A 288,358-nucleotide genomic window follows, 5' to 3' on the forward strand; every position below is an offset into this window, starting at 1 on the left:
GTGCAAGGCTGAGCCTGTCAACAATCAATTGAGGATGGGAGGAGGACTCATGGGGCCCTCTCCCTCCTGGCTGAACTACCAGCCACTCCACCAGGAAATGGGGAAAGTCATTGTCTTTAGTTGTGTATCTACTGGTGAGCCCAACAGGCTCCATTGGACAGTTTCGAACCCATGGACATAGGGACAGCCCTGGTAAAACTCAGTGAGCCATGAAAACACAACAAAGAGCAATGAATGAGAGACTTGGAGAGAGGAATTCGGTGGGGTGGAGCTTAAATGGGATTAGCAAGAGATAAAAGAGGGTCGGTGGTGAGGGTAATTAGAATGCATTCTATACATTCCTAAAATTGTCAAAGAACAAGTTTATAAGCAAAACCTGTAAAATAAACAAAAGCAACAGGTTCTAGGGAAGCAGCTGAGACAACAGTCTAGCAGGGCTTCGGAGGGACTTGGGATTGGTTTAGTATGAATCTTGAGAGAGCTGGGCTGGTTCTGGGACTGAGCAGTGGCAGTGACCCAGAGAAGCCAGTAGGTGAGGCTCTTGGTGGGCAATGGGTATCACTGAGGGGACAGTGGGCCAAGCACATTGCAAAGTGAGCAGGTGGGAGAGCCCATTCAAACTTCAGCTGCTTAGCACATACCTTAAGCACTCAGCTGCTTAGCACAGCATAGGCCGGAGAGCTGCCTATGCTCCAGCTACAGTAGTGAGGGGCAGGACCTTTATCATGGGACCAAGTGTGGCCAAGCAGTATGGACACTTTGGGAAAGGCCCTTCTAGCTGGGCTTAGGAATTCTCATCTAATACTGGCTCTTCTGGGCTGGGGCTACAACCCAGTAATAGAGCAAGTGTTTGATAGAAGCAGGAGTTCTGTGGTCCACTCCCCAGCACTACAACAAACAAGACACACACCAACAGAATCCCTGACCTGCCCCTCCTACCCAGCGAGCTTCAGCAATAGCGTGGTGTTGTTCTTGTCCAATCGGAGAAAGCAAAGCTCAACAAACCACCTTGTTGATGAGGAAGGCTGTGAAAGTTATCAGGTATTCGGTACCCAGTCTTTGGTGGGACATGTGGTTACAAATACTTTTCCTTGGAGCCTAGCTTCTCTTTACATCTTCTAAGGTATTGTGCGGGCTAGTTTTATGACAATTTGACACAAGCTAGAGTCATCTGAAAGGAGGGAACCTCAATTGAGAAAATGCCACCATAAGATCAGGCTGCAGGCAAGCCTGTAGGGCATTTTCTTAATTAGTGATGGATGGGGGAGGGCCCAGTCCATAGTGAATGGTGCCATCTCTGGGCTGGTGGTCCTGGGTTCTATAAGAAAGCAGGCTGAGCAAGCCATGGGGAGCAATGCATTAAGCAGCATCCCTCCATGGTCTCTGCATCAGCTCCTGCCTCCAGGTTCCAGTCCTGTCTGACTTCCTCTGATGATGAACTGTGATGTGGAAGCATAAACCAAATAAACCCTTTCCTCCCGAGTTGCTTTGGTTCTAATATTTCATCACAGCAATACTAACCTTAAGACAGGTGTCTTACAGAGACAGCGTTTTAGGGAAGTCCAGTGAATGCCATCCCCTTGGAGTTTATAGTCTTGCTGGACATAGTGGCACACACCTTGTCATCTCCGCACTCTGGAAGCTGAGACAAGGAAGACGGATTCAAGGCTATCCTGGGCTACATAATGAGACCCTTTATCAAAAAGCTAAAGCCTGGAATGTAGCTTAGTGATGGAACATTTTCCTAGCGTGGATAACAGTTCAATCCCCTGCACTACAAAAACACTTGGCAGTCTTGTATTTTACCAGATGAGACCTTAGTCAGCAAAGCAACTGCGTAGTTCTGCATTGTAAATTTGGGCCCATCATCCACTTAAAATCAAGTTTTGTGCAGCACGATGGTTGGGTCAGGACTCCCTTCTGCATGCCATTGCTCCACCACATTAGTCACATACCACTGGATTATTTTTGTTCCCTTGTAAATGTCCAGTTGGTTAAAACAATATGCAAACCAGTTGGTCGTTTGTGTGGACGTGTTTTTGAGTTTGACAGTTGGTCATTTGTGTGGTGCTGTGGATATCATTCTGTATAAATAAAACACTGATTGGCCAGTGGCCAGGCAGGAAGTATAGGCGGGACAAGGAGAGAGGAGAAATCTGGGAGTGGAAGGCTAAGTGAGGGAGACACTGCCAGCTGCCACCATGACAAGCAGCATGTGAAGATGCCGGTAAGCCACGAGTCACATGGTAAGGTATAGATTTATAGAACTGGGTTAATTTAAGATACAAAAACAGTTAGCAAGAAGCCTGCCATGGCCATACAGTTTGTAAATAATATAAGTATCTGTGTGTTTATTTTATAAGTGGGCTGTAGGACTGCCGGGGCTTGGCAGGACCTGGAGAGAAAACTCTCCAACTACAAATGGCGCCCAACGGGTTGGCAAGAGTTTCCACCTAAAACCTAAAAAAAAGATTCTAAAACGGAGCTAAAAACAGTTCCTAGTTGTCTCTCTCAAATGAGCGGCAGTCTTTAGGTTTAAACTACTATGGCGGGTTCCTGGCGTGCGCGCTCTACCTGCAGTATGGTGGGAATGAGGCCTCTGCAAGTGGCACATTAAGCTGCGTGGTAGATTTAGCCTTTGCTAGTACAAAACAAAAAAAGAGGTTTCTGGGCTACATGCTGCTATAAAAAAACATAGACCCACTATTTCTGAGAGTTGATGGCTCCCAGAGCTGGTAGAAAACGTACCACCACCATGTTGGAAAACTGAAGTGGGCGGAGCCAGCAGCCACAGCACCATTTCAGTCTTAAAATGCTACAGTTTAAAGCAATAGGTTCAAGATAATATAAAAAATAAGCCACGTAAAGATGGCTATCACACAGAGATTCTGGAATATGTTCTCTTTGATATTCGTAACTGACAAAAAACATTTGATTGTAAAAGATGTTGAGTTATGCCAAAATGTATATTTTAAAGGTACCTTGACTTCAAAATTTGGATATAAGGATATGTTGCTTTGGAAAAGAGGCTCTGCTTTTGTTTCCACAGAAAGCCAGAGGCTATGGATTTGTTCCAGATTAAGATACATCAGGTTTGACCAGCCAAGACCCCCTGAAAGGTCTCCGATGACACCATGGCCCAGATAATCCAGCATCCAGATTGGATTCAAGGCAACTGGCTCACACAATACAGCCTCACAGACTACCCCATAAGCCTAAAATTTTGTGTCCCCATAAGATACAATGCTCCCTTCCAGCAGGAAGCAGTAAGAAAAGCTACGCCCAAATTCCCAAATATACCAAGCTGGCTTTGGAGTTGAAATGGGCTCATACCCTCTCTAAACCCAGACAGACTTGAGTTTGTACTCTTCCCACCTCAGCATCCAAGGATTAGGGATTACAGGCCTCCATGAGCAGGCCTGGCTTTCAATATTTCATTTTTCCCAATATTTATACTGCAGGTCTTCTAAGCAATATGTCATTGAAATGTAATAAATGAAATAAGCAATATGTAGTCTAAAAACTCTAATCTGGAGCTCCAATTGATCCGTAATCTGGTGCTTACTGATCAGTTCCTGTTGAAATCCACCATCATAGCTGCTGTTGGAGGTTCGCTTCTCCTGTTGGGTTTTTTTCTTCCTATCTCACTAAGCACCATTGCCTTGCTCCATTTCTGAGTATGTGGAACTGTTACCAGGAATAAAACCAGCGGCGCCGGACTGCTCTCAGAGGACCCAGGGCTCTGCTAAAATGAAGATTTGTTTCTCATCTAAGGTGTACCAAGAAAAAGTGCATCAGGCGGTGAGCAAATTTTTAAATGTCATTTTTAAAGCTCCATGGACAATTAATTCTGATGGACAGCATATAATCATCCTGCAGCCTTTGATGGCAGAAATGGAAAACATGGCCATAAAAATTCCTTTAGGATCTACCTGTTTTCTGTCTTCTTTCTTTTTTTTGCACGTGTGTGTGTGTGTGTGTGTGTGTGTGTGTGTGTGTGTGTGTGTGTGTTATGTGCATGTGCAAGCAAGCATGGAAAACACCACGTGTCCTATTTGGTCACGTTCCACCTTATTCCCTTGAGACAGGGTCTCTCATTGAACCTGAAGCTGGGTCAGCGAGCCCCAGCAATCCTGGTTCTCTTACCTGCTGAGCTATCTCCCCAGTTTTCTTAACCCTTGTGCTGTGTCTGCACATGGCCCAGGTGCTGTCCCGTCAGACCCAGAACGGCTGGCTGGCTCAGCCTTCCAGGCACAGTGGTAAACATGTGTCTTCATGTGTCTGAGATGCCTGGACTTAGACATGCAAATGCCCCAGAAGCCTACCCTCACCCTGCCAGACCAGGGCTTTGCCAGCTGAACCCCAAGGCCTGCGGTATAAATGTCTGCACTGGCCCCCTTCTCTGCATCCTGTATTTCCAGCAGGATCTTTCTAGAAGACTGGTGTGTTTCTGTCTACAATGTGTGTCTAGATCTTTAGTTCTCTCTCTGAGGTGCTGAAACTACTCAGTCGCCACACTCTGGGAGTTCGTTTTTTCATTTTATTGTAGGTCGCTGTGGCTTAGAAGTTTACAAAGTCATCTTGGACGGTTCTGAACCCTTGTTTGCTATAGGAGAGGGGTCACCACAGGAGCCCCCAGTACTGCTCTAGAGCACACCTCCACCTCCTCTGAAGTACAGTGCTCCGAGCTGTTTGAGGGCTGACATTAGCATATCAGTTTTTCCTTCCACAGTCAAAAGCAGAAAAAGAAGTTTGAGGGGACATCAATAAACAATGTTTCACTGTAAGCAAGAAAAGGTTCTGCAGTGAAAGAAAACCAAAATAAATCAAGGGAAAATACTTTGTTAACTGGACACATTTAAAAAAAAAAACATTTTAGTGTGACCTTCCACCAAAGAAAGAACAATAAACCAACAGCTATGCCCTAAGGTGAGTAGAGACATTTTAGATACGAGATCACATTGCAGAGAGAATGCACATGGTGTGCTCAGAAAAACAAATATTCATTTGAGACTTGTTTTTCTGTTTTTCCTACTATTCTTCAACAAGACACTTTGTTGGGAACAGAATTCTGAAGAGTTTCTGTTTGTTTGCTTGTTTTTGCTCAGCCTGAAGGTTTTAAAAACCCACCATTTTAAAATGAAAAACTGAAACTCTTCAGACCATTTCATGTGCACAGGACCCTTGCTACTTAAGGCGCCCGGCAGCCTGCGGGCTGCTTCACTCTTCAGCAGTCAGAATGAGTTGGATACCAAGTCCAGAGTGTGGCTTCCTCTTTCTACTTCCAAGAATTCCTTCTGCGTACGGAGCTCCTGTGCATGCCACCCTGGGGCTAGCTTCCAGAGTGGTACGGCTCAGTGAGCAGCCTCACTTGGATCCCAGAGGCCCCCAGCAACCCTCACAGCCCATGGCATCTCTTCAGGCCAAGGAAGGGCTCAGGGCTGATAGCCCAGGGCAGCTTCCCAGCAATGCTCCCTTCCCTCGGCCCCAGGAACCTGCCAGGAGGGCTCTGGGGTCATCTGAGAACGACCCTGGGAGCGGTGCAGGTGACAGTTCAAATGGAAACCGACTTCTGGGCATTTGCGTCTCTGAATATCTTATAGACTGAGAGCCATTTTTAAGATGGGGTTCTCTTCACACCAACTTCCGCTGGGGTTTTCTCTTTCGTCAAAGCTGGGATCAAGGTGCCATGAGGCACCCCAACACCTGCAGGAGACACAGGCACCCACCTCTACTGTCTCCCTTGATCCTTACTCTAACCCTGTGAGGTAGTAGAGCAGGCCCGGCAGATGCACTGGAGAGGAGCGCCTCATAGGCTGCAAGGTGGCCTGTGAGCCTGGAAGCCTGTCCTCCCTGTGGTTCTGAAACCAACCTCTCGTCACTCCAAACAAACTTCTGAAAGACAGGGTACTACTGTGGCCCAACACCTGGAGGAAGTGGGTTTCCTGGGCAATTGTCAAACCACCCTGAACAGGGGCGAGGTGGGAAGGTGAGAAAGCTCAGACTAAATGAGAAAGTCAACCGCTTCAAATTCTGTAAGGGGGAACACCGTAAGAACTGACACCTGCCTGGAGAAACCTCAGAGCTCCCCGGCCAGCCTGAGTCTAACTGCTGGGAAACCCATGGGTGTTCCACTTCTAACCTTTTAACACAAGGCAGGATGAATGAGATGGAGGCCAGCTTGGCCAACATAGGAGACTTCATCTCAAAATAAAATAAAATAAAATAAAGAAGGGCAAACTGGGATCTCTGGGTGTCCACAGCAGTGGACCGGGGAGCAGGTTTCCCAATGTCCTGGCAGCACACTGTGGCGTGGGAATTCCAGAGCTTCAAGCTAACGGCCATGCTGACCATTGGGGATGAGATGCCTGTTGGTCCCAAGGCCATTCTTCAGATAATCTGTCCCTTTGCCTTTGGTGCCTTCTTCCTCTTCCTCCTCTTCTTCTTCCTCTTCCTCTTCATTGTCACTTCTCACATCCTGAATGCTCTAGGCAAGGAAAGAATGGGCTGTGAGTGACAACATTCTGGGAGAAGATTTTCACGAATGTGCACACACACATACAGGTCTAGGTTCGAAAGTTGGCTTCCGTTAAAGAACCCCGATACCCACGTGACCAGCCTTCACAGAGGCACACCACAGCACAAGTCAGAAGCAGACTTTAAAGACTGAAAAGTGTGGTGGTATTGTGTTCCCCAAAATATTGTGTACCTTAATAAACTTATCTGGGGTCAGAGAACAGAAAAGCCACAAGATACTTAGGCTAGAAAATGTTAGCACATGCCTTTAATCCTAGCATTCCAGAGACAGAAATCCCTCTGGATCTCTGTGAGTTCAAGGCCGCACTGGAAACAGCCAGGCATGGTGACACACACCTTTAATCCCAGAAAGCAGCCTTTAATCCCAGGGAGTGGTGGTAGAAAGCAGAAAGGTTTATAAGGCGTGAGGACCAGAAACTAGCAGCATTTGGCTGGTTAAGCTTTCAGGCTTTGGAGCAACACAGTTCAGCTGAGATTCTTTCTGGATGAGGACTCAGAGGCTTCCAGTCTGAGGAAACAGGACCAGCTGAAGAACTGGCAAGGTGAGATAGCTGTGGCTTGTTCTCTCTCTGATCTACCAGCATTCACCCCAATAACTGGCCTCAGGTTTGATTTTATTAATAAGACTCTCTAAGATTCCTGCTATAGAAAAGTTTGGGGCTAGAGAGCAGGCTCAGTAGTTTAGAATCCTGTGGCTCTTGCAGAGGACCAGGGTTCAATTCCCAACACCCGCATGGTAGCTCACAGCCATCTATAACTCCAGTTCCAGGGGATCTGATGCCCTCTTCTGGCCTTCATGGGCACCTGGCACACACATAGTACACATACATACATGAAGGAGGAACATTCACAAAATAAAATAAATCTAAAAAATGCCTTAAAAATGAAAATCTGATTATGGCAACGGCTGCACAATTATACATACATATGCAAACTCACAGAACTAAAACCTAACAGAAAAGGCTGGGGAGCTGGCTCAGCAGTCTGGAGACCTGAGTCTGATGCCCAGGCCTCACATGACAGAAGGAGAGAACTGACTCCAAGTTTTCCTCTGACACACACATGTCCATCATGATACACACCCCCACATAAATGCATTTATAAAGCATCCATCTTATTAATAATATATGAAAATTTTTCTTCAGAAAGCAATTGTTAAACAAAAGCCTAGTCCTGGGTATGGGCTCTTTCCCTCCAAGTTACTGGTCAGGGGGTCCAGACCTGAATGATACAGACTACTGCCGATGTGCTTAGTTGTCCACAGAACTTGTGGGTGAGACCCTATTGCTGAAGACAATACACACTCTGGTCACAGGATTTGGAAAAGTCAAGCTGGTGCTGACCTGGACGCTTCCTCCTGGTCAGCTTTCATAGTGCTGCAGGATGCTAGGCAGGCTGCCAGGAGAGAATCTTGCCCAACCATGAGCCCTCTGAACTACAGTAACAGCTCATTTGGCAAGATGCCAGGTGCCCATTGACGCAATAGTGGCCTGGGTATCTTGGGACAAGCAACAACTGTTTGATTGGATTTAAAGGTGCTTAACAGGAGGGAACACATGCTTGCTACTGCAAACCTGGCAATGGATGCATGGCTAGAGAGGGGAGAACCCACTACTACATCATCCTGCCAAGTTGATAGCGTAGCCAACTGTCTTCAAACTATTTATTCTTAAGCCTAAAGACAGTCCAGCTCACACATCTCATCAGAGAGGCTTCTTTTTGCAGTGGATAGAGGTCAACTCAGAAAACCACAAATGATCAAAGCACAGAGAATAGGTGGCTGTGGAATACTCATACCCAAACAGGATGTCGACATCACATCTCCTCTCCCCAGGACTCAGGGAACGTCGTAAGAGAGGGAATAGAAGCATTTTAAGAGCCCTAGGCGGGAGATGAGAGTCTTCTGGACATGACAGGCATTGTACTCACAAGCTCTGAGTAGCTATGGTTGCCTGCACAGTATAACATCTGCACATCATCTGTGTAGTCAATATTCCAGCATGGATGGACAGTGGGGCTCACAGGCCCCACAATTAGTTGAGAAACTATGAGCAGTAGGTGGTTGCAAAGGAAGAAAAAGTCAGTTTTCTTCAGGGGCAGGGTCCTTGGTAGGTTGCCCATGTTACAGTGGATAGCCCTATACCCATGTGTATGTAGGCAATACTAACAGACTCAGTGGGATTTGGATGGATGGATAAGTAGATAGATAGATAGATAGATAGATAGATAGATAGATAGACACATAGATACATAGATAGACACATAGATAGATAAATAGACAGATAGACACATAGATAAACAGATAGATAGATAGACACATAGATAGATAGATAGATAGATAGATAGATAGATAGATAGATAGATAGACACATAGATAGATAGATAAATAGACACATAGATAAACAGATAGATAGATACATAGAAAAATAGATAGATACATACATACATACATACACACATAGATATATAGATAGATAGACAGACAGACAGATAGATACATAGATAGATAGATAGATAGATAGATAGATAGATAGATAGATAGATAGATAGATAGATGACATGAGTTTGGGAGGGAGATCAAGGGAAAGAACTGAAAGGACTTGAAAAGGAGAATGAGGGGTAGATTTGATTAAAAATACGTTCATATAAAGGATAAAAACAAAGATAAAAGTGAAAAGAAACACAATGTTTTTTCTAAGTAAAGTATTAGTCACTGGGCATTTAGTTGTCATGATATTTTTATTGCCGATAACTGGAGTGCTTTCTGTTTTCATTGTATAGAAAGCTTCTTCAGGGACAGTTCTTAAGCTGAGCTGGTGTTTCTTCTCCCAGCTTCTTACAGTAATCCTGCCAGGAAATCTAGAATGTCACTGTTCCTGGGGAACAGGGTGGAGTTTCCATCCATCAGGCCTCAGTGTGAAAAATAAAACACTGTACAACATAGTAAACAAAAGAACTCCGAAGTCCCGTGCTGGATATCACCTCAGGTCACCCGCTTACCCATTCCACAGTGTCTTTCCTAAACTCAGCTTAGAAGGAGAAAAATCCATAGAAGGGAAGCTGTTTCCCTCACGTTTTTCAAGATCTGCAGTTATGGAGAAACAGACTGTACTCTGAATTTTCCAGAAATGCAACTGTTCATGTAGTCAAAAGATTATATTCTGTTTTGTTCAGAACGTCCCAATTCGTGACAACAGGATAGTGAGGACAAAACTGCCAGTGGCATCTGAGTCACCACACGTACACCTGTGCCCATCTTCGATTACAGCCTTTTCATTGGTGAAAGTTTGTGATTACGAAGACACAAGCATCTGTCAGCTGTGTTATGTCACACGCACATTTCACACGTCAATGTACAAAGTCGTGGAAATGTCTCTCCTTGTTACGCTTTTATGATGGCTAGAGCATTATGTTATTGTTTGAACTTATGTTTAGAGGTGGATTCTATTACTAGGAATTGAACTGTGGGCTAGTAAAGGCTCATATATCTGGTAGAATTGAGAACTATTGACTCTAACACTAAGTCACAGGCCAGACAGGAATCCTGGGGGTTTCCTGCCGATAGGACTCTGGCAGATTGATATGCAAATGTTTGTGTGCTATACAAGATCTAGTAATAGAGACAGAAAAGTCCGCTGTTCAAATATTAATATCACTTTATATTCAAGTTTATTTTACATGTGACATCTTCACTGTAACTGGCAGAACTGACACTTGAAGGGCTTTCCAAGGAGCAGGCTGGACTGAGCAGTCAGTACGAACAATCAAATTCCCCATCACGATCACTGCACATAGGAACCATACTATTTGCTTTACTAGATAGGATTAATGCTGGTGACCACAGAGGGGTTGGGCCAAGGAAGTGACTTTAACAAAGCCACCACACAGCTGGGAGCCAGACAGGGCACGAACATGGTGCTCTACAGTCCCCTGCTGGACGAAGCCAGGCAGTGTAAGTACTGGGAGAGAGAGTGGAACCAGGAGGTCTGTGACCCAGCTCTGAGGCAGCCAGCTTTTCCTTCCTGCCTGAGCGTTGGCTGTCTCCTCATCGCTCCTCACACCCATTCTGACCTTGTTCTTGGTACCATGGGGTTGGCCTTTAGGCATAAAATTTAAAATGGTGAAAATCATCCCTAATAAATTAGATTAGACAACCACTGACATGTTCATTATATTTCAATTAAAATGAGAGTTCATCCAGGTATGGTGGAGCATGCCTTTAATTCTAGCACTTGGGAGGCAGGGGCAGGTGGAGCTCCATGAATTCAAGGCCAGCCTGGTCTACAGAGTGAGCCAAGGCTACATAATGGGACGCTGTCTCAAAGAACAACAAACACTGAAAAGAGATATCCAAGGGCTGGGAGAGGACTCAATGGTTAAAGCACTTGCTGAATAAGCCTCACGATCTGAGTTCAGATCCCCAAAGCTGCACAAAGCCAGCAACAGAAGCCAAGTAGTCTGTTACCTCTATGTTCCTATGGCAAGATGGGAGCAGAGACAGGAGAGTCCCCAGAATCTTGTGGACCAGCCAGCCTGGCTTATGCAGTGGTGGGTAATTGTGGGAGACCCTGTCTCAAACAAGGTGGAAGGTGAGGATGGACACCTGAGGTTGTTCTCTGACCTCCATGTATATGCTGTGCCACGCACGCACGCACACACACACACACACACACACACACACACACACACACACACACACACACAATACAATACACACTAGCACATATGCACACACACATGCTCACATACATACACAAATGTTCAAGATTTAGGAGTAGATTTTGCAACTTATTAATGGTTTACAAGGCACCATTTGGACAGACACTGGCTAAGGGATACTAGAAAAATAAAACTTCTCTGGTAAGCTGGAGTTAGAAAAACTAGATAAGAACCACAGTCTGTATTCTAGGAAAGAAATCACAACTTCAACGCTTTCCAGCACTAAAATACCTAGCAGAAATACAAACTCAAATGCTTTTCATCTAGGAGGTTCCAGGAGTGTACACATAAGGTAAAGATCAGTATTCTAGAACACCACCTGAGTGCTTTGAGTGTCAACGCTTGCCTTGCAGCCTTAGAACCAACTCCACTTATTTTATACTTCTCACTTGTTGCATTCCAACTCAAATACCAGGTTCCATTTTGTGCTACTAGGACTTGTCTCATGCAGATTGTTGGCCTTGGACCTTCTACAAATCACTAAAGGCCCCCAAAAATGTAGAATACATAGAAGCATGGAGGGTGGATCTGTGCTTCAGTAGTCCCAGGGCTGTGGGGACTTTGCATGGATCCTATGGCATATGAGCACATGTGCTCCTCATCTGCCAACACCCACCCCAAGGTCTTGGCAATCCCCGCTAAAGACTTTCTATTACTGTTCTGTTAGTATTCTGACCATTTGAGATTACTTGCTCCTAGAATTAGCAAAAAACATGCTATCATTCTGTTGACCTTTCTCCAAAAATGGTCTGGGTCCTCCATATCAAACTATTGATACTCATTCCACAGTTGAAGATGGATGAATATCAATTTTGCCAGATCTTTTAAGAAGTTCCCTACCAACAAGCCCCTTTGTCCTCACAAAAGGCTCAGGAAAAGTATGAGTTCCTGACAAATGCATTAACTGGGTACACCATGCAGGCAGAGAGGGCTTCCATTCAAAGGACGGACGTGAAATCATAGTCACCATGAAGGAAACCCAAGGTCAGGGTAGGAGCATCCCAAGCAGCAGAAAGAGAAATGTCTAAATTTGATCATCTGGTTTAAGGCCTATAAAAAACAACATTGCTCCTTACAGGGCATGTTTTAGAAGCAGGGGCATAAAGACGAACATATTCAAAGACTAGCTCATTCTGAGACTTGAGGGTCAATTTTCAGTCTTTAGCATGTGAATGCCCAATTTCCCCACAAACACTTGTGAAAGAGACTGCCCCTTCCCTACTGAGTGGTCTTCACGGCTCACTAACAGAATTCCTCACCCAGGGGGTGAGGAACTTCTGGGCTCTCTAACACCACCGATGTGCACATCTGCTTCATGCAGTGTCCTGTCTGCCTTCCTGCGTGTATGTCCAGTGTCCCGTCTGCCTTCCTGCGTGTGTGTCCAGTGTCCCGTCTGCCTTCCTGCGAGTGTGTCTGTGGTAACTTGGGAAATCTGGAAGCAACAGCTCCAGTTTTGTTCATTTGGATGGACATGGCCTCAAGAATGCCCTGGTCAAAGTTCCTTATTTGCAGAAGAACAGCAACAACAACAGGCAGCTTTTGTGCTGCTCTATGTCTTCAAGATGCTTTCTCTTCAGGTTCAGTGGCAGAGACAAAAGTTTCTTTTATACAGCTCCAACTCACTGATGTAAAGTAGGAGACTTTAGTTTTCCTAAATTATGAACAGAACCTAATGAAGTTATAATCAAAATTTCATTTAGCTATGATTTAATTATTGAACTATTAAATTAGAATCTGTTATTTGATTATTTCTAATTCCCAAAGCAGTTCTTTCATTTTACTAAGACTTAGAGACTTTTGCCAATGAGCTTCAAAGATTAGTTTTAGGGCTTGACAGATTCTGTATGGTATCTTCATTTTCCAAAGCTGATAAAAACTGGAGATTTCAGGTCCTTCCTATTGACACAGCGTGGTGACAGCCCAGCCCAGAGTACGCTTGGGAGCTTTTAAGTTTCTCTCTTTCTTTCTCTCTTCTTCTTCTTCTTCTTCTTCTTCTTCTTCTTCTTCTTCTTCTTCTTCTTCTTCTTCTTCTTCTTCTTCTTCTTCTTTTTCTTCTTCTTCTTCTTCTTCTTCTTCTTCTTCTTTTTCTTCTTCCTCCTCCTCTTCCTCTTCTCTCTCTCTCTCTCTCTCTCTCTCTCTCTCTCTCTCTCTCTGTCTTTCTCTCTTCCCAAACCAAGCAAACAAAAGGCAAAGGGTTCCCATCACATCCTTTAGATTATCTAAAATATACGAACATACACCAGCCTCTAGCAGATATCAGCTAGTGACGGGTCTCGAATGACTTTACTAAATGAATATAGTTTGCTCTGGAGATCAACGCCTAGAATTGCAGTCCTCTCTAAACGGCCATCTGTGCCTCCTATGGGAACAGCTTTGGGTTCTATACTCGAAGTTCCTCATCCCTACCTGAGAAGAGATATGCAGGACTGTTTTGAACAAAAGGATCAAATCTCCTGGGATTTAGGGCAGGAGAGTATCTTGGCACAACAGGATGAAACCCAGAAGTTTTGTTTTAAAACTTAAATGTTACAGTTTGTTTCAAATATTAGTATTCAAGATTTCAAAAAAGATCCATAGAATCCACATATACTATTGAGAATGAAAACCTCATTCTGACAGGAAAGCAGGGGTGTGAGCAGGCCAGTGGTAGACGGCACAGCACCACAGACTGACAAACTGCACAAGGCGCTCATGGGAGAATACAACCAACACAAGGAGTTGAAGCCTCACTTTGTCAAATGGGCAGTCATGGAAAAGTCTGGAAAACACAAGCTGATGAGGATGAAGGAAGGAGAGACCCTCATACACAAGTCTTGAAGCATCCTTTGGCAGCATCCAGGAAATTTGTCTGGCAATTCCAGTTGAGTTGTCCACAGCCATGCCCACAGGAAGCATGTCAATATGAATAATGAGGAGACAGGTAAAGGACAGGAGCAGGGTTCTATATATTAGGTAACACTACTTGTGACAAGTTCAAAAACACAATGTCTATGTCCATATCCAGGCACAGTCACAATACAAAAACACGGGTGGAAACACACTGGCCTCAAGAGTGCACACCTCTTCAGAGGAAGAGCGGGCGAGTGGAACAGGAAGAGTCAGAACACACCGGAATGACCTAAGCTATCTTTCTTTGCTGTTTTCTTCACTTACTCACTGAATAAATAACTGAATGCCTGCTGTGGATGGGATGGATCTGTAACCCAGCAATATTTAAGTGTAGATGCCTTAGAAATTCGTATCCAGAACAGGGACCTGTCCTCTGGGCTTCAAACTCAATACTCAAGCTAGCCAGTGTCTCAGCTGTCCAGCAACCCCATCAGGTTCTTGTGTTCTCATCTGGTCTTCCATATTTCAGCAAACAGTACCACCCCTCACTCATTTGCACACAGCAAATACCCCAAAGTCCTTCTCTTATGAGAGACTTAGTTCTCCAGTCTGCTGCACTCAGCTGGGAACTTTGATACAGGCCGGCCCTGCAATCATCAGCTTTCCAGGAATTGTACTTCCAATCTGTATCAAATCTCCATGGCCAGGTTCCATCTAGAACTGGCCCGTGGCCTTGGGTTGAGTGGTACAGCGGTCAGCTGAGCTGAGGCACAGCTGGATGTGTTTTGGTCCCTTGACACCTACCGATCTGCAGGCCTTGGCAGCCACACTTGTGACAGACACTTCAGACACTTCCTGCTGGACAGTGTCATTTCCCCATCTCAGAGGAGCAAGGCTGCTATTGTTGGCAAGGTTTCTGAATAAGGAAAAATCAGAAATACCATGCCTGGCCATTATTTGAAGCTGTTTTATATGAGAAATTCCCAACCCAGGGACCACAGAGGGGGTAGAAGCGATGCTAAGTCATTGGTCCCCTAGTCCCTAGTGCCCTGGGCACCTAGAGTTGTTGTGCTCATTTCTTCCTGCTTTGGGTGATTATGTCCCACCTCAGTTTACCCCAGTGTAGCTAGAGTTTTCCTGCTTGGCCCACGGTCAGGACAAATCTCTCTCACCACCAGTCCCACAGCTGCTCAGACCCAACCAAGTAAACACACAGAGACTTATATTACTTACAAACTGTATGGCCGTGGCAAACTTCTTGCTAACTGTTCTTATATCTTAAATTAACCCATTTCTATTAATCTATAAGTTGCCATGTAGCTCGTGGCTTACTGGTATCTTAACATGTTGCTTCTCATCACAACGGCTGGCAGCGTCTCTCTGACTCAGCCTTCCTGTTCCCAGAATTCTCTTCTTTGCTTGTCCCGCCTATACTTCCTGCCTGGCTACTGGCCAATCAGCATTTCATTTATACAGAGCGATATGCACAGCAACCCCAGTGTGCCAGATACACATCATTTTCAGATACCATGGGTAAAGGTTGGGAGATACTGTCTTAGACTCTGACTACAAGGCTGAATGAAGCTGTTTCAACAAGAAGACACCTTGGCCCATTTTCTTTTATGAGGAAATCTTCCTAGACTTGGAGACAAACAGCTGTGTGGCAAACAACTGGATCCTGTACTCCCTGCAGACAGCAAGGGGTGTGCATGGTGGGGTAAGTGCATGTGGCTAGCACCAATGTGACTGGCTCTGCACGAGACCCATCAAGCTGTGACCTGAAGTTAAAGTAGAGTGGCAGTGAACGGTGGGCAGAAAGCATGTCAGGAAGAAGAAACAGCTTGCATGCAAAGATGATCAAGGTCATGGGTTCAATTCTCAGTTCAACAGGAAGTCACTGGGAAGCACTGTCCAATGTATCGGAAACTTATTGGTGACAGAACAGAGAGGGCACCTGTCTCCAGTAACTTTTGCTCCAGAATAGCCGTGGGGAGTTTTGAGGGCAATGGAGCCTTTCTTGGCTCTTGGTTGGCTAAACTTGGGGAGGCAGGGGCTAGGGTCCTGAAAACTCAGTGGCCATCAAAGCCCCTGAGGCCAGCGCCTTCTAAGTGTGATGTCTTATCCCCAAGAGGAATAAGGAAGCACAGATCAGGAAAAACAGAGTGAATGTAGATCTATAAGGAAAAGTAAGGAGAACTCCCACGAGTGGGAGGGCTCCAAGGCAGAAGCACCGTGGTGCTGTCCTTTCCAGAGTCTCTTCTCTGTTTCATGGTGGGAACAGGATGGAGACTAGAGCATCTCTGTTGGTGTTGGTCATCTTGATGGGAGGTACACTGTGGGCCAGGCAGTAAGAAATGCATGCACCCTGTGCATGCTCCCTTTGCTCCCTCATTAGTCCACTTGGGGAGGAGTTATGTGTGCTGCATGGCCAGCTCATGGTCCATCCTGGGCCTGCTTGCTGCTAAAGGAAGCAGGCTCCTGCGCCCCAGCATTCTCTGCTGTGGAGTGGAAACTGTTGGAGAGATTCAGAGAGGCCCCAGCGTGAGAAGAAACGCTGGCGGCTTGGAGTGCAGTGGTGTCCCTTGAGAGGTAGGACGGGGTTACATATGAAAAACACTCTTCAGAGGCCGCTGGGACTCCAGGGGACCTTGAGGGCATCCAGCCTGGTTTCTATCTGACGCTTCTGAGCTCTTCATGAAAGATAACCTGAGCAAAAGATGTGCCCACCCCTGCCCGTGGGTCTCCAGGCACTGGTACCTGCTTTGTTTTTCTTTCTTTCTTTCTTTCTTTCTTTCTTTCTTTCTTTCTTTCTTTCTTTCTTTCTTTCTTTCTTTCTTTCTTTCTTTCTTTCTTTCTTTCTTCTTTCTTTCTTTCTTTCTTTCTTTCTTTCTTTCTTTCTTTCTTTCTTTCCTTTCTTCCTTCCTTCCTTCCTTCCTTCCTTTCTTTTTTTTAAATAACTCTCCTGAAATCTGTCTCCTTGCAGTTTCTACTCATTATTTCAAGTTCCATCTCTTTGGGTTGGGTGGAGAAAAAAATTGTACACTTCTTTCAAACATTTTTTTAAGTAACTAAAGATGGTTAAGTCCTCTTCCTGCTCAACACCCCCACTCGTCATGGTTTGGCTGTGGTGCCCCCTCAGCAGCTCACATGCTGAGAGCTGATTCTTAGATCGCTGCTGGTGAGAGGGATTGCCACCTTTGAGAGGTGTGACCTATGGAAGGTGGAGGTCCTCTGAGTGGCTGGTCTTAGACTTTCAGCTGCAGAACTGTAAGCTAGAGAAAGCTCTTTTCTTTATGAAGAGCCCAATCTTGGGCACTTGTTATGACAATGGAGAACAGACTCACGTACCATTTCCCTCCGTCGCTCCTCATGTGACACAGTGACCACCCCGGCACCACACAAGGCATGGGACACAGCCTCATCTCTCAGGGACTCCTAGATGTTCAGTCTTCTCCATCTCTAATAACTGGTTCAAATCACATCTGAGTAGCCACACTTCTGGCTTAATTTTTGGTATAATTTTTAGTACATTTTGATCCAAGAATTGTATCTTTTTATTAATTATACATGCTGCGTCTATTAGTTAAAACCTGATTTGGATTTCTCAAAAATATCTGCAAGAAAACCAAACCAAACAAACTGGACAATAAGAAAACAAAGCAACAAAACAAGCCATACATTAATGCAACTGAGAAAATGCTCCCTCCCAGCAAATGAGTCATCTCGGCCTGCAGGGAAGGCTTCCTCGGCTCTCAGAGTCTGACATCTGCAGCCACAGCTTCAATAAAATCATAACTATGCTTCTGAAGTGCTGTAACTAAACTCAGTGCTTGGGACTCTGTGGCTTTGCAGTAATGTCAGGAGCCCGGGAGGCTGTGCATGACTCATAGTGTCCCACTGCTTTGTGAATGACCCCACGTCTCAATCCGCACTTGGCAGTGAAACAAAGAATACTATAATAAGTATTTTATGCTATTTTAAAAGCAAACTCTTAGCTTTCACTGTATGAAAAAAAAAAAGAAACACATTCAGTTAGAGTTCAATTTTCCAGGCTACTAGCAAAATACCTCCCTTTTTGTTATATTAATTCTCATTATCCAAGTTGACAAGGTCACAGGAAAAAGAGACTGTTGCATTTTTGCTTTTTATATTTCTCCTTGCTAGCACTCCACTAAATTTAAATTGGGTTCTTTCAACCCTGGCCACAAATAGACGTTTTCTTTTTGGTGATGTAGAATTTTCTAGACAAATGCTTCTCAAACTTAAATGTGCACACAAATCTTCTCTGTGTGTGGAAGGTCCACAGATGCTCAGTCACAGGCTACTAGTGAGCCCTGGGTGCTGTGCTTCTCACAGTCTTTGGGCAGTAACAAGGGTGATGGTCACAGACCCGACTTTGGTTAGCATTTGCTAAGCCACAAATGCTCTCTAGATAGCTTTTCTTCGAGGAAAGACAATGTTGAAGCCATGAGTCACCTGGACCCTTTTGAGTTCCTATGATTTCCAGTTATCTTGATCTCCTTAGGCCCTGTGCTTTTTAACTGTCCAGTTCCCAAAGGCAATAGAAAATTGTGAGCATGCTTCACGTTACATAATAAATGGTTCTAAAAAGAATTTAGTAAGTCAGTCACAGTGGTTCACACCTGTAATCCCAGGACTCAGTAAGCTGAGGCAGGAGGATCACAGTTTTTATAGCCAGTCTGGGCCACATAGGGAGTTCAAGGGTAGCCTTGACTACAGAGTAGCCTTGACTACTACTAGCTTGGGCTGCAGGGTGAGACTGTCCCTAAAAGAAACAACAAAAATAATCACTTTCTAAAATGAATCACACTTTCCTTTGTCTAGGAAAACTCACTCTTTTACAATCCTGCTTTTCTATGATGTGCTCAGGCTACATTTAGAGAGTTGTGTTGTTGTTGTTGTTAGTGGAAAACTCCTCTGGAACAAGACAGTGCGACTTTTGTCCAAACATCCAGGCTGGGGGAGCTGTTGGAAGCTGAGTCACGGAGGTCTGACCACACACAGCTCTGACTTTAGGAAGGAGACCCAGGAAACGGAAGGACATCCACGGGCACCTCTCAGTGATGGAGGAGACACCAGCATTCTTGCTACTCAATCTGGTGGATCTCCCCCGGGGTTGTAAATTAGAATCACTTCCACTGAGGGAGGAGACTGTCAGGGATCCCAGGGTCTGGGTCTGGTTTGAGGCCCGGTTGTAAGCATTCTTTCACCAAAGTCTAACAGTCCATCCTAGTGCATTATAGTCCACACAGCCAGTTAGTCTGAAATTCTAGATCCTCATATGAGCAGCCTACGCTGTTCTCTATTGTTCTAAATATGAACGAATACATAAAACATGAATCCAGCATGTCAGGGGCTGGGGCTGGAGCTCAGTGGTAGAGCACCTGTCTAGCACACATGAAGCCTGAGTTCTCTTTTCAGTTCTTCAAGAAAAAAAATGTAGGAGGATTGATCAATTGATTGATGACAGAGCTAGTGACGTGATAATAACTGTTCCATAAGCTGCCTTGAATTCTCTGAAAGATCCTTACAAATGACTACTAGGGCCCCTGTCACAAATAGTATGCTTTCCTATTTTTGAACAAAAGACTTATGATAACTTGATCAAGCAAAACAGAGCTTAGTCAGAAGAAGTTCTTTAACTTCCAAGTGGCCAACACCACACAACTCACAAACAGGCAGTGTGGCAGGACTGTGACACAGAAGCCCTCAGTCCACTTCGGGCTCTCACACACAGACAGCACAATCCACACAGCAGCGTTGGCAGCTGAGTCATCAGAAGACAGCCAACAGACCCGCCTGGTTTTGTGTTAGTAGATCTCAAAGGAGCACAAACCCAGGAATGGTATAAAATGGAGGATTGTCAGGCAGGGACAACTCCACAGCACGTCTTAGGAGGCATGGCGAACACCATCTGCCCACAGAAGCAGGGCTGAGACTGGTGTAGTGCACCACATGATGTAGTGCACCATGGAGGCCTTCCGGAACTGAAGAACAATGGCGATACTCTCATCCCAGCTATCCCCCACCTGCTCAACCCTCCTAAACGACTGCAGAATCACCATGGCCATTTTCTGGAATCCGAGATCACGGCTACGAAGAAGAAAATTACTTCGCCCATCCCAACAGGTTCCCACGGCCCTCAGTGGAGGAAGGGAACTAGAAAGACTTGGGCACAGGCAGAATGGAAGTGTGGGCCATGGGCAGCACAAGGAAGGTCATCCCCCAGGAGAAAGGGAAGCTATGAATACCAGGTGGGGTGCGCTGCTCCACAGCATGCCTCAAACTTCGAGAGGAGGGTGTAGCAGCCACAGAGGCGGGAGCTTAACAGGGAGAACTGGGTACATGTAAGATATTATCAGAATTAATTGTGTCTCTTATCATTTTCTTACATTCTTAATGTAACTTTTTGCATGTGTATGTATGTGATGTGCATACATATATGTATGAGTGTGCATGTGAGTATAGCCACATATATGTGTGCCAGATGCAAATACGCATGTGTGGACATGTATGTGGAGACCTAAAGTTGGTATCCTGTGTCTTCCCCTTTCCCTTCCCATTTTATTATTAACATAGAACCTCAAAACTGAGCCCAGAGCTTGTGGATTGTCTAGCCTGGCTAGCCAGCTTGTAATGGGGGTCCCCTGTGTCTGCCTCCTGAGAGCTGGGATTACAGGCAGTCTCCATGGCTGCCTGGCTTTTGTGTGGGTTCTGGGATTCCAGAGTCTGGTCTTCATACTTGCTGGCCAGAGGGCTTTACGTACTGAACCATTTTCTCCTTCTTATTACTTGTAAGCATTGTTATAATAAAATGTATGTGTAGCTTGTAATCTATGTTTATTGGATAGCATTGCCCTAAGGGGAAAGTCAGAAACAAAGAAGGAGTCACCCAACCACTGGACTTCACTGGAGACAGAAACATGCAGCCTCTGGGAGTCTACAGCCGATTGTTACTTAGAAGACACAGCACGGTGACTTCTGCTTCTGGCTGCCGCAGGAGAACAGCGAGAGATTGCCTCGCCGGTTAAACAACTAGGAGAGCTAGACAGACATATGGAACAGTGGTTTTCAGAGTCAGTCCAGGAAGCAGCTCACACTGAGCCTTGGGAAAGGAAAATGAAGAGAGTTCTACAGCTTCTTGCCTTCTTAGGTCCAGTTTCTGAGGTGAAGCAAAGGCCCACAGCCCAGAGGTATGGTGATGCAATATTATGAAAATATCTCTTACAGTCAGAGAGACTGGAACTTTTGCTGGGCCTCATGGAAGAGTTGATAAAATACCTTGAGGTCACATAAGACTTAAGACTGCTATCCTGCTGTGCCCTCAGCCTGTTTGTTTAACCTCCCTTTAAGAGAACAATGTAACCACCAACCTATGTGCCTTGGATTTCCCAGGTCATCAACTTTTGCAACCTAAGCTAATGTATAGCTGTAATATCACAATATTACATAATATGTACTCTTCCATGACCCTGGCTCAATGTGTATGAGTGTTTTTCCTGCATGTATGTCTGTGCACCATGTGCCTGGTCAGGAGGTCAGAGGGCATCAGATCCTCTGGAACTGGAGTTATGTAGAGTGGTGAGCTGCCATGTGGGTGATGAGAATTGTAAAGCATGTGTGTTAAGATAAACATTTGTTGGAAACAGCAGATTGGTAGAAAACAGCCTTATAAAATGAGCATCTACTATAAATACTGGAAGCAATATTTGAATATTGATTGATAGTGTTTGTTTGTTACTGGGTCAGTTGGAGTCAGTGACTTATTAATCTCTTGTAAAACTCTATTAAAAATTTCTGTAAAGTATCCCATTCCTTCCCTATGAAGGGACAGACAGACAGACAGACACACAGTTCTCAAGACTCTCAAGCATTCAAGTAGTCACAGATTCAGACTCATGTAACAGACAGACAGAAGACACAGGGAGAGCAGAGAACTCAAACTGGGCTGCTCTTAGTTAAATGACATCAGGGGAAGTGCTTGGATTTCTGTCATTAACGCAACCCTGACACATTATTGGTGACCTGCATTTATTATAATGCATTCAAACCTACTGCGCAGTGGGCCAATGAGTTGAGGAAACCAAGTTGGGGTTCACTAAAGGCAGGAAGCAGAATTCTGTAAGGCGAACAGTGCGGAGAGGAGAGAGGGGAGCAGTGGGGAGAGAGCATGCTGTCGGAGTGCAGGGAGGTCTCTTTGGTCCTGTCTCTGCAGAAACTCCCTGAGGCCAGGCAAGGCCTGGGCAGGTGGGACTTGGCAAAGAAAACCCCCAAGCTGTGGAGAGCTGATGATTGCTTGTCCTCTTATTAGTTACAGTGAGAACTCCTGGTACAAGGGCATCTAGGGGAATATTAAGGACTCTACTTAGCAGTCACAGACTAAAGCCTATTCTGGACTCACCTTACCAGTATAAATTCAAAATGGCTAGTCTTGAATTTAAAAAAATCACAAAATTTGCAAACTTGGAAATATGGTACATACCCAAAGAGAAATTCCCTTAATAAAAATAGACCTAGAAATATGGAATTTGAAGGAAAGGAATATTAAAATAGTTATTGTAAGAGCTGGAGAGATGGTTCAGTAGTTAACAGCACTTGTTCTTGCCTTCAAGGAGAGAAATATAGAGGACATTATTTTAAAGGCCAAAATGAAGTTTATAGGGATTAAAAACAAATATCCCAAATAAACCATTACATTAGATAAGATTAGGAACAGGTTAAATGCCGCAAAAGAAAGGATCAAAGGTACTGAAAACACAGTCACAGAAACGACTGGAGTGAAGCATGGGGGGCGGGGACCCAAACATGAACAGAGGATCAGGTGGCCCAAGTCAGCTGTAAATGAAGCTCCGGGAGGAGGAGGAGGGAAAGGAGGAAGGATGATAAAAATCCTGAGGCTGGGATGTAGCTGAGGAGCACCTGCCCAGAAGCACAAGGCTTGGGGTCCGGTCCTCAGTACTGCAAGGAAAATATTTTTGAAACCTGAATTTGATAAAAATTATGAAGGCATGGATTTAAGAAGCTTAAAAAAAGCCAAAGCTAGAAGGAAATGATATATTATTTAAAATAACAGTGGTAAGAAGTCCATGGACGTCTTACAGACAACGTTCTAATCAGAATACTACAGAGAAACCTCTTAGAAGAAAGAGAGAGTTGTGGGGGTGTGGAAAGACCTTAACACTCTACGTTCAGCAAAGAAAATATTTTTAAACAAAAGAAGAAAGTAATTTCATGTAAACAGAAGCTGTGAGAATCAATGAGCAAAAGACCTGTACTTAAAACAAATGTGTGGACAGAAAAGACCAGAAGAAAGCCCTCTGATTCTTGGGGTCCCTCCTGGCATAGAGAAATGAAATTTTCTTGGGACTGAAATCCAGTTTCAGCAGGGAAGGCGCAAGTCATATGGTGGTGCTGCCCAGAAGCCCTTTGGTTCCATTACATCCCCCACGGTGGGAGGCTCCAGGCTGTGTGTTATCCTGGTTACAAAACGCCATCTTGTCCAGAGTTCCACCCCACTGCAGAAGACAGCACATATTCAGTTGCATTCTAATGATGGGTTTGCCTCCAAGTGGACAGACACTTCTGAGCGGCCACTTAGCTACAACCCTTTCTGTAGGACTGGCTGAGGCCTCTGTTGCACTGCCCAGCCCAGTGCCCTTTGCTGCCCCACAGATGTGGGAGCACAGTGTACCTCAAATGCTCATTTACACACACACACACACACACACACACACACACACACACACACACACGCTCAACCGACATAAGTAAGAAAACTGCCTCCAGCCTCCTGAACAGTTACATAGAGCCTTATCCTACTCTCTGAGCAGACAGGGTCCTGGGGCCTTCTCAAAAGCCTGGAGTTCCTTCATATCCTTCATCCCATCGCATACTCACATAATTGGGCAATATATTTGTTTGTTTGAGGCGTATTAGAGGCGGCCAGGAGAGCATTACCTAGGCACTTACTGGATGGCATTGGTTCTGACATTAGTCAAAGTCTCTACTGAAGCTGAGCTCTGGTGGAGGCTGGGTCAGACACAGCTATGACAGAGGGTAGCCAATTCCATGCCGCTGAACAACGCAACCAAGTTTCCAGGTTCACATCCGCACAGATGTGCATACTGGTTGTTTGGAGCAACAGCAAGTCCATAGGCTGTGGAGTTACAGGAAGAGTAGGTGCCCACAGTTGCTCTGCTTGGGATTTCCCAGTCCCTCATGTGGTAAGAAACACCTCTGCAAGAACACAGCCCCTTAGAGAGCACACAGCACCACAGACGGCATACTTCCTGCTCCCAGAACAGAACACAGGATCAAGCCTTCTGCCTCATAAATCACTCAGGCACCAGAGCCCACATGATAAAGCAAAGCAAAGCTCTTTACAACTACTTCATTTTCCTTCTCTATGTTCTCATGAATAACATTTCCTTTGTGTTATTCGAAGCTCTCTCTGAGATTTACTCAGTGGGGCTGAGGAGGTGGACACATGATGTGACCACAGAAAATAGTGGAAGATAAACAGGGACAGTGTTGACCAGCATGGAGTCTCCCTCATACCTGCTTTTATCAATCTCTTTGGCCCAAGAGTCCCTTAATAAAACATTCACATCCTGGTGTGGTTGTGTAGATTTATTAACAAGCATGAATTATGTCTGGACCCTTGTCTAAAGCTTGGATTCTACAGAAGATATCTGTGTGGAGACTGAATCTCTCTGCCTCTCTGTCTCTCTCTGTCTGTGTGTATGGGGGGTAAGATGTGTGTGTGTGTGTGTGTGTGTGTGTGTGTGTGTGAGAGAGAGAGAGAGAGAGAGAGAGAGAGAGAGAGAGAGAGAGAGAGAGAGAGAGAGTATTTTTTGCCAAGAAAATGGTGACAATCTGCTCCTTTCAGAATTATATAGAAATTCACTGCACTTTTGTGAAATGATTTTTAAATCATGGTTACAACAATGTCAGAGAGTCTCCAGTTGTTTTTGCCTGGACCTTCTCCACCCTTATTGTCCTTTCCAGCCAAAGCAAGACGCGATCCATGGTCTAGGAGCCATGGGAGCCACTACTTGGGAGATAGGAGGGAGAGCCTGGATGTGAGCAGTACAACCATCTGTGGTGTGTGCTTTGATGGCTTTCTTTCTAGCTGACTTCCTATTGGGCAAATGATTTCACTATCTAGTGCCTCTAAAGAATTCCCCACACTAGACTGATCAGATGGCTCAGCAGATAAAGGTACCTGCCGCCAAACCCAAGGACCTGAATTCAATCCCTGGAACCTGTGTGGTGGAAGAAGAGAGAGAACAGACTCCTGAAATTGTCCTCTGACCTCCACAAGTGTACAAATGCACACATGAAGTAGATAGATGTAATAAAGTTTTTTAAAAAGATCTGACACCCCCAGCATTTTGAAAAGCAACGTCAGAAATAACAACAGGCAGGAAGTTGAAGGGTGTGCAAATGGAGATAATACACAATAAACAACAGGCAGGAAGTTGAAGGGTGTGCAAATGGAGATAATACACAATAAACAACAGGCAGGAAGTTGAAGGGTGTGCAAATGGAGATAATACACAATAAACAACAGGCAGGAAGTTGAAGGGTGTGCAAATGGAGATAATATACAATAAACAACAGGCAGGAAGTTGAAGGGTGTGCAAATGGAGATAATACACAATAAACAACAGGCAGGAAGTTGAAGGGTGTGCAAATGGAGATAATACACAATAAACAACAGGCAGGAAGTTGAAGGGTGTGCAAATGGAGATAATACACAATAAACAACAGGCAGGAAGTTGAAGGGTGTGCAAATGGAGATAATACACAATAAACAACAGGCAGGAAGTTGAAGGGTGTGCAAATGGAGATAATACACAATAAACAATAGGCAGGAAGTTGAAGGGTGTGCAAATGGAGATAATACACAATAAAGCAAGCACCGTAAATCATCCACATGACTTGCTAATCTCCAGGAAGTTTGGGGGATGGAGGGCTTGCAGATTCCACATGGACACCCAGAAGCTGAAGGCTCCTGGGGGAGCCCCTCCTCAGCCAGCTCTGGCATCCAGCTGCTTTCCATAGTGCCTTCCCAAGAGGCAGAATGGACTGAAAAGGCAAACAGCTGTTCTACAACCCCTGGCCCCAAAGCCCCTGGTTTTCTTTAAATATAATCTTTTCTCCATCAGAGGTTCGCTTGCTTAAATTAAGAGCTTCAGACACATGTGGGTGTTGTCACCAACAGAGACACGCGCTGTACCTGCATGTGGACACCACACATTGTCCCAACAGAAAGAGACATCCCAGAAACAAACAAAGGAGGGATTTCCAGACAGCTAATTTACATTTCAAACTACAAAAGTATATTGAACAAGTCAGTATGAGAGAGTGCTGGGACAGCATTATCCTGAGGTAGACAAAAGGTACCTCACTGATCAGCAGCAGGTCACTGTGCCAGCTCTGGCACTGATATGCATGACCGTAGTTTCTCTCTTATCAGATAAGCCCTTCCCATTAGCCCTGGTTCCATCTCACATAGGGACTGTGGCTGGGTCTTCCTCTGAAACCTATCTCAGTGCCCTGTTGTACATGTGTGTCTACCACAGGCCAAGGACAAAGTAACCAAAATGCCAGGGGCTGAGAGTTCTGGGAAGAGGTGGGTTCCTCCATGGGCACCTCTCCTCGTGCATCATACATTTCTTGCCTTTATTTGCATACATCTAGGAAGGCACTTGTCTCTCCGACTTTGATTTCTTTAAGCAATTCTACCCTTTAAGGCTTATAAAAGTACAGGTTCATGGCTATGGTAGACAGGAAAATCCTTGAATGAGATGGAGAGCCTTTATGAAAATTTCTCAAGTGCCCTCCCTGAGGAATTGAAGTTCCTTCATCATTATTTTGTAAAGCAATGAGAAAGATAATTAAGTCAAAGAGCTGAGCCCATCTGGAGAAGCAGGAGAGTTCACCCTGTAACCAGACTCCAGTTCCTTGGACTTCACGATGTCATTCTCACTGCTCCGTGACCTTGGGCTGCATGTCACTTCTTCACCCGCCTTGCTCTCTTCCACTACAACAGGAGGACCATAGTGGCTTTATTAAGTGACCAGGACACTCAGAGACAGCGTGAGTCAACGTCCGTGAATGTGAGTGGTGTGCTCATTATGGACAGCAAAGCCTTCAGAAGAGCGATGTGCCAGAGTGGACCATTTAAGGTCTCTTCCAGCTCTAAAGTCCTGTGGGGACTTCTTTTTTGTTGTGGAAATAAATATATACTCTACAAGGATTTCTAAATTTGAAATTCTTTAAGCCAAGCAACTACTCGCAGCTATTTATGAGTACACTGTTGTTTCTTGAGTAGACTGTAGAAACAGCTGGTCTGCACGCATATTCAGGAACATGGAAGTATACACTGATGAGTTCACTCTTGTTTCTTGAGTAGACTGTAGAAACAGCTGGTCTGCACGTATATTCAGGAACACGGAAGTATACACTGAGAGTGGGTTTTGGCTATTTCATTTCAACCACTCATGCTACCTTTATGAAGCTTTGCTCAACAAAGGGCATTTTTACATCTGTTATACCCTCGAAAACCTTGGCGACTTGGAGGCCTCTTGGATGTTATGGATTTTATATTTCTTCTGTAACATGGGGACACTGAGAGACTATGTCAGCAGGGATCATCTGGAATGTGAGTCATGAAGTCACCTGGCAGAAGACAACTTAGGCAACTGTCATTGGAGCCTTGGTTGGAAGCCAAGGGTCCTGACATCTGACATCAGCTGTGTGACAGCCTGCAGAAGCCAGGTGATAGGCCTGACCAGGAGTCAGGTGTCGGGCAACCCGCCTGGACGCCTTCTGTGAGTCAGTGGGAGGCCACTGCTGAAGTGCCAGCACTGATGGCAGACAGGCCACAGAGCGTCCTCGGTGTGTCCAACACTGTGTGAGCAGCTACACGTGTCATCAGCCCCAGGTCACAAATGAGGAGACTGAGGCAATGGACATGGATAACAGGAGCATCGTCACTCACCCAGGAAAAGGAAGAGCTGGAAATGGACCCTGTGAAGAACCTGTGTTCTTCGCTACTCGATTACTTTAAACAGAAGGGATTTTAGAATAAAAATAACTAAGAAAGCATCTCTTTGGCTTTTAATAAGTTTAAAAGTAAATTAAAGGATGTGTGCTGAATTATAGTCTAAGTTTATTATTTTGTGTTGGGGGTTGTACATTTATGCACATGTGAGTAGGTTGTGTGTGTGTGTGTGTGTGTGTGTGTGTGTGTGTGTGTGTGTGCGTGAGCCTGCATATGGTCTCCAGAAAACAATCTTGGATATTGTTCTGCAGGAGCTGTTGGCCTGTTTTCTGAGACTGGGTCCAATTCAGCTAGCCGGGATGGCCAGTGACTCCTGGGGACCTTCCCACCGCCACTCCCTCAGGACTGAGATTACAGTGTGGCTTGGACTTTCATATGGACTGGGGGATTGAACTCAGAGCCTTACTATGCACAGCAAGAACTCTGCCAACTGAGTCACCTCCTCTGCCCCGTGCTGCCTTTTAATCTCATATTTTGAGGACTTGGCATTTTTATCTACTTGTTATTTTTGACTCCACGCAAGAATTTTCACTTACTTTTCTGTTACTCACTTTCTATAGTTAGTCCAGATGAAGACTAAGACAAAAGGTGAAGTTTTCCACAGTGAGGGCCTTCAGCTTTGTCATGAAGTCACTGTGTAAATTCCATGCAGGCCTCCGTCTCCTCATGGTCACTAACTTGTTCCACTATTCACGGACTCAGTGCAGACCCTACAAAGTGTCACTGTTAGTTTCAGGAGGCGGGGCCAGGTTGCCAAGGGGAGAGCGTCTCCAACCTGGCTATGATGACTGTGATCTCTGGCTCCTCCTGAGTGTCTTGGCTGTTCACCAGCACAAGATGTCACAGAGACATGCCTGGACTCACAGTACCATTTAGAGAGAAATGAGAGCTTAAGGATGACCAGATTCTCTGAAGTCATGTTAAACAAAAGTATGCCATGTCGCTTCCAATTTCCTCTAAGAGCACTTCTCATGTTTGCATGGAGATTGACAAGATGAATATGTCAGCTTGTCATGTTTCTTCATGTATGTGGGTTGGTAGCTCATCAGAAAACCACCCATTTTTTAGGAATCAAGTTTCAATATCAAGTCTTGTTCTCAAGCAGTAAGATGTCTGCTAAGCATGGTCTATGTATATCAGATTCCATTATTTTGTAACTTTATAACTGTATTCTTTTTTATTCATGCATGTGTGTATGTTCATGTGTGTAAGGGTGCACCTCTATAGAGGTGTGTGAGTGCATGTATGGAGGTAGGTGGCAACCTTCGGCATCATCCTTAGGAATACATTCCACTTCCTTTGAGACCACATTTCTCATTGACCTAAAGCACATCAACAGGGCTGAACTAGCTTGTTAGCAAACCAAAGGGACCCTTTTGTCTCTGCATCTCAAGTACTGGGGTCATAAGAGGTGCCATCATGCCTGACTTCTTCATATGGGTTCCAGGATTGAATTCAGGTCCTCCTGCTTGCAAGGCAAGAACTTTACTCGCTGACCCTCTGCCCCCGGCCCTGTAGTGAGAGTCTCACTTTCAGATATTAAAGGACAAAAGCAAATAGTGGACACCCTTCATTTGCTATGTACATGCAAGGACTCTGGTTACTGGAAAAAGTGACCATTACAAAGCATGCTAGCTTTAGCCTTCTTTTCAGCCTGCTATACAAATACAGGAGTCCAAAAATGAGTAAATCATTATTTTGTAACTTTCCACCTGCTGTGTATTCTTTCTTCTGAGTTTGAATCACTCCATCTTGCAGGGAAGCTCCTTAAACAGGAAGGGAAACAACTCAGATACCTTCAGGAAGTCCCTGAAACTGACCAGATTCACTAGCCCCACCCTGCCAGGCCAGGGTAAGCAATAAAAGCCAAGAGTCCCTCTCAGACCCAGCTAAGTCAAACTGTAAAGAAGACTGAGGCCAGACCAGCTGCCTGAAAGAAGCAGAAACCAGCCAGGATGCCTGGAAGAGGTTTAGGAAAACTGAGGCACCTGGAAAGGACACTCCCTAACCAGTTGAGCTGCCTGCAGGCTGTGCAGTGTGCTCCAAGGTTAGCTTTGTGAGCTGTCACCCAGCTGGGGTGGGCTTTGGTGATGCAGCTGTCTGTGAGTCATTTCTCCTCCTGTAAGTAGCCACTCACCCATATTCCTATAAGTAATCCCAATAAAACTCATTGGTTCACTAAATTGGACTTTGGTGGTATCCATACTTAGGTCTGTTGGTGCTTCCCTATCTAGGGTGAGTAGATATGTGTGTTGCATCTCCCCAGGAAAAAAGTTTTGTCATACAATACCACCTGAAATAGTGTGACTTGTTTCTCTGAAATTACCTACCTCTGCATATTCAAAATTCCTTTCTGAGAGCCTGCCACGTGTAAAGGAGCTGAAGGGACAAATTCTTAACCCACTATAAGACTCAAAAGACAGTTTTGGACATCTATGAACTTCTGTAATTCCATTTTTAACCTATTCAAGAATTAGTCCGCTTAGTAACAATGGGGCTGCATGGAATACTAAGTGCTTTGGAAACAGAGCTGGCAGGTGGTCCCCTTGCTCCTCGAAAACTCTCAGCTCCTCCTCTCCCCTTGCAGTGCAACTCTGCCTTCAAATGCCTCTTTAAAAGGAGGCTTTACGGCTTTGGAGGAGTTTGCTGGTTTCACAGCCAGTTTTGCCACTGCAGCAGAGAAGGGACCCCATGTGCAAGCCAGCTGAAGTCATGTGCATGGCAAGAATTAGTGCTGCGGGGCCACGCTGCCGTCCAACTGCATTTGGAAACAGCTTTTCCCAGTATGGCATGAGAAGCCAGGGATTCCTGCTCACAGTCTGCCAGGCTGCTGCATTTCTAATCTGGCCTGGTATGACCCATTAGGCATCAGAATTGTGAAAGTCACAATGAAACCAAACAAGGGTTTCCACTGGCCTCTGGGTGTGGCCTCCCCGGCTTCCTGCCAGAGCTGGAATAGTGTCACTCACCAGTTAATGTGAGGACAGTCTCTCTACAAGGACTGGAGGTCCAGGAAGGCCCGACCCATGGGACAGCAGGTTCGCAGACGTCCCCTTTGAATGCCAAGTACTGCATGCACCGGTTGTGTGACTGTCCAGCCTGGAACCCACTCCTGCTCTTAACTGTCTGTCACGCAGAGGCGCCATTTTCACAGGAAGACCCTGGAACCCACTCCTGCTCTTAACTGTCTGTCATGCAGAGGCGCCATTTTCACAGGAAGACCCTGGAACCCACTCCTGCTCTTAACTGTCTGTCATGCAGAGGCGCCATTTTCACAGGAAGACCCTGGAACCCACTCCTGCTCTTAACTGTCTGTCACGCAGAGGTGTCATTTTCACAGGAAGACGCCGAGAGTTCCTGTGAGCTACAACACCGATCTAGAGCATTAGTAAAAGTTCATTTCTTGGCATTCCAGTTTTGGAGGAAAGTCAGTTTTCAGGCAGCCTGGAGAGGTGACATGTGCACCTTTAATCCCAGCACTGGGGAGACAGAGCCAAGAGGATCTCTGTAAGTTTGAAGTCAACCTGCTCTACATAGTGAGTTGTAGGCCAGCCAGAGCTACATAATGAGACCCTGCCCCCTGAAAAAGAGACCCAAACTTCTCAGAGTTTGGTTTTAAAAAATGTTAATCCAGATGTGGCTCAAATCTCTAGATCCAGAGGCTAAGAGATAGTTGAGAACTCAGAGGCCAGTGACTGCAATGACAATTTCATTTGTTCATTCTTTAGTGGCCTTTCAGATAAATTTAATAAAGCAGAAAAATGAATAAATCAGATTTGGTGAAAAATGAATTTATCCAATTAGAATGCAGCTACTTGTTAATGAAGAGTTAATGAAGAGTTAATTTAACTCTTCATTGGTGAGACAAGGCTGTTACACACAGGTGGTGGCACCCCAGGGGGGACCAGCTCCATCTATCACCATGCAAGATGCTTAACAAAGTTCCTCTAGTCACAGAAAGAGGTCCAACTTTCTTTACTTGCCTTCAATGTCCAGCTCAAATCCCATTACTCAGTAGTCTGCACTGGTCCTCAGAGTCAATGGCTTTTGCCTCCATAACAAGTCCCTGCAACCACTGTGTAGCACACTCCATTTCATACACTGTAATTGTTGCTAGGGAGTGGATTACTTCCCTAAGTCTGTGATTGCACCTTGTGCATTTCTCAAGTCCTGTCCTTACTGTTTCTGAACTTTAAGTCAAGACCAAATACAAAATAAATGTAAATTGCCAAAAATCTAAAAGGCAATAGGAATTTGTAGTCGTGTATTACATAACCACCTTTCGGTCATTTCCAACCACACATATCCTGCTAGTCCTGTAAGACCACAGTGAACTGACAAGTGCCCATTGTCAGCCAGTGGGGGCAGCAGGTGTCCTGATACCTAAGTATAATGTGTTACTTGCATTTGTGCAGTAACGCTGGTGTCAGTACATCTACTGTGCTGCTGGGTGCATAAAATTACAGCAGAGACAATTATGATGATGATATATGAATGTTACTTGCTTATGTATTTACTGTATAGCCTTCATCATCATCATACAGTGAGACCTTTGCATATTTATATAGAAGCATACTGTAATGGTGCAGCTGTGTTACTTTAGTCCAGTCTCATACATTTCAATGTTTAGCACCTCTCATCATTTTTATCTTCTGTTTCAATTAGCCTCATGATGTATTCATTTTGACCCTAGGAGCTGTAGGCTACACCATATAGCCTAAGTATGTAGTTGCCAATACCAACTAGTTCTGTGTGAGTTCACACAATGACTTAATCATCTAGCAATGCATCCATGAATATGATCTGCAGTTAAGCAATGTGTTGCTGTATTTAGCAAAGCTGTTTTCAGAAACAAACTACAGCCAAATGATGGGCAATACTCCAAAAGCGGAAGCAAGCTCATGGAAAAAGCATCCCATGCAAACTGGACGCCCAGCAGAGAAACGTAAGGCTCTGATGTGTTCCTCACCCTGGGGTGAGGAGATGGCTCATGAGAACCTGAGTTCAGAGCCCCAGCACCCACGTAAAAGCCACACAATTAGGAACACATGTGAAATCTCAGCACTGAGGAGGCAGAGTCCGGAGCTTATTGGCCAAACAGTATAGCCAAATCAGTGAGCTCCCAGTCAGTGAGAGACCCTGTCTCAAAAAAAAAAAAAAAAAAAATGAGGTGGAGAGTGATTGAGGAAGACACCTGACATTGACCTCTGGTCTCCATATCTATCCTTACATATACACATGTGCAGCGGCATACACACACATATAACACACACACACACATGTACAGCTGCATACACACACATGCACACATACATATAACACACACATACATGTGCAGCTGCATACACACACATATAACACACATACACACGTACAGCTACATACACACATGCACACACACATGCACACATACATATAACACACATACACATGTACAGCTACATATATACACATTCACACATACATAAAACACACATTCATACACACACACACACACACACACACACACACACACATCTCAATAAAAACAAATTCTGACTCAAGGGTTTCTCAAAGTAGCAGCCATACTTTTGGATTAAAAAATTTCCAACTACCAGGGCTGGAAAGATGGTTCAGCGGTTAAGAGCACTGACTGCTCTTCCAGAGGACCTGGGTTCAATCCCAGAACCACATGGTGGTTCACAACCATCTGTAATAGGATCTGATGCTCTGATGCCCTATTATGGCATGCAGGCATACATGCAGATAAAACACTCATACATAAATAGTTTAAAAAATTCCGACTACCATACCCTCTAATAAAGTTCTTCCTTCCTCTTCAGAGCTGGAGCACACTCCATCGCTGACTACACCCCGAGCCCCCACAGCAAAGACCCACTCATGAAAAATCTGACTATGCTGTAGAGAACATCTTTAGCATAAAACCCAGACAACTGTTCACTGGTGGAGCACTACCCTAGCATGTGCGACACCCTGGGTTTGATCCCCAGCACCTCAAACAACCAATACAAATAAATAACTCTGGTTAAAACCGTGTTCCTACATTTATGCTCACTGACATTCGTTCCAAGTGTGCCAGCGACATAGCCTAGCCACGGAACATAACCTGCAGAGGGCCTAGCTTCTATTCCCAGTCCACAATAAGGCAAACAACATGATGGATGGACGCAGCACTCCACTGTCTGCACCTCGCTTTTCCTGTGGCCATGGAGACATCACCTTGGAAACAGCTCGGACTGGAGAGCACTCACCTTCGTGAATATACACCTGTTGAGCATCTTCATTATAAAGTAGCCCCAGTACAGGTGAAGGCCCTGCAGGACCATGAGCTGGAGGTTGAGGAAGATATACGAGAAGAACGGTTCGAGGTAGTGCAGAGGCATGATCAGGGTGCAGTACAGAATCCTGGGAAAAAACAGGTGGGAAATCTCACTATGGTCAAATCACTGGTGAATTTTCAACAAGTCAGCACATTTTTTCTTCCCAAACATACACCACTAAGTAATTTCAAACGGTGTCCATAAAATTCTTTGTAGGAAAAAAAAAGGGTCAATATTACCATTTATTCACACTTGGCAGACCATCAAAAAGTGAAGCCTGTCTCTGGGGAGAAAAACAAAACCAAATGATGCTTCGTGGCACTGCTCGCCTGAGAGCACCTGTGCCTCAGTGTCCTCTCCATAGACAGAGAAGCTTCCATGGACCCTCTTTACCTTCTAGGAAGAGAGACGTCATGGAAGCAACTTTGACAGTGTGTTTACATGTGGCACCTTGTGACGTGGGTCATTTACTTGGTGTCAGCGGTGACTTGAGAAGTCTGGGATGTAGTTCAGTGAGAGCAAGTACCTAGCATACACAAGGCTGGATTCACCCCTCAGTACCCCTTCAGCAAACACATACTTCATGACTGCTTCCATTTCATGAAGTGAGCTGCCTGCTGTATCTGCTGCATACCCAGACTCCTGAACACAATGTATCAAGATGCATAGGACCTTCAGCTACTACTCCAGGATAAAAGGCTGAATGCTCTTTCAGCAGACCTCATACTGCTGTGATTTTAGAGTACTTAGAAAGGTTGGGTTATAAACATACATTTACTTATAAAAATAATTTGCTCATTTACATTGGGAAAACAAGAAAAAGGACAAAAAATTGTCACAGTATCACCTTCTTAAGTGATACTGTAATCTTAGTGCCTCATCTTCCTTTTCTTCCTCATAGTTATTTAATTTAATTTTTAAATTAGCATATAGCCACATTTCCTGGGGTTTGGCATAGAGTTCAGTGAGCTATAGGCCATAGAAGAGGCCACAGTGCCTAGGAATGCTGTGATCTATCCCCCTGCGGTTACCCTCTCCACCCTTAACCAGTACAACCACTTCTCTGCTCCCCAGAGTGTGTTTGGGAGACTGTTGTCTCTTTCTTGCCCACTGCTTTTGTGACTCAACCAACTTCTGTTGTGGAATAATCTTGTTGTATACTGTGAAGATGTGTCACTGTTATTGTTTTAATAAAAAGCTGAATGGCCGGTAACTAGGCAGAATTTCCAGGCAGAGAGGATTCTGGGAAGAAGAAGGATGGAGATGCCAAGAGAAGACTGCCAGACGCAGAACTAGTCGGACAGACAAAATAGGATAGAGGTAAAAGCCACATGGTAGAATGTAGATTAATAAAAAATATGGGTTGATTTAAGTTATAAGAGCTAGTTAGGAACAAGCCTAAGCTATAGGCTGAGCTTTCATAATTAATAATAAGTTTCCATGTCATTGTTGGGGAGTTGACATTCCTGTCAAAAAAGTGCAACTATGAAGTCCCCGTGGGAATCAGTAGCATTCCTTTGTGTCACTCAGTGTCCCCAGGGACACATCACACTTCATTTGCTCACCTACTGAGGAGCACTAGAGTTGCTTTCTGTGTTTGGCCATTATGAATAGAAGAGACTAACATATTCTCTGGAGTGGCTGCTGCTCACATCTACCTCAGCTCTGCATATTGTCTTCTAGAGACGTATGTCCCCACATTAAATACAGTGCTTGGCAGGTTTTACACTGTGGTGGCTTGGTAAGAATGGCCCCAGAGGCTCATGTTTGAGTGCTTATTCACCAGGGAGTGACACCATTTGAGAAGGATTAGTAGGTGTGGCCTTCTTGAAGTATGTGTGGCCTTGTGGGAGGAAGTATGTCACTGGCTTTGAGGTTTTTTAAAAGCCCATACCAGGCCCAGTGTCTCTCTCTCTGCCTATGGATCAGGATGCAAAACTCTTAGCTTCTCCAGCACCATGTCTGTCTGCACACCACCATGCTCCCTGCCATGATGATCATGGACTAACCCTCTGAAACTGTAAGCAAGCCCCCAATTAAATGCTTTCTTTTGTAAGAGTTTCCCTGGTCCTGGTGTCTCTTTACAGCAACAGAATAATGACTAAGACACCATTCAAATCCATTTATGCCGAAATTCCTTCATGCTGTTCAAAAAGCTCAGTGTATCTAGTCTTTTCCACATGGAGGATCTTAGAAGTGTATGTTCATAACAGAGAGATGCTCCTTTCAGAGTGCACCTCAAAGGTGTGGAAGTCCAAGGAGCAGATTGGAAAGTACCACAACGTTGCCACATTATTTTCTAAAATTACAAATTATAAGGCCATCAGAAATTTATGACTAGTTTATTTGGGCCTCCCCACCAGTATTTGGTGGGTTTAAGGTTTGCTAATATAAAACTCAACACAATTTAACCAGGCATTCTTTTGCAGGTCTTTGAAGGTCCTCTGTGTCTGCTTAGCAGCTGCCTCCTCTTCTGTGAGTTACCAGCTCAAGTTCTGCCTGCTCAAAAACTCACTGTATAATTTACCCATTCTTTTGTGCAGACATCTCTAAAGTTTGCTTTTTAACTCAAAAATATAACTTTATTGTCCATTTAGGATTCAGAAAACACATAAAATGTGAAGAGGTTTAAAAAACACCCCAAAGTCTCACAACTTACAGATTTTAACATATTATCGTCCACCCACATGATTTTATACATCAGGGATAATACTACACATGTGATTTGGGACCCTGATTTTTCCTACTCCATGTCTCAGAGAAATTTTCATATCAATGAATGTGGCTATGTATTAGGAGCAAGCAAACTTGTCTGTTCTCTCCAGGGCTATTGATGTCACAGATAGTAAAGGAGATCCCACATCTATCACTTCACTAAACCAGTACAATCCCTAACTACAGTCTAAAATCTGTCCTTATACCCACAGATAAGTAGAGTTCTTAACCTCTATCAAGGAAACCTGATCTTTGCAACAGACTGAGACCATTATAGAGAACCACAACCAATCAAAATGCAGAGCCATGTTCACCCAGTCCCAGTGGACACATCTACAAGACAACTCCCTCAGGAATCCAGGACCACTGAAGAAAGGATGTAGAAAGATTGTAAGAGCCAGAGGATCAGGGAGCTTGCTGTGAGACTGTGTCTTCTAGCAGCTACACCCATAAAGGCTCAAAAACGTGACTGCCTAAACACGACCTGAACAAGGACAACAACAGACAGGCTAATGTGGACAGGGAAAGACCATAAGGCCTCAACTCCACACAAAGAACTCCAGGGAACTAAGATATGCCGACAGCTGGAGAGACAGCCTTCCCCAGGGAAGAGCACACCAACTGGTTATCTAATACCAAATGGTCAGGACTGAAAACGTGTACATACAACATTCTGATGACTGAGCAGGTTGTATTTATGTTTTGAGGAATACATATATATATGTATCTAATAATACGTATACATATGTAACAATAATTAATGAAAAAGAGAGATAATTAATTTGAAAGACAACATGGGAGAGTTTGGAGGGAAGAAAGGGAAGAGGGAAATGACATAATTATATTAATCTCAAAAAATAAAAGTAGTAATAATAACAGAAAAAGCCCGTGTGTGTAGGAAGCACAGTTCTTTTGTTCTGTATTAATAAGTACTTCAGGCCACTGGTCATCCGGTCTCTGTTGCAACCACTTAATCCTGCCATTATAAGAAAAGAGCAACTATATGGCATTTGCATATAAATTAATGAATATGGCTCGGTGAATGACAATAAAACTTTATGAACAAACCAGAGTGTGAGCTAGAGTTAACTCTAAGGCACAGTTTGCCATTGTCTGCCACATATCATTCTATGTAACAGCTGTACAAGACCCATTTCACAAACATACTACAACTCTTCTCAGATAAGACAGTTAAATTCTTCCCAAATCTTCATTATATTATAAAGAACATGGCAGGAATTATGTGAGACACATGTGATTAAGACTGTTGGATTCTCCTTTTAGAGAAGCTAAGATCCTAGACCAGAGTCAGACACCACACTCATTTTGTGTGGTAATATATCACCCAGCTGTGTGCAACCACACAACTTTGTTCTTGTGCCCAGTGTGACGGCACCACTTCCTCGGATCCCAAGCAATGCCATGTTTTGTCAGTCTCCATGGAAAAGAGCATTGCCTGTTTATAATGACATCTTACCTTAGATGAGGTCACTATATTTACATGTTATTATTTTCATTTGTTCTTTTGTGACCTGTTTGTATATGATATCTGTTTTCCTTTAAGAAATGTATTAGCTTGTACTCATTGTATAAAATGATGAATTATACAATTAAAAACAGTGGCTCTCCCTCCCCATGGGTGTGAGGGTATTTACTGGTTGTGGGCAACTTACAAGTTGCTATGCCCTCTTTCTTCCCTCCAGCGCTGAGGATTGGACCCATGGCCCGGTGCATGTTAGGCAAGACTCCACCAGAGTAACACCCAGCCCACATCACGACATTTTTATATTTCTGTGTCTGTTCACCTCTCCAGAATAAGAGTCTCCACGCTATTCTGGGTGCCCCTGAATTTATAACTTTCCCCTGGGTCCTTGGGACTAGCATCTGGGCTGACTTCAGCCTGCTTCTCGGTGACAGTTGCCCCATGGGTGTGTCTCCCCAGCCGGCAGATTCCCAAAGCCACAGCAGCATCTGTGGTCATCTGTGTTCTCCTTTCTCCAGGTCCTTGCCCCTTACCCAAACTTCTAGCAGAAATCTGTTTAGTGTCAAAACTGACAAAGGAAGACACCAGAAAAACGTTCTTTTCGCAGTTTACCAGATAATGTGAACTAGCAAACACAAAAAATGCTCACTGTGATTCATGTAAGGAGAGAGCAGGGTGTGGGGCCTGGAAGAGGATCCTCACTGAAGCAAGACTGACCTCCTGCTTCTCCTCGTGGAACGTGAAGGTAGAAGACAGCATTCCGGTGGAGGAATCTTTCACTGCATGTACAGAAACTCCTAGGGCAACACGAGGGGAAATTCTGGGGGTTGAAAGAGCCTCAGCGGCAGTTTCCTCCATAGTGAGAGCTCTGTAGCTTAAAACTCCTTACAGGGAGAGAGGGGCCAGAGGTGGGTGGAGATGTTCCGGTAGAATTTCACAGCAGGATAAATTAAGGGTGTGGCCTTCCTTTTAAGATCGACGGGAAAAGTTGATTTTAAATAAGGATTGAGGCACCTGGCACAGCTTTCCCAGCAGGATCCATGGCATGATGCCATTTGCCCTAGTTCCCTAGTCATGGGGTGACCGCACCCCTGAGGCCTGGGAGCTCTGGGGAGACCCACAGCCAGCCTAACAAACCTGCAGAACTCCTGGAAAATAAGAAGCCTCTGTTGAGGTGCGCATACACTCTGGGAGCTGAGCAGTGGGCAGAGAGGGGGCGCCAAAGGCGGGGCTCTGGAGCCTATGAGGGGCAGGTCAGAGATCACAGATTTCAGGGAGTGCCTCCACCGGATGGGCTCCAGTTCATCTATAAAATGATAACTCCATGTCCCCCTCCTCTTGGAGTTACAGCGCTGCCCTTGGTGCCTCGGGAAGGGCTCATCACACAGTAAGCCCTCAAAACATGGCAATTAAAGCCATCGCCCTCGCCCTCGCTGCCTTTCTGACTTCAGCTGCTTGGGGGTGGGGGAGGGCTTCCTCTCCTAAACGAGGCCCGACAGGAACACAATTAGAGCGGCCCCACCTCTGAGCTGCAGAACTGGCTGGACTCTGGAAGGAGGCACTTGAGAGTGGAGATCAGGCCGGGAGGAGGGCAGAGTGGGAGGTGCCTTGGGAACATTCTCTGTGGGAGGACAGAGGGTATGGAGGGGAGGGACCATTGTGATACTCGTCTGCCATTTTTCAGGACCTCACGAAAGGATGGTCCAATCTCACTTTGTGCCACCATGGCACTGGTCCTCCCCGACAATCTATGTGCGCCGACATGTATGCTGTTTGCCTGCTTCCTATTTTACCATGTCCCCACTTTATACCAGCTGAGTGGAATTTTTCTTTAAATGGGCGGGGGGGGGGCGGTGCCAGGGTACTGTCAGGCTATGGGGATCCTAGAACCACAGAACTTTACTCTTTCCAAACTGAAGAGCTGCTGCTGTGGATCTAAGTCCCCAGGCTCAGCCTCTCTGTATCTGGTTCTGCTTCCACTCCTCACTCTTTTAACCAATAGAGTCAACACAGTTTGAACAAGTCACAATTTTGCTGTAAATAGCAGCTGGTTTTGCCACCATCGTCCACAAGTTCTATTCTCCAAGTGAGAATTTTGGATTGTAGGTGTCAGGTGTTTTTGTTGTGTTTTTCTTGCTAATTGAGGGTTGAGAATTTTGTGTTCTTATAACGCCAGTGGCTGGTTCTGGAGATGAAGCAAGGCTTGGCATGCTTGGCATGTCCTGGGTTCCCAGGTAATGGTGTAGATGAAGGCAACGTAATAGATACTCAGTGAAGACAAACCCTTCACCATCCGGGTCAGTAACTGTACTGGAAAAGTGTGTACTGGGCAGTGGGTTATAGCTCAGTGGGAGAGAGTGTGCCTGGCATCCACCTCTACATTCAACCCCAGTTCTGCCTGGAAAGAGCAAAGATTTCCACTCTGTGTTGTAAAGGCCCTTCTTAGCTGTTTCTTGTTGTAGTTCTCTTCTTTTAAATGTGTGTGTGTGTGTGTGTGTGTGTGTGTGTGTGTGTGTGTACACATGTGTGCATGTTTGCATGTGTGTGGAGTCTGAGGTTGATGCCAGGTGTTTTCCTCAATCACTCTTCTGTATTTATGGAGGCAGCATATCTCACTGACCCCAGCCTGCCACAGGAGCCTCTGCCTCTCCCGATTAGATTACAGGCAGCTCCACATGCCTGGCTTTTCATTCTCACTGTTTTCAGGCACTGGATGGTCCAAACTGGTCCTTACACTTGCATGGCTACATTTTATCCACTGAATATTTCCCGAGCCCTAGTGTTGGCTCCTCATCATACACTGTAAGTACAGGGTCTAAATGCTGCAACAATCACATAAGGATCAAAGAGCTGGGAGAAAACAAAACAAAACAAAAAACTGTTCTGGGTAAATGTCTTCTGTACACAGCACATGGCCTGGCTCCATGTTGTGGTGGGGGAGCAATAAAAACATTATAGGGTTGTTAAAATTGGAACATGGAAGTGGGGTGATACATTTTCTGCAGTTAATTACTATGTTGTGATTCTGTAAGACTGCCCTTGCTCCTAAGAAATGTATGCTGAAGGATTTAGGACAAAAAAAATTATTAAGTTGATATTTAGAACTTTCAGATTGTTCAAAAGTGTGTGTGTGTGTGTGTGTGTGTGTGTGTGTGTGTGTGTGTGTGTATGTGTGTGTGTGTGTGTGTGTGTGTGTGTGTGTGTGAAAGGGAGGAAGAAGAAATGGGAAAATAAATGGGTAAAGCTGCCCACTGGTAAGGGAGAAATACAGGCTGCCCTGTTACATACTCCAGATGCTTTCTAAGCGAGTAAATGAATAAAGGGATCTGGACTAATTGTGAATAGGCTGGCCCCTAAGATGCTATGTTCTAAAGAGTGATCATTGTCACTGTCCTTAAGAAGGCAGTAATAGAAGGCAACAGGGGGCTCGTCGGGTCAGGAGTTCCCACAGGGCACCTGCTGAAGGGGGCAGTGAACACAGCTAGCCAAACTCTCACCCCTCCACAGGTACAACCCTCCAAAGTCTGGCTCCCAGAGTCCCATCTGCAGCAGTGGCTCAAGGGAGTAGCCTGGGCTCCGACAGAACCTTGCTCTACTACACAGCCCCTTTGCTCTGTGGCAGCACCAGGGCATGAAACTGACCCCAGCACCATAGAAGCCTTGCTTAGCCTTTGGAAGAGCCAGGCCCCAGCGTTCTGATGAAAGGATCCATTGTGGCCTCATCCTCATTTTTCACTGATAAGAGCACCAACTAACAGCACTTTCATGCTTCTAGTTCTGTATTTTTTTTTTAAAAATCTCCTTCTCCACTATCCATTCCAAGTTGTTACATGGTCCCAATGCCCATAACATTTCCTTTCACACGTGGATTTCAAACCCAGGGTACCATTTCCCCCTAAACTAGTGATGGCTGGATCATTAAAAGTTGAGATCTGAAATCCAGTGATGAGTAGTGAGGAAGAAAGGTGACCACGTGCACAGCAGCTTCTGGGATAAGGATGGCATCCTTGTTGATGGCTTGAAATGGGTAATTTTTTTTTCCTTTAGGCACACAGAAGAGACACAGGTCACTACTAATAGTTTATAAAAATGTGAATGAAGTGTGTGTGTGTGGGGGGGGTTTACAAAGACTTCTGCTACGCTTGGCCACATCTCCCACTTCCTGTGCTCTCCACACCTACAGTGGCAAGTTGAAGGAAAGAACAGCAGCCATGTTGTCACCTGGAACTTAGGCTGGAAGGACAGTCAGGGTTTGCACATCAGAGTGTCCTCCGTGCAGATCAACCAGTCCAGAGGACATTGATACCTGCTCCTGTGACTTATGGAGAGGACTATCAGGAGTCAGGGAACATAGATAATATATCAATCAATCCCAGTAAAAGAAGGACATGAAGTTGGGAGGAGATGATACAAGGAAAGGCTATCCCGGGAGGAGTTGGAGAGGTGTTTGAGGGGAGGAAATGGTCAAGATACATGGTATACATGTATGAAATCTCCAAAGAATGAATGTAATTTTAAATGTCCCTCTGTGAACACAGTGGTTGGAAATACAATGTGAAAAACACTGGTCTGTGATCTTCAAATAGTATTGATAAAAACACAAACAAATGGAGTTTCCAGGCAATGAAATAAAAGCAATTCTGCCAAGGCCAACTTGGATTTCCGACTAAAGAAACAGTATTTGGGACCAACAAGAAGTCTGATTAAAGGCCTAAATGAGGTGAGTCTAATTATTAGCTTCAGAAATGTCTGAAAACGATTTTCAGAAAAACTGACATCCTCAGTTGCCAGTACACACTGGTTCCTCCCGCATCGGGCCAGTCAGTACACACTGGTTCCTCCCGCATGGGCCAGCCCCTCCTGCCCATCCAGCAGCATTTGCAGGCTTCCCTGTCAGCCATCCTCTTTGCTGATTGGTGCAGCTGCTGGGCTCTCTTCTCCAAGGCCAGCTGGAAAGGTTCCTGAACTAGAGAACCAGAAGGGCCCTCAGCCACTGACTTTTTCCTCGATCCAGGCACGAAGGCTGTTTGGAGCTGCCGATCCAGACACGAAGGCTGTTTGAAGCTGCTGGAAGCAGGCTGCTTCTTTCTGCTCCTCACTTCTGCCCCTGGTCTGCGCTGCCTCGCTTCAGTCTCCCTCTGCACCTCTTTGGTCAGACTCCAAGGAGAAAGGCTCACTTGAGTCACACTCTTTACCTTTTCCTCTAGCAGGTTACCATCTCAAAACGGGGATGACGATTACTCTTCCTGTACTGAGAATGATCTACACTGGATCCTCAGACACAGCAGGAGGGATGGAGATGAGCATGCAGCTGCAGAAAGACTAGAGGAGTCAAGTCAGGGGAAAGCAAAGCTGCTTTGGGGAGATGATGGAAAGATCCAAGAGAGGGAAAGATGGATGGTAATGTATGGGCTCCTGCCCATCTTCTCAAGCTTCCCGGTGAGCCGGAGGTGGCACACCTCCAGTAGCTTTCTTCTGCCCCACTGTACCACAGAATGTGCTGCAGAAGAACACAGTGCCAGGACACAGATACCCCCACAGCACCTCTAACACACGTCCGAATCTTGAAGCAGGGCCATCTATTATCTGCACACTGGTTCAGTGGTCAACTCCCAACAAGCTCTGCCTGGGTAAGACTTCCTGGAGAACTGAAGCCACAGAGTTTGGGACAGGTGGCTGGAACAAGGCTAACAACAAGGAGTGACAATTTCTCTTTGGCACTACCATGATGATAGTGTAGCAAAGTCCAAGTTGATGGGATTAGGCCAGAGCAGGGCACTGCAGCTGGAAGCAGTTCTTTTACAGAGTGAAATCACTCTCCATTGCAAACCACTGAGTGTTTTCTCAAAGAATACTGTGACTCCAGACTTCAAGTGGCTTGGTGCAGTTCATCTAAACTTTCTGAACAATGGGAGTCAGCGTCAGCATGGGATCTTGTTACCAGCAGACTCTGACAATCCAGCCTGTCAGTACTGGCTAACTGTTGTCTAACGCCTTGAAGACGGTCAACAGTAGTCCATGCTGCCCTTGTTGTCTAACGCCTTAAAGATGGTCAACAGTAGTCCATGCTGCCCTTGTTGTCTAACGCCTTAAAGACGGTCAACAGTAGTCCATGCTGCCCTTTGATACCAGCGGGTGAATCCAGTGGAGAGGCCAAGAAAATGTCAAATGCTAGTTACTGATTCATCCAGAAATTCAGAAATGCCAGCAGCAGCAGGAGCCCTGAAATCTACAGTTTCTAAAGTCACCATGTACTCAGCTGGTCACTTGTTTATTAGAAATCATGAAAAGGTCTGAGGTAAATATTCTCTATTGCAGTATCAAAGCCAGGCCCTGCACCATACTAGAGAAGCTTCCCAGAGTTCCCTCAACTGAGGGCTTCCATGGAGTCAAGATGGCTGCCCAGGCTTTAGAACCAGTCTTACCAAGAAACAGTATAATTTCCTTTCTTGGAATATTGTTCCAACCTTGGGGGTGTGGTTCCAATGCATATTACATGGCGGGAAGTGACATGATGTGACTTCAGATGTCACACTTGAAATGAGGAAGCCAAGTGCAAGTGAGAGGCCATCTGTAGGTGTTCAGACAAGAGTCCAGCTCAAGACCCAGCCAATGACTGTCACCAACTAGTGTCACCAAGTAGCCGGTTGTACATGGATTTCTTCAAGCATGTGGCTGAAGAAGGCCTCCAGAAAGTTCCAACTGTAGTCACTGTTAACTACCTGGCCTCCATCTGATTATAACCACATGAGAGACTCTAAGGAGTAATGACCTCCCTAAGGCCAGTCACCTTGAGAACCAAGAGATGTAACAAGGATTAACCAGTGACTTAAAGGGATCTCTGCAAGCTGACCTGTGGGTAAAATCTAGTCTAAGATGCATATTTTATTTACAGCCTGTGGCCTAAGTATAGCTTGATACATTTATTTTCATTTTTTTAATTTATTTTATTTTTTGGTTTTTCGAGACAGAGTTTCTCTGTGTAGCTTTGTGCCTTTCCTGGAACTCACTCTGTAGCCCACGCTGGCCTCGAACTCACAGAGATCCACCTGCCTCTGCCTCCCAAGTGCTGGGATTAAAGATGTATGCCACCACCGCCCGGGAGCTTGATACATTTTTAAAGAGTTATAAAACAAAACAAAACAAAGAAAAATATGCAACAAAGGCTATATTGTTCCCTCAAAGTCTAAAATACTTGTTCTCTCTCCCTTACCAGATAAAGTTTGCCTAGCACTGACTTTAAACCACTCAGTGTCCAGATGGTTTCCTGTGCACAAACAGCCACGTGCTGCTTGAGGAGCCTCTGGGACATCAGGAGCCTCTGGGACATGAGGAGCCTCTAGGGCATGAGAGGCACTAAAGAAAATGAAAGACTTTGCAGCACCATGGAAGTCTCTGAAAAGCTACATCAACTGTTATCGGGAAGTTAGTTTAACCTCTCAATAATGGCGCTCGAGGGCTGGGGTGTGGCTTAGTGGTAAAGCTGGCTCATCCTAGTTTGCTTGAGAGAGGCCATGAATATGGGATAACATGTTAACATAAAGATAACAGAGAAGCCAACAACTGATTTTTACAAACACACCTGCGTAGTCAAACAAAAGAGACAGTAATACATTTACCAAACACAAGGCATTTGTCTTACTGGGTCTGGGTTACCTCACTCAGTACCATTTTTTCCAGTTTCATCCATTCCCCTAAAATTTTCAAAATTTCCATTTCCTTTATATCTACATAAATTCAATTATGTACGTGTCCCACATTTTCATTAGCCATTCATCAGTTGACGGACATCGGGGATGATTCCATTTCGTGGCTACTGTGAACACAACAGCAAAGAACAGTGGCATGCCAAGTGTTTCTGTAATAGGGCATTCCTTAGAGTATACGCCCAGAGTGGATGGCTGGGCCATGGAGTAGACCCACTCCTAAGTTTATTGAGGCCCCTTCAATCTTATCTCCAAAGTGGCTGCACTCATTCACACTTTCACCAACAGTGAACAAGGGTTCCCCTTTTCCCACATCTGCTTGTCATTTGTATTCCTGATGATGGCCATTTTTACTGGGGTAAAATGAAATCTTAAAGTGGCTTTAATCTGAATTGTCCTAATGGTTAAGGGTATTGAGCATTTTAAAGTATTTCCAAGCCATTTGTAGTTCTTTTGAAAGCCATTTGTCGTTACATAGCCCAGTTTTTAATTGGGTTGTTCATTTTCTTCAAGTTTAGTGTAAATTTTAGTTGTTTTGATATTCTAGTTACTAATACTCTTGATTTTTCCTCATCCATAGGCTGTTTCCTTACTTGATTAACAGTACATTTTTGCCATACACCGGCTTTTCAGTCTTGTGAGATTCCATTTGTTGCTTGTTGGTCTTACTTCCTGTGGTACTAGTCCTATTCAGAAAATCATCCCCTAAACTTAGGTGTTGAAGCACACCCCTACTTTTCTCTTTAGCAGTTTCAAGGAATCAGGTTTTCTTTTGAGTCTCTGATCCATTTGGAATTAATTTTGTGCAGGGTGAGGTCTAGGCATCTAATTTCATTCTTCTACATGTTGACATCCAGACTCCTCACCACTGTTTGTTGAAAATGCTCTTTTCTCCAGTGGACATTTTCAGTTTCTGAACTTAGAACATGGGTCCTCTATTCTAGTCCATTGGTCTATGTGTCCCTTCTTTTTTAGCCAATATGTGTTATTTTTAGACACTTTAGTTTGGGGTGCTTCCCTATGGAATATCTCAGGAATCTAAGAAACTAGAAAGTGACAGTGGGGGAGAGGCTGTCTTATAGGAGATATAGGACCACTAGGTTAGATGAGGGTGGAGAGGGGTGCTGGGGGTAGGAGGCTTCCAGCAGGGAGAGTGATGGGAGATGGGGCAAGGAGGGAATGGCAGGGGCTAAACAAAATGAAACAGGTAGGAGAAAACCACTTGTAACTGATTTTCTGGTAACCCAGTTAAACTTACAGAAAGTCTGAAGGCAGATACCTGCAAAGACCAGACAATGCAGGTCTGGAAGCAATGGGGCATTAAACAACAACCCTGGTGCCACGTGTGGGACACATGCAGAGGAGTCATTGATCAGGGAGGTTCCAGGATCCCCCAGACATTCCAGGTTCCAGTCATGGCTCTTGGTCACTTATGAGAACTAGTCGATAAGACTCTACTCTATGGAGACCACACACCTTAGTCACAAAATGGAGAGAAATCAAGCTGGAAATGGGCTAGAAGAGTCTTTCCTATTGGATGGATCTCATGGTGCCAGATGCTACTATGAGGGTTGATGTGGAGTAAAGACCTTGATTGCCTAGCCAACTCTGAACTCTATGAACTACAATACCAACCTTCTAGGTAAGATGTGCCCAGCAGTTAAGATGGTAATGTGACTATTATATGGATAATCAACCGCTCTCTAATTGAATTTGGGGCTTGCTATGCAAGAAGGAATCCATGCCTAGTAATGTTAACTTTATCCAAAACCCATGACTGAAGAGGTCTTAGACCCCAGGTAGTGGGTATGGGGAACTTGACATGGCTGCTTAGCTGAACTGACACAACATCAAGCCATCTCCTGAGTATACACATATGTGTATACCCAGAAACAAAGGCTACTCTCAGCCTTAAACAGAGAATCTGCTCCTTGTAGTGAAGAGGCAATAATAATAAAATAAAATAAAGGACAGTTGAAGGCTCAGGCCAAGGCATGACATTTCCACTACCCCCTTAAGGCTCAGGGACCACTGCGGAAGAGGGGGTGGGAAGAATGTAGGAGCTGGATGGTGGAGAGAGGGGCTGAAAAATACCATCTTCACAGTGGTTGTGCATCCTGGCATTGGTCCATAGAAGTCACGTCCTCCTCATAGTCAGCTATGGAGGGGGAAAGGATCCACGGGGCCCAACCACACACTGCAGATTTCTTGGCAACTGACAGATTCTGCATGAAGGGAGGTATGGTATCAACTGTGTACCCACCGGCGAGCCCACCAAGTTCTGGGAGTTGGTTCTAAACTCAGGTCCACACAGCCAGTCCTGACTAAACTCTGGGAAACACCAAGCAAAACCAAAACAAATAAAGGGGTGAAAGAGGCTACTAGGAAGGAGCAGGGTAGAGGTGGGAGGTAAGGAAGGGGGGCTGGAGGAGGTCACTGTACACCAAAATGCACGGTGCACATGCATAAATGTGGGAGAGCAGAATTTACTAACAACAAAAACAAAAAGTCTACCAAATAAGCAATGTATGAGGCATTTGTCTTGGATTTGATTCTGGATTAAACTCTCAATTTTGAAATTCTCATGGATAATTTTAATAAAATAGGCACAGCTTACTAAGTCTTTACTAGGTAGCAGACATTTTTCTAAAACTCTTGGGTGTAGTACCTCAGCTAAGCCTCACATTAACTCTTACTTCTGTTTTACAGCTAAGGAAAGGAAGTTATAGAGAGATGGTCTAACCTGCCCCAGAGCACACAGGCAGTTAAGTACGGCACAGGATTTGATTCTAGCCTGATTCCCATCCTTGAAATTAGCCACTGCACTAGACCTCTCCTTTCCAAGAAACACTACTTCAAGACCTCTGGTATTGGTGTACAGAATGCAGCTGGTTTCCTTGACAGAGACAGCCCTCACTGACCACTCTGGCCAGACCTCCCTGACTTGCTGTCCATCTGCCTAAGGAAGAGGCATGGAACTGGAGTCTCCATGTGTTTCTGCATTCTTCTATTGAGAGGAGCTGAAGAGCTCCCAGGCTAGCCCTCACCTGAGGTTGTTTCTAGGCTTTTCCTTCCAGGCAATCTGATGCTCCCCCATGCTTATACTGGTTCCTGTCAGTCAACGTGTAGGGAATTATGATTGTTGAGGATGAACTGTCATGGGAGATATCGTGCCAGGGGCCTCCCTCACAGTAGTCCTATGGCACTCAGGGGGCAGCTGTGACTACTGCAACACAGAACACCCCATTCTTCTGGAGGCCTAGGGTCTGCCTGTTGACTGAGTGACCAGAAAAGCTGCTGATCACAGAGAAAAATCCACGTGCCTGAGGCAGTATGGAGAGCACTAGCTACTGCCCAGCCACTGAAGCGCCCTCTGTGATAGTCCCATGTTGGAGAGAATTGTTTTAGTTACTTATAAAAACATAAGCCACAACATTGTGTTTTTTAGTAAAGCTATAAAAATGACTCCATCGCATTCTCTGTCCGGCTCAATTTGCCACAAGTAACTGGAAGGAATGGAAGGGTGAGGGGATGGTGTTATGAGTCCACGAGGCAGGATACGGCACTTGCCTACTCACCAGAATGGGAAAATGATGAATCGGCTGATGAAGAACACAACGGAGAAGATCAAGAACAGAACGTTGCAGGTTTGCTTCCATCCAGCGTAGGAGAACATCTTAGCGGACTGAAAATGGAGAGGCTGCCGTCAGTTAAGATGCTCGAGGCATGGATTTTACAAATAACTGGATAAGGACTTGTCTGAAAGTAACCTGGGGAAAGTCTGGGCTGTGGATGTGGACATAGATTACATGAGATTAGCCATGATGATAACCCTAGAGGTAGAGGACAGCTCTGTGTCCCTGTGTTTGAAATTTTCCATAAGAGAATGCCTTAAAAGATATGATAACTAACTAAAACACTGGAAGTCAGCACAGTGAATCCCAGAATGCATTCTGTAGAAACGTCTACTTCATATCTTTGAGAGGTGTGCTGGTCCAGAGAAAGCCTGGAACAGAAGTGAAATGTGGTGAGCTTGGCTAAAATGCTAGAGTTGACATGGCATTAAGGATGTACTCTTGGCCTCACCCATGATGAAGTGGGAAGTGAGGTACAGGTAGAGTTCTGGTATACAGACCACCCATTTAGGGAGTCTGGTGATTTGGATGGCAGATGTCCCCCATGGGCTCATGTATTGGAATGTTTGGTCATCAGCTGGTGGCATTATTTGGGCAAGAGGAGATCTAGCCTTGCTGAAGGAAGTACAACACTGTGTATAGGCTTTTGAGGGTTTATACCCTTGGCCCACTTTTTGTGCTCTCTCTCTCTCTCTCTCTCTCTCTCTCTCCCTCCCTCCCTCTCTCTCCCTCTCTCTCTCTCCCCTCTCCCTCCCTCCTTCCCTTTCTCTCTTTCTGTCTCTCTGTCTCTCTCCATCTCTCTCTCTCTCTCTGTTTTCCGTGTGTACTTGAGACGTAATCTCTGAGCTTGCTGCTCCTGCTGCACGTCTTCTCCACCATTGTGGATATTTAACCGTCTAGAACCATACACCAAAATAAACTTCTTTTGAAATTGCCCTTGGTCATGGTATTTTTCATGTCAACAGAGAAGTTACTAATGCAAAGGAGCATAGCTTAGACTTGAAAGGTTCTGAAATTATATCATGGAGGCTCAAGGCCTTCCTAGAACAAGAAAAGCAACACCTATGCCCTCTAGGAGCATCTGAACTGCGTTTTCCATGCTTTCCAAAACTTCCCAAGGATGACAACATTAACATCTTGTGGGGGTAGCAGAGGGTATAATAGGAATAGCTTTAGTGGCTAACATAGAGAGCAATGTACCTACAGAGTGGGGGATGGGTAAGAGACAAAGCCAGAGTCTTAGAGTGACTAGAATGGAGGGCATAGCTTTCTTCAAGGTCAGAAGTCAGGCCAAGGTGGGAAGGTGGGTATGTGCACAGTTATTAGAAACTCTATAAGTCCGCTCTTGAGGGCAAAATGGTACTGTTGGGCAGAAATCCCTTCAACATCTTCTGGACTGTGTAATGATGAATGATTCATAAATGCTAAGTATCAATCAGGATACATGAAAATGTTGGGTTCTGGGTCTGAATTTGGACATGGAGAATAACAGAGGATCAGAAAGATGCCAAGAAACGGCAATGAACAGGGCTGGTATAAGAAAGGATTGTAGGTGTTGAGGAAGCTTTTGTTGTTGCAAAGACAGAACTAAGAGATACACCATCTATCTTGAGGCTTCCAAAGATGAGCAGGCTCTAACTCAGGAAAAGTCGGCATGGGCAAGAGTCGTGCCGGGTCTGGGTTCAATTAGAGCTTGACTGAGAAAGCAAACATGTGACAGTGATTCAAAGAAACCTTTGGTCAGACATCCTTGGGAGAACAGCAAAAAGAGGCCCCGCCACCACCACCACGCAGGGTCGTCTCTACCCCCTGCTGTTGATGGAGGGCACTAGCCTTGTGTATGAGCCTTGAGTTAGATCATGACTTGTGGATCAAGAATGATTCATGACTAGCAACAACATGAGGCGGCACTTATATTTTAACCATGAAAGGACCTTCAAGTCTGACATGCCTTTTTTCCCCTGTTTTTTTACCTAAGAACTTGGAAAATTTTCAAACAGTAATGAGCTAAACATTATAATATACCATAAGGGACTGATATGACTTCTCATGTTACAGCTGGGGCTAAAAAACAAAACAATAAGTAATTTGCCCAAGTCTCGTAGGGAATTATGCTATGTCTATGAGAAGGGAGAGGGAAGGCTGGGTAAATGTAGCATCCAGACCCAATATTAATGTCTAGCTTTCCCTTAAAAACACAATGGCAGTGTTTTAAGGCTGGACACACACCAAAGTGAGCAAACGCGTGTTCAGAAGCTAGACATGAGTATGTAATTCTTAACTCGGGCCTAATGTAGCTTCCTCGTCCGCCAAGGCCACTGGGATGAGAGCAGAGAAAGGGGTGCTTGTAGCAGAGGAGGTTGCGTTCAGAAAGCAGCGAGACACCACCCTGGCCCCGCCCTGCTCTGCCGAGCTGCCCTGAGACACAGGATAACCCTGCCCAACACTCTGTGATGGGGACAGTTTACAAATATCTCAGAGGCCAGCTGCTTTGACGTGACTTCACATGACTTCTGGTTACTTCTTAAACGGGGTTGGGCAAACTACCTTCCCGTCCAAGGGCTAAAGCTGACCGGGCACTAAGAAGGGTTTTCATATTTTCAAGTGTGTATAAAAACAGAGAAAAAGAGAAGAAAGAATATATGACATAAATCACATGAAGTCCACAAAACTAGATTGACTCTCTGGCCCTTTATCAAAAACTGGCTGAACCCAAATCTGGAAGAATGAAATTCTATTAAATTTAATTTCTTCCATATCAACCTATGCTCAATCATTAGCACTCCAAGGAGCAATCCCAAGTGTACAGTAATCTGGCATTGTTTTCCTTGGGTTCGTTATGAATGAGGACACTAAGGTGAGTCAGGAACTGGTCCTGGGAAATGCCGTTGTGATTTCAGGGAAGACCTGCCAGAGAGGGGACCATTCAGTCAGAGTCCCACGCCAACAGGAGCTGATGCTAGCAGAGGCGGAGAGACAGTCCTGCCACGCCTTCGTTCTCATAGTCTGTGTGATGTAGAAACAGAAAGGCTTTTTGTCTCAATGTTCCCCGCTTTAAGGCACCCCAAGCCCTCTTTCTCTCTCAGAAACAAATGCCGTTTTACAAACATCAGTTGGCATTCCCTAAAGCGAGAGGGATTGGAAGGAGCTGTCCAACTTGGAGAATCCAGAAAGCAACAATTTCCAAGCTCTGCCTCTCAAAACCTCGAATTGGTTTCTCATTCAAGAATCTCATCTCCCTTCCTGAATGGGCAGCGGCTTGCAGTGGCCAGAAGCACAACCCCACAAAACAACCTCTCGCTCCTTCAGCGCAGAGACTGCACAGTAGACACCAAGAGGTTTCATCGCAAAGGCTCTGGGAGCCCGTACCTTTTCAGGCTTCGGGCGTTTTCAGGACGGAGTACCCTGCCAAATCCTCACAGATAATTCTCTCTGTGAGCACTTAGTGAAAAGCAGGACGTGGCAAACATTTACCTCCAGCCAGATGTCTGACACGTCGTGCACAAGCATCACGAGGGTCCCACTGCGGATGTAATTAGCACACCAGGAGAAGCTCATCAGACTAATGGCAGCCAGGTGGTGGATGACATTAGCGAGGAAATCCTACATAAGGAGAGAAAATGGAAGCCATTAAGCAAAAGCAGTTATTTCCCAGTGACTGGAAGGGAGAATAATAATGGTACCAGTAACTTACATCTGCATGTTTTGACATTTAGAATTATGCATGCATGTATTGTATGTATGTATGTATGTATGTATGTATGTATGTATGTATGTACATATGTATGTGTCTATGTATGTATTTTTTTCTACTTCTTAACACAGTCCCTATCAGGGAGCCAGGGCAAGTATGAGCCTTATTGATGAAGTAGTCTAACTTTGAAACAGCACTGAGCACTTGTCATCTAACTGTGACTTGTGACACCCCTCCCATGGCTCCATACACTACATTCTTAGACTCTGGGACCCAGTTTTCTCTGAAGATATCTGTGGGCTGCAGTGGACCCACTAGTGATGGCTGCATCAGCCTTTAACTCTAAGAGCATTTAATTGAGGCAGCTCCATTTAACCTAATATTTAGTTGATCTTAACTTTATTTAACAAACATTTCTGCACGCTAGAATTTTGCACTGGATTAGTCTATGAAGATTTGAGGCACCAATAGTCTTTTGTAGTTGCTTTGCTGAGGAAATCCTGTGGCTGCACTGAGAGTCTAACATGACACCTGACCCAGTGATGCAGTAAACCAGACTGCCCTGAAATGTGTCAGTTTGTGACATGAAGAATACCTCAGTTTCCCTGCAAATAAAGCAAAGCTACTTGTGCTAAAACAAGATTTTTCATAGGGATAGCTAAGGAATTAGGGGTAGGTAGTTATTCCAAAGTCTTTGAAAACATTCGAAAGGATTGTATAAAGTAGTTTGCCATCAAGTAAAAGATGCGGTGTAGAGTTAGGTCGTTACACTAACAAGGTTTTCCTGTGCACTAGGGACACTGCCCTCCAAAGACAAAGGAAACAGAAAGGAGAGGTATTTTCTTACTGACAGGAATACAGCTTCAAACATGAAGTTTCTATGTTTCTCTATAGGCACTTCTCAGGACATCAGAGCATGGGCATAATTGGAATTAATCTATGCACTGTCAAAAGCAAAAATAGCCATTGACAAGAGCTACTATACACAAAATACAATTTATAGGTAGAACTGGGGGCAAAGGAATGAAACAATTTGAAGAAATGGATAAAGGAAGCTTTGTAAACACACACTCACCTTCCTCTTGATATCAGAGCCCAGGCTAAACAGCAGTGACCAATAAAAGCTCATCTCCAGGGTGTAGTACCAGTACTGTGATGGCAGCAAAGGCTGAGGGAAGGAAAAACATCATTCCTCCAAGTTCCACCTCACAAGAACACATCTTGATTTGATGAAACCCACGTATACTCCACAAGACTGCAGGAAGCTGCAGTGACTTCCAATCCCCAAAGGAATCACAGATAAATGTCAAGGTGTTTAATCCTTGAACGATTAGAGAAGCATTCTAAACCAAATGAAATGTTTTGACTAAAAAGTTTAAGAAATGCTATAGATGTGACTGCCTAATTTTAGCTTAATGTGAGTTATTTTAGATATGTAACTGTTTAAGGACTCTAAAATTGTCTTCTGAATAAAAGTTACTAAATTTCTACAGCTAGAATTTTTCTTAGTCATGTTATAGTAGGGAATTTCTTGAGATATTGAGGCAAATTGTGACCTGAGTCGTGTTAGTCAGTATGATGGACGGTTATCTAATGCACCCATTAAATATGGCTTTTTAATATCTACGGCCTTACATGGTGTCCTCCCACAGGACTATGGATTTCATCCTGGTATTTGGCCAAGGGGAGAGTAGTCAATGCAATACAAGCATAGACTTCATGAGCACTGTTTAAGAAAGCTGAGCTATCATACTAAAGAGGCCACAAAAAAGACTATTTAAGTGCCAGCTGATATATTAGGGGGGGGACCACCAGCTGACTAGGAATGTATGAATGATCTCAGTTGACACCACATGGAACAGATCTGCTTCCGTTAGCCTAGGCCCAATTGCCAACCCAAATCCTGAGTAAGCAGTGGCTGGCATCTTAGGGCACTAGGCTGGAGGACAGCTGTTATGCACCAGGGATAACGGATGCTCTTGAGAAGGGTAAATGGGCTGGCATCAATAGGACTGCATTATGGCCTGTGTGATGAACAGGACAGGACTTTTCTTTCTAATGCTTTCTTGTTCCCTCTTCCTGTTGTTTCATTTATTTGGTTTCTATCATTTATTTTATGTGTATGGGTGTTTTGTCTGCATGTATGTATGGACCACATGTGTGTCTGGTTCCTGCAGAGGTCAGAAGAGGACACTGGATCCCCTGGAACTGGAGATGTGGGTAGTAGTATGCCACCATATGGTGTTAGGACTCAAACCCTTGTCTTCTGGAAGAGTAGCCAGTCCTCTGAACCACTGAGCCATCATTCCAGCCCACTTTCTGATTTTCGTTTGCTTGTTTGTTCATGCTGAGGCTAACATGCTAAAAAGACTAATTTTAGCCTGTTCCTTTGGAAATGGTGGCAGAGGACTACAAGTTCAAGGACAACTTGGCTATGTGCTGAGTTTAAGGTCAGCCTGAGCTTCCTAGTAAGAGTGGGTCACAAAAACAAAACTAACCAACCAGCAGACAGCAAACAAAGAAACAAAGAACCCACTGAGACCTGGGGCGGTGTCTTAACATGGGGTTGGAGTTAGAGAGAGGCTACCTGAGGGAGGACGCACCTGCTTGGGGTAGTCACGCCAAACCTCCCAGAGGTCGTACGCCCATGGTTTCTGGAAAAAAGAAGAGCCAGGAGAGAAGACACTCTGTCAGTCAAAAGCGGGTTTCAGCAGGAAGCACGGCTCTTTGTGGTGGTGTTTCTTGTCACACGGACACACTATTTTTCCTGTTGCACAGACTCACTTGTGTTTCCTGTTGCACAGACTCACTTGTGTGTTTCCTGTTGCACAGACTCACTTGTGTTTCCTGTTGCACAGACTCACTTGTGTGTTTCCTGTTGCACAGACTCACTTGTGTGTTTCCTGTTGCACAGACTCACTTGTGTTTCCTGTTGCACAGACTCACTTGTGTGTTTCCTGTTGCACAGACTCACTTGTGTGTTTCCTGTTGCACAGACTCACTTGTGTTTCCTGTTGCACAGACTCACTTGTGTTTCCTGTTGCACAGACTCACTTGTGTTTCCTGTTGCACAGACTCACTTGTGTTTCCTGTTGCACAGACTCACTTGTGTGTTTCCTGTTGCACAGACTCACTTGTGTTTCCTGTTGTACAGACTCACGTGTGGTGTTCACTATTGTACTGGCTCTCTTGTGCAGATCCATCTCTTCTGTTGCATGCATTTCCCCCTTGTGGGCATTGATTACATTCCTAAACACTGTACAATTCACTACTTACAGTGAATCTGGGGTCAGTAATAGGCCTGTCTTGTTGAAGAAACTATTTGAACAAATAAATAACCTAAAAAGTAGTTTCTGAGTAGTCAGTCACTGTATCTGCGCCTTGAGTTGGGTTAGTAGCAAATGCCTACAGTCTCAGCCCTTGGGATGCTGAGATGGGGAGATTACAAGTTTGAGGCTGGCAGGGGCTATATAGTAAGTTGTAGTCCAGCCTCAGATACATATTGAGATCCTGTCTCAAAGGAAAAAAGACATAAAAATAAGCAAGCACACAAATAAATAAATGAAAATGCAAAAAGACCTTGGGACAATTATAACAATAAAACATCAGGAGGCTTATTTTGGGCCCTGCTCATACTAGACAAGGGTTCTGTCACTGAGCTACATGCATAGCCTGAGATACATCTTGACTCCACACAGCCATTTCTTAAACTGGTTAACTTTGGAGTATTATGTCCTAAAAGAACTGCAAATGAAGTTCCTGGGGGAAAAGGCAATTTACTCTGAACCATCTGTATGGCTGGCTAACTGACCAGAACCTCAATGATTGTGGCTCAGAGCCTAATTTCGATTATTCTTGGGGCACAGTTAGCCCCATTAATGGCCATTTATTATGCATCTCTTATGTGACCTACCATCTTTATGGCTATCAGGCAAATCCCTTGAGATATACAAACAGAGCCCTAGCTTCTACCAACCAAAGGTTAAAAGTATTGGCTTATGGCACCTAGGCATACAGCTGCAAATCCCCTGCCTTGCTCTAACCTGCTTGTCTGGTGTTTCCACCAATGGCTTTGAAAAGTATTTTCATTATGTTTGCTTTGTTCTGTTACTATAGAACTCCAGGAAACCACCACCACATTGGAACATGGAATTTGGGGTAACTTGTATCTGTATTCCTGGGTCATGGTCACTTTTACTTAGCTTCAGAATAAATTCTTTCTCATCCTTTAGAGGTGAGAGCTTTTCATTGATAGAATTCATGGGCAAAATATTTTAAATTAAAGAGGAATTCCAAAGATATAAAAATGACAACTTACATCATAAAGAAATGCAACTCCAGCCACAGTTACCATTAAGTAAAATGTAAATCGCCAGCTGCCAAAAGAAAGAAAAAGCTTCACTCCTCTGTAACAGTGATTGACAGGTGAGGGGAAAGGGAATTTGGTACAACAGGCTTTGAAGAGCATGTATCCTAGAGTATAAGTACAGGTTCATACCCTAGCTGTCATTTTATCCTAAAATCCACATGGAAGCACAAAAACCAAATTATGGAAAGAGCAATGCAGAACACATTATATTACCTACTCTCAAATTATAGTCCACTATAGCACTATAATACTTGCTCAAGAAACAGACATGTAGATCAATGGAATATGATACTGTTACAGATAAAGCCAACTACTTTTTGGCAAAGATTTTAAAAATACACATTGGAAAAAAGACAGCCGCATAACAAATGATAATGAGGAAATAGGCTACCCACATTTAGGGCTTAATATGATTTCTATTTCTCACCCTATACAAAAATCAACACACAATTATCAAAGATACTAATGTGAGACCCAAATCTTGAAGACTTTTAGAGGAAATGTATGTAAAAATCTTCAAGATATAAACATAGGCAAGGACTGTCTTGAGTGGACTTGAGTAGCTCAGGCCATTAATAAAAACGAGAATCGGTAAATGGGATGATGTGAAATTAAAGAGTTTTTGCACAGAGAGAAAATTAACATAGGGAGAGACAGCTTAGGAAATGCTAGCTACATACCAGACAGGGTGACTATACAGACAACACAAAGAACTATAAAAATAAACAAAACAAAACAAACCACACAATCAAGAAATGGGTAATGAGCTGAATAGACAGTTCTCAAAATAAATAAAATAAAAAAGAAAGATAGATAGAAAAGAAAGGAAAATAAATTCCCTCCCATGAATCAGGCCTCAAATCCAGAAAGCTATTGTTGCCCTCTGATTCATGGGAGGGAATTCTCTTCTGGTCCTATAAATATAATCAAGGGCCTATGGCTGGAGGAGGCATAGGCCCTAGGGAGAAATCTACTACTTCTGCTTTGCTGAATGGACATGTTATGAAATGCCTGCCAAATATTTATGTTCAAACCCATAGTTTAGTGCCATTCTCAAGTTTGGCAAGTAAACTTTCTTGTTGCAGTGGCCAGCAGTTAATACCAGCTGGTAAGTGATTACTGCATGTTCTCAGCCCTAACTGGGATATCTGTATCAGCCCCGCCACAAGGCTCAGTGAACACTGCCGGAAAGGGGGCTGAAAGAAGGTAAGAGCCACAGGACAGTGAGGAGTGCTGGGAAATATTGGCTTCTTGCTAGGACATGGCCACCATACTCAGTAACTCAGTAACCCAGAACAAACGTGTGTAAGATCAAGCTGCAGCACTCCTCCATGGATGGAGGAGGGGCTCATAAGCCCCACCCCTAGCAGAAGAACTATTGGCAAATGACAGCTTTGGAGAGGAGTCATTTATCTCCCTAGGTATGGCCACTGCTAGGTTACCCACACGCGGGTGCACCCACACACATGTGGGCGGTGCTTACTACACGCAATGGCTCATTGCAATAAAGACGAGGTCACGAAGATGGGAGGGAGATGTGTTAGGAGGGCTGTGGGAAAGGACTGGAGAAGAGTCGAGGGTGGGTGTGATCAAAATCCTTTGTATATCTCTATGAAAGTCTGAGGGGCACTCACTAGGATGCACTCTCAAACCCCCTGCTTCTACAACCTTAAAGACAGCAGACATGCGAGAAAGTTTGAGACTTTCTGACCTCAACCCTAGAAAAGAGAAACACCAGTTAAGACATGGGTGTGGATTTTCTGGGCTTCAGGCTAAGGACATGAGGTCTGCATAGGCATTGGGTCTACCTCACAGGGTGGGTGTCTAGGACAGTTGAGAATAACATCTTTTTCCACATTTCAAAAGGACTTGCTGAAGTATAAATGTTTTCCTTACGTTATTTAACAATGTACACTGTTTAAGATGGAATTCAAACCTTGGGGTTTCTCAGCAGCCATTCACTGTACATTTGCACTAACTCCGGGTGCTGCTCTTCAGTTGGTCCCCTTTGTTATTAATGAAACCATTCACATAAACCAAACTTGGTTTTGTTCGGGGAAAAACACAAACTGGAACAACCCTATGGAAAGTGGAGAATGCCTTTGGACCCTTCCTCCCGTCCAATGTCAGTGTGCTCTCTGCCATGATCACACCCTTGGTTATGACAGTGTCACACAAGCTGCCCATTCTTCTTACCAAGATTCCCGGAATTTCTTCATCCTGCAGGGCCTGTCTTGATTCCGCCGACTCCTGAACCATCTCTCAACCTGGCGCTCTGTCAAGTTACACTTCTTTGCCAGTCCATAAACATCAGTCTGGGAAAAGGTGGAAAGAATGAACCAAGGATAAACAGTAGAGAGTCAGCAAGGCAAGGTATTTCAGCAGGCAAAGGCAGGACATGGCTGGAGGAGGAGAGCCTCCACGGTGCACCCAGCACATGAGTGCAGGCCTGTGTGTGTGTGTGTGTGTGTGTGTGTGTGCGCGCGCACGCGCGCGTTCAACTCTAAGAACTCAGGCAAAGAACAGGGTCAGCTGTCAAGCAGTCGGGACAGTGTGACTAAGTACTAAAGCTTGTGTACTAGAGCAGACAGGCACAAGACTGTGAGCCTATTTATATTTATATTTATATTTACATTTATATTTATATTTATGTTTATATTTATATTGCTTATGAAATCACATTCACATACACAGGTTCCCCAAGCCAAAGCTAAGCAAACAGAAAACAGAATATGAGGATCCTAGCTTGCTGATTACTGAGAAAGATCAACTGTCTATACATTAGCAGCAATCCACATTTTTGAACTGTGTGAGCTCACTAAGATTTATTTAGGGTCTCCTAGGTGCCAGGTAGAGTAGTAGAGTTTAAAATGTCAATCAAATATGATTTTCTACAGAGACAAAGAAACTTGCCTGCGAGTTGCTAGGACTTGTGCAAGATGTGAAAATGGTAGCCCGTGCCAACAACACCTAGAGTGGTGGGCTTTCTGTTACTTCCTTCAGTCTTTCTGGTAGTCACAGAAGATAATCCAAGAAAACCCTCAGCAGGTGGTGGCTATCTGCTTTCACAATCAACCTGATATACAGCCTATTTCAAAATAGTCCAAACTATTTCCAACCATTAAAATAATGATTATAAATTATAATGATGGTGATTGCTTCTCCTCTGGGAAGCAGAAGTTTTACAGGTTATGACTTAAAATAGGAAACAATGAAGATGATGAATTACTGCCCAAAGGTTACAAATCACAAGGTCTGCTAGAACCAGGAAAAAAGCATGAATGGCCAAGAGGGCCAGGTCCATTTTGTAGCAAGGTTTGAACAGGCATGTTTTGTACATTAGACCTTTGCTAACTAGCACTCTCTGCTTCCACAATACCAATTTTTTGAAATGGCATTGATCTCTTGATCATTCATTTTCTAATATAAGAAAACTTCCTCTTAATTCTGTAATAAAAACAAAACAAAAAATCAAATTGCCTAAAGCTGTCAGCTTCCTGCCCAAGATACAAGCTGCAGCTGATGGACAGAGGAAAAAGCGTGGTGCAGAGGATCCCACCCCAGAGGGCCAGGTGAGACCAAGCCCTAACATTCCAGATTGGAAATACAGTCCTAAGACTTTGATGTGAAACCACTTTTTAAATAATTAATCAGAGATTTACAGTAAGTTTAAGCTAACTGCAAACGAGTATTCTGGGGGCCAAAAAAGCCTGCTTGTGGACAAGACAGCTGGACAAAACAAGGACGTGTGAAAAGTGACTTCATGGACACTTTATGATGTATTTTGATAGGGTCACAATCATCAAAAGTATCAAGTGTGGCCTTCTCTACTCAAATGTTTAAAAACTATCATTAAAATGAGATTGTGAGGTTGAGATGTAAGATAAATAAATAATAAAAAATGAAACTGTGATATTATGATTTATTTACTTATTTACATTTTTAAGACAGGGTCTTGCTATGTATCTCAGGCTGTCCCCAGAGTCACTGCGCAGCCCATGCCATGGTGATGGTTCGGCCTCAGCCTCAGCAGTCCTGATTACAAGTGTAAGCCATGGTACCTAGCTTAAATTGCTATCTATCTATCTATCTATCTATCTATCTATCTATCTATCTATCTATCTATCTATCATGATGTTGACTGCTAATGTGGGATCCCACAGCTGAAAGTAATACTTGAACTACTGCTGTGGATGATTGATGGATAAATAAAACACTGATTGGCCAGTAGCCAGGCAGGAAGTATAGGCGGGTCTAGCAGAGAAGAGAACTGAGAGAACAGGAAGGCAGAGAGGAGATGCCAGCCAGCTGTCCAGGGAGCAGCATGTAAAGGCAGCAGGTAAAGCCACAGAACACGTGGCGACAAATAGATTAACAGAAATGGGCTTGGCGACAAATAGATTAACAGAAATGGGCTGAGTATAAGAGTAAGAGCTAGACAATGGTAGGCCTGAGCTAATGGCTGAGCAGTTTAAATAATATAAGCGTCTGTATGTTTATTTTATAAGTGGGCTACGGGACTGCCAGGACTTGGCGGGACCCGGAGAGAAAAACTCTAGCTACAAACTATCAATGTCAATGACTTTATAACACATATTTATATTTTCTAACATTTGAATTTGTCAATAGAGCAAAGAAATGCATCTAATGAATCAAATCCTTTGATGGTCAAATGGAAGCTATTTTTTATATGGACAAAGTAAGTCAAGATGACTAACCCATTAAGAAAGCAGATCATTAAGTCTACAAATAAAGAGTTTTTACTTACATGTGATGGTTGACTTGTGGAATGCTTGAAAAAATTCTCTAGGATGGCATTTGGTTTAATTTTGTGCACTGTCTTTTGAATGCCAAATGCATTTGCTAGAGGTGTGGCAATAAACCTACAAAACATGAGAAGGTTTGAGAAGGAGGAAGTCCAAAACCGCACCAGAAAACCCAGGCTGTCCCTTCAGGTGTCCAGGAAAGCTCAGGCATTTGCTTGCACTGTTCTAGTTTGGACACTCAATGGTCCACATTGAAAAGCTTAGTCTGCAGGGCGGTGTTGTTAGGAGTTGTGGTAAGCCATCAAGAGGTGGGCCTAGTGGGAAGTCCTGAGGTCATGGGTCTTGCAAGGGGCTCATAGGGCCTTGGACTCTGCATCTGCTCTCTTCCTGTAGAGATGAGCAGTCTGCTCCACCACATGCTCCTGCTAGGCTATGCCACCTCAGAGCCAAAGCACTAAGATCACTCAACTTCGAACTGGAACCTACATTTGCTTTATAAATTAATTGCTTTGGGTATTTTGTTACAGCAATAGAAATCTGATTAACACATGTTGTCAATGGAGCTAGTTAGAGCCAATCTCTGCCCACCAAAGGTTCCAAGGAGAAAGCTGGGCATGTGGCTAATGAGTATAACCTAGCACTTGGGAGGGTGAAGGAGAAAGATTACAGTGAGTTTGGGGCCAGCCTGAGCTACACAGTGAGTTTCAGTACAGCTTAAGCTACAGAATATCAAAAGACTGACAAACAAACAAAATGATAATGCCAAAACACCCCAAATCTAAGTTCAAAGAGCAAATTTTCAGGCCCATGCACAGCACAGGGGATACTGTAAGAACACATGATGCAGTACACAGCTTAAAATTCATTTCATTGTGAATTCAAATACATTTATGTGCAAGATTTAGGAATTAGGATGAACTGTTGTGTTTAGAATTTCACTTTAAGACCACCAAGGGTTAAATTAAGTGTTCATTGTTTTATAAGAAACAGAAAATTTGCTTTCCAAAGTAGCAGTACCATTTCACATTCCTGTCAATAGCATGTCACGTTTCCAGTTACCCCAAAGTGCCCTAGGTGCTTGACTTCGTCAGCCACAGAAATCATACTGTGTGCGCCGTTGATTCTATTCACTTCCCACCAGAACTGCTATTCCTAAGTTCTGCTCCAACTTGAGTTTCATCTTATTTTTCTAGTTTCTTAAGAAATGTATTAATCTGAGCTTCCTTCATTTCTAAATAGAAGGGCTTGAAGCTGGAAACTCCTTCCAGCCCTGCTACTTCCACATTCCAGGGGGTTCTAGTATAGTATGATCTTTTTCATTCAGTTAAAACTATTTCTATTCAGGACAGGCACCAAAACTACACAGAGAAACCCTGTCTCGAAAACAAACAAACAAACAAAAAGTATTTCTAGTTCCCCTTGTGATTCCATCTTTGACTGGTTATTAAGAAGTGTGTTGACCTCATTTTCACTTACTTGCTAATCTCCCGGGTTCTAGCACCACTTCATGTGTATGGGTGCCACCTCCTCACATTCACTGAGATGTGTGTTTGGGGCCTGGCACAGGGCATGTCATGAGGAGTGCCCTCTGTGCACAAGAGAAGGACACAGACCTGCTTTTGTTGGATGGCATGTTCTAGAGATGCTTGCTAAGTCTGACGGTTCATGTTTAAACCTATTTTCTTTCCAACCTCCTGCCTAGTTACTCTAGTTGTTACTGAAAGCCCAGAACTACTGGGCTGGGATAAGGTAGAGAACCTGCTAGCATGCGTAAGGCCCCAGGTTCCAGCCCCAGCACTGAAAAACAACAACAACAACAACAAACCCATTACTGTTGTATTGCCTGTTTCTCCCTTTTATAATAACAGTTCTATTTCATGTCCTGGGACTCTATTGCTGTAGACAACCTTGTTTATAATTATTATATCCTCTAGGAGCATCCTTTGTACTAACACTTTCAGGATCGATGCAGTTCAGTGTGTCTGAGGAGTGCAGCCACCCACTCTCTCAGCTACTGAATTAGTGGACAGCACTCCCATACTTTTCCTTTTACCCTACGAGTATCACTGAACTTGGAGTGTGTTTCTTGTGTGCTCCATATAGGTGGAGTGTGTTTTGCTGTCTCTTCTTCCCAGCCATACTTTTTAATTACAGCATTTAATCCATTTACATTTAATTACTAATTAGAAAGGATTTCTACTTGCCATTTGTGTAGCCGGAAGTTTTCTCAGGTACCGCCCGGCCCCGCAGTCCCACAGCTGCTTATAAAATAATCAGTCAGAGGCTTAATATTATTTACAAACTGTATGGCCTATGAGAGGCTTCTTGCTAGCTAGATCTTACATCTTAAATTAACCCATTTCTATTAATCTGCTTTACCACGTGTTCTGTGGCTTTACTGGTCTGCTGGCATGTTGCTTATTTACTAACCAATGGGAACAACATATATTCACAGCATACAGAAAGACATCCCCCAGCACATTTGGCTACTTGTTTTGTGTGTGTGTGTGTGTGTGTGTGTGTGTGTGTGAGTGTGTGTGTGTGTATCATCCTTTGTTTCATTAATTTACTACTATCCTCTTTCATGTTAGATATTTCCTAGTAGTCCATTTTTTTTTAGATCCTCCTATCATTTTTTACTATTTTTTAAGTTATTTTCTCAGTGGTTATTCTGGGATTATAATATACATCTTAATTTATAACATCCTGGTTCAAATTAATAGCAAATTACTTTCAATAGGTTACAAAAACTCCATTATTTCTCTCTTTGTATTATCAGGCAAATCATGTCTCTATATATTATGTTCTAATCAACAGATATTTATTGTTATTATTTTATGCAACTAAACAAAGAATATAAAAAGTTTTACAAATGAAAATATGGTCACACTAACTTGGTAGATTTTTAATACCCATAGTAGTATAACTTATCAAAACCCTTGACAGTCTTATTTTTCACTTCAGTCATACTCCTTTTTGATTTTAGAACCTCTATTTGGTTGTCTTGATTTATAATGTCTATTAATTTATTACTATCATGATTTGGTGAGATATTGGTCTCCTGTTTTTATTTTGTTCTTAAGCATGGTTGTCTCTAATTCTTTGAAAATGTTTCAAACAGCAAATTCTAAATTCTTTGTCCAGTCAGTCCAACACTTGGACTTCCCCAAAGACCCCGTCTTCTGTGTATGGACCATAATTTTCCAATATTTCCATATCTGCCCAGGTTTCATTGCATGTTAGGCAGGGACTCTAGATCTCAGATGCCTCTCCACCAGAGTTTGTTTTGTCCTGTTCACCCACTTGTGTGTTGAGTCACTTAAAAAGCCTGAACTGTATGTGCTGTCCTGTGTCATGTGTGGGTGCTGAAGTCCCTAGTATTTTCAGTTACCACCCCGCTAATGACTGGACAAAGTCTTCCTTCAACACCCAGAGCCAACAAGCCTCTCAGGCTGCTGCGGCTCTGTGCACCCACTCGAAGCCAGGCAGCATGACTCTGCCTCAATGCTCACTTTCTGTTTACAGAGCGCATCAAAATCATGTAGAGGTGAGAGCTTAGGGATGTCTGGAGTCTTGCCTGCACTTGAACAAAACGTTAAACATCAAATTGGCCTTCAAGATTTCCAAGAACATATCATAGCTTTTCATGGCCCCACCCTTCCAGACATCTCAATTCTCTGCTTTTCATTTGACCTTTTTGCTTAGTCTAAGTTTTGAACCAATTATTATTTCCCAAGGAATTCGATTACCTTTAATTGTTTCTGATAACCATACTCCCAGGAAAATACTCTTTTTAAAAAAAAAAAAAAAAACCTGGGTAAACTCTGAGAAAAGGCTAATACGGACAGCAACACTATGGCCTGTATTTACTAGACAATCAGGTGATGACAATTCTCTATTAATAATGCTTTGCAAGACTTCTAACCCTCTCCTTCCATTGGAAGTCAGACTGCATGGGTTCATTGTACATGTGAGCTCTTGTTTTGTTTTTAATTGCTTTTTGTTTTGTTTTTGACTCTCACTATGTATCTGTCTTGTCTGGAACTAGCTATACAAATCAGGCTGGCCTTAAACTCACAGAGATCCACCTACCTCTGCCTCCCAAGTGCTAGGATTAAAGCAGTGCACCTTGACCCCTGCCTTGAGCTCAGAGCTGTTCAGGGAGGGATATCACAGAGCTAGAAAAGGCAGCTAGAGTTCCATAAATCTTGCCGTTCTTGTCAGGACTCAACTGTTTTTCTTAGACAACACTCTCTGTGTCATTGTGAATCTGTATAATTATAAAAATGTTGACTCTGAATACTTTTGCTGGTCTTTTCACTGTTTTTATGCAGAAAATAATTTCAGAATCCCTTACTTCTGACATTTTTGTTAACTTCCTGTGTGCACTGTGTGTATGTGTGCTGCATGCGCCTGTGAGCGCGCGCGCGTGCGTGCGTGCGTGCGTGTGTGTGTGTGTGTGTGTGTGTGTGTGTGGTTTATGTTCACGTGGTTGCACAAGTGTGTCTGAGTGTGCATGCACATGATTGTGGAGGCTAGAGAAGCATCACAGGTGTGGCTCCCCAGGAGTCACCCACCTTGGTTTTTTTGAGGCAGATTCTCTTACTGGCCTGGGGCTCACTGATTAGGCTGGCCGGCCAGCAGGCCCCAGCAGTCTGCTAGTCTTTGCCTCCCTAGTCTGGGACTATAAGCATGTGCCACCATACCACCACAGGTGACATTTTCATGACTGAACTTGGGTCCTTGTGCCAAAGCAGAACCACTGTACTGACTGACCTATCTCCTCAGCCTTCCCCACTGTGGTTTTTAATTTGCATCAGTCCAATGATTGATGATTGATTAGCTTTTCATGTGCTGAATTTTTATTTGCATATTTTTTGACTCAAATCTTTTGCCTATTTAAAAAATACACTTATTTGTTTACTAATGAGTCATACAGTTTATCTCATATTCCGAGTTTAAATTCTTCATAAGATAATTTACGCACATCTTCTCCTAGTCTATTGATTATTCTCTAATTTGATTTATGTCTTTAAAAATAATTATTATGGATTTTTCTACATATAAAATAGTTCAATTTTTTCAAGTATATAACTCAATGACTTTCCATTTCTTCTCAAACTTACCCAAGCAACTATTAACCTGTTTTCCATCTTTATATCTTAACCTTTTCTGGATATTTACTAAGTGGAATTGGATAATATATAATTACTCAGCTCCAGTTTCTTTCACCAACCATAATACTTTGAGGCTCATTTATGTCATAGCATGTGACAGGAAGTCTGTTCCATTCTCTTGCTGAGTGATAGCTTACGGTGTAGGCACACACAGTGTCACTTAAAAGCAAACATTTTAGATCTTTCGCAAGAGAAATGAAAGCACATGTTCAGCCATGTTCCCATGTTCAGTGTTTTTATTCACAATGGACTAACACCGTAAACAGCACAAATTCACATCAACTAGTTCAAATATAAATATTTGTATGTTGCATAAATATGTTCAAAGATTAGTCAGCAATAATAGGGAAACCTTGATACCTTGACACATGCATCATACATGAAAAAGAATCTCAAATGCTTGTTAGATAAAACAAGTCATACAAAATGTTAAAATCTATAATTCCAATTATAAATAATTCTAGAAAATATAAAGTTATGATCCTAGAAAGCAAACAGAGATTGCCAAGGATAGTAAGTAGAAAAGAATAAACTGAACTGTTCAGGTCGATAGACCTATCACAATCATGGTGATGGTAGTGTGACTATTTGTATCAAACTTTTTTTTAAATTTTTTTATTTTTATTTTGCAATACAATTCAGTTCTACATATCAGCCACCGATTCCCTTGTTCTCCCCGCTCCTGCCCCCCTCACCTTCCCCCCAGCCCACCCCCTACTCCCACCTCCTCCAGGGCAAAGCCTCCCCCGAGAACTGAGATCAACCTGGTAGACTCAGTCCAGGCAGGTCCAGTCCCCTCCTCCCAGGCAGAGCCAAGCAATCCTGCATAGGCCCCAGGTTTCAAACAGCCAACTCATGCAATGAGCACAGAACCCCGCCCCACTGCCTGGATGCCTCCCAAACAGATCAAGCCAATCAACTGTCTCACCCATTCAGAGGGCCTGATCCAGTTGGTGACCCCTCAGCCATTGGTTCATAGTTCATGTGTTTCCATTCGTTTGGCTATTTGTCCCTGTGCTTTATCCAACCTTGGTCTCAACAATTCTCGCTCATATAAATCCTCCTCATTCTCGTTAATTGGACTCCCAGAGATCCACCCGGGGCCTAACCATGGATCTCTGCATCCAGATCCCTCAGTAGTTGGATGGGGTTTCTAGCACGACAATTAGGGTGTTTGGCCATCCCATCACCAGAGTAGGTCAGTTCAGGCTGTCCCTCGACCATTGCTGGCAGTCTGTTGTGTGGGTATCTTTGTGGATTTCTGTGGGCCTCTTTAGCACTTTGCTTCTTCCTATTCTCATGTGGTCTTCATTTACCATGGTCTCCTATTCCTTGTTCTCCCTCTCTGTTGTTGATCCAGCTGGGATCTCCCGCTCCCCCAAGCTCTCTTTCCCTCGACCCTCGCCCTTCACTACCCCCACTGCTGGTGGGAATGCAAGCTTGTACAACCACTTTGGAAATCAATATGGCGCTTTCTTAGAAAATTGGGAATCCATCTCCCCCAAGATCCAGCTATACCACTCTTGGGCATATACCCAAGGAATGCTCAACCACACCACAAGGGCACTTGTTCAGCTATGTTCATATCAGCATTGTTTGTAATAGCCAGAACATGGAAACAACCTAGATGCCCTTCAACTGAAGAATGGATAAACAAAATGTGGTACATATACACAATGGAATACTACTCAGCAGAGGAAAACAATGACATCATGAGGTTTGCAGGCAAATGGATGGATCTAGAAAAAATCATTCTGAGTGAGGTAACCCAGACTCAGAAAGACAAACATGGTATGTACTCACTCATAGGAGGATACTAGATGTGGAACAAGGATGACTGGACTGCTACTCACATCACCAGGGAGGCTACCTTGAAAACAGGACCCCAAGAAAGACACGGGGATCGCCCAATGACAGAGAAATGGAAGAGATCTACATGAACAGCCTGTATCAAACTTTTAATGAACTGTATGAAATTGAAACCTCAATAAAGCTGAGTTTTAAAAATACTAGTGTGTACAGCTAGGAATGTGGTCCAAGCTGCAGTTCCCAGCTGCCTGGAAGGCTAGGTGGGCAGATCAGTGGAACTGTGTGTCAACACCTAACTGACAACAGAGAGGCTCCACCTCAACGGGTAACTAATGGAAGAAAAAAAAGATTCAAACGAGGGGCTGAGGAGGTGGCTCACTGGATAAAGCACATACCATGCCAAATGTGAGACCTAAGTTTGGATTCTCAGGACCCACATAAATGCCAAGTGAGAATGGTGCCTGCCTGCCTTCCTGCCTGCCTGCTGCCTGCTGCCTGCCTGCTGCCTTCCTGCCTGCTGTCTGCTGCCTGCTGCCTGCCTGCTCCATCCCTGAAGTTCCAATGCTCAGAAAGCTGAGACATACCATGATTGAAGGCAACTAAGGAAGGAAAGGTTTATTTTAGCTTACAAGTTACAGTCTAAGGCCGGGTGGCTGTGGCACACTCCTTTAATCCCAGCACTCTGGAGGCAGAGCCAGGCGGATCTCTGTGAGTTCGAGGCTACCCTAGTCTACAAAGCAAGATCCCGGACAGGCACCAAAACTACACAGAGAAACCCTGTCTCAAACAAACAAACAAACAAACAAAAACAAAACAAACAACAACAAACAAACAAACAAAACCCCCAAAAAACAGGTTACAGGGCAGGAACTCAAATAGGATCTTGAAGCAAAGAGGCATGCTGTTTGCTGGCTCCCTCCCAGGCTGGTGCTTAGCTAGCTTTCCTGTGGAGCCCAGTACCACTTTCCCAATTAATTATAAAGAAAATCCCCCAGATATGCCCACAGGCCATCCCCAAAGCAAGCTATATAGAGTAGTTGTATATTCAAGCTATGGGTTCAACTGAGAGACCCTGCCTCAATTAATAAGGTGGAAATCAATTGAGGAAGACTGCCATTGGCTTCAGGCCTCCACAGGTGAATGCACATAAATGCACACACACAGATACAAACATAATGAGTTCAGTGTAGCTCGGTTAGTAGAGTGCTTGCCCAGGATGACTCTAATATCATCAACTCTTGAGAGGCAGAAACAGGAGGGGCATAAGTTTAAGGTCATCCTCAGCTAGATAAGAAGCTCAAGGCCAGCCTGAGCTACATGAGACCCAGTCTCAAAAACACCCCAAACAAAGAAAGAAAAAGAATCAGCACAGGAGGAGGAGAAGAAATAAGAAGGCTATGTCCATCTTCCTCTAGTTCTGACAGACAGCAACTGCTGCCAGGCTCTGTCTGTTCTAGTACTTAGAAAAATTTCCATGTTTAATTAAAATCTAGAAATGTGGTTATGAATTATCCAATGATCAGTCCTTTATTTCATTTTTAAATACAGAAGTTAAGTAAAAATTTCATAAAATAATGTGATAAAAATGTAAGTATTCCGACTTCCAGATGGACTAATAAGTTCCTTTGGAGAGCCCATGACATTCAGAGACATATAAAAGAAAGAAACTATGCACCAGATGAACAGAGAGCAGAGCAAACAGACCATATTCTGTTGATTTTTCTCAAGGAAGGGAGTTCTCACAGTGTCACATCATTTACGTAACTAGTAATACATGCACATAGCAGAGGTGTTTTCTGGAGTCACATGACTAAAGGAAGAACACCATCATCAAACTCTCAGCTCTAATGTGGAGTTGAGGTCAGGCCACTTCCATCTGCTCTAGTGAGTTAACAATGGGTCCTTTTTTCTCAACTCCTGAAAATTGAGATGTAGATGGATTTCTCAGGACTCTATGAGACAGTGGGAAAGGGGAGAAGTGGGGGAGTCTCCTCCATGTACCAGCAAGTAAAAGAAGTGACCTGGTGTTCCATCTTCTACCTCTGCCTTGGGCTTCCAGGCCCGCACTCTATACTGGGTGAAACTGTCCATCTCATGTGTTGAACTTTGAGGAGATCTCTTTGATACCTTACTTCAAACACATTAAAGAATTTGTAGAAGGCAAACTAACCAGAAACTACTAGTCTTAACCAAAATAATAAATAAATAAATAAATAGTCTGACAATATCAAATGTGTCAGAAGTGTTAGGCAATCCAGAAGTTTTCACATTTGCAGTGAGCTTTCCAAACTGTCTTCTGATTCCCAGGAGGCATTTGCTCACTCTCTTCCACTATCAGAAGCATTATAGTGTGAGATCCAAAAACATCTATAAAACCAGAAAAAAAAAATACCCACTCAAGCCAATACCCTGGAATGTGATGTCATGGCATGTTTGTTTGAGTACCACTGAGAGCTTGAGGTCATTAACCTCCTGTTTCCTCACCTGCAGACTACGTATGGTTTCTATACCATCTTAACTGTAAGTTTTCATCAAATGCAAGGAACAGCCAATATTTTCTTTAGGATATAAGTGGTTTAATTTATAACAAATAATGTAGAATCCCAAGGAAAATATAAACTTCTATCACAATGAAGTATGATCTCTCTCTGCCATGCTGAATATTCTCTTTATCACACAGAAAGAAGTATGTTTCTGTAGTATTGCAGACCAGAAAAAACTAAGGATGAGTTGTTGGGAATTACCATAACAAGGAGCTAGAAGATAAGGACTACACTTAATCTCTTGAGGAAGCAAGAATGGCCCTAGGAATTAAAAGAGGGATTTCTTCCTCACTGTTGTTAGCCAGGCAAGACACAGACATAGAGACTTGGTCCTCCACCACTGTAATGCTCCAGCAACCGAGAAAACATTCTGTCTCACTGCCCTGATCAGACTGGAAACAACAGCTGCCCACTGAAAGACAGAAAATCTGCAATAGGGATAAGTAAAGGTCATCCATACGATCCAAAAATAGTGAACAATTCTAGGTAGTAAAGTATCATTTGTTAATTTGGATGTTCAGGGCAAATTTTATTTCCCTTATGCATTATTTGGAAATTCAAACTGTGTCTGTAAAAAGTATAACATGGGAAGGACAAGGGCTAGAGAGACGGCTCAGTAGTTAAGAGTGCTGCTGCTGCTGCTCGTCCATAGAACCCAAATTCAGCTTCCAGTACCTACATAGTGCACGTCACAGGTACCTATAATTCCAGCTCCAGGGGATCCAATGCCCTCTTCCGGCCTCTGTAGGCACCAAGACACATGTGTTGTAAACACATACACATAAATATATACCAGTATTTTTAAGGGAGGGAAAAAGGTATCGTAAAACAGGTACATATAAATAAAAAGAAGTATTTTTAAGGGAAGGACGTTTTCCAATGCATTCAGCTACAGTTTAGTGGCAGGCCAGGGTATCTTCCCAATAGCAACAGTGCATTTTTAACCAGGTGAAGCTACTGTTTGTACAGAAACCTTTGGGCAAGCCCACGAGATAAAGCTGGTCAAACAAACTCTCAAGACAAGGACCCTGCAGATGGTTATAAACACGTGGCCCATGTTACATTTGGTCTTGGACTACTTGATTTTTTATCAGGCTGTCTTAACTTTTTCCAGCTCTTGCCATCCAAGCAGGCTTTTTTGTTTGTTTGTTTCAAATGAACTAACAGAAACTACACATGAACATTTGCTTCCTGTTGTCAGAACATGAATACAATTTTAATACAAGGTTGGAAGAAATATCCATATAAATTAACTCAAGAAAATGTTTACTGTTTTCTGATAAAACAAATTAATGTGGTTATATGTTTTCCTTATGATTAGGAAGAAAGGAGAGCTATACATCTTAAAATTAAACTATGCTATGCAGAGGTATTTGGTGTGCTCCTTAATGGGTCACTTCTGGTATTTTCCAGGCATTCTAGAATGACATCTCATCTTCAAGAAATAGATTTTTCTAGCACTGTCCCTCTGGGAATTTGCTCTTAGTAGTGCTACTTGTACAAATCAGTGCAATTCACTATTATGTTTCCACATACGCCTATACCATGCACTCATCATCTACCCTCACTCACTCTGTCTCAACCTTGTTTTATTTTTACCCAGTGGTATTCACACCCCTAATTCTTCTTCTTCAGTTGCAAATAATGTTTGTGTGCACTTTATTGCACAGGTTCCATAGGAATCTGCAGCCTCTGAACAAGAGACTCATTAAGAATCAGATCTTAGGGTTGGGGATTTAGCTCAGTGGTAGAGTGCTTGCCTAGCAAGCACAAGGCCCTGGGTTCGGTCCTCAGCTCCAGAAAAAGAAAAAGGGGAAAGAAAAGAAGAACCAGATCTTAGACTTGCTATGGTAAAGTTAGCAAAGATGGGGTCGGGGAGAGAAGAAACATAAACACTACTTACTTTTCAAAGAAGTATCTGATGATCACCAAAAGCAGGGCATATGGAATTGTCATGTACAAATGGGAAGCTTTAACAAAGACGAGGCCGTCATGATCTTCGAGATCTGACCACTTTATTGTTGGAGGAAGCCAGAATTTCTCCAACCAGAACCATTCTTTAAATGACTGAAACATTCTAGACAAATGAAGAAAAGAATTCATTAGACTTGTCAAATCAGCACTTAGAACTGTGATAATGTCCGAGCACTGTCCTTGAAAACACCTAATGCAGGACCCTGAAAATAACAAGGGGAGTACACTGGCTCCCATGGTCCTCCACTGCATCTAACAAGAAAACTCATCCAGTGCTCCCAGAAGTGCTTAGACTAAGGAATGGAAGACCAAAGCTTAACATGCTTCTCTTCATATTTCGAGAAGCATACATGTGGATATTACAGATATTTATTTTCCTCTTATATCACTCGTGACATAAAAATTATTCAATAGGTTCTACAACATCAAAGTATCAAAAGTCAACCCCCTGAAAGTTTCAATGTGTATATAAAACTTCACTAGCACTCTAAGACATTTCCTGGGAGATAAAGAACAGGAGTTCGGAGGAGGTCATGTCAGTAATCTATTTGTATGTCGGTGGTAGTAGGGATTGAACTGAGAACTTCACTCATGTTAGGCAAGGACTCTACGGTGAGGTTTGTCCTCGGCTCCCTTTCTACTTTGAAGCAAGCTCTTACTAAGTTGCCTAGACTTGCCTTACATGCATTTTGTAACTCAGGCAGGTCTTGAACCTGTGATCCTCCTGCTTTAGCTTCCTAATAGCTAGGATTACTAATTCTTGCCATCGGGCATGGCTCCATGCTACTAACTGTATTTAGGGAGACTCTATTATCTGTGAAGCATTGTGCTAGGTGCTGAGTACACAGCACTTAATAGACAGGTCTCCCATCTTGAGAACCTAACAGCCTTGTAGGTAAGGTCAGCCTGACTAAAACAAGTAACTTGGATACATATTTTTTAGATACCATAAAAATTTCCAATTCCAATGTGTTAGTTTTGTTTTATCTTATTTTTTAAATTATATTATTATCCTTTAGCAGTCTGTTTTTCTTCTAATGAGAGACAGAAAGAGAGTGGATTCAGAGGGGTGGGGAGGTGGGAAGGAACTGGGAGGAGTAGCGGGAGGGGAAGCCATACTCAGCATATATTCTATGAATCTATTTTCAATAAAAGGAAAAGAAGAAAGAAAGAAACCTAACTAGACGAGGAAAAAAACAAACTACAAGGTGCTGGGAGGCAAGGATGGACACTAGGCCCAGCAAGGATATGTCCTGGAAAGATGCCTGAAGGGGGTGGGCAGTGGAAAGAGTGGGAGAGGAGGCTGATCGACAGCACTGAAAAGGGACTTGGGTTCTGCTCCTTCCCTTTGCTGCCCCAACAACCCAGAGACATCTCTGACCAGGGAGTCAAGCATTCCTCTCCATAGCTTTGCGGCACTGAACACCTGCTGGGCGACCTCTCCCCCAGCTCAAGTGTGAAATTACTGTGGGCTCAATGTCAAATCTGCTGTCCCTTTCCCAGGTCAGATGTCAATCTCAAGCTCCAGGTTGCTGAGCTTGTGCTTTGACAACTGGCTACACATCTGGGGGCCCACGAAAACCCTCTTTTAGTATACTTAATTTGTGAGAATGGCCCATCAGACTCAGGAAACATGGACTTATATTGGTTTATTATCAACGATGCAGAAGAAGAGATGTAGGGCAAAGCATGTAAGAAGGGCACTAAGCAGCTACGCTCTCTCCAGGTCCACCATCTTCCGGGAACCTCCACATGTTGAGCTACTGGAAGTTCTTAGAAACCCATGCTCTGTCCTTATTGAAACTTCATTGTGTGAACATGATTAAGCCATTTGGCTACTGGAGAAGAATTCAACCCTCAGTCCCTTGACCCTCCCCAGAAGTTGAAGGGAATGATTGATGACACAAACCCTTGAATCCTGCTGGTCTTTCTTGGGCCCTGCCTAGCGCATCAACTACCAGTCAACTCATTAGCATACAAGAGAACATTGTCATTTCAGAGATTTCAACAATTTCCTGTTTGCCAGGAAATGCGCCTTTCATGACATCACCAGCATAAGTTTTAACCTCACCATTGAGGTTATGGCCATTTTGATCCTAGCATTTTGAAACTGAGACTGTTTTGATTTTCTCTGTAAATATTTAGTCAGGAACATGGGTCACACTGTCCTTAGATTTTACAACCTTGTGCCTGGTGTTGAGAGAAGTGCCCTTCCAGAGGGACACCAACCCAGTCAGAACCACACCTACACAGCTGCACCCTTGGAGAAAAGTGACCTTCTTTATGGGTTATCATTCCACTAGACTTTCTAATTTGAGCTGCCAAATCATGCAAATATGGTCGACTATTTCCACCAACACCTATATATTCTCTGTTAGGCTTGGGGGCTTCACAGAAGAAAGGGATGAAGGAGTGATTTTAGATTTCAAGGTGATTATGACCCAGCGTTGATGTGGTCTGAACCAGGGAAGGGTGGTGACAATTGATGAAACAGCTGGGGTGGGGAGTAGGGGGCTAACAAATGGCAACACCCTATTTGTAAAGTAACTGAAGAGTCAAGCTTGGTTGCTCTGTCATCTGACAAAGTTTCCTGTAGAGGAAGTCAAGACAAGGTGTGCTAGCTGAGGATGCAGCTCAGTGATAGAGCACTTATCTCACACAGGCAAGGCTCTGGCCTGGGCTTGACCCCAGCATACCTCCCCCACCACCCAGGACAAAGCTACTCACCTTTTCACACCTAGGTACAGCTCAAAACAAGAGTAAACATAGACATTTGAGTTTATCTCCAATTTTTACCGATTTTGGAAATCAACCCAAGCTAAAACCTTTTACTAGGCCTATCATCATCCAAATCAGAGCTAGTTACGGATGTAAAGACAAACATATCTTTTGAGAAGTTCACCTTTGGCAGATTTATAGCATTATTGGCTCTGACAATACTTAAAATACCAGGGCTGGGAGCAAATAGCAATGCAGGAAGTTAGGGATTTTTCTAATACTGTTTAATAATCACTACATAAAATAAGTTGCTCACTCTTAAAACACAACTCAAAGCAGCACAGATTCTTCTGTCTTGGGAGAAATACACTTCTTCAAGCAGCTTCTAAGTTACACAGGAGTAAATCCTTGCAGTGACTTCAGGTCTGGGAAAACAGTAGTAACTCTAATGTCTGGTAACATAAAGACAGGCAACCAAAGAAACAATGTCCTAGAAGATGGAAAGGACGCAGAGGAACACTGCCTGGAAAACACAGCTCAGACTTAGAAACTAAACTAAATCAATCCACACTACGCACTCTTTCTGTGGGTGTTGCCATCAAACATCAATGATTGCAGATTCAGGGGTCTTAGAGCCCTCTGTTGATACCCAAGACAAGAAGAACTCAAAATGAAGCACAGATCTAAATGTAGGAGCCAGAGTTATAGAACTCTTAGAATACAATATGGGAGTGAATCTTGGTGACCCTGTCTCAGGCCAGGCCTTCGGATATGGCACCCAACTCATAAGCAAGAGAAAAGGCAGCTCAAAAACAGATCAGAATTAAAGTCTTCTGTGCATCAATGGACACCACCAAGAACAGGAGTAAAGAACCTACAGAATAGAGGAAAGTGTCAGAAAAAAAATATGTCTAATAAGGGTGTCTTAGTCAGGGTTCCTATTGCTGTGATGAAACACCACAACCAAAGAGCAAGTTGGGGAGGAAAGGGTGTATTTGGGTTACACTTCAGCATTGCTGTTCATCTCTGAAGGAAGTCAGGACAGGAACTCAAACAGGGCAGGATCCTGGAGGCAGGAGCTGATGCAGAGGCCATGGAGGACATGGAGAGTACTTACTGGCTTGTTTCTCCTTGCTTGCTCAGCCTGCCTTCTTATAGAACCCAGGACCAGCAGCCCAGGGATGGCACCACCCACCATGAGCTGGGCCCTCTCCCATTGATCACTAAACGAGAAAATGCCTCACAAGTGTATCTCATGGAGGCATTTCCTCAACTGAGGCTCCTTCCTCTGATGACTCTAGCTTGTGCCAAGTTGACACACAAAAACACCCAGCACAGAGGGACTTATGTTTCAAATATACAAAGAACCTTTACAGCCCACAAATAACAAGACAAATAGCCCATCTTTAGAAAGTATCTGAATGGACATTTCACCCGAGACATGCACATGGCAAATAAGCACAAGAAGGGACGCTCAACACTATGGGCCGTGAATGAAACACAAACTCAGATGGCCACTGTCACAGCACTGAGTGTTAGAGTACAGCCGAACAACAGTGACCGGCCACAGCAAAGTCGGGGCCCCCAAGCACTGCTGTTGATCAGGCCGGAAGGGAACGCTGCTGGGGAAGACAGTCTTCAAACTGTCAGAGACTGCACATGCTCTGCCAGTCACTCCTAGAGAGCAAGGAAGCTGAAAGGACTCATGTTGTTTGACATTTGAAGACCTAGCTTAGGCAAAAGGCCAGACACAAATGGCACGAACTATATGAGCTCATGGATATGAAACATTCATAATAAACAGCTCCATAGAGACAGAAAGTAGGTTGGAGATGCCTTGGGGTGGGCTGGGGGATGGCATCACTGGCTTAGGGAATGGGAAGTGATTTCTAAGGGAGGGGTTACGACATTTCTTTGGGAGAAATGAAATAGTCAAAAACTGTGCTACTACACAGCAGAGAATATACTAAAAAGCATTTAAGTTCACATTTTAAGTGAGTTGTGTAATATGTGAAATATACATAAAAACAAATAAACAGGCAGGAGGATTTCGAGGTCAAGGCCAATCTAAACTGTATAGCCAGAGGCTGCCACAAAACAATATTAAACAAAAACAAACTCTCCTGAAGGCATGTCTCCCTCAGATGACCCACCATGTCATTGAGCCTCCAAGTCATTGAGCCATGTCAGGCTTTTAGCTCAAAAGAAATCACGTTCTCCTAGCCTCTTGGTAAGGCTTTTAAAGATACAACCTGCACTAGCTGTAAACACAATTCTGGCAAGTTTCAGAGTAACAGAGTCACCTCTCTCTGACCCTAGTGCACTGGGCAGGTCACTTTGGAGGTTAGTCAGTATTCAGCCCCCACAGAAAAGCATGAGAAGTCACTACCATACATGCCAGTGATACTGTCTAAATGGGAGCCGGTGGAGACACCTCTATTTCTTAGCATCAGAATGTAAGCGGGCATACTCCATCTGATGCTTTCCTTGGGATGTCAGGCCTGCAGCAGCCAGTGCCATCCTCAAGTGTCACCCTGCATAGGCTGCTGCTGCACAGGAAATGCAGATCCATGGCCTGCCTCATTTCCTGGTTCCATTGTCATCCAAATCTGGTTCTTCAGGAATGTGATCATCTCCAATAATGTCTTTTGTGTAAGACACTGAGAAATCCTCTTGTCTATGGCCAAGATCCCAGAATGACCTGGAAGCATCTTCCGCATCCTCCTTTAGTAGAACTGGTAGCTCCAATTTGGCTGTGAGCCTTAAATTTGGTGCCTGCCATAGAGATTTCCTCCAAACAGTACACGGAGAAGCAAGAACTTCCCTGCATAACTGAGGGGAACAGGCCAGCGAGCGCTGGTCTAGTTTACAGTCTCATTGTGCTGACGAGGGGTCCTGATGGTCCCTTTCCCTCTTTCTTCCTCCACTTTGCTCCTGCTTTGTCTTCTCTAACTCATAGTAGTTACCAAGACCCATACATAAGGCTTGAGTCTCTCATTTCTGTATTTTGTTCAGTGTACAAGAGGTTGCTGGATCCCTGACTTGGAGTCTTATAAAGATCCTTGTGATGTATTGCCTACACAAGGAGAAGAATGGAAACTTTGCACTGGCTAATTGCTACAATAGTTCACCAATATTTAAGTGGAAAGGACAGCTACAAAATATTAAAACGGAAAGACATCTGTGTTTAAACCTTCCTATGCTACTGCTCTAAAAGGAAGACAGGGCTGGCAAGGTGGCTCAGTCAGTAAAGGCTCCTGCCACCCAAGCATGGTGACCTGAAGTCAATCTCTGGAAAGCTGGGGGATGTCTTTCTGTAAGCTGTGAATATATGTTGCTCTCATTGGCTAATAAATAAGCTGCTTTGGCCTATGGCAAGGCAGCTTAGAGGCAGGTGGGAAATCCAAGGAGAGAGACAGGAAAGAGAAAGGCAGAGTCTGTAGAGATGCCAGCCTGCTGCTCAAGGAGCAACATGCCAGCAGATTGGTAAAGCCACAGAACGTGATAAAACATAGATGAATAGAAATGGGTTAATATTAGATATAAGAGCTAGCTAGCAAAAGGCTTGCCATAAGCCATACCATTTGTAAATAATATTAAGCCTCTGAGTGATTATTTTATAAGCGGCTATGGGACTACAGGGCTGGGTGGGACCAGAGAAAACTTATGGCTACACTGGAACCCTTATAAAAATGGGGAGAGAAAATCAACTCTATGAAGTTGGCCTCTCACTCCCACACATGTGTTATGTCATGTGTACATACACACTCACACATCATGCATATCGACACACATACAGTTAGAGTAAATAAAAACTCAAGAGAAAGAGTGAGAGACTAAGAAAGAAAGAGGAAGGGAATGAGAGAGGAGAGGGAGGGAGGAAGGGAGACCTTAGAAAAATCACAATGGTGAGTCTGTCACTTAGGGGTCCTAATGATGATCCATTGACTTTTTAGTGGTTCTGAGAAGCCTGCTGACTCCCACATTAAGATTTTTATCCTCTTTCAGTTTAACACTAGACTTTCTGGAAGTTTATTAAAAAACAAGGTCCTGTCTACTCCCAGATTTTTGGACTCTGAGGCAAGACTATGGCTTGAGCTCAGGAGTTCAAGGTCAGCCTGGGCAACACAGACAGATCCTGCCTCAAGATACAAAGCCGAATGAATAAACCCGATCAACAGTTCTTCAGCATGTCTGTCTGTGATTCTCCTGGAACCAGGTACATGTATTTACTACTTGGTCTCTGCAGGTTCCTCTTTGCCTTGGCAACCAGTGAGGTGAGCTGGACGGGTTCTCTAGGAAGAAAATGTCAGCGACCAGCAAGGACATGTCCACAGTCTACACAGAGCTGCCCTCGTGCACACACTCAGGAACTGTGAGCTGCTGACTGAATCTAGAATGTATTTTTGAACAAGAGGAGTGATAATACAGCCAAAATTATATTTAAGTTAATTATCTACAAGCAACTTCAGTCTGGTAACTGCAAAACAATCCTTATAATTTGGGTCTAGGGCCAAGTAAACGTGTCTGTCTACATTACTGCTGGGTGTTTTCTTTGGAACTAACTCTACAAACTCAGCCCCCAAGGAACTGGTTTATCCTTTAAGATAAAGCTCAAGGGAAATCATTAGCAGCTCTTCACTTCCTGTGAACAATCCCGAAAGGAGCCACTCTAGATTTGAACTCTCAAAGCACTGGAAGTCATGGCTGCTGCAAGCAGTCAAGTAAGACCATGCACCTGGCACAGACACTTAACTCTAAGAGACACTGTGACTGTTAATGTGCACATGTGGACACACACACCCCACAACACAGCATACACACACACAGTACCAAAAAACAAAAAAATCCACAACTGTAACTGCTTAAGCTTATAGCTATTGGAAAACAGGAGGAAAAAAAAACAGGAGGAGGTGGGACCTTCCATACTTCCCATTGAGAAACAAGTAACTTGCATGAAGGAAAAAACAAAAAAAAATTTAAAACAATTTTCTCAGAACACATTTGCAATTATACTCATTTAAAGTTATATATAAACATATAAAATTATATACTCATAAAAATTATACTCAAAGAATTTCAGTACAAACTTAGAGATTTTTAAAAGCCAAAATTGCAGAATATATATGACAAAGAATGTGGTATCTCCTAAAGATGTCCTTGATGGGTATCGAAGTGTCCCCAAGTATGCATTCATTTCATCTCATAGTCCTAAACTTTCATTCCCAGCCCAGGTTACCCGAGCACGTGGCTGCCCTCTAGGTGAGGCATCATTTCCCAGCCTCCCTTGTGCTGGGTACAGCTGTGTCCCACCACATACATAACACAGGAGTGGAAGTGAGTTGGGTCGTCTCCCAACAGACAAGGCTACATGTCCTGATTTTGTTCTTCCTTCTTTAGCTGAAGATGGGGATGACAAGGGCAACCTGCCAGGCCAACTGATCTTTAGCCCTGGTCCAGTCCTAGGCTGCTCTATACAACAGAGCCAAACAGCTACCTTACCCAAGGCACTGAACTCAGTCTTCGTGGTATGTGTAAGGCTGCAACTCTAATTATTATAGAGGGAAAGCTGTAAAGGAGTCATAAGCACGAACTACTCTTTGTATTGCTTCCAAGTAGATTATAAAACTGGAGATGCCTACTCATCAAAAACACCAGTGAGAGAATAACAATGCAAGCTATACACCAAGATAAAACATTTGAAATATTTACTATACAAGAACATGTATCTGGGAGATACATCTAAACTACATAGCTCAATACAAAGAAATCAGGGGGTTTCTTTCATAAGAGATCAGTTGGGGACCTAGGCTTTCGTTACCATCCTATCTAGTGAGGGGTGTCTAAGGATTTGCTCTGCCTGCAGGGCTTCTTGTATGCACCTGTAACACCTCTCCACTTCAAACTTAATATTTTGCCTGCTTTGGAAAAATAAATCCAATCCCATGATACGTTCCCCATGCCAGCTGGCCCCAGGCAGTGGAGATACATTCAGAGAAAGGGGTTTTGCTTCTAGGTTCTAGAGAGTTTGCAGTGAAGTCATCCAGGTTCCTCTAGCAGCCAGGGAATTCCAGGCCATCCCTCCAGCATGGGTTCCGCAGTGAGCTAGCTCTCTCCCAAGGAGCAGCTCTACAATGTACCCTAATGGCCATGTTATAGCAAGTTCCTGAGGGGTTTCTGCACATTCCGCTGCACATCAGGACTCCTCTGAATCCAGTCTTCTAAGTCTGTGGGTCTCACTATCCTAGGGCAGTGACTGTTTCTTCTACCTGCCATTGCTATGTATTGTATGTAGAGTTCTTCCCACAGGCCAACCCCTCCTGAGTCCAGCCCTCACTGGGCCCAGCTCACCTTGATGGAAAAGGTACCCATCTTTCTACCCCAACTCTAATATTAGACAACAGATGACTATGGTCTCTAGGACAAGTCAAAAGATCGTGGAGTTTTCTTCATTGTGTTTTCAGGTCAGGCGATGACTGGAAGTTGTTCCCATAAGTCCCAAAACTCAATGTCCCATGAGCCAGCTGCCACTTTCTGTAAGGGACAGTCTATGAATCATTACTAATCATGTGATAACCCAATGACCTGTCTGGGAGTCTGTTTGGGGTCAAGTTCTTTTCCAGGAGACAGTGATCTCCAGTGCTTGTCTCTTCAAGCTGTGTCAATCGACCTTATGAAGTGCCTGGCAATTACTCGGGCTTCCTAGAAAGGTTCTAGGCAGAATTCACATCTGCTGCTGTGTGCAGAGAGACTCTACCTGGGCAAGGTTCCACTGGAGTCCTATTGCCCACAATGACTCTAGCCTATCTGGAGCCCCACTTTTCTGTGCTGAGTCTTCTGGAGCTAATACACTTGTAGGATTTCCCTGGATGGTGAGAGCTTTGCTTACTTCTCTGGTCACCCTGTGCCTTCCCTCCACTCACTCTGGGATCCTGTGATAGTGAGTAGGTTTGTTCTCTCATCCCTGAGTGAAAGGATAGGTCTTCATAGCTTTAGAACACATGCATTCCTTCTGCCTAGAATGTTCTTCCCATGTGTCTTTCTTCCACTCATCCAGTCTATCACATCTCCCTTATGTTTCTGAAAGGCCTCCATCCAAAATTTCCAGGACCCCTCTGCCCCGCTAGCCCAAAGCTAGAGAAAGAAAGGACCCTTGTGAGATGCTATGATTGCTCCCAGCTTCCCCCAACCCACAACCCTTGTCAAATTTGTAACTGCCTATTTATACACTGATTTGATTTGGAGTCTAATTGCCTTCCTATGTCCCAAGACCCTCAAGAGCAGAGGTTACTCTCTAGTGGCCCACAGTAGCACTTAGAACTTTGCACACAGCTAGCAAATGACCAACACTTATTAGGGGAAGTAGAATAATAGAGTGACTAGTCTTAGGGACTTCAGAGCCAGTGGGACCATAGCCTGGTTTTGATAGTACACTAGCCATGAGCCTCTGGACAATTAATGATCTGTTTCCCCATCTATGAAATGGAAGTGGAACTGTACCTCCCTGTCAGGTTGTGAGAATGAGTCAATGGGTAAATACTTGCAAACCACTGTTACAGGTTCTGTGAAATGATAAACTGTAGTCAGTTATTGTACTGGCTGGTTTTGTGTCAACTTGGACACAACTCTCTGGAGTCATCAGAGAGGAAGGAGCCACAGTTGAGGAAATGCCTGCCTCCATGAGATCCAGCTGTAAGGCATTTTTTCATTTAGTGATTGATGCGGAAGGGCCCAGTCCATGGTAGGTGGTGCCATCCCTGGGATGGTGGTCCTGGTTTCTATAAGAAAGCAGGCTGAGCAAGCCAGGGAAGCAAGCCAGTAAGTAGCATCACTTCATAGCCTCTGCATCAGCTCCTGCCTGCAGGTTCCTGCCCTGTTTGAGTTTCTGTCCTAACTTCCTTCAGTGATGAACAGCAATGCTGAAGTGTAAGCCAAATAAACCCTTTCTCCCCAGCTTGCCTTTTGGTGATGGTGTTTCATTGCAGCAATGGAAACTCTAACTAGGACAGTTATTAATTGCCATAAAGTTATCCTGGGGACAAGAGGAACTAAGTGAACTTCCACATTCTAAAAGTTTGTAATTGGTATCTGTTAAATTAGAAATTATTGAAAATAACATTTGGTGCTAACTCTCACACAGTAAAACTCTTAGATTTATATGTTAGTGGTAAAACATAAATTATACCACTCTCTTGGAAATTAAATAATAAAAAATACAGTTATAAATATCTTCAGTGTTAGTAATATTAGGCTTTAAAAATATTTAGTTGGCAAGATGGCTCAGATGATAAAAGTGCTTGCTGTGTACATCTCATGATGTTCCTGAGACCCAGGGTGCCAGGAGAATCAGCCCCTAAAATTTAGTGTTTGACCTCCACATGAGTGCTGTGGTGGAATGTATGTGCCCACACCCTGGCATCTCACACACACATACACACACACACACACACACACACACACACACACACACACACACTGTTTTTTAAAACAACAGTGAAAATGCATTACATTTACGTGTGTGCGCACCCGAATGTGTCTCTCTTTCCACCATGGGAATTCTGCGGTCAAACTCACATCCTCAGGCTCATATTACCCACTGAATCAATGCAAAATGTCTCCACTTGGAATGTTAACTCTGAGGAACAATATGTAGTCAATGTTTAAAATTATAAAATTTATCAGCATAAAAATATTTATGAAACAAAAAATAGCACACAATTTCAAAGTCACATTTCTATGTTCTTATAATGGCATATGATCTCACTGTGTTATATTATTTTGTACATTTACATATGTGTGTAAAGATAAAAACTGAACAGAAATATGAAAAATAATTGACATTCTATAGTTCTGGGTTATTTAAAAGTTTGAATTTCGTTGCTGTTGAGTTAATATTAGGATTATTTCTAAATGGTTTATTGAAGGGTTCAAATTAAACAATCTTGTTTCATTGCTTCAGCTGAGGAATCTGGCAGCTGGTATTTTCCTGTGCATCCAGTTCCCTGACAAATGGGGGCTGCTAAGAGGATCCATCTCACATTGATGTTTTCAGAAGATAATTTTTAAAGTAAATGTTTCATTTACAAACACTAACGGTTAACTTGAATAAGCCATGTTGGTTACCTACGAAAAATGCATCACATCCCTTTCACACACATAGAGTTAATGACTACTGGAATTTTGTGTTCTAACAAGGGAACATCTAAAGTGTGTTTCCTTACTGGCCTGGACGACAGTTCCCTGGGATCTACCTACAAACCAACAACTGAAGTCAGAGCCAGAGGACCTGAAGTTCCAGAGGACAGTTTTCCCCAATACTCCTCCTGAGGGTTTTCCTCCTGTCTGCTTGGACACTGTGGTTTATCCCTCCCCCATCATTAACAGGCCAGATAGCAGCAGAGCCCACTCAGGACTAAGGGAGATAAGTGAGCCTTAGACTAATAAAGGAGCAGAAATCTGCAGAAAACAGGCATGATGCAACCAGATGTGGGCAAAGCCAAGTTCCAGAGCAGAGCAGTCTTAGGAGGACATAAATATTACAGTTCAAAGGAAAGATGAGCAGAGGGACTCTGAGAACATTCCATGGGGCTGGCACTTCTGCTTTTGGAGGCAGAGCTTCATTAACACCTCTTCTTGTCTTCTCTTTGGTTAATCCAGGGAGACTAAAAGGTAAATAGTACCCGAGCAGCCCGACAATGGTGTCAGGCATGCCAGTCTGAATAGCAGCAGCATGTCAGCAGTTTCTTTCCCACACTCTGTCCCTCTCCAGCAGGTCCTCCCTTGCCTGGTGAGTCATGTCTACTTTGCCAATCATCCTGTCATTAGTCTCTGGCACAAGAGAGTGGGTCAGGCAATGCAAGGGAACAGGAACCTGCTGCCTGTGACTCACAAAGGGCCAAAGCTGAGTCACCTGGCTCGGCCTCAGCTTTCTAACCTGAGAGGCTCCAGATCTACTTACTGTCATGTCCTCAAAGATCCCTATGTGCTGCTCAAGGGTGTTGCCCTTCCCTGTTAGGAGAGAAGGGACTTGGGCAGCAAGGCTGCCATACAAAAGGCAAGTTGGTAACTGATGGGCAACATGAAAAGCAGAAAAAAGCCAACAAAAATGAAAATGTGTTTGACACACCACCTCAAAGAACTCACTGTCTTTTTTTCATAGAGCCTACAAATTAAAGAGATTTAAATTCTAAAGGTGGACTCCCCCTAGCCCAGGGGAAATACAGTTTGAGAGCCTGTCGTTGAATAACTGAGTAAACTTAGGCAGCCCCGTTGCTCTGAACCCTCGTTTGCTCACCTGCTAAGTGGGGTTAATTCTGTTATTGCAAAGACCTGGTGCAGGATTAAGGGTGGTTACCATGCAGACAAACCTGGACACACTAAAGTGCTGGATGAATGTTACCTGTAATGTTACCTGGTCTAACCTACTGGATACGAGGAAGAATCAGCTGCAAGTTTAGTTAAATACTACGATTAGACACTAAGTTTAGCAAGACTCTCAAGGAGAACGATGGGACACCCCCAGCCCCTAATCATATTCTCCGTATCTCTCAGGCTGAGAATGGATGACTGATTTTACATTCTTCTTACAGTAAGGGAAGCCTACATAATGGGTACCAGCTGTGTTAAGCAAAAAATCTGGGCTCAAGTCCTGGAGAGTGCATATTACAGTGTAATGAAGTTTCGATCATTCTGTTCAGTGGACTTATTCGGGGGTGGGGTGTGGGGAGAGATACCTCTCCACGCAGCACACTGGAGTAGACTCGTTAGGACAGGCATATAGGAACCAAGGCCCAGTAGCATATTGGGAACAAGAATAGGGAAACTTGACTACCACCTTTACCTCTTCCTTGGCTACACAACCTAACACAAGTGACATTTCCTAAGTTTTGAATTATTCATCTGTAAGATGCATGCAATCCTGTCCATTTTGTAAGATGTGGGTCAGGACTAAACAAGGCCACCTGTCTAAATCACTTAGTACAATGTCTGCCATGTAAGTATTCTTGAGATCTATTTCAGTGATAGCACCTGATTGATGTACTAAGTGCCCAGTAAACTGTAGGTGTTAGTATTGTGTTTACTCCCAACCATCCTCAATAATGGCACTGTGGCCCATCCAATGGCACAAAGGCCAGCTATCATCTCTGGTCTGGGGGAGTAACCAGGTCTGTGTTTAGGTCAACCACAGCAGGTGTTGCTGGAGGACAACTTTTTGAATGACTTGACAGTCACATGCTGTCAGTGACAAGAGTTCTTATATCACGGGAATTGTCTTGGGCAGGGTCACCAAATGCATCATTTTATAAAAGAGGAAAGGACCCAAGGGAGGACGTGGGGCACACCTTGACCAAGCAGGAAGTAGAAGCATCTGCTGTCAGATCCCTTCCTGTGTAGGAAGCTGAGTCACTTTCAGGGACTGGATTAGTAAGGCGCTTTGATGAAGTAATTCCCAGTTTTGGGAATTACTTCATCAAAGCGCCTTACTAATCCAGTAATATTTTAAAATATAGGCTTACACAATGCTTAAAGGCAGGGTTTCCTGCTGTACAGCCTGCTGTCCCTGCACAGTGATGGGCCCCTAGAAAGGAACAAGACGTCAGCTTCTAGTTACCTGTGGATGAAGGTGATGAGGTGGGTGTGAACCCAGGGGGTGGGGCAGGAAAAGAGGAGAGGGGCAGATACATGGTTTCAACTGCTTTCATCTTGGTCTGCTAAATCATAATAAAGTTAGAAAATGAAAAACACGATTTTCTTCTGACCCCAATCTCTGGCATGGGGCCAAGGTGCTGGGCTCCTGCTGGGACAGCCAGTGTTCTCTCATTTGACAAGGGAGGGCCTGCCTCTGTCTTACCTCTCCTTTGGCCTCCATCTGTGGCTCTGGCCATTGGGATTTATCTGTCAAGTACAAGTAAGAAGGCATGGCTGGAAAGCGCTCCCCTTCCCTGCCCAGTGTTAGCGCAAGAGTCCACTTCAGGAAGAGAAAAGTGCAGTGCTCAGACTTTAAGAAGACAAGGCAAGGAGGCACAGAATAGAAATGTCAGGGTGATCTAAAAAGCCTGGGACACAGTCAATGTGTTTCTTGGCTCAGTACTCTTGGGCAAGGTCAAATCTATTGCTTTAAATTTAGAGAAACTTTGCGAACAAAGGTGCAAGAAAAAAAAAACTGTATTCTGTTTAAAACCAACCTATTACTTAAGAAATAAACGTTTCTCCAGGTTGCCAGAATTTCTAAGTACACACTTACTTTAAAAAGGGAATTCTCTCAGTTTTATCAACATACATTTATATAATTTCTGTTGCATCTCCCTGTGGTCTGTCTATTAATGAAAATCAGCTGGTACGAATGGGAGATAATGCTGTGCTAAGGAAGAGAATTCCCAGTTCAGCACATCCTACACATTACCAAGGCTCTTCCCCGGGGGAGCAACACACCATTGTGATGTTCTCACTACCCCTCCATCAATACTGATTCTGAGTCCAGAGGTCCCTAGGTTTTCTTTTCGAAATTTATTTTTGGGCTGAAGGCCTATAACTTATAGGTAGCACATGTGCTTAGCATGTGCTAGGGCCTCAGTTCCATCCCTGGAATTCAAAAGAATCAACTAAAATAAAAGTGCTTCTTTAAACAAACGCTTGGGACTTGAGAAGCAGCCCAATGTTAAAGAGCACTCACTCTCATAGAGGACTGCGATTCCATTCCCAGCATGCACAGCAGGCAGCTCATGACCACCCACAAGGGATCCAGTACTCTTTTCTGGCCTTGATGGGCACCTGCACACACATGTACAAACACACAGACACACACACACACACACACACACACACACACACACACACACACACACACACATTAAAATTAAAAATAAATAAACAAAAACTGAGTATCATTGAAAATTTTTTTCTGCCCAAATATAAAGTTGGCAGAAGCAAACTACAAATTACTACTGTCAGTTTTGCAGAGAAGGGGCCTGTGTGAAATCTTTCCAGTTCTGGTCTCCCTCCAGGAAGGTACATCATCTCACACTCCCAGATCTAGGGGTGGCCATAAGGAGATGACTGGGGAAGAAAGTAGAAGAAAGTGCGTACACACACTGTGTATTGAGCAGGAAACAGTAGCTAGGAAGAAGCATTGGGCTGGGCTAAAGGCTTTAAGCTGACATTGGCACTCTGGCCATGAGCTCTCTAGTTTTTGTGGTGGGCCTGCTTAGAGGGCCCCAAAATTGGTCTGTAACTCCAGAACTCTTAGGCACTCTGGACATCAAAGATCTGTGCTGTGCTCCCAATCCTCAGACTTTCTGATAATCCAGCTGAACTACCACACACAGAGGAAGTTCCCTACGGGTCATCAGGAGTCCATTGTTCAATTTGCAGCTTACTGGTGCCTCCGAGATCTTCTCTCCAGATCTTCTCTCCTCACCATTTACTCTCCTACCAGAAAGCAGGCAGGGCATCAGCAGGCTCAGTGTCAGTATATGAGGTGCAGGCCCCTTCTGTCTGAGTTCTTTACTGCCCCATAGGCAGTGGGAGGAGAGATCTAGTTCACATAAACCCAGGGGAGAAAGTAGAAGACACGAGTGAGCTGTCCAATGCCACCCAAACCAGTTTTACAGCTGAGAGTCTGGAACAATAACAAACTGCCTTTCTACAGATTACTAGATGCTCATTAAATGATAACTAGTGTCCAACACGTCACAGGTACCAGCTCCCCAGTGTTCACGCATCACAGCCTCCAGCAATAATTATTCCTACAACTTGAAGGAGAAGATCAAGCTTAGAGTGTAGAAGGGACATGCTCAGGGCACAGACCCAAATTTAGAAATCCGAGCATATTTCAAATTTAGGCACTAGGGGTCAAAGTATGGCCTCTCTGTGCATTACCTGACTTTGCCTTTCATTAAACCAATATCTGCATACACTGCACAAATGATATTACTTTTGCTTTTGTTTGCTTGCTTGGTTTTCTTTTTTGTTTTTATTATTGTTATATTATTATTATTATTATTATTATTATTATTATTATTATTATTATTATTATATGTCAGCATCTCACTGTGTAGACAACCCTAGCCAGCAACTCCCAATGCTCCTGCTTTGGTCTCAGGAATGCTGGGATTACAGGCATGTATCATCACACCCCGCACAAAAGATCAGTTTTTATTACTGCTTTTTATGATTTTTGAAGAAAGTGGTTTTGAACAATCTTCTTGACAGGTTAAAAACTAAAAGTCAGAAGTCCCCTGAGCATGGAAAGCCCTTCCCACACGAGTACAAGAAGTTCTAATGGAGTAGTGTGTGCGGGGTGGAGGGCAAGGAGAGGTGGGGGGCTCAGAGTAGTCAAATGTCTACCCAACATCTCCCCTTTGGAAAAGACCACAAACCTCCAGAACCTCAGAGACAATTGACAATTAAAGGGAGTTGCCTGGCCCATATATCCCTCCTCCCCAGGATGTGAAAAACAATGCTAATATAATCAACTTGGGAGCCACAGATGTAACTCCTAAGATTACCTCCAAATAGATACAACGTAGGTAAACTAAATATGCAAATGATTATGTTAACTTGAGGGTATATGATAGTATTCTACTTAAACAGTGTGTGTTATGCATATGTATGTGTGCATGTGTTAGATGTCCTGTTTAAATTCATACCCCACAGTAGCAGAAAAAGAGAGATGTAATATGTTATATTAGACAAACAAATCCCTAAGTTGCCTTCTAGCTTTGAAATTTTAAGTCAGAGTTCCAAACTGATGGTAGAACTTGATATGAGCCAACATTTAAAACAGAAACCCAGAACTGCAGGTTTATTTCAAAAATCAGATCTGGCAACAGTTATCTGAGTGACAGGCCTTAAATAGGGTAGACATGCTTTCCAAAGCTGACCTGCTGACTCAGGATTGGCAGTTTTCCAAGGCATTTAACACTGTGGATCCCTACACTGCAGAATTTCTCACTGTGGACATAGTCACATCATAGTCAGGAGAACTTGAGCAACAGGGTCTTGCACACCCAGGTATAACAGTGAGGGTTTGGTCACAGTAGTGAGCTTTCAAAGACTGCTTCTCAGCCTCGGCTCTACGTATGAATGGCTGGCAGACATTTTAGAACTATGCTTTTCCCTAACCTAGACCATTAGATCAGGGTTTCTGACTGTGTAGTCCTAGCATCAGCAACTCAACTGTGGTAAAGAGATGGCAGTGTTGCCAACATCCTGTAGTTCCCTCTGTGTCCCTGTCCCACACTACCCCACCCTCCTCCTCCTTTATCCCATCCCAACTCGCAGCACCACAGGTTAATGTTGCTTCTGTTGAACTTGCTAACAACAGAACCATACAGAATCCTCATCTCAACTGTGAGGACTGAGATGTATCCATGTTATCACATGCAACAGTTGGCCCATTTTCCCTCATGTTTACTATTTTACTATGTGACTTTATTGTAAACTGTTTTCCCACACTACTGTTGGTGCAGATTTGGGCTGTTCTCAGTCTAGGGCTATAATAATTGATGCCAATAGCTATGAATATTCTTGAAAGTAGACATGCCCATAGGACGTTACGCCCTAGACGTAGAAATGCCAGAGTATAAATCATTCACATATTCAGGTCAAGTAGACATGTCTAAACAAAAAAATGTATCCAAAAGTGTCAAATATACTGCCACTGGAGTGTCTCAGAGTTCTGCCAGCACTCTGTGGGACTTTTGGTGGGTGTACAGAAGTACAGCATTGTGGTCTTCATTTTCAGTTCCTGATAGTTGACAACACCGAGGACACTTTGGGTTCTCAGCCATGTGGCTGCATGTCTGTGATGCACCTGCTTAAATCTCTTGCTCATTTTTCTGCTATATTGACCTTTCAGAATTGATGTGTTTAAGGGGGTTGTCAGTATGAGCAAAGTATGACTGACGCTGTCATAATGCAGCCTATTAGTTTGTGTGCTAACTGAAGACAATCAAATGTTTTTGACTTGTTTGCATGTCTTGGACATGAGTTTATTAGCTATAAGCAAGGCACATGTCTCCTTTCCCTCCGCAGCTTGGCTTTTCCTCTCAATGGTATGCTTCAAGAGTCTGAATTTCTCCATTCTAATACAGTCCTATCTACAGATTTTTTTTTCACCATGCAATTTTGTATCTTATTTAAGAAACCATGGCCCATGCCAAAGTCATAAACATAGTCTACTTTTGTCATCCAGAACAATGCTGCTCGGTAGATAATAAAAATGGAGGTCACATACAGTTTTAAATTTTCTAGTACCTATCTTTTATAAGCAAAAATAAACTCAAATTTATTTTAACATTTATATAACCCAATACTTAAAAATATTATCATTTCAATGAGCAATCACTATAAAATTATCAATGAGATACTTCATACTTTTATCCATTTATTATTATTTATTTTTTATTACTAATATGGGTATGTAGGATGTGTGTGTGTGTGATCATTCTGTGATATGTTTGTGGAGGTCAGAGGGCAATGCTCAGGAACTGGTTCTCTTCTTCCCCCATGGGTTCCAGGGACCGGACTGTTCAGAAAGTGTTTTTATCACTGAGCCATCTTGCCAGTCCCATGTTCTTTCTCTACAGCGAGTTTATAAAATCTACTTTGTGCTTTTTACATTTCAGCACGATCTTCTTTATTGTGCCAGCCATATTGTTAGACCCACATAGGTCTGGAGGTTATTCTGTTTTGTCTGCTACGTCTAGATCAATACATTTTAGGGCAACCATTTTTCTTTCCACATGGATATCCAAACAGCTCCCAATTTCCTGTGGTACTGAGATCACTGATCACAAATACCAGTATCCACAGATGTCCCTAAAATCCCCAGTCCACTCTACTGACATGCCACACCCTCCTTTAAAAGTCCCCAGTAGATTTCTCATTCATATCTCATGTTGAGAACCATTTCCATGTTGAGCAACTTTATAAAGTAGGAAGGAATATAAAAGTTAAGATCAGTAAGTATCAAGTGTCTCTTTATGATACTATTTCAGGAAAGTGTGTGTGTGTGTGTGTGTATGTGTGTGTGTGTGTGTGTGTGTGTGTGTGTGTGTGTGTGTGTGTGTGTATGTGTAGGGCAGTGCACTGGATAGTAACTAAAGGACCACCTGCCTGAAAAGTACTTCTTACTATCAATAATGGTTAAGAACATTTAAAAGTGGCAGCAATAGTCTAGCCTGTGAGACCAACATTTGCCTGCTATTTTTCAGTCATCGATTCGGGGAGCTATGCTGTTTTGTTCCCACACAGTTCACAGACTAGAATTCCACTTCAAGCAGATTGTTCCTGGAAACCATCCAGGTAAAGGCAGTTGGAGTTAATGGAACAGGAGGAGCTCATTAGGAGACCCTGTAACTTTGACCCAAAGTAGAACATGGCAAGGGTCCTGTAACGTGTACAACATTACAGATGAGCATAATTTAAATTTTCTTTGCATCAGCATATTTTATGTTTTTATAGTTTTATTCCCAGGTCAGACAAGAAAACAGACTTTGAAGAGAAGAAATTGAAGCCAATTTAGATATCAAACTTGAGTAATCTTCATTATTGAAAAAAAAAACTGCTCTGAGAATTTTTCTGCTTAAATCTTGAAATGATTAGTTTACTGCTAGCCTGTGTCAGGCTCAATATAATCAACAAGTATTTATTGACTGTCTGATAAAATACGCCTGACAAAGGAATCAAAATAAGACAAATGGCCTTGTTCCAGCAGACAAGTACACCGTGGAGAAATCAATGGTTTATCACAAGAGTTTTCTCATAAAGTACTTCATTTTAGAATATGGATAGGGTAAATAGTTGTCTCGAGTCCCTTAGTGTAATAGTTGATCTATTTCAAATAATCTAAGCAGCCCTGCCTGTAAGTTTTATATTCTTCCCATCAACGAGAAATGTACATATCTTTGGGGTTCCTTTCCTAATTGTGCAGAGACACAAAAGTTGGGTTTGTATATACCAATATGAAGCAGAAAAAAATGTGAGGATTTTGGTTAAAAAAATCTTAGCTGGTGGTAGCAGTATTTATTTGTTTGTTTGTTTGTTTGTTCCAATTCATAGAACTCAGCAGGCTGAGGCAGGAGGATTAAAATAATTACCAGGCCTGGGCTCCATAGTGAGGTCAAGGCCAACCTTAGACACAGGGTGAGTCCATCTCAGGAAGTGTGTGTGCGTGTTACAAACTCTCAAACACACCCCGGTGCATCTGTGTGTGGGGGGGGGGTGGGCACATGACAAACTGTAGGAGTTGCCCCTCTCCTTCTACCGTGTGGGTCTCAAGGGCAAACTCAGATGGTCAATCGATTGCAGCAGGTACCTTCACTCTCTATCTTGCTGGCCCCAAACTACCGTTTTGTATGCAAACTGATAAACCCAAATCAATTGAATCCAGCCTTCTTGCTGTGAGCGCCTCCATCACTCTTGTCCACAGTCTATCTTTTCTCATATATTTATGGGTTGGTCTCTTCACGTTGCCTCCTCACTTACACTGGAAAATTCCTGGGAAGCCTAAGGCTGGTGTGAGGGAGCTGCTGGTACCTTCTTGCCATGTGTCTGTCAGCTTCTAGTAGCACCTCTGCAATGGCTTTGGGACCTGAGAAAACTTGCATCCGAAATCTGTTTGTATGTCAGACAGGTGTATAGAAATATTAGCTCCCCTGATCTGTCATTTTGCAATGATGAACACAAGCTGACTTTGAGGAATGAAATGCCTTCTATGCCTGCTCTTCACTAGGTTTATTATACTGTGGGGATGTTTTAGCATACACCTTTCACTTACTCACTACTTTTCTTTGAGGCAGTTTCAAGGATGGATCAGTTCCACAAAAAAATAATTTCAGTAATCACAAAAAGTGACATTCAAAAAGTCCCTATCCTACCAAAAAGCAGGCTGCCTGGACAGTCAGCTCCACGGGGGCAGGGTTTGTCCACTCTTGCAGTGTTGATGGTCTTGAGCCTAGAGCACATGGAAAGCATTCACCAATAATCACAAAATGGAGAATTAAGTTCTATTTAGCAAGAGCTACAACTGCCATGTGAACGGCGCCTAACATCTGCCTTTCTTTCCATCCTAACACCCAACCTTACATAACAGGCATTAAAATAGTATGCCACAGATAAGGGAATCAAGGTTTAAAGAATTTTACTGTCCTGGCTAAGTCACAGTTAGCAGGAAACAGTGACTCACATTCAAATCTTTCTTGTCTACACTCTGTCAAGCACACCACACCTTCACCCCAATCTATAACAAACTATAGGTTGATGTTTAAGCTTATTTTTTTAATAAGCTACCAAATTGGAATGTTTTGTTATAAGACTCTAATATCTCCAATAATTGACAAATGGGATTATACAGAATTGAAAGAGTTTCTTCACAGCAAGAAAATTATTGGTAGAATGAACAGACAGTCTAAAGAATGGGAGAAAATCTTTGCAAGCTATATTTCTGGCAGAGCTAATGTCTAGAATATAAAAAGAACTGCAAAAATCAAATACCACAAAAATGTGCTAATTGATAAATGGGCTACAGAATTAAGCATACAGTTCTTAAAAGAAATACAAATGGCCAATATTTCCTAAAAGTAATCTTAATCCATATCCATCAGAGAAACGAAAATTAAAACCACTTTGAGATTCCTTTTGAAACCACCTTGAGATTCCCTCTTACCCAAGTCAGAATAGTTACCAATGGGAAAACAGACAACAACAAATACCAAGCATGTGGGGAAGAGAAACACTTACTGACTCTTGGTAGGAGTGTAAACTGGTGCGGCCACTATGGAAGTCGGAGTGGAGGTTTCTCAAAAAGCTAAAATTAGAACTACCATATGACCCAGCTACCCTACTCCTGGGCATACACTGGAAGGATGCTATACCCAGCCACAGAGACACTCGTACATCCTTGTTCATTATTGTTCTATCCATAATAGCCAGGAAATGGAACCAGCCTAGATTCCACCAACATAGGAAGAGATAATGATACATATAAACAAGAGAATTTTCTTCATCTGTAAAGAAAAATAAAATTTAAAAATTCACAAGAGGAGCTAGAAAGATGGCTGCATGGTTAAGAGCACATACTGCTGTTGCACAGGAGCCAAGTTTATTTCCCAGCATCCATGTCTGATGAATAACAGCCACCTAGGACTCCATCTCTAGGCAATCCAACACCAACTTCTGGCCTCTGTGGGTACCTACACTTATGTGTACATACCTTCATACAGATGTATGCACATGAACATAATTAGAAATAAAATACATCATAAAAAAGAAAATAAATGCACAGACAACAGATAAAAACAGATAATATTACATTAAGTAAGGTGAGCCAGACTCAGAGAGACAAATACTGCACGTTCCCACAGATGCACAGCCTAGCTTCAGTTTTTATTTCCATAGGGGTATTTCTGTGGGGCTGGGTGTGGAGAGGGGGTCACAGGGAAAAGACTAACAGTGGAGGAGGGACGACAGAGCACATGGATGTGAACGGGGATGGTGGGATTACTGAGAACAGAACAGCACAGTGCAGGGCTAGAGGGAGACGGCAGAGGGGAGCCGACCAGAATTAAGTTCTCATAAAACACCATAAGGAAAACTTGGACTTTTCGTGCTAACTTAAAAGTTTTTTTTTTTTAAATGATTACAAGTTGGAATGTTTAAATGTTACCAATGGCTTTGGAAATACCTCTCTACATTAAGGACACTGGAAGGCTAATGGAATAGGGAATGAAAAATTCTGCACTTGGGTATGTAAAAGGCCACAAAAACTTTGCCTTTCTCATGAGTTACACCAGTCTAAAACACACTGAAGCTAAACTTTCTTGTATGGAAGGTGCATAGACTATAAACTCCATCTCCTTGAATTAAATGAGAAAATACATATATGTACAGCAAGGACTGAATAACAAATAGAGGTTGTAGCTAACACAACTAACCAATGTTTAGAACTAATAAATTATCAATAATAAATGTAGACATTACCAAGAATTATCTTCAAAATCATGTTAATCAATTTGATTGTTATTTTAGAAATATTTTGTATAGTTGTTACCCATACACGTGCCTGTTATCTCCTTAAAGTATTTTTCTTTTGACCAACATGGATAAAATTATAATTGCAATTCCCCTCTTGAGGTTTAAAAAAAAAAGGCTTATAGGAGGATGAAAAGTAAGAAAATTAAAAGTTTGGACTCTCAGGCACGGTAGAGAAACCACATAAAAGACTAGGGATGTAGCTCAGTGGTAGATGATTTACTCAGCTTACATAAGGGCCTAGGTTCCTTCCCCAGCAAGACAGACATTGATAGACAGACAGACAGACAGAGAGACAGAGAGACAGAGATACACACACACAAAGAGGAAGGGGCAGAGACAGAGAAAGGAGACATTGAACACCAATGGTTAATGAATAAATTAATATTCATCACCTAGGGAGTCCCAAACGTTTCTTTCCCTAGAGCTGTATAAAGATTTTCCAGAAACTTAAAATTTTTTTTACAAGAACTTCTTTCCTAAGACTCTGTTTAATTTAGGAAAAATAAAATTTTGTTTTGTTTTGTTGCATGAGGCTAGCTGCTTTAATCAACCAGCTAATTTCTTTGGGGCCTGACAAGGAGTATCACATCCCTAAAGATAGGACTAACTTAGACAAGTTTGTCCCTGAGGTGAGCAAGCCCTGCCTGCTCTGAGCTGAAGGCCCTGTGACACAGTTTGAAATGGATTGACAGGCCACCCAGCCGGCACAGTGGCCACTCTGCTCATGTCATCTTGAGTCAGGTTTTCCTAATAACCAAAACCCAGCGGTGTGTGAGTTCAGTGCCTAAGCCACTCTCCCATCCCTTTCATGGATCAGCTGCAACTCAGCCGACAGCAAAGAGAGAGAGCCAGGAGCACGGGTCCTGACTCCAAGTTTCCTCTCCTCTGCCAAGCACTGCTGAAGTCAGTCTTCAGGCAGGAGGCTCCAAACCCTTCCTGAATCTCTCCCACAACATCACGGCAAAAACAGGCATTTTCATTCTTTCTCTCTCTCCCCTCCCTCCCCTTCAACCACACACACACACCCTACAACCACATACACACACCGAGTCAAGAGAACTTTGTATGGAAGCTCCCCCAATAACATCACAGAGCTGACGCCTACCTTCCCAAGGTGTCAGGCTGAAGAAGATGTTCCTCGCCTATGAGGAGCAACCAGAGAGGCTTCCCCTTCCAGCCAGCTCTGTTCTCATCAGAGAGCAACACACCCCATCTGTATGTAAGCCCTGAAATTCTTGCAGAGACCCACCCTTGAAAGTTGCAAGTCAAGATTTCTGACTGAGAGCAGTTAGTCACGTGAGGCAGAGCTACTGGATGGCACCTTCAGGTTCTTCCAGATGGGACGTCGCTTCCTGTTCCACCACTGGGAGAAGCGAAATCTGGAGTCCGATCAGACACTGAATTACAAACGCATCGGTTGCCTCATCACCGCTGCCTTTGGTGTACACAGGCACTGGTCGGCCTCGGAGCAAGGTGGTTTTGCTGTGTGCACTGAAGGAAAAGGCTTAGGTGGCCGGCCACAGAGAAGCTTGAAACACTGTTGCACTCTGCTCTGAGCTGGTTTGACAACTACAGTACTCTCTAGCAGCTGCAAATCCCAGCAGGCTTTTGGGTAACTAAAGCATCACCACTAACACTCCTCTTGCACCATCAGACTCTTAGGTGACGGAGCCTTAGACACAGAATGTGGTTCCTCTGCTTGTTTCCCGTGATGGGGGCAAAACCTATTTAAAGAAAAATTACAGCCACCAAAATAAAGAGATCAACAAAACAGTCTGGCAATGTTTTCTTTTTAGAGCAGTCAGATGCAATTCACCTTGTTTTTGTTTTGGTCTCAAAGAGCAATAGCCACAAAGAAAGATCAAGACAGGACCATCCTCTGCTTTTGTTTCAAAAGGGAATGTGCACACATGATTGGGGTTTATTTGAGGAAGTGTACTGTGGGGGCAGCTCCACTTTCTCTTGCGGAAGATGAGCTAGCTCTGGGCTTGGGCTAGTTAAAGGTGCTTTGACAGGAAGAAAGCTCCAACAAGTTGATTCACGTATCCTGGTAAACCAAAGCCGGCATCCTTGGCGCTTCTGCAGCACCCCCACCTCTGCCAGCGGAGCCCAAGAGCGCCTCACCAGCTGCCAACTGGTGAAAAGCCTTTCGCCTTTCGTGTTTTCTGTCAGCCGCTAGATGATGGAAAAACTTCAAAAGTCCAGAAGTGGAGAAAAGGAGGTGGCAGTTTCAAGCCAACAGAAACCACTACGCTTGAATTTTACTTCGGATTTAGTTCACAGAAAGAGGACTGATAGGGCCCTGCCATTCAGCATTTGCTCACTCATTCTCCCTCAACTTTCTTTTTGCAGACTGCTTTCTATTGAAAAGTTAATGAATTTAGCACATCGTTAGGAGCAGGTTTGGTTTATGTCTCTAATTGTAGCATACCAAGGGCAAGGGGATCTACTACATTCAAGGCCAGCCTGAGCTACATAGTAAGTTCCAGACCAGCCTGGGCTACAAAGTGAGACCCTGTCTTACAAAACCAAAGCAAACAAACATCTTTAGCTAGGAGGGCTGAACTCCAGGTCACTAGAAGGGTAGATGGTCTCAGGAGACTGCTGTGGCCTTCCCTGGCTCTCTGGGATGCCTTTCCAGATCTAGTCCGACTTCCCATGGCTCTCTTGCTCCCTTTCCTAATTCAAGGATTTGTTCTCATTTCTCTCTCTTGCTGAGAGGCCTTGACCTTCCCCCTAGAGGATCAAGAGCAGCAGCCTGCTCCAGGATGCCCTTCTGCCCTTTGCTCTGGCTGCTCTCTCAAGCTCCCTCGGCCAGCAGTCCTGCTGTGCATACACCTGCATTTCCAACCAGCTGCCCAGCTTAACTGCTTCCACTTCTGCTTCCAGGGAGCTCAAGGGCCAGCCCTTTCAGCTCCTCTATTCCTGGGGAGCAGAGTGCCCAGCTGGTCAAACAACCCAGGTAGTCATCTCACTCACACTCATTGCATGCCAGGGATATCTGGGGAAGACAATTTTCCTAAATATTATTCTGGATCCTTCCCCCAGTTCAACTAGCCAGAATAGAATCACTTCTTCTTTTATCCCTTCTATAATAAAATTCATATTATCTCGTAATGAAATGTAATATTCACATCAAACAGGAGCTATTGCACATACTTCAATGCATCTGATATAATGAAAAGAATCTTCTTAGTGCTATTATCTTTGGGGGTGGTACCTGGGATTGAATCCAGGAACTTGTATATGCTAAGTACATAGTCTAGCAGAGTCCCAGCCCCAGCACTGACTCCGGCCTCTTTTGAGTCACTGTCAAGGCCCAGTCCCCATCTTCTTAAGGAACATATTTCCTGCTCTATGCTAAAGGGAGGGGACAAGAGGACTGTGAGAGTTTGTCACCTGTGACCTCTCTAGAGTCAAATATCTATGTGTCAGTGTCCTTTGCTAGGCAGCTCCTCTTGGAAGATGACCCCAGGGCCCTGGAGGCGGGACAGGAACAGGAGCCTGTAAACATATCTCAGGCGAATTCTTTTCTTTATTTAACTTCTCACTTGTGCCCTACTACAGTGTATTTAACAGTTATTTCATTGTTAATAGAAGAGAGAATCCCCAAGGAATGACAGACAGACAGAACAAGGTGCCTGTGGGGGTTCCATGGCTTAAGTGATACTCAACTCTCTCACTTTATGAGTGAACTTTAAGAGTGAATGCAACCATTAAATCTGGGTTCTGTTTTGAATTTTCAGTAATAGATATTAAGGCATGAAGTCAAGAAGAATATGAATGATTTCAGAGAGCACTTCAGGGAGTATCAGACAAATGAAATGTAGACAATGAAGCAGGGTTTGAGTGGATCAGGTTTACTCAGGAGACACATGACAAAACTGCCTAGTTCTTACACAGAGAACAAGCAAAGGTCAAATGTCAACTTAGTTGTTAGTGTGCTGCGGACCTACCTCGTCCATTTACATAGTGAAGTAGGAAATGACCTCGGCAAACTAGAGCCAAACCCAGTTAAGGTTCTGGAGGGCCACTCGTGACCTCAGAAGAGCAGGATACAAGGAGCCGGACTCTGGGATCCAGAAGCAAGAGGACAAGAGAAGGCCCCAAAGGCTCTGCACAGGAGCACAGAGCAACAGCTTGGAGGAGTGAGCGCAGGAGAAAACAGACAGTGATGCTTTGAACCCAGAAGAGCCAAGCACGGTAGAAGGGACCCTTGTTTCCCTGCCAAGCCACTCAATGGAGGCAGCTTTCACCGTGTTCTTAATCTACCTGGGCACATGTTCTGAGCTGTCACCGTCAACCCAACTGTGTTTTCATATAATGTTTAATCTTGTCGTGTTTCCACACTTTTCAAATGCTAAGGTTTGTGCATAGACAAGACTCTAAATCAAAATGACAGGAGCCCCTTCCTGTATCCTTCCGTGCACATGTGTGTGCGGCTCCTGCAAGATGTAATGAAATGAATATTCCTACCATGAATTAAAAATGTTTTTACATTTAGTGTGTGTGTGTGTGTGTGTGTGTGTGTGTGTGTGTGTGTGTGTGTGTGTCTTTGTGCTGTGGTGAATGTGTGAAAATCAGGAGACAACTTGCACAAGTCAGTTCTTTTTTTTTTTTTTTTCTACTGCGTGGGTTCCAGGGATAAACTCAGGACATCAAGACTGCTGGCAAGCACCTTTCCTCACTGAATCATCTCACCTGACCTGACCATAAGATTTCCTAAGGACACTTAAACCCCTGGATCAACATTTGTACTAAAAGAACAGAAAGGCTGCATCATATTGACATGAACCAGTCACCTCTCCCATTATGATTCATATAAATCCTTCAATGGATTACAGGATTTTAAGACCTGAATTGTGTCTTTCTCTTCCCACTGTACCCAGTTTCTGCACTTACCCTGGCCTGGTGGTGGAGGGCCCACAAGCACACACACACACACACACACACACACACACACACATATATATATATATATATATATATATATATATATATATATATGCACACTTTGAGTCCCCTCTTTGAGGAGGACACTAGCTACAGTCATGAGCCTCAGGGAGAAGGTTCTTACACACTCATCCTCCTAAGACGCCCTCTCCGTCCCTCAGCACCCACTCTCCTGCACCATTCCCCCACAAGCTACCTCTCCCCATCTAACTCACCCTCTTCCCAGTTTATCTGTACACCACCATGTAAGCTCTAGGAGGGCTGGGATCTCTGGCTGGCCTGCCTACTGCTGAATTCGGGGGGTAGGGGGGGGAGGCTGGGGCGGTAATTAGAATTATTCCCGGCAGCTTTAGAGTGCAATGTCAACAGAGTAGCTTCTTTGTCTGGATACCTTCCATGGCACCATTCCTCTCTACCACAATAGGGATTTGCTTTTTCAAAACTTGAAGAGATCATTGCACATCATGAAGAAGGCCAGGTCTGCTGTGGGTTTGTTAAGAGGTGGGAAGATTTTCTCCTTGAAGAATTAAGTCTGTCACATACTGAGGACTTGAGAAAAATAATTCTTGGCATCACTCTGGCAACACCGTCTCTGATGTTATATGCAAGCCAGACCACAAGTTCACGTATACAGCTTGTGAATAAGGCTGTCTCTTAAAGGCCAGTGTTTGGTCAGCTGGTCATAGTCACTTGTATGTACAGCCCTTGGCCATATGTGGCCATCATGACTGAAGAAGACACAGTTTGACTTGGTTCCTCTAGAAAATTTTGTCTGCTAAGGTCCACTTGATACAAATAATAAAGGGTCTTATTTGTATTAATTGTGTGACTAAAGATAAATTGCTTAGACCTTCCCGTTTCTCAGTTGGAAAACAGTATCAATAGCAATATCATTAGTGCTGTAAAACATTAGTCAGCCTATATAAAATAAGCTCCTAAATGGTACTGTATGAATGGAAGCTGTGATTATAGCTATCATGATGATTGGTACGTTTAATTTATAGGCTTTTATTCTTATGTTATTTTGTAACAGATTTTAGTTTGTGCATCTAAAATTAGTTTATCCAATTAAATCTTGAGTATAACAACTGTATAAAGTCTCGGTGTTGCAACCACTTCTGGTCTCTGAATGTCATATTCACTAGCTAATTCCCTTGGCTAATAGTTATTAGGTTCATACTATGTGACAGACACATCATCTGTTTTGAAGGAGCTACAGATCTCAAGAATAAAAATAGAGTATGACTACCAAACCAGACAGACACACATTTCCATAGATAAGCAAAAGCATCCACAAGTCTTTTACACAGAGGTGTGGAAGAAATGTCCATGTATATTTGTGGGGTGCATATATTTTTATGTTCCAACACAGCTGAGAAGATGGACTCTCTCCAACATTTGCTACTTTCAAGTCCCACGTGAAAAGCATGAAAGTATGAGCCATGGATTTTAAATAAAGAACTGGGACTATATAATATAGAATCAAGAAACAGATGGAAGAGGGCAGATAAAGTTTCACCTCCTCAAATAGTCAATTCCAGGTCTCAGTTCCTAGACGGAATTGGTGAGGGCGAGCATCTGTGGTCCATCTCCATGACTTGTGCTGGAGCATCCAAGGAAATGTTCCTTGTGTTTTGGCTGGACTCATGAGAGTTGCATAAACACTAACCAGTAGGAGAAATAGGTGATAAGCAGGGATTAGAGCTCGAATAAATATTTTTGGATACTCAGTGCCATGTCATGCATGAACTAGATGAGGAAACAAAACACATTGTATTTACTGACCCATTTTTACCCAGCACAGTCTACAAAAGGCTTGGAATACAGAGATCAACACAATGGCCTTGACCTTGAGGAGATATTATCTGTTTCCTCCTCCTTCCCACTCTATTTCCTATCCTGTGTCCTATTATGCCACCTACATACCACACACATACACATTTTAAAAAAAAAAAAAAACCTGCTTGAGAAACCAGAAAACCAGAGATCCCTAACAATGGATACCTCTCTCCGGTCTATGGATTCTCTGAGAAAAAACAAACACACAAACAAAAACCATGCAGAGCCCTATGGAAAACACAAATTAGATTGAGTGTCATGATTCGAGTCATCCAGGACCTGTTCCCAAGAACATGGCACCTATATCTGCTGACTTCTGACAAAGGCTGTTCCCAAGAACATGGCACCTATATCTGCTGACTTCTGACAAAGGCTGTGGTTATGCCAGGGGTCATTAGAGAACTTCAGATCCAGCTTGAGGACAGTGGCTGTTCAGTACCATCTGTCACTCTTTGATAATCTCCAGACTCTGGGGGAGAAATCTAATTCAAACGTTTTCCCTCATCAGGTGTGTTTTAGCTTTTAAAACATTCATGGTGACCTGAACATTCTAAGGTGACTGGAAGTGGTGCTGAGATAGATTCCAACACACAAAGGCTGTTCCCTTCTAAAGCTGCCCACACTCAGAAAACAGCTTCTAGCAAACTGCTTCCTGCTGCAGAAGTTAGGCATGCATCTATCTATCTATCTATCTATCTATCTATCTATCTATCTATCTATCATCTATCATCTATCTAGCTATCTATATCTATCTATCCATCCATCTATCATCTACTATCTATTGCCTATATCTCTCTATATCCATTCATCTATCCATCTATCATCTATCTACCTATCTATCATCTATGTATCTATTACATCTCTCTCTCTCTCTCTCTCTCTCTCTCTCTATATATATATATATATATATATGTATATATCTCGTGCTGTGGTGAGAACCGAGGGTCTTGCACATGCTGGAAAATGCTCTATCACTGAATTATTTTCCAGCCCCAAAGTTACTGACTCTCTATGCCAGTTGCATTAAATCTAAACTTCCAGGATTGCTTACTTCTTAACACTTGATGTGATTCCCACCTTATTCCATATGAGATGACAATACTAATCTCCCTTTTAGTTGATTCAAGGGCATTTCTCACTTTGATCTGGAATCATCTCCCATAAGTGATCCTGTGGGATGACTCATCCCTAACCGGCTTGAGGGCCAGAAGGCCCAAACAAGTAAAAAAGATACTTTCTGAGAGCCAGCCTGGGTCTGCCTAAGGGTCTTAGCAACAGCAGCTGAAACATGATCTGGAGATGACCTGGACCAATGAGAGACAGCCATGTCACACCAACAGATGCATATTCATCAGACCTCCCCCAAGGGTGGGGTGGAGGGTATATAAGGCTTGCCTCTTCCTGAATAAACTGAGCTTGTTGTTTTGACATTCTCCCGGAGTCTGTGTGGTTTGACTCTGCGCCTACTTGGCCCCCACCCCCAAAGGGAACAACAGCAAGGACCCTGCTACATGATCCCTTATCTAAGACCCTACCATTTCTTCTAGGACATTGTCTCTTGAATCACCTTTCTCTTCCTTGTCTTTGTCTCACCATTAGCCACATTTTTAGATGCAACATCATTCTTGAGTACTATATCATGAACTACGGCTATAACACAATTTGATCAGAGGGCATGTGTGTGTGTGTGTGTGTTTATATGTATATATATATATATGCATATATGTATAAATACATGCGCATGTAGGCATGTGTTCTGTAACTACAAAGTTGTCATTACTAAACTCAAATCTCCCCCAAGAAATATTATAGGATTTATAAGACACCCTTAGCATATATCAAGAGTATGAAAACAAACTTTTATCTAAGACAGTGTCATCTGTTATTTTATTTCATGGTGACCCATGCTTTCCTCCCATTTGAAGTTTCATAGTCTTCCTTTTTTTTTTTTATTTTTGCTTCCCTCTCTCCCGCATGTTTTCATTCTTATGAGAACTATTTATTGGAAGCTTCCTACGCGTGTGAAAGTAGGTCAATCCTATGGACCACACAGATAAAGTCCCTGCTATCTACCTACTGTGAGCTGCAGCTTTGCCTGTGCCCAGTAAAAGCAATTGAGCTCCTTGAATGGAATTGCCTTGTGAACAGACCAAGTGAGCCACGCAGCAAGGCTGAGGGCGCAATGCTTCGGAAGGTGCTAAAGGACAGGAACAGAACTCTACATGCCAAGTTGATTAGGAAGAGCCCTTACTGCCTCTCATGGAGACCTTAAGTAAGGAAAATCTGTTCCATGAGACTGGTTTTTGACATAGAAATTCTGATGCCATCTTACCTGTTTCTCTTTGAGCAGTGATAGAATATATTATATATATTCACTTACCTCTTTTTAGATGGATGACTCACAGCGTCCATGAAATAGTCTTGCCAAATAATAACTCTTCATAAAAGAAACCAGATGCAAAGACAAAGTTTATGACAAGTGAATGTTCTTAAGTGCTTGAATCAACAACATAACATTCACTAATTTACACACTTATTGCACTCCCGTCACAACCATTATGATGTTAGGAAGATGGAAAAATATAAAAATAGTGTGCATGTTAAATTGTCTGTAAGACCCATGTACAGCACAAGATACTAGCCATTTTTAAGTAAAAGTTCAGATTGAACAGAGGATAAATAAATACACTGGGGAATTATCTTCTAGAAATATGATACAAAGTTTTAGCTATTTAAAATCCTTAAAATCAAAATTGGTCAACCAATCCATTAGTAAATAAGAATATAAGATGTTAAAATAGCTGTAGCAAAAGGTTTAAATACTTTAAACTTTAGTTGGAATTAGAGCATCTTTCATCCATACTGAAAGTGAACCAGACACTCAAAAGGGGGAGGCAGGAAGATCTTAAGTTCCAGGGCAGCCTGGGTTACCTAGCGAGGCTTTGTTTCAAAAATAAAATGAAACAAAACAACAAACTGAAATGAGGGGGTGCAGATGGGAGTGGTAAGTCAGTTGTAGGAGTTCCTGTCAAGCATGTGAAGGGCCCCCAAGTTCAATCCGTAGCATCAAACCAAACCAACCAAACAAAAAAACTAGACTGTCATTAATGAAACACTTTTTGCCTGAAAGCTTCGGGTGAAAGTAATAACTGGAAAGCAAAATTCTTGGAGGACTGAATGTCTTTACTAGGTTTCAATGGAGCCAAAATGGAGCAAAGAGAGCTGTATGGGCCACACATGGCAACAGAAGAGGCAGTGTATAGGCCATGCATACTTTCCCAGTAACAAAGATGCCTTACAGCTTCCGGAGTTGCCAACCAGCCCAGTGACTCACGCATTCAAGCAGCTCTGCCATTCCTTACACGTCAGAAATGGTCTGCACTGATCGTAATGGGTCAGATAACCAAAACCGTGCATGCCAATGCTATGAGAAGTCAGTGTGAAGCACGGAGTTAGCTGGGGACAAAACCCCACTTAACTCTACCTCAGTTTCAATCATGTAAACAATGGGGAGCATTACTACTGTAAGGCACTTTCTGTACATGTAATATATTTACCTGGTCTAAACAAATGACTTAATTCTGGATACTTTAATTTTTTTTTAAAAGGGTTTAAACCTACTAAGTTAATTTTCTTACTCACTGTTGATGAGGGGTGATTTATAGGGGAGTAATTTACTATTTTTACAATTCTATAAGCCACCTAGACTTTTCCTCACTGGTTCCAGTTCAGTTTAAAACATTTTGCTTTCTTTCTCTTTGGGGGCAGAGAGGATGGGGCCCTGGGGATCGTATCCAAGGCCTATCACTGAGCCACACCTCCCATCCTGAAGTCAATTTCTGAAGAGATGAAAGAAAGCACTGGGTAAACAGCAAGTGTCGGAATGATTTAGGCCTCCTGGGATTACGAACAAAAGGGTGGGTGTCTCCCTTATCTCAAGGGTCCCAGCACCTAGAAATGCAGTATGTACAAGGAACATACTGGGTCTTGATACATGTTAAATGAAGGGGGTGGGGGCGTGTAGTGTAGTGTGTGGAGCTGTGGCATTGGAAGGATATGAAGTGAAGAAATCAGAGTTCCCGGAAAGAGGCTTTGGGGCTGGGAGTACAAGGCCATCGGTGGCATGTAAAGCCAAGTCTAAATTCAGTCCACCTCAGGCAGTCTCCAAGGCTTCCTGCTAAATTCCCTACCTTAGCACTCAGAAAAAATCTGGGTTAGATCTATTAACCTAGATGAAGACACAGCTCAGTAACATTTTACATCACAAAAACCTAGGTAGGCGCCGGTAAGAACGCAAACTCCCAGGCACTGTGGCCTGAGATGTCTCTAATGGACTTTTTACAAGGCTGTGTGTGCGGTGGCTACAGGGAGAGGTGTCTATACTGCCCCTACCCCTATTTGGGGCTTGGGACTGAAACCCAGTTCCACCTGTGCAGCGACAAAGACTTTTAGTCTTAGAGTGTGTGTATTGGGGGGCGTGACTTAGCTTGTGAGGGGCCAGGGGCACAGTTTCTATCTGTGTAGGGAATAGGGACCCTGCCTGGCCAACATGGACACAGGGCCTAGGGGACGGAGCCCCGGTGTGGTGTGCGTGGGCCCAAGAGTTGCCGGGCCTGTAAGGAATAGGGACACAATGTTGGCTTGTGTGGGGTCAGGAATCTGCCTGGCCATCATGGGCCCAAGGTCACCGAGGCCTTTATGAGGACAGGAATCCTTGGCCTGTGCGGGCTGGGGCAGAAACCTGCCTGGCCAGTGTGGGCCCCAGAGACTTCTGGGCCTCTAGGGAACATGGACCCAACCTTGGCCTGCTCAGATATGAGACACGGGAAGCTCCAGCCCTTATGCGGATCTGACCTGCACAAATACGGGTGGGAGGACCTGTGGGTGGCCCCTGCTGAGACATCTCACCTGCTCTCAACCCTTCGCCCTCCTCGCCTCTCTCCTGCGCCCTGAGCAGATGGGTCCTGAAAGCCGCGAGGCAGGCTGTGCAGCGGTGCATTCTGGGAAGGCTCCCCCCACCCAGCCCTCGGCCTGGAAGGGGAGGGTCTGCACTGAGCTTAGACGTGATCGAGAGCTCGGTGTGTGGGTGCCCCCTGATGTCACTTTCCCCGGTTCATCCCAGTGGGAATCTGACTGGGTGACAGAGGCGTCATGAGGGGAAGCACTTGTTCAAAGCTACCCGTCGAGGAAGGGATGCCGCTGGGTTTGACACAATGCCAGCCACAAAGTTATCTCTTCAGAGGGCAAATACCACTGTAAGTGGTCCATGGACCGCTGACAAGTTGGTGAGGAGAGGAAGGGAAGACATTCTAGAATAATTCCCTACGCATCCGTGTGCTCACTCGCCTGACAGACCCGGGAATCTCTGATTACAAAGTTGAATTAACAGAGATGGGGGTAAACAGAAGTTGGCCTAGAAGGAATGAACCATGATAAACGGCTGCAGCGAAGGAGAGGGAGCTGTTTTTCTGCGTGCTTGGTTAAAATAAAAATCTCAAGCTATTTATGCAAGAGATAGGAAGTGTAATGGGAAATCGGGGGGTTAGAACATCTAAGTTCTCACTCTCGGCTAACTTTAGAATGTGTTGGCTTCCAGCTTTTTAGCGTCCTTTTAAAATGTCGATGTCCACAGTAAAATGAGAGCAACTAGTCTTCGTATGTCTGGAGGGTTAAATGAGATAATGGTTAGAAAGCCTTAAGGATAATATTTGGTAAAATTGAGCACTCCTGGGCTGGGGTGCAGAGCAGTTGGTAGAGCGATTGTCTAGCGGATAGGAAGTCCTGGGTGCCATCCTCAACACTAAATCAAATGGGGTGTGGCAGTACATGCCTGGAAGCCCAGTGCTTGTCAGGTAGGAGTTAGAGGATCTGAAAGTTTAAAGTCATCATTACGTACATAGTGAGTTCAAGATCAGCCTGGGCTACATGAGACCTTGTCAAAAAAAAAAAAAAAAAAAATGCAAGATAAACCTGCTCTGGAGGGGACAAAAGGTAGAACCGGAGCAGATCAAATGACAATGGGTTGACACTGAAGATCAAACTAGGAATGAGGGAGTAGAGTTGAGATAGCCTCCCAAAACACACAGGAGGACAATCAAAAATGAAAATGCATTTTAAATGGGGGGGGGGGGTGATCCTGAGGATTAGAAAGCAGAAACACAGTCTACAAATAATAGCTTGATTTTCATCTCAAGTCAGAATAATTCAAAGCAATGAAATAAAAATACTACTGAGAGGGTAAAAGAAACACTGCCTGACATGATGAGCCTGTCGAGACACATAAAAGGTTCATCATGTCAGGCAGTGTTTCTTAACATTTGGGTCACGACCCCTTTGGGGTCAAACAACCCTTTCACAGAGGTAGCATAATAGATATTTACATTACGATTCATAACAGTGGCAAATTCGTAGTTATAAAGTAGCAACAAAATAATTTTATGGTTGGGGGTCACCACAACATGAGGAACTCTAGTAAAGTGTCGCAGCATCAGGAAGGTTGAGAACCACTGATATAAGGCAAGAGCACTCAGAAAAGAATCTGGTCTAGACATAACCTCAGGACAATTTGAGTTTCAAGGACAAGAAATTAGGAAGTAGAAAGGCACAGCAAACTTAAAATACCCACAAGAGGCTGTCCTCAATCTTCTCTTTAGTTAAGGACAGTGAAGTCCAGAAACCACACAGCAGAGTGGCAGATGCTGAAGAAGGGTAGTCGTAGAAACTAAGCCCAGGGCTGGGAAGATGGCTCAGTGTGCAAGCAGGAGGTGCCAGTTCAGACCCCCAGCATTCACGTAAAGACAGACAGGCGTACACTTGTCATCTCAACACTGGAGAGGCAGAAACAGGAGGGTCCTGGGGGCATTCTTTGCCAGGCAATCTGGACAAATTGGCAAGTTCCAGGTTCAGCAAGAGACCTTGTCTCAAAAATTAGGGTAGAGAGTGATAGAGGAAGATGTCTGACATCATATTCTGGCTTCCATGTACACACTTACGTGTGTGTGCCTTCAAAAACACTTGTGAACACATATAAATACACACAGAGAGTCTTCAGACAGCTTTGTCATTGAAATAAACAAAATAAACGACAAACCAAACACACATTCAGATGAATAAAATCTCAGGAAACCTATTCTTTTTTCCTGGGAAAGTTGGTAGGGAACACTCTAACTTCTGAAAACATCACACAAGAGAAAAGTCAAAATTAAGATTAGCTCTTTGGACATATTATAAGTTAAGATTGCATAGTAATACCATAATGATGACAAAAATTGTTTTAAAAACCCATAAATATAAAAATGGAATTAAAAGAAAAGACATATACTATAAACATTTGTGGAAAAAGTAATTTGACTCATTGTGATGATATATTGTGCACCCCAATAAAGTTTACCTGGGAATCAGAGGACAGAGCCAGCCACTAAATTAGACATAGAAGTCAGGCAGTAGTGGCACACACCTTTAATCCTATCACTTGGGAGGCAGAGATCGATCTGGATCTCTGTAAGTTCAAGGCCACAATGGGCTACATGAGAGAAACAGAACCAGGCAGTGGTGACACACACCTTTAATCCCAGGAAGTAATATGGCAGGACACAGAAAGGCTTAAGGAAACAGGAACTCACTCTCTTTAGACTGAGGATTTTGTAAAGGTAAGAACTTGTGGCTGGCTTGCTCTGCTTCTCTGATCCTTCAGCTTTCACCCCAATATCTGGCTCTGGATTTTTTATTTTAAGACCTTTTAAGATAGGTGTTACAGCTCGTGGATTCTGATGAAAGTAAATGTGACCACAAAGCTGGAGAAGGTAGAAGAGTAGACGTTACTAAATGCTGCATACAAGGAGGTCTATGTCTTCAGCCGTGGCTCACTTCTTCAACTGGGAGTCGTGTAAGGTTGTGTAACTGAATGAGAGATTAATGAAAAACTTGATGATTAACAAAAGTTTCCGAATGAGCAGGGACCAGAAATTAATTCAAAAGAACTGAATCCACGATGTTTCTGGCAGTGCTGGCCTGTGTTGCGTCGTGAGGCTCCACTGCAGCCTTGTGCTGAACACACAACAGAACTCTGCATTTCAGATGCACACACACTCACCTCATAGCACTAACGATCTTTACCAGGAGCACCATGACTCAGATCAAAATGTTGTGTTTTAAATTACACTATTTTTACTACATGCACTAAATTGTCTACTGTTCTAGAAACATAATGGTTTAATTACAGAAAACAAATACTCTTAAATATTTTCCTACTATCATTTCTTAGCATTACCAAATTAACATAACTTTGAATTGTATTGTGTTGGGATGTTTAATTTCCAAAATTGTTGTTTGTATTGCTAAATTTTCTTTCTACAAAAATGCTAAGTGAGTTTTGGCTATGGTTTGATTTCTGAGATGGGTCTGCTATTTTGTTCCGTGTGTTTATATGAGATGGCATTCTCAGCACTGATGGTTATAAGAACAAAATATTGATCAACATGAAAAGGTTGAAACTGGTATGCATGTCGAAGCCTTAGTTAGCCAATATTTCTTTATTGTGTGTGTGTATGTGTGTGTTTGTGCAGGCACATGCATGTATGTGCGCAAGGAGAACAGAGGTCGGTGCTGGGTGTCTTTCTCCCTTGTGTTCCCTGAGCCAGGGGGCCGAGGCCTCCCATTGAACCTGAAAGTCCTGGGTTTGGCAAGACTGTCTGGCCAGTAAGCCCCTGGGGTTCACCTGCCTTCACCTTCTCTGCTCTGGGATTATAGGCACATACTACCTTACCTGGCTTTTCCATGGGTGCTTAGGCTAGGCTAGGACTGAGGTTCTCAAGCTGCATGACCAACACTACTAATTGATCCATCTCCCAGCCCCCAGTAGCTATTTATATTGAAATAAATATGCACAGTCATCTCATTTATACTTGTCTTCAATAGATGGTAAAAACACATATACACGAAAGAATTCTTTAAAAATAAGTTTTTGATTTATTATCAGTAAATATGTGATTTGTATACCTATTTTGTACACCTATATAATCAGAATTGCATAAACATTTCTTGGGTGAAAAGGGGGAATGAGTAAAGAAATCTTAAGAAGTTTAAGAACCCTTGTCTATAGGAAAGAATAAGCTCCTTGTCTGAGTACTGGGGATTACACATGCTAGACAAGCATTCTACCACTGAGGTATACCACCTGTCTCAAGCATGGCTTGTTTGTTTTTGAAAAAATATAAAGAAGTAATAATTTATTGCTGAGGGATGATCCTTCTGTACTCTGTGAATATGTATTACTCTCATTGACTAGTAATAAAGCTGTTTGGCCTAGAGCAAGGCAGGATAAAGTTAGGCAGGACAATCAAACCAAGGACTGGGATAAAGAAGGGCAGAGTCGGGAGAGACTGGAGCCAGCCGCCCAAGAAGCAAGATGCCAGAGGACTGGTAGGCCACGTGGCAATACATAGATTTATAGACATGGGTTAATTTAAAAGCAAGAGCTAGTTAATAATAGGCCTGAGCTATTGGCCAAGCATTTTGTAGTTAATATAAGCTTTTGTGCATTTATTTGGGACCAGGAGGTCGGGACAGAAAATTTTCTCTTGCAATTTATACAGTTTAGAATGGTTAAATGTGTTTTCCCAAACTCCCACCGCTCCTTAGGTGTAAAGGCAGTGGGAGTCAAGGAAGGACAAAGTGCTCACCTTCTGCTTATCCTCAGCTTTCATTACCGCTAACAGCTCAGCCTTGGAATAAGAGTCGGTGTATTCCATATCAGTATGTATTTGCAAAATACTTCACTTTAGTCTTTTTCCTCTTCAGGTAGCAAGCATGTCATTTACAACCAGAAAAAAAATAGCAGTCTAGACACATGTAAAGATAGATAATAATTCAATGAAATATTTTTTTGATTGTGTTTATAATATAAAATGGGTTTATTATATAAAATGGGTTTATTATATAAAACGGGTTTATCAACTATTTCTCCTAAATGATCAGAACAGAGAAATCATACCAAGACATTTAGATTGAAGGTGGTAGGCTAGGGACGTAGTTCAGTGTTAGAGTACTTGCCTAGCAGGCATAGGGCTGGAGGTTTAATCTATAGTGCTATAAATTCATTAAATAGGTAACTGTGATATAATGTATTGCAGAATCTCAACACTTCACCCTGGATTATCTCAAGGCCTTCTCTAGATACACGGTGTCTCTCCCCTTCCTCCCTGCCCAAAGATGACTCACAACCCAAGCCGTACAGCCTGTATCCATCTATTATGGTAGACTGGGTCTCCTCCACCTCCTGCTTTGCATGTCACTATTTCAGATGGCATGCTGGTGTCCTTACGAGCCAGCCTCCCACAGTAGGTGTGTTACCCCACTCATCTGTAGCAACTGTGATGACCCATTGTCTCTGGAGGTGGCAGACTATTAATGATTGAAATAAGCAATAATGTTTATTTGCTTTGGATATGGAATTCTGGCGACCCATCCAGGAACTCGGCACTCTTTTCGGATCGATTCCCTAACCTAAAAGCGAAGGCAGGCTCTTTGGCTCACACAGACCCTTCAGAGACTTGTGCTGTTTGTGACCACTTTCAAACCTCCCTCTGACTCAATTATTAATGTACAATAGATGTCACCAACGAAGGGGAGAATGGTTTAGCCTCATCTTCCTCTCTGCACGTCTACCTCACCATCCGCTGTACACACAGAAGTGAGACACAGGAGGACATATGCCAAGACCTAAGATATGGCTTAAGGGGAGTACTTGTCTGCAAGGTACAAATCCTTGAGTCTTGAACTGAGAGCATGTACTGTTCTCACAGAGGACCTGAGTTCAGTTGCCAGTACCCAAATCCATATCTAGCATGTCCATCCGACGAAGAAAATTAAATAGGTCAGTCCAAGCAAAGACCACCACTTGACAGCACAAGTCAGCCAACCCACCAACAACCCACTAGGAAACCTTTAGTTTTATTATGCGGAAAAGCAGCAAAATGAGAGAAAAATGAAGAAGAAATGTTCTATACAAGCATTCATTTGTGGTTCATAGAAGGAATTAAACAAACAAAAATATCCAGAGAGTAGGAGACAGAGAAACCTGTCCTTTCTTGTAATTTATTGGATAACTTTTTAAAACTGTCACTAGCAATCCCAAATGGGCTGGGCTTCAAGACAGAATAAAACATTTAAACATGTAGCCATTCCAACAGTGCAGATACATACATACATACATGCATACATACATAAATACAGATAGACAGACAGACAGATCTTTGTTAGGCTTGGTGCTACATCCCTGTAATCCTAGCATGTAGGATTCACAGATGCGAGGACTATGAGCTCCAGGCCAGCCTAGGCTACACAGTAAGGCAAGATGCTGTCTCAATAAAATCAAACTAAACCAACCAAAACCAAAAAACAAGTCACAGATAAGCCCATCAGCATTCTTACCTTACAGTGTTTGGAACCCTACTACCTTCAGCAATAAAGCAGCTCTTAGCTTAAACACTGAGCTTTGGAATGGAGAGACGGCTCAGGAACTGAGAGCATGTACTGCTCTTACAGAGGACCCGAGTTCAGTTGCCAGTACCCGTGCTGGGCGGCTCACAAGCTCCAGTAACTCAGCTCCAGGGGTCTGATGCCTTCTTCTGGCCTTTGTGGACACAGGCACTTACATGGTATTCACACACACACACACACACACACCAATAAAAATAAATATTTAAAAAAAAAACACCCCACTACCTGACCTTCTCATGAAGTTGAGCACAGAGTACACACTGTTTTCAATGCTTCTGTTTAAACACCAGAGACCTAAAGTTTAAAAATAAAGCCAAATTCCTGCAAAGGAGAAACACAAGCAATCCAGGGTCTTCATAGACATCCATTTCATCCCATATGGAAACTGGTCAACAGTTAAGTCTAATAACTTCATAAGGCCCAACATCAACTGCAAATTTCAACAGGGTCCATTGTTGGCTTTTATTGTACTTAAATAGTAAATGCACCCATGAGAGCTTGGCAGCGAGATGGGAGACACATGGCTTTAGTCATAAAGGCCTTGGTCTGAGTTCAGCTCCGTCATCCTGATAATAATCAGAACCTTTAAAATTAGTTTGCTATTCTGATCTGACAATAGAGTCAAGAAAGGTATTATTTTTCCCAGTGGAAGAGGGGAAGGAAGGATTGTGGGAGCCAGAGAGGTAAAGGACATCATAAGAAAACCCACAGAATCAACTAACCAGGGCTCGTAAGGGCTCACAGAGACTGAACCGACAACCAGAGAGTCTGTATGGGCTGACCTAGGTCCTCCGAATATATGTTATGGTTGTGTAGCTTGCTGTTCTTGTGGGACACCTGACAGTGGTGGTGGGGAGGCTGTCTCTGACTCTTTTGCTGGCTTTTGGGATCATTTTCCTCCTTCTGGGTTGCCTTGTCCAGCGTTAATATGAGGGTTTGTGCCTAGTCTTATTGCAACATGATATGCCATGTTTGATTGATATCCCTGGGAGGTCTGCCCTTTTCTGAAGGGAAATGGAGAAGGAGTAGATTGGGAGAAGGGGGTTCAGGAGGAGGAACTGGGATGAGAGGAGAGAAGGGGGAGAAACTGTGGTTGGGATGTTGCTGTGGGATGGTCTGTATGTCAAATGTGTTGCTGATTGGTCAATAAATAAATCACTGATTGGTCAGTGGCCAGGCAGGAAGTATAGGCGAGACAAGGAGGAGAAAAAAACTGGGAAGTGGAAGGCTGAGTCAGAGAGACACTGCCAGCCGCCATGATGAGAAACAGCATGTGAAGATGCCGGTAAGCCACGAGCCATGTGGCAAGGTATAGATTAATGGAAATGGATTAATTTAAGCTGTAAGAACAGTTAGCAAGAAGCCTGCCACGGCCATACAGTTTGTAACCAATATAAGTCTCTGTGTTTACTTGGTCGGGTCTGAGAGGCTGTGGGACTGGCGGGTGAGAGAGATTTGTCCTGACTGGGCCAGGCAGGAAAACTCAAGCAACAGGATGTAATCTAAGAGAGAAGAAATCAATATATAAATAAATACATACATATTTTACTGGGTGTGGCAGTGCATGCTTTTAATATCAGCACTTAGGAGAAAGACTAAATTTATAAAATTAAAAAAAAAAGCTGGTGTGGGGCATGGCGGTGTATGCCTTTAATCCCAGCACTTGGGAGGCAGAGGCAGGAGGATCTCTGTGAGTTTATGGTCAGCCTGATCTTCAAAGCAAGTTCTAAGACAGCCAGGGCTGTTATAGAGAGAAATTCTGTTTTGAAAAACCAAAAACAAACAAACAAACAAATAAATAATTAGTTTGATATTTTGATCTATGACAATAGTCAAGAAAGGCATTTCCCCCCCCGCCTCCCCCGTTCAATTTGCAAATGGCCATTTCAGTAAAGTGACTTCACATGCTGTCATGAATGAAGCCAGTCATAACTCAATATGTAGGTCACATTTCAAAATACCTGTGTCTCCCAGGCCTGCTGAATGGAGCCCCAGTGGGTTGTGTCACACAACGTGGGGGATGGGCCCCACACATCAGAGGAAGAGGTGGGAAGAAGGACGGCAAGGTAGAGTCAGTGGCCAAGGTGATGTCAGTGGACTAGAATTTCCCTTTCAATGACGGAGTTAAACTGTTTCAGATTTGGATGGCATGTTCCTAGCCTGTTATTCTAAGGTTGCTATTCAAGATTCCAATATTCAGATGGCACAGAAAACACAAATAAGTTGAAAACCACTATCCTGTGTAGACTGCCCTGTATACTTGGGTCTCACTAAATTGCCTTCCTCAAATGTACCAATAACTTTAAATAATTTTGAACTAATTTTTAATCCTGTTTTTCCACCCTTACACTCATACATCTTCCATTTAGTTCTCCTTTAAAGATTTTCGTGTCTTTTTTTTGTGTGTGTGTATGTATGTGACCAATGAATTTAACTAGGTTTACTTAAGAGCATGAACAACTTATTAGTGGCTACACTACAAAAAAAAGTATGTCTCCCCCTGCAGAAGCCAATAACCAGCTATAGATCCCTGGGGAAGGGATCTTGTGAGCCCCTCCTCCCAGTAAACATTAAACCAAGAATGTTTGTGTATTGCGTGTATATGTGTCCTTGAATGCCCCTGTGACTGTGGAGGACAGAGGTCAACCTCAGACATCATTCCTGCCAGCTTTCCACCATATTGTTTGTGACAAGGTCTCTCCCTGATCCTGGAGCTCCCCGATTCAGCTAGGCTGGCCAGAGAGTGAACCTCCGGGACCCTCCTATCTCTGTCTCCCAAGCGCTAGGGTTACAGGCTTGAGCCATTATGCCTAGCTTTTCAGGTGAATGCTGGGAACTGGACTCAGGCTCACATGCTTGCATGGCAAGCGCCTGACTAAGCTATCCCAGGAGCTTCTTAGTGATCCAGATATCTAGCAGCCGGACTCTTCTTAGTCTCTTCATCCCTGCCCCTGAACTCCACGTGTAGTTTCCTTCCCGAAGCCCTGCCCAGCCTCTTGTTTCACCTTCACTTCCCTGCTATTCAGACCCTCCACACCCCTCTTTCTCTGTTGTCTCTGAGTGTCCTCAGGGCAAGCATATCTTCTACAAAGGTCATATCTGCATGTAAACATCTCCCATAGCTTGTTCTAATGGTGCCCTTCTGATTTTCAGTAGAGGTTTTCTGTCTGCAGGCCATAATCTTGTGCTGACTAAAATGCTGAAAGTCACTAGGTGAAAGTGCAGCTCATTGTTTTCCTCACAGGACTTATTCTTCATTTAATTGTTACCATCACCACCATCACCACCACCTCCACCACCACTAAATCATCATCACCACCACCACCATCACCACCACCACCACCATCATTACCACCATCACCACCCCTATCATCATCACCACCACCAGTACCACCACCATCACCACCACCACCCCCATCATCACCATCACCACCATCTCTACCATTACCACCACTACCACCAGCACCAGCACCAGCACCAGCACCATCATCATCACCACCACCATTACCATCATCACCACCATCATCAGCACCATCACCACCACCATCACCACTACCAGCACCCCCATCACCACCACTATCAGCACCAGCACCAACACCATCACCATCACCACCACCATCACCACCCCCATCACCGTCACCACCAGCACTATCATATTAATCATCATCGTCAGCAGCAGCAGCAGCAGCAGCAGCAGCAGCAGCAGCAGGGGAACAGCAGTGCAGTGTATGAACTTGTTGCAGGTGGATTCTCCATTCAGTTACACTTGCCCATTGTTTAGACTTCATCTCCCAGCCCTAACACACTTTTCCTGAATTCTTTAGCACTTTTCCTTCCCAGTTCTTTTTAATCCCCTTTCTTCTATGTCCAGGGGTCTCGTTTAGTGCTTTTTTGCTGGCATAGACTCATTGCACATTATACTGGTTTCATGAGGGCATTTTGTACATCTATATAGCGTACTTTGACCCTATCCCCTTCCCTTTCTTACCTTTTCAACTTCGAACTCCATTTAATTCAACTACTGAACCTCACGAACCAGTCTTCAGATGGTAACCGTGTCTCTGCCCTGTTTTCCAATTCTTTGCCCCTCTGCTAAGCTTTTGAGATTTCAAATTAAGATCCTATAGATTTCTCCTGAATTTTTCAGTTTCTGTTATTGTTTTGAAAGCATTTATTTTCTGCTTATTATCTTTTAGTGTCGTGGTGCTTACACTCTTATCTCGGATGCTATTGCATCAACTCCCTCCTCATTTAATACGTTGTGCTAGCTTTGGCTTCCACTTTCCCTGTCACTCTTCCCAGGGGCCTGATGATTGGGCTGTTCATGCCTGTGGGTGGGCCACTTGCCTGCCCACTGGAATCTCTGTATGCGGGGAGAGGTTTCCCGCTACGGTGGAGGCATTTCTTTGGTGAGTGCCTCCACTGCCAATCTTTTCAGATATTCTTCCTGCCTTAGATTCTTCCAGAAAAGTCTCCTCCAGTTTCCTACTTGGAGTTACAGGTGTCCTGGGAGTGGATGTGGAGACAAAAGCTGGGTGGAGGGAATGGTTTTCAACACTAAGGAAGTCTTTGAGTGCAAGTGTTCCTCCGTCAGCCATACTCAATGTCCTCCAGTTCGAAGCTACTCCCTCTGGAACACAAACCTCCACCCTGCTAGCATTGGTTAAAACAGTGTCTTACAGTCACGGAATGACTGTCACAGAATTTACTTGTGTTCAGTCAAAAGCCTGGTCAGCTCTCCACTGCCTTCAGAGACTACTCAAATCCCTCAGCTCAGCACCCTGGGTCATCTGACCTGAATACAATTTTTTAGACCTTATCACACCACCACCACCACCCATACTCACAGCTACAACAATGTCCATTTCCCCCACATCCATGACCCTGTGTCTCAAGGACAGGAAACTAATCACAGAGAGGTATGAGAGGATGTTGGGACCAGACTACCTGGATGCCTCCACTCAGCTCCGTCAACCACTTTTCCAGCTGGTGATTTTGCAAAACAGTACCCACCATCACCTCTGGGAGGTGAAGAGCACTTTGCCTAGGAGCTGGCATCTAGGGAGTGCATACAAGCTCCAAGTTCTGATTCTCTACACATCTGTCTTCCCCAGGACATTCCCCAGCTCCTGGAGAGGAATCTCCTCTCGTTTGTGGTGTCTATGACGTGACAGTTGGGGGACACTGGGGGCAATGTAAAAAGGACTTGACAGATGGAAAGAGTGTAAAGTGACAAGTGCTATCCTAGGGAAGCGTCAAGTGCAGAGAACACAGGGCCAGCCAGAACTAATGGTCCAGAGCAATCGGCACAGCTGCCCAGACCGCTTCCCTAAAAGGCCCTTGCCAACAGAACAAAACAAAAACAACATGTAAGGGCAAGCAGCGGAGTGGGTAACCGTGGATAGGGGAGGCCGTTAATGGGCCTGGGACTCACAAGGCCTCACACAGCCTGCCTGAACTCTATGCCTTGCTGTGTGACCAGTGTATACCAAACTAATCAACCTAGCATGCTAGGTGTACTAGCAATTATGAGGCACCGAAGTAACTGTTACTAAAAATAGTGGCAATGTGGCTACTTGGCAGTTGAATACCTTCCCAGGGGCGGGCAAAAGGCTGTAGAAACAAAATGCCTTTTTGTTCTGCAGGGTCCCAAGAATGATCTACAATAGCCATGCTTTCGGTCTGAACGACTTTGTTAAATATACAGCAAGCAAAAGTAATAAATAAGTAAATAGTGAGTAGCAGATAGACAGCAAAACATCAATCAGACACTCAAAACATCCTGCAGAAACCACTGGAACTGCCCAACTGAGTGTGCCAACAAAAGGTAATGCCATCAAATCAGGGCCTATCAACATCCAGGAGAAATTGTCTGGGAAGCTGAGCATGGTTCACTTTCTGTTTTCACTCTTGGGTTATTTTGCCCTTCCTGACAAAGTTAGAGGGACCAGACCATCTTCAGACAAGAGACAAACACGCTTGGGTTTGGGGATGGAGAGGTGGCAAACTTCTCAGTGAGCTCATATACTCCCTGACAGTAAATACATTTACCCACTGAGCCATCTTCTAGCCCAATATATGTTATGAAAGTTAAACATTTCAGCGCAACAAGTACTTATATTGTGTGAGGTGTAAGGGCTCCAGGTGGATGTGTGTAGGTTATATGAAAGTAGCATGCTGCTTTATAATAAGGGAATATCCATGGATTTTGGCTTCATGGTCGGCGGTGGGGGGTGGGTGGGTGGGTGGGTGCAGCACAGGGTCCTAGAAGTCATGCCTTTGAATACCAAAAGATAAACACATATATAAATACATGAAGATGCGAATGTGTGTTGCTCCTGCCCCAATACTTTTCTTAAATAAACTGAGGCCTAGTATATTCTCTTCTGTTTTGGCTGGAGAAGTTTCATATCTACAACATGGATGCAATTCAACCTTTTCACAGGTGTGGAGTATTCCGGGTTAGCCTTGTTTTTTTTTTACAATGTATAATCTTGGGTACACATTCTTTGGTATGCTTTACTAATTATGAAAGAGCTACGCTTAGTGGGACTTGCCTGTAGCCCTAGCTCCTGCGGACACTGAGACAAGAGGGTTGCACACAGAAGTTTGAGAACAAATAGCAGAGATAAAAGGGAGCAGGGATAGAGATAAAACCCAGCAATACAATGTTTACCCAATAATTGCAAGGCCTCGAACTAAAACAAATACTTGAAATTCTTAAAAAGGCAAGTGGCATGGTGGCAGACACTGCCAGCACACATCCTGGCATGGTGGTAGATGCTGCCAGCACACATCCTTGCCAGTCATGGCTCACTGAACTTTTGGACATCTGCACTTCTACTTGACTACGATCTTACTGGTTTTAAAATGAGCATTTCTACCTGAGTAAGCATCCAATTGTTTTGATTACTACAGGTAATCCAATATTTGCATTGTGTGTGTGTGTGTGTGTGTGTGTGTGTGTGTGTGTGTGTGTGTGTGGTGCACGAGTATATAGGTGTGTGCACCCATGCACCTGCATGTGGAGGCCAGAGCAGGGTATCTGGCATCGTCCTCCAGCCCTCTGTGCTTTTCTGCCTTGAGATAGGGTTTCTTCCTAAACTGGAAACTGACTCCTTGGCCAGGCAAACCACCAACAAGGAGAAGTGTTCGATGTCAAGAATCAGGGCACTGCACATTAAAACTACAATGAGATAATGCTACTCCAACTGGAAAGCTACACTCAAAACAAAAGGCAAAAATAACCAAAGTAACAAACAGTGCACAGGATGCAGAAATGGAGATGGGATCCTGGGGAGGATGTGCAGGGGTAAAGTCATGGGACATAAACAATGTGAAGGTCCCCCAAACTGAGAAGGACAATACTCCAGCAACCCCATTTACTGAGTAAACACCCAAGAGAAAACTGGTAATATTTTGAGGAGCAAGACATACTAATTGCCACAATCTGACCATTGAATATTAGATACACATAGCAAACTATTACTAAAGCCCACAGATAAGTACAAATATGTCAATTAATTTTATTTTTGAGGCATGGCCTAACCCTCAGCTCAGCATGGCCTTGAATTCATCTGCTGCCTCCATCCTCTAAGTGCTGAGATTATAGGCATCTACAATCTTGTCCACTATTTTTTTTTTTTCTTTTTTTAAGAATCATGTTTACAGAGCAGGCAAAGTAGATGGAGCTGGGTATCTCTCATCAGGTGTTTCTGATGTGGGCAAGAGAGCACCCAACTCTAATGCCAGCACTGGGGAGGTCAAGGCAGAAGTATAGAAAGCTCAGGGCCACCCTGGGCTACATAGCAAGTTCAAGGCCAGCTTGGGATACACACAGAGACCCCGATTCACAAAGTTCTTCTCTTACACGTCACTAGATGTAAATATTCCAAAGAAATAAAACTGAACTGGGCTAGTGTCTCCCTCAAATTCATGTCCATCTGCAACCAGTGACTGTGGCCTTACTTGGAAGATAAGGTCTTTGCAGGTGTGAAGATGAGGTCATACAGGGTTCTGACAAAGTGGACAGACATGCACACAGGGACAAAATGCCACGTGAAGCAGTAGCTGGGGTGACACAGTTACAAGGCAAGGGACATTCAGTACTGTGGTGACCAACAGGAGCAGCAGGGGAGACATCCACCCTCCCTGATATCTTGGTTTAGGCTTCTGGCCTCCAGGGCTGAGAGGAGACATCTCACTTGTTTCAGGCTATGAAATATGCTGTCACCTGGCATGGCCACTTCTGTGTAGTCTGAACCAGCATGGACTCCAGTTGTGGCCCAGCTGCACCAGGTGACCTGTCAGAGAATGAACCTTTCTCAGGCTGCTCCAGAAAGCAAAGACTCAGAAAACCATTTTTGCAGCTTTGGTTTGTCTTTATTTATCTCAGACATGCAATTTATATCAGAGAAAACAAACCCTGAGGACAAATGCTGAGGTGTCACCGATGCTCACACTTCATCACACTTTGCCTCCACCCCTTTCAACAACTTGAGAAGAGCGGCTGGGTTATATGGAAAGAGACTTTTCTCCTGCAAACGGTAGATAGCGCCCTGGAGCTCCTTAAGGCATTTCACTGTTCTGAACAACACTCCCACTTCCCAGACAGTCCCACTGGGAGCAATGTCCCCTGCAGCACCGAAGGGAGGGCCAGACTCTTGGGGAAGCAGAGGCCCCAGCTGAGGCTCCCCGCTAAGTCTGTTTTGATCCTTACATGTCCTAGGCAGGCGTTGAATTTCCCTGCTCATTTCTTGACATAAAGGTGTCTGTTTGCTGTTTGCTAAATGCTGATTTGTGGCTTCTTCATCAGAATCTTCTGAGCTACCATAATCTACCAGACTCAGTGGTGGCTGGGAAGGTGGGCCATGAGCTGGCACGGTGTGAGTTTCCTTGGACATCACAACCTGGCTGTGGGATTCAGAGGAGGCATCAGAAGCCCAGGGGACACATGGGCAAGCATTTCTGGGGCCAACAGGAGAAGCCAGAGCATCAGGTACTATGTGGCTGGTGCCTCTGTCTTGGACAAGAGAGGAGACAGGACCTCTAGTATTTACTCCACGTTGTGATTCAACTGCATCAAAAAACTTGCAGATGGACAGGAAGTGACCCCAGTCTTTCTGCAGTAATTTTAAATATTTAACAAAATATTCAAGGAAACAGGTTTCGGAGGAAATCAAGAAGTCAAGAAGAACTGTAGAATCGAACACTATGTTCTTTAATAAGAATAAGAAAATACAATGAGGATTACAGCCGTTTCTATGTGTGTAGTGGATCCATGCTTCATTTTCTTGGGTCAGGCTTCCAGAAGCATCGTCTCCTCCTCTGAAAACACAGATAAGGGAGAGCTCAGAATGACAGGGCTTCACAGACATGTTCTAGCACTCACTTACCATATTACTTTAAAAGGAGATCAAAATCGGACCTGCTCACCACCAACTAGTTTCAGTTTTTGTCTGCACAAAAGTCTCTGTCCTTTACTCAACATCAGAAGCTCCTCTGCTTGAGGGCAACTTATTCCATGTTTACAGTGGAGCTCAAGACCACCACATCAGGGATAGATGTGACCCCAATTGACCAATGAGAACATGGCCTCACGATCCAAGCAAATTAATCCTATCTTCCCTGAGATATCTCTATGGCTAGGAAAAATTACGACCGTAAGATTGATAAAAAGGAAGGATGAAGCTTCTGGTGGTCATGCCTGAGAATGAATCAGCCTGTGAGATCATAAACAGGAAATAATGGCTGGCGTGATTTGAGAACACACAGACACACAGAAAGACACACAGAGAAAGACACACACCATATAGTCACACATGAACACATAAACACAAGAGACAAAGACACATACACAGACACACACAGACACACAGACACAGACACACATACACACACATTCCACACACAGCTATATCTGATGCCAATTTGATACCCTTAAAACTCTCAACTGGCTGGGTGGTGGTGCTGCACATCTTTAATCTCAGCACTGGGGAGACAGAGACAGGCAGATCTTTTGAGTTTGACACCAGCCTGGTCTACAGAGCGAGTTCCAGGACAGTCAAGGCTACATAGAGAAACCTTTTCTTGAAAAACAAAACAAAAGACAAAAATTCTCAACCAGGCCTCAAAAAATTCTATTTTTGCTTAAACTAGTTTGTGGTTTCTGTCACTTACAAATAAAAAAACCTGAAAAGGATGACAGTTTTTTAGGCATCTATGGCACAAAAACCTACCTCTCTGGACACAGCCAACCTAAGCGAAGGCAGCGAGACTCACACGAAGCAGAGATGTAAGAAGGCAGTGCCGAGTGAATCAACACATACTCTGGACTTCTTAGTCTAAATCTGTACTTCACTATTTTTGAGCCTAACTCAAATCACATGCAGGAATTCTGTTTCTTGAGTAGAGCCTTTTGAAAACTGGCCCCAAACATTCATAGATGGAAAGCAGCCATTGCCAGTTGGGCCCTAACATAACAGGCACAAAGCTGCAATGCCAATCATTAGTGAGAAAGCCCTTCTCCTCCCAGGCCAAGGGAGAGGGAAAGGGAGCAAGTACTTGAGGGTTTTAATGAAGCAGAGCAGAAATAATGGAAAGGGTCATCGGTTGTCAGCCTCAGAAGCAATTACAGATGCTGCTGCAAGTACAAAGCAGAAGCAGAAGTGGGCCCAAGTGTCCCAGCCATGTGCCTCCAGGGAGAGCAGCCTGAGGGAGTGTCTGCAAGCGCAAGCTCGGAAAGGCTCCGCTGCTTGTTTCCATTTGCATTCTCACTGGAAAGGTGAAGGTCACCATCTAGAAGCTTGAGTCAAACAAGTAAGTCTTGGAGGTTTTAAGAAAAACGGTTCTTAACCATCAGCTGCAGTTCAGAGAAGGCACTGGCTTACCTTGACCCCACAGGCAACACACGGGGGGGGGGGGGGGGGGGGGGGCAGGGGTCCCCGTCCTGCTTCATTATCCCTGATCTGCTCAGCCAGCCAGCTTCTCAGGATAACGCAAAGAGCATCCATTTTCATGTGAGGCAGAGTTAAAATGGGAGGAAACCACAAGGTATTTCTGCCCAGGTAGAAGAAAAATAATGCACGAGGCAGAAACACCTTTTCTGACATGTGTGTCTCCTGATTCTCTGGCTTGTAGGCAATCCAAGTTACTTGAAAGACACAAACCTTGTCAGCTGCAGGTAGATGCTCAGGGATGCTTTGGCAGCCTCCAGCATATCATCGTCCTGCTCTATAAAGACCCTGGACAGCCATTCACATGGGTTGTGTAATTGTAGAGAGGGTTGAAGGTGAGGCTTTAAGAAGGTCAGTAACTCGGCCATGAACTTCTGCAAGTCAACTTCAAACAACAGAAATTTCAAAGTGCAGGTAATGTTTATAAACACACAAATAATATCTTGTCTGTATGCAAATTTGTAAGTGCATTTTCGTAATCCACACTTTGGGGTCCTAGAGCAGGGGTTAGCTGTTTCACAAATGAAGAAATGAGAATAGCAATGTGACTCACGGAAGAGCCTTCACTTAAAATGTATAGTCAGGTGTCCATCTTCCAAAAAACTAGTTACAGTTTGTCTAAGAAATAAACATATGATTTCATTATGAAAGCATGTTAATTGAGTGGGCAACAGTCTCCTCATTGGCAACCACAGCTTTCTGTTAACTAGAGACTGCTAAGCCATAAAGAAATTGGCATGAAAACATCAGAAAAATCTTCCTTTGGCTTGTTAAAGAACTAAAAGAAAGTACTGCAAAAACCCAGACAAGATCTGGGAGTTTAACTGCAACTCAAACTTCTGAATTATGTAACAGATGCCATCTAGTGTTATAAACCGTAATTGCGGTAATGAGACCATCCTAAAAATGACACCTAGGTCAGCCTGAGAGGTCATTCACTGAGGACTCACACTCTCCTTGGAACCACAAGCTACCTGCTGGAGACAGCCACTGTTGGCCCTCTTCTAGTGAAATGGAAGACATATCCTCTCTAACACCCACACAACTGCTCTCTCAGGCACTCTGAACCTGGACTCCTCACCTTCAAGTTATGTGCGACAATTCCTTTATCAATAGAACTTCCTGTAGTAAGTAGTTTCAACAAAACTTCTAATTATCAGTAACGAACATACATAGTCACAGTGCTTTTGCGAATAATATAATTAAGTATGAAGTGACTTCCATTTGCTTGGTAGTGCCTCAAAAGCAATTATTTTTGAATTCATTATCCTAGGCATATTAATTGTATACAATTAGCTGACAAGCTTCTTAAAATTCCAGTCCCCCACATCCCCCCTCCCTTTGAAAAAGTATTTACTAAACTGAATCAAGAAAATATAACTAAATTAATGAAATGACACTAGCCTTAATACTCAATAATCATGAGTCACTTTTCTTAAGTGAACAATTAATTGCATAGTACTTGGCATAAAAAGATGAGTCTGGAGAATTACCTTTCATTTCGGTTGCTGAGGTACAATTCTGGAACTTGATTTCTAAGGATTTCATTGTAATTAAGCTTGCTGCTCTCAGGGTCACATGATCAGGGCCAGACCTGGGTCGGCATCCAGGTTGAACTTCATCCCCTCCAAAGCAGGACGGCTTTCCAGGCACAGACAATTCCTTCCACAACCCCAGATGCACAGCGTGCAGAAGAGCATCAGCTAAGGCCAACACGTCACTGTCCAGAAGGTGGTCTGGTGACATCAGGGCAGGCACAGAACCACGGCAGAGGTCTTCCCCCATTTTACCAAGAAGGCACTTTTTGATGACTATAACCAATTTCCTTTTAACAAAAGCTGGAACAGGCCAGGCAAGACTATCTAGAGCATGGGGTTTCAAAAACAGCATCCTTTGACTCCGAAAGTGCAATTTCAGGTGGATTCTGGAGGCTATCAGAAGTTCAAGCAGCTCCAGGAAGCACACCAGGCTGTTGACTATGTTAGAGGGATTCTGGAAGTTTCCAAAATGCTGAGAAAATAAGGAATTGTAGAACACTTCAAAAGTAATGTCAAAAAGCACCAAGAGTTGCTTTAGAATTTCTGTAATTATAAAAATAGTAGTTATAAGCAATGGGAAAAACAAAAGCTTTCTTACAACAAAATTTTACAATTCAATTTCTAAGATAAAAAAATAGGTTTAAGAACAGTTACTTCTAATAAGACCAAATGAGGGTATACAGATTAACAGCTAATTATTAAAAGTTAACTCTTGCTTTATAAATATGGGCAGTATCACACTATACAAGAGATATTTAACGATTAAGTTTTAATTTCTTTCTAAAAAGGTAATCTTCAGTGCTGGAGAGTGGTTCATTCGGTAAAGTGCATATGCCTGAGGGCCTGGATTAGGACCCTAGCACCCATGTGGAAGCCAGACAGAGTGGCACACATCTGGAACCCTATCTGCGGAGGTGGAGCTGGAGCTCACTGGCCAGTCAGCCTAACCCAGTTGGTGAGCTCTAGGTTCAGTGAGGGATCTTATCTCAACAAACAAGGTGGGAAGTAGTTGAGGAAGATGCCCAGCATTGACTTCCGCCCTCTACAAGCATCCACAGGCACACATATACCCACATGTGCATGCCCACACACTGAATATGGACACCACACACACCAAGGTTCAGGAGAGAGATTTCTTGCATTTTTCCATACTTCAGGAGAGATGAGGAATAACATACATGTTACTCTTCATTATAAACACAATGCTCCCAAGAGAGTGATGGTCACTTATGGACAGTGTCATCTCTACCTGCTTGCCGTGAATGTGATTCTCTAAAGATTTCTTTTATGACAGCTGTAAGAATCCAGAGGCAATGTGCTGCTTCACTGCTCCCAGAGGATTCTGAGAGATGCTTTTGGCAAAAAGTGATCCAGGGATTGCTTAACATCATCTATAAATAAAAAAAACAAAAGGGTAGCTATAATTATTTTGTTTATAATTAAAATTTACTTGTTATACAACACAATACTATAAAGTGTTGTTTACTTGTTTACATGAAAAAAGTACAGTAATATTTGACAAAACAAGGAACAAAAATATTCTAATATTTTTTAAGGCAGGAAAGTCAACACACCATAGATGTGAAGGATCAAAAAGAACCATGAAAATATCCATGTTATTTATAAACGGTATAGTAATGTGTAAGTCTTTCTTTTTACTTTGCAAATATTCTACCATAAACAACTTTCGTATTCAAAGTGTTATTTTCAAAACAAGCGATTAGAGCACAAAGTCAATAGACGGTGGATCTGTGTGTGTTTGCAAGGCCCTGTATAATACATGTGTGTGAGAGCACACCAGGCACCAGAGGCTGAAGCCAGGTGTCTGTTCAATCACTTCCCTCTTTATTTTTTGAGACAGGATCTTATTTTATTATTATGCTTTTCAATTTGTGCATTATTGTGGGTGCAAATATCTTAATTCAACTATTTGAAGGAGTCAAGTCAATGCCAATGAGCAACTTTAAAACTGCAAGCGATAACTATGAACACAGAAATCCAATTTATCCGACCTTCTCTGTCAGTTGGAAATAGAGGAGCGATGAGAGGCACTTCGCAGCCATGTGAGACAACAACTTGTCGGAATTCTGGAGCATCCAGATCTATAGCAAAACAGACACAGTTCATCACACTGCTGAAGCCTTAAAAACCTTCACTTAGTATCTAAATCATTTAAAAAGTGGTTTACCAATTTGGAATCGACTTCAGTTGACTGCAAAAGGACTTTAATCAGTTCTCTGTACTTCTCTTTTGCGTGGGTCTCAGTTTCAGCAGACAGCACTCGGCTCAGTATCACGTTGATCACTGTTAACTGAAGGAGCTTCACCTCCCGGGCCGTGCTCATCTGAAAGTGTCTCTTTGCACACTCCCGTGCTTCAGGAAGGTTGGTTGGCTCATTGGAGGATGGCCCATGCTGGCCTGGCACACCATCAAGTGTACCATTGACATCAGACTGAGCTAAAGAGGGAGCTGTATAGCCAGCTTGTTCTGAGAGGTCTGGGTTGAGATAATGGATGTAACCATAGACATCATCTTCAAGGATGGCTCCAAGAAGTACTTTCTTGTATAACTGGTCCAAAATTTCTTGGACACTTTCCATTTTGATTCCAAAATGTATATGGTAAGAGAGTCAACAGCCCCAAGGTGTAAATATTGAAGGCTTAGAAATACAATGACTCTCTAAGATGTTCCCTCGGTGAAACCTGAAATAGAAAAAGTAATTTGTAATTGTGAGTGTTAAAGCTGTATTACAAATGAAAGAACACCGTGTTCACTTAGTAAGTCTCAAGTTAGAGATGTTAGTTGCTGAACTCTTCAAATGAATATTATAGTAACACTTTAAAATCACAATGATGAAATGTATGTTTTATATGCAAATATAAGAGCATAAAACTTTTTGTAGTGTTGTTTTGCTTTAGTTTGTTTCAGGGTGTGTGTGTGTGTGTGTGTGTGTGTGTGTGTGTGTGTGTCTTACTAAGAACTGAACCCCAGATCTTGGTCATGCCAAGCAAGCACTCTACCTCTGAGCTTGATCCCCAGCCCTGTCTTTTATTTTTTGTTTTGAGATGGGGTCTCTATAAGCTGCCTACAGTGGTAAGCTCACCTTGATCTCACTCTGTAGCTCAGGGAGACCTTGAACTTGTGATCCTCCTGCCTCAGACAAGCGAGTCTCTGGGATCATGGGCTGGCATCACCAGGCCCAGCTGAAAATACCAGCTTTCTTCTAATAGTAGTTCCAGGTAGCTGCTTGGTTTCTCAGACTTGGTACTGTTGAAAGTGGAGCCAGACTCCTCTGTATGCGGGAGCTGCAAGAACACTGTAAGCTGGTAAGCAACCCTCCACTCAACCCCACCTCACCCCACCCAAACCTCTACCCTCCTGGCCTAATGCTCCCAGCATCATCCACCAGATTCTGATGACTAGAAATGTCTGCAGACATTGTTAGATGTCCCAGTTCAAAAACACTGGGATCAATCAAATTCTTTAACCTTCACTCTGACTTATAGATTAAAACCTGATTGACTATTTATATATCATATTACATAACAATGATGTTAGGATCCTAAGTCATCACCTCTGTGACTAAGTAAAAACCTTTTTTTAAAAAAAGTGCTATCCCAAGAAAGTCAAGAAGGGAAGGAAAAACAACCCAAACTGAGCAGACTGTACTTGTAACTGCATAGAAATTTAGACATTCAAGTTGTTCCAGAATTCTCTGGCATGATGGAGATCATAATGGGTTGTGACACATGTGACAAATGTGACATGTGACACATTTAGGGACAGATATGGCTTTTAAAGCAGAGAAAAGAGGCAGCCAGTCAATGCCAGAGGAAGTATGCTGTCAATGGTATGAGCAAAAAAGAGGACTGGACATTCTTTCAATGGAATGATGGAGGCTCTGGGACCCTACTGGGCCACCTTACTCCTCCTAAATATAGAGAGCTTTAAGCTACACACACATCCCTTATGTTCTGACAAGCAAAGAATCCTCTCCTACTGGGGAAAAGGAGGGTTTTGCTTGTTTTTGTACACTTGAACACTCACATCCCCCATATAAATTCATAGTTCTCTTACTTTAAATGGGTATGACAGCTGCCTGATTCCCTCAATTCCTAAGTTTTGGTGCATGAGCAGGCCTTTTGGAGCCCACTTCTATGATGGGATACCTCATATAGCCTTGAGGCAGGGGGAAGTACTTGGACCTACCTCTACTAAATGTATCTCCCCATGGGAGGCCTTACCTTCTTGTAAGAAGGAATAGGGGGTGGGTTGAGAGGGGAAGGCTGGAGGGGTGGGAGGAGGGAAGAGAGGGATCTTTGGTATGTAAAATGAATAAAAAAATTTGTTAATAAAATAAACAACTTTGTTCACATATGCAATTTACATGGATCCTGACGTTGTCTTCTTTCACAAAATGTTACTTTAATTTTATGTATATGGGTGCTTTCCCTGCATGCATGTCTATGCACCATGTGCATGCCTGGTGCTCACAGAGGTCAGAAGAGAATGCCAGATTCCCTGAAACTGAAGTAACAAATGGATGTCACCTGCTATGGTGGTTTGAATGAGAATGGTACCCAAAGACTCATTTACCTGACTGCTTGGCCAGCAGTTGGTGGAACTGTTTGGGAAGGACTAGGAGGCATGGACTTGGTGGAAGAGGTGTGTCACTGGGGGCGGCCTCTGAGGTTTCAAAAGTCCATGCCATTGTCAGTTATCTCTCTCTCTCTGCCCCATGCTTGTGGATCTGATATAAAGTTTCAGCTACTACTCTAGCTGCATGCCTGCCTGCCTGCAGCCATGCTCTTTACCATGCTAGTCATGACTCTAATCCTTTGAAATCATGAGCTCCCAAATTAAAGCTTTCATTTTTAAGTTGTCTCTTCACAGCAATATAAAAGTAATGAAGACAACTGTCATGTGGGTGCTGGGAATCAAACCCAGATCTGGATGAACAGCTCTTCAGCACTGAGCGATTTCTTTAGCCCCTGTTGAGCCATCTCTGCAGCCCTTGACTTTGTCTTCTTAAAATACCCTAGTTAGTAAAACCCATGGACTCTCCTTCTCCACCATAACTCAAGTCCAATTGCCCTGCACATGCTTAACTTCCCTCCTCAGAGGAGAGGTTATGAGGGTGACCACTCGTGCTGTGCCTCCCTTCCAGAGTGTGGCCCATTCACTGGTCTTGACTTTGCCATCTTCTTCTATGAAATTTTACGTGTATGGCTATTTTGCTTGCATATCTGTCTGTGCACCACAGGCACACCTATTTTGCTCTTTTGTTTGTTTTGCTTTTCTTTCTAGTTGGTTTGATTGTTCTGCAGCAGAGTCTCACTATGTAACCCTGGCTGGTGTGGAACTCACTATGTAGACCAGGCTGGTCTCAAACTCAGAGAGACACAGCTGCCATGGCCTAAGGAGTTCTGGGATTAGATGTATGTGTCACCTCACCCAGCTCAGTCTTTTACCACTTATTTCTTCCCATTGAGCACTTAAGGAATCTCAACCGTGGGCCACCTAACCAGACAGTTTTGTAGTAGAGAACTAAAATAGAGCAGCTAAATCTTAACAAATCTATAGATTTTAAATTTATGAACAAAATTTTTACTTAAGTCTTCTCCAAATCCTATTTTAAGATTCATTTTTATCATTACTTATGTGTATGTGAGTGTCTACATCTGGGTATTTGCACCACGTCAGTACAAAAACAACAGATACCAGAAGAGGGCATCGGATCCCCTGGAGCTGTAGTTATGAGTGACTAGAAGTAGGTAGTGGGAACTGAACTCAGGTCCACTGCGGGGACAGCAAGCATTCTTAACTACCAAGCCATCTTTCCAGCCTCTGAGCACTACTTTCAAGCTGTGATGTGCATTCCACACAACTTAATAATCTAGACTTTGGTAGCTTTGTTCCAATTGACAATGCTAAGCTTTCCTGTACTCACATAAGTAGCAGTGGTTAAGAAGTCTGTAACCCTCTGTATGCTAACCCACAGCTAACCAGAAAGGACAGTCCTGGTCTGTGTGCCCAGAGGGGACTGACCTCCACCATCCATACCCTTTCCTCACTTTCTGAGATGAAATCTTGCTAAGTTGTACGGCCTGGCCTTGAATTGCATCTTCATGCCCCAGTTTCAAACATAGCTGGGACACCAGGGTCACATCATCCCTTCTTTCTTTGGCCATCCTCATTGAGAGGTTTCCCATTACAGGAAATTCTCCCAACTGCAATGGCCAGAATAAAATCAGCTGTTGGCATAGTTTTCCAGTTACATGTCAGAAACTGACATTCATATTCTACTTTAAAGTCTAAATCCCTTTTCATAACAGTTTTCTTTTCTCAGTAGTACTAATATTTAGAATATTTTAGGCTTTAATTATTATCATACGCTCATCTCTTGTCATTAACTTTAGCAACAAATGCATTTTCATTCCAATGTTATTTATAGCAATAAAAATCCTTAGGACAATATTCCTGTCACCTCTCGTTTTACCGAGTGAGAATGAAACCTCTCCTTGGTCATTCTTCACTGCCACCATCATCTCAGCACCAGTGAAGGTCAATGCCAGAGAACAACAGTGTGGGGGAGGGGCAGCCTGCTTTCTGTCATGGTAGGCCCCAGGTTCCTTGGCAGGAATGGCTCTAAGAAGTCAGACTCAAAGTTTGCCCATTTTAAATTGAGAAATACATCTTCAGAGACAGTTAGACGGCTCAGAGGGTGAAAGCAATGTCTTAGTTACTTTCCTACTGCTGTGATAACACACCATGGTGAAGGAAACCTACAGAAGAAAATGTTTACTTGAGTTTACAGTTCCAGAGGGTTAACAGCCCTTCATGGCAAGAAAGCTTGGCAGCAGGCTACAGACCTGACAGCTGGAGCAGAAGCTGAGAGCTCACGTGCTGAACCCTAAGCAGGAAGCAGAGAGCACACTCAAAATGGTGCAAGTCTTTAAACTCTCAGAGCTTGCTCCCCGTGACAGACTTCCTGCAGCAAGGCTACACCTCCTAAACCCATGTGAACTGTGGACCAAGTACCGAACATCTGACTGAATGGTGGACACAAGGCATCCAAAGCCTCACTGGTATTTGCTACCGGTGCTACTGGCAAGCCAGCCTTATGGTAGAATTCAGCTCTTGGGTCCCAGGGGTGGAAGGAGAGAACTGATTCCCACAGGTTGTTCTCTGACATAATGTACGCATGCACACACACAAATAAATACAACAATAATATACACATCTGGTTGGGGAATGAAGCTCCGGAGTGGGGCATTTCCTACGCGTGGGTGATGTCCTGGGTTCAACCCCCAGCACATAAATAAATAACTATTCAGAAAATAACAAAACAAAACAAAGACATCACAAACACTCAGAGAACAGGCAAGAAAACTGACAACAGTTACGTGCTGGGGTGCTTCTCCGGGCGCCTGGCACAAAACTTCAGTTGCACTTAAAACATGATTCATGGTGATTCAATGCACCCCACAGTACACCCCACAATAAATGTCTGTAGGTGGCCTGTTAAAAGTTGAAAACTACTAAAGAAAACCCACTGCTCTTCCCCAGAAAAATGCTGGATTAAAGGGAAGGGAAATCTGAGAAAGCAGACTAGGGGACCAAGTGGCCGTACTATGGCCCTCAAGGGATTGCTCATGGTTGGTTCACTGCAAACCGAAATGCCATGCTGGCCTGGAAAGATATGTACCATTCAGAAGCCATGACTGTTAAAATGTGGTCACAGCTGGCTGTCTAGTATGTGTGCAGCAATGCTTTGAAACACCTACACAGAGTCTACAAGGGAGGCCACTATCACAGAAAAGAAATATTTGGAGATGTCTAGTCAGGACATGGACATAAAGAAATTATTTCTTAGATGATCTCCACTGACAACTGGTACTTTTTTTCTGATGTTAAAAAAATTATCCTTTTAGAAAAAGATGTAATAAAAAATCCTTGGGATCAAAAACCTTGGCCTCTTCCAAAAGCATAGTACATAAAGCAAAAATTGATATGTTAAACTTCAAAAAAATTAAAATATTTGCTCTCTAAAAAATTCCACTAAGAAGCTGAAAGATTGCTGCGGGACATAGCTCAGTGGTAGAGTCCTTGATCAACACGCATGAGGTTCGAGGTTCAGCCCCTGGTAGAGTGGGGAAAGAAAACAGAAAAGAAAAGCTACCAAGCGTTAGGCCCACAAAAACTCTCAAAAATCAGCACTGACAACTGACTAATGCTACAAGCTCTGCCCTGGAATGCCAGTTCTTCAAAGGCAACCAGATGGTTCTAACAGCTGAGAGCTGACTCAAAGAAACTGACATTGGGTGTTACCAGATATGCAGAAGCGGGACCAGATCCCTAGCAGCCTCACCTTCCCTGCAAATGGGGAGCAGAAACTCGCGGGTGCTCACCTGTCTTGGAATCTGCAGAGACTAGAGGAACAAATTAGATAGAGAAAGCGAACACAGAAGCACGCTGACTGTGTAGCTGAAGAAGGACACTGCACAGAGCTGTTGCAAGGCACAGAAAGGTCTCACATGGAGGCTGCGGACCTTGGCTCCCAAGGTGTTGCCTAATCATGAGTGTAGAGCTGGAATTTGCTGCTTTGTGGGCACCATCATTTGTTCCTCGTGTCCACACCAGTCATCCTGGAATCCCCTCGCTGACTCATCAGTGCTGGGTTCTGGAGGACAGACAGAAAAACAAGTCAATTGTGATGCAGAGGAGAGCTGGGCAGATGCTGGTTTTGATGTCAAAGACAATCAAGGAATCCCAAGCAGGTTGCAAAGAGGCTTGTTCTGCATATTTAAAAACCAAGGTTGCAAGCTGACCAGAAAAGGGGATTACCCCTGAGCAAGAAGCTTCAGGAAGCATTGGAGAAGCCCCCCTGGAGGACAGCAGTACACACCAATGCCTCTTTCCTGGCCAGCATGGTTGTCACCCTTCGCTATTTTACCTGAATCTTAATCTGAGTCACTGAGAGTGTTCCCTAAACAGATAAAAACTATGGCTTTGGGATGAATCTCCCAACTGCACTTAGGCCAGTAATTACAGAAAAATGTCATCCAAGGTGAGGTAGTATTTCTAAAAAAGCTGAGCCCTATATAACCCAGTGCTGTCATTCTTAAGTGTCCTCTCTACTCAGCTCCACAACAGGAAACGAACAAAAGCATGAAAGAACAACAGAAATAACTATAAAGAGTACCACTCTCAGAATAGCTGCAATAACACTCAGACACCAAACGCTGGCAAAGATGTGCAGAAACTAGATCCCGCTCAAACAGCTACTCTGCAAATGAATCTGGCAGTCTCTTAAAAAGCTCAACATCTAGTCACCAGATGACCCAGCAACTGTGAAGCCGGCATTCGTGCCAGAAAAATAAAGCCATTCACACAAAAACTTGGACAAGATGTCCTTCACTGGGTGTGTGGTTAAACAAAGTGGCGCAGCCACACCATGCAATACTTCTCATCAACAATGAACACCCTATTGCTATATGAGATGACTTAGATGGCTCTCAAAGGGATAATGCTGAGGGCAGAAGGCAACCTGAGAGGCCGCACACACGCAGGTTAGTTCTGTTCCTGAAAAGCAAATAGAGATGCAAGTCAGCGCTGGCTGAGGGCCTCACCTCCTTAGTAGGCGGGGCGATGAAGGATACCAGGAGGCTGCGTGAGGTGCTGACAAATGGATAGGGGACAGTAACCTATATATGACAAAATCACACAGAGCTAAGCACACATTCCAATACATGCATCCAGATAAAGAGGGAAATCTGAAGGAGGCTGGTGGGCTGTGTCAAGAGCCTGGCAAGACTGTCAATCAAGATCCTGGGTTGTGTTGAGCAAGATGCTGGGGGAAATCAGGAAAAGGCTACACAGTGTCTTATTGTATTTTCCTCAAACTGCTTGTGATTCTACAATGACCTCAAAGTAAAAGAAGCATTAAAAGAAACCCCAGTAATTTTAGCCAGTTAAGACAGCACATCCCTACAACCCCAGCTACGCAGGAGGCTGAGCCAGTAAGACTGAAAGTTCAAGTCCTGTCTTGGAAACTTAAGGCAGGAGGGGAGGGAAGATTGGAGACACAGCTTAGTGGTAGAATGCTTGCCCAGAATTGACTTCCAGAACCACAAAAACAAACAAACAAACAAACAAGCAAGACTCCTCTCAATTTCATGAAGGGTTATTGCTGTGGATATCGCTCTGTATAAATAAACACTGATTGGCCAATAGCCAGACAGGAAGTGTAGGCGGGATTAATACAGAGGAGAATTGAGGAAACAGGAAGGGAAGTGAGAGATGGCCTGGAGCCGCCGCCAGGACAAGGAAGATGTAAGGTACCGATAAGCCACGAGCCACGTGGCAAAGTATAGATTAATAGAAATGGGCTGAGTATAAGAGTAAGAGCTAGACAATGATAGGCCTGAGCTAATGGCCAAGCAGTTTAAATAATGTAAGAGTCTGTGTGTTTATTTTATAAGTGGGCTCCAGGACTGGCGGGACTTGATGGGAGCTGGAAATTCTCCAGCTACAGGTTATAGTCTTTCCATATATATAGATTTCATTCACATCCACTAGATGCTATTAAAAACATATTAGAGTTTTTTTTTGTGTGTGTGTGGGGGAGGGGAGTTAGTATCTTTGTAGCCCAGGATTTCCTTGAACTTACAGTTCTCTTGTCTAAACTTCCTGAATGCTGGGGTTATAAGCTTATGTCACCATGCCTAATTTACACTAAAATTCTGATTCTTAAAGTCTCTACACCAAACACTGAACAGAAAAGTATCAGAAAGTACACTGAAAATGTTCTCTTAAAATATTTTTAGAAACTAACCAGATATAATGGTGCATGCTTTCAATCCTAGCATGTGGGAAGCAGAAGCAGAAAGATCTCTGTGAGTTCAAGGCTAGCCTGAACTGTCCACACAGTAAGTTTCAGACCAGTCAGAGCTACATAGTGAGACCCTATCAAAACCAAACAAACCTAGAAGCTGAGTGTGGTGGTCATGTTTGTATCCCAGGACTTGGGGGTTTGGGGAGTACATAGACACAGGAGGAAGAGGAGCATAGGAATCCTTGGGCGCCAGTAAGATGGCTCAGCTTGTCTAGGTGCCTGCCATAAAGCCTAACGGCCAGAGTCTGAGCCCTGGAGCCCACCTGGTGGAAAAGAACCACCTCCCATGTTTCCTCTGATCCTCATATGTGCCAGTGTGCACACACAATCAAATGAATATAAAAGGTTAGCCTGAGTTTTTACAACAGCCAGATCCTGTCTTGAACTCACTTTGTAGACCAGGCTGGCCTTGAACTCACAGAGATCCGCCTGGCTCTACCTCCCAAGTGCTGGGATTAAAGGTGTGCGCCACCACCGCCTGGCCTAAATAAATATCTTAATAGTAGTAACAATAACACAATGGTCATCTTTGGTACACAGTGAGTTTGAGGTCAGCCTGGGCTACAGAAGACCCTGATGCAAAAACAAACGACAAACAAAAACCCAAACCAAACAACAAAGCACAAAAAAACCCCAAATTTTCCATGATATGGATAGAACTTTGAAGCCTTCATAGCTAATGTTATTAAAAGTAAAACACTGACTTTTTTTTTTTTTTTTACAAATATACTAGAGTTTGCCAAGAGATTCAGGATTAAGCCTCAGCTTAAGTCAACAGCTGCTCAACTTTAATGAGAGCCCAAGCAGCTACGTAGTTCAGATGGTGGCTATGACACTCAAGGCAGAAGCTGAATTACTCCAAGCAAAGGCTGTCTTCCAGGGTTCTGGTTCTGTCCCCATTGAGACATCACAAACTGTGAGTGAGTGGCACATAGGAATGACTAATCAAAATTAAGCAGGCCCAGCCCAGAGGGAACACTGACCAATCAGAACTACCCTCATTTGCATATCATAATCCATCATCTTGAGGCAGGTTTTGTCCTTGCCCAGCCCACTGCTTCCTTGAAATGTTTGTAAGGTTATCTTTTTTACTCTGATATGGATTGGTGAATTCTTTTTAACCATGTATGAATCTGACCCACATCACATTTGTCTGCATGGACTCTGGGGCACATCACTACATGCTTCCATTCCTCATGATCCTTGGTAAGCTCCATAAGTGCTTGGAGAGGACGGACAGCCTCTACTTGGGACAACTCCCACCCAGTAGGACCAGGTTTCCATGCTCCAGGGCATGGTCCTCTGTTGCTGGGGGTGAGGGACTAGAGTTCCTCTGGGAGTCTTCTCTCTGCCTCGGGACTGCTGAACAATTCCACTGAAGAATGAGGACAGCTGAGGAATCCTTGCTGAGACCAGTCCTGTGTGGAACAAAGGCCTCCCTTCTCTCACACTCCACAGCTGTCTTCCACCTTTCAACAGAAGGTCTCTCCTCCTGTGGTATCTGACAGTCGCCAACTAAGGACAACCCTGGTGGAATTGAAGGTTTGAGACAGAGTCTGTAAGGAAGGACTCTTTTCTGTTTCTCCTCATTCCCTGTTCTCAGTACTCTGTGCAGCAGGCCACGGCAGCTCTCCCTGGGGGACTCTGCATACATTGTGGTGAATACTTCTGGAGGCCCTATAGCTTCTCTTTCCTTCCTTTCTGCCTCTCCTGAGAATGACTCCATTCATCTGAGGATTCTTCGTGACATCAGACTGCAGAACCCGGGCCGTGTATCCAGTGTCCCTGAACTTTTAACTGTTGGTTCCAGTGCCAAGACATCCTTTTAGTAAGTTAAATGCCCTCTTTGACATCTGCACCTCAAGTCCCTTGTGGACATCTTCTCAGGAAGTCCTTTAGTAAGGCAAGCTATCCCTTTTTGAAAGTGCACATCAAATGTCTTGAACCTAGGGCCCTTTTCCCTGGAAGGGTGTCTGTTAGAGTAGGGAACTGATCTCCCCATCATGAGACAGTCACCCCCTCTCCCGTCAGACTCACCCCCGGGGGTAGGAGTGAGGGACACTTGGAAAAAAAAAACAAACTGGAGAAAAAATTGAACCCCAGACTCTGAAACATCTGTGTTCCTTTGTCTCATGGCTTGGCTCTGAGACAAAGAGGCATGGTCCCTAATCAGTACCCCCAACTGCAGTACTGGTCTCCTGTTTGCTTTGTTCTCTTACAACCTTTGGAAATGATTTGGTGTTCACCATAGCCACTCTATCATGTCCCCTTTCTCCAGCTCCAAATCGGTGACAAACCCGCTGTGGGTGCCTGGCCAGGTCCTTAGGGTCCTTAGAAGGACAGTTGTCCACCTCGTCCTACTGATCACTAGCCATACCCACCGTCTCAGTAGCTCTCCCCCATATCTTGAGGCCCCGACACTCTCTCCCTCTGGCACACCTACTTGGGGGATCCCTCCCACCGGACAGAATAGGCCTAACATCTATTCTGTGAGGCACCAGCAGAGAACTGGAAACCATCCGAGTCTATGTATTCTTTCCCTCGCTTGACTCTACCCTCACTGAAACTGAACAGCTCTTTTAATCAAGACCCCTCCACTTCATTAAAGAATTTCATATACTATATAAATTGTCTCCTTGACTTAGTTAAGGCTTCTATTGCTGTGAAGACACCATCCATGACCACGGCAACTCTTATAAGGAAAACATTTATTTAGGGTGGCTTTTTCTTACAGTTTCAGAGGTTCAGTCCACTATCACCATGGCAGGCAGCATGGCGGTGTGCAGGCAGACATGGTGCTGGCTACATCTTGATCAGAAGGCAACAGGAAGTGGCTGTGACACTGAGCGAAGCTTAAGCAAAAGAGACTTCAAGGCCCACCCCCACAGTGACAAGCTTTCTCTAACAAGGCCACACTTCCCAACAGTGCCACTTCCTATGAACTTATGGGGGCCAAACACTGTCAATCTACCACTCTCCTATGCATGAGGAATTTGGTTACTGGTCAAGAAATGGGTCAATGAGGCTCATGCCTGTAACCCTTGTGCACTGGTTAGATTTTTTTCTGTCAATGCAACACAAGCTAGAGTCATCTGGGGAAAGGGAATTTCAATTACTAAAATGCTCAATACAGATGGCCTGTAGGCAAGCCTATGGGGCACCATCTTGATTAATGATTGATGTGGGAGGGCCCAGCCCAGTGTGGGTGATGCCATCCTGGGAAGGTAATCCTGGGGTGTAAAAGAAAGCAGTCTGAGCTACTGATAGGAAGCAAGCCAGGAAGCACATTCCTCTGTGGCCTCTGCTTCAATTCCTACCTCCAGGATCCTGTCCTGACTTCTCTTCGTGATGGACTGCCAGGTGTTAAGTCTGAGACACCCTTTTCCTCCCCAAGTTGCTTTTGGTCATGGTGTTTACCACAGCAATAGAAACCATACTCAGGCACCATGGAAGCCCCTCCTGGGGAAGAAGCAGTTTCCAAACAGGCCATGGGTGAACTTACCCAGATAAAGCTCTAGAAAGGGGAGTCATAATTACCTGTGCTCATGGGTAACAGAAGATATGAAAAAGGCCACAAGGAAACTTATGAATTCTATCAAATTGAAAGAATTCAAAGAGGCCCACTGAGAACCAGTTTTACTTCATTCCAGATTGGCCCTGAGGACACAAACACACACTAACCTGGACAGAGAGAGTCCCAAAGGCCTTCCCAGGTATCAGACAAAAACTTCAGGAACTAGACAGACCTCAATTCCCTTGTCCTACTTTACTAGATATAGCCTTTAAGATATCTACTGATTAGGCGGTGGCTTCAAGGACCAAGAAGGAAAGGCAGTGTGACAAGCAACAGGCCTAGTACACAAGAACAGTCATAGACCAGCCGATACCAGGGCAGCCCTAAGTACCTTCCCGGCATGGTCCCATCCTGCACACTAAGAGCCCAAGTTGATTAAAACTTTCTCTCCTGACTCACAGGAACCCTCAGTGGGCTGTTACAACTGCTGCCATAGGACACATCATTTAAAACTGTCAAAATCCATGTGCCTACCACCTTGCCCATAACTGGAATTGCAGGACACTGAAAAGGGGACTGACCCTCTCTTGCTCAGAAGGGGGACAGGGAGGTCATCTCAACAACAGAAGTCCACAGGGCTCTCTGGCCAGAGGGACTGACAGTTATTTTTGATTCTGTTCCTTTATTATAAGCCCACCATGGAAAGGAGCCATCTTCAGCTTGACTGATAAGAGTCCAGAGGCTGTACGGGTTCCCAGATTTTCTGTCTCTACGGAAGAGCCTTGAATGACAGTTTTGTTCTTAGGAGCTGGATCAGGGGAATGGCAGTATTTAATACAAACTGCAGTTCTCCAGAGGCTAACTCTTTCTAACGTACCACAGACAGACTGGGCATTAGAATAGTTGTGAGCTGGAATACAGCTCAGTGGTGGGGTTTGTGTCTAGTATGTGTGAACTCCTGGGTTTTAGCCCCAAAAGCACCACTACCTCTCATGTTAGTACCAGAATCTTGACTATGATCTAGACAATACTCTTAAATTCTAGCATCAGAATTCTCCAGAAGGCTTGTTAGAACATGGGCAATAATACCCCCCTACCCCAGATTCTGATTTTGTAGGTCTGGGAAAGCTCAAGAATTGGATCAAAGATGACACTAAAATTTTCTGCTCAATTTATTTAATTTTACTGATAAGAAAGCTGAGTTCCCTGGCTTCATATCACACTGTGCTAAGCATTTTCTCAAAATGGAACATCTTATTAATATTAAAAGTGGCAGTTTTCTACTCTCAGTTACTCGTGATTAAGCAGTCCTTCAGAAATCAATCTTTCCTGGGAAAGATTCACTGCCCTTTACCACCCCACATCCTGTTAAGGGTCCCTCATCAGCATCCTGTTTGCGGGGCCAGTGAGACCAGCATCTACAATGTGATTTCTCTACTCATCCTGCCCCTCTTTCTGCCAGGGACAGCTGGACTATGGTTACAAGGATATCACTGGGTGACATCTGGTCTATTGTGATCCTATCCAGAATCACCAGGTCCCTACACAGTTCCATTCAGAATAATGCCCATCATCCAGAGCACAAGCTGCTCTTTTTCTCTACTACCAACTGCTTTAGAGGCTAGACATGGCTTACAGGGCTGTGGTCACACATGGAAGACAGCATAAATTATTAGGAAAAATTTCTAAGCCCCAGATTCTAAAGACCAACTAAATCATAGTTGCTACATTTGGGGTTGGGACTTCCTCCGATGAGTCATTATTTAAGAATTATTTGGCTGGGCGGTGGCTGCACACGCCTTTAATCCCAGCACTCGGGAAGTAGAGCCAGGCAGATCTCTGTGAGTTCGAGGCCAGCCTGGTCTACAGAGTGAGATCCAGGACAGGCACCAAAACTACACAGAGAAATTCTGGCTCGGAAAAAAAAAAAAAATTGAGTATTTAACCATTAAAAACAACAACAAAAAAAAAACCATGTTGTTTTATATGTAAGACCCATTGTTTTTTTTATTATTCTTTATGAATAAACCAAACACTACACACATACACACACACACACACACACACACACACACACACACACACACACACACACAGGTGTGCACACACAAACATTTGTATGTGCCTGTGTTCAGGAGCTTGCAGAGGCCAGAAGAGAACATCAGATCTCATGGAGTTGGTGTTACAGGTAGTTGTCAAACATCTAATGTGGGTGAGGAACCAAACTTGGGTCCTTTGAGGAGCACTGTGTGCACTTGAGGAGAAAGCTGGGGGTAGCGGTGGGGGTGTGCGTTTGTGATCCCAGCACTGGGGAGACAGAGATAGGAAGATTTCTGAGGTGCACTGCCAGTCAGCCTACCTGGTGAGCTTCAAGCCAATGAAGGACCATGATTCAAATGAGGTTGATAGTTTTTCTGATACCCAAGGTTGTCCTATGGTCTCCATGCACACAAGCACATGTATAAACTGACACATGTGTAACCATATACACATGTATACACACACACACACACACACACACACACACACACACCCCAACAAACTGGCTTCTGTAGGCCACCTGCCTGAAAGATTACACGGGAGTAATCAGAAAACCTGGTTAGTTCCTGTGACTGCTTCTTTGAGGACAGAAAGCTCATCACTAAGATAGGGTGAGGTTTGTCCTGAGGATTCTCAGGACAAAGAAACAACAGCCTATGTTTTGTTCAGCAAGAACTGGAGGTCAGTGCAGTGGACCTGTGGCTTATCTGGTGAAGAAGGATCCTGGGGTTGCCTCCCTACTTGAGCCAACAGTTTGCAGGAATAACAATATGCCTGACTTGGCTGCCCCATAGATGTGCTATCCCCAGTGAAGTCATCGCTTAAAAGCAAATCTAAGAACATGTAACCTCGTTTAAATTGCCTTTGGGTATTAAAAGACAGGTCGGGGCCCGAACAATCACAGAAACAGGATTTTAAAGCAACAATTCAATGGACTACAGAAATAGGAAAACCATTTTACTGGTAATATAGTTAAAGGGTGTGGAGGTTTCTCTACCACACTTGCATCAAGAAATTCTCCTTCTAAGGAGCACTGTGCTCCTCACACATCCCAGACTGTAAGATTCTTAAGAGTGTCTCCTGAGATCTGTGAATGATGGAAGAAACAAAAAACGTTTTCTCTTATTAAAAGCCATATAATAATCCAGGCCAGAGAGAAGGCTTGGTGATTAAGAGCACTAGCTGCTCTTGCAGAAGACCTGAGTTCAGTTCCCAGCACCCACAAGGTGGCTCACGACTCTCTGTATCTCCAGTCCCAGGGGATCTGACACCCTCTTCTGGCCTCCTCAGCACCAGCACACAGGTGGTGCACAGACATACACGCAAACACTCACTCCCATAAAACAGAAACAAATAGATCTTAAAAGAAAACATGCTATACTGAAACCCTGACTACCTACTTCACATCAAAGAGCAAAAGCCCCCCCCCCCCCCCCCCCCCCCCCCCCCCCCCCCCCCCCCCCCCCCCCCCCCCCCCCCCCCCCCCCCCCCCGAGGAGTGGCTTCCACATCAGTGAGGTTAGAGCACAGCCAGAAGGCTGTCTGCCTTTGCTGCATGCAGGACCCATTCACCTGTTAGGGTATTACTTAAGAACTGGGCTAACACGATCCTGTATAAGAATATCATTTACACTGAAAAGTAAGATAGGACTTACTACTAGGAACTAGAAAGACCAATCATCAATTTGTATTTTTTAAATAAAACTTAAATATATGCAGTTATTGTATAATGTTGAAAAAAAATCTTGAAAGTTTAAAACACAGTAAACAATCAACATCAAAATATTTTGCCCCTGTCCCTGGTCTATGGGCAGGCTTCTGAAACCCTGTGCCTGTGGTGTGACACCTTGCACAGCCTTGGTGCAGTGGGAAGGGGCTTGGACCTGCCTAGGCTCAGTGTGCTGGGCTCTGCTGACTCCCCATGGGAGACCTCGATTTGGGGGATGTGGGGATACGGGGTGGCTTGGGAAAGAGGGCTGGGGGGTGGGAGGAGTGAGGAGGGGGATCTGTGGATAGTATTTGGAGTGAGAAGAAAATTTCTTAATAAAGAAAAATGAAAGAAAAAAAGATAACTGTATGTAACAGAAAGATGTGTAGACATGTGAAAACAGATGTAACTGTGTATACAGAGATAGGGCCGTATGTATGTAAAGAAAAATGCATAGCTGTATGTATAGAATGTAGTCATGTGAAGATATGTTGCAGTTTGGAGACAAAGTGTCAGAGACCATTTTTAAGATGAAATAAAAGAGAAAGTTATTATCAGAAAAAAAATATTTTGCCCACACTAATACTGTAAATAAAATGTCTTACTATTAATAAGCCAGTGTATTGTAATACCAGTATCTCTTGCAAAAAAAAAAAAAAAAATCAGAATGGGCTGGGCTGGCAAGATGGCCTGGTGGATAAAGGGGCTTTCCTCCAAAGGCTGACAACCTGAGTTTGACCCCCGGGACCTACCAGGCAGAAGGTGAGAACCAACTACTGAAAGTGGTCCTCTGACCTCCATGTTCATGCATACATACATTCAAAACAAACAAATGCAAAAAAAGGTTTTTTAATTAAAAATTAACCATGTTCCAGTAAGATAAAATCATGAAATTAAATCAAGGTTTCTTGTTGAAATAGATTTACTATTTTTAAATTTTGAAAATATTCGTAGTCTGATTTTGGGGGTCAGAATCTTTGCATTGTGTTTGTATGCAAAAACTGCCCTTATCCTCAAATAAACAAAATGGTAAATAGGTATTTATATAGATGCTTAACTGGGGTATGCATGAAGTTGGCTAATTTAAATTCACTTTTTGTATCTAGAGTACTAATATTTTCCATTGTTGTAACATTTAACCTTCTGTCACTTAAGCAAATTTTCTAACTATTTCTAAAATAAATGATAATATTCTGCAGTCTAAGGCTGGGGTGTAGCTCAGTGTCACCGCACCTGCCTAGCAGGCGTGAGTCCCTGGGTTTGATCCCCAACACTGCAAAAAAAAGCAACCTCCAACCACTCCAAGCTCCAAAGCTCTGCACTCTAAACTGCTTTCAAGTCAAAGAACTATAATGCAAGAATTAGCAAATCTAATAGCTGAAGTCAATAAAGAATTTTGGGTTCTCCAGTAGCACACCCTGTGAGATTCTGGCTATCAGATGTTCCTCCTGTTATCTCTACATCGTTAGAAAAATTGCTGCAGTTCAGATGTGGGATTTTAACAGGAAGATGGCCGTGCTGGCCATGAGGAGAGAGCACAGTGACCCTCACAAAGGTGCTGCCAGACCTTCCTGTCCCCAAAGCAGCCGCATCTGGCCCGAGCTCTGAGTGCTCTGCCACTGTAGGACAGTGTCTTCCCTACCTTACACATTGATTCCCCTTCTCTCTTGTCCCTTCTTCATGGAGTCTGAAACTGTCCGATTCTATGCTTAGCAAATGTCCTACAAACTAACTTGTAAAGTACATCTGAACTGTTAGAAAATAAAATTTTAATAAATGTAAAGATCTAATAGTTTTTTTTTTTTTAAATCAGTGATTCACAAATTAGGTAATGTCTCATTTAATGATTATTCTCTTTTTCTCTTTCTTCCTTTTTTCTTTTTCTTTTTCTTTTTTCCTGTAACACTCAGGATTAATCCCAATGCCTTGCACATGCTAGGTAAGTACTCTACCCCTGAGTCAAACTCCAGACATCACATAAAGATATAGAAAAGGTATTCTAAGGAGCTGGACAGTGGAGCTGAGCTCTATAGGCAGAAAAACAAAAGCAGAGTACAAAAGACAAGCACTTCTGAGTCACTTTCTTTCTAGGAAGGACAGGGGACATCCTTCCAAGCTGGCTCAAGTACATTGGGTTCCAATGAGTCCCTGCTGTACAGCCCTTGTGAGCTTTTTATTTTTTTTTATCATTATTAAAAAACTGGCTTATTTCGAAGTTCAGTTTGATTACCTATACTTAGTACAATTGACTGTTCTGGTTTGGTCTAGCTGGTCAGTTGGGCCTGATACAAAGGCAAAAGCCTCCAAGAGGTTTTTTTCACATGATCATAAAATAGTGGCAAGCCACTGCAAGAACATCTTAAAAGTCGTAGACTAGATTATTTCTCATAATTTTCAAATCCCATAACCCCAAGAGCACTGGAGACCTCACACAGGGCCTTATGGAGAATTACTTCAGTTATAATCACTTTAGGCAGAAGTTACAGACTAAGCCTAGACTAACTTGTAACTATATTGGTGCTTTAAATGCATTGAAAGGTAAAGTAGCTAGGCTAAAGGCAAGGTATTCTGGTCTCCAAACTGTCTTGAGACAATCCTTCGTTTTTTACAGTAAATCACTGTAGAGTGAAAAGATTGAAACATACCATTGATTGTCCTTGATATAGCTAGTTTCTAATTATACGCCAGGCATTCATTTTAAGGAGAAACTCCAGCGTTTGAAATTACAAGATGACTGGTAGGGAACACGAAGGATAAAACTGAGGATTGAAAGGCTTTGGAAAACGTGGAATCCTTCAGAATAGTTTGTGTCATTGTTGCTGGGGTTTTTTGTTTGCTTGTTTGTTGGAATTCTGAACCTGCTTGCAGAGTAGCACATACTCCTATGAGCATGCAGTTACATAGCTGTGGGTTCTACACACATTTGATCTAATTAATAGCCAGAACATGATTGAAAATGTCTCGTATGACAACCTGGTTCTTACTGAAATGAAACAATACATTTTCTAATCTAAGTAAACAGTTATTAAAGATGCCCTCCTAAGCTGGCAAGATGGTTCAACGAACGGGTAAAGGAGCTTGTTGCCAAGCCTGATAACCTGAGTTTGATCCTTGGAACCCACATATTGTAGAGAGAGAACATCCTTCAAGCTCCTACAGATGGGCAAACATCCCACTGACCTCCACAGGTAACACAGTACATGTACATCCCCCACATACACAATGAACAGAGAAGTGTAAAAACATGTACAGATGTTCTGAGAACTTGTATTTTCTGAAAAGCTTCCTACTGAAGGAGGGAAAGAAACCTGTGGGGCTCACCAAGGGAACTAGTAACTTAATCATTAGCCCATATTGGCCATATGCCCTCATGCTTGGGATGCAACCTTTAAAACAAACCCTTGTACTAACTACTCTTTCCTATAATTTTCATACATGCTTTCCACTTAAGATTTTATCACTATGTCTCCTGGCCAAAGGGATAGATTCTCTAAAGGGAATGTAGGCCTGTGTCTGTTTTCCCATTTAAAAAAAAATGCCTGCCTTTTCTAAAAGCACACTGACTTTCGGCAAGGCAGTCTGGGTTGCAGCTCCTTCTCCCTCTCTGGAAAGTCCATCTCCATCACCCTCTCTGCTTCCTCTTCCTCTCCTGGTGTCTCACTGTCAGGACCCCTGAGAGCTCAGCCCTCGCCACTCCCTCTCTCAGAGTAATTCCATGGACTTTTATGTCTTCAATTTTACTTCTACAAGTTAGGGGCTAGCTCCTTTCTGGGCTGTGGACAGATACTCCTTGACTTACTATGGGGCTACATTCCAATCAACACAGCATAAGCAGAAAACCCACTTCTAACCTAACTTTCTGACCACATCTAGAACACTCACATTATCTTACAGATGGGCAAACTTCATCTAACAGAAACCCGTTTTATAACGAAGTACTGACTCTCCTGTGTCCTTTATTAAGTGCTGTGCCTCAAGGGAGAAACCATAGCTGTATGTGTATAGGAGACACAGTGAAGCCTGCTATAGACATGGGGGATGTAAAAACACAATAACCAACAATACTGGGAACACAGTACACTCTAGAGCACTGGCTGTTGTCCCTGGTGATCGTGCAGCTGCCTGGGAGCCATGGCTAGCCACCACGGCCCAGCATCTTATCGGACTGTATATCATTACTCCAAGAAACATTTACAATTCAGAATGTGGCGTTTGGCTCCCACTGAATACTAACAGTGAGTCTGTGTGTAAGCACTCACATGCCTCCTGCAGAACTCCACTTGGAGATCCCACAGGTACTCCCACGGTAAACTCAACTCATTCCAAGCCCTTCAAACTCACTTTTTCCCCATACTCCTCCTCAGCTGAGTGTATGGAGTTCATATCGGTCACTTAGGGAGGCTAGAAGCCTTCATTTTCGAACCCTTCCTTACTGCATCTCACGCGCCCTCACTGACACTGCCTGAGTGAACCACTTCTACCCTTTACAGAGACAGTGGATTCATTTCTAAGTAGTTTTATCTTGGCTCACCCTACATCCATCCACATCCTGAAAAAAAAAATCGACTTTTCTTAGGCTAATGTCCCAAACTCCAAAAACACATGGCCTAGCAGGGCCTTTAAGACCTGCCTATTTGGGTCTCTTTACTTCTGTGCCTACAAACTAATTTGTAGGCTTTTTTTTTTTTTTTTTTTTTGAGGTTCCCCAAAGACTGTACAACTGGAAAATACTCAGGCTTTCACTAACCCCTTCTGATGAAATCACATTCAGCAGTCTCCCACTACTCTCACCTTTTAACTGAGAATCTAACTAGTCCCTAGAAACATCGCATATATTGAAGTCAGGACTAGACAGCCTGACCACGGTATTTATTTCAATGTATTGTCCTCAGATGTTTTCAGCATTGGTCCTTCCTTCCGGACTCCCCATCACTGACTATGACCTTTCCTGGGAATGAGTGAACCTAGTTTGCCCACATAAGAGGTAACGCCTGTGGAAGACACCAAAGGAGTACTTTTGAATAAATGAGTAACAGCCTCGAAGAAAAGAACCAGAGGCAAAATGAACACTTTGACTCCCATCTGCAACAAAATATCTCAGTAAGTTACAACATCTGCTGTGATCCAGTTCCCCTTAACAGCTTTCTCTATTGAGTGATCGTTGCAAAACAGAGACTATAATCCTTCTGGCATGACCTATAGAGTCCTGAAAAATCTGCAGCCTGCCCACACCCCGTAATCTCATTTCCACCTTTCTCCCCTTTACTCTGCTTCGGCCACAGAGCTTTCCTTCCACACCTCTAAACAGCAAAGCTAATTCCAGTACCAAAGGTTTTGGGCTTCTGAATAACTCTACCTACAACGCTCTTCCCTCAGATCTTGGTTGGGCTAGCTTTTTGTCATTCAAGTCCCGCAAATGTCATCCTCTAGGAGACCTTTCCTACCAATCTAAAAGAGCCCATCACATCCTAGTCAAACAGGATTCCATTACTTTTTTTTTTCTAATCATTTTGCAGTTTCATCTTTTCTTGTTAAGATAAAAGCAAAAGATGGTTCACAAAGTCTCCCCAACAACTAGAGCAGTATCGAGCCCGTAAGCACTTGCTAAACGAATGAATGCACTTAAACATGCATCCATGTGGCCACTTCGAATCCCCCGCCCCTGCTCGTTTCATTCACAGGAAACCGCGAGGACCGCTATCCTCGCAGGAAAGCCCTTGAATCCTCATCGCGATCCCAAAGAGCGTGCTCTCTCTGGCAGGCTGGGCGAGGCGTCCGCAGCCTGGAAGCTAACCGGGTCTCAGAGACCGACAGATGCACCCAGGACCCGCCGCTCGCTTCCAAGAAGCGCTGCGGCGCGGAACGGAGCGGCGGCGAGTCAGGGCCCTCCTCGCTTGCCCTCGGCCCTGTCGCCTCGCCCGTCGCTCAACCTGCCGTTCACACGCCGCCCCCGCCGCCCAGCTCAACCTGGGCTCGGGGTTACCTGGCCGCCAGCCGGCCGGGCCGCGCCGCCATCACCCCGCCACTCGCGTCCACAGCTGCCCCCTCCGGGCCACCGTACTCCACGGCAGGCCTCGCCGGCCCCTCCCTCAGCGTGCGTAGAAGCCCTAGTCGTAGTACAGTGTCTCTTAGCAACCGCTTCGAGTCTCCAGGCCGGGGGGGGTGGAGCCTCGGAAACCCCCGCGGGGAAGCGGAGGGACGAAGCGAGAGCGACCAATCGGAGACGAGTTCCAGCCCCTCCCGGCCCGCCTCCTCTAACTGTCGCGAGTCCGCAGGCAGCTTTACGGCAGCCAGGGGGTGGGGGCCTCTGGGTGAGGAGAAGGAAGCAACCAACCAACCAAGTCGCCCCCACCCCCTACCCCCACCCCCACCCGCCGCGGATCTGGTTTACGGCTTGGAGCGCAGGCTCCAGTGCGGCCGCTGATTGGTCGCCGAAGGCTTGGTCCCATCCCAGTGACCCCAAAGTGCTGGAAGGAGGGGGCGGGGGTGGCCCAGTGCAAAGTGCATCCCGAAAGCCCCCTGTCGGGACACCCCGCTGCTGACACTTCGGACCCGGTACGATTTGGGGTCTCCCTGTCCCCAGACCTCTGGAGTCCCTCGGTAGCTGGAAGCCTCCGGCCCGGCGCGCGGCAGACCCCTGGTCTGAGCCCCTGGACCGGGACTGCCCCCCCCCCACCCCCAACCCGAGCCGGCACTTCCTCCCTGCACCCCTTCCCGGAGGCTGCTCCGAGGCCAAGACCGCCACCTCCAGCCTGATCGGCTATCTGGATGCTCTCTGGGCTGGGGCCGTGAAGCACCGAGGAGGATCAGGAACACGGGTGTCCGGCCCTGCCTGGGCTGTTTCTTCAATGGAGAAGTTGGTGAATGTGGAGGAGGCTGAAAGGAGGGAGAGGAGCTGCAGTTGAGGAGACAGGTAAAGTCAATTACCTCCTCCCCTGAGGGGAAGGGGCTGGCTGGGTGTGGGAGGAAGGAGAAACCCTGCTTTCGCCTGCCTGCCCTTGCCACTCGCCAGCCTTTCTTAGCTTCCCCCCATCCTCAGAGCCCTCTCCTCGCCCCTGGATCACTGCACCACTCATTGGTTTCTGTTTTCCAGGTTTGAGCTGGCTGGAGGACACTCGCGAGCAGAAGGGGTCTGCCCACCCACCAGAGAAGCAGCTGGGAGAGTGCTTTGGATCAGCATCCTCTCTAAAGGTAAAGACCAGACCTCCCCTCCCCCATTGTTTATTCCTGGCCCCTACCTCATTAAGCAATGCTTTATTTTCAGGGTGGTTGCCTGGGAATGCAAGCTTTCCTGGACCTTAGTTTCCTAGCAAAAAGAGAAACACTGCCCTTGCCTGATCCTTAACACCTCAATAACTTCTCTACCCCAGAAGCATCTTCTGGTTCCCTTTCAGAATGTTTCCGTGTTTCGCATTATCTTTTGGTACACCGTGTCATTTACTCTGCTCTGAGGCTTTGAGACCTTTTTGTAGCTCCCTGCCTTCCTTATTCTCCTAGGAATTCCTCAATTCCATGTTAATTGCTTGTTAATTCTGAATGATGCTGCTTTTAATTAAACTACAATTTACTGTTTTCCCCATGTACAGTTTTCTCTCTGCCTCCATCAGGAAAGCTGTAGAGTTACCTCACTGAGAATGCTTAGTGGCAGAAGGTGAACTGTAAGACTGAAACTTAGGGGTTTTTAAGAGAATAGTTTGATTTGGTTTTCCTGGAAAAAGTGAACGTGTGTAGCTTAAGAATGGGAACTGTGGCCGGGCGGTGGTGGCGCACGCCTTTAATCCCAGCACTCGGGAGGCAGAGCCAGGTGGATCTCTGTGAGTTCGAGGCCAGCCTGGTCTCCAAAGCGAGTTCCAGGAAAGGCGCAAAGCTACACAGAGAAACCCTGTCTCGAAAAACCAAAAAAAAAAAAACACACACACACACACAAAAAGAATGGGAACTGTATAAAAGCAATATTAGCCCCTGAAACAAAGTATATAGTTTACTCTTTGGTTTTTTGTGTGTGACAAAATGGATGGACACTAGAGTTGTTATAAAGTGATACATAATATTTGTTACATCTCTGGGGTTCTAGGTGAACTTACAAAATTTTACATTGTATCTCCTTGACAATAGCGGCACAGTCAGGAATTTTAAAACAAAGTAGTCTTTTGGTGTGTTTAGCTATCTGGGGCTTAGTTTTGGCAGTGGTCACTCTTGTTTTCTCGTTTTAAAATCCTTACAGAGAGTTTGCTAGATTGAAATGTAAGCACCTAGTTCATGTGGTCAGATTTCTGCTGCCTCCGAAAATGCCCTAAAGGTAAGTTTAGACTAGTGTCAAAAGAGAATATCTACAAACCAACATAGAGAGAGCAATATACAAAGGACAGCACAGAGATTGCCAAATGAATAACTCATGATCACAACTAAAAAGCGTCTCATTTATTTTAGTAACTCAAATGTTTTTGGAACTTTAAGTAAAAAGAAGTATTTAAAATGGTAGACTTTTTACTCAGTCCCTTTACATTTCCTGTCTTGCACACATACAAAAAATAATGCCTTTTCAGTCTACTGATCCTTAAGACATAAAGTAATTTTAAGGAACTCTGAGGGCTTGGATATTTTTAGGACTTGAAATTAGATGCCAAAGAAAGAATGAAATTTGAAAGTAGTGTGTATTAGCTCCATGTGATGGGGCCCTCTCTGTAATTACTATACTTATTTTATTTGTTTGCTTTTTGAAACAGGGTTTCTCTGTGTAGCCCTGGCTATCTTGGAACTCACTCTGTAGACCAGGCTGGCCCCGAACTCAGAGATCTATCTGCCTGCCTCTACCTCCTGAGTGCTGGGATTAAAGGCGTGCACCACCACTGCCTGGCTGTAATTGCTGTTCTTTCATGGCTGAGGCAGGAGGATGGAAAATTTAAAGACAACCTGGGCTGGCTGCAGAACGAGACACAGTTTGAAAGGACCGAGCGAAAGAAAGAGAAAACAAAAAACAAGAAACAAGAAAACTAATATTCATCAGTGACAGTACTATGGAGAAAATTTAGGGTAGCATTCATATACACATATATGAGAATTAAGGAAAGGTCTCTCAAGTTAAAGGGTAGTTGATATTTAAATACAGAACTCAAGACTGAAGAGGTTCCATAGTTAAATATGGAACTCAGTAGTATGATGCCTTCTGAGTACTTTATATCTTTCTTAAAAATGATAATAAAATATTTGAAGTATGTTTCAAAGATAAAATGTAGTATATATTTTGTAGTCTAGCCTCCTTGGTGGGGGTGGGGGTGGGATATTTTTAGAGTTAACCTTAGGATGTATTTGCTAGGGTTCCTAAGTGAGGGATATGTTTACCTGAGATTATAAATGAGAAGCACTAGTCACACTTGTAAAGATGGACATTCCTCTATCCAGCCAGGCCATTATTGCTGCTTAAATAATAGTACATGCATCTGCTCAGCTGGCAATGGTTTTCCTAAGATTAAGGGATAAATATGCACACACACACACACACACACACACACACACACACACACACACACGCACGGGGGGGGGGGGGTTGTAATAATTAGCATGGTTGAGAATGTTTGTTCTAGTGTATATCAAACATTTAAATTTATTTAATTTGGACATTTACTTAACAGCATAGCCAGCTAGACGGTGTATATTTCTCTGTCTGGCGGTCAATTTGGTATTAATTTTATTATGAGTGACATGGGGGTGTTAATCTGATTATTTGGTAACCTAATACAGCTTTATATCACAAAAGGAGAATAATTGATGCTACTCAAGTGCTGCATCTTTAGTATGTTATGACCACTTCTATCTTTTATCCCTAAAATGATGTCATTCACAATTAATTCTATTAGATTATATATGTACATTATATATAAAGTAAATATATAATGTCTTGTTCACGTGTGTGTATATAGTCTTTAGTTTGTTCACATTTAGTGTGTGGGTAGTCTTTATTCACATTCAGCCTTAGTGATTATGTTCTTAGAATGGGTAAGTAAAGTCAGATATAGTCGGTATATGTGAAACCTGGCCTTCAGGCTTTCATTCTCATGTGAATGCCCTCCCACAGTGTAATGCCTGGCAGACTTCTGGGACACTGACCCGGGGCTGCTAAGTTGGATTGGCATACCTGCACTAATAGGACGGATTGACACAGCATCTCTAATACCTGTGGTATAAGCTTTGAGTCGGGTCTGGATGAATGATTCTAAACGTTTCTGTCACTTCATCTGCATTTTGTGAAAACCAGTGGGTGTTCTCGTAGAATTTGTGTGAGTCCTAGGTAAGCTGTACATGATAATAAATCTTGGTGTCACATGGAGGTCCAGTCATTTGGAGGAAATCCGATATCCTTCTTTAGGGACATAAACACTATGGTATGTGGAGTGATACGAAAATGACACGTGCTTTATTTTGGGCATCAGGCCCTTGATTGTGTAAGTGGAGCTCGGCAGCCTGTCTGTTGGCCATGTTGTGTACTTTGGTGGGACAGAGTATATTTCTGTCACTGCTTCCCTCTGGGATCTGGTGAGCCATTGGTGGATTTTTAGTTTTTGTCCTCAAAACCAGTATCTTTGAAGTTGCTGGTTTTCTTTCCATATCTTGGTTTACTCTGCAAAGAAACACACTTGTCCTTTCTTGATTCAGGAACTGTTACCTTATTTCTTATTGGTTTGAGACCCGGAAACTGAGTTTCCACTTGTATCACTTCATGAAAAGTTGCAGAAGCAGGCAGCAGGCCTGCAGGCCTTCACTTGGGAGGCTGAGGCAGGAGGATCCCAGCTTTCCAGCCAGCTTGCACTACATGGGCGGCCTGGTATCTCAACCCAACAAAACAAAAAACATGGAAGAAAAGAATACTCAGAAGTCATTAATATCTAGTCTTGTGCCAAAGGAAATTATAGAGACATCAGATTTGTTGAAGGCTATGTATTCTTGGGCAAATTTCAAATATCCCTTGATTTGTGAGTATATTCTAATTCAGTCTGTTATCTCAGTATAGATTTTCTTTTAACTATGTGAGGACATTTTGATCTTAGCTGAATGGATTTCACTTGTCCACTTGTAAAGAAATTAGGCAGTAAAAATTTGTAGTCTTCAATGTGGTCAACTGTATAAAAGCTTAGAGACCTAGGTTGTTATCTTTTGACTTTCTTACAGTAGAAAGGATGATTTAGCAAAATGTAAACATAGAATTAACATTAAGCAGTAAAACTACTTTAAAAAATGATGCTTATTGGGAAAATGATTCATTTTGACACTCCCAAAGTCTTCCATATTTATTTATTATTTACTTTTTTTTTTTCTGAGACCCAGAATGTACTTTCTAGAGGTGAGTTTGGTATCAGTAGTTGCTGGAGTCTACAGCCATCATTAATTTAAGAGAACCTCCCATTGAATATGTATCATTTAGAAAATTACTCCTTTGTCATGAGTCCTGTTTTATAGGTGATTTCTGTGAGCCATGAGAATTTTGAACTGGTGTTCCCTGTAGAAAGCTAGGCTTTTCCCACCTGTGGCTTCTCTTGACAACTTTTTTTATAGGCACTTTTGCTGCTGAAGTTGTATTTGTTCTTAAGGTCCATGGTGCTTTTTCCTCTCTATTTATATATACCTGAGTGCCCATAAAGTAACACCAAGAGAATATTAATTACTAGTTGGATACCTCAGCCTTTGGAGCTGCTTTGATAATAAATCATTGCTCTTTATAATTCACAATGGTGCAAACAACAGAGATCACATGTACATGGTACACCATGTGTGTGTTCTCCCCTGTGATGCAGCACATGTATGTAAGGAGTGACTTTTCAGTTTAAAATCTGTGGTTATTTATAGTCCTTGGTATTATCAGAAAAAAAAATCCTAAAATATCTAATATTTTTAAAACTTATTTTAAGGGATTCTTAGAGAAATGGCTCATTATTTAAGAATTCTTCTCTTACACAGAACCCAGGTTCAGTTCCCAACAACCACAGAGTTATTCACAACTGCTTGTAACTCCGGTTCCAGGGTATCTGAAGCCTTCTTCTGGTCTCCTCAAGCACCAGGCATGCATGTGGTGCACATACCTACATACATGCAGACACACACATACACACACACACACACACACACACACACACACACACAACTTAAAAATCTTTTTAAAACGTCATTTTAAATGTACAGGACTATCAATTTTAGGAAGTCTTGAGCTGTGCTGAGCACACATCAGGCACTTGCTAGCCATCTATTTGTTCCATTAAAGTCACTTACAGGGAATTGTACATTTTTATCTTTCTTGCAGGGAGAAATAATTTGATCCCTTTATCTTTTAACACCCAGCCTTTCCGTGATATTATGAATAGATACGATTTCATGCTTTCTTCCATACCTACCTCCCATGTTTCCTCTCTGTCATACCCAACTGTCTCTGTGAAAGTGGTGATGGGCATTTGGAGGCCAGTGAGAATCTGCAAGGACTCGTAAAGGCTTGAAGCATGTTGGGACATTTTTGTGTCTCTAGGGAGACAGAATACTGAAGATATACTTGGAAATAGGGTGTTTGATAACATTTATCCTTTTTGGTTTTCATTTTTAGAAATTAAGTTTGTTCTTTGGCAGTTTCATACCTGTATATATTGCCTTCTGTCTGCTCTCCCTGCCCACCTCTCCTGTCCCTCCCACCTCCTTGCCTGCCGGTTTTGTCCTCCACCTTGATTTTAACCAGGATTATCTGTGTGACCTCAGCCATGGTTGTAACAATCCACTGGACCCTGGTGGCTTAGTGCTGGGTAAGCTTCTTGACATGTAGATGCCATCAGAGTGAAAGGTAATCAGTGGTCTCTGCTTGTTGAGAGCCCTGATCCTGGGGTGGCTTTCCTGTGGCTTTCTTTGAGCACTTCATTGCCTTCAGGCACTGTAAGATGCTCCAGGCTCACCCTGGAGACTTCCTGCCTCAGTCTTCGTCCATTTCTGCAAGGCTTGTTCTGTGGTATTTATACTTTGCTTTGAAGGAGTTGTTCTGACCATGTCTACTTCATTTATTTGGAAATAATAGGCACAGGTTGCACTCAGATTTTAGTTCCGTGTGCATGAAACATTTATCTGTCCTGAAAGACTTCAGGCAAGGACAAATAAAACATGAAGAGAACAAAAACAACCGCCACTCTCCCCTCACATGTCAGGTTGGCAGATGGCCTGTCCCTCTCCTTGTCTGAAAGTTTAAGTGATAAAGGCTCAGCAGTACCCCCCCACACACACCAGAAGGGGTGGCAGGTCTCCCAATAGGCTAATTCCTAGAGTGGTCTCCTTGCGATGTTGTGGGGAGTCTGATGTCCTTAACCTGAATGGAATGCACAGAACTGGGATTCAGTGGGAAAAGAGAAAGAGTCTTTTAATTATGTAGAGAGAAAGAGGTTGGGTTTTTATTGTTTTGTTTTTTTAAAAGAATTCATATGAAGAAGCTAGCAAAAACCCTGGCTAGTTAAATGTTTTAAGTAGCTTGTTGTATGCACGTAAATGTTATTGACTGGATGCCTTTAAGGCCTGTGAAGAGCCACCATTCAAAGGCATAATCTCCTTTTACTTATCATGGTTTACATTTGGCCCTGGGCAGCTGCTGTATTGAATGCACACATTTTTCCTTTTAGTCCTGTTTAAAAAGAGCAGGTGACTGATGGTGTCCTTAAAAAGTAATTGAAAAGAAGCAGGCCTGAAGATACATTCTCAGTAGAAAAGATAAGACCCTCAGCTTGTATCCAGATTCCAAATGTGTGATTTGTTATTTTCCTTATTTACTCTTTTTCAAGCAGCTGGGGGGTCGGGGGAGAAGGGGACAGAATGCCAAAAATAAATCATACTTGATTGCTTCTTGGAGATTGTTGTAAGCAGCAAGATCATTTTCTCCCAAACCTTCTCTGAGTTCTGTTGACTTGTTATAAACTCCTGAAACAAAGTCGTCAAAAAGTAGAATGTACAGGTAGCTGTGGTTCTTCACTAGTTTAGGAAACTCCCCGTGATTGTTATTTGATTTGTCTTTAGGTGAAGAATTGCTCTGAGGCCTGGACACACTGGGAACCCCTTCCCCACGATGCTGCTTGTACACGATGGTCATTAGACAACCTGTGTTCCTAGAGAAGAGTCATTCTTCTGTAAGGTGAGGTGACTCAGGGCCAGCAGTCTCCTATACTGTTTTGAGGAGAACACCATCTAACTGTTACTTTCCCCCTTGAACACTGCTAGTGGGTTGGTTGAGGCTGCAGCTTCAGTGATAGAGTATGTACTTAGAGGCTTACGGCTCTAGGGTCAGGCTCTAGCATGAATAGAATAGAGTTGAGCAGAAATGAACGAGTAAAATTGTGACTTAAAGAATAAACTAATGTATCCACAGTGCAGCAGACACGGAAAGAAAAACCTCAGTTTATTTGTTTCAGTCTTTTTCCTACATAGCAGACCTCTTTCAAGTGCCAAGATAATCTCCTATTTAAAAACGCTCTTTGGGAGCTGGGGAAAGGGCTTAGTGGGTAAAGTGCTTAAGTACAAGAGTGAAGACCAAAGTGTGGATCCCCATTTACTCACGTAAAAGCCGAGCATGGAAATGCACACTTGTAACCCCAGCACCAGAGTGCAGAGACAAGGAGGATCATGGCGGCTACATAGCCAGCCAGGCTAGCAGAAATGGTGGGGTCAAGGTTCGGTGGTGGACCCTGTCTCAAAAAATAAGGTGGAGAACTGTAGAGAAGACACCCTAAGTGTGTGCGTATGAACATGTACCACACACATGTACCCACAGAACTCACTCAGAGCCAATGTGGTGGCACACACCTGCAATCTCAACACTCAGGAGGATCAAGAGCTCAGGGCTAGCCTAGGCTACAAGTTGGGAGGACAACCTGAGCTCAATGAGACTGACTCAAAAACAATAGTAAAGTAAAAACAATTTCAAAAGCATTCTGTTAAAGATGATGGTCTGAGTAGACAGTAAGAGCTTCCATTAACCTATTCTGATGAATTTCGGTATTGTCTCTTATAGCACTGAAACTAATATGAAATCTATTCTGAAAGGTATTTTTTTATGTTAAATTTCTAAGCCAAGAGACTGAATTTCAAGGAAGTAATTAAGTGAAGAAAAAAAGGAAACTTCCTTATTAAGAGAACAAATTATCAAGAAATTTCCCATTTCCCAATTTTCTCTGAGGAAACAGCTATTTGAGGTAATAGCTTGATATTTTTAAATTACGTCACTTAGTGATATTGCTGAGACTGTAATGATGTCACTTTTATGTGTAAAAGCACATCAGATGTTTGTGTTCTTAACCTGTGTTGGTTCTACCAAACTAGGTTACTTTACCTGTGTATAGTCTGTGATGAGAAATTTTACAAGAGAAACTATCAGTAGCAAAATTATCCTGAGATGTCTAACCTACATATGAGAACAGAATATTTTCAAAGGGCTTTATCACATGTTTTTTTCATCCAAGCAAATTTACTTAGAGAAATGGACGTTAGTAACCAGGAGGTTAGGCTAATTGCTTCTTTCAAATCAGCCCAGTTGGAATGTCTTCCCAGGAGCTTGTCAGTCTAGGTGTCTGTGTGGTATTCCGATGGTTGGAAGCACACAGACAGGCCTGTACCCCCACATGAGAAGTAACATGTCTACCCTGTGTGCATGGGTGAGCTCTGCAGAGGCTGTGGGACCCTCAGCGCTAATGTTCACTCCAGTCATTTTATCTTGTAGTTAACCAACAGACCATTTATCTTTGAGTGTTTATAAAGTAAAACTTCTGGTACAGAAATTAGAAAAAATGTTTCAGAAGAATGTGACAGCAAAAGAGGAGACAGAGCATCATGTTCAAAGAGCCTGAGATGGGAAAACCAAGAAAAAGAGACGCACACGCGTGCATACGTATACACACATACATATGAGCGTGTACGTAAATCTAATCTATTTTACTCTAGCTTAGTTCGCTCAGCCTGCTTCCCCCAAGCTTTGTTAACTGCATTAACAATAAGATACCGTTGGACTACTTCAGACACTCAGCCTACAGGTGGCCTTTCTTTTTCCTCATCATGGGCTTTAGTCTTCATAAATTATGGGCTGTTTTCTCTGACGTGTGATAGAATCTGAGTAGTTTGTGACTTAAATCTGGATGGTGCATCATAGAAATCAGACTTTCCAAGACCAATACCACTCTGGCCCCTCTGGTCCTGCCGTCTTAATTTTTGGATGCCACCTCTCATTTTGCCTCACATAGAGCCATGATGGTCAAATGCAGTTTCAAGTTTTCAAAAGGATGCAGAAGAGATTTTTTCTGTTAATTCAGGGATTTCTGTCTGGCTTTCTCTTTTAATTAATTTGTGACCTTAATGCAACTATTGAAAGTTTTGGTCTGAGGAGATGCATATTAGCCAGTAGTATGGAACTGCCGTTAATTACTGTACTGATTTAGGAAGTGAACAGTTCTGTGGTGGTCAGTGGGCACAGTGTGAAGAGTCACATATTCTAAATGTCACCTGTTCTACCTTCCCCGAAAGGCTGACTCCTTTGACCTAATGACTGGTTGGTGAAAAGTGGACTCTGCTAGGATGTTACACCACCACTGTCGGAGGAACCCTGAGCTCCAGGAAGAATTGCAGATTCAGGCTGCAGTAGCCGCCGGGGATGTTCACACAGTACGGAAGATGTTGGAGCAAGGCTATTCCCCAAACGGCCGGGATGCCAACGGCTGGACCTTGCTCCATTTCTCTGCAGCAAGAGGAAAGGAGAGATGTGTTCGGGTGTTTCTAGAACATGGAGGTGAGTTTACTAGTTGCAAGGAGAAACTTGCGATGGTGTTGACAGTATCACTCGTGCATGCTTACAAGCGGTTTTTAAGGCTTCACTTGCATTAATGTTCAGTATCTTGTTTTTCCTCTTTGCAAAGATTTTTGTGAACTAAACACTGAGTTTTGTTTCAAACCAGGTTACTGAGTGGGCTTCCCCCTGGTGTGTGTGATTTCTACAGGGAGGCAAGCTATCCCAGGTTTTCAACTCAGAGCCTTTATTGGAGTGGTAGCCACGTGGGTTTCAGAAGCAGAAGTGGCTTCTACTACTGGGAGTTGCCCAGGTTCCCCCTTGTGGAAATTGCTCAAGCAGAGGAACCTAGCACGGGTCCTGTTAAACATCTCAGCCTCCCCGTGCCTTAGACTGTGAATGTACCTCCCTTTCCTCTTGTTCCCTTGGAGCTCTTGCCTTTTCCAGAACTTACAGGGGGTTAGGGACACCAGAAGACGGCTGCTTTTCTGAGGGCTTTTGTAGACACACATAGTCAGTGACTGCATTTGCCATGATAGGTCTGCTTCAGAAAACTGGCCGTTTCTATGAGGCTTGGAAACCAATCCCCTCACTTGACTCTCTCCAGTGAATTTCAACTTCATTCTTACCCTGACGCTAGGAGGCAGAAGGGTGTGTGTCCGTTTATAGATATCATTTGTGTCTACACTGTCTATATATTAGGGTGTAAGACAGCTTGTCTGGGCTCTTCCAGGCCACCAGCAGTGCTTTGTTTCCTTCCAAGAGTATACTATGGGATGGGTACTAGTTAAAAGACTGGCCAGGCTTGTTTGCCTTCTGAAGTACAGAAAAGGTTACAAGTTCCACAGCCCTCACTCAGGCCATATGAATTAGTGACTGTACAAGTGCTAAGGCTGCGAGCCTAGACTGACTCCAGGGAAGGCTAAATCCAAGTCACGGAGTAATCTTGTGTCCCAGTGGTCCGCAATAGGAATTATATGCCCCAGCTCATCGACTGTGGACAGAGTCCAGAAGCTCACGGGCCTGTGCCCACTCATGGCCATCTTCCATGTCATTCCACCTTCTAATTTACAGAATCAGTTCTGCAGTCAATGAAGGGGGGTGTAAGTGGAATGCCTGGACAAAGAGGATCAGAACGAATTCTGCCCGTACTTGGTAAAATTAAGACTAAGATCATAACTCATATTTGCTTATTTTACCTAGTCCTGTGCCTTCCAGCTCTGTCATGTTTACTTAATACAGAATAAGTTCAGATAGTCAATTAATGCATGGATACTCTTTCCTTAAAACAAAGTGCATCCTCAGACACACTACACACAGGAGCCAAACCCTGCTTGACCTGCCCAGCTCCTGCCTGCCACTACTCAGAAGTGTCCCTGGCATGAGTGACTCTGGGTGCTTAGCCCTCTAGCTACTTCTTAACACACTTGTAGAAATTGTGGTTCATGTAGTTTTTAAACTAAACAGCATACTGACTTAGTGCCCCGCGACAGTTGTTTTTTACTTAACTTCATGGAACATTTTTCTTTCTTAACTCTCTGAGGTCTGCTGTTGTAATGTGTGGATGTGATATGACATGGAAAACATGTCATAGCTGTGGCTGTGCTCCAACTGGACTTTTTCTTTAAGTCAATGAGTAATGAGGGTTAAAAGGAAAAGCTAATGATGAGTCGGATTTAACTTGTGGGCTGCAGCTCCTAAACATCTCTCTCTCCTCCACCTCTCGGATGACAATTTACAGGGCCGAGGGTGGCTATGTGGTGGAGTGTGTATCTAGTATATCCGAAGCCTAGAGTTCAAGTCTTAACACTGCACAAAAAGAAAAGTATGTATGTGCATATGCATGTGTGTGTGTTTGAGTGTGAGTGTGTGTTTGTGTGTGTATGACAAACTGCAGTTCATGAACTCACACTGCACAGTGTATTGCAATTTAGTGCATTTGTAGAGTTGGATGTCCAGCACCACAATTAATTTCTAAAGTAATTGTTCCTACTACAGTGATTCTGTTAGTAATACATTCAGGCTTACCCTGCTGTCTTCAGTATAGTATTCATTCGTATAAATATACTACCATTGGGTTATACTCTCAACTTTGTTCCTTTTAGTTTGTTTAGAAAGCATGACATTTTCTCAGCAGACTTTGAGAAGATAGTACATAGTACACCTGTTTAAAACCCAGATTACGCCGGGCGGTGGTGGCGCACGCCTTTAATCCCAGCACTCGGGAGGCAGAGCCAGGAGGATCTCTGTGAGTTCAAGGCCAGCCTGGACTACCAAGTGAGTTCCAGGAAAGGCGCAAAGCTACACAGAGAAACCCTGTCTCGAAAAACCAAAAAACAAACAAACAAACAAAAAAAAAACCCAGATTAGTGTTCTCTGGACTGTGCAGGGAGGTGGCCACTAACTGCTCTTGACTACCAGACTCCCCTCCGAAGCCATGGCCTTCACTGGCTTCTGCTGCCGCTGAAGAAATAGCCTGTGCACCGAGCCCAGCGGCTCCCAGCCTCTTCCTTCTAGCCCGCTTCTCTTTTTAATGCTGTCTTGACTATCTTGACTTTTGTCACAGAACAGCTTTGTCATGGTGGTTCCCTGTCAGTGCCCAGTTCAGCCTCAGATTCCACTGTTTGGATATGATTGATTGACACTTAACTCCAGTTGTGGGACATTTGAGATGGTTTGAATTTTTCTGCTAGGGCCAGTATTGCAGGAAACATCCTTGACTTTTTTTTTTTTTTTAAACCTTTGTCAGAGTTTTTTATTCTTAATTCCTAGAAGTACTTGCCAAGTCAAACAGTATTTTATGAATGCTGACACATTGTCCTCCAAAGAGCCTGCAGTTGCCTATGCCCTCCCTGCCTGGGTGTGACAGTGGCCAGTCTCCACTTTGCCCAGCAGCATATTGCCAGATGGCTGGCTCTTCCTTGTGTGACATGCTTGCCCCCTCCCAAGATGGCATACGAGTATCAAACTGACAAGACTGAGCTCGTTCGGCTCATCCTCACTTTTGGCTTGTTCAGGTGCCCTCCTTTGTCAGTTCCAGGTGGAAACCTTCTCCCAGCTTGAGTGATTCCACGTTCCTGTTGCCCTCACTATAAACTGGACACATTCTGTTTTGCCTTTGCGTGGCTTGAGTCTCTTGGTTCCTGGTTAGTAAATACTTCACCCTGCAGGGTCATTATTGCCCTGCATTTTCTTCTCAAGATTTTGTGGCACTTGGATCCCCAGTCTGCCCAGAATTGGCATTCGTGCATGAGAAGAGACTTGTTGGTGTAGTATCACTGCTCTCCCCCACAAAGGTTGCCTAAACTTCCCTTCTTTCCTCATGACTACACACTGCTGGGTCCCATACAGAGGTTTAACATTTGTGCTTCTACTTCTGAGTTCTTATTTGGTGCTCAGGACCAGGGTGATGCTGTTTGTATTGTTTTATGAGAACATTGCTACAGTCAAAAGAGATTTGGAGAATGCACCCCCTCACCCCCCTCACTGCAAATTATAAACAAGTTTGAAAAGTTTAGTTAAGAAGGAAACTCATAACCCCCCACCCCTGACCCCCTTGGCCATGGTCATGCAGGAGGCTTCGATACACATGCACATCCTCCATGTAATGCCCCAGCACATCTGTAAATGGCCCTTCAGCCTAGGAGTGCCGTGCAGGAAGGCTGCAGACTGTGGCAGGTACCTTTGTCCTCACCTGTGATGTGATCAGTTGCTTGATCTTCTGAATTTTTCCTCTCTGATTAACTGTCTCTTTTCTTCACTTCTTTTCATGAAGCCACTGTGCCACCCCTCGGCAGGGAAACCTCTTTCCTCATCAGGACTGTGGATCGATTTCCTTCACCTCCACATTATATTGCCCTGTCCCAACCCAGTCTCCAAATAATGAGACACTTCTAAGTAGAAGTGGAAATTAAATGCAGTTTAGGGGCTTCTTATCTGCACAAAATCTTCTCAGTCCGTCATGTGCTCAGCACAGCAGCAGATCCTCTGAACGCTGCAGCTGCAGCTCTGTGCAGCAGCCCCTCCACCTTCTGGGGGTCTCTGAGCTCGGAGGCGTAGTCACAGAGTCATTACAAAGCTCCCCCACCATTGTCTCCTTTCCTTTGCATGTACCCGCTTCCCTTTTAAGTCTAACGAGCACTTCTCAGGGCTACCACCTCCTTCCAGTAGACTAGGTTAGGTGAGAACTTCATTTTTGCCCGTTCCATGCTGCCGCTGGGCCCTGGATGATGCTCTCTCTCTCTCCGTGGGATACTGTCCCCTGGACGTTGTTGCTGCCCCAGTCGTAAGCATGCTGAAGGGCTTTAACTTCCTGTTCAATGTCTGTAGCTTTAGTTCACCTGAAGGTGCCTGAAGGCGGAACCACAGACATGTGTGTTCCCCATGAGAAAGAGAGCAGACATCGGTAATCCAAAATGATTGGTTCCTAACCTTGTGAGGGAAAACTGATCTTGAAAAAAAGTTTAAAAAGATGGGACCATCATTGGGTCAGGGTCAGAAGCTGCCTAAAGTCATGACAGCTGTTCTTCCAGAATCATCAGATAGAGGAGTGAGGGGAAGGACTTGGAAGGAGCAAGGCAGTCCACTTGGCCCTCTGCACTCCTTCCCGCTCTGCACGCCACTCCCTTCTCTGCTGACTCTGGGGGAGGGACAGAGCTCTGAGGTAGATGAGGTGGCCGTTTGGCTCCTGAGAAAGCACTCACTCATATTCAGAAAATGCTGCTGAGCACCTAGCCTATGCAGGCCCTGCTTTGGGCACAGCTGCAGTGTTAACTGTCTGGTGTTTCCCAGCCCAGCAGCTGGATGGGTTGGTAGCAATGTTCCCTGGTGACTGAGGATGTACTTCAAGTTCCTAAGAGGGTGATGCTTTTAGCTTCCCCATTGGAAAATAAGGCACAGAAGCAAAAGCAATTCAGATACCCCAGTCTTCTACCTTGATGACAGTGGAGCTAGACTCCCAACCATTGTCTACACGGGTTCTGGATTGCCTAGAAAAGAAGCGAGGCATTTCCAAGAGAGTGACGTGCCGTGTATAACAAGGCCCCTCTCTGTGTGAGGTGTGAGAGTCCAGGATCTCTCCAGAATGCAGGGCTTGGGTGGGTTTCTTGAAAGGTGTGAAGCAGGAAAGGCTGGAAACTTGGTGGAGTGGAACAGTCTACATGTGTGAGACACCAACCATGGGGGGTTGAAGGAAAGGAGCATGTGTGATTTTAAGGACTGAAAGAGTTGAGTCTGATTGGAGCATGCTCACCAGTTTAGGGATGTTGGGGAGCCATCAGAGGCTTGCTAGGGAGGGCCAGGAGAAGTGGACAGGGCTGTAGGAAGGTCTCTGGTTACAGTTTCTGAGCTTATCAGAAAGGCCTAAGACCTAAGGCAAGAAGGGCAGGTGGGCTACGCAGTGAGAAAACTCAAAAGCAACTGCAGTTTTTGGTTAAGAATAAGGGAGAACTGTCGCCACTTACTAGGAGAAAGGGGCAGCCAGATGGAAGATGAGAAAGAAGACAGAAATCTAAGCCACTTACATAGCCAGAAATTGTTTATTTAGACATTCACACATGAAGGGATACAATGACAAAATACAGTTCTACCTATCACGTCCACACAGCCACGTGGTAATGCCAACCAATGAATGATCACACAGAGCTAGCAAGCTCCAGACCAAGAGTCAAGGGGAGTGACGTAACCCCGGGAAGAAGCCTGCTGGGAAACAGCTGTGCTACTGCCATGAGAGAGATCCAAGTTTGCATAAACAGCATCAAAGCTGTGTTTGAGTTGTGTAACACAAAAGTGGGGTGCGGGCACATGGCCCCCACTCTCTACTTTAACTAAGCCTGTGCTATCTGTGGTGTGAGAGGCTGTTGCATTTCAGTGAAACTAGACAGATTGAATCCTTAGTTTTAGAACTAAGTGCTTAGTAGCCACACGTGCTGAGTGGCACTGCATGAGTAAGGGATATTTTGTTGCCTTACATACTGCTTCAAAATAATGAAAACTTCGAGTTTTCAGGTGTCTAAAAACTTGACATTTTCAACACAAATGGCTCTATATCATCATACCTCTGTACAAATTCTGGAAGTTGGGCCAGTGAGATAGCCCAGCAGTAAAGACACTTGCCATGCAAGCTGTCAACCCAAGTTCAGCCCTCAGAACCCATGTAAACGTGTAGGTAGAGAAGTGACTCCACAGAGTTGTCCTCTGACCCCCCACATGTGGCTGGGGTGTGTGCATAGCAACAATAATAATCAATAAAAATGGGGTAGTCTTCCCAAGAAGGTAGCAAGCTCTTGGATTAAGAGTCTCTTACAGAGGCCAGGTCCCCTCAGGAGAGCAGGCAGCGTCCTGTGGGTAGACACATGGAAATAAGTGAGAGAAGGTAGCATTAGACACACAGGGTGCAGTGGGAAGAGCTGTTTGCAGCTCTGTAGAAACGAAAGGGTTTGTGATAGTCCCAGGCGTAGTAAAAATAAGCAAATGATGTGGAATTTATGGAAACACTTTCGGAAAGGAACTTGATAGTGTATATTAGGACCTTCAAAGTGGTAGATGCCTTTGCCCAGTAAACCTGTTAGCTTAAACTTGGTTGTATAATAACTAAGGTTTATTAATTTATTACAAGGGTAGAGTCTTAAAAACAGGAAATATTTTCTACATAAAAATGCCACGCTTCTTTCTCTCATTTGTCTTTTTGTTTGTTTGTTTGTTTGTTGTTTCTTATTTCATCATTGGCAATGGCATAAAACAAAAATGTTTAGAGCTACTATTCGGCTTTAGTATGCGTGTGTGTCTGTGTGTCTGTGTTTCTGTGTCTGATATCATAGCACAGGGGAAGGAGGTTATATTAAAATAGTTTTTAAGCTGCTAGACTTAAACCCAGAGTGAAAGTAGGAATGAAATAAAGGAAAAATGGAACCTCTCCACCCAACCTTCTCCAGAGCCTAGCTTGGTAAGTCTCCCTGACCCTTCCCACCCATGCTACATCCCCAACTTGTCAGATCTAGCCTGGGTCCTATATCCAGTGCCCAGCCTAGTCTGGCCACCCCTGTCTGTGCCATAACCAATCTCTAGTCTTCTTCAGGACCTTACCTACCTAACCCCCAATCCAAGGCCCACACCACATCCAGCCTTTCCACCCAGCCAGATCTACCCCCACACTCCAGGCTGGACCAGGAGGTACATCTTGAATACCACCCCAGTCCCTTCTGTCCACTCAATCCATTTCCAGCCTCTAGACCCAACCTGCCTGTACATCTGCTCTTCTTCCCTAACCTGCTCTGTCCATCAAACTCTCAAGTTTATATGCCCAGATCTCATCACAAAACATCAACAATGGAAGATCAGGCCAGTATCTTCTCTCCTCAGCCAACTGGTCCTATCGAAGTGTTTGCTAATGAGAATCACCTAGATGAACATCAGGACACAGAATTTAAAAGAACATTCATAAGCTTCATTAAAGAATTCAAAGATTTTTAAAAGCTACAAACAGCACACTGAAATCAAGGAGGAAGAACTTTAGGAAAATAAATACCTGAATGATACCCAGGAAAGCACAAACATAAAGCTGATGGAATGATGAGTACAATCCAGGACTGGAGGACAGAATTCAGTAAGGAGTTAGAAACACTGAGGAGGACTCAGGCCGAAATGATGATAGAATTGAATAACCCAAACAACTCAACAAGAAAACCCTAAGGAAAGCCTGCAAGTCGAGTGAAACAAGCAGATGATACAGTATCAGGACTGGGAGATAGAGTAGAGGATCTAGACAGAATATGCAAGGAGTATGACAAATTCAAACAAACAAAATACCAGAAAAGGAGCATACAGGAGATGGGGCACCATGAAAAAAACAAGCCTTTGAATTATAGGCATAGGCGAGGGAGAAAACCTTCAACAATCTCATCAAAGAAAATGTCTCCAAACTAAAGAAGACACACCCATATGGATACAAGAAGCTCACAATTCTTTACAAATTCAAAAAGATTGAATCCTATCTGATCAAAATCCTTGTATTCTATCTGATCAAAATGCAGTAAGACTGACAGCAAACAAGTCTCTAACAAATGCATAAACTCATGGAGATTAAACCACTTATTACTGGATGATGAAAGTGTCAAAGAAGAAATCAAGAAAAACACAAAGTATCTGCAACTAAATGAAAACAAAAACACAGCACAGCAAAGTTTCTGGGCACATTCAAAGCAACCCTGCAGGGAAACTTATGGTTCTGTGTGCCTAAATCAAAATCATCTGGGTACAAATAAATGACTTAATGATGCAGCTCAAAAATCTGGGAAAACAAGAATAAACCGAATCCAAACTCAGTCAACATCAAGAAATAATAGAAATCAGAGGAGAAATCAGTGAAATGGAAGCCAAAAAAAAAAAAAAAGTGTAAAGAATCAGCTTATCTAAGAGTTGGTTCTTTGAGAAAATAATGGAAAATCTAAAAGAAATGGATTGATTTTTAGATTTCAACCAAACCACCAAAATTAAACCAAGAAGACACCTATAACAAATGAGATTGTAATAGTAATAAAAAGCCTGCCAGCTTAAAACAAACAAACAAACAAATCCAGGGCCAGATGTATTCACCGCAGAATTCTACCAGACATTCAAAGAAGATCTACAGCCAGTCCTTCTTGAAATATTCCAAAAATAGAGGAGCACTCCCAAACTCCTCCTATGAACCAGTATCACTCTAATGCTAAAGCCAGGTAAAGATACAACAAAAACAACTCCAGACCCATATCCCTGATGAGCATAGTCTCATTAAAACTCAATAAAATACTTGAAAACAGAATACAGACACACAGCAAATGTTATTCTCCATGACCAAGTTGGCTTTATGCTGGAATGCAAGGATGGCTCAGCATGAGCCAGGTTAATAAACATGATGAACTACATAAATGAACTTAAAAATCACATGATCATCTCAATAGATACAGAAATGCTTTTGGCAAAATCCAACATGCTTTTTTGATGAAAGTCCTATAGAATGTAGGGCTAGAGGGAACACACCTCAACATAATAAATCTGTATACGAGAAACCCACAGCAAACAACATCCTAAATGAAGAAAAGCTTGAAGCAATCCCAGTGAAGTCAAGAATAAGACATGGGTGCCCCCATCCTCACTCCTTTTCAACATTATGTGTGAAGTCCTAGCTGGAGCAATTATGCAAGAGAAGGAAATAGAGAGTCAAAGTATCCCTATTTGCAGATGACATGATACTACATATTAGAGATCCTAAAAAATTCTACCAGAAAATTTCTAGAAATGGTGAATAAATTCAGCAATGTAGCAGAATACAGAATCAGTTACACAAATTAATAGCTTTTCCATATACCAATAATAAACATAAAGAGATCATGGATACACTTCCATTCACAATAGTCTGAAAGAAAATAAGACATCTAGGAATAAACCTAACCAAGGAAGTGAAAAGCCTCTAACAATGAAAGCTGTAAAGCTCTGAAGAGATAGAAAGACTAGAAAATTGAAAGAATTTCCAAGTTCATTTATTAGTAAAACTAATATTGTAAAAATGCCTTTTACAAAAAAGCTTTTCAGATTCAATGCAATCCCAATGAAAATCCCCATTTCATTCTTTGCAGAAATAGAAAAAAACTACCCTAAAATTTATATGGAATTATATAGCCTAAACAGTCCAGAAAAATGCGCAGTCGATTATCATCCCAGATCTTAAGATTATATTACAGAGCCATAGTAATAAAAACAGTGTGATAATGGCACAAAAACAGACATGGAAACCGATGGAATAAAATCAAAGACCTCTGTGATTAGTATATGTAACTTCAGCCATTTAATATTTGACAAAGATGTCAAAAACAGGAGAAATGATGTTGAGGAAACGGGGTGTCCATATGCAGAAAGGTTAAATTAGACCTATATCTATCATCCTACACAAAATCTAGCTCCAGGTGAATCAAAGATCTAAACACTAAACTAGCTAGAAGAAAACATAGTACCCTACATGATACAGGTATAAGAAAGGGTTTTCTGAATAGCATTCCATTTGTCTAAGAACAAAGGCCAACAATTGACATGCAAGATTTTATAAAACTAAAAAGTTCTGCACAGCTAAAGAAACAGTCGGCTGGCTGGACACAGTGCCACAAGCACTTGTGAGGTGAGGCAGATCTCTGTGAGTTTGAGGCCAGCCTGGTCTACAGAGTGAGTTTCAGGACAGCCAGGGCTGTTACCCTGAGAAACCCTGTCTTGAAAAACAAAACAAACAAAAATGAAGAAACAGTCAACCAGGTGAATAGGAAGCCTGCAGAATGGGAAAGAATCTTTGCCGGCTATACATCTGACAGAGGATTATATCCAGAATATACAAAGAACTCACAAAATTTAAAAAAAAACATCAAGCCTATTTGAAAAATGTGCCTGAGGCTTGGAGTTCTCAAAGGAAGAAAAAAATGGAAGAAATCAAAAGTGTTGATTGTCCCTAGCAGTTAGGGAAATGTTAATCAGAGTAACTTGGAGGTTTCATCTTACCCCAGTCAGAATGGCAAATATCAACAAAACAACTGACAACAAATGCTGGAGGAGATGCAGGGGAAAGAGAACCCTCACTCAACCATTGGTAGGATTACAAATTGTTGCAACCATCATGGAAATCAGTGTGGAGAATTCTTTTAATGCTAAAAATAAATCCACCATATGACCCAGCTGTACCAGTCCTTGGCATATGCCCAAAGGACTTGACATCCTACTCTATAGATACTTGCTCAGCCATGTTCATTGCTGCTCTATTCACAAGAGCTAGGAAGTGGATACACATAAATGTCCTTTAACCCATGAATGGATAATGAAAATATGGTAGTAAATATACCCTATGGAATGCTATTCATATGTAAAGAAAATTGGAATCATGAACATTGTAGGTAAATGAATGAAACTAAAAAAGTTCTTTTTGAGCGAGGTAACCCAGACTCAGAAAGACAATGTCACATGTTCTCTCTTATTGGAGGCTCCTACCACCAAATCTGCAGATGTGAATATATATCTGTATATATTCACATGTATATATAATATCCTGTAATAAATGCAGAAACCAAGAAAGTGAAAGGGGACCATTCCTGGGGAATTGGAGGTATAGAGGCACATTACAGAGGAGAATAGCAGGATACAAATGATTTGAATAGGGAAAAGGGGGCTCTAGGTAGGGGAAGAGAGATAAATACAGGAGACGGAGTGTAAAATAACAGAAATCTATAAAAGTCCTAATGAATCATGCTATTAACTGTCTACCTTAAATAAAAACACCCTAACACATAGAGGTCTGCATATTAATATGCATAGATATTTTAAATGAAATTTTCTCATCTGGGCTAACAGTACTCTCTTCACAACACCAGGCATGAGAAGCACTCTTTTGAGTTGTTGGTCAGGGTTGTCCAAGAGACTTCCAAAACACCACAGCTTTTGCTATTACCCTTGGTTTCTCTCCAGAGGTAAGTCTTATTGATGAAGACACCATGTACTTCAGACCCAGTGCCCAGAAGCCCTGATCTGGAACTGACCCAAAAGCCTATACCTCCTCTCTGAGGACTAGTTCTCATGGTACCAGAAGGTATCATGCAAGTCTCTAAAGGAAGGAAGCAACCAACAGTCCTTATCCTGCTATGGTGCCTATGAACCACAACAACCAGCATGGCTTGATAACCCTACGGGCAGTAGTGGCACACAACCCTTGGCGGTAGCCAACAGCTCTCTAAATGGTCCTAAGACCCTCTCAACAAGAGGGAAACCAAGCCTGGTTCTGGAAACCTAGCCAACTATTCAGGGCCAGTGAACTTACGATCTTGGAGGAGAACCTACAACTGCTGCTTTACTAGACCAGCACAGCCCTTAACTACACTCTTAAACGTGTGTCCTCACACCCACAGATAAGTGTAAGCATAGTCCTCACCCCTCATCAAGGAACTTCTCTTTGCAACAGACAAGTTGGGGACCCCACTTCCAATGGCTACATCTCCAGTATAACTCCCCCTCCTATGGCTCAGCAAGTCTTGAACAGGGCCTGAAAGCTTGCAAAAGCCAGAGGATCAGGAATTTGTTGTAAGGTTGTGTCTCCTAGTAGTATCAGAAGTCACACCCTTAAAAATGTCACCAATATGAGCTAAACAAGGCCAACAATAGACATGCCAAAGTGGACAACAAAAACTACAAAGCCTCAACCCTGCACGAAGAGCTCCAGGCAAGCAAGGAATGCTGAATTGGGAGAAGTAGTCTTCCCCGGGGATGAGCACACCAATAGGTTATCTAGTACCAAATGGTCAGCCCTGAGTACATGCATACAAGTAACATTATGCAGACTGAGCAGATTATATTTAGAAATATCCATGTATTTATTGCATGTAAGAAACATTAATGGGAAAAAAAGAGGCTGTGAATTTGAAAGAGCATGGAGGGGTATATAGGAGAGTTTGGAGGAAGGATAGGGAACAGGGAAAATGACATAATTTTGCTAAAAATAAGAGATACTTTAAAAAAAGAAAAAGAAAAACCAGTGTAATAGAAAGGGAGCAAGTTGATGGAGCTGAAAGAAAAAAAAGTAATTCTTTGGAAAGATCAATTAAATTGAAAAATCTGTAGCCAGACTGAAAACGAGAAAAGAGTACCCGTTTCAGGACTGGGTAACAGACACTGCCCCGATCCTATAGATGTTAAAAACAATAACAAGAAGAAGAAGAAGAAGAAGAAGAAGAAGAAGAAGAAGAAGAAGAAGAAGAAGAAGAAGAAGAAGAAGAAGAAGAAGAAGAAGAAGAAGAAGAAGAAGACACAGAATACCATGAGCTTCTTGTCATGGAGAAGAATCCCATCCCTTGAAAGACACAAATTGCCAAACTGACCCATAGGAAAGGAATGATTTCATCATTGTAGAGTTGAAAAATTAAGTTCCTCATTAAATGTCTACCAAGAAAGCTATGGGCCCAGCCAGCTTTGCTCTTGTTTCGTGTATTCCTGAGACAAATAGTAATCCAGCACACATTCTTTAGAGAAGGCAGTGCTTCCTAATTCATGGTGCAGTACACTGTGCATCTCCTGCTGCAAAACCAAAGACACAGGCAGCAAAGAAGAAACTGCCGACAATAGCCTTTATGACAGCAGGCACAAAGATCCTACCTGAATACTAACTGAAATGGTCCATCAGTAGCATTTTCAATAGGACGTTACAGTGTGGCTCTGTGGTGTGTATCTCAGGATTCAAGGCTTGTTTAACATCCACAAACCCTCGAGTTGTTTGACGGGTTAATAGGATCAAAGATAAGTGCCAAAGGGTCACTTCAGAGCCCGTGACAGTGCTACCCATTTAAGATGACTGAGCAAGCCAGAAGGCAACTCAGAACCTGAGCAAAGGGACCTTGGAAAAGCCGCAGCTTTCTTTGTACCAGCTGAACTGAATGCTTTTCTTCTAAACACGTCTAGAAGGGTGTGCATGCTTTTGCTATTTTGATACAACATTCTCTTGTAGGTTCTAGCCATTGGAGTAAAAGAACAGCAAACTAATTGGAAAGGAACAAGTCAAACTGTTGTGGCCAACGAGATGGCTCAGCAAATTAAAGCCCTTGCTGTGTAAGCCTGGTGATCTGAATTTGATCCCTGGAGGGAAAGAATGGACTCCTGAAAGTTGGCCTCCAGAGGCATACCTGGGCATATGTGTCCCCCCAATATCACACACACTAATAATAACAAAAGGTATAAGTAAAACTATCTTCATTGTATGTATATATGTCTACAAGTGTGTGTGTGTGTATGTATAAAGTGAATTGAGCTAGATTGCAGATCAGTGTTACAAAACTCAAGTTCTGCCAACAGTTAACATCTGTTAGCAGCTCACATAGGAATAATTTAAAGTTTTTAGTAATCAGTTTAATAAATATATAGTCTATACTGAAACATTGCTGAGATGAATTAAAGAAGTGCTGAGTAAGTAGAGAAGTGTTCCATGTTCTTTACATGAGAAAATTAGTATTATTTAGATCATTTGAGGGAGCTTGCCATCTGTAAAGTTGATGGAATCAGAACAGTAAAAAATTAGACCAGAAATTAACTACCTAATTTGAAAATGTATTAACCGAAATAATTTTTAGAAAGGTTGGAGGAGTTAATACTACCTGATATCAAATACACTATAAAGCTACAATAATTAAAACAGTCTGGACTTGGCATATAGAAAAACTAGTTGTTTTATTTGTTTAATTGCATTTTAGGGTACTGGGGTTGGACTAAGGGCCATGTTCATGCTTGGTAAGCCTGCTGCCCCTGAGCTGCATCCCTGCCCCTTGATTTGAGATACATTTTTGTTATAAAGCTCATTCTGGCCTTGAACCTGTTCCCAGTCTGCCTTCCCCTCTGAGTGTGTGCCACCATATCCAGCTAGGAAATACTTGTAGATAAATAGAACAGTCCAGAAATAAAACTACACGTAGATGATAAGATGAATTTCAGCAAAGGCAGCAGGATATATCATTGAGGAAAAAAAGGTGTGTGTGTCTGTGTCAGGGTGTGCATGTAACCATCAGAGGACAAGCTTCAGGTGTCTGTTTTCCTCCTCAATGGAACCTAGGAATAGAATGCGGGTCACTGGGCTCTGTGGCAAGCACCTTTATCTGATGAACCATCACTGCTCCCATGCCCCCTGTTTTGTAAAGAAAGTATTTTTACAAATGCTGCCAAAATAAGTAGACAGCTATATGGCAAATGATGACCCTTGATCTTACTTTATACCATACACAAATATTAACTGGTAGTAGATCATTGACCTAAATGTAAGGGTTTAAAGTACAGAATATCTAGAAGAAAAGAAAATGTGTCATGTGGTGTTGGGCAAAGTTTTCTTCAGCAGAACAAAATTCTAGTAAATGCTTAAAAGAAGACAGTGATCATAGATGGAGTCAAGAACAAAGAGCTGAGTGCAGATCAGTGGTAGAGAGAGGGCTTGCTCTATGTTCGGTCCGTAGCATTGCAAACACAAATCAGTAAATAAGCCTACTCCATTTGGTTCATATGCAGAACATGCAAAGAACTTCTACAACTCCACAATCGGACAGCCTAGCAAAAATGAGTAACCACTGTGACAGGTAAGTCACAAAGACGGTGTGCAAGTAAGCCAGCCCTCTAGTCACCTAGAATGTAAATGAACAGGACAGGGAGTCATCGATTACTCTTTTAACGAGCAAAGTTAAGAGTGGTAGTGAGACAGATGGGGGCATCTGCACCTGTGGTACATGACTGGTGAGGACAGAGAGCAGGGCAGTCTCGGGCAGCCGCTGGCAGCAGGCCATCGGGCAGCTTCTTAGGAAGTTAAACAGTAGCTAGCCTCAGAGTCCGTAGTTCTTTCCTGTTACAAAGCAAAATGAAAATAGAGAGGAATGTGATAGCATTGTTCAGATAGCCTCAGACTAGTGAGCCCTGCTTTCACATGGGTAGAAGTGGAATCCGTGAATCTCAGAAGCATCATGCTAAGTGAAGTGAGACAGTCACAGGGATCTGCAGATGACCCTTGGTTGTGACATCCTAGGAGAGCAAAGCTTTGTCTTTGTTGACTAGTGGTTTGCCTGCTTCCCAGAATCTAGGTAGGAAATTGGTTGTACAGAGACACGAAGGAACTTGGAGGTGACAAAAATGTTCTGGATTTTAACTGCTTTTTAGTTAACCTGACTGTTTGTATGAACTCTTGGCTTGTCGATCTGTGCACTTGATGAACAATTCTCACTGCCACTCGAAAAAGCTTTTAGAAAACAGACTACATGCAGCATAGTAAGGTTTCTTTGTTTGTAGATGTGTTGTGTTTCTGTGTGTTTAGATTAGATTATGCTACCGATTGTCTAAAATGGTCTCACTTGTGGGTGAAGTAAGGAGGTAAGGAGGCAGAAGAAGCTTGGTGGGGTTGTTATTTTATTTGTTTATTTATTTTGTTTTTTTGAGACAAGGTTTCTCTGTGTAGCCCTGGTTGTCCTGGAACTCACTCTGTATGTAGACCAGGCTGACCTCGAGCTCAGAGATCCACCTGCCTCTGCCTCTGGGGTATTAGGATTAAAGGCATGTGCCACCTCTAAGCAGGGTTGTTATTTTAGAGCACTCAGGAAGTCGCTGATAAAGAGAACTTGTGCAGGTACTGTTGAAGAAAGTTAAGAAAATTCAGCCAAGTGGATTTCACATGTGTTACCCATTTCTCACTGAACTTGCCATTGTTCTCTATCTGTAATGCTCACTGGCATTGCAAGTGAGCTCTTACGTTGCGTTGACTGATCCTGACCCTTTAGTACATCTCATTTGTACCCTCATGTGCTGTTATGTCACCCTGTCACTTTTTCTTGAGGACAATAGCTATAGTTTGTATGCATTTTTGTAGTTCTTGGTCCTGTGCTTTGCCCTCAAGATGCAGTCAGTTAGTTGGTTTGAGTGCTTTTGGATGAGATGAGTCGGGTCACTGCTGTGTGTGTTAATCTGTGTTTTCTTAGTTCAATATAGCATTAGAATGTAAACAGAACTTTACATAGACCCACAGTGAAACCAACCATGCAGGAGCAACTTGGTGTAACAGCATTTTAGCCTGACTTGTCAAGTAGAACGACTGTAGGGTGTGGGGATACTGGCACCCTTCAAGATAGATAGCCCTGGTGGACGAAAGGTGGGAGAGGTTTCACTGACAGATCAAGAGGGATTATCTGGAAACAGGTGGCTGAATAGAGGGGTTGTCATTTATCTCTCCTGCCTGTCTTCATTTCATCTGTTCTACTTATGTGTTCATATATTTCTAAATCTTTGTGTGTGTGTGTGTGTGTGTGTGTGTGTGTGTGTGTGTGTGTGAGAGAGAGAGAGAGAGAGAGAGAGAGAGAGGGAGAGAGAGAGAGACAGAGAGACAGAGAGAGACAGAGAGACAAGAGACAGAGAGACAGAGACAGAGAGAGAATGGGTTTATGTGTATGCATGCAGTGCCTGCAGAGTCCAGAAGAGGGCGGTGTATGCCCTGAAGCTGAAGAAGGTGTTTATGAGCTGCCTGCTATGGGTGCTGGGAATTGAACTCGGGTTCTCTGAGAGAGCAGCAAGAACTCTTAACACTCCATCTATTTTAGATATCAGCAGGGATCTGTAAGACCCATCAGTTTGGTCTGAGAGCAAAGTGAAAGCTGACTGGTGCATGTTCAGCCTCTTCCAGTAGGTGGCAGCAGAGGGCTTTGCTTCAGTGTTCTCTTCTGTCTTGAAGGTTTCATAGTCCTAGGTACTGAATATTCTTTTAGTTAAGGCTGATGCCTATTTTTTTTTTTTTTTTTGTAGACAGATCAAAGTGATATCATGGTTGTTAGCTGTCACTTTACATCAGATGTTATGAGGAGCTAAAATAATAGTTTACTTTGTATAGGTTTTATTTGCTAACAACTCTTTAACTACAATTTTCACCCACTACAGTATTATTAATATTTCAACATATCATTTTCTGCCTCACAGCCTCTTATAGAGAACCCAGCTGTTGTAGTCTGGAACTAAATAAGATCTTATTAAATAGTACATAAGTATTTCATCATGTAGCTTTGGGGGCATTCTGTATCTGTGAAAAACATCCATGGTTTTTTTCCTTTTGTAAACAAACTCAAGGCTAAGTTGCACAAGAAGCATTTTAATGCTAGTAGTTAGGTCGGGCTGGTTTTTCTTCCTCGCTGCTTTACTTGCTTCCAGGAAGCAGCGTCCGTACTGTGGGGGAGGCAACTGCCCTCTCTGTCCGACCTACGGCTCAAGAATGGTAGTACAATGTGAACTACAAAGTGCTGGCCTCCGAGAAGGCCAGAGCGGGCGGTAGTCTGTAGCTTGAGTCACTTAGCAGATAATTCTTACAAGGTTTTCTCCCCAGGGATCTGTTGATTTAGGAGAGAGCTTTAAAACTGTTTTTTTTTTTTTTTTTTTTTTTTTTAAAAAAAAAAAAACAATGTAGTACTGAGGTTTCTGCCTTTTTTTTAAACATGAAGTGCTTGCTAATTTTTACAAACTCGCAGGCCACCTATAGCCAGGCTTGGAGTCCTGTCTTATCCACACACACATGCTTCATCATGGTCATGTCGCTTGCATGTCTCTCACCTGCTTCTTTCATGGGGCACAGAGACTGTGCCCGAGTCCTTGCCTGCACCCCCACCCCAACCCTGTGAAACTCTAGAACAAGTCTGGCCAGACACTAGTTCAGAGCAGCCGATTGCTACACATGCTTCTCTTTAAGCCAAGAAGCAGCACAATTTAAGAGAGAGCAGATAGCTGAAAACAGGAGGGATGTGGACAAGGCTGTGATGAGAGCGCGGGGCAGGCACACTCACTTCACTCAGCAGCAGGGGTGAGGTGCTGTGAGTCTGCCGTCGGGTCTGTCTGAAACACTGTTGCTCTTATCCCCTCCTTCCGTTGACGGGCTTGATAACTTCCTACTAAAATGTGTTTGCCACCGAGACACAACTTCTGTTAACCCTGGGGAAAGTCCTCGGGGTTATTCCTGGTGTTTAACCCTCCACAGTCTGTGGTAACTGGCTGAACCATATCCGCCCTCATGGAGTTGCTTTGTCTCAGCAGCCACTGATGTTTTCATTTTGGTTTAACCCTAGCTGATCCTACGGTTAAGGACTTAATCGGAGGCTTCACCGCTCTGCATTACGCAGCCATGCACGGCCGGGCCCGGATTGCACGCCTGATGTTAGAGTCTGAATACAGGAGTGACATTATTAATGCAAAAAGCAATGATGGCTGGACTCCTCTCCACGTGGCTGCCCACTACGGTAGGGACTCATTCGTCCGGCTCCTTCTGGAGTTCAAGGCTGAGGTCGACCCACTTAGTGATAAAGGTACAACACCCCTTCAGCTCGCCATCATCCGAGAGAGATCAAGCTGTGTGAAAATCCTCCTGGACCACAATGCCAACATCGACATTCAGAATGGATTCCTGTTGCGCTATGCTGTAATCAAAAGCAATCACTCTTACTGCCGCATGTTCCTTCAGAGAGGGGCAGACACAAACTTGGGGCGCCTAGAAGACGGACAGACTCCTTTGCACTTGTCTGCCCTCCGTGATGACGTGCTCTGTGCACGGATGTTGTATAACTATGGAGCAGACACGAACACAAGGAACTATGAAGGTCAGACCCCACTGGCCGTTTCAATAAGTATTTCAGGAAGTAGTCGGCCGTGTTTGGATTTCTTACAAGAAGTCACAAGTATGTAACATAATTACTACTCTTATTGTATCTTTTCCTCTTACTTCGCACCTTCTGAGTTGCTTGAGATATTTTTGTAATACGAGATGACTAGACATTAATCATTCTTAGAAGTCCTGCTTGGTAAGTAATACTCATTCATCCAAAACCCAGTTGTGTTCCTAAAAGTGGACAGTAAAGTTTAGAGGAAATGACAGACCTTTTTTAGGATGAACAAATTTGGATGTTAAAGGAAGGTAGTTCCCACTGCTCCAAACAGTAGTCTGTCTAATACCGTGTGGGATTCAGGTTGAGGAATTAGAAGGAGATTGGGGGTCTAGATCCCTTAGCTATAGAGATGGTCTACATCTTGCACTTTATTACTAAGTTCCAGTGAAAGGAAATGCCGCTCTGGCTTATTTAGATTCCCCAGTAATGGAGGTTAAGGATACTAGAAATGGTTGTGAGAAAACTGAGAAATTAGGCAGCCATGTCCCCGTGCCACATAGCTTCCACCGATGCCAGCCCAGTTTCCGAGAAATACTTTCTTTACACCTCCAAGTGTCTGGTTCATCTAACGTAGAGTAATGGTGTCCACATTGCTTTCTGGGGGCAGTGTCAGTTTGTGTGGCCCTTGTTAGCTTTTCTTGCCGTGCTTCCCTGGGACTGGCCCAGTGTATGCACCAGAGGCTAGTGTGTGAACCAAGAAGCCGAGGGCTGTGAGCACCATTCATTTACTCTGCTGTACTGTCCGGTGCCTAGCTGCCTTCCCCCGCATGATCTTGGTTACAGAAGAAAGGCCAGCGTCTGATTATGTGGCATTTATGAGAGGCCAATTTTAGTTTTGAGTTTTTAAATTTGGAAGCCAGGGGGCGGTGCCAGTGAACAAAGAGGACGTAGAGCCTGGAGTCCATGGAGGTGTGTTGAATGACACGTTGGCATGATCGTGAGGACAGCGGCAGAATCCTCAGGAGATGAACTGCCCTTCCCCTATGGAAAGCCAGGCTAGAACTGGGTAGAGTTTGTAGGATTACGCCACATGGGCATCATTGGGTGTGTGGACCTTTGGGGTTGGGTTCCAGCTCTCTAAGGGGGAAAGCAGGTTATGGAAGTGCTTACCTAAAGGAAAAGCTAAACCGGTTTATACAAAGAACAAACAGGGGAAAGCTGTGGGAAGAGTGTTGAAGTGGTGGTACCATGTATAACTTTGTGAAAATATCTACGTGTAGTGTAACCTGAGGGGATGGTTAGCTACTAATGGAACCCTCCAGAGAACTGGTTCTAATTTCGTTGAGTTTGTTCTCATCGTCTTCCCTCAGTGTAAAGTTCTCTAGTTACTCGGTAACTACAGACTGCAGAGTTGTAGTTGTTCAGAGCATGGAATATGTTTAAAAACGTATTTATTTTTACTCAATGTGTATGGGCGTTTCCCTACCTATATGTCTGTGCTTCGTGTGTGTATCGTGTCCAAGGAGGCCAGCAGAAGGCATTGGGGCCTAGAGTTACAGGGGATTGTTAGCTGTCAGGAGAACGCTGGGAACTGAACCCAGGTCCTCTACAAGAACTGTCTGCTGAGCCAGCCCCCAGAATGTACAATCTTCCGAGAAAGACAGAAATATCATGAGAGGGCTTAACCTCGGGTAGTGACTAACAATAACTTTGATATTAAACGATGAGATTTTAATGAATTCATGCCTGGAATTTTATTCGCAGAGAAACTGTAGTATTGGGCAATGGCCCATCTAGAAATACTCATGCATGGATTATAGACTAGATTTCCGCATCTAGGAAATGGAAGGGTTGAAAAGAACTGTAATGGTGCACACCTGTAATCCTAGCACTCGGGAGGCTGAGACAAGGGGACTTTGGGGGCCAGGCCAGGCTGTGTTAGAATGGGCTACAGTTACAAGACCCTGTCTCCAGAAAGCAAAACAAAGAGCTGGTGACCTGCAGTTGCTTGTGTTTACAGTCTGGAAAGCAGCTAGAGTGCACTATCTGAAAGGGGGCATTTGGTTGATAAGACTGTACAGCTCTGTACAGTCTTATCAACCTTGTGAATGTGTCCCCTTGGGTAGGAGAGGGCCAAGTTCAGAAGACACAGTAGAGTCAAAGTCGGGGCCAGGCAGGTGGAGTCAGGACTTTTCTCGGGACATCTGGCCTCTTGGTCCCCACTTTGCCACGTCCATATCCACCCTGTGTGGGAACTCAGCTCTGCAGAACTGCTGCTTCATTAGGACATTAGTCAGGATTTCCCTCGCTCTAATGTTTTCATTAGGTTGAAATGAATAATCATAGTTACTCTAAGTTCTCTGGCTTACCGTAATTACAACATCTGTGTCACTTCGAAGTCTGGTTCTGACGGTAGCTTTATCTCTAGCTGCTTTTCTTTAGGCTGCCTAGCATGCTGTGTAACTTTTTTTTTAAGTTGAAGCAAGGCATGATGTGGAGAGCAGCAAGAACTCAGGTGATAGTGAGTGCTCCCACCACCACCTTTTTTTCTGTTTTGTCCCTGTTGAGACCATCTTGGCTATATAGCTCTGCCTGGCCTGTGACTTGCTGTATAGAGCATGCTGTCTGCAAACCTGCAGTAAATTCCTCTGCTTATGCCTCCCTAGTGCTGCGATTATATGTGTGAGCCAGCATGCCCTGCTTCTAATAGTCTTCATGTAAGGCTTCCTATTCATCTGGCTAGCCATGGGATTGTGTTGACATCACTATGGATAGCTGGATGAGCAGAGTTCTCCAGTGCGCTTATCTCTCCCTCACTGCACATCCACCCTCGCTCACGCCCTTGGCTCCTCCTCAGTCCGTCGGCTGTAGCCCACTGTTACTGCACTGGAACCTGTGGGTGTAGTTGTAAGGTGTGGTGGTGGGCCACCACCCCGTAATCGTCTAGTTCAGTTCCAGTCTTTTAAGTGGGCCTGTGTCCCCAGGCAGGAATCATCATGTGTTTTCCCTTAGGTAGGCTTTTTCCTCCAGTCCTGTAAGGTGAGGGAGGAAGGCCAAGCCTGAGAAGGGTCTGTTCCCTGGGTGAGTCTCTTCCTTTGGAGAGCAGCCTTAGTTATGGAGTGGCTTGGGGTGCCAGTTGTGCATACCCTCCCCTGCCATAGCCATCAGCGTCTTTATTGGTCTTCACCTTGAGGACCCAGCAGGGCTTCCTCACACTGGCTCTTGATGTTCTGTTCATCCGTGGTCTCCAGTGTTTCTGTTTGTGGGCCCGGTGGCTTCTGCTCAGGTAAGCATGGGTCAGACTCAGTGCTCAGGGTCTATCTTAATCTCCAGAGCTTTTGATAAAAGTGCTCTGCCTGCAACTTCAGTCTTTTTGATTGCTCCAAGATAAGGCTTAGTTTTTAAAGTTGTGCAAGTTTTTCTTCTGTCAAGAACTCAGGATTGATGATGTCTAAGCTCTACACATGCTAGAGTTGTAATGGGACAGCCATCTGGTTTTATCATTGTTTTTCATTTGAAGTGTGAAAGCATCCTCGCTGTGGTTCTTTGAGCTGAGGAGGGTTTCACACACAGGGATCAGAAGCTCCTTTCTCTTCATCATCACAGGCTCTCAGCTGTGCCCATATCACATGCTGTTAAGCCAGCAGAATGGGGTGGTGCAGAGTGCCACAAATGACTTGCCTAATTACGTTGGGCAAGAGCTTCAGCCCCTAGCTCCACCCTACAAAGCTTGGTACCTTCCTCGAAAAAATGGGGGGAACTGGACCAAACTCTTGCCAATATCTGCTACTTTTAAAGGCAATGGTTTTCTATTACTTGAGAAAGAAGGAAGTGGGGGGGAAGGTAAGGAGAAAAAGAGGAAGGGGAGGAGGAGAGGGAAGGAAGGAGGGAAAGAGGATTGTGTAGAACTGATTTTGTTTATTTGTTGTTTTGTTCCCAAAGACTGGGCTTCTAGGAGTCCACAGATGGCCATAAGGTCCAGTTGCACAGCTGTAGCTCTTGCCCTTTACACTGTGGTGACCTTTGGGCTGGGGATGTATGAGCTCTGGAGGAAAACTGCTTCCAGGTTAGCATGACAGACAGACGGCCTGGCTGTATGGTGCTGATAATGACTGTTTTCTTCACTGCCGGGCAACCTCAGTCATGAGTATTCCAACCCATTTCCAAGTGTCTGTGACAAAGCAGTAAACATAATTGAATGACATCTTGTCCCTTTGTGCACATACCTTTTAAATGTTCCATAGACGGAAATAACTGAGTGGAGGAGAAGTGACAGGTTGGTTTGAGCTTTTTTCATGGAGATCCATTTTTCCTTGAAAGAGTGACTGACAGCCAAAGTATACCATTTAATCATGGGCACTTAGCAGGCGTTTTCTTGGAAATGCACAAAGTTCACTTGTCACTTTAAGGAAAATGACCACAGTATTGATGACCAGCCAGATCTTGAGCTTTGAAAAGAGTGGTTTTGAAAACTTGTATTTACCATTGTGAGAGTCCTACTATGTAATGATTTTTTTTTTTCTGAGATCAGTAGAAATATTAAGAAAAGTGGTTTTTTTTGTTTTTTTTGGTGTCATATGATTAATTTATATTACTCTGTGTATGGATAAATGGTCCACTAAAATTTTTTTTGGTTTTTTTTTTTTTTTATTTTGGTTTTTCGAGACAAGGTTTCTCTGTATAGCTTTGTGCCTTTCCTGGAACTCACTCTGTAGCCCAGGCTGGCCTTGAACTCACAGAGATTCACCTGCTTCTGCCTCCCTAGTGCTGGGATTGAAGGCGTGCGCCACCACCGCCTGGCGGTCCACTAAAATTTTAAGATATACCAATGGACTGTAATCTAAAAGTACAAAAATTTCATCAGTGTGTTTTCAGATTCTATATCACAGCTGTTAGAGTTGGGGAGATGGCTCAGTTGGTAGTGTTTGCCAAGCAAGCATGAAGACATCAGTTAGGATACCCAGCACCCACATACAAAGGTGGACATGGTAGCATGTTTTGTAACCCCAGCACTGGGGGGTGAAGACAGGAGGATCTCTGGGCCCTTCTGGCCAGCTCCCAGCCAGATGGTGAGCTTCAGGTTCTGTGAGAGACCCTGCCTCAAAAAATAAGGTGAGGGAGCAATTGAGGAAGATAGTATTTAATGCTGGCCTCCACACACACATACTCCTACATATATATGCAACACACACACACACACACACACACACACACACACACACACACACACACACACCAAAATTAAAAAGAAAAAAGTCCCTTGTCCCATTTTAAGAGGGTTTCATGGAGTATCCAAGGTTGTCTGGAAAAGGCTATTCTAAGTATTCCTTACTTTCTTAGTCACAGAAGCTAGCTCGGTCTTTTTCAACTTTCCTAATGCTGTGACCCTTTAATACAGCTTCTCTCGTGACCCCAACCATAAAATAAGTTCATTGCTACCTCATAACTGTAATTTTGCTACTGCTACAAATCATAATGTAAATTTCTGTGTTTTTTTGATGGTCTTAGGAGACCCATGTGAAAGGGTTGGGTCATGACCCACAGGTTGAGAACACTGAGCTAGAGTTCTTCTAGTCCTGTAGTCAGGATATGACACAGACTGAAATCAAAGCAGATAGAAGAGAGACATCAAGAGACATTTGCAGGAAAGGAGAGACGGGGGCGCAGCCTCACAACCTCCTTGTTTCAGAAAATGACACCAATTTTTGTTTGTTTTCATAAAATTTATTTCAGCTGATGAATTGATCACTGCTATTTTTAAACAAGTCAGAAATGTTTCCGAAATTTCTAGTTTCCAAATATAGTAAATATAGACAAAGATAATCCACATAAGCAAGAATTCTTTGAGAGTCTCCTGTTTTAAAGGTGCAGAGGCATCCTTCAGCTAAGAAGTGGAAACCAAGCAATGTGTAGTTCTCATATTTTCAGTGCTAAGGATCAAAGCCAGGGCCATGGGCATACTAGGTAATCATTCTGCCACAAGCTGTATTTCCAACCCTACATTCAGGGTTTGTTAGGGGCATCCTATCAGCCTGGTGTTTTAGAATGTGAAGAATCCTTAATGTATTTTTGGTTGAAGTTCAAATTTGTGGGTAAGCTGAGAGCTTGCCTCCTGCTCGCCTGTTTATGGCTCAGGATCTAGAGAGGTCCCTTACTCCTGGACGTTGTTTAGAAAATTGTGGCTTTGCTGACTTGAGACAAATGGTTCCTATCAGTTGGGGATTTTAGTTCCTTGGATTCTGGGGGCAGTTTGCAGAGACTGGTCATGCATAGAGCATGTCAGAAATGCCAGGTCCTCAAGTAAACACACCATCCACCTTGCTGGTGTGGACTGCTCCTAGCACACTTACATACAACATCTTTTATTCTTCTGACTCTGGTCTAGGCTGTTCTTAGGTTGGTTGAGTTTATTGAATTTATATTTAATATCCTGAGATATCTGAGCTAAGGCAGTGCCCTGTGTTCCAGAAACATTCAAAGATTAGAATCACCAATCAGTATGCTTTCAGGGCTATATAAAAGGTAGGCCTGGGGTGGATTTTGATTTGTGTGTTTTAAGCAAGTGAATAGCTCATAATGCTAAAAGGAAAAGTTGAAGTGGCTGGGAATTGAGTTGTGTAAACTGTTTCACAGGAGACTTAATCTGTCAAGTACTTAAGATATTTGCTTGCTGGAACAGTAACCACAGATGTTTAAAAATACTATTTTATAAATATCGAAGGAACCAGAAATATGTTTTTGTTTAGATTTCAGTAATGGTCAAGTACTATGTTACTTAAAAAACAAAAAAACAAAAGTACTATGTTTACAGAAATAAGATTTGAAACTAAAAGTAAAAAAAAAAAGGAAAAAATGAAAACCTGAGAGTGTGTGTGTGTGTGTGTGTGTGTGTGTGTGTGTGTGTGTGTGTGTGTGTAGGGGGTGTGTGGTTCAGTGGTCCTGCATTGGAGTACATGCTTAGTGTGTGTAAGGCCCTGGGCTCAATCCCTGGCACCACCAACATACACAAGCAACAAACCTTTAAAAAATACATGCTCTTCTGTTTTTCTAAATTTTAAGGAAGTGAAACAGGCCATGGCTTTCTCAGCTAAATCCAGCACAGGGTAGGTAATGTGAGCTGATTTACCCCCAAAATGGTGTGGGTGTCCACAGCCCTGGCCTACTGTGCCCCTTCCCAGTGCCTCCATCGTTACTTTGTGGGGTGACCTATTATACAGTGGGCTCTCTCTATGAAGAAATCCGTGCACCACATTTTAACCAAGTATTTTAAGTTTTTTTCCTAATGAATTGGAGTTTTTTACCAGACCATCGACATTAGACTCTTACAGGAGGTTTTATTTCTAACTTATTAAAAACTGTTTTCAGAAAACAACAGTACAGAGTTGTCATTCAGATTTTTTAAGTTCTTTGACATAGCAAATGTCTTTTTAATAAATCAGTTTATTCTAACTAACTAGAAAGTATCTTATTCTGTACCTCCTTGTAGTGTTTTTATAGTCCCTACTTTTAATGTTGGCATCTATAGATGTCTTGACATTTGTGAGTAAATCATGTATAATTTTTGCTTGACTTTGTGACTTGTCTGTCACAATGATAAAAGACCATGACCAAGGCAATTTATAGAAGAAGGTGTTTATTTGAGCTATGGTTCCAGAGGACTAGAGTCCATGATGGCAGAGCAAAGGCATGGGGCAGGAGCCACAAGCACCAGGCAGAGAGAGCGAACTAGGAATGGCAGGAGCCTTTAAACTCTCCAAACCCGCCTCCATTGGTGGATTTCCTCCAGCAAGTCCGCACCTCCTAAGCCACCTAAAGAGTCCCACCAACTGGAGACCAAGCATTTGTATGCTCAGGATTATGGGGGACGTCTCATTCAGAGGACCAGTGCTCAGCTGCCCAAGGAGAAATGTAACCAATAGACTTATTATGTCAGAAAGCTGATACTGTGTACATTGAAAGTGTAAGTGAATACTGTAATTGTTACTTTAAGGGAGCTAGAACCTGCCATTGGACCTATAAAGTAAGAGTTATTTATCCCACTTTATACTTAGCCCTAGTGAGAAGACTTCAGAAGCAAAAGCAAAAGAATAATGTATGATTGGCCAGACATGTGGTACACACCTTTAATCCTAGCACTCGAAAGGCAAAGACAAGTGGATCTCTGTGAATTGTAGACCAGCCTGGTACATACATGAGACCCTGTCTTTAAAAGAAAAAATATGCTTACAGTAGAATGTTAAAATAGGAACTGGAATTAAACAGAAAGATTAGGAGATCATTCTGGATGCTTATGGAGATGGAAAGGTTCTTTAAGGAATAACAGACTGAAGCAATCCAGAGGAGGGGCTCCCTCCTCTCCCACTCTGTGTCACTGTCTGCCACCACAAAGAAGCCTAGAACTCGTCTCTTTGTGGCTTACCTTTGACTGGTTGAAACGTTTAGTCTTTGTCTACCTTTATGAATATGAGTAAGTTTTAAAGGTTTATTTTTAATTATGTATGGGTGTTGATGTACATGAGCACAGGTGTCCACAGAGACCAAAGGCACTGGATCCTCTGGAACTGGAGTGACAGATGGCTGTGAGTAGTCGACATGGGTGCTGGAATCAGGCCCTCTAGAAGACCAATTCACATTCTTTAACAGCTGAGCCATCTTTCCAGTCCCCAGGTCCAGATGTCTTTATCCCAAGAAATAAATCAGGTCTTTCTCATAAAAGCCACAAGGGGAGGTGCTTTGGGACAGTTAATTTTCTAAGTTATACCCTTGCCCGGGCTTTTTATTTACACTAAACTGGGCCCTTCAGAAGCAGATTTCCTATTTTGTGCCAACCTGGTTATTAGTAATGATAGGCCTCTCCACAGCCTGGCAAGATTAACCCTTTGAACTATTGTGTAAGGCCACTGTGGTTCATTAGTCTGAACACCTTGTAGTTCTTGCTGCATCCTCCAGTGTTTATAATTCCATAAATTACAGTCAGTGAGGAGCTGTCCTCAAGCTTCCCTGTTACAAGCCCACAGTGGAGCAGTACTTCCTCATTTCCCATGATGCCCGGTGGGTGGGATAAGCATTTTGCAGACCCCTGCCCGCATTCCTTTTCTTCCTTCCCCCTGCTCTTCTTCTCTTTGTCCCTCTGTTCTTTGGACACTGCACTGCTAAGTGTGTAGTAGGTGCTCAGGAAATGCTTTCATGTGGTCTATTAACAAGAGATAAAAACTCACCCTTTAATCGTAATCTTCTGGTCCCAAGATGCTCTCCCTGAAGAAAGACTCCCAAGATGTCTGTGCATAACAGTAATGCTGAGCAGCCTTTATGCCCTCTGCTATTAGCCTGCAGTTGAATCTGCATGCTGACAAGCAGGCGGGATTGAGTTCATTTCCTGGTGTGAGAGAGGGGGTAGTTAGACCTTCTCCCTGATGTGCATCTTTCACACAGTACCATTCTTGTCTTTGAAGTCATATGGGCCATGTCTTATGGTGGCATCCAGCAGTTTGTCCAACTCCTCCCTGCTAGTGGGTACTACTTGTCCCTTCTAACCATCTTATTTCCTTACCATCTTCACACCAGGAGGATGAAGACCACCTTCCAAGGATGGCCTTCTAGTTTCCTGAAAATGAGCAGAAATATCCCTCAACTAATGTTTTTAGAATTGAGTTTCCAGCTTGCTTTGTACTGTTCTGAACACTTTGTCACAGTGAATGATTTTAATTCTTATAAAGCCTTTGAGGTGGGTGCTGTTAGGAGCAAACTAAGGCAGCAGGCTAAAGACCTCAGCCTAGATCATGCGGGTGGTGAGTGGTAGAACCAGGAGCCTGTGGATTCTGCCTCCAGGACTATTGATTTTTGCCACTACAATATGCCCTTATCATTCAAGGCAATTCTGTACTCAGGAGTTACATATGACTACAAAATCTTTTTTTTTTTTTTTTTTGGTTTTTTCGAGACAGGGTTTCTCTGTGTAGCTTTGCGCCTTTCCTGGGACTCACTTGGTAGCCCAGGCTGGCCTCGAACTCACAGAGATCCGCCTGGCTCTGCCTCCCGAGTGCTGGGATTAAAGGCGTGCGCCACCACCGCCCGGCGACTACAAAATCTTTAAAAGACCATATTCTTCAAAAATATTAAAGGGTGCTGTATGTGGCATGTTGCTTAAGAAAAAAGAAAAACAACAAACTGAGAAAAGCATTCCAATATCCTTAGGTCTAGGACTTCCCTGAGTGAAGCATTCCAGAATGTGTAGGCCCGGATGGTGGTGGCTGAGCTCCCAGTGGCCACAGTGCTAACCCACTAGCCACTGAGTGAGTGAGCTATTTTGCAATAGAATCCCTAGTCAAGCTGCTCCAGAAATACTGCATGGAGCAAACAAATAACATAATGGAGTATTGTCTTAAAGGTCAAATGTCAGGGAAACTCAGTTAAGTACTAATGATAGGGGCATCTCTGAAAATGTGACGAAGAACCTGACCTTGTCTTTTCTGATGAAGGGCTGCTTTTGCATCACCCTTGAAAATAGAGGACATATGAACTGTCTAGAGACAGACAAGTATGTGAGTGGTCACTTCCATGCATGTAGCCTTCTGCAGACTTCTGTCGTACACATGCTGGGACTCCTAGGAGACGGCGTGTGTGGTACTCTTGGGAAGCAGTGTGTTCACCCAGGCCTTCCAGAGCAAAGTCTTCAGTCTCTTACTTTCCCTTCCTCTTTTGGGATGCTGGGAATTGAACCATGCACTCACTAGGGAAGTGTGCTACTGCTGAGCACCAGCGTCAAACCTGGAGGTCTAAGTCTTATGGAGCTCTTTTCACTTAGAAAGAGTGAGTTACTTTTGCACTGTCACTCTAAAAACAATGCAAGCAAAAGATAAAGGACTCAGAAGAGCAGTGCTTATTCAGGTACAGCCCGACACCCTCCCAGGGAGGCTGTGAGGTCAGAGTGATCTCATAGCAGCAGCATGGTGTTCTCTGCCCTCTCCATGTTCCTTCTCTCCTGAGACTACATGGTGTGGTTTTTAGTTTTAACAGACTGAATGCAAATGTGCCCAAGAAAATTCAGCTATCTTCTAGAAAGTCGGACATTGGAAAGCATGGCAGACTGTGTGTGTGTGTGGGAGTGGGGGGCAGGCACGGGCAGGGGGTGCTATTTCCTGTTCACCATTTTGTTTCATTTTGGAAAATGGAGTTTTCATCATAAGTTGTTCATTTTAATGTGTAATAAATGAATTAACATGTATTTATAAAATTTCTGTTGTATCTTCTGATGTGGTTATCACCATCGATACTGCCCACATCAAAAGTTCTTTCATATCCTCAGTAATTTTTGAAAACATAATGGGATTTGAGACTAAGTGTTTGATAGCCACTGAAATATGCTGTCTCCTTGACTTTTGAAGCTTGTTACTTAATCTCTCTGAGACTGCAGTAAAATGGAGTGATGCTTTGTATACCTCACTTGTAAAAGGATTCAAGGATTCCATAGATTCAGGAGCTTCTGCTATACATGGAACAGCAGGCATTCGATACGGGATAACCTTCTCATACTATTCGTCAGTCCTGTGTGACTCCAGACACCTGCTGAGGCATTGTTAAAGAAGTTTGCCTCGGGTCAGTAATGATCAGTATTGTTAAGGCATAAAAAGTTGTTGAGAGAAACAGAATTGGATTTTATTGCTCTTGTTTTGGTCAGTGACCACAGTGGTTACTCGCCAATGATCAGGGTGTGGATTATGAAGTGAGCGAGAGATACAGACTAGCTTAAGCTGCCTTTCAAACTCCCCGACTGCTGGACCACCCAGTCCTCATCCCTTATCCAGGGTCTGCTCTGCCCTGGTGACAGTGATCAGGCAAGCAGACATAATTGCAGAGCCCCCATAGAGGTGGTGCTATGTCGAGGCTCCAGCATCTCAGCCTTGGAGTCGAAACAGTCTACCTTAGCGAGCATCTCATTCAGCCCACGTTTTTCTTGTGAAGAGACTGAGGCCCAGAGAAACTATTTCCTCACAGACACTTGCCTTCCTTCGTATTAGAGTCTCATCAGGACAGACCCACAATTCCTTAATTTATAGTAGAAGAATACCCAGGCTTGGAATCAGAAAGACTGTCCTTAGAATTATTCTGTGCTATAATTGGTTGTCAAACAGCGGCCACTATACTTAAATCTCTCATCCTGAGGACTTTATTTGTAAAGCAGAGATAGAGGCATCTCTCTGGCAGTTGCTTGTCGGTCCATAGTGACCCATTTACCTGACATAGGCTACTTAGAAGAGGAAAGATTTTTTTTCTTCTTTTGGTTTTTCGAGACAGGGTTTCTCTGTGTTGCTTTGGTGCCTGTCCTGGATCTCGCTCTGTAGACCATGCTGGCCTCCAGCTCACAGAGATCCACCTGCCTCTGCCTCCAGAGTGCTGAGATTAAAGGCGTGCGCCACCACCGCCCAGTTTGAAGAGAGATTCTTTTGGACCACAGTTGTGGAGGGCTGTGTCCACAGTTGATAGCTCTCACATGTTTGGGCAGGAAGTCATGGCAACAGAGGCTGTTCCTGTCACAGTAGATAGAGAAGAGGGAACAAGACAGGACATAATCCAGGGATAATAAACTCCCAATGCCCCGCTCCAGGTAACTTGTAACCTCTAGCTAGGTCCTACCTCTTGGAGCTTCCACAGCACTTGCCAAAACAGTGCCATGATCTAAGCATGAAGCATCCTAATCCTTTGCCTGACAGGGTCATTTCATACTTAGACCGTAACGCTACCTTCTTGTAAAAGGTTTTGGAAGACCAGTGGATGAGACACCACATGAAGGTACTGATGACTCTTAGGTTTGGGTCAGTCCATCGTTCCAGCCCTTTGCCTGTGAGGTTCACAGCAAGTTCTTCCCTGGAAAACCACACTTCCCTGACACCAAAGCCTCTCCCTCTGCAATGCTGTGCTTTGTAGCTTTGTAACATTTTCTTTTTTTTTGTCATTTTAGGACAACCCAGAACCCTGCAGGACCTGTGCCGAATTAAAATTCGACAGTGTATAGGCCTTCAAAACCTGAAGCTGCTTGATGAACTACCAATTGCCAAGGTCATGAAAGACTACTTAAAACACAAATTTGATGATATCTGATATACCTGGACTGTGAGCAAGATTAAGAGTTATTCCAGACACTTAAAAGGCTCTGGGCCTTGCACAAAGTATATCCTATGCAATTTCTGATTTGCTGTGAAGTCAGAAGGCAGGTATACACTTTTAGGGTTTTTGTTTGTTTGGTTTTCATTTTAGGGGAGGGATTTTTTTATATATATATGAACACACACACACCACGCTTGAAGGTCTTAATTTGGTTTCTTGGTCCAAGTCTATGAGGTCCAAGCCTTTCTATACAATACTGCATTTAGAAAAATTGTTTTTCCTAAATGCACCAACACAGGCAGGTTCAAAGTGGAGGGTTCTCCCTTTTGAGCTCTGGTTTCATTGGTGAACAAGGTACTAGAAACCAGTAGAACATTTGTTAAGTTTGGAGGTCTCAGGCTCACCTAGTAGATCCTGGGTGACGCTGGATAATTCCCTGCGAAGAAACTTACAGTAATGCTATCACCTCATTCATTTTTAACGAGTACAGATGAGCTGTTTAAAAATTCTTTTTTCCCTTCTAATTAATGTAGCTTTCCAATGAAAAAAAGAAAAAAACCCAGTACCTCTGCTTCCTTTTGGTGTGCGCTATTTTTAAATTATTTTTTTTTAAACAACTGTAGGACACTACCCTGAGACATTGTGTTTCAACTCCTCTCTCTCTTGTTGAATTGTGCTTTTAAAACAAAATGAATGGGGAAAGGAATTCACTTTTTAAAGCCAGTGTATTCTGTTTTAAAACCCATGCCTCTTGTGCGGCTCCCTCTTGGCGTAGTCTCTCGGTCAGTCGGTCGGTCGGTCGGTCGGTCTGTCTCTCACTCCTCCCGTTCCTCGCCGGCCGGCTTCCTCGTGCCCCTCAGAGCAGGAGCCACCACTCCCACTCCCACTGCAGACCCACTGTGTGTCACCTCAACTCCACTTTCAGCGTTGCGTTTTCTTTCACTTTAAGGAACAAATTTCATATCCTGGTGATACAGTGTTCCCTAGAAATAGCCCACATTCTTGCTAAACCATTTGATTTTAATGATTAAATAATTTGGGGTGGTTTCATGGTGTTTTTTGTTTGTTTGTTTTGTTTTGTTTTACTTCCTGGTAATATGTATACATATATATTTTAAGGGTAAAATCTCTAATGGGCACTCTCGTGATCCTGGCAAATTGCTAATATGCTAATTAAATATTTCCTGTCTGTTTTGAAGGTAGGTACAGTAAAGCTCTTCAAGACAAATATTTTATTTTCTGGGTTGGTTGGATATGTGTGTACAAGATAAACCTGGGTGTGGTGAAGGATCAGTAGCAAAGGAAAAGGGCCCGTAGGCGCTAGGCATCAGGGACGTGTCCTTGGACACACGCTCACTGCTTCATTCGTCTTTATGTTAGTTTGAGGAGAGCCTTTTCAAGTGCCCCGGTGTCATTCTTAGTGCCCTGACAAATCTTTTAAATATTTATAACTGTTAATAAATTTGCTGTCAGAAGTTTGCAAGGTAAAGGGCTTCTCTTTCTTGTCAGAATTGCCAGTTTGGGGGCGTCAAGCAAACACTCTTTCACCCCACAGTGGGATTAAGCAGAAATTCAGCTTCACCAAGTGCAGGCCCGCAGTGCTGTCTTCTCAAGCCTAGAGTGTGTCGTCTTGGCTGCAAAGTAGCTGTGACATCAGAACATGGAATCTGTGTGCGCCTAGATGGCGTAAAGATTCCTGAACAGGCAGCTTGGAGAAGAAAGATGATTCAGGGAATCGCTAGTGTGGCCCATAGATGCCTTCGGCAAGCTCGGGAGCACATAGCCAAGTTCTAGCTGATCCCTGAGTAGCTGGGAACCCAGTGGATAGGGATAGGTGTTTGTCGTGACTTTGTTGGAAAGGTTATCTCCAAGGAGCTTCCCCTGTGCAGACAGCTGTGTTCTCATTTTTTATCCAGGATCCAGGTCAAGGCTGGAGACTCATTAACAGCCTGAGGGATACCATGTGACCAGTTACCTGAGTGTAACTTCTTTTAGAACCCCAAGCCCAGCGTGGGAAGTGGTGGGAGGGAGCCTGGAGCGTGCACTCGGAGCTGCCGTGTTAGTGTCCGGGTCGCACAGGGCTCATATATGTGTGTAATTTATTCAGTGAGTTAGAAGTGACATTCACTCCCCAGCCATTCAGAGGGTTCTGAGCTAAGCCACTGAGACTGAGTCAGGGAATCCCAAGTACAAAGATCATCGTAAGGCAAATTCTTTGTTCTGTGTGCTGCTGTGACTTCAGAAATACAAATTATGAGCGCTCTTCCTGGAATCGAGAATTCTATTTAATGAAGAAGTGTATAATTCCATTATTTATTGTTTGAGATTTGATTTATCTGGAAGCTTAAAAGAATGTTCTTTGTTTATTAATTGAATCCCAGTCGTATACTGTATCTGATGGTGACTGAAAGGCTGTACAGTTGCTTATGTGGCTGTGATGACATGTAGGTCTGCACTTGAATTTGATTATCAGAGAAGCGTTCTGTGGCCATGAGGAGAGAAAAAGAAGCATTTTCAGAAACGCTGCCTATTGGCTATTCCAAAATCTTGACTCAAAATTTGCCACTGATTCTTTTGTATTTCTTTTGAAATGTATTATTTAAGCCTATTCCTAAAACTTTATAAAATGCATTTGGCAAATACACCAAAGAAACCAGCTCATAAAAGATTATGATCATTAATGAACTGCAAACCTCATCTTTTGCAAACAAGGGTGTTTCTTTGTAAATATTTGTGTTTATAAATGTACAGCAGAGTAAAAGTGGTTTTCTAGATTATTTAATTCCCATATTTCTAAACTATTTACTAAAGAATAACCCGGGCTCATTAGTTTGGATGACTGGGTGTTTTTTTTAATTCATTATCAGTCATGTTTGGAGCAACGTTTCGCTGGAGAAGTCAGCATTCTGGCAGTGGCAGGAGTCACTTTTGGAACATGAGAGAGTCTAGCATGACCTGTTAGACTCACACCCTCATAAGGCACAAGAGAGTGTAGCTTAATGAGCAGAGTGGACCATGAGCAGAGTGGACCATACGAAAGCGCTTCTAACTTCCCTACTGAATTACTCGCTAGCCCAGGATGGGGTGGGGACGAGGCCGTTTGCCCACAAATTTAGCTTTCATGTAACTCCCAGTGTGTTGTATCATAATATATTCTGTTCTTTCTTTGTAATGTAAGTTTTGCTTTGGGTCAATTTGAATTAAAAAAAAAAAAATCTTAAATCTGGTTTAAAAAAAACCATACTGGATTTGTGTTTTCTTTCTACTCTGCCTTAACTTGTTGACAACTCCAGGTGTTTGGTAAAATGAAATAAAGCTGTCTTCTTCTTCAGCACGTTAGGTCACCAGTGACTGGGTAAGAAAATAATTTCCAAAACAGCTCCACATTTCAATACTTTTTTTTTTTTTTCGAGACAGGATTTCCTTGTGTAGCTTTGCGCCTTTCCTGGAACTCACTCTGTAGACCAGGCTGGCCTCGAACTCACAGAGATCCACCTGCCTCTGCCTCCCAAGTGCTGGGATTAAAGGCGTGCGCCGCCGCCGCCACCACCACCCGGCTTCAATACATTTTTTATCCTCTTTTTTTATTTACTCTTTAGTGTTTTACATTTATTTATTTATTTATTACTTTGTGGAGGTCAGAGGGCAACCTGCAGGAGCTTGTTCTCTCCTACTATGTGGGTGGGGGGGTGGGGAGGTGGGGGGCCCTCAGGCTTGGCTGCAAAGCCCTTAATCTGCTGAGCTTCTCACTGCCCCTATCCCCTTTTAAAGCCCATTCTGTGACTACAAACTGGAAAACAACTTGGCCTTGAGGGTGTCCATCCAGCACGAAGGTTTCCTGAGTTAGATTCATTATCTGCCACATTTTGACTAGGAAACCAGGCTCATTAGCTACTTCTCTGTTACTGTGATGAAACACCCCAACCAAGGCAGCTTCAAGAAGGAGGGTTTATTTAGGCTGTAGTTCCAGAGGAATAGAAGTCCATCATGGAGGGCAATTATCAGGCGTGGTAGCTGGAGCTGCAAGCCGAGAGCTCACATCTTGACCCACAAGCAGGAAGCTGAGAGAGAGAACAGGATGTAGGTCAAGTCCCTGAAGCTCACAAAGCCCACCTCCAGTGACATGCTTCCCTCCAGCAAGGCCACGCCTCACTCCCAGGCTTCCCCAAACAGCACCACTACCTGGGGACTGAGTGTTGATAAACTAGAGGAAATCTTTTCATTCAAACCACGACAGTGGGTACAGGCCACTGCACACTAAGGAGAAAAGCAAATGCAGGCAGAGCAGAGCTGAGGTAGTTTGTTAGCCTGCAGGAGACAGCCTAGAGTTTGCACTTGCTCTATGTAGCATAAGCACAGCTTGATTTGGGAGAGACCTCTAGCTCCCAAGGATGGTGTGCTAGGGGAAAGGAAAGACAGACTGTTGAAGAACCTCATGGGGGACAGCGATATGCTGGGATTACAACTTTGTTGCATGCTTATCCGGGGTTTGGTGCAAATCACGGCCAAGAATGGCACATTTGAAATCATTTATAATGGCTAACAAGGGAGTTTGAATTTGAAAAATAGCTGCATTGCCTGGAAGTCTTGGAGTCATTCCTTTTCTGATATGATGTAAGGAGTGTGTTGTTTTCTCAGCTGAAAGATTACAAAAGTGGCTTACTAGCTGTTGATAGAGCATACCATCTGCTTGATAAAAGAAATATTTCCACACCCATGTAGTTGGATGTCCAAGATGAAAGAAAGGCTCTCTGTCACCTCCCTCTATTTCTGTAACTTCCTGCAGCCCTGTGTTCCCTAAGGAAAAGGAATGATACTTTATGCATTTTGATGCTTTTGAGACAGTGTCTTACTGTGTGGCCCAGGCTAGCCTCTAACTCATCCTCCTCCTGCCTTAGCCTCCTGAGTGCAGGATTAAAGAAACAAGCTTCCCAGCCTGACTTTAATGTTAGTATTGTCATTCAAAACTAGTTGAGACTTTATGAGCATCCTCTGCTAGATCCTGGGGTTATAGGACAGCTGCTGTAGACTCCTGCCATACATACCGCTGCTGCTTTATTCTTGACATTACTATGCTGTCACTACCTGCCTGGTAAGTGTTAAGTAATCAAAGGGTCAGCCAACATAGGGTGCCAACTGGATCAGATGATTTCCTGTGTATCTCTGGTTTCATGTTGCAGACTATTATGCATTCTATAGATGTTTCTATATTGGCTATGTTCCAGAAGAGTTCTCATTCTCTAGGGACAAGTTATCATCTTCACGGACCAGAGCACATTTGAAAAAACTGAGGTTTGGTCAAGAATGTTGTACAAGAGAATGTCAGTGCAGGGATAAACCCCTGAACCCCAATGCTGCGGCTGCCGTGTTCGGTCTCTTTCAGTCTAAGTGACTGAGGATCTTTCACTAAGTGCCTAGATGTCATTCATTCAAGTGTAGTGTGTGTGTGTGTGTGTGTGTGTGTGTGTGTGTGTGTGTGTGTGTGTGTTTGCTGTATGTATTGTCAAGCAGAGTGAGTTCTCAATCCTGAAGACATATCTATATATGAAACATTAGAAGTAGATGATCTGACATTTAGGAGCCTGAGAAGGGGCTCAGCAGCTGAGAGTCCTGCTTATTGCAGAGAACCCAGATTCATTTCCCAGCACCCACATGGTGGCTCACAGCCATCTATAATTCCAATTCCAAGGGGATGTGATGCCCTCTTCTGACATCCTCCGATACCAGACATTCATTTGTTACACATATATACATGCAGACAAGCACTCCTGAAATATTTTTTTAAATCCTTAAAGCTCTAAAAATTATTTTTCTGATGGAAATCATGAGCTTTCGAAAACTAGTAGGCATTTGTTTTTTTCCTTTTATTGAAAGTGGATTTTTTTTCCCCTCACATAATGTATCCTGATTACAGTTTCATGTCTCTCTGCTCCTCCCACTTCCTCCTCCCCTCCCATCTGGATCCACCCCCTTTCTGTCTCTAATTAGAAAACAGGCTTTTAAGGGATAATAATAAAACAAAATTTAGTAAGACATAAAACAAAAACTACTACATAAATTGAAAAAAAAAAGAAAACAGAAGAAGAGCCCAAGAGAAAGTATAAAAACCCGAGACCCTCTCATTCTCACACTTGGAAATCCCGTGAAAACACTAAATTGGAAGCCTAGTGAGACCCGTGTATGCCCTGTGCATGCTGTCTCAGGCTCTGAGTTTATATGAGCTTTGATTGTATTGATTCAGAGGGCCTTGTTTTCCTGGTGTCCTCCATCCCCTCTGGCTCTTACACTCTTTCTACAGGGTTCCCTGATCCCTGAGGAGAAGGATTTGATGGAGATATCTCATTTTGGGCTGAATGTTCCAAGGTCTCTCATTCTCTGCATAATGTCTGGCTATGGGTCTCTGTATTTTTCCCCCATCTGCTGCAGGAGGAAGCTTCTCTGATGATGGCTGGGCAAGGCACTGATCTATGAGTATAGCAGAATATCATTAGGAGTCATTTTATTGCTACAATTTTGCTTTTAGCCATCAGGGAAATGCAAATCGAAACTACTCTGAGATTTCATCCTGTACCCATCAAGATCATTCAAACAAAGATAGCTCATGTTAGTGAGGATGTGGAGTAAGGGAAACACTCATCCATTGCTGGTGGGGGTGTAAACTTGTATTGCCATTACAGAAATCAGTGTGGCGATTCCTTAGGAAGATGGCAATTGGATCTCCCTCAAGATCCAGTTATACCACACTTGAGCATATATCCAAATGAAGCTTCATCCTACCACAGAGACACTTGCTCAACCATGTTCATTGCTGCTCTATTCATAATAGTCAGAAATTGGAAACAACTTAGATGCCCCCAAAAGAAAAACAGATAAAGAAATGTGGTACATCTATACAATGAAGTATTACTCAGCCATTTTTTTTTTTTTTTTTTTTTTTTTTTTTTTTTTTTTTTTTTGGTTTTTCGAGACAGGGTTTCTCTGTGTAGCTTTGCGCCTTTCCTGGAACTCACTTGGTAGTCCAGGCTGGCCTCGAACTCACAGAGATCCGTCTGGCTCTGCCTCCCGAGTGCTGGGATTAAAGGCGTGCGCCACCACAAAAACAATGAAATCATTTAATTCACAGGTAAGTGGATGCAACTAGAAAAAAAAATCACCCTCAATGAGGTATCCCAGATCCAGAAAGAGAAATATGGTATGTATTTGCTTATATGTGGGTGTTAGCTGTTAAGTCAATGATAACCAAGCTATAATTTATAAGAAAGGGAGATAGAACAGATAGTTGTGAATGGATTGGTGAGGCAGTGGCATAGGAGGACCGAGTGGGGAGGGGAAGAGGAGGGGGGTGATGGAAGCAACACAGGGAGAGACAGGTGAAACTTCAGCACATTTGCAGGGTAGTGTGGAAACCTAATACAGTAGAAGCTTCCTAAAATTTAGACATATATGAAGGTGAGCTAACCGAAATTCCTAAGTAATTTGGAAGACAGCTCCAACTGGTCATCTCTTGTCACCAAATGACGCTTCCAATCCTTGGATTGGGTTACATCTAATTGAGTTGTTGGCCGAAGGGGTCCCACAGGAATCCCCAAACAACCCAGGCTGTGGCCAAGACTGTAGGTTGCTCTCTACAAACTGACAGCAAGGCCCCATTGCTGAAAACAGCACCCCCACATGCCACCGAATGTGATGAAGTTGAGCTGGTGCCGTCACCCCTATGTTCTGGTGTCTGTTACAGGTAGGTACTCTGCATGCTACCAAAAGGTTAACGTAAGCTCGAGCCAACCACAAACTCTTGGATCATCAGTGGTGTCCTGCCTCCAAGATATGCTAGGGCAGTGGTGGCACAAAGCTTGTGAGAGGAACCAATGAATATCAGAGTTGACTTAAGGCCCACTCCATGAAATGGAACCCATACCAGACACTGCCTGGGTGACCAAGAACCTGAGACTAGATAGCTCAGGGACTAAGGTGAAGCCAAATACTACTGTTCTATTTGGGGGAAAAAAAAAGTACAGTCATCTGTAGTTATCGTAAATTATATTAAATCTTGGCTTATTCTAGGATTCAAAAATCTCATTGGGAATGTGTGTGTTGTGCACAAGTGTGTCTGCAGATATGCTCATCCGTGCAGGTCAGAGATTGGCACTAGGATGTCCCCTATCACCAGCTACCTTATTGTTTTGAGACAGGGTCTCTCCTTAAACCTTGAGTTTGAAGTCTGGCTAGACTGGCTAGCCACAAGCCCCCGGGATCCACTTGTCTGTGCCTCTTGAGAGACTGGGTTCCAGCTGCAAGCCATCACATATGGGTATTTACTTGGGTTTTCCCCCCTTTTCTTGGTGAACCTTTAAATTAATATAAATATAGTTTAAGTCATGTTGAGAACAGTGAAGTGAGTCACTTCTTAGGGAAACCAAGTCTCACAGATCAGATGGGGTGGCTGTGTGTGGTGGTAGATTCCGTTTAGATTGAGAAACTGGCTTGTGTCATGAGTAGACTTAACCTCCACTGGCACGGTGGTGATACAGCTGTAGCGTGCCTATTTTATCTGGCAAACCCAGTCCTCTCTGTCCCGCTGTTCTGCTTGACCTCCTGTGGCTTTCCTTCCGCTGGTAGTTCTGTGGGTCAGATTGTAGCTTGGTTTTCTTTGTCTTTCCCAGAATAAAGAGCGCTTGGAGACTATGGAATTACCGTACATGGTTCTTACAGATGCCGCTAGAGCAGCAGTTCTCAACCCGTGGGTCATGACCCCTTGGCAAACCTCTATCTCCAAAAATATTTACATTACAGTTCATAACAGTAGCAAAATTACAGTTAAGAAGTAACAGGAAAGTAACTTTATGGTTGGGGGCCACCACAACATGAGGAACTGTATTAAAGGGTCACAGCATTAGGAAGGTTGAGAACCACTGGTTTAGAGCAAGCAATTTTAGATTTCCTTCTCAACCCCAGGCACTCAGTCCCAATCCCAGTGAATTACATGCTGTCGGCAAGGAACAGACTCACCCTGAGCAAACTGCACTAGGCTTGTTTGTGAAGCCCTAACCTGCTTCCTTCCCCTCCCTTACCAAAGTAAAACTACAACTCGATTTTATTTGGAAAGAATGACTAGTAAGTGGCGTGGGCCGCAGCTGTCTTCCATCTTGAATGCACACAAGAACAGATTACATTTCTTCTTGTTTGATTAGTGATGCTTATAAGAAATCATTTTCTCTGAGTCAAAGAGCTTCTTGACACCCGGCTCCCTGGGTTTACCTGCCTGTCTTTCCATTTTTCAGTGTTTTATTTCGCTGTGGTGGTCATTCAGTGCTTTTTAGCCCATGCCTGTTCTTCAGTTCTATAAAAAAACAAACAGGACCAAATAGGTGACAGTATCCACGTTCTTCTCTCCAAATCTCAGGTGGATTTAGTCCTGTTTCCTGTCAATATTGGCTTGGTTCTTCCTCCAGGCCCCTAACCCCCTGTTTGCCTCTTTGCCATAGTTCAGGCAGTAGGCCTCCTGGACGGTAAACTTCCACAGAGCCCCCTGAACCCTGGCTGCAGCGAGTTGTCTCGGGTACCCCCTCTGAGTTTCCCTAGCACTTCAGGTCTCTGAAGCATTCAGGGTCCAATCTATGACTGTCCAGCTCAGTGTCCCTCTGGGTTCTCAGGTTGCCTAGGGTGTCCTCACAGGTTCCAGTGCCCTGGGTTCTCAAGAGGGCAAAATGAGGATTTCAGTGGATCCCTGTACAGTACCACCTCTTGAGTTCTTTCCATATTTCTTTTTTTTTGTTTGTGCACAGATGGGATGTGTGTTTGTTGCACAGATGGGATGTAGGGTGTGTGTGTGTGTGTGTGTGTGTGTGTGTGTGTGTGTGTGTGTGTGTGTGTGTGTGTAACTCTGCCTGCAATACGGGCAAGGTGAATAGCTATGAATTACAATTCTGTAGCTCTTTTCCTCATTTTTACTATAGGTAGAACATAAGATCTGGACTCCCAGCCTTTCAGTAATCAGTTTTCTCCAAATTACTGGGGCTTTGATTTTGCCTATGCCAGTTATTTGCTGTGGAGTAGGGACCTAGCCACTGTTCTGAGAGCAATAATAGAACAGCGTATGTGTTGGCAAGAGTTTATAGAGCTTAAAGTTTTATCCATACCCTTCCTTGATCAAGGTCCATACGAAATGCCTGTTGGTCTTGCCCTTTTCATGCCTATTCTTAGACTTTTAAAATTTTATTTTATCCAGATGTTGTGGCACACACCTTTAACCCCAGTACTTGAGAGACAGAGGCAGGCAGATCTCTGTGATTTCAAGGCTAGCCTGGTCTACATTGCAAGTTCTAGGCCAGCTAAAGCTGCATATTAAGATCCTATCTAAAAAAAAATCCTTTTAATTTTTTCTTGTAGATTGTGTAAATGCCTAGTGCTGGAATAACCAGGGCCACCACCACTTTCAGCATAAAAACAGAAACATCTTGGGGTAGAGGAAACCTAAGTGTGCATGCCCCTTGCCAGCCTGTGAGCCTGGTGTCGAGAATTACCTACTGTCATTGTACAGTTTTGTGGAGTAGAGGAGCCCTAACTATGTGTGCCCTTTGCCAGCCTGTGAGCCTGGCAGCGAGAATTACTGACTGTTGCTATATAGTTTTGTTGTACACTGTCTTTTTAGGGTGACTTGGATAATGGAACCTAGGGGCTTCTACAAAGAGGCCTGTGACTTGCAGTCTGGCCCCATTTTTTCTTCTGTTAGCTTTCACAACAGCTGCTAAACTGATGCACCCCCAGCCTTCTATCATTTGTTACAGTCTGAAGCCCTGCAGGTGTGTAGTCATTTGGGCTCAGATGTGCTAGAAAAGGGAGACCGGGGAGATGGTGAAGATGATGATGAAGAGGGTACTGATGCTTAGTTCACGGGGCACTTGCTGGTTCTGAGTCCCCATCCTGCTAGACACAGGGCCCCTACTCAGGATGGCAGTCAAGGCTGTCTTGGGCCATTTCTTCAAGGTCTTCCTGCTTTAGTTCGACCACACTTGGCCTTCAACTTCCCATCTCTTGGCCTAAGCTGTGGCTTTGGGAAGTACCGGCAGGAGGGATTGCTCTGAAGGTCTTTATAAATGGGAAACCCATTTGCTTTCTCTCTGCCTGTCATGCTTGAAGCTTCTAGAAGACAAGAGTTAGCCAGCTGTGGGCCTTGCTGCCCAACAGCTAGAACAACCCTGAATATTGTCACTGTCAGAAGGAGGTATCTGGTGAATCAAGAGTAAGCATGGCTCTGCTGTAGCCCTGGCAACAGGTAAGAGCCAGAGGGAACCAGAATTTGACCTACTGTGTAAGCCTCTATACATTCATTCTCAGGCCTTCTCACCTCCTTCCTGCAAAGCCACTATGCATCCATTCTCAGGCCTTCTCACCTCCTTCCTGTACAGCCTCTATACATTCATTCTTGGCTTCTCACCTCCTTCCTGTAAAGCCACTATACATTCATTCTTGGCTTCTCACCTCCTTCCTGTAAAGCCACTATACATTCATTCTCGGGCCTTCTGACTCCTCCCCATGAGGTAGTTTGATTATCTCCACAGAAGAAGCTGACGCAAGACCCCTGTTCCCTCCCCCCAACTGCCATCTTGCCAGAAAAGCTTCAGCAAGCTTCTGAGCTAACCTTGCTCACCCTGATCAGGGCTCTCACAGATATGCTCCATGACACATGTCCCCACTACCTTCTTGTTCTTGTATGTGCTTGTGCTCCGCAGGACCCTGAAAACACACACACACACACACACACACACACACACACACACGCACACACACACACTGCCCTTGGGGGAGGTTGTGTACAGATAGCCTTTCCTAATAGGATCTGTGGGTTGCCAAGCCATCAGAGGAGTCCAGAGCACTAGGAGTGTTATGGTGTAGCACATTTGAGTGACCCCCCCCCACACACACACACCATAGCTTTTCAGCATCTCTTCAGCCTCCTCAGGGATCTAGTCCTGCCTGTGCTACACTGAGGTGATCAATGAAAGGGAGCTGCACACCATCTCCTGCACTGGGGCCTCAGTGTCCCCTACCTGGCTGACACTCAGGCTTACACAGGTTACACAGGGCAGGCTTGCTTCCCACTCCCCTACGTTAGTGTTGCCTGTGATAATGGACTCAGATAGAGCAGATCCTTTGGGCTCAGGCTGTAAAGGTCTCAGTCCCTGATTGGTTGATCCTGTTGTTATGGGCCTGTGGCAGAGCACATCATGGTGGGAGCAAAATCACTCATGCATGGGGATCAGAATGGAGAAATGGAGGCCAAGGTCTTTCAATTCCCTTTGAAGAGACGTTCCCAGTGGCTGAAGGACCTCCCACTGGGCTGTACCTCCTACATGCACCCTACCTCCCCAGAGTGAGCCATGCTAGGGACCGACAGGAACCACTTCAGACTTGAACTATTAGCACTCAGACAGCTTTGTTCTCATCTCCCTAGTTAATTTTCCCAAGTCCTATCTTAAACACAAAGGTCTTAGGATACAGAAAGAGTATATAAGCTCACAGACGCCTCAGAATCTCGCACTGCCATCTGACAGGGAGGAGGGAACCCTGAGACTAGAAGAGGTTTGGAGGGCTTGTCCACATGCCCTGCCAAGGGTCTGGTGATGACCCCTGGCTGGATTCTGCTGTTCAATAGTGCCTTCTGTCTACTGCACCCTAGCTCGTCTTTGCCCTGTTTTCTTGCGATCCTGTGTGACAACAGTCTTCCTCTGTAGAAGGCTTTCAGAGACGCAATAGTACAGCAAAGTGTCCTAGGTGAGCGGCTCATGCTGCTTTTTGAGGGGCTCACCAGGACCTCTGGGGGGCCAGTAGTGTAACTAGCATGAAGTTCCAGTGGCCCATGGACAGGCAGGCTGGGAATGTTGACACTGAGTTCACACATTCAGCTGGTTGCTTCATCCCTGAGCCAGGCTGGCTCCCCTGGGTGATTAATTCCCCATTGCATCCTCTTCTGGACACCTTTATGCATTAAGATAAAAGGGCTGGTCTATAGGCTCCAGTGTGGAACATCTAAACCCTATATTATACAAGGGTCCTCGTGACTCCTTTGAGAATTCATAGAAACACTCGCAGAGCCTGTAATTAAGTAACTTTGGCTAGCTTCATGGAAACGCTTGATGTTTAGGAAGCTATTAGGGTGTTTAAAAAAAAAAGAGCTCTACCCTGAGATTAACTGATACCATTGCTTCCTGCACCATTTAATAATTGTTTTCAATTAAAAAGTACTTTAATCACCTTCTGTTTTAACGGGAAGTCATAAAATGCCTGCTTAGCAGAAGCCTGTCTTTGTGGGATTCCTAGGTTCACACTTGACTCAAATCAGAGTATATCCCCTGGAAATGGTAGAATAAGAATCCTCAAGAGTCCCTGCTGCACTTTCAGGGTAAATGGGAGATCGTGTTGTCTCCTGACAGTTGTTCACCAGATTCTAAGAGGATGTAGGAAGGGTCCAGCTGAGGCTTCATTGCTCACTCAGGACGTAGGTTTTTGAGTGTCTGTGCTGAAGGACAGAATAGGGACAGCATTTAGAGGGACCTGACTGATGGACAAGAGATCTGGGTTGGCTGAGTAGGATGGGAAGAGCCATACATGTCTAGTCAAGGGACTTCCATTTTCCAAGTTCCAAGTGGAGTGTGGATTGTACACAGGAATGCAAGTGAGCAAGCCGTAGAATCTCATGGCAAAATATTAAAATATTGCTGGTGGCTACCTCTAGTCGTACAGCAGATATTGCAGAAAAACCCGATCAATCTGTTTTTGTTGATTTAGGTTGTGTTTTGTTCTGTCAATGATATCTTGTACTTTGTGCTTGCTAGGCAAGGGCTCTAGCACTGAGCTACAGCCCAGCACATATTTGAGTTCTCAGGGTGATATAAGTACCAATGGCCCAGGGCTTGTACATAGAATCAGTGCATTAGGGAATTTGGAATCTTACATAATGAAGAGAAAAGACAAGAAGCCAAGTCCAGTGATCTCTAAGAAACAGAGAAACCATCTATCTCTATGCTTGCCCATGAGTTATGTATGGGCAATAGAATTTTCAAGGATTCCCAGAGCCCACATGTAATGTGAGTCTCCTTATTTTATGCACCAGGCTAGAATAGTTCTGTGTGTTATGTTAACAAAGACTACAGATCTCTGCTGCCACATTACAAGCTGACTCCACGTCTAGACCTTTATGTCTCTCTCCAATTATCTCTTGCAGCTACTTAATAAGTTGGACACAGACAAAACCAGTACCAATGTAGTTCTGTTCTCCTGCTATTATTGTTCTTTAGCCTAGTGTAGTCACTTGTAAATAAATATGTGTGCCAGCCATTGATAATGACAGCCCTAGCCTGCTTGGAGGGAGGAGACTCTCACTGCCTCGGCCAGTATGGGCCCTGGCTCTGCTCAAGAGACAGCCTGCCAACAGCGTGTCTCTAGGAGAGAAACATCGACAGTGTTGTTCCCAATGCTGGTAGCAGATGGGAAACACCTTGCCTCATTCACCTGGCTAAAGCCAGTGCAGTCAGAGGGAACCTGGCCCAACCCCTGGAGGCGCCTGGGCTTCATGGGGACTAGATCGGTATTTCCTGCTTGATAACACAGAGCAGCTGCGTAGTGTGTATAGCCTGAACTGCTGTCACTGGTTGTTGAGGAAGCCCCTCTCCAGAACCAACACAGAAGAACCTCTGCGTGAACTCTGCCTGCTGAAATGAAGACCCTTTCCTTATGCAGATCCAACTGCTCTTTGTTTGTTTGTTTTTAAAAAACCACATGTTTAATGTGTGCAAGCTGATGAGTTGATCATTCTCACTTGAAAGTGGGAAAATCTTGAATGAAAGAGGATGTCCAAAGTCTCTTTTCAAAATCTACCACATGCAACTCGGCGCCTGGGCCCAACTGACCTCTTTGTTCTGAAGCCTGACCAGGTGTATCTTAGGGCGGGAGGCACCAGCTTCTCCCAGACAGCAGGTGCAATTGGCAGAACTGTGTGGGAGAAGAGGGTCAGACATCGTATATTAAACAAGAGTAAACATTTAGGGTCTTTGAATCTCTAGGATTTCAATAGTCATATCTCCTAACATACACAATGGGACATTTTCCTAAAGGGAAATACAGTCTAATCCCCGACCTACTAGTTGAGAATCACAGGCAATTTCTGGCCTGTTACAGTACTGAGTTTATGTATCTGTTTGGGTTTGGGAATTCAAAGTCACGACTGTCTGGACTATTTTCTGAGCCTTCACTTTAACATTATCCCTGTTCTACTTTGCTTTCTGATACTGTGATTGACACCATAGCCAAAAGCAACTTGGCAGGAGAGGGTTTTATTTTGGTTTACAATGTACAGTCCCTCATTGAAGGAAGTCAAGACAGGAGCTTGAAGCAGAAACCAGGGAGGAACATGATTACTGGCTTTACTCTCCAAGGCTCGCTCAAGCTTGCTTTCTTATGCAATTCAGGACTGCTTGCCCAGGAGGGCACCACCCACAGTGGGCTGGGCCCTCCCACATGAATCATCAGTCAAGGATATGACACACAAACATGGGCCAATCTGATGGAGGCAGATTCCTCAGTTGAGGGTCCCTCTTCCCAGGTGACTAGTTTCTGTCAAGTTGAGAAGAAGGAACCAGAACACCCCTAAAGGAAAAACTGTGACTGTGATAAAATACCAGAGTGAACAGCATGAAAAGAGGAATGATGTATTTGCTCACGGTTTCAGAGGTTTGTCCATTGTGGTGGGGAGGGTGTGGCATAGGCATCTGTTTACCTCATGCTAGACAGGAAGCAGAGACTGGAGTATACAACAAGATATGGATGCAAGGAGACACCCTCAGGACCTACTTCCTCCAATTAGATCCCACCTACTATTGCTTCCAGAAACTCCCAAAATAGCACTATCATTTGGAAAGCAAGCATTGAACACATGAACGCTGGGGATGCACTGTACACTCACCAGGGCAGTCCTGTTACCTATTTGGTTGTACATGTTGTGTGGACAGGGCCTATTTGCCCTTCAGTTTTTAGTCTGGGCACAGAGCACAGCATGTTGCAAATATCCAGGCCTTACTAAATATTTCCTCGACTCTGGTTTATTTGTTAGGTTGCTCAATTACCGGGTGAGGTTCCTATCTCCTTCCACACAGTTAGAGCCCTTGTGCTACAGCTCATCCTCAAAGAGGAGTGTGATCGGGAACTAGCCTTCTGAGGGTCAGGCCCTGCCAGTAAAGAAGACAAATCAAAGGGGACCAGTTCCAGGAGGGCTCCAGCTGAAGAGCTGCTGCAGCACACTCACAGAGCTACCCCACGTTCTGGATTCCTCTGATGAAGACGGAAAGGGTCCGTGACATGGGTGTCCTCGGTCTTGAGGCTAAAATCCAGCTTTGCTGGTGACTGGTCAGTCGGAGGAGACTCTAAGGACTCTGTGACCAACCTTGTGCTGTATGATTCTAACATTCCAGAGAAGCCAGAAAGGAAGCGGACAGGCACCCGGGACCAGAGTGCAAGCTGTGAGCATCTGGTCAGCCGCGTCTGTTAACAGCCCCCCACCCCATGTGCTGACCCTATTACAATGGCTTATTAGAGGCGGTTTGTGCAAACACTGGAATCCGTGCTCCAGGGCCCCTGTGGCTCTGGCAGAGGGTTTAGCACCAGAAAGCCTCACTTTGTGAAAGTGCAGCAGCTGTGATAAATAAGCTTAAGCCTTGGTAACCACATTTTCACTTTCACCAATTACCTTGGGCTGCTTTGTGACAGGAGTTAATACCGAGTATGGATTTCCAAGGAGCCTCATTTTCCTTGTCTAATTAAATTAAACACTTGAAAGCTGATTCACACACTGATTCTCTCCATGTTTAGTCACCTGAAAATTACAGGGCCTTTTCGGAGTTCAAGTCACCTGACTTGCCCCCTCAGCCTTTAGGGTCAGAGCCCTTACCCGGGACACCCCTGCCAGCATCCCACCCACCAGCTTTTGTGTGCCACTGTCCTTGGAAGGGGTTCTCAGATGAATACTGCCTGGGACCATTTAGGGAGGCCATGCCTTGTTAGTTTTCTACCTGAACAAAAATCCATCCCATATGTCTTTGTCTCCAGTTTCAAAAAATTACAATTTTTGATGTCCGCTGACTTAGAATTTTTCTAAGTTGACATGACTTATATTTCGGAAGTTCCATGTTTTGATGTACACACATACATTATCAGTCCAAACCAGGGTTAGTATATTTATCTCCTCGAACACTTAGTATTTCTTTATGATGAAATCTTTCAAAGATCTCACTTTTTTGAAATACATAGGGCATGCTTGTTATCTGTAGCCTCCCTACATGCATTGGGATGGCACAACTTCCTGTTCCTCTCTGGATACAGCCAAGCGTCCTGTTCCCAGGTTTTTAGTATCCCCCACATGCAGCAGGTGCGTTCAGAGTGAGACCCCCAAAGGCCAGTCACATCCTGACCCATTACTTTTGTTGAAAAGTGGTCTCAGAATCCTCTAGCATTGCATTCACAGAATCAGCCTCAGTCGTCTCCTTCCGGGGCACTAACCTGGATTGTTGAGCAGCCACAAGATGCTAGCAAATTCTTTTTGTGGTGCCAACAGGATGCTGAGATTAGAAACGCGCAGTTCTTTAATTTCTCTTCTGCCTTCTGCCTTGTGTTTGTTAAATAAGCACAGGTGCATTAGAATGTGTGCTGTGCTCGACATGGTTATTTCCTTTATTGCAGGAGGCTTCAGGAGCGGCTGGGAGCCTGGGTGATAGTATTGTGTGTAATGCACTGGCCATCCCTGGACACCTGAGACATCGCTAACTGCAAAGGAACTTAGTCTTGGGCAGCTTTCATGACCAACACTCCTGCTTCACTCCCAGGCCACCCTTCCAGATGTGCGTATCATCGTATGCATTTTTAGAGAAGTCTGTTTTGCTTCTAAATGAGTACATGCCCTTAAAATGTAATTAGTGCGCATGCACATTAAGGGAAAAGTGCAGCCTCTCACACCATCCCCCCCAGTGATCCAAATGTGTGGCTCCTTCCTGCTCTTCCCCTGTGCATTTAATTATTCTCTCTCTCTCTCTCTGTCTCTGTCTCTCTCTGTCTCTGTCTCTCTCTGTCTGTCTGTCTCTCTCTCTCTCTCTGCAGCCTGTTTGTCTCCACCCACAGAAACTTTTCAGTTACTATGTCCAGAGGTATCTAATTGTTATTGTGGCTAATAGCAGTCCACATTCACATTTCCATTCTAGCTAGAATCCTCTCTATCTGTTCTATCTACCTAGTCTATCATTTGTCTGTCTATCATCTATCTATCTATCTATCTATCTATCTATCTATCTATCTATCTATCTATCCATCCATCCATCCATCCATCCATCCATCCACCCACCCACCCATCCATCTACCTACCTACCTATCCATCCATCTATCCATAAAGTACCTTCCAGAAACCGGAAGCTTCTCTAGGACCAAAGATGGAGCAGAAATGAGTTCCACGTATATCCTTTTCTTGCTAATTTCTTTCTGGAATCTAAAATAATCCACTACTTCCTAATAACCGAAGGCTTTTATTTTCTCAGGATGAAATTTGCTTGCTGTGCATTTGTTTATCATCCATCTACATTAAGATAGAAACTACAAGGACCTGGGGCATCGCCTTTTCTCTTTACTGATGTATCCTCAGCATTCAAACAGTTTTTGCCCACACCAGCAGCTCAAAAACAGTTGCTTCTCCAGACAGCTATGGTGGGCACACCTAGACTCCCAGGACTCTGAGTCTAAGGTGGGACAATTGCAAGTTTAGAGATAGCCTAAACAACAAAGCAGGATTCTGTCTCATTAAAATAAATAGATAAAGGCAAGACAATAAAAGAATTTTTAAAAACAAACAAAAATGTTTTCTAATGGGCTGGAGATATGTTCTTGTAGTGGGGTTTGATTCCCAGCACCTATATGGCAGCTCAGAACTATCTGTAACTCCAGTTCCAAGGGATCCAATATCCTCTTCTGACCATGGCAGGCATCATATATCCATGCAGGCAAAACTCTCATACACATACAATTTTTAAAATTTTAAAAAGCTGGCAGACTTCCCTGGATGGTGAGAAAACATAGGCCTGCCTGTATGGTGCTGGGTAGGTAGGCACTATTATGGTGAGCAAATATGTGGTGGGGTATGGGAGATAGAGATAGATAGATAATAGATAGATAGATAGATAGATAGATAGATAGATAGATAGATAGATAGATAGATAGAAAGAAAATGGTTCATGTCTTGTGGAGAGAGGCAGACTTGAAGAGGTGAAGACAGTGAAGAACAGGCTGAGGTGGGTGGCCTGCTTGCCTGGGCTGCTGCCAAGGCCCATGTCTGAGTCCGTGGCCTTGTCACAGCCATGGTCTGTGTTGATGCCCATGGCTCCTGTTACCACCTAAGGCCAAGAGGGCTGCACAGAGTTGTTCCTGCCACTCATCTCCTGCAGCACTTGAGAGAGCTGGGCCCTAAGAATGTGAGTGTGGGAGATCTGGTCCCATACCTCATCTGCCATGTGGTGGAGTGGGCCTCCCCAACCCCTTACCACCTATGACAGGTGGGAGACCTGGTCCTGCCCCTCACCAGCTGCAGCACTTGGGTAGTCAGGTCCTGAACCTCACCTTGGCAGTACAATAAAGCTGACCCTGTTGTCAGGAGATGCAGGTGAGCTGCCCCAAAGGGTGTGAATATGGGAGGAGCTGGCCCTGTTGTAGAATAGAATATTCATTTAACTATGTAAAGATGTGGTGCATTTGTTTGTGTTGCAGAATAATTGCTTAACTATGTAAAGATGTGTTGCTGTTTTATCTTGCCTGCCTAAGGTACCTGATCGATCTAATAAAAAGCTGAATGGTTAATAGCTAGGGAGAGGAGGGATAGGCGGGGCTGGTGGGCAGAGAGAAAAGGGGAACCAACCAGCCTGCCAGGGCCCAGCCAAGGGGCCAGCCAGCTGAGAACCAGACAGACAGACAGACAGACAAACATGGAGGAAGCAGGAAAGCAGGATAGACAGTACGTGGATGAGGTAAATGAGCATTGGGGTCAGAACATAGATGAACAGAAATGGATTAATTTAAGTTAAAAAAAAAAAAAGCTAGCTAGAAACAAGTCTAAGCTAAGGCCGAGCATTTATAATTAATAATGAGCCTCTGTGGCATGATTTGGAAGCTGGCTGGTGGGACAGAGAAAACCTATTACATGGCCCCACTACTCTTCTGTTATGCTTCAGCATGAACGAGGAAGAGATGCCCCCTACTTGCCCCTCACCACCTGTGGCAGGCAGGAGAGCCGGCCCCCGGGTCATGAGAGTGGAAGAGCCCACCTTCTCTTTCACCAGTTGCAGCAGTTGGGAGAACAGGCCTTGCACTTTAACCTGGGCAGCGCAGTAGGGCTGACCCTGTTGGTGGGGGCAGAGGTGAGCTGACCCTGAGGGCACATGAGTGGGAGAGTTGGCCCTGCACCCCTCATCTGTCATCATGCCCTCCCCACCACATGCAATGGCCCCCTCCCCCATCCCTCACCACCTCTGGCAGGTGAAGGAGCTAGCCCTGTGGTCATGAGAGCAGGAGAGCTGTCCCTGCCCCTCACCAGCTGCAGCACTCGGGAGAGTGGCCCCTGCACCTCACCTGGGCAGCACAGTAGAGCTGGTCCTGGTGGCTTAGATGTGGATGAGTCAGCCCCAAGGGTGTGAAAGCAGGAGACCTGGCCCCTCCCCTAGTTCCTTGCTGCATAGGGTGAAGTAGCTGGGGTTGGAGAGCTCACTCACCCTGGTGGTGAGGATGGGGGAGAGTAGGCGGGCTGACCAACCCTGCAACTACCCAGGCCCAGACCCAGGGTTATGAGTTGGCCCACCCTCGACATCCACTCCATCTATGACCAGCTGGGGCACATGAAGGGACTGGTCCCACAGATCCAAAACTGCAGGATTTCCACAATACAGGGCAACAATAGAATATCCAAGAGGAGTTCCAGTGAGGGTCCAGTATTGATAGCAGAAACCAAAGGCCTCTGGCCAGACTAATGACTCTTTGCAGTGAACACTTGCAAGTAAAGATGTATGGACTAAAAGGTATACTGTGTGACTCACTGTGCCACACTACAACTTCTATGGTGAAACTTTTTCATTTTTTTTTCTCTTCTTTTCTCTTAAATTTTATTTTATTTCAGAGGGAAGTTGCAAGGACGGAGGGCAGATATGAAGGGATGGAGAAATGAATGGGATTGAGATGCATGATGTAAAAGCCACAAAAAAATAAATAAAACATTAAAAAGTTTAAGCCACATAATAATGCTGTTTATTTTATCTATGCATAGCTAAATGGACAGATGAATTGACAGGTGGAATGGATGACTGGAGAGGTGGATGAACAGCTGCTTTCCATGGATAAAAGCAGCTGTAGAAGAAATGGAGTTCTTCACTGGTATCTGTAGTTGTTTGTTTGTTTGTTTGTTTGTTTGTTTTTAACTCTTTCTCTCTCATTCTTTGAGAGGCCTGCTACCCAGCTCCCAAATAAATACACTCATGGAGGCTTATTCTTTCTTATGAATGCCCGGCCTTAGCTTGGCTTGTTTCTAGTCAGCTTTTAACTTAAATTGTCCCATCTACCTTTTGCCTCTGGGCTTTTATCTTTATCCTATGTACCTTTCTTTACTTCTTACTCTGTGGCTGGCTGTGTAGCTGGGTGGCTGGTCTCTGGAGTCCTCCTCCTTCTCTTACACCTAGATCTCCCTCTCCCCAGATTTCTCCTGTATATTCTCTCTGCCTGCCAGGCCCACCCGTCCTTTCTCTTGCCTCGCTATTGGTCATTCAGCTCTTTATTAGACCAATCAGGTGTTTTAGACAGGCAAAGTAACACAGCTTCACAGAGTTAAACAAATGCAACATAAAAGAATGCAACACATCTTTGCATCATTAAAACAAATGTTCCACAGCATAAACAAATGTAACACATCTTAACATAATATTCTACAACATGTGTCCTTGGTTGTGTTTCTTTAAACTTCTAGCTCAACCTGAACTGCTTTAGACAATTCAGTGGAAGCATGACTTACTCTTACCATCACTGTATACTTACACAGTTATATCTATACCTGGATTTTGTTACAGTTTTGACTCTGTCCACAAGGAAGTCAGTCATGTCCTGAGCCTTTCAGTGTTCTTGCCTCCTCTGCCCTGACACCTCTGCACTTTCTGTTCCTCACCAGAGCACTGCTCCCATGCATAATAATTCACCCTTGCTTGGCTGTTCAAGCTCAGCCCTGAGGGCACCTTCCCAGGACTCTCTGCTTCCAAGCTTCTTATATTTTACTTATTTTCCCACCATATTTGGTGAGTGTGTGTGTGTGTGTGTGTGTGTGTGTGTGTGTGTGTGTGTGTGTCTACCTGGAGTGTAGCAGATCTTCTGTATATATGACTATGCTAGCTAGTTCTATGTCAAATTGACACAAGGGTCATCTGGGAAGAAGGAATCGTACTTGAGGAAATACTTTCATTGGCAAGTTTTTAGGGCATTTTTTTTTATTAGTGGTTAATGTGGGAGGGCCCAGCTCACTCTAGGTGATGCCACCCATGCGCAGGTCGTCCTGTGTGCTACGTGAAAGCAGGCTGAGCAAGCCATGGGAGCAATCCAGTCAGCAGCACCCCTCCATGGCCTCTGCTTCAGCTCCTGCCTTGAGTTCCTGCCCTGACTTCCTTTGACGATAGACTGCAGTGTGGAGCTCCTAGCCTGGAAGAAGCCTTTCTCTTCCTGAGTTGCTTTCAGTCATGATGTTTTATCACAGAAATAGAAACCCTAAGACAGAAGTCGGTACTGGGTTTGTGGGGGTACTGACGTGACAGACCTGACCATGTGGGGTTTTGGGGGGGAAGGGGTGTTGTGGTGGCATTTGAACTTTGGTTTGGAAAAAAAATTTCATGTCCAGAGCTTTGTGAGCTACTGTGGAAGCTAAGAAGATAATGCTAGAGCAGTTCAGGGCCTGGCTTGTAACATACCAGAGGGAAGTTTGGGATTCTCCTAAAGACTATTGGGGTCATCCCATATTTTGAATTTAGAATCTATGGTTCTGGTCAGTGAGGGCTAAAGAATCAGCTGTGATTAAGAAGGGACCAGAACCACTACAGCAAAACATTTGCTTTCCTGGGAAAATCAATGCTAATCATCTGGAGACAAGAAATTAATGGACAGTAAGAAGGGACCAGCATCACTGAGTTGAGATATTCCAGCAAATGTTTCCTCGGGGTCAGTACACAGAGCTGTGGTCCAGAGAGAGCTGGGGCTGCATCTCATGCTGGCTGCTGAACTTGGTAATGTCCAAGAGTTATCTAGATCCTGGTTTCAAAGGCATGGAGGGCTCGTGGAGAGCTGCTGATGCTTGGCCCCGTGAGAGGCCACAGGGGTGGACTGGTAAATGTGTGACCTCAGCTGAGGACTGACGGCTCATGGGGAGAAGGTGAAGCTTGACACCATGTGACAGGGCTTGAGTCCCTCCAGAGAGCACGAGAATGGCTATTGGTGAAGGTGACGGGAGCCGGGGCATGAAGATGCAGGCCAGTTGCAGCAGAGACCATGTACAACCACAGAACAGGTGCAAGAACAACAGCAGTTGTGGAGCTGGCCTGAGCTCTGGTATGCGCTGCATGGGAAGCCAAGCCCTGTGGAGTTCAAACCACTGTAGGTTCCAACACCCTGACACTGAGCTGGACACTGTTGGAGGACTTGGGCTTTGCTTTGTCGTGACTGTAACTGTGCTGTGTGTGTAACTCAGCTGGAGTGAGAAAGCATTTAACTTATGTTTAATTTCACAGAAGCCTGCAATGAAGAGACTTCGGAACATCAGAGAAACTTTGGATATTTTCAAGAGACTTTAGGGTATTTGAGATATGTTGGATGTTTTAAAGAGGCTGAACTTTTAAAGTATTTGAATTTTTAAAGATTGGGACTCCTTTTTTTGTTTTTTGTTTGTTTGTTTGTTTGTTTGTTTTTGTTTTTTGAGACAGAGTTTCTCCACATAGTTTTGGTTCCTGTCCTGGATCTCACTCTGTAGACCAGGCTGGCCTTGAACTCATAGAGATCCACCTGGCTCTGCCTCCTGAGTGCTGGGATTACCACCCAGCAAGACTGGGACTTCTTAAAGTTCAGAATACATTTTATATTATGATATTGATGTTAGCAGGACATCTTAGGGATAACAAGAAAGGAGAGGTTGCGGTTTAACTGTGATTTGTTTGCGTGTCGAGTTGGCAAGGGGTCAGTTATGTTGGATAGTTTTATGTCAAGTTAACAAGCTAGGATGGTTTGAGAAGGAGGAATCTTAAGTGAGAAAATGCTTCCATCCAAATGCCTGTAGGCAAATATGTGAGGGTGTTTTCTTGATTAATCATTGGTGTGGGAGGGCTCAGCTCTCTATGGGGCCACCCTGGGCTGGTGGTCCTGGGTGCTGTAAGAAAGCAGGCTGAGCAAGTTATGGGGAACCAAGCCGGTAAATAGCACCCCTCCATGGCCTCTATTTTAATTTCTGTCTCCAGGTTCCTGCCTTGAGTTCCTGTCCTGACTTTCTTCAATGATAGATTGAAGGAGTGTGTTATGGGACTGTAAACTTAAAATAACCTTTTTTTCTTTTTTTCCGAGTTGCTTTTGGTCATCGTGTTTTATCACATAAATAGAAACCCTAAATAAGACAATGACATGTATATATGTTATATATATATCTAAAGAACATCTCTTATCTATCAGGATAGCTATCAACTGTCCTTCTGTATCCACCATATACATTTGTATAAAGATAAACAAGTCTGTCACTTATCTGCTACCTGTCTATCATTTGTTTATCTATCACCTTTCATCTATCTGTAGCTACTCTCTGTCATACATCAGTATCTACAATCTGTTTGTTTTTCTATCTGTGTCTACTGTCTGGTTATCTATTTATCTAAGTTGTTGTCTTTAGTTTAATTTCTATTGCTGTGATATCATACCATGACTACAAGCAGTCTGGGGAAGAAAGAGTTTCTTTCATCTTACAACTCTCAGGCCACACTCTGTTCCGGAGGGAAGTCTGGGCATCAACTCCAGTCAAGAACTGAAGCAGAAGCATGGAGGCATGCTGCTTACTAACTTGCTCATCATAGCTTTCTCGACTTGCTCTCTTATCCCATCCAGGACCACATTTCCAGGGGTGGCAAGGCTCTCAGTGGGCTGCACCCTCCCACATTAATTGTTAATCAAGAAAACGCACCACAGAATTGCCTATAGGCAAATCTTATAGAGGCATTTTCTCAATTGAAATCCCCCTTCCCAAATGACTAGCTTATGTCAAGTGGACATAAAACTAAGCAACACAGTTGTCTATTCTGTTTCCGTCATCTCCCATCTACTTTCCTGTATATATCTGTTCATCTATCTATCTCTCTATTTCATATACCTAAATTATAACAGGTCCTCAGTAAGTATATGTGGATGGATAGACAGGTCAACAGAAACATCCTAGAAGGAAAGTAGTTCTTTCCTTCAGCACCCCCAGGGATGAAGACTGACATGAGAATTCTGTCCCATCATCACCACAAGCTAACAGGGAACAGGCGGTATCTTCTTTTACTTGACTTGTGAGTCCCCTCACTGGTCCACATGCGGCCCCCTTCCCCTGTACTTTTTCATTTATTAAGAGGACATCACGTGCACGAAGCTGCCACACAACCCCAAGCTGGCACACAGAGAGTCCCACTTGTGCTCCTCGCTGCTCCTGAGATGTCAGCCACACTGTGAATTTTGACTTTATCACCCTCTTGTCTTCCTTTTTCATGCCCAGGTGCATGCGGGCGCCATTTTCTCCACTTGGTTTCTTCAGACAACAAAGTAATGGAGTGAATGGCCTCAAATTAGAATAAACTTTCCCCAAATTCTGAAATGTTACTTTTAGTTTAAAAACTTTCTATTTATTTTATTCTCTTTGTTTTTTCTTTCCCCTTCTTTGAACTATGAAATCTACGCACAGTGGATATCTTCATGCAGTTCCAATAACTTAAGAATTTCACGTCGTTGCTTCATCTCCATATGTATACAAACATTCCTTTTCTGTTCGACTTCGTTTGTTTACAGGACTGGGGACTTGGGGATCCAACCCAGGCCTTGTGTTTGCTAGACGAGCACTCTACCACTGAACTGCATCCCCACCTTTCCTGTGTCATTTAAACGTCATAGATATCACGGGCCTTCATTCCGATCAAAGAACGAAGACGTTCTTCAACCTAGCTACAGCTCCAATATCAATCCTAAGAAAATAATGGTAATTTCGTTATCTAATATATAGCCCAGATTCAAATTTCTCCAGCTGGATTAAAACTATTTCTTTTTTGTTTTTATGGTATTAATACTGTTTTGATATTGTTAATGAAACCAGGTTCTAGTTTCAATGTGCTTATCGTGCATAGGTCTGTTCCTTAGATCTCTTGTGTCCTAAAACAGGACCCCCTTAACCCTCCCCCCAAAAAATACTTTGGGGTCTATTGAAGAGTCAGGAAGAGTTGTCTTGGAGAATGTCCCCCGTTCTGAGCTTGTGTTTATTCCTCGTGTATTTAGCTTGCTCCTTTCTCTTCAGTACTTCCTGTGAACGAGAGGCTAGAGTCAGCAATGCTGGCTGGACGAAGCGTTCTTGGCAAGCGTGTTTCTTAGCTGACACATTGTACAACAGCACATAGTAAGAGTTCTGTCTCTAAAGGCAATTGAAATCAGACCGCTCCAGACTTCCAGGACGATTGCTAGTATAGTTGAGTGTTAAACAGGCGAGGGTCATTGCTGCCCCAGGAAGGCCCTAATGGGGAAAACATCTGGCCCATTTGCGGAGTCTGGGAATTGCTGCGTCCCTTCCAGGAACTAAGGGTGGGGCAAAGCATGGTAGCACAGTGAATCAGAATTCACCTTTTCCTGCTTCTGATGTGGACTTCAGTTGGAGTGAGGGGAAGCTGCAGAGTCCCCTGGAGAAGCTAAAGAGTTTGAGTGAAGGATCTTGTTCTTTGCTTCCTTCCTCCCTCCCTCCCTCCCTCCCTCCCTCCCTCCCTCCCTCCCTTCTTCTTTGATTGCCCTCCCCCTCCCCCTCTCCCCTCAGGTCAACAACTCAATAACAAAGTTAATAGATGGCCCAAGCTGGCTGGTTGACAGAGTGGAAGCTGACAAGACACACTTGAAAATTCCTTCCCTGAGCTCTTCTGTGCTGTGACACAGCTTTGTTTGTGTCAAGCGTATACACATGTGTGCATGCGTGTGCACACATACACGCTCCTCACAGAGAAGTGAATGGGACATGGAGCACTGACAATCAGTTTGGCTCTGTGTTCTCCCCTAACCAAGTTGGCATTTCCAGATGACATTTTAATGTTGTTTCCTTCCTGTAGAGCAGTGTTTCTCAACATGTGGGTCGCGGCCCCCATAGGGATCCCATATCAGATGTTGACGTTGTGACTCAGAACAGTAGTAAAATTGCAGTTATGAAGTAGCAATGAAATAATTTTTCTGATTGGGGTCACCACAGCATGAGGAACTGCATTAAAGGGTCGCAGTATTAGGAAAGTTGAGAACCGCTGCTATAAAGGTTCCAGACTGAAGAAGACTTTCTTTGCTGAAGCTCAGAGTGGTTAGGATCTGAAAGAAAAAAACTTAGGCATGAGGCAGCTGGGAGCTCTCTCGGAAGTTGTGAGGACCACTTTTGGCTCTGCCTCTACCTTAACAGGGTGGCCATTGTTTCCTCGTCTGGTCCTAACAACCTAGAAACTGATTATGGAAAACTACAGTGCTGTGCAGGGGCATTGACAATGAGCACTCTTACTCTCTGTTTTGTTTAACTCTAGAAGGTAACTGATGCACACAGAGGCTCAAAATCACATCGGAATCAGTATAGGTGGGATGGTGGGCCATGTCCATCCGTCCTAGCTATTCTCAGGGACTTCTTTGCAGAAAGAACACTATTTTAGATCTCTGGACATCACTTAGCTGTTCATCTGTGACCCAGGTGTGGGGTTCAAGGTGCTGGCCATCCCAGTTTGGTTTTGAGGGAAGTAAACCATTTCTGTCTCAGACCAGGATGTGAGGCTTCTGGTCAACTTTCACATCACTCCCAGAGCTGGATGTGGCCTTTGTGTCAGTGCCAGCAGGGACAAGGAAGAACTGGATAACTGATAGAAAGCTCAACTGCCAAACTAACTCCAGCACTAGCCAAGGATCCTCCAAGCTCTTCTTCCCTGACGCACCTGACTGAAACTAGGAGGCCATATTGAAGTGTCCTGGAGGGACCCTCCCACCTACCTTTGCCCTTCCCTGCCCCCACCAAGAACAACTAGTCATTGTGATCCAGTGGCAGCAAGCAGGACTAAGACATGTCCGAGCAGCCAGACAACTCCAGCCCGGGTAGGGTGTTCAGGTCATGTTATGCTTTGAATATTCCCACCAGAATTCCTAATGATTAATTGCTGTTTGTGTCAGTTCAAGGAAGTGGGACCTTTGAGAAATGATTAGTCCTAGAGGCTTCACCCTCATGTATGGGTCAGTGCATTTCCTGTGGCACAGGGAGTAGGTAGACTTTTCTGTCCTGCCAGCTAGTTCCCAAATAACCACACAGAGACTTAATATTAATTATAAATGCTTGGCTGATAGCTTAGGCCCATTTCTAGCCAGCTCTTACAATTTAAATTAACTCATTTCTATTAATCTATATGCTGCCCTGAGGCTTGTTTACCTCATCTATGAAATTCCCATGTTGCTTCTTCTGTTCTGGCTCACGACTCTGAGACTCCTCCCCTTTTTCTTCCCAGAATCCTCTTAGTCTGGTTCTCCCACCTAACCTTCCTGCCCAGCTGAAGACCAGTCAGCTTCTTTATTAATCCAATCACAGTTACACATATTCACACAGTGTAAAAGAATATTCCACATTTCCCCCTTTTTGTCTAATTAAAAAGGAAGGTTTTAACTTCAACATAGTAAAATTATATACAACAAAAATAGTTATCAAGTAAGAATTACAGTTATAATATCCAGTCCATTTGGGTTTGGCAAATTTAGAGAAAATATTCTATTATTTATCTTATCCTTGTAAGTCTAAAGTTTTATACCTAATTTACCTTTTTATCATAAATAAGGAAAACTTTAAGTCTAATTATTTAGTCTTTAACTCCATCAAGAACCCCAGAAGGGAGTAATGTTACCTAATGACAAAGACATCTGGCTTCCTGGAGAGTCACCCAAAGTTCTTCTAAAACATTGGGGCACCCATCTCTGGCTTACAGGACTAATATATCTGACAGACATTTTTGAGAAGTAGGAAGTTTTGAAGGACTGTCCTGCCTTGTCTTGGCAAAGTTTGGCAGTTGCTTTCTTTTGCATCCTGCTGGTCCAGTTTGGACAGCAAAATGTGAGAAATTGAGGCAAGGGCAGTTTCTTTGTCCAAATGGTTAGCTTCTGCCATAAAGAAAGCAAACTCTATATGGAGGTTCTTTGATGCCCATCAACCTTCTTTGAAGTAGTTTGTTGCTGTCAGGAGCAAACATGTCTCACTGTCATGAAAAGTCTTAGTTTATTAAACATATTAAATGCCATTTTCTGTAGGTTTTTGAAGTGTTTTCCTAGGAGGACAATGTGTATTTTCTCAGGGCCTCTGCCTTGAACGTGGCTTTTATTGTTCACTGTCCTTGAGAGGTGGAGATTGTCAAGATTACACCAATTCCTTTGGAAAGTAACCTAATTATTCTGTTCTGCCTTAAAAAGTTTTGTATTCTACTTTACAATCAGACTAGAGATTTTGAGCTGTACTTTGCATGAACACTCCCTCCACTCCTCACATGGGATTGCCTCATTTCTCTGGTGTGTGAGTTCCTTCAAACTGATTTTTCCCCCTGAATTCAGCAGCTGAGCTTCCATCCTTCATATGCTGATATTCAGTTTTTCACACTTTAATATATCTAAAGCAGGTAGTAGCTTACAATTGACAGTGTCTTAGAGTCTCTAATGCCTGGTAGCCAACCCACCCTGTTTTCCCATGCCAGGTTTGTATCCTGACATTGCTTCTGGGGTGAAGTTCACTTTCCTTTTGACCCACAGACCCATTCACTTCTCTTGGAATTTCAGCTATTTTCCCAACTATGAACCCAACTCTCTCTGCACTAACTGTCTCTGTCACCTGAGTGTGGCCTGTGTCAACACTCCACTTAGACTGTTCCTTATAGAAGTTGAACCATGGGCATCTTGAGCTCTTAGCTGAGAACTTCACCTGTTCTCAGAGAAACTTTCTCTAGCTACCAAACTCAGACAAGGTAGGCAATACTTTTATGCCCTATGTCATATTTTGTGGGGTCTTTACTCCTACAGGGCTGTAAATTTCATTAGTGTAAGGACCTTAATTCATCAAGCACCTGTGTGTGTGTGGGGGGGGGGGGGTGAGGTATATGTGAGTATGTTGTGTATTGTGTATGTGGTATGCATGTGAGTGTATGGGTGTGTGCACCCATGCTCATAAATGTAGAGGTCAGAGCAGGATGTGCAGTGTCTTCTTCTATCTCCACCATATTCTCTTGAGGTAGAATCTCCCAATGAACCACAAATGTGTTATTTTAGCTAGGCTACCTCCATCCTACTAATGCTGGAGTTATAGATACATGTGACTATGCCTAACTTTTTATTTGAGTGTTAGGGATTCAAACACAGATGTTCTCATGCTTACAAAACAATGGCTCCTACCCATTGAATGATCTCCCCACCCCCTCACCTGCTTCTTAATGTAGACGTCATAGAAGGATGAATGAACATCACAACCTTGGTGTTAAGACACTTGGAAAAAACATTCAATTGCCTTGAATCCCTCACACAACAGATTAGGGGCAGAGAAGAAAATGTTAGCCAGGAGGTGGGGTGATGACAGTGTCAGGCACAAAGAACAATGTCCTACTTTCTTTCTAACTACTGTTCCTTATGGAACACACATGCCCCACTTCACAAGGTACATGCTATACCCATTCAGAATGTCCTCTGTATGTTATTTTCAAATTGAGAAATTAGACATCTATGCTACAAATCTTGCATATGGAAGAGACATTGAGAGTTTTCCTAAGGTGCAAATCTTATATTTGACTCAAGGCATTCAAACACCCGCTTTGCCTTCAAGAATTGATTCAGTGTCTCCTCCTGGTGGGAGGTAGACCAGCAGCCTTGGGAAATTTCCAGCTGGAATTCTGGCCATGGAAGACACAAGCTCAGTCTTGTGTTAGTTGCTTCCCCATTACTGGGACAAAAGACCTGACAAGAAGCAACTTGATTTAACTGTGAAATGTCTCCCATCGGCTCATGAGCTTGAACACTTGGTCCCCAAATGGCGGTTCTTGCTTGGGAAGGTAACAGGACCTTGAGAAGTTGGAGCCTGGCCAGAGGAAATACGTCACTAGGGGTGGAACCTTCGGGGTTATAGCTTGGCCCTACTCCAGTTCTCTCTTTGCTTCTAGAATGCCAGTGCCCCTTGACGAAGTGTAAAGCAGTGGTGATTGCTCAACAGGTAGCTGTCTTCCACATGTCATGTGAGAAACCTGGCTCTTCCATGTTGCATCTTGGCTAGCCCATGGGCCCTTTGTCATGTTCATTCTCCAGCGGATGAGTGGAATGAAGACTCTAGACAATTCAGTCACATCTGCTTCTTAAGGTCCTCAGCCCAAGTGATGCTCAGAGTGTCTGCTTATATCCCACTAGCAAGAGACAGGCTCATCTAGCCAGATGGGAAGATGGGAGATGTAGTCCATGGCGGGGATGTCTCCTGGTGAGACTGCTTCCCAGTGACCACCCCACCCTCAGATGGTGAGTGCAGGGTAAAGAGGGAAGCATGTGAGTATAAGAGAAGGCTGTGGTGATACTTTGTTTGTGATCTAAGCTTGCCTGAAGATCAGAGAAGCAGAGCAGCCAGCCCCTAGTTCTTACCTCTAGGAAATCCTCACCCAAAAGGGACCTGGGCTCCTGTCTCCTCCCACCTTATATTCCTTTTCTTCTTCCAGGCACATCACTTCCTATCTCAACCTCCCTAGTGCTGGGATTAGAGGCGTGAGCCATCACTTCTTGGCTCTGTTTCTCTTTTAGACTGGATCAATCTTGTGTAGCCCAGGCTGGCCTTGAACTCACAAGAGAACCATCTGCCTCTGCCTGCAAATGCTAGGATTAAAGGTGTGTGCCAATACTACCTGGCCTCTATGGCTAACTAGTGGCTGGCTTTGCCCTCTGATCTTCAGGCAAGCCTTATTTGTTAAATCACAAACAAAATATCACCACAGAAGGCTACTGTACAAGGGGGCATTTTCTGGGGGATAAAGAGACCATCACACCCTAGTCAGGGAGATGTGTTGGCTGCAGTAGCTCAGGGTGGGCAAGAACATGGCTTCTATTGCATGAGGTATATAGGCTGTCTCTTGGCTCCAGCCCTGTGGGCTGGCACATCTGTCCCAGGAAACAGACTTATCCTATCGACCCCTGGGTAGAAATAGTGGCTACCTAAGGAGACATAGGCCATTAAAGAATGGCAGTCACAGAAGACCCAAGTGTAACTCTGATTAGGAACTCCAGAGCTTTAAACACAGTTTTTGGGGGCCAGGTCAACCTAGAAGTAAGAGGGTCCTCAACAATATCTCTATGAGTCCTCTTCAGGAAACAGCTGGGCCTGTGAGCAACTGAAACCTGGATCTGGTGGGACATAGATGGGTTGGGGATTCCCACAGTGTGATTGTCACAGCTGCTCCATTGTCCTCCCTGGATAGTAGCTTGGATATTGTCTCTCACAGATTCTCCAAGAAAGGAGGACACCTATGGAGCAGGTGAAGTGGTTCTGGATTTGGACTACGCAACTAAGTGGAATGCTAACAACTTCAGAAATTCAGATTTGTGATTTAGATTTCAATCCGTCCATGTATTTCAGGAGTAAAGCCAATGACTGACATTTGTCCATTTAGCTCCTCGGATGTGCAAAAGACATCATGTCAGATTAGTCATTAAACAAGAACTATCTAAACTCAATGTGTTAGTTAGGGTTTCTAGTGCTGTGATGAGACACCACGACCATGGCAATTTTTATAAAGGAAGACATTTCATTGGGGTGGCTTACAGTTCAGAGGTTTCATCCATTATCAACATGGCAGGACATGGTAGCATGCAGGCAGACGTGGTACTAAAGAAGTAGCTGAGAGACCTACATCTTGATCCACAGACAACAGGAAATGAACTGTCTCACTGGGAGTAGCTTGAACATAGGAGACCTCAAAGCCCGCCTCCATAGTGACACACTTCCTCCAACAAGGCCACACCCACTCCAACAAGGCCAGACCTCCTAACAGTGCCACTCCCTTTGGAGGCCATTTTCTTTCAAACCACCACACTCAAGAAATGATGGAGGCATGAGTAAGATGATGGGAAGGGACTCTTTCAGAAAACTGGTTTTAAAAAGGGAGTATTTATTTAATGTTATGGCTAGCTCTTAGATATTCTTCGTAGGGAGAAAAGTTCAAATTTAGGTACACAGTGTGACTTTCAACAGAAAAAAAAATGGTATTTTACACCCCTACACACACACAGACACACACACACACACAGACACACACACACACACACAGACACACACACACACACACACACACACACACACACACACACACAGAGCCAAAAATAATGTAATATGTAAGGCAGAAAATCTGAGTGGGAGAAAAACTTAATAATGATGGTTAAGTGGGCAAACATGTGTTCTGCCAAAGCTTAAGCAACGCTCTAATCATCCGAGTGAGTTTCTCAGGCAGATCCAGTGCAAAGCTCCCTAGATCGTAAGCAATGGAGTGAGCGTTTCACTGGAGCCAGGGAGCCAGAGACCTCAGGACGGGGTGACAGGGTGCCGGGAAGGAAGAACTGGAAGGACCAGGGCAGAAACTGCTTACACAAGTTCAGCCAAAGAAACCAGGAGCAGACGCAGTGGTCAGGGAGGCTCACACCGCTCAGCCCGGTGTTCGAGCAGGAAGAGGAATTCCAGGAAAGGCTAATCCCAGCCTGCCGCCTCGCTGTTCCCAGTGAAGAAAGTAGCCGGATTCCCACCAGGGACTTCCAACTTTCCCCACAAGCCAGGACGCCTGACAAGAGTGTCTACCGGGCTTGACACTGTACAGCCGATATCACACCGGCAGCGAGGAAGAATACATGGGAGAGACCGGGAATATCTGGGAAGCTAGGGAGATCCCTAGGGTGTGAGGGGCTGGGGCCTTCTCAAGCCATCATACTCCCAGAATAAATAGAGCAGACCCCAAACCAGCAAAGAATTTGACCAGCACGACAGCCCCCCTTTTTAGCGGGCTAGTACTATGGGGTCCCCTCAGGGATCCAGGGCCTGACTCAGCCTTTGCTATGAGCACCAACTGCAGCTCTGAGAAAGGACAGATCTTTGCATGCCCCCTGAATGGTTCCCACTTTGCTCTTTGGCTCAGAGCCCCACAACCCCGGCACCATCCCGCTAGGGAGCAGCGTCAGGAGGGCAGTTCTGCGGCTGAAACCAGGAAACCTTAGCATGTCTCCTTTACACTTCCCAGCCAGCCTCTAAGGCAGTGGCTCTCAACCTTCCTACTGCTGCGACCTTTTTAATACAGTTCCTCATGCTGTGGTGACCCCAACCATTAAATTATTTTCATTGCTACTTCATAACTGTGATTTCACTACTGTTATGAGTTATAATATAAAAATCTGACGGGCGGTGGTGGCGCACGCCTTTAATCCCAGCACTCGGGAGGCAGAGGCAGGCGGATCTTTGTGAGTTCGAGGCCAGCCTGGTCTCCAAAGCGAGTTCCAGGAAAGGCGCAAAGCTACACAGAGAAACCCTGTCTCGAAAAACCAAAAAAAAAAAAAAAAAAAAATCTGTGTTTTCCGGTGGTCTTAGGTGACCTCTGTGAAAAGGTCATTCAACCCCAGTGGGGTCTCAACCAACAGGTTGAGAACCACTGCTCTAAAGCACTCCCGAGTCCTCCTTTTGGGCTACAAGAAAAAATGAATGGAGCTCCTTTGGCCCCTGCCTCCCGTGGGGAGAGGGTCCCTGCTGGGGAAGCCTGTAGTCAGTGTTGTTAGTGAGCAGCTGAAATGCCTTATTTGGCCTCAGTGACACTGGGGCCATAGAAACTTGAGTGGATCATGAGGCTGAGGATATTCTTCCCAGTCAGAGGTCAGATGCAAATCTGCCTGTATTGCTAACATCAGATGAGGGTTTGCAGGGAATGGACCTACCCCAGGAGTGAGATGGGACACAATTCCCTGGTGGAGGTGGTCCTCAGTATGCAGGCAGCACCTTGCGGTCCCCAAATGCACTGTAAAGAGGAGGAACAGATTCAGTTTTCACACCTTCTCTTTTCCCTCTCCCATTCTGACTGTGACCTGGGGGAAAGATACTGAGTACCACAGACCCAGGCGGTTGTCTCCGTAGCCCTGTCTCGATCTGTGACCTTCAGCCTAACGTTTACAGGTCATGGTCTCACCTGTGTCAGCGGCATGTGGGGGAGAGTTCCAAACATATTCATTCTCTGCTCTTGTGGTCATACACCAGGCTACATTTCCCGGCCTTCTTAATTAAGGCATTAGAACTGGTGAGCGGCAAGGAGTCATGGGGGCAGAGTACATGGGTCACTGCTGAGCGAACTCACTGCATTGGTTGTTTTGCTCCCCCACAATTCCTTTGAACAAATCATAGAACATAAAGATTTGGTTCAGGTGAGCCCAAAGGTCCCCCATGCTATAAATTCACACACAGGCATAAACACCAGTTATCGGGTGGAACCTAAGTGGGACCGTCCCTAAACTGAGCACTGCTGGATTGTCCTAGCTGGTCGTGTCAGTAGATATAATAGAATGTGTATCAGGGGACTGAGAGTAGGATAGGATCGTTCTATATTGTACACAGGATGCCTTAAGCCTGAAATTCTCCTGCCTCAACCTCCCAAGTCCTGGGATTATAGGTATGCTCCATCAATGCCTGAAAGTCCTTGAGAAGGATGGCCCTGGGAAGGTTGGTTGGATGTCTCCACAAAACAGGTGTTTCACCAGGGAAAATTCAAGAGCTATGAATGTGCCCTGCTTTTATGATTAGACCATTCCCATCAGTCTTTCAGTCGATGGGCCCCTGGCATTGGGATGTGGACCTGTACCCACTCAGTGTGTGGATCAAATGCAGGCTGCTTCATCAGAGACATCTCAAGCCAGGGTCTGCAGCACGGCTTCAGTTCTTTTCAGATTCATTGTAAACTGTGTGCCTGCAGGGGATTTTCAGTGGAACATGGTATATTGCTTTATTGCATTCCAAAACCTCCAGATTTTTAAAAGCAAGTAGATGAGGAGTTAATGAATTCTGGGGAAGATGGATTTTGGTCAACAGTGCTTAAAAACAGAAAGACAATCTTTGCCAGTGATTTCTGTGACAGCCTGTGGGAAACCAATTCTAGTCACTTGATTAACATTACTGTTACTTTCCTTGGAGTGCATGGTCCAAAACCCTCCCTTGTCACCACGTCCCCTAGCCAACTGGTGTTTTCTTCCAAATGTCTTCAGGTGCCACTCAAGTTTGGGAAGGTGGCCAGTGCCAGGATTTTCGAATAAACACGACAGCTCCAAGCCTCCAAAGGGCCATGCAAGGATAGCCCGTGGGTCTTCCCACCCCCTTCTTTCCATTTTGTTTGGTGGACTTTTTTTTTTGTTGATTTTTGTCCATATCTTATTTTATCTGATACCACATTTCTAAAGAGGATTTGAAGTATCTGTTTTTTGCCATGATGCAGGGTCATGAATGCTTTGTGTGAGGTACAAATGTCATTTCACTAAAATGTTCAAGCAGGGCCCAAGATGCTCAAGAACCAGTTAAAATGAAATGATCTCATTTACTTGAGTGAATCCAGAGACATGTTCCCAGATACCTCACCAATGTCAGTCCTCAGTGAATGGGTCTGTCCTCTGCCTTGGGAACAGTACCCCTCTCCAGAATCGGTACTTTGGTTGAATGGTTGAGATGATTCCTTTGGGATTTAGTGGCCTTAGGGCCACCATCCTCAGGTTGCTTCTTTGTCAATGCCGAGATCTAGGCCATATTGGTAAGTTGGGGCTGTTGTACTACTGTGATTTTTTCTTTCTAATTGTTACAGTCTTATAGGTGACTGGATAATACATTTTAAATTGTGACTATTTTCTGGTTTCTTAAGGTCTCTGTGCTGCAGTAAAACCTCTGAGTAGAAGATATCAGAGTAGAGGGCTTAAAGAAAGCCTCCAATTGATCCCTGACAGGGATGCTTGTCTATGCCAGCTGGACCTAGCTAGAGAAGGGCATGTGTTTTTCCTCACTGAAGCCTGGCTTCTCCAGCTCCTAGGGAGGCGGGTTGAGTTTGGTCCCCGCCAGCCTTTTCTCCGTAACATTCTCCCAGGGTGTGTGGATGCTCATGAGCTTAGTTTAGGGCTCTCATTGAGACCCTGCTTTGGGGGGTGCTCCACCTGTAGGCTCACGTGCAGGTCTGTTAGCAATTTTCCCAAGACTCTTAGGCTCAAGGCCATCATAGCTACTTCCCACTCAGAGAAGAGGAACCCTAGGTGGTTCTGGTCAATCTCACCCTCCTTCTTTGTCTCAACAGCAGGCTTTACCTTGAGGAAGGAGAGAAGCAAACAGCATTGCGGTTTCCTGATACTGGTTTGGGGGCATTGGTGCCTCTAACCCCACAGCCCTGATGGAGCTGCCCATGTATGCCCCGGGTTTGGGAGCAGAGCCAGAGGAGACACAAGGAGAGGGTCCAGGGAGTTCATTTACAGACAAGAGTCAAGAGCAGGGCTTACAGAAGTTCTCAACCTGTGGGTCATGACCCCTTTGGGGATCAAATGACCCTTTCGCATGGGTCACCTACCCATCAGAAAGCACAGGTATTTACATTGCAATTATAGTTATGACATAGTAATGAAAATAATTTTATGGTTGGGGGTCACCACAACATGAGGAACTGTATTAAAGGGTCACAGTGTTAGGAAGGTTGAGGACCACTTAGCAGAACTAGGCCCCGGGGGCATAAACAGCATCTGAGCAAATGGAAGCCTGCAGTGGATCTGGGGTAACTCTAGAGTGCTGGATATCCTCAAGAGAACTTTTGTAGATGGTGGATGAAAAGTCTTCCATAGAAAGGACTGGCAGAAAAATAAACAGCATGAACATTTTAAATACTTACCAGTTGTTTGGGTGAGACTATTGCGTTTCTAACTGGATCATCACACTCATTGAATTAGCTTGTATAGACCAATCAGTGGGTAGGTCAGAAGACATATGACCAGAACAACCATGGGAGATACTCAGAACCCTCTGGCGACTCTGTAGCAGAACCAGGGCTAGATCTAAGGTCCAGCCATTTCTCACTTCTGTTCCTTGCTCCTTCAATTAGCATGGTCCAGACTATTTCATCAGGTCATTGTCCTGGTTCTGGTCGGGCCTCTTCTTTGTCTTGTCTTCAAATGCAGCAAACCAATTCCTTGAATGTAAACTATTTCTCTAGAATAATCTTGCCTGTGTTTTCTGCTGCTATACTAGAACATCGCAGGCTGGGTAGTTTATAAAGAACACACATTTGTTTCTGCAGTCCTAGAGATTGGGGAGTCCAAGACCAAGGCACCAGCATCTGGTGAGGGCATCCTTGCTACCTCATCTGATGACAGAGGTGCAGTATGATGGGAAACAAAGGTGACAACTCACTCCCCTAATAACTAGCCTACCCCCATGACAGTTGCTGTAGCTGAATTAAAAAAACAAAATCTCTGCCTGTGCAGTCCCTGTCTAGAATAAAGGAAACTTTCACTTTCATTTTACGAAGTCTCAGCAGGGTAAACAACTCCACGAGGGCTTATTGAATATGAGCCCTACTGGAAAGGAGTCTTTTGAATAATGGCTTCAGTGGAGCTCTGACCACATGCTAGCTAACACTGAGAACTTTACCTGACCTCATAGCATTTAACTCTCACAGAACCTTCTAAGGTAGGCACCGTCACCACGGTTACTTTAAAAGGTGAGGACTGGCTGGAGGAAGTGGTTCTCCGTGTTTAATGTGGGTAAAGTGGTAGCATGAGTCTAAACATAGGTCTGTGTGATATCAGCTTCTGTATCCTTCATGCCTGCTCACTAGCTCCATGTCCTTCGTGTCTGCTCACTAGTTCTGTATCCTTGTGTCTGCTCCCTAGGCTCTCATGTCGACAGTGGCTTGAGGGTTAGAGCTGGCTGCAGATGCACATCCAGAAACCAGGTCTTCACAAGGGTAGAACAGAGAACTAGGGATGGGGAGAGGGAGCACCCAGGTGAGGTGGGATGGTGTCAAGAAACACATATAACCGACCTGATGGGTGGAGAGTGATCAAGACTGGCCAGAATCAAATGGCATTCCTCAGCAGGAATAGTGCTGGCACTGAGATGGGGTGGCAGTCAGTGTGTGGGATTGTCTTGGTACCCAGAGGGTGATTCTCACACCTGGACCATGCCCACTAAATGCCAGCTGCCACCTCCATCCTTGTGTCAACTCAAATGCTTGCACGCATTTCTAAACACCCTCTAGGGCACCCCGGGCTCAGAACCAGAGGAGAAAAATGAGCACTGAGAGTCCAGTTGGACTGTTACTGGGATTAGATTAAGGAAGGCCTTGAAAACCAGACAAACAAGTCTGGCCTGGAGCCTGGAAACAATGAGAAGCCACTGAAGGTTGATGAGCAAGGAAGAGTGTGTGGTGGGAAGGGCTAGAAAAGGGGAGAGCCAGACACTGTAGACAGCAGACTCAAGGTGGCTGAGAATCCCCATGAGTCATCTACTGTTTATCTCCTGTGGTCAGTCTTGTGTTCCTGGGAGAAAGAACCCAGTACCACCACCAGCAGAAGGGAATGGAGCTCCTTTGCCACGCCTTAAAAGAGCCAGGGGCTCTGCTCAGGTCACAGAATTAGTCCATTTTCTGTTACTCTAGTAAAGACACTTGAGTCTGGGTAGTGTATAAAGAAAAGAAGTTTATGTAGATCATTTTGACTGCTGAATGTCTAAACAGCAGGCTGTCAGGGCTGGCCAGGGCCTCTCTGGCTCTACCACAGCATGACAGATGACAACATGGTGGCCGCTCAGGAGAGAGGAAGAGATCCGTTCTGGAGACCGAGAACTCACTGGGGACCCGTGGTAACTACACTAACCCTTCCGGAAAGCATGCTTTCAAAGATCTAAGACCTTCCCATCAGGCCCCAACTCTGAACTGTCTAACGATCGGTTAACATCCCCATACTGGGAAGGTGCATGCTTTCAGGATATGTGCCCCAACCACACGCCCACCGTAGCAGCGGGGCATGGAGACCACCTATGCAAAAGATCTCGTCCCCTGATGTCACAAACAGGAAGGAAGGGAGGAAGAGGGGAAGAGATGACTCAGGGACTCGTCGCCGACAACTGTTTCCTTTGTTTTTAAGTCCGGTTTATTTGAGCCGTCCCGGAGCCTCCGTCTCTTTATCCAAGAGGTCATTAAACTTTATCTTGTAAACTCCACTGCAGGACTAACTTGCAAACAAGGAACATACTGTACCAGCTATCGGTCCTTGAGCCAGACATCTCAAGGAGCTCAGTCCCCACTCATAGCTCTCTGTGAAGCCTTAGCCCTGGGGTTGGGACACATTTAGGCAGAGAAAAATAGAGGCTTGTGGGGTAGAGAAGGAAGCTCTCTGAGTACCATAGGTGAAATACCTGGGGCAGTCTGTGTCTGTATGGGTCTCGGATGGGAAGAGCTCCATAGGGACCACTGGGCATCACTCTTTGGGCTGAAAAAAAAATATGCTGCAACTGCTTGCATCCCAGTTATCAGACGGCGTCAAGAATGATGTGTAGCTTTGTTTATAAGGAAGAGAGCCAACCCTTGAGAAAATTCCCAGAACAATGATTGTAACTCATGGCAAGACGCAGTATGTGAAGGTTTTCTGGCTCCTTGGCTTTGGTTGTTGATATAGGACTGCGTGGGATTTTCTTTCTCATCCTCTGAGGAAGTTGCACGTTGTTACCGAAATACTGACAGAGAGGAGAGAGAGAGAGAGAGAGAGAGAGAGAGAGAGAGAGAGAGAGAGAAAGAAAGAAAGAAAGAGAAAGAGAAAGAGAGAGAGAGAGAAAGAGGAGGGGGCAGAAACAAAGTTATTAGTTCATGGCTCTTTGGGGAGGACTGGAGGGAATTCTAACTCAAGAACACCCTCCACACCCTGTCAGCCCGGATGCAGGCTGTTGCCTCCCATGCAGACTGGGGACTGATCTTGAAGTGCCTTATCACATTGGCATTGGATTTATACTCCAGGGAGGGGTGGGGCAGATCTTGTTTAATACAATTTTTAAATTTCTTATGTCCTTCTAACACCCGCAATGATATGACTGCAGAACACATTTTGTTGTGGATTTATTAAGGAGCGCTGTCCTGACACATAGTTCAAGCTTTCGCCAGTTCTGGAAAGTCTTGGCCATTGTCCCTTCAAATGTTGACTTTGTCAGGCTCTCCTCCCTCTTCTCGCTCTCACTGAATGTATGCTGGACTTTTTAATCCAACCTCTACTCCATAGCTCTTCAACTCTTTTATATTGGGTAGTTTGTTGTTGTTTTTAAATCTCTGCTTCATTCTGTATGATTTCTGTGGGCCTACCTTTCCATTCCCAAATTCTTTCTTCAATTTTTTCTTACCTTTTGTAAAACTTGTTGACTGAGTCACAAATTTTTGATTATGATTTTTTTATTTCCTAGAAATTCCATTTGGCTCTATCAAGTTTCCAGGGTCACTTTCATAGTCTACTATTCCCAGAAGACATTTTTAAAAAGCTTCCAATGCTGTTCCGTGTTTTGGCTCAGTGTGGCTCAGTGGTACAGCTCTTGTTCTGCAGAGTGTCACAGCAGTTTCTGTTACATTCCTGATTTGGGTGGGAGGTGACGACTGCTTACTCACTAAGATTCTGAGGGCATAGATCCTTAGGCTGGTGTTAGTCACCCTGTCATCACTGTCAGGGGGGAAAAGCACCTGAGATCAACAGTTCAAGGGAGCGAGGCTTTGTTTTCGCTCATAGTTTCAGAGATTATAGTCTAGTTGGTTGGAGCCATTTTTCCGGGACTTGCTCACTTCATGGCAGCCAAGAGAGAGAAGTAGAGGGAGAGAGAAAATGAATGATATGCCCAATATTATCCAACAACCCATCAACGGGTTCATCCGTAGGTTAGATCAGAGTCCTTGTGATCTACTCACCTCTCAAGGGTTGGATCCTGAGGACCAAGTCTTCACACCATGAACCTTCTTGGGGAGAGTTTATATCCAAACTGTAACAAGTCTCCTGATGTGATGCAGGACAGTCGCTCGCTGGAACTCCTGCCTACTCGCTTCCTATTGGAGACCAAGATGCAAATCTGTTGGATGCTCAAGGGGCCTCAGAAGCCATGTCAGTACAGATCTGACCTCTCAGGTGAGTTGGGTAGGGTACTTTTTTCCCCTACAGTTTTGGCCTACTAGATCCTTGGGTTAAATTTCTGTTGATGCTCCCCCCCTTTTTTTTTTTTTACTATCCAAAGGCAAATTAATAAATCAGAAACTCTGCCAGCTTTCTGGGGGGCTTTCAAAAAATGCTTCTGTCTTATCTGTCACAGCTAAGACAGTAAACCAAGAGTTGCCTCAAATGATGTGCCTGCTGAATTCCCAGAGAGGGAGTCTACCTCTTGGCTTTCCCTGCTGGTGATGCGGGATCCTCTCCCACATCATCTTGGGTGAGCACAGCTTCTCACCTTTGCTCTCTGGGGTTAGTCATTTGTGTTTCTTTTTTCTTTCTTTCTTTTTTTTTTTTTTACTTTTCTGACAAGTAAAGAGAGTGACCTTCTCTTTCTCTCCACCTCTCTTTTATCCATAGCAAGGGATAAATCAGAAAAGAGAAAGGTTATGAGGGGCAAGGCCCAAGTGAGCGGGAAGATCCAACACAGGGATGCTTCTAGCAACCCAATGAGCAGAAGCACGCGAGAGCAGCCCTGTTGCTTCTCAGAACAGTTGATCCCATTTGGACCAGGACGATACACAGCCACAGGAAAAGGACCTCCAAAAAACAAAGAAGACTGATAGTTGATACGTGTGCTTAAATGCTTTGAGCATGGTCTGTTCTCAGAGGTCTTGATGAATAAGCAAAGGAAACAATACGTTACCCACATACAGAACGAGGCAAATGAAAAGATTACAGCCATTCTCAATTCCAGCAAAAAGAAAAGCCAAACAGCAAATGAAAGCTGTTTAGTCACCAAGCGGATGATTTGGCTACGATACTGGTTATACAGGCATGACTAAGTGATTATAAAAATTGTTTTAACATGAAAAAACCACGTTAAGAGAAATAGAATATGCACATGGGTGGGGGATAGTATAAGAGAGCTAAATTCTTATTGTAGGAGGTCAGTACATAATGTTTAAAGCTAAAATAAATAAATAAAAAGAACCAGTCTAAGCATATAACATGGGCACATAGTATTTGAGGGCTGGGGGTATAACTCAGTGCTTAGGAGTACTTGAGGCACAACCCTGAGCATCTGAGATACAACAAACTGGGTGTGGTCTGGGTGCCTGTAAGCCCAGTGCTGCTGTAGGTGGAGACAGGAGGATAGCCTGGGCTTGCTTCTCACCAGTCCCACTGAAAAGCATGAGGTCTCAGTTCAGGGACAGATTCTGCTTCAAACGAGTAAGTCATAGAGTCATAGAGGAGGACATCTGTCATCCTCTGCGAGCACACATAGGAGCATGTACACACACACACACACACACACACACACACACACACACACATATCACAGACTCTCTTACACACATACACAAAAGAAGTATAGTACTGTGAAATGATCAGAAGAAATAGCCAAAATGGGTCCAAGTGGCTACATCTGAGGATTCCAAATCAAAAATGAATGTGGCAAAAGCCAGGAGTGTCTGGCTGGAGTGTGGCTCAGAGCTCAGTGGTAGAGCGCTTGCCTTGTAGGCACAGGCCCTGGGCTCACTAAGTTCACAGCAAGTGAGCATAGCAAAAATGTGCTGTTATAACTGTGTCTTTTATTATTGTTTTCTTAAAGGCTTCAATTTTATTACTAAGATAAAAAATTAAACTTAAAAGTAGAAAATACTTGAAATAAATGCAAAATTATCTTGGTATACAATTGTCATGGTTGACTGCATGTCTTGAAAGCTCCCCAAACTGAATATTAATTAGAACTCATCAAGAAATTTTAGCAAGTTTGCTAGGCAGAAGGTAAGTAAAGAAAAATGAAGTGATTTTCTTTATACTAACAAATGAAATGAAAAGAAAAGGAAAACAGAAAAGTCCTACTCACGTTAGTGAAGAGAATTCTACAACATTCATGTGCATAAGCCCAGCAAAAATATTATAGTGCCCATGAGAGAAATTTAAATAACTTTATTAAAAGAAATTATAATGATGCTGAAGAGACATGTAAAAACAAATCTGTAGGATGGAGAGATGGCTCAGCCTTTAAGAGCACTGGCTGTTCCTGCAGAGGACCCCAGTAAGAGTCCCAGCACCCACATGGCAGCTCGCAACAGGCTGTGACTCCAGTAGCAGGGAATCTGACACCCTCTTCTGGCCTCTGAGGGCACGGGGTACATACATGGTACACAGACACACATACAGACAAAACACCCATACACGTGAAATAAAAATAAACATTTAAAAAATTACATAAAAAAGAAAGTGAAATGCCATTTTAAATGAAATTCCAGTGGCCTGTGTTGAACCAAATAGCTCTTAATGGCAACATAAGATAGTAAAGTCCGAGAATAGCCCGGAGTACTTTGGGAAATGATCACATCAAGGGAGTAGTTTGCCCCAGCCAATATCACAAGCTCCTTTAAGACTGTTTTAATAAAACTGTAAGACATCTGCACAGAAAAATGGCCCCAGCATAGAAACCGTCACAGGTCGGTGACCCAGAGTGAAGCCAGAGACACGAAGGTTTCCTTCCTCACCGTTGGCTTGTCTCGCTTGTCATGGACATGTATTACTTCATAAGTTAAAAAAATCTTATAAAAATAGTTGACAGTCTGATGAAATATTTTTATTTGTATGCATTTAAACATCTTCTTAGAAAAGCAGTTTTTGTTCAGGAATGTTCCCTTTCTCGTGTGTGATTTTCTTCTGTTTTAAATTGGAAGGTTCACCATTAAGTATCCAATAGCCAGCTCCCTCTTCAGGACCCAGCGCTTGCGCCCTCCCCAGGGGACATTCAGAGCGGACCCTCCCATTAATTGCTGAGCTTGCTCCTCATGTTTCAGACGAATGGGATCATTTTTATGACCTCACACTACAAGGCAAAAGAAAGATAACTCCATGTGTATTTAGGAATTTGCCTTAAAAAAAATTTTTTTTTAACGGAGTCATCTCTGCCTGTGGCTCTCCAGCTTTAACATTTTTAATCCGAGCTTCTTAAAATCAGCGACAACACCAATGGTTTAAAAGTTCTTCTTGTAGATCCTATCTCCCAACACACCCGTGACCTCATTTCTCCAACAAGAATAATGGTTCTGATTTTTGTTTTGTGATGCGTAGTTTCATTTCCTGCACCTGCAAGAATGAGTTGTAAAAGGTGCATTGTTCTGAGGCTCTTTTTTCCTCCCCCCCCCCCCCCCGCCAGCACCTCCCACCCCCCTTCCCCCCCAGTCTATTTGCAGCAAAGAGCTGCATGCTTCACGGTAGGCATGCTTCATTATTTAAGCTGCCAATTTCATCCTAACGAACACATTTCCCCGGTTGATCTATGACTAGCAAGAATAGAGACAATGTTCCCGGACATAAAATCTTGAGCACGTGAGGGGATTTGGGCCAACTGTATTTCCGAATAGTGAGATTGCTGAGTCAGAGGTTGACTTGGAACTCTCCAGAACAGGTCGGTGCCCCACCCTCCCCTCATTGGCTTAGGACGGGTCTCTTTTCCCACAATCTAGCCCACCTGGGATATTCTGTTTTTTAATGTTTCCCAATCTAGCAGATTTTAAAATGTCATCTCATTGTTTGGATTTGCATTTCTCTGTGTTAGAATCAGTATTTCTTCTGTACGGTGTTTTGAAATACCTTTAGCTTAGTAAATCTAAGTTATCTTTTATTAATTTTTATAAATTTACTCTAATTTGTGACTTGAACTTGCCTGTTCTACTCATTACTGGCCTTTTCTCCCTAAGTATCTCTCATCATAACATTTTGCAAATGATATCAAATCTGTGCTGTTTTTTTTTTTTTTTTTTTTTTTTTTTTTTTTTTTTTTGGTTTTTCGAGACAGGGTTTCTCTGTGTAGCTTTGCGCCTTTCCAGGAACTCACTTGGTAGTCCAGGCTGGCCTCGAACTCACAGAGATCCGCCTGGCTCTGCCTCCCGAGTGCTGGGATTAAAGGCGTGCGCCACCACCGCCCGGCTAAATCTGTGCTGTTTTATAGCTAATTAATTTGGTATATTTTCTAGAAAGACTGCAAATCAAGTGTGAAGGTATGTTCCCACACAGTTTTTTATAATTTATTTTTCTTCATGCAATTATTTAATTCATTTTGCATTTGTTTTTTGCATATGGGGGTGCATTAGGAATCTAAGTATGTTTTTAAAATACTTGTTAATAGTTCCACCCACATTTAGTAAACATCCGAGTCTATCTCTGAACTAATTCTCTGCCATGTACTAGATTCCTAAATAATCATGAGTCTGTTTCAAGATTTGCTGTTCTTTTCTCCCCATTTGTCTGTGTTGGGGTCAATACCACAATGTTTTGATTATTATATCTTTATGAAATATTTGATACTGAGTCAACAATCTTGCGTTTTCAAACATTTCTGATGTTATGTTGATAGATTTTAAAGAGAGTCCATTTCAAATCCTGTAGGAATCCTTAAAGACTTAGCCAGGTTTTCACTCAGTTTGTGCATCATTCAGAGAAGAAGAACCCTCCTTATAATATTGGACATTTCAAGTCAGAAATGTAGTTATTCAGACTTTTTGGAACAGGTTCCACGGGGGCCAGAGAGACGGTTCAGTGGTTAAGAGCACTTGCTGTTCTTGCAGAGGATCCCACTTCTGTGTTCCTAGTGGCTCAGACTGTCTGTAACTCCAGTTCCAGAGGTTTCCACATCCTCTTCTGGCCTACTCTGGCACTGCATATACAGTGTATATACATACATACATTCAGGCAAAACACAGAACAACAAATAAAAATAAACACATCTTTTTAAAAAAAAAACAGACTACAATATATTTATTTTTCATCAAGGATTTAAAATTTTTATTCCTATTGAGTTGTTACATTTGTTCCTTTGACTGGTATCTCCCCCTATTATTACAGCTCTAACAACTTATTTTGTTTATTTTTACTTATGTATATGTACACATGCCTCTGTGGGTTTATATGCACCATGCTCAGGTCCCTCAGAGGCCAGAGAGCATTGGGTCCCTGGATCTGGAGTACTAGAAACTGATCCCTGGTCCTCTACAAGAGCAGTAAGTGCTCTAAGCCACAGAGCCATCTCTACAGCACCTACTGCAGTTTTAATTGGAATTGCTAATGTAAAGGAACCCATGTCTCTCTGTTTGGTTGGGTAAGGAGGTTGGGGAAATCATACACTAAGAACTATTTCATCATTTTTGTGTGTGTGTTAGTGCTTAGACCTTGGCTACATCACCATGCCTTTACAAAATAAAGTGAGTCATTCTAAAATCCTCAAGTTGTCTTTATTGTTTCATTGTTCACAGATTAATTCAGTGACTCATAACTTGGGCTTGAATGAATATGCCTTCCTGGGAAGGATATCAGTATACCTTAGGCTCTTTAAAATGTAATGAGAGGTATGTCACATATAAAAAAACATGTATACTGTCTGATATGATATTTTTAAAAACTAAGTAAGAATACAAGAAACTCTTATCTATGCACAATTCAACTTAATAAATTGAACATTATTAAATCCTTGAGAGACCTTTCAGAGATCTTTCTGATCTCATTTTTTCTTTCTATTGCAGAACTAGTTGCATGTAGAACTGCTCATAATTTTTTTTATAACAAGTTGACTATATACAAACTTGTGAGAGCACATAGTCATACATCTTACCTATCCGTTTCCATCTTAAGCCCTCTCAATGAGAATTTTTGCCATCATGAGCCACTGTTACCCTGGGAATGTGTGGAGTATCCCAGAGTTTCTAGACTTGAAAACATTGGCTCTTATTCTAATTCTTTTGAAATTTACCTGATATTGCAAAGAACTTGGGTCTGTGAGGTGTGTGGGTGTGTGTGGAGATAGAGGACCATTTTCTTTTTTTCTTTTTATTCTTCTCTTGTATATTACATCCCGATTGCAGTTTCCCCTCTCTCCACTCCCCTCCCCAGTCTCTCCTCACCATCTCCCTTCTCCCCCAGACCAACCCCCTCCCCCAACCTCAGAAAAGAGAAGGCCTTCCAGGGACATCAACCATACATGATATCACAAGCTTCAATAAGACTAGGCACATATCATCATATCAAGCTGAATGAGGCAACCCAGTAGGAGGGAAAGGAGGGCCATTTTCTTTATCCATGCATCTACTGATTGGTACCCTAGCCGATCCCATATCCTAGTTATTGTGAATAATGTAATAACAAACGTGGAAGTACTAGTGTCTCTTATACTTGTTTTGAAAGCTTCCCGGCAGAAGTCCATCTGAAAATGTTTGGATAGACTATGCAGTTAATGGAAGCAATGGATATCAAATGAAAATAAGCAAAAGATCTTTTGAACTGTAAAGTAACATACAAATGTTACATACTCTCGTTCTTGCTCTAGATTGGTTCCAAAATCACGGACAATTTGTAATTGTCATTGAAGTCTATGGTCGGTTGTAGCAGTAAATCCACCTTGTACCGTACAAGTTTCTTTGTGCTCATGTAAGGTCTAACTAATTAGAGTTGGCTGTAGTTCTTTTCTTCCTGGTACTTCATGGATCCTTGTAGCTAGAGTTTTCCTGCCTGGCCCACAGTCAGGACAAATCTCACCTGCCAGTCCCACAGCCGCTCAAACCCGACCAAGTAAACACGGAGACTTATATTGGTTACAAACTGTATGGCTGTGGCAGGCTTCTTGCTAACTGTTCTTACAGCTTAAATTAATCCATTTCTATAAAACTATACCTTGCCACATGGCTCGTGGCTTACCGGCATCTTCACATGCTGTTTCTTATCATGGCGGTTGTCAGTGTCTCTGACTCAGCCTTCCACTTCCCAACTTTATTTTCCTCCTTGTCCCGCCTATACTTCCTCCTACCTGACTACTGGCCAATCAGTGATTTATTTATTGACCAATCAGAGCAACACACTTGACATACAGACCATCCCACAGCAGATCCTGGTTCAATCTATTTTGTTGTTGTTCACTATAGTGGGGAAAGAGGGATAGAGGGGATTCACTGCCTCTCATTGCTTGTTGTGGAAACGAAATACATCCCTGATACACTCCACTGGGCAGAATTGGTCATACGACCTGGTAAACAGCAAAAGAGGCTGGGAAACTCAATGATATCAAGAGGTATGTCACTTTTCATTGCTATGACAAAAGACCCAATGGAAATCTACTTGAAGGAAGAACTATAGTCTTGGAGCTATGGTTTCAGAGGATTTGGTCCATGGGTTGGCTGGCTCTATTGCTTTTAGGTCTATGGCAAGACACAAACATCATGGTGGAACTGTATAACTGAGGAGAGCTGCTTCCCCTCATGGTGGCCAGGAAGGCTCAGGAGTAAAGACAAACCCCTCAAAGGTGTGCCTCTAGTGACCTACTTTCTCCAATCAGGTCCTACCTCTCGGTATTCCATTCAGCTAAGAACTCCTCAGTGGATTGATTGATCAATGATTCAGCCATTCTCAACAGTGCCACTAGCTGAAGACTGAGTCTTCAATGTCTGGGCTTTTTGAAGAGACACCTTGTATTCAAACCTTAAGGAGAGTGTAGGTAGGTGAACACTCCACCACTCCTGTGCGGTCTTCCTGACTGATGTGTGTGGTCTGAGGCCTTCCCTGAGAAGTTTCAGCCACAGAGGACCAGCCTTGCAGCTGCTAAGGATGTGTGGGAAAGAGCACTGAACCCAAACAAGCTCCTGGGTCCATGATGGATTTCCCGGGTTTCTCCTTCACGCCCTTTGTTCTTTCTAACTGGCTTCCGTGGGTAAACATTCGACTCACTGGATCCTTTGGCTTAGTCATCACTGATAATTCCTCATGGGGCGACAGTTTCTGAGGAAGAGTCTTACCAGGTCTTGGGTGCAGTGGAAAGTCAGGCTGGGAGAGGCCACTTTGAGCTGGGGAGAGGAAAGATCAGTGCCAGGACTCTGTCAGCTGTCAGGGGGTGGAACCCACATGATTTGACTGTATCAGAAAACTCGGTTGGTCCTTCCAGAAGTGGTCCTGGAGTTGCCTATCAGGCTTGCTGATCTCAGCTGTATCAGAGCACCATAGATTCCCATTCAAACTGTGTAAGAGCATCTGATCACAGCTCTATATCTCTAGTCCCCAATCTACCTCAACAATAGCCAGAGAGAACATGGATGAGCCTACAGACAGTGAAATAAGTAGACACAGAAAGCCAGATGCCTCATGTTTATGCTTCCATAAAGAAATATCTCTTCTTAATTGCAATCTCCTTGTGCTGGTTTTATGTTGACTTGATACGAGCTAGAGTCAGGAACCTCAGTTGAGAAAATGCTCCCGTAAGATCTGGTTGTAGGGCATTTTCTTAATTAGTGATTGATGGGGGAGGGTCCAGCTCATTGTGGGTAGTGCCATCCCTGATCTGGTAGTCCTGGGTTCTATAAGAAAACAGGCTGAATAAGCCAGTAAAAAGTGCCCCTCCATGGCCTCTGCATCAACTCCTGCCTCCAGGTTCCTGCCCTGTTTGAGTTCCTGTCCTGACTTCCTTCAATGATGGACAGTGATGTGGAAGTATAAGTTAAATAAACCCTTTCGTCCCCAACTTGCTTTTTAGACATAATGTTTCTTCTCACCAACAGAAAAACTAACTAAGACACCTCTGTACAACCGAAAAGCAAATTACACACTTTTTATCGTACAGTGACACAGAATACACATCACCATTCCAAAGGGAAGGAATGGTGGCATAGTGAAGAAATATGGAGCCCAAGGAAAACCTAATGGCCCCCGCAGGGAAAACTCTATATCTTGTAACTCCATGTCAAATGGCAGAGGCCTTAGACGGCTCTACCCTTCTGGCTGCAACACACTTCCCCACCCCTTGGGCTGGTTCTACTCCCTGCCTATAGTTCTTCTTGACAGATGTCTCATGGCCTTGCCTTCAGCAACATCTTGGCATCTCCAACACAGTCCAGGCTTCATTTTCACACTTCACGCAATAGCCTCTTAGTGTGGGGCCTCCCCCGCTACATACACACTTCACGCAATAGCCTCTTAGTGCTCAGTGTGGGTCCTCCCCCGTGACATACACACTTCACGCAATAGCCTCTTAGTGCTCAGTGTGGGGCTTCCCCCGGGACATACCTGGCTTCAACTGCTCTCCTTAGCCCCAGATTTAGAAGATTCCACACCTGCTTTCCTCATGTGTCCTTCAAGACTCTAAAGCCAGAATCGTATAGATGACACTGCCAAGGTTGACTGCCAACTTGGGGTGAACCCTGGCACCTCTCAACCACATTCATGGTAGCTTTGATTTGCTGTTGAGTTTTAGGAGCAGACAATTCCCTGAGCCTTTCTTTTCCAAGGTGGAAGTTTGTCTGGGTGAGCTCTTGCCCTCAGGGCACCCCTCCCTTATTCCATTTCAGACCAAGTCTTTCTTTAATCTTTTTTAAGCTCTTTGAGCACAAGCCTTAGCTCCAATATTAAATTTCCTGGTGTAATTTTTTTCTCCGTAAACTGAACATTTCTTTTTGTCTCACTTATTCTTTTTCATTGTAGACCTGCATAAGAGTGATCACTAATAATCACGTGACAGAGTCAATATTAAGCTGCCTTGAAATCTCCTCTACCATGGACATTAATCAATTATTTTTCAATTTAACCTCAGCAGCTTCTTAAGACATGGGCAGAAAGTAGCCACATTCTTTGCCAAAATATCACAAGAACGGACTCTAGCTCAGTTGGTAGCATTGCTCCCCTCTGAAATCTCTCGAACTGGACACACACAATCCGTATTGCTTTAGGCATTTGTCTTTCAAGCTCCTACTAGGATGGTCCACTAAGCCAAACCTACAGCATTTAACCACTTCTCTAGTCCAAAGTCCCAAAGTCTTCCACATTCTCCCCCCAAAACATCATGTTCGAGTCTGTCACAGCAATCCCCCACTGCTGGTACTACTTCAGTCTTAGATGCTTTTCTGTTGCTGTGATAAGACACTATGACCAAGGCAACTTATAGAAGGATTTACAGTTCCAAAGGGTTAGAGTCCATGACCATCATGGTGGAGCACACAGCAACTGGCAGGTCCGTCTCAGTATTTGAGACCATACATCTTAAGACTCAACTAGGCGGCAGAGAGAGAGAGAGCCAACTGGGAATTGTGTAGACTTTTGAAAACGCAGAACCTGCCTCCAGTGACACACCTCCTTCAACAAGGCCACACCTCCTAGTCTTTCTAAACAGTTCTACCAACTGGGGACCAAGTATTCAAACATGTGAGCCTATGTGTGTGTGCGGGGGGAGGGTGTGGTGTTGTAGAATAATCTTTTTGTACACTTTGAAGATGTGTCTTTGCCAAGGTGGCCTCTGATTGGTTTAATAAAGAGCTGAATGGCCAATGGCTAGGCAGAAAGAGATTAGACAGGACTTCTAGGCAGAGAGAGAAGGAGAGGAGATGAATCTAGGCACTGGAGAGATGAAAGAGGACACAGAAAGGAAACAGGAGGTGCAAGATAGAAGAGAGGTAAAAAGCCACAAGGCAAAATGTAGATTAATATAAATGGGTTAGTTTAAGTTATAAGAGCTAGTGGGACAAGCCTAAGCTATAGGCCGAGACTTTATAATTAATAATAACTTTCTGTGTCATTTTTGTGTGATCTGGTGGCCCAAAGAAAAATTCTTCTATGGTGGGGCATTCTTATTCAAATCACCACACACAATGACCAAAAGCACCTTGGGAAGGAAAGGGTTTATTTTATATTCCACTTCCTAGTAATAGTCATCACTGAAGGAAGTCAAGACAGGAACTCAAGCAAAGGAGGAACCTGAAGGCAGGAATGGAAGCTATGGAGACATGCTTGCTTGCTGGCTTTTTCCTCAAGGTTTGCTCAGTATGCTTTCTTATACAACTAAGGACCACCTGACCAGGGATGGCACTGCCCACAGTGGTACAGACCCTTCTGCATCAATCATTGTAACCTTCTACAATATAATATAGATTCTCATATACTGTTCTGTTGTGTGAACTCTGTTCCCTTAGATGTCATTTATTCCCCTGAGAGGAATGCCTCTGAATAGTCAAGGAATGTTGGCGGCAAGATGTTTCCTTTCCCTAGCTTAACACATTTAAAGACATGGCACAAGCATCCCCCATTCCACCCTGAGACCTTCTGCCCCCTGAGCACATCTGGTGAAGGTCTAGAGAATAGTCTGTAAGTTTATCATTGCTTCTTGTCCATGCTTGGACTGTGAGCTAACTTGGAATAAAAGCTTCAGAAAAGTACAGTCAAGGACTCCTGAACAATGTCACCTAGGGTCCCCTGGTTCTGTCAGATCTTGAATTCAACTTCAATTCCTCCCCACTGGTCACTGGTGAGCCACAGTAAATCATTAATTGAGAAAATGCTCCACAGGCATTGCCCGTTTTCTGGAGGCATTTTCTCCATGAAGGTTCCCTCCTCTTAGACTATCCTAGCTGATTTCAAGGGAACACAAAAGCTAGCAAGCGCACCTCTCTTTCTCACCTCTGGCAGGGCTGGTTCACCACTCACTGGCCCCAAAAATGGGACCTGAGCAGCCTTTCTCTCTGCTTCCACCTCCTCCCCATCTCCAATCCCCCACCTTACCCTATTTTCTTCTTCACAGCACATAAAACTTTCTAGACCATGAAACTTGCCCCTTTAATATTCTTACTGTTTTATGTCTCAGTTCTCTTGTTAGAATATGTATTCTCTGAAAACAGGGTGTTTACTTCTTCTGTTCTTGGATATAACTTAAAAATCTAGAATGATGCCAGCTACCTAGAATACAATATGTCCCTTTAAAAGTAAATGTCAAGTAAAAATCTTTTTATAAGACTGCCAAGAACTTATGGGCATCCAAAAAGTCACATAAAAACAGCTGGAGCCACAAGAACTACCCCCAAGAAACTGTTAAGTGATGGGGTAGCCATCCCCCCCCCCCGCCAACCCATGTCAGAGGTGGCAAAGTCTTCATTTCAAAATCTCAGTGTATCTATTCTTTTATGTCCTTTCTGCCTTCTGTGGCCGACCCAGCCCCCAAGGCTGACAGATTCCAGGGGCTGGTGCATGAGGCTATAGATACTGTGGGCTGTGGCTGGAGGTGGCAGAGCAACCATCTTAAAACACAGGCCTTGAATCTGAAACAAAGATCTCTATCTTATTGGTCTCTCAGATCCTACTTCTGCACAAAGGCAGGGGTCCAAGTTAACAAGTGCTTTCTCAAGGTTCTATTACTTTTGTTCCAGAAATCTCTACCTTGCTTCCTGGAGATATGTCTTGTATGTTCAGGGCTTGGTGCAGTGAGAACAGGGAATAGGTATTAGGACTAATGAATGGATGGATGGGTAGGTGGGTAGATGGATGGATGGACTCTTTAGTGCATGACAGACAAAGAGAGCTTATGGTAGATGCTGATGCACATACCTAACTAGAGTTAAACAGGGTCAGGTTGAGAACTGCTACAGGCCCTGTCTCTTGGCCACCTTGCACTTAGATTGGCCAGCATGAATGGGCTCAAGGCCTTTGCCACTTCCTATAGGCTTCACCAGGTCTGTCCCCACCACAATTGAAATATACTTTCTACCTTTGGCTTCCTGGGAAACACTTGAAGCCTTCAACTTTATGTATCAATGCCTACCCTCCCACAACTTAGCAGAACATTTAGGGAAACTGAAAATGGGGTTTAAAAACTCCTGATTCAGAAGAAAGAAATGGGACTTACTTCCCAGGAGAAGATATCTGTTTGTTTACAAAGAGATGTTGACAAAGTGACCCAGGTGCACTGGAACACTATTGTCTGCACAGGGAACAGGATTGCTGTAGATTCAACTGTGTTTATCAAACGTGTATTGAATCCTGATGCTGTGGCCAAGGGTTTATTTCTCCAATTCTCTCTTCAACTCTGTGACCCAAGCCTACTGATCTTTTATGAGATTCACACGAGCCAAGGACCTTACCATAACTATCTGGTTGGTGGCAGAGCAGCCAACTGTCTTAATAATTTTTCGGTTGCTGTGATAGTGTTTCGTGACAGAAACAACTTAAGGGAGAAGGGATGCATTCTGGCTCACAGTTCAAGGGTGTCCCCATAGTGAAGAAGTCAAGGCAATGGGAGGCAGCGGGTCACATTCCAGCTACAGCCAGAAAGTAAGAGAACAATGAACACATACTAGTGCTTTTCATTTCATGCAACTCATGACCCCTTGACCAGGGAATTGTCCTGACTGCAATTAAGATGGGTCTTCCCACATTAATTAACATAATCAAGATAATTCCTCAAAGCAATCCCAGAGGCTAACCTCTAGAACAGTGGTTCTCAACCTTCCTAATGCTGTGACCCTTTAATACAGTTCTTCATGTTGTGGTGACCCCCAACCATAAAATTATTTCATGGCTACTTCATAACTGTAATTTTGCTACTGTTATGAATCATAACATAAATATCTGATATGCAGGATGTCTGATATGAGACCCCTGTGAAAAGGTCATTCAACCCCCAATGGGTTGTGACCCACAGGTTAAGAACCATTGCTCTAGATAATCCTGCTGTGGGATGTCTTTCTGTACACTGTGAATATGGGTTGCTCTCATTAGCTGATAAATAAAGCTGCTTTGGCCTATGGTAAGCAGGATAAGAGTCAGGCAGGAGATCCAAGCAGAGAGACAGGGAGAAGAAGGGCAGAGTCAGAGCAGACACCATCCAGCTGCCCAAGGAACAAGATGCCGGCAGACCGGTAAAGCCACGGTCACATGGCAAAATATAGATGAATAGAAATGAGTTAATTTAAGATGTAATAGCTAGCTAGCAAGATGTCTGAATCATAGACTAAACAGCTTGTAATTAATGTAAGCCTCTGTGTGTTTATTTGGGACTGAGCAGCTGTGGGACACAGAAAAACTTCTGGCTATGTAATCCCTCATGGATGTGCCTAGAGATTTCTCTCCTATATGATTCTACATTCTGTCAAGATGACATTTGGCACTAACTATCTCATCAACCCTGAGCCAAGGACCCTTGAGTCAGCCCTATTGATGTTCTCTGCCACAGTGCTGAGGTAAAACTGGAGATAACACCCCTGAAAACAAGATCTTGGAGCCAGCACCCACAGGAGTGGCAGTTCTCAGTGTGGGGCCTCAGGATCCTTTGCAGCAAGGCTGCCCAATGTGTTTGTTAAAATATGCCTTCCTGTTGCCCTAAATAAGAATGTCAGGTGTGGATCCAGACAACGAGCCTTGTCATGGCCCTGCTATGGGAAAGATATTGCACACTGAAAACCTTTGGAACTGTCATAGGAGAGCATGGCTAACTGACAATGGACCATAAAACTCAGTGACAAATGCAATCATGTATGTCCATCCTCCTTACTTTGGGAGGACAGATGGAGTAGAGTGGCCCAGGCTGATGCCACAGGGCCTGATGTTGAATTGGGCCTCACAGGATGAATAGGAGTTCATGGGCTGGAGGACGGGAAGAAAAGAGTTCCCTAAGTGGGGACAACATCCAGAAAGTCATTGTGGGGGGACAAGGGGTGGTTTGCTATAGTGGGTGCAGAAACCCAGGGCATGGATGCATTGTTTGGGACATGATGGAGGCATCCAGAGAAGCACATACATGGATGGAAACAGTCTCTTGAACCGCCCTGGAGCTCAGAAGGTGGAGAGGAGGAGGGGGGAGATGGAGAGAGAGCATCAGGAAGCATCATGTTGGAATAAAAAAAAAAGTGAACCCGATAGGAGGCTGTGAAAATGGAGAGATTGAGGTACTGAAGAGTAGGTGGCGGGCACATGCCAGAGGCTGACAGAAGTAGATGTGGGCAGACTCTGAGGGGAGTCGGGCTTCTCTCAGATACAACTGTGGACCTGTTACCCTGTCAGGGAACACCACTGGCAGCTTGGGAGACAAGACAGATGAAGATTGCTCTACTTTGGGGAGCCTAGCAGGATGGAGATACCAACTGGAGCCTTCCCACTCCTGCCGTGGCTAGCTGCTGCTGAGGGTGAGATACACTGACTGGAACAGTTGGTCTTGAAGGTTCACCCTTGGGTTCCCCAGTTCCTCTGTACATAGAGAAAAGCCCCCCTCCTGTGCACTCAGCCCTCCCAGGGTGGAGCCTGCAGTTTTGAAGAATGTCCCCAAGTCATCAGAGCTGTGGAAATATTATCTCACTCTCCTTTATCTTGCTGGTTCTGGGAAGGCCCTGGCTGGCTCCTTGTTCTCAGTAACAGAATGAGAGGAGGGGGAAGGCCGGTGCTCCCTCCCTCCTCAGCAGATAACTGTACTGTGGGAACCATGGCCTTGCTAGGCCCCAAGGTCAGCCTGAGAGCCAGCAGGTAGGAGGAGGAAATGGAATGAGCTGGCTTTCAGAGGGGCTGTGGGCAAGAAGTCTCTGAGGGCCCCACTCACTGCTGAGTCTTCTCCACAGAGGTGTGGGAGGGCTCCCTGCCTACTCTGGGATGAGTGAGTGGCCTGTCATTCAAAAGTGACTTTCTTTGGCTAGGCAGGACCTGGGGGCCTTAGGACACTGGCTGCTCTACTGTAGGCCTGGCACAATGGCACCATGCCACCAACCACAGAAGGATCCACCCAGGCCCTGTCAGCCTGGCCTGGCCTCCTCAGAGTCTGTAAACAAGTTCTGGTAAGGGTGGGATTGTACCCTCCCAGCACTGAAGTTGAAGTCATATTGCCCCAAGCCTTGGGACATGCCCTTATTTGGGAATGGGCCCTTGAAGATATAATTAGTTAAGAAAAGAGTATACTGAAGGAGGGTGGTTTCTAATGTGACTATCTTTGTAAAAATGAGGAATTAGGACAACAATACGCACTCAAAGAGCATCTGTAATGATGGAGGCAAGGAGCTATGAGCTGAGGGTGCCAACACATGTCTGGAAGCCATGAAGCACCAGAAGCTGAGGAGAGGAAGAACATTCTCAGCCTCACAAGATGCTCATCCTGCTATTGCTTAGGGCTCCCAGGTTGTGGTGCTTTGGACCGCAGTCCTGAGAAACGATACAAACTCCAATTCATGATGCACAGATGCACAGATGTCTGAGACCTCAAATGTTCAAGAAATAGAGTCAAAACTTCTAGTGAACCACAAAGCAGAATGAGCCTACAGTCTTCCATGATAGGAAACCCGCCAGACTCCAGGCACCGTTATCCCTCTTTTATGACTGGGGAGACTGAGTCACAAGGCCTTAGAACTAGTGAGAGATGAGCTCTGCTTTCCTGACTCCAAACAGCTGTGCTTTTGACACATTCTGGGAAGCCACCACTGAATAAAGAAAGCCTGCTGTACATTCATTCAGGAAGTACTGGCTGAGTCCACTGGGGGCTGTGCACCCCCACCTCTGTCCAGGTAAGGAGAGACAGAGCATGGAAATGGGCTTCGGAATGGGGGAGGGTCGTGTTCTCTCACCACATTGCAAGCAAGAGTCAGTGTCTAGCTGACTGTTTCAGCTGAGGTCTGATGGGGTTAAGTTCTGAAGGAGACAGATGTAAGAGTTTGTGTGTGTCATGAAAGAAGACTGTATTCCAGAAAAGCCAATATACGGACGGACCTGCAGGAAGCCCAGGGTACCACAGACCACACCAGGAGTTCAATTTTATCCTGAATAGCAGGAAGAAATGGGGTACATCAGCAAGGGAAATCTCTGTCTGAAAATACGTCTCTGCTTGTGTAGAAAGTAGATGGGGGTGAGAGGATGAAGGTGGGCAAGGAAGGACCTGTTTGGAGTAGGCCACAGGAACCCAAGTAGGAGATGTTGGTACTGGGATTGATGGGCATCTTGGGGAATGGAGAGAAAAGAGTGGACTACAAGCATGCTCGGTGATGGCAGTTACCTGGAAGATGCAGGTCAAACCACAGTGAGATGTCACCTCAGCCCACCCAGGGGCTTTTTGCACAAGACAGCAGGCAAGTGCTAGCAAGGGTTAGAGGAAATCGGAGTCCTTCCACGCTGTGGGTGTAAGAGCAAAGTAGCATCGCCACTGTGGAAAACAGAATGGAGGTTCCTCAACAAACAAATAAACAGAAAAAGAAAGCAAAACAAACAAACAAATCCATGGGGGCAGATAGAAGGTTCAGTACTTGCTCCCAGTATCCACATGGTGACTTGCAACTATTCTTAACTCTAATGCCAGGGGATCTGATACCCTCTTCTGGCCTCTGCAGGCACTGGGCATGTACATGGTACACATACATCCACATGGGCAAAACATTTAGACACATAAAATTAAAAATTTGTGCGTCTTTAAAAACTTAAAAACCAGAACAACCATAGAATTTAGAATGATACTACTGAGTATTCCAAAGAACAGAAGTCAGGATCTCAAAGGGATGTGTCATACCTCCCTGTCATTACAGTAAGAGTAGCAATAGCCACATTACAGAATCAATTTGGGTATCCATCAGTGGATGAATGGGTCAAGAGCATGCTCATACAACAGTATATTATTATTCAGCTGCAAATGGATGATATCCAGGCATATGCAATACCATGGATGAGCCTGGCAGACATCATGTTAAGTGAAAAGTCACAGAAGTCAAGTATTTCATGATTTCACTGTGTGAGAATCTAAAATCATGAACTCATAGAACCAGAGAGTAAAATGGTGACCATCAGCATGGAGGATAGGGAAACTCTTAAACATTTTTCATAACATTTCAGTTAAGCAAGATGAGAAAGTTCTAGAAATCTGCTCTTCATCAATCACCCCATAGCTAGTTACCCTGCATTGTACACTTAGCTGTAATAACGTAGCTCACAATCTACTCTCATGATGATAATTATTTTTTAATGATTTGCTTGTTAAACTCTTGGAAGTTAGTGACCCAGGACAATGCTGTGCTCTCTCTGGTTGTGAAAAATTCCAGAAATGGACTGAGTTTGGTGGGGAATATCAAGAGCTGTGTTTTAACTAAGCTCTGGTGAGATAGCCAAGGCATCGGTCAACTGGAAGGGTGGTGAAATGAGATCTAAAGGTCAGAGGAGTATGCAGAGGAGAGACAAAATGCAAGAGATATTGGAGTACCAGGAGTGGCCACATGAAGAGGCAGGAAAGTGCTCAGGGACAGCAGGGCACAACCAGGACCAGGCTGGCCAGAAGGAGAGAGAGGGCTAGGTCAGGCAAGGAGACCAGGGCAGAGACACCAAAGGCTATGAGAAAGGCAGGGTGGGTCTAAACTGGGAAGGGTTAAGGAGCATATGGATGCGCAGACTGGGAGGAGTCCATTGAAAACGCAAGCATACCAGGTAAGTTTAGTAGTTTGAGTAATTGGTGGTACTAGTGGAGCAAGCTGATGCGGTGGAAGCAGAGTCTAGGGAGTTGTGAGCTGAGGAGTGGGAGGAAGGGAAGATAAGACACACAGTGTAGACAACTCAGATCAGGAGACTTCCAGCTTTGCTTCCATTTTTCTCGCCAAGACCATCAAACATCCAACAGTCATTCTACAAAGGCTGAAGGATATACTGCCTTGTCAGCTGCACCTGTAGATTCTACAGCCTTGTCAGCTGCACCTGTAGATTCTACAGCCTTGTTGGATGCACCTGTAGATTCTACAGCCTTGTTGGATGCACCTGTAGATTCTACAGCCTTGTCAGATGCATCTGTAGATTCTACAGCCTTGTTAGATGTACCTGTAGATTCATTGAGAGACAGACTAGGGAAGACCAGCAGCTGGGAAGGCCAGTGTGGCTTGATGCGAAATCTGACAGGCCACTCTAGCCCATCCCACTTTGGGGTCAAGCCAGCTCTTTTTGGACATGCTGTGAAGCAAGGGCAGGACAAATTGGATGTCCTGAAGAATGTCCTTGTAGAAAAGACCTGAACCTCAGGGTTCAGACTTGAGAGTCAACTGCCACAGTGATAGATGGAACCCAGGGAAAGACAGCAGAAGGAAAGACAAAGGACTACTTGATGTCTAGCTCAGGTCACAGTCCCCAAGTCCTTATAGCAGAAATGGTCAGCTGTGGCTCTCCTTTTGTTTTTCCTTTTGTGTTGCTGGTGATTTACCCAGGGTCCTCATACATGCTATGCAAGTGCTCTACCACAGGCCTACAGCCCCAGGGATAAATATCTATTTTCTTTGTTTTATTTTTGCTTGGAGACACTAGGGATTGAACCCAGGACCTTGTGTGTGCCAGAGCAATGAGCAATGGTCTTGAGTATTACACCTACCAGAAAATTCCTAAGTGTAAGGTCTAATGGTCCTGTTGGGTCATGCACCTGAAGGAAGGGCCTCTGGTCATGAATCTATGGGACTGGGTTCATGTTGTTGCTCTATGACTCATAAGCCATCAGCTGATGGGGAAGGGCGCAAATGTCATTTGGGAGCAGCAGGTGCTGTGTCTTGATTCCTTTGGCTTGACCGAGATTGGCAGGTCCAAAGATTAACACAGCCCTAGAATGGATGATGGCTTTGCCAATGGGTGTCTTGCTTTTATTGACACTGGTCCTATGTTTAGATCAGACAGATGCCTCTCCTCAAAGCCCTTCAGCACAGTGACAGTGGCTCTGCCACCTCAGGCTGCTGAAAACTTTCATGGAACTCTAAGCCACAGGCCTCATAGGGTACTGAGTATCTGTTCTGCCTCTTCACACTCTGATGTGAAGACACTGACTTAGTCAGTGTTCTATTGCTGTGAAGAGACATCATGACCACAGCAACACTTATGAAGGAAAACATTTGATTGGGGCTGGCTTATAGTTCAGAGGTTTAGTTCATTGTCATCATGGTGGTGTGTAGGCAGGTGCTAGAGAAGTAGCTGAGAATTCTACATCTGGATCAGCAGGCAGCAGGCAGATAGCATGACACTGGGCCTGGCTTGAGCTTCTGAAACCTCAAAGCCCATCCTCCATGAAACACTTCCTCCAAGATCACACCTCCTCAGCAAGGCCACATCTCCAATAGTGTCCCTGCCTATGAGTCTATGGGAGCCATTTTCATTAAAACCACCACAGGTGCTTACATCTCACCCTTAGGGGAGAGCTGGGATGGGTGGATGGTGGGGATTCTGTCTCCATTTGCATGCAGCTCATGAGTCTGGGCTTCTATACTCTGGAGCACCAAGAGAAAAAAAGCCAGCACATCCACAGATATCACAGCCAGTTCTCTGAGGTTCAACTTGTGAAGGCCAAGTCCATTTTCACTCCAAGCTGCTGTTTTTGGTTCTGACTCACGTACATCAATCACCTCCAGGTGTCAGAGGACACACAGGTCTTGAAGATCATTGGTAGGAACAGATATAAGGCTCAGTTCAGGGACTCTCTTATCTTCCCAAGTGTGAAGGGGAAGAGGCAGAATGTCCAGACTGTGCAGATCCACCATATAGAGCACCACCCCCCAGCCACTCTGCTCAGAAACCTCTTTCAGCTGGACAGGTGACCCTTGCAAGTTCTAGCCCCTCTCTGCCCTTCATGAAATTAATCCTGTAGCAGTAGCCTTTACAAAGAGAGATGATTGTTTGACATATAAATAGAAAACAAAGGCAAGGCCAATAAAAAGAGAAATCTCCTATGTGTGTGGGGGTGTGGGGGGTGTCTTCTGCGCCTTCCAGCTTTGCCAATGTAAGTGGAGCCTGGCCCGCTTTGGCTCTGTGCTTACCAGACTTGAGGAAGCTGGCAACGCTGCTGGATTCCATCCCTGCCATCCCTCTGATTACGTGGGCAGACCCAAGATGCTTCCTGAGGCTCTGGCGTCACTCGCCCCTGATGTCCAGGCCCCAAGCAGCCTGGAATGTGCATAACCTGCCTGCTGGGCCTGGAGCCTTCAGGAACTGGCTGGGGCCCAGTAGACCTCTATGCTGGTCTACTGGTGGCCACCTGGCCAGGTCTAGTCTTGCTTCATTGAAGTGCCTGTGGGAGGTGCTGGAACGGGGAAGGCTGTGTGGGCCAGGGCATTTCTGGAACTCTCTCCAGTTGCTCGCTTGGAGAAAGACCTGATTCTCACCGGTGAGGGGAAGCAAGGTGCATTGCCAAGAACAGGCCTTTTGCTCAGTTTCTGTGGGAAACTTTTCTTGGCTCTGCACCTCACTTTTGAAAGAGCAGCAAAGGTGGAAAGGGCTGTCGATGCACCCCTGTTTTCACAGATTTCCAGCCACTCTGCTCTTTGGACAGCATAGCCTATAGCCAGCCATGAGCCAGAATCTCAGTGGAGTCTACCAGGCTGGGCTGTGTTAACAAGGCTTGGTTCTCTCTCTAGTTTGGTCATTTTTGGAGACTCCTTTGTGGGGTGATGATTGGTTAAGGGTGCAGAAACCTCAGCATCAAACAGATGTGGGTCCCCACACTGACTCAGCTGTGGCAAGCTGGGAGTCTGGCCAGGAGCCTCTCCTGAGCTGTTGATATGTATCTAGATAGGGAAGGAGATCCCTTATCAGGCAGGCTGCTGTGCTGATTAATAGATGCCATCACAAAGGTGCGCCCCAGCAGCCTCCAGCTACCTACTGTGCTTCCGCTTCCCAGGCTGGCTCTGGCACGCAAGGGGGCTCGCTGCCCGAGACAGGAATTCCCTCAGAGGGATTATTCATGGCGTCATTGCCACCCATCAGGAAGCTGCTGCTACAATGGCCTTTTCTTTCTCCCTCTGCCTCTGCCTGCCAGGCCTATTTATAACCCAGAGGATTCCCTGGGAGTGACTCACCTGCTGCAGAGTTCTCCTCAGCAGACCTGATCCACAGGCTGCCTACCTCATCCTCCTTGGCCTGGTTCTTTCCTCATGAGGCCTGGCCTAAGGATGCCTGTGAGTACCCTCAACCCAGGCACGGTAGGACACCGGCAGCTGGAGAGACGGTTAGAAACCTCAGCTCAGAGAAGAGGCAAATGGAACTGAGGCCCAACGTGAGGCCTAGTCAGTACCTGCATCTCCGTGGCAGGAACACAAGAGTCTAGTCCATACTGCATCTACTCAGAGCAACAGGTTGCTGCCCATGGCCCATGAACAGGCACTTGGCCTAAAGTCCCCAGTCTGTCACCTCTCAGGCTTTCCATACGCCTAGAAATGAGCTCAAGCTGGGTTATATAATGTCTGGTTACTAAATAAAAGCCAGCATTACTTAGGAACTTGTGAAAAGGGTTTTCTGTCTCTAAAAGGAGTCCCTCCTCCAGCTATGCATCTTCCACATGATCTGCCCACTTTCACCCCTGCTGTCTTGTGCTACCTTGTTCCTCTTCTCTCTCTCTCTCTCTCTCTCTCTCTCTCTCTCTCTCTCTCTCTCTCTCTCTCTCTCTCTCTCTCTCATCTCTTGCTATATTCATTACTCTCTCTCATTCTCTTGCTTCCCTAGCCCTGGCCATGCCCAGTCTGCTTTCTTTTCTCTCTGCTCTGGACTCTTCCAGATGCCTCTGGATATTTTCTCTCTCTTGCCTACAATAAAGCCTCCCCCCTAACGCAGTGGCCATCTTGGCAGTTTCCTTATGGCACTCAATGCTTACACAGCCCTCCTGGGCTTATGTGGAGCTGGTTCTGGGATGGTGGGTGGCCACTGCTGCAAGGTCCACTGTGGCTGTGTGCAGAAATGCCATCAGAGTGGCACCACCTCCCTTTAAAAGGCACAGACAGGGCATCATGGTGGCCACAGGGAGGCGGAAGCTCTGTCAAGGTCTCACACGGGGCCGACCTTTCCCTGAGAGAATCCTTAGTCAGGACCTAGGCAGCCGCCCCCTTACCTTTCTGCCTTCTCACCTTTACCTCCAGCTGTGAGACCCTCCGTGCTTTCCCTTCTTCCTCCCCAAAGTTCTCTAAAAAAGGCAATAGGAAGAGACCCGTGTATTAGTCACATGACAAAAGGCCTGGCAGAGATGCCTTACCAGAGGAAAGGTTTATTTGACCTCGTGGTCTGAGGCGTTTTAGTCTGCCGTGGCGGGAAAGGCATGGGGGAGTTCGTGGCAGCAGGAACAGCGGAGTGTCACAGCTAAGCTCTCATGGCCACCACATAAAGTGAGACCCCACCAAGGTCTGACCAAGTGTTTACTAAGGGGTGCAGTGGAAAACAGACTCACGAACACCGAACAAAATAGACGCTGCCACTGATCCAGCTGCTGCTGATCCAGCTGCCGCTGTCCTGCTGTTCTGCCCAAGGGTGATGAGAACCAGCCTCAAGCCAGGCTTTCCTCTGCTTGCTCCTGCTCCGACCACCCAAGGGTCGACCCTTCTCAGGTTTACCTGGTCACATATCCAGAGAAAAACATGCCCAAAGGGCTAGTCCCCCCAAATGTCACTGGCTAAACAGATCGAACTCCCACAACAACCACAATAAATCGATCGATCAATAGATAGATAGATAGATAGATAGATAGATAGATAGGATAGGTAGAGGTAGATTTAAACATCAAAGTGACCTTAAATTGCTATCATCTTAAGAATGTAAAACATCTTCTCAGAATAATTGTAGACATCAAATTGAAGCCTAGAAACTGTGATTTGGAAATAAAGACTACAGCAACCCCTTAACCTCCTCCCCAGCAGCCCTGAGATGGTTGGATTGGCATGGATGCAGACCTCCCTCTGCATGCCCTTACGCTTATCAGAGAAAATGTGGGAAAACGCAAACACCTCTGCCATTTTTCAGCCCTCAGCCTGTTGTGATTGCTGCATGTCGCTGCCAGCAGGTGTGGCAAAGCAGGTCTGAAGATAACCTTTGCAAAAGCTAGGCGTTTCCGGCAAGCAAAGCTCCACTCTCCACACTTAACCAGAATCCACCCACTCGTTCCTCTTAACCCCTTAGCAAGTACTTAGGTGATCTACACCATGCGAAAGAGAAAATGGAGGCACAGAAACGCTCTTGTGACACACTGTGACATAATTTATGGTGGCAACGCCGGAATGTGGCCCCGAGCAACCTGGCTCAATTTAACTGCTCAGACTCACACAGGAGTCATAAGGAGCATGGTCCTCCTGAAATGCTTCCCATACCAGCTAGGGACACGAGGAACCCCGGCTCAGAACATTAGGGTTCTGTGACAAGCAGGAATGCCAGGTGGGAATTAGCCAGCGGAGACGCAGGGTCTGGTGGGAAGGGTCTTCTGTGTCTGTGCTGCCCTTAGCTCTACTGCAAGTGGCACCATGCACCATCTCCTACCCCTCTGCCACCAGAGGGATGGCATGGAGTCTTGTCCAGATGTCTTCTCCAGTAGATGTTGGGCCAGGTTATTCATGGTGACACAGGGCCCGGCCATCCATCAATGTTTACACCCATCAACGAGAAGAGTTAATCAAGAGTGAAGAACCAGAGTGTTGACTGGACTGAGGCCGTGAACAAACCTCTCTTTTAAGAGCTGTCAGGTGACCATCTGTCATCAGATGGAGACCCGATCAGAACTTTGAAGGAAACCCAACCATCCTAGGAAGTGAAGCCACGGCTTCTCACAGAACTGAACCATAGCCTGCTCAGTGATGGGGATCACTTGGCTGGATGGCACTGGCCTGGGAGCAGGAGCCTCAGTGAGCAGTGGTAGGTACCCTGCCAGGCCGTGGGGCTGTCTAGTGTCTCCCCGGATGGCTTCTTCTCCCAGGGAGGAAGGCCATTTCTTCAGCCATCTGGACTCCAGGGTTAGAGACATTTGCTTTCCTTAGGGCAGGGGTGACTGAAGGGAAAGGCGCCATGTTGGATTTGCTAGGAAAACATAAGCCATAGGCCTTTGTTTGACTGCTGCTTATTTTTGATCTGGGAAGCTACAAGCTCAGATACGGACGTTCATCTGGTTTTAGAAACATTTGAGGACATCGACAGTGCTGCGATGTTCCAATGAGAGTAGCCTAGGCTTCTACCTCCAGGCCAGAGATTAGTGTAGGAAGAGCCTTCAGCACACAAGGCAGTTCTAGCCCCATCACCTACTAACCCTGTGACCTTGGGAGAAGTCCTGAGTGCCTCCACCTCTCGGTTATTGGTTGTCATTAGAATGAACTGAATTAACACAGAACCAGGCCCAGCCAGTCCAGTTCTGTCCTGGGCACACAGGGCAGGCCATTGCAAAGAGCATGGGCGTCAGGACTGCTTCCCTGGTACCCTCTGGGAAATCAGACACATGCACTCCGTGATCGGGGACACCAGGTTCCAGTGAGAGGAAGCAGCAGCCCTGGAAGAGTGGCAGAAGGATACAGCCCATGGGGGCCAGGAACTTCCTGGAAGGGCTGTGTGTGGGCAAAGAAAGGCAGGGTTGAAAGCAGAGTAAATGTGGGTTTTGAAGGAGAGTAAAAGGGAATTTGCTTGGTGTAGAGAAGAGTCTTAAGAAATACCAGCTGGGACCCAATGTATTACTTTCCTTTCTGTTCCTGTGCCAAACACTATCACCAAAAGAAACTTGCAGGGGAAAGGGTTATTTGGAACTCAAGCTCGGAACCTACAGGCCAATCCGATGGAGGCATTTTCTCAGTTGAGATTCCCTATTCCCAGATGACCCTGTGTGTGTCGAGTTGACACAAAACTAACCAGCATGGTCAGTTACAGGAGCTGTAAATGTCATCCAAGCATCAATCCTACAAGCAAAGGGATAGGAAGGGGCACTTGTGATTTCAATAATGTGAGAACGCAGTGCTGACTGGGACAAATCCCTACTAGACCGATTGGCTCTCGACATACTTGGTGAACAACCGAACAACAGAATGAATGAACTGACGCATTTGGTCATTGGAAGGGAGGGAGAAAGCACCCTGGCCAGTGAGCTGGAGGACAGAGAGGAGAATGGAGCACAGCAGTGGGAAAACTGAGTCAGGGAGGGGGAAGGGTAGTTTGTGGTGGCTGCAGAAGGGTGCTGGGAGTGGGTAGGATCGTGGAAGCGAAGGGGAAGAGGACGGGTAAGAAGAGATCATGGTCATGACCCGACGGGCCATCACTTAACTGATTGGTGAAGAGGCTAAAGGCAATTAGCTGATGCACAGGTCTTCTGAGGAATGAGAGCGGGAGGAAGAGAGTCATGAGGGAGGAAGCAGCTATGGGAGCTGCCAGCTTCGGACCCCCACGCAACTTTCCCACTGGTGTAAACCAGTGCTCCTCTACTTTCTCGGAGTGCTTGGAGCAGGCAGAAGCCAACTGGAGCTGAGGGAAGGTCCGAGAGGAAGTCAGTGAGACCAGGGAAGACTCAAGAGAGTCTGGTGAAGGACTTAGGGGTGCGGAGACGATGGAGAGTCAGGTCAGACTAAGAATGAATGAATGAGTGAGTCACGGGGAATGAATCCCAGAGTGATGCTGCGCTGGGTTTAGCTGGGAAGAGGGAGTGTTGATGACGTCATGCTGGGCCCGTTCTTCACCATTGTCCATTGTTGGAGTGGGCGTGGAAGGTGGTGGGTGCATGACACTTGTGTCACTCGGTGTGGCCTGATGTGCTTTCCTAGGGTGAAAGCACATTTTGCTTCTTGGCAACCCCATCATGAAACTCCAAGAATGTTTCCCCAGCCATTTGTATCCTTATTTATGTGGTGACTAATTCTTTCATGGGGAGAGCCAAGCTTTCTGTCTCAGTTATATGGAGATACTAGGGAGAATTACTCATGGGTTGCAGAAGAGATAGATATCTAGAAATTATTGAGACAGTCTCTATATGCAAATAGCATTGAGTCCTGCAATTATCCAGGTAAGACTAGACATGGGAAGTAGGTAATCCCAGGCAAGTTACCCACTTTACACATGGCAAGGTGCCCCATCTCCCATCTCCATGTCCACCAGACTCCCAGGCCTTCCACATCCACCTGTAAGAATGTCCATAGAAGCAGCTAGTGGGGAGAGAGATGGCTGCAGGCTATGTTCTGACGTCGGATAATTTAATATCTCCGCTCTGGGTACCTTCAGCTAGTTGATAATGAGTGTCTGGAAGCAGATGTGTCCTATGTTCATTTTCTGGCCATCTCTGCAACACTCTTCAGAGGCACTAACTGGCCCTAAAAATCCTTGCAGAAGAAAGGCACTGCTCAAATGCTGAGAACCATAACCCAAGCCAGCTGAAGCATGGACCCAAGAAGAAATGAGCGGACATTTTCAAAGCTAAAGGACTTCCTATTCCTTAAAACAACACAAACGGGTCTGCAAAGCAGAGCAGGACACCATGACTTTCAAGACGACGTTGCCTAGCAGGGTGGTGGTGGTGGCGGCACATGCCTTTAATCCCAGCACTGGAGAGGCAGAGGCAGGTGGATCCCTATGAGTTCAAGGCCAGCCTGATCTACAGAGTGAGTTCCAGGACAGCTGGGCCACACAGAAAAACTCTATCTGGAAAAACCAAAACAACAACAACAACAACAACAGCAACAAAACAGTAAAACAAAACAAAAAAGACTAGGTTGTCTTCAGAACCAAACTCTAAAAGGGAAATAAAATAAATGTTACCAGGACAGGGCCTAGGGTCTGTTTTTATAATCAATAAATGTTCTATTGAAATGAATGTTCACTTTACTTCCATCTACTAGTATTAATCCTGAGATTCAGGAGAGAAAACCAGTTCCACAATTCTGAGCCAAATTTGAAGCAAGCTTTAATTAAATACTGGCCAGGAAGATGGGCTCTGCCAGGTCCACTCCTGGGTTCCCAGGAAATGGCCACTAATCACATTTTGCAGAAGCTTAAAACGGGCAAAAATCACAGGGCCGCCATATTTCTCATCAGGTCCAATCAGAGGCAAGCATCTATCCTACCATAGTTCCTGCCTACATACCTCTCGCCTATATCCAATCAGGAGCAAGAGTGCACTCGGACATACTTCCTGCCCACATCCCTCTACCCACATGTGGTCAGGCACATCCCGTGCAGATGGGTCAGAAACACAGAACTGATAGGAACGTTTTCTTAACTGCCTTAACTGCAAACAACCCTTAACCTGCAAAGTATATTTTTCCTGTTTTGGCCTCACACTGGTTGTCTTTGAATATTTGTGATGTGAGCATGTGTGTGGGCAATCTCTAGGGGGTCAACGGTGGTGTCCCTTTTCAAGACCATCTACCTAGTTTCCTTGAGACAAGGTCTCTCATTGGGACCTGAGGCTGGCCAATAAGGTTAGAACAGCCGTTGGCATCTGCCTATCTCCTCCCCAGCACAGGCATTACAAGTGTGTGCCACCACATCCAGCTTTTCACATGGGTTCCAGGGATCAATTTCAGGTCCCCATGTTGATGTGACCGTACTGACTGATCTTTGAACCCTGATTCCTAGTGAAACCCTGAGTCCTTCCTTGAAGGTTCAAATGTAGTTCTGAAACCAAAATCGGCTGACGTAGCCTGACAAGCTAAGGCAAGGTGAGTAATTCTAACACTTGCTCATACAAATAATGTTCTGGTGGCAGAAGTGGGGGGGGGCTGTTTAGGGCTCCCCCATCCCCCACCTCCACGGCACCTGTTAGCAGACCCTCCAGGGGGTGAGACCACAGTCAGCTGGACTATGCTCCTAATGGCGGGCCTCCTCCTCAAAGTCACGCATTTGTCCCTGGGCTTGTCAACTAGTGGAGTTTCTTACTCCCAGTGGGTTCTTCTTTTAGCCTCCCTGAGCAGGAGGCTCATTTTCACAGAGATAAGGCCAAAGCTTTAGGAGAACCAGCCTCTGGAGCTGGCCCTCAGGATTACACATGCAAATTTAGTCACACAGAAACTTCTTTTTTTTTATTAGTAAAAGATTTTCTATTCATTTTGCATACCAACCACAGATTCCCCTCTCCTCCCTCCTCCTGCCCCCCCAGCCTTTTCCCCCAAACCCCCCCCCCCATTCCCACCTTCTCCAAGGCAAGGTCTCCCATAGGAGTCAGCAGAGCCTGGTACATTCAGTTGAGGCAGGTCCAAGCCCCTCCTCCCTGCACCAAGGCTGAGCAAAGTGTCTCAGCATAGGCACTAGGCTCTAAAAAGTCGGTTCATGCACCAGGGGCGGGTCCTGATCCTGCTGCCTGGGGCCCCCCAAACAGTTAAAGCTAAACAACTGTCTCACCTATCCAGAGGGCCTAGTCCAGTATCAAGGGGACTCCTCCACTGCAGGCCGCAGGAATATATCATAAGAACTCAGCTGGTTATGGCAAAGTCACTATCTGGAGGGATCAAGGATTTCCTCCAGAGGAAGCCAAATTCCAAGAGCTTTTGGTGTTACTTGGCTTGTCATATATCAGCTGTCTTCTATTATGAAAATCATGTGTGCCTTCATAGTTTTCCCAGTTGATTTTTCCCTAAGAAGGGCTAACAGTGTGGACTGATCACTCTTTGGACATACACATTCTAGGTATTTGGAGAACAGCCTCAGGAAAGTCTTTCTCTGGAATCAGATATCTCCCTTGGCCACTTTCAAGGACTAGCAGTAATAACACTCCACATGCAAGTCTCCTGATTTAAGGTAAATTCCACAAGGAGACACCACCTAGGTCAGATGGATGTTAAGTAATAGCTTTACACAATTTAGCTCAGACCCTCTTTTCTTACATCCTTACTAACTTTATAGACCTCTAACTCCTTACCTAACCACTTCTAGGAATATTTAGATAACCTTCTGCACTGACAGCTATGCTCAGCCAGAACCCCAGTTCAAGCCTCCCGGTAATTATCATCATTGGCAGCATCTGGCCAGGTCCATCCCCAGATGGAGAAAAGTGCCTTATCAGAGATAAGGTTATTGCCTCTCAATGTGATTCTTATCACCCCTCTGGTTGACCCTGGAAGCCTGGCTATATATACCAGGACTTTCAGGGTACTGGGGAACAGAGAAGAGAAAAGAGAATGGAAGAATTAGACAGGTAAGAACTTGAGAGGAACAAACTGAGATGAGGAAGAACTAGATTGAAGGGCTAGAAGAGAATACTAGAGGAACGAGATGGAAGATGAGGAAGAGCCAGATGGGGAAGAACAAGATGAGGAAAAACGACATGAGGAGAGAGAAGGAGATGGGAAAGAACAAGATGGATGAGAACCTAGAAGGGGCAGAACTAGATGAAGGAATTAAGATAGAACCTAGAGGGGACCGCAGACAAGTGTAGAGAGAAATCAGGCTAGAAATGAGCTAAATATGAGAGCAGAATATAAGCTTGTAACTGACACAGAAAAATAAAGTATATGGACTAAGGAGTTTCGTGTATATAGATTCATTTCTTCTCATCAAAGATTAATTATCAGCTGGTTGTAGATTCTTCCCGGACCCTGGGAGGAGACTATCGAGGGGCTGGACCCCCATAGTCCCCGATACTCCTCAGCTATTGGCCCACAGTTCATGAGTTTCCACTAATTTGGCTGGCCGTCTCTGTACATTTTCCCATCATGATCTCAATGTCTCTTGCTCATAGAATCTTACTGTCTGTTGTGGAGCCCATGCCTAGGTAGAAGGAACTCAAGCGTTAGCTGAAGCAGGAAGATTATGAATTCGAGGACAGCCTGTGCTATACAGCAAGATGCTGCCCCTAACTCCGCTGGATCCAAAAGGAAAGAAAATAAAATCTTTAGGGAGGGAAATGAAGAAGATCCTTAACAATAGCAGTTTTGGGTCCTTTGAGTGTATTTGGTTTGTAAAAATGAAGCCATTGATAACCAAGCCAAAAGCAGGGTGGCACTCTGACAGAGTGGATTCTGAAGTTTTTAGGTAGCTTAAAGAACTGACCCCCAAAGGTGTTTTTTTCAAACAAGTAGTTTTAGTCACGAGGAAAATGGAGAAAAAGGAAACAAGCCAGTACTTCCCCAGACATACAGCATGGGTTAGCTGTGTGACTTTGACCAAGTCACAGAACCTGTCTGGGCCTCATCTGGAAAGTCTCTCTAAAGGAAGTGTGCATTACCTCCTTCGGTTATTGCAGATCACTCTATTGCTTCTCTCCCCATGAGCTGGAGTGCTCTCTTTGTGGGGTCTTCATTCTGAGCAGACCCTCCCCCTTCCTCTCCTCTCCAAGCTTAACAGAGGCTGTTTATTAATTGACTCTTTGAAACCAAACCAAACACGAGGCCCTGAGCTGTGATGCCTGCCAGTTTCTGTGGTGTAAATACTTCCATGGCTGACCTCAGCAAGAATTTAGCAAGAGGCTCCCAAAGTTTCATTTAGCAGTGGGGACAGCAGGAGCTGGCTGTACCATACCGAAGCAACTTCCCCCTCTCTCTGCTTCCCCCCTCTCTTGTCCTAGATGTCCCCTGACAGAGCATTTACCATTCCTCTATCCTTTACAGTTAACCAACTTCCATGAATAGGTTTCTTATGGAAGCTCCTGGCCAGTGGGTATGGTGGACTTCGGGTGTTCTGGTCATGACTCTACATCTTCCCGAGTCCTCCCTAGCCACCTCACTGGTAGGAGTGCTCAGGGAGGGTTTCCTCACTCCCCAACTGCCATATGCCTCATTCTCCCTTGCGAAGCCTCGGGTGATTCCCCCACCCCTAGCTAATTGCATTCCACTTTCAGCAGAGTCTAGATGAGCTAAGGCAACCCAGGGATGGGAGGGAAGAGCAGGCTGGCCCAGGGCTGGCCCAGGGCCCCACCATGACATATGGCCGGAGAGAGTGTCATCCAAAGCTATTCTGGTAGCAGTGGGCCTGCCTGTGAGAGTCTCCTTCCAGGGCTGGCCTTAGCCACGTGCCATGGTCTGGGGAGCTGTGAGAGAGACTTTGTTAGCACCCAAAGGTCAAAACAGTCGTCTCCTTCTATTCATGCTTTTGATTTCTGTGGTTGCAATTACTCTAGGTCAATATAATCTAAAAATATTAAAGGGAAAGTTCTAGAAATAGAATATTTCTGCTTTTAAATAACTTCCACTACAATAGAGTACTATAACTGTTAATTTCATTTTCATGAACTGTTCCTCTTAGTCTTTTTCTGTGCCTGATTTATAAACAAAAATTTATCACAGATGGGCAGGTATAGGGAGAAAACGTAATTTACACAGAGTTAGGTACTGTTTATGATCTCAGACATTCATGGGTGTCATGGACTACCCCCGCCCTCAGGAGCAGGAGGGTAGCTGTGTTTATATTTACCTGTACCACAGCTCTGGAAGGAGAATCACCATGCTGTTTCACAGGGAAACTAGGTCACAGGTCTGGTTTGCAAGGCAGCAGGCAATGGTTCCCTCTCACAGGCTTTGGATTTTGTTTATTTTGGTCTTCGTTTTTGCTGTTGGCTCTCCCTCCCATGCTGTCAATCAGAACCAAGGCCTTGCACACACCAAGCAAGTGCTACATCACCAGCGCCCCCTGCCCCACCAGTAAATCTTGGCAGGCAAGCAGGCAAATTCACGTAATCTTCAAAAATGGCTATTTTATCTTATGTCTCAAAGTCTTCAAAATATTCATCACACCCCTTTAGAAAAATCCCTTAATTGTGTTCGTCAGTCCAAACTAACCTCTATACCAACCCCCAAATCCTAGTTTATAGCACCCTGGAGCTGGCGGATCATGTGTATGGGTCAGATGGGAAGTACCTGAGGCTCTGCCAGCCACAGGCTCTGTCGTAACTGTGTGAAAGCAGCCACAGACAGACAGTACAAGGATGAATCTGTGTCACAGGGCCCTAGACTTCACATCTGGATGCTAAAAATCTCAATTTTATATAATTGTCCTGTGCCACGAAACGTCATCCTTTAAACCACTGTTGCGAATGTTAAGTTTTACTTTGAGTGGACACACAACATACCATGTGAAAACAGACAGCACCATGTGTTTGGACTGCAGTCCCCGGTTGGCTGGCCCCTGCAGTGGAAGTTTTTCGTTACCACAGTGGTGGCCCCTGGCTGGATGGTTGTCCTGGTGGCTCTTCTCCAGTGGCAGCCAGGACTCTGCTGTCCTTCTCTGGCCTCCAGGCTCTGCTGATGGCTGGTAATGAGGTGGAGTCATTCCCCCACATTCCACACTCCAGCCAGCACTTCCAACTACACGAGAGAGCCGGCACATTAACTCCAATGGTGTGTCAGGAAGGAAGTGGACAGGCGACTTGGTGACCCCAAAGCAGTGTGTTCCCCTCCATGCCATGCCGCAGGAAGTGAATTCCCACACATTGGCTGCTGTGTGTTTGTGTGTGGGGGGGCTTTCAATAACATTCTCCCATTTAACTTAGCACTTACTATGTATTAGAGGCCACACTAAATTGTTACCTATTTTTTTGTTGTTGTTGTTTTTTTATTTTTTCAAGACAGGGTTTCTTTTTGTAGCCTTGGTTGTCCTGTAGCTCATTTTGTAGACCAGGCTGACCTCGAACTCACAGAGATCTACCTACCTCTGCCTCCTAAGTGTTGGGATTAAAGGCATGCACCACCACCGCCCAGTGTTTTTACCTAATTTTTATTGCAGCCCTATGAAATATGTTGTTACTTTTCTAGATAGGGACACAGGGTGTCCTTGGGAGCCCTTAGTCAAGGACACACAGCTATCAGGAGTGTGACCAAGGTAACAGTCCCCACACTCTCTGCAGCCACTATTTTAGCTGCTTCTAGACACTGTGGTCAAGCCCTAAATAACCCAGGCCTAATTCTGTATCCCAAGGTGCATCCCACACCAGCCCTGAGACCCAAGATGGACTCTGTCTCTCTCCAGCCCTGGCTGGCTGAGTTCAAAGCTCTTCCCTGGTTTCTGAGGACCTGCCCAGACAACTCCTCCCTTAGAAGGAAAGCAAGGAAGTGGGCCTGATTACCCCGTTGCTTCACAACGGAGATACCAAGTGCCTGACTCCCGCCTGGTCCACCCACGCTCCCAACCAGGAGGGAATAGTCCCAGATCCCTGCTGGTACAGATCTGGGAAGGCTGGGTGCCTACCCATGCAGGGGTTTCCCAACATCTGGAGACATCAGAGAGGGCAGGACAAATGAGATTGAGTTTGGTGCTTTTAGCTACAGAACACATTTTAATTCAGAGGCATGAGGCACACTGGCTTACTGAGATCTGAAGGAGTTTGGATGCTGCCGGTGACTTAGTTTCCATTTTGATTCACAAAGAAAGAAGAGCAGCTGGGGGGATCCTGAAGTATGTGACCACAAAGGACACAAGACAAGCTAGGGGAAAGCATGTAATTATTGACATGCATCAAGTGAAATCCCAGGACCTTCTAGAAGGGCTGGTCTGAAACTGATACCACCAGCCTGGCTGCAAGAAGCTCTGTCTGCAACTAGGCTCACAGTTCAATGCTATGTGAGACCCAAGAACAAGAGCTGGCCTTGAGCTGTCTGAACCAGCCTACTTTTCTGGAGTGTTCATAGAGTGGCTGCCAAGTCCTCCCACCAGGAGACAAGGCCTCCCTAAGCAGAGGTTGCCCCCACCTTTCTCCTTAGTACCTACCCGGTGACAGATGGATTTGGATTCCTCTGGCATACACTCTCTTAGAGAAAGGGCAACTCTTCCTCATTGGGTCAGACACAGAAGGGAACTCTAAGAGGACCTTGTCAGCCAAGCCCTGCAGAAGAGCCCCAGGAGGCTGCCATTCCTAGCTGGGGCCAGGCTACTGAGTGTCTGTAATAGGTCCTGGGGGCAGTGCATCTCATAGGATTGCCTCCTATCTAGAAGATTTCCCCATCCCCTGGTGCTTTCCACTCTCACAGGACGATGCTCTCATGCACTAGGTCTCTGGGCTGTGGCCAGCACTTGCCATGGGTGTAGCCTGGGCACACATAGTACTGTCAAAGGACATCCAGGCTCCCCTACCACCCATATAACATCCCTGACATTTGAGGACTGTTCCCAAGGGACCTAATCTGTTCTTCCTATGACTTCATTAATATGACATTTTGTTATGTATTCGTTGGCTTGTTGGCTTACCCCTGCCTCCTGTCCAGAAAGCCAGATCTAGAAAAACATGGATTTTGCCCCTTCTGTTCTTTGTCACCCACAGAATAATAACCTCGAACATATCAGGTCCTAATCCTTGGAATCTCACCTTATAATATCACTTTATAAAGAGAAATGGTCTTCACAGGTGTCCTAAAGCAAATTCCAAGTCCCTTATCAGTGAGAGGCCAAGGGAGCTCAAATACAGAGCAGGGAGAACCAGACCATTGGAGTGACAGAACCAGGGTCAAAGGACACTGGTAACCACCGGCAGTCAGGAGCAGGGACAGATTCTGTCTCAGAGCCTGCAGGGGAACACAGCCTGGCATCATCTCAATCCTGGCTGAGGGATGCTGAATGTTCACTTCTGACCACCAATACCTCGAGGTTCACATTTCTGACTTAGGCCACTGACTGAGTCTGTGTGATTTGATATGATTACAATAGGAAATGAACACATCACGATGTTCCGATGCCTGGATCACGACAGACGGACAGTGGATGGTGATTGAAAGAATAAAGCAGGCAGGCTCTCTGGGCTGGTTCAGGCTTCCCTCCCTAATGCGTTCCTTGCTTGCATCTCACCCTTCAGCCTTGGAGACAGACTCAGAGGTGTGTGACTGGCCACAGCAGTATACCCCCCTTTGACAGCTGACTGTAAGAATGTAATGTCAGAATCTAGCTGCTGCTCAGACCACAATACTTTGTAGCAGCTCCACCATTCACAGATAGAATAGGCACCATACTGAGACCTTGCTTGTGAGTCCCCATGACCACACTTCCCAGGGCCAGGAGCTCTCTCACTGAGGAAGTGAGTTAACCTCAAAGGGGCTGTTGGCCATACATCCCACTCCCTATCTGCTTCCCTGCCTCCTGGCTGGGCATCAGAGAGGCTACAAGCTCCTACTATGACACCTCCCCCATGCTCAGAATGGTATAAGAGACTTCCACTTTTACACAGGAGCTCCGATTCTCCTCAGAGACCCCACCAGGCTGTCTCTGAGGTCTAAACTCTGGGGTCTAAACTCCCCTTAGAGTCCACACCGTGCTATTGCCTCTGTCTGTCCATCATGTTAATAATTCTTCTAAAAATCCCCTTCTTCCCGGGTGACCCCTCTCAGTGTCCTCCCATGCCCTCTGACTGACGGGAGGCCACATTCAGTCAAGAGATAGATTGATTTGGCTGAGGTAGCGTTGTTGCTTATAAATTAAATTAGATGCTGATACTGTAAAAAATTTGAGAGGTGTCACATAAAACCAAGATTTCCAACTCCTGATGAAAGACCAGACATTCTTTTCAACTCCAGCCATGTCTCCATGTGGCTCACCGGTTGGGGCCAGAATTCTGGCTGCTAGGCCTGGACTCTGCTCCTTGATGACTCCCCCGCCTCCTCAGACATATTTGAGATGGACAATGAGGATGTTCTCAGCCTCGCAAAAAATGCAAGGCCACGTCAACCACATGCTTCCCTGGTGACTGATTGCTGTCCTGCACCTTCAATATGGAGATTCTGGACTGACTTGCCCAGGGGTCCCCCTGCCTGGCTATAGTGCCAGCCCAGACAACTTTCTTTGGGGACCATGACCCTCTGCAGCCCAGGCACCACTTAGTGGCATTTTGGAGTGTCCTTCTCTCTCAGTCAAGACAAATAAACTTCCAGCATCATTCAAACCAACCTTCCACATTCCTAGAGAAGCAGATACAGCAGGATGCTCCCCAGCCTGTGATTCACCGGGAACCGAAAGCCCCAGTATAGGGAGGGGGTGCTGGGCAGACTCTTGGGGTTTACCCACAGCAGAACTTGGTATTTAGACAATATGGGGCTTTGGGTCTGAAGCTCACAACTTTCTGAAACTACTTTTTCAAACACGCAGAGTACAGGCTGGATACCAGTGGACTGACTCCATCTACCCAAGGGAGCAAAGGCCCTATGGTTCCAAACCAAGGCTGGGGTGGGGGAGGTAGGCATGGCTGTCTCCTCTTTAGGCACAGCTAAGGTAGCCCAGAGGATCCGTCTAATGGGGAATGTACTGCGCGAGGACCCTAGGAAATGATCTATGTCCACAGCTGCTGTCTGTGGAGCTGTTTAACATGTCTTCCCCAGGGTTCCTGAAAAGGAAATGTAAAACACATGTCAGGGGCTTAATGAGCCCAGTAAACTCCTGAGGGTCCTCATCTGTCTAATGTTTGTTAATTCTGTGAGGCCTCCTGACCAGGACTCTCCAGCATCAGCACCGGGGGATAGATTGTGTGAGGTGAGGGACACAGTTTAGTAGAAGCTGTGTTTCTGCTGGCAAGTTCCTTAACCTCTCTGAGCCTCTGTGGTTTTACTTGGAAGTTTGAGTTGCTAACTGTCTGAAAGGGGATTGTGGGGATGAACTGGGAAGAGGAACATGTTTGTGTTAACTTTGAACTGTCCTGTCTGTGCCCATATTTTAACCCAGGGTTGGGGAAATCAATGTCTGGAACTGAGACTTCCAACTCCTCACTAGCACTGCTTGAGAGCTGTGGGGCTGGGCTACATCAGCACCCCTGGCCATTCTAGCTCTTTCTGTAGCCCCATAAGAACAACCCACTGGAATAGGTAGTGTGTACAAGGATGTGCACAGGGAGCTGGGCAGTGGTGGTGCACACCTTTAATCCCAGCACTTGGGAGGCAGAGTCAGGCAGATCTGTGAGTTCGAGGCCAGCCTGGTCTACAGAGTGAGTACCAGGACAGCCAGTGAGTGCTACACAGAGAAACCCTGTCCTGAAAAACACAACAGCCACCAAAAGAATGTATGCATAGGTGCATTTATTATGCCAGGCCAATGCTCCCCCATTACGCCACATCCCCAACCTCTCTGGCCCCTTTCCTCTCCTTAGTGTTTCCTCTTCCGCTCCCATCTGGGCAGACTTGTGTTTAGACGTGCAGGGCAAGGCAGCTAGTCTTGAACTTCCTGGTAACATCAGTTCAGGTAAGCAATCAAGACCACCAGGTCCCTTCAAGCCCCAATCCCCGATTGCAGGCCCAGGAGTGGATCTTCACCCACAGAGCAGACAGCTGCTGCAAGGGGTCCCAGCTTACCTCTGACAACTTGTTGGCCACCCATTTTCAACATGATATCCTCAAAAAAGAGTGAGCTAAAGGTTTCCAAGAAAATAGGAGTTTTTTTGGAGCCAAGTCAGGGAGAGCCTTGTGTATATCTAGGGTCCACAAAAGGTCAGCCAGGAAACAGGTCCCAGTGGTTAAGGGCAGTGCAATGAGGGAGAACGGGTGTACCTTGAGGCTACTTGCTTGTCGCTCCTCTGTTCTTGGTGGAGTTAAGGTATCTAGGAAGTCTGTCATCCATACCTGAAGTCAAGTAAAACCTGAAGCCAACGTGTCTGCCAGAGAGAACTCCATCACGTGAATCCTAAAAAGGGCAAGGACTGCTGTTTTACTTCTGTTGCCTGAGTCTTCCTCCATCCTGAGACTACATCAAGACAGTCCTGTGAGGACTGTGTGCTGGCAGTACCCCGTCCCTGGTCCCATGGGGGAGGAAGCCTGCAGCACCTGGTGTTTCAAGTCTGGGCTCTTGACTCCATTTTCCTTGTGGACCACATTGCTCCACGGGTGGCAAGGGCTAGCCACACCCTAAAAGAGGGAGGGATACTCACCGTCATTGCACTAAACAGAACAGTAGGGCTTCTCTAGTGGAGCAGAGCACTAAGCAGTGAAGACTGAAAGCTTAGCCCTACACATAAGGAGAGTAGACTTAGCCCTACACATAAGGAGAGTAGACTTAGCCCTACACGTAAGGAGAGTAGACTTAGCCCTACACGTAAGGAGAGTAGACTTAGCCCTACACGTGAGGAGAATAGGCTTAGCCCTACACATAAGGAGAGTAGACTTAGCCCTACACACAAGGAGAGTAGACTTAGCCCTACACGTAAGGAGAGTAGACTTAGCCCTACACATAAGGAGAGTAGACTTAGCCCTACACATAAAGAGAGTAGACTTAGCCCTACACATAAGGAGAGTAGACTTAGCCCTACACATAAGGAGAGTAGACTTAGCCCTACACGTAAGGAGAGTAGGCTTAGCCCTACACATAAGGAGAGTAGACTTAGCCCTACACACAAAGAGAGTAGACTTAGCCCTACACACAAGGAGAGTAGACTTAGCCCTACACACAAGGAGAGTAGACTTAGCCCTACACACAAGGAGAGTAGACTTAGCCCTACACACAAGTGTCCGTAGCTGTGGTTCCTGTTCATCTCCAGGTCACTTGATAAGACGTGGACACTGCACATAAGTGTCTGTGGCTGTGGTTCCAAGCCATCCCAGGTTCGTGCATCTGATGAGGTGTAGGAAAGCAGCATTCTGATGGTGTCTGCCTCTGTTGGTTGTCTGTGTCAGACTCTCCATCAAGGGGGACACCCTGTGGAAGGCTGGTGTGCAGTCCTACACGCAAGCATATAATTACTAGTTCTGTGCTCAGGAGACCTTGTGCAGATGTCCGCCTCAACAGCCCTGTGCTGACTAGTTTTATGTCTACTTGATATAAACTGGGGTTATCTGAAAGGAGGGAAGCTCGCTTGAGAAAATGCTGCCATAAAATCCTGCTGTAAGGCATTTTCTTAATTAATGATTGGTGGGGGAGGGCCCAGTCCATTGTGCGTAGTGTCATCCCTGGGCTGGTGGTCTTGGGTTCTATAGGAAAGCAGGCTGAGAAAGCCATGGGAAGGAAGCTAGTAAGCAGCACCCCTCCATGGCCTCTGCATCAGCTCCTGCCTCCAGGACCCAGCCCTACCTGAGTTCCTGTCCTGACTTCCTTATATGAACAGCAATGTGGAAGTGTGAGCCAAATAAACCCTTTCCTCCCCAAGTTGCTTTGGTCACGGTGTTTTATGACAGCAATAGAAACCCTGACTAAGACACACCCCAATGCTGTAATCCTGTAGGAGGTTAGGTGACTCAGGGCCTGACAGGACCCACTATGACAGAGAGAACATCCACACTGCACTTTAAACAGTGGCGCTTCCCACAGCCATGATGCTGTGTGAGCAGCTGGTGTGATACGCAGCTTGAAATCTTCAGCTGCTAATTCCACTCCACCCCTCTGCTTTCTCTTATTCCAGGCTGGCCTTCAGACATACGTCAATGGATTTGAAAAGACGGATATGCCTAAACTCTCGGCTTTCCCCTCAAGGCTAAGTCAGTTGCTCTTTGTGATTACTGTAATGATCAATGAGAACATGTTGGAGAGAGTGCTCGACACAGGGGCCTGGGTCCTACTGAGAACGTGGGATACAAAGGCAGTAACCACCCTCACTGCTGCTGCTGCTGTAATAATTCGGGTGCTCCCTGACCTACTTCCTGATAAACCATCATAACCTGGAAACCCCACAAATGAAAGATGTAACGATCAGCGCCCCCAGCGCACTGGCACATCAGTTCCTTTCCTCTTTACCTCAGGATGCCCAGGAGCTGTGGCTCAATGCTATTGCTTAACAGCTGGAGACCACATATCACTAGCCCAGGGCAATACGCAACTTTAAAATTCAGGGTGTGTGTGTTTGTGTTTAATTAAAGTAATTTTTATTTATTATTTTTATAATTTCATACTTATACTGTACGTTTTGGCATACCCCTTAGCCTCTCCTATCCTCTCCCACTCCCTCCGGAGTCCTGATTTCCAACATGCCACCCTCCTACTTCTACTTCCAATTCTCTTAAAACCTTTTTATAACTCACTGAATTTAATTAGGCTTGCTTGCATGAGCATGGGTGTGGGGTTATTTACTGGATCGTGAGTGACTTCAACCACTGAAGAAAGGCAATTCCCCTTACCCAGCAGCGTTAACAGCCAATAGCTAGCTCCTGAGCTAGGGGTGGGGCCTCACGAACCCCTCCTCCATCCATGCTGAAATGCTGACAGGCTCCATTTTATGCAGGTCTTGTGTGGGAAACCACAGCTGTTGTGAATTTGTGAGTGCAGGAGCCGTGTCTGGTCCATAGGACACTGTTTACAGCCCTCCTCCCCTCCTGTGGCCCATACATTCTTCCTGCCCCCTCTTCTGTGAAGTTCCCTGAGCTGTGGGGGTCAGGTAGAGGTTGTGATATAGGTTCTCATTTAGGACAAGCCATTCACAGTCACCTGATACCAGCACCTTACCCACTGACATGTCTGCATTCACCACGGCCCACTGAAAAGAAGAAGCTGGACCAAGACGGAAAGCAATGATAATCTATGGATATAAACATAAGTACTTAGGAGGATGGCGGACAGGAAAGTGATAAAGAAGCTACCAGTGTGCACTTGGCTCATGAATAATTCTTTTGTGGAAATACGTTTTGTTCCTAGGACAAGGAGGAGGAGGAAGAAGGAGAAGAAGGGGGAGAAGGAAGAAGGAGGAGAAGAAGAAGAAGGAGAAGAAGCGGGAGGAGGAAGAAGGAGGAGGAAGAGGAGAAGGAGAAGGAGGCAGAGGTAGAGGCAGCAGCTGTGAAAACTAAGTCCTGGAGGAGAAAGTTCCAGTTGCAGTACTGAGGAGCAATCCGCTGAAGAGGCTGCAGACCCCTCCCTCCCTCGCAGCAAAGCCCACAAAGATCTCCAAGTTTGGATTTGCCAAAGATAGTCAGAACAAAGAAAGCATCAGCCATCTCCATCAAACTCAGATCAAGCAAGCCTATGGAAATGGTTCCAACTCTTGCTCCCAAAACTTTTTCAGTAACAGCAGCTTTCAAGGAAAATGTAGGTTGTGAACCAAAAGAAATGCCTCCAGAAGCAAAGATGAGGATGAAGAATATTGGAGGGGATACATCAGCCTCAGCTGGACCAATCTCCTTGAACAAAGGAAAGCATGGCTTTCCTTCTCATCAGAAGCTGTGGGAGTGAAATAGAAAATCTCATCTCATGACCATGACAATCTGATGATGTGTTTTGAGATTGGGTGGGGGTGGGTGCAGAGCCAAAGCCTCACACGTGGCTTTTGAGAGGTGGTTAGCTCATGTGACCGCAGTACTCACAAGTGGACTAATATGCTCGTGGATTAATGGATTAATGAGGTCATGGATGATGTGGCTTTGTTACAAAAGTGGGTTCTCTGGCAGCTTGCTGTCTCAGGCTGGGCAAAGGCCATGTCTTTGTGCCATGTCCTTTGAGAAGGACCTTTGCCAGGTGCCAGCATCATGTACCTGAACAGCTTCCACAATAGGGGGCCAGATAAACCATTCTCTATAAATGAGCTGGTCTTGGGCAGGCAGTTATCACAACAGAGAACAGAGCAGGGCCTGGTACAATGTGATGCTTTGGCATGTGTACACACTGGAGCAACTCTACCAAGATTGTTAATGTATTCATCCCCTTATACACTTAGCTTGCTTTTCCGAACAAGAACAATTAAGGTCCATTCTTTTAGCAACTTCAAAATACACAGTATGTTTTCGTTGACTTCAGTCATTGTCTTGTCTTGGAAACATACTTCTGAGTGGTTGAAGCTTTATAGCCTTTAGCCAACTTCTCCCCACTCCCCAATCCCAGCCTCTGGCACCCCCCCACACACCCACCCATTCTGCTCTTTTCGACTCTGAGTTTGAGATTTTTAGAATCCTCATTCCTAACAAGTTCTCAGGCGATGCTGATACTGCCAGCTGGGGACCATGCTTTGAGACTGACCGACTTGCCTGAAGGAGGCACTGAGTCCCCAGTTCTGTCTTCGAGTCACCTTGAGAGATATGTACCACCTCGCATTGTTCAAGGTCCCAACTTTTCAAGAGAAGACAGAATGCTGATCTTAATGTAAGGTTTTCTAAGTTTTAAGGTGAGTAAACACCATTTATAACATCAAACCATTATGGACTAAATCAAATCTATTCCTAGGCTAGGCTGCAATGATGACCCTTCCCTCTGTGAGCTTTGTCTGTACAAGTACATGAATGAGGACCTCTCTCCACTTGACAGTGTCCCACACATTGACTCCTGAATATATCGACACACAATCCCCAGGACCTGGGAGCCCCCCCCCCCCCGGATCCCTTGCTGCTTACAGTGCTGCTTACAGTACAAAGACAGACCGCTTAGTCTGCTAAGGGGAGAGTGAGAAGTCCACACATTTCAAGAGGACTATTGCAGACTTCATAGAGTGCATATAACTCAGTGGTGGGTAGAACCTCTGTGGGGACCATAGCTTGGGCTTAGCAATGAGATAACTCACTTTGCCAAGCATGATTCTCAGAAGTTTTTGCAGTACCATAGCCTAGATAAAATGACAGGTCACCCAGCTTTCAAACTCAGAGCAAAGGAGCTACTTTGAACAAAAATCAGGGTAGAAACATTCCTCTCTCTGTGCCTGGTGCCTGCAAGAAGAATATCTAGCTTTGATGGTGGTCCCTTGGCAAAGCTGTGAAGACTGGCAGTCCTTGCCTGGCACTCCTTCCAGCTGTTCTCTTGCCAACATCTTGCTGTGGGATGTCTTTGTGTATGCTGTGAATATGTGTTGCTCTGATTGGCTGATAAATAAAGCTGCATTGGCCTATGGCAAGGCAGTTTAGAGGCAGTCAGGAAATCCAAGCAGAGATATAGAGAGAAGAAAGGAGAGTAGGGAGAGACACCAGCCGCCTCCAAAGAAGCAGCAAGATGCCAGCAGACTGGTAATGCCACGCCACGTGGCAACTTATAGATTAATAGAAATGGGTTAAATTATAAGAGCTAGCTAGCAAGAAGCCTGTCATAGGCCATACAATTGGTAATTAATATTAAGCCTCTGAATGATTATTTTACAAACAGCTGAGGGACCATGGGGCTGGGCGGAACCAGAGGAATGTGGGACCTCGGGGCTGGGCAGGACCTGAGAAAACTTACAGCTACAACATCTCTTGTTCTTGTATAATGACACTGTAGCTCTGGGCATAACCAACAACAAACAGCATAGCTCCAAGCATCCCCAGGATTCTCTGGTCTTTGAACTTCACTCTCCATTAGATAATGTTTCCCTCCAGGGAGGAAAACAAAATATGGTGATTTTAGGCAACTTCCCATTATCATTGCCATATGTTGGATCTTTTTTTTTTTTCCTTCAAACTTTTTTGGTGGATTTCACATCATGTATCCTGATCCCACCCATCTTCCAGGTCCTGCCTCCCCCATCCACCCTCCGCCCTTGCAACCTCCCTCCCAAAACAAAACAAAATTTAAAAGAAAAACCAAAAACCAAACAAAGCAAACAAAATAAAACAAAAAAAAAAAAAAAAGAAGAAGAAGAAGAAGAAGAAGAAGAAGAAGCATCTCGTTGTGGAAGCTCAAGTGTGGCCCAGTGTGTCATACAGGTCACCCTTTAGTCCTTTTGTCTTCACTTGCAAATGTTTATTTTCATGAGTCATTGGTCAGGTTCAAGGCCTCTGGCCTCTGTTACACCACCGACATTGGGCCCTCACTGGGGCTCCTCTTGGATATCCTGTTGTTGTCCTGTGTCATGGAGATTCTGCCGTTTTGGATCTGTAGGTTCGTCCCCTTCACCTGATCCAACAGTTTATAGATGAGGTGGTATTGGGTGGGCCAACTCATAGCCCTGGTTCTGGGCCTGGGTGGTAGCTGGGCTGGTCAGCCCGCCAGTTCTCCTCGATCATCACCACCGGTGTGAGCTCTCCAGCACTGCCTCCACTACATCACCCACTACAGCTTGCGGCAAGAAGCGGGGCCAGTTCTCTTGCCCTCAGGCCCTTGGGTCCCGCACACCCATACTCCACACCGCCAGGGCCAGCTCCACTGTCTCGCCCAGGTAGGGTGGTGCCACTCTCTCTGGACTGCTGTAGGGGACACACAAGGGGAAGGTCAGCTCTCCTGCTCTCATAAACTCAGAGCTGTCTCACCTGCGCTCCCAACAAGTTAGCTCTAGTGTGCTGCCCTGGTGGGTGGCAGGGTCCACTCTCCTGTGTGCTGCAGCTGGGGAGGGGCAGGGCTAGTTCTTCCACTCTCGCGATCCTGTGATCCTGGGGCCAGCCCTCTCGCAAGCCATGGGTAGCAAGGAGTGGGGAGAGGGCATCTTTCCCTGACACATGCCATCACAAGGTAGATGGTGGGGTAGCTCTGCTGCTCTCATGCCCTCAGGGCTGGCTCACCTGCATCCCTGACAACAGGGTCAGCTCTAGTGTGCTGCCCAGGTGAGGTGCAGGACCATCTTTTCCGATTTCAGGTGCCAACTTTCCTGCTGTAGTATCCAGGGATGGACAGGGCCAGCTCAGCATAGCCCTTGGATTTCAACAAGCACAGTCCGGGTCCCCATCAGGTCCCTTTCCCCGAACCCTCCCCCACAACCCGGGCCATGGACATCAACACAGACCTCAGCCACAACAGGACCATAGACCCAGACATGGCCCTAGGCAGCAGCTTGGGCCTGGGCATCACCATGTTCCCAGATGGCAGTTCAGGCCACTCAGATTGGCATGGCCTCTGTGGCAGCATGGCCCTTGGACACAAACATGGCCCTCTCCCACCTGCTTGCCTGTAGTGCTCACTCTCCCAGGACTTAATGAGTTCATTTGCTGACTGTAGCTCTCACCGGGCAAGAGCTTACTGTTATCTGGACTGGTTCCTTTGCTGTGTTTTCACTGGTGAGGCTTCTAATCCACCAGCTTTATTTGTTTCACAGTTTAGAGTTTTTGGTCTCAGTGTTTGTGTTTTGGGTGGTGACTGGAGTGTGTGGTGGAGGAAATGTCTTTATATTATGTGCAGAAGAAGAAGAGGAGGAGGGGGAGCAGGAGGGGGAGGAGGAGGAGGAGAAGATGAAGAAGAAGAAGAAGAAGAAGAAGAAGAAGAAGAAGAAGAAGAAGAAGAAGAAGAAGAAGAAGAAGAAAAAGAAGAAGAAGAAGAAGAAGAAGAAGAAGAAGAAGAAGAAGAAGAAGAAGAAGAAGAAGAAGAAGAAGAAGAAGAAGAAGAAGAAAGGAGGAAGGGGCTAGGGTCCCTAACTCCCTCAAGGTGTCTCTAATAACCTGACTTCCTCAAGGCTCAGACTCTAAAAGGTTTCACTGCCTCCCAACTAGCATCTTGGGGTTCAAGCCTTTAACACATGTCCTTCGGAGGGACATTTAAGATCCAACATACAGCTCTACCCACGGGCCGCCACACAGGAACAGCAACAGCTCGGCACCATGCCACGTGGCGGGCGGGGGCAGGACTCAACCAAGAGGCGCCTGGCCTCAGGTGCTGGGTGGTCCAACACCAAGATGAGCGGGTACAGGGTGGGGAGGTGGAAGAGAAGGAAAGGTAGAGCGGTCCATGGGTTGGGGAGAGAGGTGGGTCTGAAGAGGTGGGGATGGTGAGGAACAGGCTAATGTGAATGGCCTGTTTGCCACCCTAGTCCAAGGTGATGTCTGGGCCTGGGCTATCAACAAGATCCAATCTTGGTCTAAGGCCTTGAAGCAGCCGAAGGGGCCTGAGTTAATGATTATGGCTCCTGTTCCACTGAGGACCATGCAGAGGCCAGGAGTCTGGGCCATCACCTGGGAGAGCTGAGAACTGAACACTCCCCTACCCCATGCAAGCCAGTAGGCAGCAAGGGACAGGAATCAGCAGCCCAGGGTGCAGGAGTAGGCTCTGCTCTGGAGTAAATGATCTCTGTTTCAGCCACTCTGGTGCTAAGTAGCCCATGGTGGCTTTCATTTGTCCTTCTCTAATGGCTGAGGATGTTAAATACCTTTCCCCATTTGGTGCAAGGTCTGTTTGTGTCTTTGCCTAACATTAAAGGGATATTACCTTTTAGCATTTAGTCATGGGATTGTTTCTCTGTGCATATGCATGTGTGCGTTCCATACTCTAAACTTGTATGAGATGTGTGGCTCACAAATCTTTTCTCTCATTTGTGGCTCACAGATCTTTTACTCTTTTTTTTTTTCAATTTAAATTTCATTTTTCTTTTTACATACCAACCCCAGATTCCCCTCTCCTCCCTCCTCCCACCCCCCAGCCTTCTCCCCCAACCCACCCCCCATTCCAAACCTCCTCCAAGGCAAGGTCTCTCTCCCATGGGGACTCAGCAGAGCCTGGTACATTCAGATGAGGCAGGTCCAGGTCCCTCCTCCCTGCACCAAGGCTGTGCAAAGTGTCCCATCACAGGCACTAGGCTCCAAAAAGCCAGCTCATTCACCAGGGATGGGTCCTGGTCCCACTGCCTGGCGGCTTCCTAAACAGTTCAAGCTAAACAACTGTCTCAAGTATCCAGAAAGCCTAGTTCAGTCCCATGCAGGCTCCTCAGCTATTGGTTCACAATTCATGGGTTTCAACTAGTTTGGCTGGTCGTCTCTGCACATTTTCCCATCATGATTTTGATGTCCCTTGCTCATAGAATCCCTCCTCTCTCTCATCGATTGGACTCCTGGAGCTTGGCCTGGCTCCCAGCCATGGATCTCTGCATCTGCTTCCATCAGTCATTGGATGAAGGCTCTATGATGACAGTTAGGGTATTCAGCCATCTGATCACTGGAGTGGGCCAGTTCAGGCACCCTCTCAACTATTGCCAATAGTCTAAGGTAAGGTCATCCTTGTGGATTCCTGGGAACTTCCCTAGCACCCTGTTTCTCCCTATTCCCATGATGTCTTCATTTATCCTGGTATCTCTTTCCTTGCTCTCCCTGTTCCAGCTTGAACCTCCCGCTACCCTATGTTCTTATCCCCCATCCCTTGCCCTCCATCACCTCCCCCACCCCCAATTTGCTCATGTAGATCTCATCCATTTCTCCATCGCTGGGTGATCCATGCACCCTTCCTAGGGTCCTCCTTACTAGCTAGCTTCCCTGGAACTGTGGGCTGCAGTCTGGTTAGCCTTTACTTTACATCTAGTATCCACTTATGAGTGAGTACATACCATGTTTGTCCTTCTGAGTCTGGGTTACCTCACTCAGGATGATATTTTCTAGTTCCATCCATTTGCCTGCAAATTTCATGACGTTGTTGTTTTTCTCTGCTGAGTAGTACTCCATTGTGTATATGTACCACATTTTCTTACTTCATTCTTCAGTTGAGAAGCATCTAGGTTGTTTCCAGGTTCTGGTTATTACAAATAATGCTGCTATGAACATAGTTGAGCATGTGTCCTTGTGGTATGATTGAGCATTCCTTGGGTATATGCCCAAGAATGGTATAGCTGGGTCTTGAAGAAGATTGATTCTCAATTTTCTGAGAAACCACCATACTGATTTCCAAAGTTTGCACTGTACAAGTTTGCACTCCCACCAACAGTGGAGGAGTGTTCCCCTTGCTCCACACTATCTCCAACATAAGCTGTCTTCAGTGTTTTTGATCTTAGCCATTCTGACAGATGTAAAATGGTATCTCAGAGTCATTTTGATTTGCATTTCCCTGATGACTAAGGATGTTGAGCAATTCCTTAAATGTCTTTTGGCCATTTGAGATTCTTTTGAGAATTCTCTGTTTAGCTCTGTAGCCCATTTTTTAATTGGATTGTTAGGTATTTTGATGTTTGTATCTTGAGTTCTTTATATATTCTGGAGACCAGCCCTCTATCAGATGTGGGGTTGGTGAAGATCTTTTCCCATTCTGTAGGCTGTTGTTTTGTCTTATTGACCATGTCCTTTGCCCTATAAAAGCTTCTCAGTTTCAAGAGGTCCCACTTATTATTGTTGCTCTCAGTGTCTGTGCTACTGGTGTTATATTTAGGAAGTGATCTCTTGTGCCAATGCACAGAAGACTACTTCCTACTTTCTCTTCTATCAGGTTCAGAGTAACTGGATTTATGTTGAGGTCTTTGATCCACTGGGACTTGAGTTTTGTGCATGGTGACAGATATGGATCTATTTGCAATCTTCTACCTGGTGACATGCAGTTATGCTAGCACCATTTGTTGAAGATGCTTTCTTTTTTCCATTGTACAGTTTTGGCTTCTTTGTCAAAAATCAGGTGTTCATACGTGTGCTGATTAATGTCAGAGTCTTCAATTCCATTCCATTGGTGCACATGTCGGTTTTTATGCCAGTACCGAGCTGTTTTTATTACTGTAGCTCTACAGTAGAGCTTGAAGTCAGGGATCGTGATGCCTCCAGAGGTTGCTTTATTGTACAGGATTCTTTTAGCTATCTTGGTTTTTTGTTTTTCCATATAAAGTTGAGTATTGTTCTTTCCAAGTCTGTGAAGAATTGTGTTGGGATTTTGATGAGGATTGTATTGAATCTGCAGATTGCTTTTGGTAAGATTGCCATTTTTACTATGTTAATCCTGCCTATCCATGAGCATGGGAGATCTTTCCATTTTCTGATGTCTTCTTCAATTTCTTTCTTCAGAGACTTAAAGTTCTTATCATATAGGTCCTTCACTTTCTTAGAGTTACTCTAAGGTATTTTATATTATTTATGGCTATTGTAAAGGATGATGTTTCTCTGATTTCTTTCTCAGCCCTTTTATCATTTGTATATAGGAGGGCTACTGATTTTTTTTTAGTTAATCTTGTATCCTGCCACATTACTGAAGGAGTTTATCAGCTGTAGGAGTTTCCTGGTAGAATTTTTGGGGTCACCTATGTACACTATCATATCATATCATCTGTAAATAGTGAAAGTTTGACTTCTTCCTTTCCAATTTCTATCCCTTTGATCTCTTTTTGTTGTCTTATTGCTCTAGCTAGAACTTCAAGTATTATATTGAATAAATATGGGGAGAGTGGACAACCTTGTCTTGTTCCTGATTTTAGTCGAATAACTTTGAGTTTCTCTCCATTTAATTTGATGTTGGCTGTTGGCTTGCTGTAAATTGCCTTTATTATGTTTAGGTATGTTCCTTGTATTCCTGATCTCTCTAGGACCTTTATCATGAAGGGGTATTGAATTTTGTCAGAGGCTTTTTCAGCATCCAATGAGATGATCATGTGGGTTTTTTTTCTTTCAGTTTGTTTGTATAGTGTATTACATTGACAGATTTTTGTATGTTGAACCATCCTTGCATCCCTGGGATACTTGGTCATGGTGGATAATTTTTTTGATGTATTCTTGGATTTGGATTGCCAATATTTTATTGAGTATCTTAGCATCAGTGTTCATGAGGGAGATTGGTCTGTAATTCTCTTTCTTTGTTGCATCTTTGTGTGGTTTGGGTATCAGGGTAACTGTAGCCACATAAAAAGTTTGGTAATGT

At 44.4% G+C, this 288,358-nt stretch overlaps 3 protein-coding genes across 6 annotated transcripts; 1 reads left to right on the plus strand and 2 right to left on the minus strand.

The window, feature by feature from the left end:
- Positions 1 to 4,574: 4,574 nt before the first annotated feature.
- On the minus strand, positions 4,575 to 99,565 carry Cers3 (ceramide synthase 3). Its single transcript, XM_052711906.1, has 11 exons — positions 99,228 to 99,565; positions 74,298 to 74,471; positions 62,868 to 62,982; positions 60,296 to 60,414; positions 58,049 to 58,106; positions 56,334 to 56,384; positions 54,806 to 54,898; positions 53,511 to 53,639; positions 49,980 to 50,086; positions 34,429 to 34,582; positions 4,575 to 6,487 (listed from the first exon to the last, which is right to left on the minus strand). The coding sequence occupies exons 2-11, from the start codon at positions 74,468 to 74,470 to the stop codon at positions 6,335 to 6,337; spliced, it is 1,152 nt and encodes a 383-aa protein (XP_052567866.1). The 5' UTR covers position 74,471; positions 99,228 to 99,565; the 3' UTR covers positions 4,575 to 6,334.
- Positions 99,566 to 124,779: 25,214 nt separating this feature from the next.
- Lins1 (lines homolog 1) lies at positions 124,780 to 153,178 on the minus strand. 4 transcript variants are annotated; one of them, XM_052761214.1, is made up of 9 exons: positions 153,048 to 153,178; positions 137,459 to 137,589; positions 132,010 to 132,211; positions 131,095 to 131,608; positions 130,919 to 131,008; positions 130,156 to 130,297; positions 128,862 to 129,449; positions 127,582 to 127,753; positions 124,780 to 125,740 (listed from the first exon to the last, which is right to left on the minus strand). In XM_052761214.1, exons 4-9 carry the CDS (start codon positions 131,503 to 131,505, stop codon positions 124,870 to 124,872), a joined length of 2,274 nt encoding a protein of 757 aa, XP_052617174.1. In that variant the 5' UTR covers positions 131,506 to 131,608; positions 132,010 to 132,211; positions 137,459 to 137,589; positions 153,048 to 153,178; the 3' UTR covers positions 124,780 to 124,869. The 4 variants fall into 4 exon arrangements, with proteins under 4 accessions (XP_052617174.1, XP_052617171.1, XP_052617172.1 ...); XM_052761211.1 differs by having other exon boundaries at positions 137,318 to 137,589; XM_052761212.1 differs by having other exon boundaries at positions 132,010 to 132,222; positions 137,318 to 137,589.
- A 261-nt stretch (positions 153,179 to 153,439) lies between these two features.
- Positions 153,440 to 199,341, plus strand: Asb7 (ankyrin repeat and SOCS box containing 7). Its single transcript, XM_052761215.1, has 6 exons — positions 153,440 to 153,977; positions 154,158 to 154,255; positions 161,093 to 161,207; positions 163,586 to 163,847; positions 182,462 to 183,067; positions 195,954 to 199,341. Exons 4-6 carry the CDS (start codon positions 163,637 to 163,639, stop codon positions 196,091 to 196,093), a joined length of 957 nt encoding a protein of 318 aa, XP_052617175.1. The 5' UTR covers positions 153,440 to 153,977; positions 154,158 to 154,255; positions 161,093 to 161,207; positions 163,586 to 163,636; the 3' UTR covers positions 196,094 to 199,341.
- The last annotated feature ends 89,017 nt before the right edge of the window (positions 199,342 to 288,358 follow it).

The sequence above is a fragment of the Peromyscus californicus genome, unplaced genomic scaffold (assembly GCF_007827085.1).
Source record: "Peromyscus californicus insignis strain IS unplaced genomic scaffold, ASM782708v3 Scaffold_4__1_contigs__length_199733344, whole genome shotgun sequence".
Lineage (NCBI taxonomy): Eukaryota > Metazoa > Chordata > Mammalia > Rodentia > Cricetidae > Peromyscus > Peromyscus californicus.

Coding starts and splice junctions, on each gene's coding strand:
- Cers3 (XM_052711906.1), bottom strand. CDS start 74,470: ATGTTTCAGTCATTTAAAGAATGGTTCTGGTTGGAGAAATTCTGGCTT. Junction 62,983..74,297: donor ATCAGATACTTCTTTGAAAA/GTAAGTAGTGTT, acceptor CATGTTTTGTAG/GTTTATTGCCACACCTCTAG. Junction 34,583..49,979: donor TTCATCATTTTCCCATTCTG/GTGAGTAGGCAA, acceptor GTTTTTTCCCAG/GATTCTGTACTGCACCCTGA.
- Lins1 (XM_052761214.1), bottom strand. CDS start 131,505: ATGGAAAGTGTCCAAGAAATTTTGGACCAGTTATACAAGAAAGTACTT. Junction 131,009..131,094: donor CTGAAGTCGATTCCAAATTG/GTAAACCACTTT, acceptor GTTTTGCTATAG/ATCTGGATGCTCCAGAATTC. Junction 127,754..128,861: donor CTCAGCAACCGAAATGAAAG/GTAATTCTCCAG, acceptor TGTTGTTTGAAG/TTGACTTGCAGAAGTTCATG.
- Asb7 (XM_052761215.1), top strand. CDS start 163,637: ATGTTACACCACCACTGTCGGAGGAACCCTGAGCTCCAGGAAGAATTG. Junction 163,848..182,461: donor GGTGTTTCTAGAACATGGAG/GTGAGTTTACTA, acceptor GTTTAACCCTAG/CTGATCCTACGGTTAAGGAC. Junction 183,068..195,953: donor TTTCTTACAAGAAGTCACAA/GTATGTAACATA, acceptor TTGTCATTTTAG/GACAACCCAGAACCCTGCAG.